Source organism: Oncorhynchus kisutch, linkage group LG12 (assembly GCF_002021735.2).
Source record: "Oncorhynchus kisutch isolate 150728-3 linkage group LG12, Okis_V2, whole genome shotgun sequence".
In the NCBI taxonomy this organism is placed as follows: Eukaryota; Metazoa; Chordata; class Actinopteri; order Salmoniformes; family Salmonidae; genus Oncorhynchus; species Oncorhynchus kisutch.
In genome coordinates this window covers 33,912,755-34,134,569 of record NC_034185.2, presented here as the reverse complement: position 1 = coordinate 34,134,569, position 221,815 = coordinate 33,912,755, and the positions used below count along the sequence as shown (strand labels likewise).

Genomic DNA, 221,815 nt, shown 5'->3' with positions numbered 1-221,815 from the left:
GCGTCGCTGCACAGGTATTTTCTGGTCTCTTCAGAGATGGTCAATCAGGTTCAAGTCCGAGCTCTGGTTGGGCCACTCAAAGACATTCAGAGACTCCTCGTTGTTCTGTTGAAAGGTGAATCTTCGCCCCAGTCTGAGGTCTTGAGAGCTCTGGAACAGGTTTTCATCAAGGATCTCTCTGTACTTTGTTCTGTTTATCTTTCCCTCAATCCTGACTAGTCTCCCAGTCCCTGCCGCTGAAAAACATCCCCATAGCATGATGCTGCCACCACCATTCTTTACCATAGGGATGGTAATTGGGGTTGCCTGGTTTTCTCCAGATGTGACGCTTGTCATTCAGGCCACAAAGTTCAATCTTGGTTTCGTCAGACCAAAGAATCTTGTTTCTCATGGTCTGAGAGTCCTTTAGGTGCAAACTCCAAGAGGGCTGTCCTGCTTTTTACTGAGAAATGGCTTCCGTCTGGCCAGTCTACTATAAAGGCCTGATTGTTGGAGTGCTGCAGAGATGGTTGTCCTTCTGGAAGGTTCTCCATCTCCACAGAGGAACTCTGGAGCTCTGTCAGACTGACCATCCGGTGCTTGGTCACCTCCCTGACCTGGGTCCTTCTCCCGATTGCTCAGTTTGGCCGAGCGGACAGCTCAAGGGAGAGTCTTGGTGGTCCCAAACTTCTTCCATTTAAGAATGATGGAGGCCAATGTGTTCTTGGGGACCTTCAATGTTGCAGACATTTATTGGTACCCTTCCCCAGATCTGTGCCCCGACACTATCCTGTCTCGGAGCTCTATGGACAATTCCTTCGACCTCATGGCTTGGTTTTTGCTCTGACATGCACTGTCAACTGTGGGACCTTATAGCCAGGTGTGCGCTTTTCCAATTCATGTTCAATCAATACAGTTTACCACAGGTGGACTCCAATCAAGTTGTAGAAACATTTCAAGGATGATCAAAGGAAACAGGATACACCTGAGCTCCATTTTGATTCTCATCGCAAAGGGTCTGACTACTTATGTAAATACGGTATTTCTATTAAATATTTCATAGAAATTTGTAAAAATGTCTAAAAACCTGTTTTAGAATAAGGCTGTAACGTGACAAAATGTGGAAAAAGTGAAGGGGTATGGATACATTCCGAATGCACTGTATATGGTTGTCTCTCCTAGCTACCTTAAGATGAATGTACCAACTGTAAGTTGCTCTGGATAAGAATGTGTTGTGCTCTTGAGTGAGGACCCAAAAGCGATTTAACAAAAACAGAGTCCTTTAATGTAAAAACACAGGGAAGACATAGATCCTCTTCAGATGTAGAAAATGGCAAAATAGACAACCCTCAGAGAGGGCGACAAATGAAACAGAAAGTCCTTCTGATATTTACTAAAGAGTCCCCTTCTTAGCAGCAGAGGAGAATAGCTGGGTTGCGGCGACAGACTGCTGGTCTCTCTGGGTAGGCGCGGGTCGTAGCGGACAGAGGTACCTGATCACACGTAGCATCAGAAGAACAGGCAGATTCCAACAGGATGGGACAAGGGTGAAGCAAACAAGACGATAGTTTGGTTCTGGCATGAGAAACTCAAACGAGAATCTGACAAGGAAAGAAGCAGGAACAGAGAGAGAAATAGAGACCTAATCAGAGGGAAAAAGGGAACAGGTGGGAAAAGGGTGAACGAGGTAGTTAGAGGAGATGAGGAACAGCTGGAGGAGGAGAGAAAGAGAAGGTAGCCTAATACGACCAGCAGAGGGAGACAGAGTGAAGAGAAAGAACAGGAACAAGACATAATATGACAAGACATGACAGAATGTCTGCTAAATGACAACAATTTTAATTTCAAGTGCTAATTGTCTTTATTCCACTACTGGAGAAGCATGACTCAAATCACCTACTCATATTTCAACTATCCAGCGTGACAAAATATAAATGTTATTTTATTCCTTGCCTTACCATTAAGTGAATTATTGCCAATACATATCAACAAAGGGGATTGCATTCAGTTTTGATATTTCATATTTACCAACTGAGAATTTATTTGTACAATTATATTGTTGGAGTAAAACAAGCTTATATCTTGGGTTGGACATTGCATCCTATTCCTGCTCTTTTAATCAATGAAACCAAAATATTAGAAGACCAATGAACTGACTAATCAACCAACTCTTGCAAAACAAGTTATAAATATGTGAAAAATCAACATATATCTTGGCCCATCTTAGAATGAAAAACAGTTTAAATTCAGTATGTATCTTCCACCTTGTCAAAATTGTGCATGGTATGTGCAATGAGTGTACAAAAAGTTGTGGACGCCTGCTCTTACCATGACAGACTGACCAGGTGAAAGCTAATTATCACTTATTGATATCACTTGTTAAATCCACCTCAATCCGTGTAGATGAAGGGGAGGAGACAGGTTAAAGAAGGATTTTTAAGCCTTGCGACAATTGTGACATGGATTGTGTATGTGTGCCATTCAGAGGGTGAATGCGCAAGACAAAATATTTAAGTACCTTTGAACTGGGTATGGTAGTAGGTGCCAGGCGCACCGGTTTGTGAACTCCAACGCTGCTGGGTTTTTCACAACCGTTTCTCATGTGTATCAAAAATAGTCCATCACCCAAAGGACATCCAGCCAACTTGACACAACTGTGGGAAGCATTGCAGTCAGCATGGGCTAGCAGCTATGAAACGCTTTCGACACCTTGTAGAGTCCATGCCCCGACAAAATGAGGCTGTTCTGAGCGTAAAAAAGGGTCTGCAACTCAATATTAGAAAGGTGTTCTTAATGCTTTGTCCACTCAGTGTAAGTTTATCACTTTTTAACCAATCCAGTACATTTTAGTTGAAAATGAAAAATGTCAAAGCATTTAACTTCTGAAAACTGAAACAAAAAAAATGTATCAAACAAAGACAAACATGTCAATCCCACTTTTCAAGCCTGCTGAAGGTGTCTGGTGACGGCATGGCAAACACCACCCCCGGCTCTACCAGGGGCATGCTCGAGATGGCCTCCCACAGCTCTGCGAATGTCATGTTCTGTGGCCTTGCCGTTCCATTTCTTGACTGCCCCTGCAACACAGAAAGAAACACATTTAGGTATATAATATACTCAAAGTAATGGATATGGCCTCGATTACACCCGGCACTTAAATGCGACTTCTGTCATCCGGTTCCTTCAAGCTGCATTAGATCTGAATGCACGAAAGTCACATTGTGCTTGCATTAGGTTCAGATCTGCCAGGATGGGCATTTGCTCGGAATCTGACAGTCTGGACACAATCAGAACACTGAATATGCATAAGCAATGTAAAGAGATGTTGGGGGAAATATAAATGTAACATGCAACAATTTCAAAGATTTTACTGAGTTACTGTTCATATAAGGAAATCAGTCAATTTGAATAAATACATTTGGCCCAAATCTATGGATTTCACATGACTTGTATTGTGTGTTTACTATGGATTAAATGATATATGACATGGTATTTTATCAAATCAATTCTCTGTAATTAACATTACCCAATTAAACGAATCATGTAAATGCAATTAACTAGGAAGTCGGGGGACCACGGAAGAATGTTTATAGAGCTTCCGAATAAACTCTTAAAGACCTGGTAATCTTTTATATCAATAGCAGTCAATTATTAATCGTCACCTTATTCAGTCTCATCTGAACGTCTTAACCAATCATTTTTTATCTTCACAGGATTGGGTCTCCATCGGACCTGATGAAGCTATGCTATATTAAATACAGAATCTTATGCAGTCTAAATAACCCCCCATTCGGAAAAGGAAAATGAAAAAAATATATTTACTCTGAGCTGCGCTTCAATAGATTGGTCGAAGATGGAAGGCTTGGTTGCACAGCAAAGATCTCCCTTGTCCTTTGAATAATATTTCTGGGCGGATGCGTTGTATTACCCTGTCGTTGTGTGGTGAAACGAATACGTTGTAGTACCCTGTTGTCGTGTGGTAGAATGGATACGTTGTTGTACCCTGTCATTCTGAAGAGGGTCCGTCCTTTCCTAGGCCACGCACATTTACAGCTGCTGCTGATGACTCGACGTCTAGGATGTATCACTTCTTTAGTGAATAAGAGTTCAAAGTTCATACCACGTTGCCATACTAAGCTCATGCTATATTCTGGCTTGTATAGTCAAAACTCATCCTTCCAGCAAGGCGATCATCACCTCCACGTTGAAATGAGCCCTTTAAAACATATGGACATCAGTCCTCACGTCATCGGAAACACAATGTTACGTTTGTTAGGTTGTAGTCGATCAACCATTAACAACCACAGCTCACGCTGGGGTTGGCTTAGTCTGCCCTGAATTGGTTCACGGGGGGCTCTTATAGAAATGTAGAAAAGGGGTTGGTTCCAACCAATGCCTATTCACGTGGGCGTGGCCACTGGGTGAGCATATTTTACATATGTAAACAGTTCTCTCATTCTTAAAACTAAAATTACATTTAATCTTTTCACAAATAGGTTAATATTTAAACATTTAAATTGCACAACAATTCCATGTGAATATGATAGAACTAGAATGTGTAGACTTTCCAAGACACAATTTATGTTGTCCTATCATCAGCAATAAAGTCTCAGACGACAACTGATCTGACATCATATTCTTAAGTACCAACGGATACTTTCAAATGGTTGGATTACCTAAATATTGTTCCGTTCACAACCTTTTGATGTTGCCATACTCTCTCTATGTTAACGTCTTGACACTACCCATCCCTTAAGCGATATAATTGTCATCAGCAGCCGCTGAATAGTGTTGGATCCTATGTTTTACATTATAGCCATTAGTATATATATGATTAAATATCATCTGATGTTGGTTGTGTGAGGTGTCTGCATTTGTGCACTGGAGCATCATTATGAGATTAAACAACTGCTTGCAACTTGTCTGTTTGTGTGTGACAAGAACTGAGTAACATGGTGTGACCTGGATGTTGCAAAACTGTAGATAACAGCCCAGCAGATGCTTTGTCCTTGTGTTTGTATGTAACAATATTGAGCACATGGTGTGACTTGCTGTATCTTACAAAGTTGTGATAGGGAGGGGTGGTCAACACGAGGTTTAACTGAGATGGAAAAATACTGAACAACACAATAGCAGGAACTGAGCAACTGTTTGTCAGTTCTCTGTTCTGCCCTGCGTGGTATTACAGTGAGCCCGTATATACGAAAGTTGCATTTGCCATTTATTACTTAGCTAATAAAAAATACATAGTATAAAATCGGTGACTCATTGTTATATTTATCCTGATACCAGATTTGAATTTACGCAACTCTAACATGATGACCACCGACGTGATCTGGTAGAAGGACGACGCTGGAAATTGTCCGGCCGATTGGCCAGTACTGTCGTTGGACGGTGTGTCTCACAAATCCTGACCGGTCAGCTAAAGAAGGTAAGCAGACACCCGTTGTGAAAAACTAAAGTTCTGCACATTGGAGTTATCCAAATTTAGTTTTGTGAGACACCTGTTTGATGTAAGTTACTAAATGTAAACTATTATGATGTGTGAGATTGGAAAATAGTTGACAAAGTAATATCTCCATTGGCAACTGCAATTTTATTATTGATCAACAATACTTAATGGTGCATTGTGTATGGGATGTACTAGTATGCCTGGCTGGTAGCTGGTAACAGAGAACACTTACTACATGTATGAATGGTGGGTAACGGGTGACCACCAAAGTGTGAATGGATAGTCTGGGACTACATGTATGAGTGGTGGGTAACAAGTGACCACCAAAGTGCGAATGGAAAGCCATATGATGCGAATGTGATGTACTAGGCAGGGTCAAGTGTGAATGACGGATAATTAAATTGATTACTCGGACTTGAGACTGATTTAGCCTTTGGGAAAGGGTCTCTCTAAGGTCCTAACAAAGCATAGGTGTGTGTGAAGTACATTGGGTAGTAAATCAAATCAAATCAAATCAAATTTATTTATATAGCCCTTCGTACATCAGCTGATATCTCAAAGTGCTGTACAGAAACCCAGCCTAAAACCCCAAACAGCAAGCAATGCAGGTGGAGAAGCACGGTGGCTAGGAAAAACTCCCTAGAAAGGCCAATACCTAGGAAGAAACCTAGAGAGGAACCAGGCTATGTGGGGTGGCCAGTCCTCTTCTGGCTGTGCCGGGTGGAGATTATAACAGAACATGGTCAAGATGTTCAATGTTCATAAATGACCAGCATGGTCGAATAATAATAAGGCAGAACAGTTGAAACTAGAGCAGCAGCACAGTCAGGTGGAAGTTGAAACTGGAGCAGCAGCATGGCCAGGTAGACTGGGGACAGCAAGGAGTCATCATGTCAGGTAGTCCTGGGGCATGGTCCTAGGGCTCAGGTCAGTTGAAACTGGAACAGCAGCATGGCCAGGTGGACTGGGGACAGCAAGGAGTCATCATGTCAGGTAGTCCTGGGGCATGGTCCTAGGGCTCAGGTCCTCTGAGAGAGAGAAAGAAAGAGAGAAGGAGAGAATTAGAGAACGCACACTTAGATTCACACAGGACACCGAATAGGACAGGAGAAGTACTCCAGATATAACAAACTGACCCCAGCCCCCCGACACATAAACTACTGCAGCATAAATACTGGAGGCTGAGACAGGAGGGGTCAGGAGACACTGTGGCCCCATCCGAGGACACCCCCGGACAGGGCCAAACAGGAAGGATATAACCCCACCCACTTTGCCAAAGCACAGCCCCCACACCACTAGTAAAGTCGGCGCACTGACTACCAAGTTTGAGTGAGGCATTAAGTTGTACTAGAAACGTGATCCGATTGACACGTTAGTCATATGGAGTGATTGCATTTTTTATTTTGTACATTTGCTATTGAAGTAAAGGTGATAATCCGGGGGACACTAGACTACTTAATACCTTAGGGGACCCACAGTGCATAATTGAGTTCTTACTTTAGACCTAATTGGGGGCCGAATTAGCCGTAGGGAAAGGGTACCACTTGGGTTTTAGTAAAGGCATAGGTTGTTGACAGTATTGTAGTGTACATAAAATGTCGTTGGAAATAGAAAAGGTGTTGAAAACGTTGAAGTCCACTCTAGAATTGAATGAAGGCAGAGAGGGTAAAGAGTGGAAGAGACGGGGTGAGAAGCTGTACAGAGAATGGACAGAAGGCGGGGCCACTGAAATTAAACAGGAGGTTAATGTATACTAACATTAGAATCTGTTTTCATTATGGGGAACAATGAAAGTCCTGCAGAGTGGATTGCAGGCTGAGTTTTTTATGTTAAAGGGACAGTGCACATTTATCACAGTTGTGTGTGTGTCTAATGGCTGGGTATTTAAGAAGTATTTTGGGGAGACAATTTGGAGAAACACAAATAAAACATGAAACATCGAGACAAATTATTTGCGTCATAATCATAATTTGCATCATTATCATAATTATTATGTTTTGTTTTTTTAATAAACGTTTGGGTTAAGGGGATTTCCATGTTCCCAGAGACAAGATATCTTAAAGGGGTACACTAATATATGGATTATTTAGGAGTTTTAATTAGACAAGGGAATAACGTATTGGGAATAGAGTCGTAATTAAAATGCTAAGTCAAAGACGAGACAGTTATTTAAATCAAAATGAATTCTAAAAAATAACGAAGAGACAATTACGATGTATGCCCATCAAAATGTTTTATGAGCTTTTCCCCTGATACGTAGACATCTGTAACAGGGGCAAGATTTTTTTCTTTTTTTTTCTTGAGGAACTAACAGATGTAAACGTGAGTCTCTGAGTAATTTTGCCATCTGAAGCATTATAGTAGTGAGTTTTCGTATAAGTTTGTTTTTGCTGATAAAAGTGGTTTGTTTATCTGTTTACTGGTTATGGTCAATTTTAGGGTTTGATTTAACTTAGTCAAACATTGTGTTCTGGCGTGTTTAAGTAGGATTCTTTATTCCGGGACGGATGGGAGTTATCTAAAATAAGTAAATTACAGGAGCCATGGGAGAATGCGAATGCATTTTTATTTAATATTACCGGGTATTAAATTACAGATTTCTTACACTGAGAAATGTACGACATTTGCGGCAGAGGGAAAAAGTAATACATTGGATAATAATGTTATCAGGTTTAATTGTATCTAAGGGTAGCATGTTCATTTAAGTAAACATATACGTACACGATGTTTAAAACTTATGATTAATGATTTGAGTCAAAGGGGAATTATCATTAGGTTTAGTTATAGTTCACTTATTGAGTTTCTGAATCGAAGTAGCATAGTGAATGCTAGTTAGGCGTGTTGTGTCTCACTTTTAGAAGCCTCCTGGGATTATAATCTTGGGGAGAGTGGGGGAGAGAGCGGCCATAAACGACCAAATTGAAAAAGGTCTGGAAGTCTTGCTTATCCATTAAGGTTTGCAAATATATACACATAAAACAATTGTTAGAACTATTTGTTTTAGTGCAAAGGTATTTTAAAGAGGCACGCTCACATATGGAACCTTATGAGTTTTTTATTTTATGAGTTTTAATTACACAAGTGATTTTTATTTTATTTTAAGGATAAAGGGTTCTTTAATATGTCTAATATGGTATGGAACACGAATGTAAGGGGATGGTGTAACCTTTGACCTGCTTTCATGACTCTCCCGGGTGGTCTGACCAGCCACAAGGGGGTGCCATTTGAATAATTAATTTGTGGTCATGGGTAATACTGTTTAAAAAATAAATAAAAAAACATTTGTAAGGTAAATTAATTATAGTGGAGTTTAATTAACCTATATAAGGACTTTAGAAAGTGCCACCATAGACATGTTAAAAAAAAAGAGCTACAGACAAAAAGGGGGAAAAGGCAGACAGAACAGCCCCCCCCCGCACTGCAGAGACCTTGAAGGTTGGAGAGCAGAGAGGAGAAGTTTTAGAAGGGCGCCAGGACGAGCAAAGATAACAGTTACTGAGTGGAGACAAAAGGGAGAATTGGATATGTGGAGAATGAAAGGGGCGCTCCTACATGATAATGTCAGAACAGAAGGATAATATACTAATCTTACCTAAGTCATTATTTAGAGTAGGTAAGGTTGTTACCTGGGCAGAGCCAGGTATCAAAAGGGGGATGGGTAAATTGTGGTCTAGGATAGGATGGGGCCTATTGGATAAGAAACTAAAGAGATAATCAGATAAAACATATGAGAAACTGTTTGTTAACCAAGCCTGTATGTCCAGGGGTGTTAAGGCATATGGGGGCAATTACAGTTGCATCACGGGTACAGGTAATGGCATTGATTATGGGAGATTGCCTGAAGCTGATTGCAGTAGTAACATAACCATTAATTCCACTTGGCCAGTTACAGGCCTAAACCGAACTAGTGGTCTGGCTGATGTGTGGTGGATCTGTGGACCCAAAAGAGTGCTGAGACCCATTCTTAGAGGATACTGGCAAGGTATGTGTGCTCTGACCAGTTTGATAATTCCACTGACCATTGTTGATGTTACTGCTGAGCAGCTGTTGGGTTCTGTATCCAGGGGACCTGAAAACATTCCATCCCATGGGAGACATAGACATAGTGCTCCATGGACAGAGGATGTAGTTGACATACACACTAACCTGTTGGGAGTGCCAATGGGGGTTCCTCATGAGTTTCAGGCCTTGGGTAGGAATGATGGACTCTGGCACTTACTACCTATTATGGGTCCTACCATAGTAGATGCTAGACAGGCTGCATGGATTAATTATATCTACTATAATCAACAGCGTTTTGTGAATTACTCCCGTGATGCACTCACTGGTCTATCTGAACAGCTTGAGGCCACATCTAGGGTTGCCAGACAGAATAGACTTGCTTTGGATATGCTTCTTGCCAGTCAGGGGGGCGTCTGCAAGATGTTCGGTGAACAATGTTGCACGTATATTCCTAATAACACCAGTCCAGATGGTAGTATATCTAAGGCCCTTAATGGGCTTGATGCACTATCTGCTGAGATGAGGACCATGGCGGGGGTGGAGGAGTCTGGACTGTTCTCTTGGTTGGGAGCCTGGTTTGGTAAGTACACTGGTATGGTGGTTACTGGATTTCTGACTCTAATTCTTGTATTTTTGTTATTGCTTATGTGTTGTGCTGCTTGCATCATACCGTGTTTTATAAAGTCTGTTACAGATGTGGTGAAGGCTTCAGGCATGATGATGCCTTTGCTTGATGCTCCAGTTGGAGATGCTGATACTGAAGCATGCTTTCAGGGGAGGATGAGACTGACTGAGGATAACCCATGGTATGCTGTGGGTGAGGTAGTAGAATACATTTTACACCACCACAGTTCCTTGTTATACATTTTTTATGATAGGTTTTCTTTCCAGTATGTTTGTTCTCCCTGTTGTGAAGGTTTCGAGTCTCTGGGTGGCATGGTGCCCACCTGGTGCAGGATAGGAGTAGCTGAGAGGACCAGATGGTTTATAATAATGCTTTGTTCTGCTTTACTCTGTTTTCCATGACCAAAGTTTTATCCTACATCTTACATGTCAATAAACAATAAAGTCTTATCCTGTTTATGTCAACCATAAGCATATATCACTTTATTTTTATTTTTTCTTGGTTGATTTTTATTTTCAGTTTTTCTGTAAAAATAAAAATAAAATAGTAAAAATAATAATAATAATGTTTTATTAATAAGAAACGTTTTGTTATTTTCATGAAATGCTATTAACACATTACTATGTTGGGACCGCTGAAATAAGGATAACGAGTGACACCCTGGCGGGTGTCAACAGGGGGATTGTTGGATCCTGTGTTTTACATTATAGCCATTAGTATATATATGATTAAATATCATCTGATGTTGATTGTGTGAGGTGTCTGCATTTGTGCACTGGAGCATCATTATGAGATTAAACAACTGCTTGCTACTTGCCTGTTTGTATGTGACAAGAACTGAGTAACATGGTGTGACCTGGATGTTGCAAAACTGTAGATAACAGCCCAGCAGATGCTTTGTCCTTGTGTTTGTATGTAACAATATTGAGCACATGGTGTGACTTGCTGTATCTTACAAAGTTGTGATAGGGAGGGGTGGTCATCACGAGGTTTAACTGAGATGGAAAAATACTGAACAACACAATAGCAGGAACTGAGCAACTGTTCTAACTAAATCAAATCAAATCAAATTTATTTATATAGCCCTTCGTACATCAGCTGATATCTCAAAGTGCTGTACAGAAACCCAGCCTAAAACCCCAAACAGCAAGCAATGCAGGTGTAGAAGCACGGTGGCTAGGAAAAACTCCCTAGAAAGGCCAAAACCTAGGAAGAAACCTAGAGAGGAACCAGGCTATGTGGGGTGGCCAGTCCTCTTCTGGCTGTGCCGGGTGGAGATTATAACAGAACATGGCCAAGATGTTCATATGTTCATAAATGACCAGCATGGTCGTATAATAATGATAAGGCAGAACAGTTGAAACTGGAGCAGCAGCACAGTCAGATGGACTGGGGACAGCAAGGAGTCATCATGTCAGGTAGTCCTGGGGCATGGTCCTAGGGCTCAGGTCCTCCGAGAGAGAGAAAAAAAAGAGAGAATTAGAGAGAGCATATGTGGGGTGGCCAGTCCTCTTCTGGCTGTGCCGGGTGGAGATTAAAACAGAACATGGCCAAGATGTTCAAATGTTCATAAATGATCAGCATGTTCGAATAATAAGAAGGCAGAACAGTTGAAACTGGAGCAGCAGCACGGCCAGGTGGACTGGGGACAGCAAGGAGTCATCATGTCAGGTAATCCTGGGGCATGGTCCTAGGGCTCAGGTCCTCCGAGAGAGAGAAGGAGAGAATTAGAGAACGCACACTTAGATTCACATAGGACACCGAATAGGACAGGAGAAGTACTCCAGATATAACAAACTGACCCTAGCCCCCCGACACATAAACTACTGCAGCATAAATACTGGAGGCTGAGACAGGAGGGGTCAGGAGACACTGTGGACCCATCCGAGGACACCCCCGGACAGGGCCAAACAGGAAGGATATAACCCCACCCACTTTGCCAAAGCACAGCCCCCACACCACTAGAGGGATATCTTCAACCACCAACTTACCATCCTGAGACAGGGCCGAGTATAGCCCACAAAGATCTCCGCCATGGCACAACCCAAGGGGGGGCGCCAACCCAGACAGGATGACCACATCAGTGAATCAACCCACTCAGGTGACGCACCCCTTCCGGGGACGGCATGAGAGGACCCCAGTAAGCCAGTGACTCAGTCCCTGTAATAGGGTTAGAGGCAGAGAATCCCAGTGGAAAGAGGGGAACTAGGCTGCGATACCAGAACAGTAAGGATCTATACATCGATGGAGGGAGAACTCCAAGAAGCGCCAAGAGGTGGGGACCCGCCTGAGCGCCTGCAATAGGCTGGGCAAGTTTAAACCACGCCCGGCCTCTACTGTGATAGGCCAACAGACGGGTTGGAACTATGTCTATCACAGTATAAAGAATACTGTTTTACATACGTCTTGTCAGTTCTCTGTTCTGCCCTGCGTGGTATTACAGTGAGCCCGTATATACGAAAGTTGCATTTGCCATTTATTACTTAGCTAATAAAAAATACAGAGTATAAAATCGGTGACTCATTGTTATATTTATCCTGATACCAGATTGGAATTTACGCAACTCTAACAATAGCATAGCGCCACAGACAAATAATATAACAAAAAAGATTCATATTCACGAAATCACAAGTGCAATATTGCAAAACACAGCTTAGCCTTTTGTTAATCCACCTGTCGTCTCAGAAAACATTAAGTGCACTTAGTATCAGGTAGCTTGGTCACGAAATCTAAAAAATCGAATTAATCGTTTACCTTTGATGATCTTCAGGTGTTTTCACTCATGAGACTCCCAGTTACACAACAAATGTTCCTTTTGTTTCATAAAGATGATTTTTATATCCAAAATACCTCCATTTGTTTGTCACGTTATGTTCAGAAATCCATAGGAAAGAGCGGTCACGACAGCGCAGACAAAAATTCCAAATAATATCCATAATGTCCACAGAAACATGTCAACGTTTTTTATAATCAATCCTCGGGTTGTTTTTAAAATATATATTCGATAATATATCAAACGGGAGTGTAGGTTTTTCAATAGGACAAGGAGAAACAATGGCTGCTTTACTCTGTTGCACAAAACTCACTCTGAGAACCCCCACCTATCCACTTACGCAATGTGATCTTTCTCGCTCATTTTTCAAAATAAAAGCCTGAAACTATGTCTAAAGACTGGTGATACCTTAGGGAAGCCATATAGAAAGGAATCTGGTTGATATCCCTTTAAATGGAGGATAGGCATGCATAGGATCAGAGAGGTTTCAAAATAAGAGGCACTTCCTGATTGGATTTTCCTCAGGTTTTTGCCTGCAATATCAGTTCTGTTACACTCACAGACAATATTTTGACAGTTTTGGAAACTTCAGAGTGTTTTCTATCCTAATATGACAATTATATGCATATTCTAGTTTCTGGGGCTGAGAAATAGGCAGTTTCAAATAGGTACGTTTTTTAGCCAAAAACGAAAATACCGCCCCCTGCACGCAAAAGGTTAACAAAGGGCTTTCCAAGAGTCCATTCTATAGAGTAGAGAGAGAAAAGGGGCAAAGGTATTTATGGGGGTCATAAACCTCACCAACAGGGAAACGTCATGACACTGGGAATACAGATGGTCACAGATACCAATAAAGTTGGTCACGGATACCTTTAAAAAAGATAGGGGCATGGATCAGAAAATCAGTCAGTATCTGGTGTGACCACCATTTGAAACATGTAGGTATTCCAAACTCGGTCTGGGAGAGGTTGAAAATGTCAGGGAAAACACTTGCCAGTTGGTCCACGCGTGCTTTGACTACACATCCTGGAATGTTGCTCACATTGGCTACGGAGAGCCTTATCACACAGTCGTCTGGAACAGCTGGTGCTCTCATGCATGCTTCAGTGTTGCTTGCCTCGAAGAGAGCACAAAAGGCATTTAGCTTGTTTGGTAGGTGAGGTTTCCCTTTGTAGTTCGTAGTAGTTTTCAAGCCCTGCCACATCCTACGAGCGTCAGAGCCGGTGTAGTAGGATTTGAATCTTAGTCTTGTATTGACGCTTTGCCTGTTTGATGGTTTGTCTGACGGCATAGCGTGATTTCTTATAAGCGTTCGGATTAGTGTCCCGCTCATTGAAAGTGGCAGCTCTTGCCTTTAGCTCGGTGCATATGTTACCTGTAATCCATGGCTTTTGGTTGGGATATGCACGTACGGTCACTGTAGGGATGACGTCGTCGATGCACTTATTGATGAAGCCGGTGACTGAGGTGGTATACTCCTCAATGCCATTGGATGAATCCTGAAACATATTCCAGTCTGTGCTAGCAAAACAGTCCTGTAGTGTAGCATTCATTTCATCTGACCACTTCTGTATTGAGCCAGTCACTGGTACTTCCTGCTTTCGTTTTTGCTTGTAAGCAGGAATCAAGAGGATAGAATTATGGTCAGATTTGCCCTATGGAGGTCGAGGGAGAGCTTTGTGCTCATCTCTGTGTGTGGTTGCACATGTGACATGCTGGTAGAAATGAGGTGAAATGGATTTAAGTTTGCCTGCATTAAAGTCCCCTGCCAATAGGAGCGTCGCTTCTGGATGAGCATTTCCTTGTTTACTTATGGCTTTATACAGCTCGTTGAGTGGGGTCTTAGTGCCAGCATCGGATTGTTGTGGTAAATAGATGTCTACGAATAATATAGATGAGAACTCTCTTGGTATGTAGTGTGGTCTACAACTTATCATGAGGTATGCTACCTCATGCAAGCAATACCTTGAGACTTCTTTAAGTTACCCAACCCCTCTTCCCAATCTGCTTATCAGTGGGCTAAACACCAGGCTTTTATCATTTGTAAGGAAGGAATAAGCCAGAAGAGAAGAAACAATGATGCGAGTTTCAATTTATTCATTTATCAAGTTTTCTTTTCTCTTGATAATGAGGAAAGCCATCACTGGAGAAGCATAATGGAATTGTTATTACCATTTGAAATATGTTTAAAAGTTCCGAGATCAAAATTCCTATTAAGGTATAAACATTAACAGGTTGTCAAGACACAGATTTTTGGCCCCAATGTTCACTTTGGAGTCCCACAGCTGTCCCAAAAGTACATCCAGTGGTGTCACGCCGTTGTGATTCTCTGCCAGTGACGAGGCTCCATTGCCCAATAACAGAATGAATGCTTCGGAGCGCAGGAGCTCACAGGCCAGATGTAGTGGGGTCTTACCATCCTTCATGTGAAAACATCCGCCTCGGTTCATATATGACTGCAGACTAGGTAGTCAATGTGCTTCTTGCAGTATGAGACCCAGTATGTCCCGTCTGTCATTCCTGACAGCCATCACTAAATCGTGGCCGATGATCGACAACAACAAAAGCGCTTCATCAGTGTAGTGACTGAGCAAGTATTGAGCGTAGGCTTGGTGGTCATGTACCATAATGTACAGCAATGCCTCTTGAGGGAGATTAGGATCTCATGCTCACATCCTCCTCCCAGTAAAGTCTCCATTGTCCACGTCCTGTGAAGAAATGGACTCAGAGCTCAAACGCCTTCTCTTATACACAGAAGTCAGATGGCTAGATCGCTTGCCAGAGTGTTTGAGTTAAGAGAGCCGCTGCAGAGATTTCTTTCAGAAAAAAAGTCACCACTGGCAGCACATTTCAATGACAAGGAATGGGTCACAAAACTCGCTTACCTTTGCGACATATTCAACCTGCTCAATGAACTCAATCTGTCACTTCAGGGGAGAATGACAGCTGTCTTTAAATTGGCAGATAAAGTGGCTGCATTCAAAGCCAAACTGGAACTGTGGGGACGGCGAGTGGACAGGGGCATATTTGACATGTTCCAAACATTAGCAGGGATTTTGGGAGATACCGGGCCGTCTTTCTCCAAGCTGGTGCACGATCACCTAGCTTCGCTGTCAACAGAGTTCGAACGTTACTTCCCAACCGCCAAAGACCCACGAAGTGCGAAGGAATGGATCCGCAACCCATTTGTGAATATCCCAGGTGAATCGTCCATGTCTGTGCAGGAAAAATATCAACTCCTTGATGTTGTAAATGACGGTGGCCTTAAAAGTATGTGTGAGATAACTTAATCTCTGCCGACCTGGATTAAAATCCAGGCTGAATATCTTGAGATAGCCACAAAAGCACTGAAAACATTGCTTCCATTGCCAACATCCTATCTCCCCCCCCCCCCCCCCCCAATTGTGCTCTGAATTCAATCGCTACAGTGTAGCTGCTGATGTAGTAGACCCATTTTTACACTGGAGGGAATCTCAAGACATTCTAGAGTGCCTTCCTGCAGAGTCACCTCCCTCCAAGCATTGCAGTGTAAACAGAATTGTCTCATTGAGCCAAATGCTCAACAGTAACACATTTAATAGCAGAGATATTTTCCTTGTATTCCTTCGGTTTTATTGAGATTTTACCAGAATATTTTTTAACAGCCTGTCAACAATTTTGAAATTGTAGCAGTTCCGTGAAGAAAAGGAATCTCAACTGTGTTTTTTTTTCTTGGCTGCTCAGAGGGAGCTATCATCTAGAGCAGGGGATCTTAAACTTTTCAGCCTGGGACCCAAATGACAAATTCTGTGTTTTCCTGGGCCCCAAGCGTAGGAAAATATGCAACCATATGTAAATATCAGTACATTTCATTAACCTTATGCCTTAAACAAATGCAATATAGACAAAAAAACTAAAAACAATTAAAATAAATATCTATTCATGTTTATTTTCCCCCGTTTAAAAACACTCTTACACATCTGTCTAGGTTGGAACTGTTGCTCTTAAAATACAATAAATCATTTTCGTTCCGAACTGGAATAAACTGATTGATCACATCACACAGATGAATAACAGAACACACACACAGGCTTTTTCGTAGTGCAACCCTAAGTAACAGTACAGATGAAAAATGATCAGGCCTACTGTACATCTTACTGTATAAATGATTGTTGAAAGAAAGTCTAGGTTGGAACTGCTGCTGTTGAATTACAATACATATTTTTTTTATTCGGAACTGGAATAAAATGATTGATCACATCACACAGATGTAGACCAGAACACACACACACACACACACACACACACACACACACACACACACACACACACACACACACACACACACACACACACACACACACACACACACACACACACACACACACACACACACACACACACACACACACACACACACACACACACACACACACACACACACACACAGTCCTAATGAGAGGTGTGTGGCTGGTTAAAGTTTTCACCAAGCATGTCTATTCTGGGCTCAGTTTCTGACAGTACAACACATAGGTCATACTGAGCATTGACACTGTTTCTGTACTTGTTTTGAAACTATGTCAGAGTTGAGAACCCTGACTCGCATAGGTATCTGGTGCCAAACTGGATCAGAACGTTTACTGCTTCCTCAGTCAGCCAGGAGACCACTTCCTGCTGTAGATGAGCAACCCAGAACTGTGTGAGTGTGTTTGCCTCAAAAAGCATCTTGCTTAAATGAGTTTATTCCAGTTCAGAATAAAAATGATTACTTGTATTTTAACAGCAACAGTTCCAACCTAGACTAGTTTTCAACAGTAATTTCTACAGTAAGGTGTACAGTAGGCCTGATCTTAAAAAAAAAAATCTTCATCTGTGCTGTTTCTAAGGGTTGCACTAAGCTAGGTAGTTTGCTTTGGTTAATGTTAGCTATTATCTGTGTATAAGGCCAAGGGATTGTTTGAAAGAGAAATTCACATCTACTACTATGAGAGTTAGTACGCCCTTATTTCTGCTCATCATCACCCGTTATAAAATGACAACAATGCCCTGCTAGCTGACTTACTTTTCCACTGTCGAAGCACTGTTTCCCGAAGCCCTGTTCTGAAAGAACTCCCTGGGTTTACCATCATCCTGTGGATGTTTGGCCAGGATGTGTCGTTTTATTAATTTGTTCATTTTGAAGGACTCATTACTAAGCACTTCCCCGCACAAAACACATTGTGGGCGTGTTTTTTCTCAAAGTTTGTCTGAAAGAGAAGAGAAACTCATCGCTGTATTTGCGTTTCATGACAACGGAGTTCAGACAGAACTTGTGGCTAGCATGAATCCATTTGATGACAGCAGTGAGTGATGGCGAGTTGAAATGACAAGTCAATGTGTGTCGATGAGTGATCTTCAAGAAAACTGCAGAAAAATATCCGGTAAATCGCGAAGCACACGGACATCTGCTGCTAAGCAGAGAGCGCACCGAACAGAGAGCGCAGTTGCACTTGGCCAAATCAATTCCAGTAATTCATGAAATAATTATCAAGTTACTCTGACAGGTCGCGACCCACGTTGATACCCATACTTTAGAAAAATAAAAAGCTAAGGTTATGCAAGCAAGCAGCAGGGAATTATCAATGTTTTCAGTCGCAATTGAGCTTTTACTAAATGTAATCCTTCCATGATACTGATAAAATGAAACGTGGTTTGTTCTAATGTAACTTCAAGATGCTAGCGTAAGAGCTATCTAACTATGGTACAGCAAATTGTCTGCATTCAGCTAACAGCTAGCACGTCGCGTTGTTATTGTGAGGACGCAGAAATTATTTTGATTAGTTGGTTAGCTAACGTTTCCTACATGTGTATTGTAGCTATATTATGCAATTAATGACACTGTATAATAAGGTTGCTGAACTTCTATATTCATATATTGATCATGAAGCATGTTGTTAGTTAGTGTATTGTGTGTATTGTCTGCTAATGTAATGTGTACGGACACGAAAATAAACCCAGTCTCATTATTCAGGAGTGTAGTATGTCTTACAAGTTGGTTGCATTGTTGAATAATTTGTAGCTATGCTTTAATGTGTATTACAAGTGGCTATTGTGATATAAACGTTAAATATGGCTTCGGAATAGAGGTTGACGCACTGGAGTGATGTGATGTGTCCCATCTTGTAATTTTTTTCCCAGCACTGTCTCGATCCCGCAACAGTTATATAAATAACCCGATACATTTCCTGTCCTGTTACGAAAGATCATTACCGTCCTGTGCTCATTTTAACACCCTGAAATCAGAAATAACTTATTCCGTTAGCTGCGCGTCTGTCTGCCCCACCTCCCTGCACTCTTCTGCGTGTGAGTTTCCATAGCAACAGATTTATTTTGGGCTGGGTGAGACGAGAGGAGAGCGAGAGAGAACTGTCAGCTGTTAGCTAGCTAATTTTCGTTGCCTGCTCATCTGATAAATGCCTATCATCATTTTTAAAATAGTGATTGAAGACTGATGAATGTGTGTTACGCAATTAGAAATTAGGGTTCTTCAAGGGTTCTTTGGTAAGTTTGATGGTTCTTTGTGGAACCATAATGACTCAAATAACTTGGGTAGCCTAGTGGTTAGAGTGTTGGACTAGTAACCGGAAGGTTGAAAGTTCAAATCCCCGAGCTGACAAGGTACATCTGTCGTTCTACCCCTGAACAGGCAGTTAACCCACTGTTCCTAGGCTGACTTTGTTCTTAACTGACTTGCCTAGTTAAATAAAGGTAAAATAAAATAAAAAGGGGCGGTGGCTCATTAGCATATGTTGGGGCGTGATGTACAAACACCTCTTTTTGTGCAACTATGAGTGACATTCCATTTGAGCTAATCTGTCGTGTTTCGCTCTTAGTTAAATATGAATATGGCCAGTTACAGTGTATTGTGGAAGACTCGCTTGTGTTATTTGAGAACAGTTGACTAAATTAGTGGTTCTCAATTCTCACCTCAGGGACCCCCTGCTATTCTAGAGCTAGTACACCTGATTCAATTTGACTATGAACACAAAAATAACACATATGTAATTTAAAAAATATAATATGGCTAACCAGAATAATAAATACCAGTTGGGTTGTTAAAAATTATACACTGCTCAAAAAAATAAAGGGAACACTTAAACAACACATTGTAACTCCAAGTCAATCACACTTCTGTGAAATCAAACTGTCCACTTAGGAAGCAACACTGATTGACAATAAATTTCACATGTTATTGTGCAAATGGAATAGACAACAGGTGGAAATTATAGGCAATTAGCAAGACACCCCCAATAAAGGAGTGGTTCTGCAGGTGGTGACCACAGACCACTTCTCAGTTCCTATGCTTCCTGGCTGATGTTTTGGTCACTTTTGTATGCTGGCGGTGCTTTCACTCTAGTGGTAGCATGAGACGGAGTCTACAACCCACACAAGTGGCTCAAGTAGTGCAGCTCATCCAGGATGGCACATCAATGCGAGCTGTGGCAAGAAGGTTTGCTGTGTCTGTCAGTGTAGTGTCCAGAGCATGGAGGCGCTACCAGGAGACAGGCCAGTACATCAGGAGACATGGAGGAGGCCGTAGGAGGGCAACAACCCAGCAGCAGGACCGCTACCTCTGCCTTTGTGCAAGGAGGAGCAGGAGGAGCACTGCCAGAGCCCTGCAAAATTACCTCCAGCAGGCCACAAATGTGCATGTGTCTGCTCAAACGGTCAGAAACAGACTCCATGAAGGTGGTATGAGGGCCCGACGTCCACAGGTGGGGGTTGTGCTTACAGCCCAACACCGTGCAGGACGCTTGGCATTTGCCAGAGAAAACCAAGATTGGCAAATTTGCCACTGGCGCCTGTGCTCTTCACAGATGAAAGCAGGTTCACACTGAGCACATGTGACAGACGTGACAGAGTCTGGAGACGCCGTGGAGAACGTTCTGCTGCCTGCAACATCCTCCAGCATGACCGGTTTGGCGGTGGGTCAGTCATGGTGTGGGGTGGCATTTCTTTGGGGGTCCGCACAGCCCTCCATGTGCTCGCCAGAGGTAGCCTGACTGCCATTAGGTACCGAGATGAGATCGTCAGACCCCTTGTGAGACCATATGCTGGTGCGGTTGGCCCTGGGTTCCTCCTAATGCAAGACAATGCTAGATCTCATGTGGCTGGAGTGTGTCAGTAGTTCCTGCAAGAGGAAGGCATTGATGCTATGGACTGGCCCGCCCGTTCCCCAGACCTGAATCCAATTGAGCACATCTGGGACATCATGTCTCGCTCCATCCACCAACGCTACGTTGCACCACAGACTGTCCAGGAGTTGGCGGATGCTTTAGTTCAGGTCTGGGAGGAGATCCCTCAGGAGACCATCCGTCACCTCATCAGGAGCATGCCCAGGCATTGTAGGGAGGTCATACAGGCACGTGGAGGCCACACACACTACTGAGCCTCATTTTGACTTGTTTTAAGGACATTACATCAAAGTTGGATCAGCCTGTAGTGTGGTTTTCCACTTTAATTTTGAGTGTGACTCCAAATCTAGACCTCCATGGGTTGATAAATTTGATTTCCATTGATCATTTTTGTGTGATTTTGTTGTCAGCACTTTCAACTATGTAAAGAAAAAAGTATTTAATACGAATATTTCATTCATTCAGATCTAGGATGTGTTATTTTAGTGTTCCCTTTATTTTTTGAGCAGTCTATACAATCTCTGCCTTGGTCATGTATACGGTTACCACAGTTTCCCTGTGGGTTTGAGCCTTTGGCTGCCATGGTGCGTCGATGAGGCGGCACGGGAATGCGCATTGTCAAGTCACAGCAGGTGCCCTGTTATTTTGGACTTGCTGTTCCTTGAATGAGTTCTGACTTTTCAGGCTCGCAAAGTAAGTATTGTTCTTGGAACTGTGGGGTCTATGGACTTTGGCAGCATTTTGTCCGGGTTACCACAGTTTGCCTGTTGGTTTGAGACTTGGGCTGCTATGACAGCGCTGGTGTACATAGTTTTTAGATTACTGCAGGTTCCCTGTGGGTTTGAGCCTCGGGCTGCCGTAGTTCATCGACTCTGGTTGATGCTATGCAGTGTGCATGTGCGCTTTACCAAGTCACTACATGTGTTCTGTGGTTTTGGACTTGCGGTTCCTTGTACGAGTTCTGCCATTTCAGACTTGGAAGGTAAGTATTGTTCTTGGAACCATGGGGTCTATGCACGTGGGCTGCAGTGGGGGTTTAGCTGAAGATCGGTACTGAATTGAGGAAATGGATGCAAGCCAAGAAATTATAGGCAGGAAGGATGTGGCTTCAGAGGGTGGACTCGGCATCCATTATCTCATTGTGCGTGAATAGGATTGGTCGTTGACTCCCATGCTAAGTTATACCTCATTCCCTCCTTCGGGGAACAGTATATAGCTCTTGTAATAGCCTTTTAGTAGGCTACTCAAAAGGCAGAGACCCTCAAATTCTGCTAATTATATCAAAAGGCCACATTGATAATTTACAAAGTCTTGAAATATCGAAAGGAGTACAAGGAAAAATGTTGACATAATAAATATGAATGTTAAAATATTAGTGGTGGGCCTCAATTGCCTATCGATAGTTTGATTGATATGATATCAATATCGTTTAACATCGATGTAAGCAAAGCATTGTGATACCGGTTTACCCTTCCTGTCACGCCCTGGTCTTAGTATTTTGTGTTTATATATTTATTTGGTCAGGCCAGGGTGTGACATGGGGTTATTTTGTGTTGTGTTGTGGTATTGGGGGTTTTAGTAGGTATTGGGATTGTGGCTGAGTAGGGGTGTCTAGCATAGTCTATGGCTGCCTGAGGTTCTCAATCAGAGTTAGGTGATTCTCGTTGTCTCTGATTGGGAACCATATTTAGGTAGCCTGGGTTTCACTGTGTGTTTGTGGGTGATTTGCTTCTGTCTCTGTGTTAGTTGTCACCAGACAGGCTGTATTAGGTTTTCACATTTCCGTTTGTTGTTTTTGTATGTTTCGTATTTATCATCATTAAAGATGTCTCGATTTAACCACGCTGCATTTTGGTCCGACTCTCCTTCGACGGAAGAGAGCCGTAACACTTCCTGTCACTATTATTGTAAAAAGACATTACTGGCTCTCAACTTCAGGACTTAATCTACAAAGCAAGCTAAACTCAGCAAAATAGAAATGTCCTCTCACTGTCAACTGCGTTTATTTTCGGCAAACTTAACATGTGTAAATATTTGTATGAACATAAGATTCAACAACTGAGACATAAGCTAAACAAGTTCCACAGACATGTGACTAACAGAAATGGAATAATGTGTCCCTGAACAAAGGGGGGGGGATCAATATCAAAACTAACAGTCAGTATTTTGTGTGGCCACCAGTTGCATTAAGTACTGCAGTGCATCTCCTCCTCATGGACTGCACCAGATATGTCAGTTCTTGCTGTGAGATGTTACCCCACTCTTCCAAGGCACCTGCAAGTTTCCGGACATTTCTGGGGGGAATGGCCCTCGCCCTCACCCTCCGATCCAACAGGTCCCAGACGTGCTCAATGGGATTGAGATCCGGGCTCTTCACTGGCCATGGCAGAACACTGACATTCCTGTCTTGCAGGAAATCACGCACAGAACAAGCAGTATGGCCGGTGGCATTATCATGCTGGAGGGTCATGTCAGGATGAGCCTGCAGGAAGGGTACCACATGAGGGAGGACGATGTCTTCCCTGTAACTCACAGCGTTGAGATTGCCTGCAATGACAACAAGCTCAGTCCGATGATGCTGTGACACACCGCCCCAGACCATGACGGACTCTCCACCTCCAAATAGATCCCGCTCCAGAGTACAGGCCTCGGTGTAACGCTCATTCCTTCGACGATAAACGCGAATCCGACCATCACCCCAGGTGAGACAAAACCGCGACTTGACAAAACTGGCACTTTTTGCCAGTCCTGTCTGGTCCAGCGACGGTGGCTTTGTGCCCATAGGCGACATTGTTGCTGGTGATGTCTGGTGAGGACCTGCCTTACAACAGACCTACAAGCCCTCAGTCCAGCCTGTCTCATCCTTTTGCGGACAGTCTGAGCACTGATGGATGGATTTTACGTTCCTGGTGTAACTCGGGCAGTTATTGTTGCAATCCTGTACCTGTCCCGCAGGTGTGATGTTCAGATGTACTGATCCTGTGCAGGTGTTGTTAGACGTGGTCTGCCACTGCAAGGACAATCAGCTGTCTGTCCTGTCTCCCTGTAGCACTGTCTTAGGCATCTCAAAGTATGGACATTGCAATTTATTGCCCTCTTTAGTGCCCTACGTTTTCATAACTGTGACCTTAATTGCCTACCGTATGTAAGCTGTTAGTGTCTTAACGACAGTTCCACAGGTGCATGTTCATTAATTGTTATGCTTGTTATGCTTCATTGAACAAGCATCGGAAACAATGTTTAAACCCTTTACAATGAAGATCTGTGAAGTTATTTGGATTTTTACGAATTATCTTTGAAAGACAGGGTCCTGAAAAAGTTCATATGCTCGCTGAGTTCATATGTGTCACTGGTCTAAGTATTTTGTGTTTTTCTTCATGTATTGGGTCAGGCCAGGGTGTGGCATGGAGTTTTTGTATTGTGGTGTGTTTTGTCTTGGGGTTTTGGTGTGTATGTATTTGGGATTGTAGCTAGTGGGGTTATCTAGCAAAGTCTATGGCTGTCTGGAGTGGTTCTCAATCAGAGGCAGGTGCTTATCGTTGTCTCTGATTGGGAACCATATTTAGGCAGCCATATTCTTTGAGTTTGTCGTGGGTGATTGTCCTTAGTGTCTTTGTTCCTGTCGCTGTGTTAGTTGACAAGTATAGGCTGTTTCGGTTTTCGTTACGTTTATTGTTTTGTAGTGTTTGTGTTATTTCGTGTTTACGTTTGTTTGATTAAAAATGGATCGCAATCTACACGCTGCGTTTTGGTCCGACTCTCCTTCACCACACCTAGAAAGCCGTTACAATATGCTTCTTTCTTGCATACAGTACCTCCTTTGGCAAAAGCAATACAACATGTAATTCAACATAAGACCACTGGATGATGTCCTTAGCAAAGCTATAATGACAGAATTAGCTGAATCAGTCAATATGTTTTGTAGGCTATATGGCTCTGAATAAAACCGGCATAATAACATGGTAATAGGTGGTGGGCACCAATATTGATAGTTCAATTTGATATCAATATGAGCAAGGCATGTCCTTCTTGTTGCCTCCCAGAACATTCACAGCTGTCCCAATCAGCAATCAGTTGTCTAGACTTTACGGACCTGTGGAAGTGAACATTCACACAGTTACAATGCTTGTTTTGAAATAAAACTGATATGTGTCAATGTTGTATCAAAGAATGTAACGGATATTGATATATAGATGAATTGTCAAGACAAAGCAAAAATACATATAAAATATAGCAAGAACATTTTCAGTGAGACCGGAAAGCATTCCCTAATGTTCTTCCCGTTGGGACACTATTAGTGAACTGACAGATGCAGAAATTGTTCACACTCCCCTCAGACAGTTCAAAAGGGAACAAAAAAGGCAATCCTAGTCATAACATCATAATTACAAGCAACAACATAACAAAACAAAAAGGAATTTATTGGAGTGGAGACATGAGAAGCTAGGTTGACCCCAACATATCCTTTCTGTATGTCAATATTGTTTACAGGGTCCTGTGCAGAAAAAACCCCACCTTAGTACTTGTTTATGGCTATAAGCTCACAACCCTAATCCAGACAAAATTACAAAAGCTCAAACCGAGAACATATGTTATTTGTTGAGTTCAATTGACCCAAAATATCAAGACAAGGTATATCACCAGTTGCCTTGACATGAGAAGAATTAGCCGTCAGTTATAGTTATGTTGCCATCTAGTGGGAGAGCAAATATGTGCCCTGTGGCATATTAAATAATTCCTGAACCAGCATCTCTTAAAGATTTGAGGCCACTGAGATAGCACAAAAATAGCACATGAATTCACTCCTTCACTGCATTGTTCTATGGTTTGAAATACAGTAGTATTCAACAGCTGTCTCCAGTCATCTGTTTGTGCTAGTCACTGGGATGAGTGACCTTTACCTACTCCTTTAACATTTGACACCGGACCCCCCTCCCCCTTGTGTCTTGGAGGTTCCCTCATCATATGGGAACACAGCTATTAGCCATCACTCACTCCACAAATATCTGGTGCAGAGAGAGGTGTTATGTTCTTCCCAGTGTTCTAGCTAGCTACTGTAGGTTGATGGTCATAAGAGGGACCAAACATTTTTCATCATATGCCCTGAACTGTCCCTGGCTTTTTATAAATGTGTTACATTTCTGATACATTCTTGATGCCCTATGCGAAGTGGGTAGGCTACAGCAGTCATGTACACAGAAGGCATATCCTGATTTTATCTAGTGGAACATAAACCTTATATGTCCTGTTTGTATGGACCTATTGAAAAGATATTCAACTTGGAGGGGGCAGTCCCGGTCAAGGTGCTTAATGTAGGTAAGTTCAATGAGCTAATATTAGCGTTAGGGTCACTTTCATCTTTCGTCCATAGACATCGGTCATTATCTTGACTTTTGGTTGTATTTGATCGGCCTCTTTACAACCACCTGTAAAGCTACCTTAGAACCACAGGGAGGCACTAGCGTGCTATGAATGTAGGTTGTTTTTTTTAACCCATTATGCCCAACACATTGGGGTCAATCTTTGCATAAATACACTTTAAAGCTAATTAATTTAAATGAAGCCACCTATCCACTTTTACCTCATCTGTATTCTCCTTGAGTTCACTTTAACTGAAGTTGCAAACGATACAAAATACAGACATAATCAAATATGGAAAACATATAGACTGTGTATTGTGCTCTCTAGAGTTATTTTAAAATAGATCAACCTTTCCATATGCTAAATAAGCCCATAATGGCTGAGTGGAAGGTTTCAGCCCATGGGTTCTATTGCCCCAGGCGCTCCCCATGGCTCCAGTCCCCATACGCTCCAGCTCAGAATTCATGTTCTAGTCATGGCAACATGGACCCTATCACTATCCAAGGCCATTCCCTAATAGCCTTGGAAGAACAGCCACACATGGACCCAGTAAATAATGCAAACCAGTCATGATGACCCTGATTCTGTGGTGCAGTAAGGACACACTTCTTGAAGGTTCCATGGAGAACAATCTCAAGCACTTCTTCAGTTTTTGAGGTAATGACCATGTACAATGCCTTCAGAAAGTGTTCATACTTATTATTACACATTTTGTTGTCTTACAGCCTGAATTAAAAATGTATATATTTTTGTTAACCATCTACACACAATACCCCATAATGGCAAAGTGAAAAAAGATTTTTAGAGTTTTTTGCACATTTATTGAAAATGAAATAAAGAAGTGTCTAAGTTACATAAGTATTCGCACCACTGAGTCAATACATATTATAATCACCTTTGCCAGTGATTACAGCTGTCTTTCTGGATAAGTCTCTTAGAGCTTTGCACACATGGATTGTACAATTTTTGCACATTATTCTTTCTAAAATTCTTCAAGCTCTGTCAAGTTGGTTGCTGATCATTGTTAGACAGCCATTTTCAAGTCTTGCAATATATTTTTAAGCCGATTTAAGTCAAAACTGTAACTAGGCCAAGAACATTCAATGTCGTCTTGATAAACAACTCCAGTGTATATTTAGCCTTGTGTTTTAGGTTATTGTCCTGCTGAAAGGTGAATTTGTCTCCCAGTGTCTGTTGGAAAGCAGACTGAACCAGGTTTTCCTCAAGGATTTTGCCTGTGTTTATCTCTATTCCATTTAATTTTATCATCTTCCTAGTCATGGCCGATGTCAAGCATACCCATAACCTGATGCAGCCACCACCATGCTTGAAAATATGAAGAGTGGTACTCAGTGATGTGTTGTTTTGGATTTGTCCCCAAATGTAGAAAAAGGCCAGACCTTCAGATTTAGTATTTCTCTATGCAGCTCTAGTTTGTCCCTTTAGTTAGAATGTCCGACAGCTCATCAATCAATCACCCCTAACATGCTATCCAATCAGAGACATTCTCTTTACCCTGTTGTTGTAAGTCCCGCATCCAGCCTGTGAGGAAGGGGGTAAAGTAAACGGTTTATTCTAAAGTTGTAATTGACTATGTATCATCATTGCTAGCAAATTAAGTTACGTTAGCTACTTAGCCAAGCTAACTATTTTCTATGCGTCATGCACACAGTGCATAGCAGTTATGTTTATGCTTGAAATATAAGATGTAGGTCCCTTTATTATCGTGGTCATAAGATGCAGAGTTTGTTTACATTGTACAGCCTGCTGGTAACTGCAGCAGCTCATTAAATATAGCAGGTTTAAGTTACGTTAGTGAGCGCTTTTGCTCTGTCCCACCAGTTTCATGGTCAGTACGCAGTTATTGCGCCTTCCTGGTGTCACGTGTCCTTTCGGACCACTTTATAGTTTAAGGTCTAGCGGTTTAGCGGTTTATGGTTAGCATACTAGGGCTGTATTGTGTAGCGTTGTATAGACTGCAGCTGTGTTCTGCGGCTGGTATTCATGTTCTCATATACTGCATAATCTTTTAGATGTAATGGGAGCCTATTACATACCACATATCATTTTAAGTCACCATTGTATTCACATCTGTGTCTTGTTTCATTAGGTTACGTTGCCCACCTAGTAAGCTCATCCGATTAAGCCTTTATACTGTATGCATCTTATAGTAATATACACACATTATTGTGTCCTATAATATGTTCCTTTTCTATTCCTTGTAGAACCACATCCTACAGTTGTTACGTAAAGAACCCTAAAGAGTACCAGTGTTTGGTTCATGGTGGTGAGGTGACAAGCCAATTAAGAGTGGCATCCATACTGCTCTAGCCAGGCAGCCTTGTAGTGATTCAATATCCAACCCAGCAACCTAGCTTAGCAATCAGAACACCAGTGTAACCCTGCCCTATTTTACAACAAACATAAAGCTTTCCATTCTGGACATAAAGTAATTTTCTTTTACACATTTTTTGCCGTTTTTCTTTAGTGCCTTATTGTAACGGGATTCTTCCGTCGAAGGAGAGGCGGACCAAAACGCAGCGTGGTAAGTGTCCATGGTTTTAATAGGGAAACTCAACATGAACACAACTACAAAACAAGAAACGTGAAAACCCGAAACAGTCCCGTGTGGCACAACCACCCACAAAACAGGCTACCTAAATATGGTTCCCAATCAGAGACCATGACTAACACCTGCCTCTGATTGAGAACCATATCAGGCCAAACATAGAAATAGACAAACTAGACACACAACATAGAATGCCCACCCAGCTCATGTCCTGACCAACACTAAAACAAGGAAAACACACAAGAACTATGGTCAGAACGTGACACCTATTGCTATTGCATGTTTTTGGAATATTTTTCACTTTTCACTCTGTCATTTAGGTTAGTATTGTGGAGTAACCACAATGTTGTTGATCCATCCTCAGTTTTCTCCTATCACAGCCATTATACTCTGTAACTGTTTTAAAGTCACCATTGGCCTCATGGTGAAATCCCTGAGTGGTTTCCTTCCTCTCCAGCAACTGAGTTAGGAAGGACGCTTGTATCTTTGTAGTGACTGGGTGTATTGATACACCATCCAATATGTAATTAATAACCACCATGCTCAAAGGGATATCCATTGTCTGCTTTTGTTTCTTCTTTTTTTATCCACCAATAGGTGGCCTTTGGGAGACATTGGTAAACCTCCCTGGTCTTTGTGGTTGAATCTGTGTTTGAAATTTACTGCTCAACTGAGGGACCTTACAGATAATTGTATGTGTGGTGTACAGAGATGAGGTAGTCATTAAAAAAATCACTATTTTTGCACACAGTGAGTCCATGCAACATACTATGTGAATTGTTAAGCAAATGTTTAGTCCAAACATATTTAGGCTGTCAGTGATTGGGTGCAGAGTGAAAGTGGAGTCAGACGCAGGACACAGGTATGGAGTAATCCAACTGAGTTTACTCAAAGAATAAAGCAAAATTCCAAAATGGAACATACAACAAAACTCTAACACGAACACAACCACTAACGACATAAACAATCACGGACAGAACAGAAATGTATGTCAGATGGTTAAATAGGGAATGTAATGAGGGAATGTAAAACAGGTGTGTATGTAATCAGACAAAACAAAACAAAACAGAAAAATTGATCGGTAGTGACTAGAAAGCCAGTGACGTCGACCGGCGAATACCAAGAAATTCAGATTTCAGAATTGCATTTTTATTACTTTATTTGTAAAAAAAATATATATATACAAATTAAATACATTATTCCATTTTTACATTATGGGGTATTGTGTGTAAGCCAGTGACACAAAATCTCAATTTAATAAATGTTATATTCAGGTATCACAACAAAACTTAGAAAAAGTCAAGGGGTGTGAATACTTTCTGAAGGCACCCATAGCGGTTGTTTTGGCGGTGTCAGAGGTGGAACTGTGCTAGAGCTGTCCACATGTGGCTCCTGGCATTAGGACATGCCTAATGCGGACAATGCCATTAGCTACACAGAGTCGCATTAAGAGAAATCCCATGCAGTATTGTTTAGAAGTTTGAACACTGGAATGTGAGAGATAGCCTAATCTACACCTCGATTAGGCTGACAGAAGCGTCATTATTTCTATATAGCCTACACGTTCTTATTCTGAACTTCTAACAGGAGTGGGACAGATGTGGCTTCATGACAATGATCAAGAGCAGCTGTTGACTGGTTTGAGAGATCCAATGCAGTTACACCTCCGACACCACCAAAACTTCAGCTATGCCGGTGTCCGCTATCACCGGTTAACACTTGATCTGATTGAATAGAGGCCTAAGTGTCAAACAGGAGCCATTGTATGTGTACTGACAGTACTGCACGCACCGTTACCTTGAAACACAACGTGACTGGCTTCTGTATCTGCAAAGGGTCCTCATTTCTATGCAAAGCCATTGTTTGATTCTTCCACTAATTGATGCTGTGTTGTCTCCTGCTGGTTGGGGAGGCTGCTGTGAGTTCGTGGTTTGTGGTGGAGCTGATGTGGCTGCTACTCGGGGGAAGATAGCTGAAGCCGAGGGCCACATATCCTATCGTCTGGATGGATGTGGCGTGAAGGATCTGAGTGGTGGGCAGCCTGCCAATCAAGCTGTGCGTCCTCCACATTGAGTCAGCACGATCTCTCCTCCCTCTTTCTCACCCGGCACAGAGCGTCTCACACCCTCTGAATATTCTTCCACACACACATTCCTCCACATATTTTTCACATACGCACAAATGAACGCTTGAATGCATGCACGTACACACTCACAATTGTTGCCACTCGTTGCCACTCACTATTGGAGAAAGGCTGGCCACTACACACAGTGTTGTGGTCAACAGGTAGGGATGATTCTGACTAGAGGAACCACACTGTGACCAACAGAAAGAGAAGAAAGAGTGGCATTTCTGGTCGAGTATCTCATGGGGAGTTGGATTGAATGCTGACTGTTGTTGTGTTGTGTGCCGGTGGTGCCACGCAGAGTGAGTGGACTTTGTAATGAAGAGATGCTGCGTTGTTTGATGTGCATTGTGCAAAAGCCCCGCTCTTTCTGCTTTGTGTTTGTCTTAAGGCTGGAATGTGGTGCAGGGCTGATAAAATGGGAGAATACAAATAAGTCTTCATACTGATGACCTTGGCAATGTGAAGATGCTGGAATACAGTTTCTATTTCTGTCAACATAATCCCTTGATAATGTCGGTCCATCTCTCTTGTTAAATCAGCTGATCATAAAGTACAGCGCACAGTAAGACTTTTTGGTTTACAGTTGGACAGATCTCTTATTTGCCCAACCTGGTTCTAGATTCATTTAGACTGGCGCTAGTCGACACCTGCATCGGGCTAGCCTCTGAGCCAGGGCATTATGGGTGGACCTTAGGGGCCCTTGCCGCCCTACCGTACCTACTTGCCCGTCCAATTAAAATATAGAAATAATTTATATGACCGTGAAGCGCGCCGACAGAAAGACACATCAAACTCAGTTAAAGTGTCTGAGCGAGCAAAACAGCGCCCCCTTTGTCTCAGTATGTGTAGACCATGTATCTGATGCTGTCTGGACAAAAATTGTATGACATGTCATACTATTTCTGGCCAGACAGTATCAGATACATGGGATACATATAGACGGGTGCTGTTTCGCTCCCTCGGATGCTTTCTCCAGTGATATTGTTTCAGCAGAGAAGAAGAGGCGAAGCGAGAGGGCTCGCTATCACCAAAATCTGTCCAGAATAAGCCCAATGCATTTCTATGTGAATGATTTGCAGACCTAATCTTGTCTCCTGCCTTACCGCCTTTGGGACAGACTCCCATTGTTAGGGCGGAGACATGAGCCTCTGCTCATTATATAAAGATCAGGCCGAGTGCCTGCAAGTTTTTTGCTCCACCCTTGATTGATTAATTAAGGTGACTAATTAGTAAGGAACTCTACTCACCTGGTTCTATAGGTCTTAATTGAAAGGAAAAACATAAAACCTGTGGACTCTAGGCACTCCGTGGAATGAGTTTGACACCCCTGCGCTAGTTGATGCAGTGGTGCAAGCGCTTCGGGTTGGACCCAACATGATGTTTATACAATGTTGCACTTCACTAGCAAAGGCTCAAGTCAAGACAGATAGAAAGGGAAGCAGACAGGTGGAATAGAGAGATTCATGTGATTGAAAGACACATAATTTTCATTCAGATATTTTCTACTGTTTTTATCTGTCGGCTTTAGGCCTATGTATTTTACTTAGTTAATGGAAGTTATACTGCTGCATGGGCCTATAGGTTATCTCTGAGTTCTATGCTCTCATTTATTTAGACACCATGGATCACAGTGTATTAATGTGTCCATATGGCAGAGGCTGGTGCTCTCGCCATAATTTGAATTTAATTTGAATTTTTAGATTTGTATCATTTTCCTCCAGATTTTGACAATTAACCACGACAATGATGTTGAGAAACAAAAATGCACATATAAATGATAAGCTTCCCCAAACTTGAAACTCACAAGTTGCTATGGTCTTTATTATTACACCCATAACAAAAATTGTGAACTCGCAAGCGTGTTCACACATAGGAGTTCCTGTGAGAAAACGTGCCCCCCTATGGAAATCAAAGGTCCATCCAACTGATTTGTTCTGACGCCAGCCTTGTTCTGAGGAATACAAAACATACTTTACGTATTTTACGTATACTGCATTGGTTGGGGAGAATTGGTGGGCATAATCCGTGAACATCTAGCAATCCAAAGGTTGCGTGTTCGAGTGGCGTTGGTGACAACTTTAGCATTTTAGCCAACTCTTCCCCTAACCTTTCTTATAAACTTAACTCAAACAACCTAACCTGCTACGTAAATTCACCTAACCTTTGTCGTTAGTTTCCCTAACCATCAATGTAAATTATCCCTGTAATTCTTCTTTGTTGTTACAGTGCAACAAGCAAACTGGTCTCAGGGAAAGACGTATAATACAATACGTCATCCAAGAAGGATGATCAATTAAGTAATCCAATTCATACACTATTTTAATACCAGGTAAGTTGACTGAGAACACATTCTCATTTACAGCAACAACCTGGGGAATAGTTACAGGGCAGATTAATAAACCAATTGGAAGTAGGGGATGAAGTCCAGATTGGGAATTTAGCTAAGACACTGGGGTTAACACCCCTACTCTTACAATAATTGCCATAGCATCTTTAATGACCATAGAGAGTGAGGACACCTTAACTTCCCATCCAAATGACAGCACCCTACACAGTGCAATGTCCCCAATCACTGCCCTGGAGCATTGGGATGTATTTTATAGGAAAGAGTGCCCCCTACTGGCCCTCCAACACCACTTCCTGCAGCATCTGGTCTCCCATCACAGGGACCAACCAGACACAACCCTGCTGAGCTTCACAGGCAAACCAGCAGTGGGATGCAGCATGGAACACTGCTGGCTGTTGTACAACTGGGTAAGAGGTACTGTATGATACTATACGTCCTATAATTCATATGCTATTGTACGACCGCTATTCCATTCGTAATATAACTTAACATAGCGTAATATATCATACCTTTGACATGTCACAGATTTACTTACATAATGATACAAATTGCACTGAGACCATGTTGCCAGCCCTGCATAGCGAGAAGGGTACAATTTCCGCAGGCAATTGAGGCCTTTCCTACATGTGGGCATTCTTGCATGTTATTGCTACATTTTTCAGCTAGAACTCCTAATCACAGGTGTGAGGCGGTGATACTCCAGTAAAGTAGGTGGTGGTAATGCACCATAACGTTGGGTGCCAACTGCCAATAAACCCCACAGAACAAGAACGGGGTGACAACACTGGTAGCTAGCTAGGACGACAATAAACAGTGTCCTTCGCCCCCGCCTGTCGAGCACAGTTTTCCCGCAGTTCTGTTAATGACGGCGAGGGCAGGTGTTAGCAAAGGACACTGGGTGCTAGCTAGCTAGTTAGCTTGCTAGTTAGGACTCTGGTACATAGCAGGCGGGATAGGTTGCTAGGTAGCCAACGATAGACAGATTGACAGTGTCCTTCACCCCCCACCTGTCGGGCACTGCTTTCCCGCAGTTCTGTTAACGATGGCAGGTGTTCGGCAGGTGGGAGCGAAGGGCACTGTGCGCTAGCTAGAAGGAGGCGGGGGTGACACCGGTAGCTAGCTAGGACACCGGTAGACAGTGTCCTTCGTCACCCCAAAAACTCTGATAATACTTCTATTTCCATTTTGACACACATTTTAGGGGACATTCTGAATATCAAAAGTGTCACACAAGCATGAAGATGGCGTGCTTAAGGGAGGCCTTCATGCACAAACTAATGGGATGCTCGAGGGGGAGGAATACCCACATGCAGGAATGACCCAAATTGCGGCCTGCAATCACACACTATTGTGCATAGCAGGTGTTTTGACAGTGTCGGAGGTGGAGCTACGTTAGAGCTGTCAAATCCACAAGAGGATCCTGGCGTTATACCTATTATGGACATTGCCATTGGCTGCATGGAGTCATGTTAGTATCATTCCCATGCAGCTTTGTTTACACTTTCAAACACTGGAATGTGTGATCTACACCTTCATAGAAATCCTCATTATTTGGTTTAATAATTTGAGTGTCATTTTTATTTCTATATTGCCTACACTTTGTTGTTCTAAACTTTTAACGCGTGTGGGGCCCATGTGGCTTCGTGATAATAATTTGAAAGCTCTAATGAAGTTACACCAAAGATACTTATAACTAACCCACGATAGTTCATCTGCATCGAGCTGCATGAGCTAACAAGATCCTATTGGCGTGTTTGAGCATGTACTTGCACTTCCGTTAAGGGAACGCGTACTCTGTGTAAGTGCAATAACTAATTTTGCCATATTTGGTAATGAGTTGAATTTCCATCCAGACGCTTTAAATTTTCACTCCCTGTGATCCATCTGGGTTCCCGTCATCCATCTGTGGTTACACGTCCAACACGACCAAAACACCAGCTATGCGGGTGTCGGCTATTGAGGGTTAATACTTCATCTGATTGAATCTAGGCCCTAGTCTAGGCACTTTATCTAAAATAGACAGTGCATTTCACATTGGATAGCTACACAGATTCAAAGATCAAGATTCCAAATAAAGCTTTGTTAATTAAAAATAAAATGCATACAGCATTGTATTGCCACTGTACCTCCCTGGTTAATTTTGGTGCCTACTGAATATGACCCAGTGTGCACTCTGCCTGTATTTAGAAGAAAGGGCTTCATATACCTCACTCCACCTTTAACACTTTAAGTCCATACCTGCCTCCAACTCTCTGCCGAAACAACCCAAGTGTGTTCTAACATTATAAAATGCATTTCATGGCTACAGATACGAGTGCCTCGAGCCTATAGTCATTTAGACAGGTTACCTCATACGGATCAGATTACGGTTTACCCCAGAACTACCAGAGGCTGACAAAATAATTGCAATGCCGAACAATTCAATACTTTTATATGGCAAATGTTGCACATTAGCATATCTTATAATAAAGGGTCTGACACAACAAAAATGTTTTAGAATATCTTTATTTATTTATTTTTTTCTCATTTTGTAGCAAAAAACAGTAGGTTTGACCAACGAAACATTGTCTACAATTCCAGGTGAGAAATGTACATGGTTACGCTGTAATGATACAGTGAAGCACCTCTGTATTTCTTTATGCTTACAAAGAAAAGAAAGACACTGGTATACATTATTGTTTTTCGCCATTGAACATTATTGTACAAAAAAAGCCAGTATACAGAGTCAATGTACAGAAGCAATGGAAGTCATTCAGACAACGTGAGAAAGGACAGATCGAGAGAGAGTGTATAAGGTCCTTTGTGGTCTTTATGAGTTAGTCCTCGATAAACATGCAAGTTGTACACGTTACAGAAAAGCCAACAACTTCACCATTGTTGAGAGCATAACCATTGTGGACTGTACGTTTATGGTACCTTACAATGGATTATATATATTTTTTTGTAAACTCAAGTTAAATCAGTTGCAGTTCATGTTCTTGAAGGGCTGTCTTGACACGATCACAAAGAGATGGAGGGTTTTGTAACACTGCGAGTTTATGCTACCAAACCAAAAATCCGGTTGGACAATTCCTAGACACAGATAGTTCAGTACGAATTCCCTGTACATTTCTCATGCCAATAACTGGTAAGGGTGGCAAGCTGTATGCTTACTCTCAAATGTCGATCATTTAAGGTGATGAGTTCCAGATAGAGAATAAAGGTCAGTGCATCAAAGTTCATAAACATGTACAAATGTTCCTTAGAATTGGAGAAGAATGCTTGTCTCTCAAACAATTGTGCATGTTGAGCTGCAGTTTTTCTGGGGGCTCAATCTTTCCTGCTGGAGAGTGTTAACGTGTGCTGGTTGTGAGCTCTATATTGGGTTAATTCACGATAACAGTTTCATTTTCACGTACGACCTTACCATTTTCACATTGTTAACTTTAAGAAAGATAAATTGTTTGCTTGCTTTATACATTAATCCAACTTGATAGGGTACCAGATATGGAGTTATTTAATGAACCCTCAAATATATACTCTGTATATAAAGTTAATATATTCACAGACATTGTTTTCATGAAATCTTTTTTATATATTTTTTTGTAAGGATTCATTACATCACTGATATATAAATACCATTCAGTCCAAATGGATTAAGAAACAAAATGGTTCTGTGGATATAAAAACAATGTGGCTGGATATACTTGTGTATTGTGGTTTCTCATAATGCAAATATTGAGGTCGGAGCCCCATCTTGTACAGAGGCGAAGAACAGTATTAGACAATGTGTATTTGATCGGCAAAATTAAATATATTAAAATTCATGACATATTTCAGATTAACTTGCAGCAGTAGTATAGTCCAGAGGCATGGCCCAACATCTCAGCAACAGTAACAAGAGTGGCTTTTATGGTATGCCATTTTACAAGTCAACAAATACAGTGATTTGTTTTACGTTCCTTGTGTCTGAGAAACTAAGGCCCTTGTTTTGAACAACAGGCCTGCTTCCAATTTCTGAGTTTCCATGTGACTCCATACCGCACACAGATTGCACAATCCACTAGGTTTCATTACATGACTTTCTTGTAGTTTGTGGTTGACCATTACTGTGCGTCCCCCCCCCCCCTCCCCATGTAGAGAACACACACATACAAACACAAAACATCCTCACTCCACCAATCAGCTCGGTCCACCGAGCGTCTTCACCCTATTTACCCATTTGGGGTTCGAGAGGTGTGGTTTGAGCTTTACTTATCTGTCACAACAATGGTGGATCCACAATAGATTAACATGAATTCATTCCATGTAAACAAGGAAGGAGGGAGGAAGCAGGGACTTCTCCACTCACCGGTGGGTCTATCAGAACTTAGGCGTATTGCCACCTTCCTGGGGCAGTGTTTAAGAAGATGTAAAGTGTGTCACCATCTCTCCTAGACAGTACTCTCCATGACCCACTCTTGGCTCTCGAAGGTCCCCTTGCTCCCTCCCATGTCACCCTCCTCGTCACACTGCAGCAGCATGCCGTTCACAGACAAGCTCCTCTTAGTCCAGATGCTGCTGATGCGCCGGGGGTAGCTGCACACTGGCGTTGTGGCCGTGGAGGCACTGGAGGCCATCGCTTTCTCTGTTTGTCGGTTTGTATCCATACAGTTCCCCATGTCAAACGACTGGCTTCTTTTTGGCTTGGAGTCCAGAGGCAGCATGAGCACCCGGCTGAGCCGTGAGTCCATTGTGTGGCCCAGCAGGGGCTCCCTGTCCGTGGGGGGCCTATCGCCGCCCGCCACTAGAGTGCTACTGCTGGAGGATGGCTCCCCCAGGTCTCCCCTACCCCTGGCCTGGCCCGCCCGGAGCTCTAGGGAGTTGAAGGCTCCCAGCAGGTGGTCCAGGTTGGCCCGGGGCTTGGAGGGGGCCGCCTGCCTCCACATGTTGGCCAGGGTGCTGTTGGGGCTGTGAGAGCCACCCCCAACCATCGAGCCACCCGACGAGGAAGAGGAGGAGGTGAGGCTGCTCTGGAGGGATCCGCATTTAAACTCCACTACCTCGTCTTGGATGGTTACTTTGGCCTTGGGTTTGGGCAAGGGCAGGGGCATGCCATTCTGTCCCAGCCGGCCCCCATTGGTCTGTGAGTGGGTGGCACTAACGCTGGTCAGCTTGCTGATCCCCCCCGTGCCACCCCCCTCATTGTCGGTGGCCTTGTAGCGCAGCATCAGGATAATGATGAAGACGAGTAGCGTCGCCACGATGATGCCACCCACCACCAGGATCATGGTGCCCCCTAGGAACTGGCTGTGGAGAGACTGGCACTGGGTGTAGTCATCGCGGGTGAAGAACTGGGCACAGCCCACCACGTTGGTGGCAGTCAGGGTGGTGGCGGTGTCGTCCCAGGCGGCCAAGACACACAGGTCGTACTTTGTCCCCGACACCAGGTTGGTCACCAGGAAGGCATTGCTGGAGGCCGGGATCATCCTATAGAAACACAGAGCAAGTGTTAAACACGCATGGTGAAAACCTAGTAGCTTTGGTACAATTGAATTGATTTGGAGGGATAACGCTATCAACATGCGTCTTTCTTCAACACCATACATGTAATATCTATGCAACGGAAAGAAAACTGTGTTTGATTGTTCTTTACGAGGTAATTTCCACTAAAAGGAAAAGAGGGCTTCCGTGTTCCTATGTTCATTCCCGAGGAGATGTCATTTGTGGTTTCTGTTCTCGTCTAACAGACAGCCAGTTGTAATTGGCTTTATCTCTTTAAGCAGTCTGTCCTGCTGCAGCAAACAGACGCTCCACCCCATATCTGAGCCACGGAGATGAGAGAGAAATAAATAACCAGAACACAGAGGAAGAGTGAAAGATAGTGAAAGAGAGAAGATTGAAAGCCTTGTGTAACAGCGAGAGCCTCAGATACCTATGTCGCTCAGGCAGCTGCAAGCACTTTCTTACATTCAGAAGATAGAGTCTCTGAGGCGAGAGACAGGTAGCCTTATACAACAGTAGTGGATGAGACCATCTCACCTGTCCAGAGGAGGGTCTTATACCCCTTAAGGACAGAACAGTCCCTCCAGGATTTAGAGATTTTTTCTTCTCGCAAATCAACAATTCCCCACATATTTGAGGACTTGCAAATTACCTCACTATTACCGCATAAAACAGCAAAATCATTACAATATTCCTTCATATAACTGTCCGATCCCCTCACTGCAAAAAGAGGGCTCCCCCACTCCCCCACAAATTTGACAAAATCATTGGAAATTGCCTAGCAAAATGTCAGAATTTTGGCACACAACTATCAATAAAAAGAAAGAAAGGAATCCTGGAGGAGCTGTCAGAAGTAACATGTCTGAGAACATAGTGAGTGATGTCCGGGGAACTGGCTCGGAGCTCGTAACATCCTGTCAATTCCTCGACAACATCAGTCATTCAGTCAAGGTAGCTGGCAACGAACGCCCATGCTGGACTAATCCTTTAGTTTAACAGTCTGAAATACATTATTTATAACAGAGCATTTACTAACAGTTTGCTCGTCATTTCTGAATCACTACTATCACAATTGTAAATATCAGTAAACTAGATTTTTACACATTTATTTCAAATGCTCAGTATGTTTCCTAAAATCCTTAAACATCCTGTGTTGTGTTCTTATTCTTTTACAGATTATATGTTTGTTCTAGGTCATTTTCAGCATCAGGTACCGCTGGAATGTCTACCACTGGTCACGCAAAACATTTGTAGAGTATTTATAAAGCATAAAAAGTGCAAAAATACTTTAATAATGATTTGAGAATGGTTTATTAATGTGGGAGTAATGATTAATACAGGTGAACGAACACATCATTTATAAAGGCATTATAAATGGTTTATTATGGACCATTAAAATAAAGTATTACCAGCGGGCCATGAACACCTATGTAATATGCTGGCCATGCAGGTCCATGTAATATGCTGGCCATGCAGGTCCATGTCATATGCTGGCCATGCAGGTCCATGTAATATGCTGGCCATGCAGGTCCATGTAATATGCTGGCCATGCAGGTCCATGTAATATGCTGGCCATGCAGGTCCATGTAATATGCTGGCCATGCAGGTCCATGTAATATGCTGGCCATGCAGGTCCATGTAATATGCTGGCCATGCAGGTCCATGTAATATGCTGGCCATGCAGGTCAATGTAATATGCTGGTCATGCAGGTCCATGTAATATGTTGGCCATGCAGGTCCATGTAATATGCTGGCTTTTCAGGTCCATGTAATATGCTGGCCATGCAGGTCCATGTAATATGCTGACTATGCAGGTCCATGTCATATGCTGGCCTTGCAGGGCTATTTAATATGTTGGCCATGCAGGTCCATGTAATATTCAGGTCCATGTAATATGCTGGCCATGCAGGTCAATGTAATATGCTGGCCATGAAGGTCCATGTAATATTCAGGTCCATGTAATATGCTGGCCATGCAGGTCCATGTAATATGCTGGCCATGAAGGTCCATGTAATATGCAGGTCCATGTAATATGCTGGCCATGAAGGTCCATGTAATATGCAGGTCCAGTTAATATGCTGGCCATGAAGGTCCATGTAATATGCAGGTCCATGTAATATGCTGGCCATGAAGGTCCATGTAATATTCAGGTCCATGTAATATGTTGGCCATGCAGGTCCATGTAATATGTTGGCCATGAAGGTCCATGTAATATGTTGGCCATGCAGGTACATGTAATATGCAGGTCCATGTAATATGCTGGCCATGCAGGTCCATGTAATATGCTGGCCATGAAGGTCCATGTAATATTCAGGTCCATGTAATATTCAGGTCCATGTAATATGCTGGCCATGCAGGTCCATGTAATATGCTGGCCATGAAGGTCCATGTAATATGCAGGTCCATGTAATATGCTGGCCATGCAGGTCCATGTAATATGCTGGCCATGCAGGTACATGTAATATGCAGGTTCATGTAATATGTTGGCCATGCAGGTACATGTAATATGCAGGTCCATGTAATATGTTGGCCATGCAGGTCCATGTAATATGCTGGCCATGAAGGTCCATGTAATATGCAGGTCCATGTAATATGCTGGCCATGCAGGTCCATGTAATATGCTGGCCATGCAGGTCCATGTAATATGCTGGCCATGCAGGTACATGTAATATGCAGGTTCATGTAATATGTTGGCCATGCAGGTACATGTAATATGCAGGTCCATGTAATATGCTGGCCATGAAGGTCCATGTAATATTCAGGTCCATGTAATATGCTGGCCATGCAGGTCCATGTAATATGCTGGCCATGAAGGTCCATGTAATATGCAGGTCCATGTAATATGCTGGCCATGAAGGTCCATGTAATATGCTGGCCATGAAGGTCCATGTAATATGTTGGCCATGAAGGTCCATGTAATATTCAGGTCCATGTAATATGCTGGCCATGCAGGTCCATGTAATATGCTGGCCATGAAGGTCCATGTAATATGCAGGTCCATGTAATATGCTGGCCATGCAGGTCCATGTAATATGCTGGCCATGCAGGTCCATGTAATATGTTGGCCATGCAGGTCCATGTAATATGCTGGCCATGAAGGTCCATGTAATCTGCAGGTCCACGTAATATGTTGGCCATGCAGGTCCATGTAATATGTTGGCCATGCAGGTACATGTAGTATGCAGGTTCATGTAATATGTTGGCCATGCAGGTCCATGTAATATGTTGGCCATGCAGGTCCATGTAATATGTTGGCCATGCAGGTACATGTAATATGCAGGTCCATGTAATATGTTGGCCATGCAGGTCCATGTAATATGCTGGCCATGAAGGTCCATGTAATATGCAGGTCCATGTAATATGTTGGCCATGCAGGTCCATGTAATATGTTGGCCATGCAGGTACATGTAGTATGCAGGTTCATGTAATATGTTGGCCATGCAGGTCCATGTAATATGTTGGCCATGCAGGTCCATGTAATATGTTGGCAATGCAGGTACATGTAATATGCAGGTCCATGTAATATGCTGGCCATGCAGGTCCATGTAATATGCTGGCCATGCAGGTCCATGTAATATGCTGGCCATGTAGGTCCATGTAATATGCTGGCCATGCAGGTCCATGTAATATGCTGGCCATGCAGGCAATGTAATATGCTGGCCATGCAGGTCCATGTAATATACTGGCCATGTAGGTCCATGTAATATGCTGGCCATGCAGGTCCATGTAATATGCAGGTCCATGTAATATGCCGACCATTCAGGTCCATGTAATATGCTGGCCATGCAGGTCCATGTAATATGCTGGCCATGTATGTCCATGTAATATGCTGGCCATGCAGGTCCTTGTAATATGTTGGCCATGAAGGTCCATGTAATATGCAGGTCCATGTCATATGCTGGCCATGCAGGGCTATGTAATATGTTGGCCATGCAGGTCCATGTAATATGCAGGTCCATGTAATATGCTGGCCATGCAGGTCAATGTAATATGCGGGCCATGCAGGTCCATGTAATATGTTGGCCATGCAGGTCCATGTAATATGCAGGTCCATGTAATATGCTGGCCATGCAGGTCAATGTAATATGCTGGCCATGCAGGTCCATGTAATATGTTGGCCATGCAGGTCCATGTAATATGCTGGTCATGAACACAAAGGGGGTGCACAAAGGGGGGAACACAAAGGGGGTGCACAAAGTATTGAAAACAGGGGTGCCAATCATTCTGGCACATTTTATTTTTATTTTTTAAATTACAAATAAAACATTTAAAATTATCTCTGAGAAATTGTATTAGTATAAAAGAATGTGATTTTTGGAGCATACAATATATGTATTTGTAATATTGATTTCAGCTGATTGTCCTTGCAGTGGCAGACCACGTCTAACAACACCTGCACAGGATCAGTACATCCGAACATCACACCTGCAGGACAGGTACAGGATTGCAACAACAACTGCTAGAGTTACACCAGGAATGCACAATTCCTCCATCAGTGCTCAGACTGTCCGCAATAGGCTGAGACAGGCTGGACTGAGGGCTTGTAGGCCTGTTGTAAGGCAGGTCCTCACCAGACATCACCTGCAACAACGTCGCCTATGGGCACAAACCCACCGTCGATGGACCTGACAGGACTGGCAAAAAGTGCTCTTCACTGACGAGTCGCAGTTTTGTCTCACCAGGGGTGATGGTCGGATTCACGTTTATCGTCGAAGAAATGAGTGTTACACCGAGGCCTGTACTCTGTAGCGGGATCGATTTGGAGGTGGAGGGTCCGTCATGGTCTGGGGCGGTGTGTCAGAGCATCATCCGACTGAGCTTGTTGTCTTTGCAGGCAATCTCAACGCTGTGCTTGACAGGGAAGACATCCTCCTCCCTCATGTGGTACCCTTCCTGCGGGCTCATCCTGACATGACCCTCCAGCCTGACAATGCCACCAGTCATACTGCTCATTCTGTGCGTGATTTCCTGGGTAAGGGCTAGGGCCATTCCCCCCATAAATGTCCGGGAACTTGCAGGTGCCTTGGTGGAAGAGTGGGGTAACATCTCACAGCAAGAACTGGCAAATCTGGTGCAGTCCATGAGGAGGAGATGCACTGCACTACTTAATGCAGCTGGTGGCCACACAATATACTGATTGTTACTTTTGATTTTGACCCCTCCTTTGTTCAGGGACACATTATTCCATTTATGTTAGTCACATGTCTGTGGAACTTGTTCAGTTTATGTCTCAGTTGTTGAATCTTGTGTTTTTACAAATATTTACACTTTAAGTTTGCTGAAAATTAAAGCAGTTGACAGTGAGAGGACATTTATTTTCTTTTGCTGAGTTTATATACAGTATTATACTGTATTCTTGTCAATGCCACTCGACATTGCTCGTCCTAATATTTACATATTTCTTAATTCCGTTATTTTACCTTGAGATTTGTGTGTATTTTTGTGAATTGTTAGATACTACAGCACTGTTGGAGCTAGGAAGACAAGCATTTTGCTAGACCCGCAATAACATTTGCTAAATATGTGTATGTGACCAATAAAAATGTATTTGATTTGTTTCACAGTAGGTTTGTTTAAGACTACCAAGAAACATTCTGCGCGACCCTGATTTATCCCACTGCAGTAAACCTCAGGAGGCTGAAGAAATTCATCCTGTCCCCCAGAGCCAAGGCATGTTCTCCCCACTTACATCACTTGGACGCGGGCAGTACAGGCAGGAGCAACATGGCAAAAACTAACACAGGCCAATAGCTTCTACCCCCCCCCCCACTCAACAGACATCTACCCTTCCCCACCCAAATAGACATTTATCATGATGAATAGCCCCGTTTTGCTGTGCGCTGCTCTCTCCTCTGTCCATGACTGATTGATTTTAAACATATTTGTTTATTCAGATGAATTGAAATACAGAACAAAGTGGAACTCAAGAAAAACATCTGCTGGTGCTTATCATGGGGAGATAAACAAAAAATGTGCGCTGCAAAAGCAGGGCACGAGGCCATAACATTAATCTCAGAAAGAGGGAGAGGGATAGTCCTGAAACATTGCTTCTGGGAAGGAAATGGAGAGGGGAGCCACAGTATTGTCAGTTATAGTTTCAACACACTTCCTCATTGGCAAGAAATAGACCCAGCGAAAACAAACAAACAAACAAATCATTATTTCAGGCTAAAGCATTTCTTTTTTGGCCATCTAATCTCATTCGTAGAAACTCACAATCGGGTTTAACGGTCATCTCGCGCCGAAATGCGCATGTGCAGGCCATCAAATCAAAAGCACTCCTTCGATATGAAGTTGTTTTTGACGAAAATGTAAACGTGACAGTTTGTCACCTTCAGGAGGTTGGAGTAATAACAAGTTCAACTACTTAACACCATGGCTCGAATCTAGGTTGTGCCTTTAGTTTTTAAAATCATTTTTTACTTCTCTCATTGACTTCCCAAACCCCGGCAGGGTCTGTTTGGTCAGGAAGCCTTGCGATGTTGCACCTCTGGGTTTAGAAACTCTGTGACTCATGTTTCAAAAGCATAGCTCATTCTTCTCATTGATTTCTTAAAGCGGCCTCTCTCTGGACAAATTCAGACAAGGTCATGCCAAATGGGTCTCTTGCTCCATTGATTTAGCCTAAACATCAAGGTGCTGGGAAATTTGATTATGCTTTTATAAGCAAAAATCCCTAATGGACTCTGCAGTCCCTGCTAGGGCATTTCTTGGGAGATGCTGCTGTACTGTATTTTACTGTAGCAGCAGTGGGGAGATTAAATGAGCCGTGACTCTCGCCAGTGTCTGTGTCCATACCCTTGAGTGTATATCTTGCAATAAAACTTCCCTCTATACTAACTATAATGGATGAATGCAAAAATAAAATAAAATAGGGTGATAGGTGAGGGGGATATCATTTTGTGTTGCTTTGGGGAGGTTTGTGTGGATTTTTATTGGGGATAGGGTAGGGTAGTGCGTTTTTTGCCTGGTTTGCATTCACAATTTCTATGTTTTCATGTATAATTTATTCTATCCTAGCCAACTTTGACCATCTGCTTGCATGCACCTCCCCTATCAGGGTTTGTTGGTACTTTCCACATCACCAGCCTGTGCCACAGTCTCCACATGGGTTGCCGCCGTCAGCTCAGGGCTCATATTCATCATACTGGCACAAGAATCGGGAGGTAGACAGCACATGGTGCTGAAATTATCCTAATTTGAGTAATTCATTTCAGCAGTCTTCATTTTAAATCAAATTAACTAACAACTAGAGGACTTTGTATAAAATGTAGGCCTACCTGTTTGAAATATTTTGTCCAATTCCTCTCATAGTGTCACCATTCATTAATTACACTACATGACCAAAAGTGGACACCTGCTCATTGAACATCTCATTACAAAATAATGGGCATTAAAATGGAGTTGGTCCCCCCTTTGGTGCTATAACAGCCTTCACTCTTCTGGGAAGGCTTTCCATTAGATGTTGGAACATTGCTGCGGGGACTTGCTTCCATTTAGCCACAATAGCATTAGTGAGGTTAGGCACTGATGTTGGGCGATTAGGCCTGGCTCACAACCGGTGTTCCAATTAATTCCAAAGGTGTTAGATTGGGTTGAGGTCAGGGCCCTGTGCAAAGTTGGAATCAGAGAATCGTCTAGTATGTTGTTGTATTCTGTAGCATTAAAACTTCCCTTCACTGGAACTAAGGGGCCTAGCCCGAACCATGAAAAACAGCCCCCAACCATTATTCCTCCTCCATCAAATTTTACAGTTCGCACAATGCATTGGGGCAGGTATCATCCGCCAAACCCAGATTCGTCCGGCAGACTGCCAGATGGTGAAGCGTGATTCATCACTCCAGAGAACGCGTTTCTACTGTTCCAGGGTCCAATGGCTGCAAGCTTTACACCACTCCAGCCCATGCTTGGCATTGCGCATGGTGATCTTAGTACTGTGTGTGGCTGCTCGTCCATGAAGCTCCCGACGAACAGTATCAAATCAAATCAAATCCAATTTTATTTGTCACATACACATGGTTAGCAGATGTTAATGCGAGTGTAGCGAAATGCTTCCAGAGGCAGTTTGGAACTCGGTAGTGAGTGTTGCAACCGAGGACAGTGTCACACTCTGACCTTAGAGAGCCTTTTATTCTCTAATTTGGTTAGGTTGGGGTGTGACTAGGGTGGGTACTCTAGTTTTTGTATTTCTACGTTGGCCTGGTATGGTTCCTAATCAGAGGCAGCTGTCTATCGTTGTATCTGATTGGGGATCATATTTAGGCAACCTTTTCCCACTGGGTTTTTGTGGGATCTTGTTTTTCTGTTGTTGCCTGTAAGCTCAACAGAACGTCATGTGTCGTTTATTCTTTATTGTTTTGTTGTTCGGTTCTCCTTAAAATAAAAAGATGTCGAACCAATTCCACACTGCGCTTTGGTCTGAGTATGATTACAACGACGATCGTGACAGACAGACGATTTTTACGCACTCTAGCAGGGCAGAAATTTGATGAACTGACTTGTTGGAAAAGTGGAATCCAATGGCAGTGCCACATTGAATGTCCCTGAGCTCCTCAGTATGGCCATTCAATTGCTAATGTTTGTCTATGGAGATTGCATGGCTGTGTGCTCTATTTTATACACCTGTCATCAACAGGTGTGGCTCAAATTGCTGAATCCACTCATTTGAAGGGGTTTCCACATACTTTTGTATATTTAGTGTACCTGTGTCCGTGAAGGGTTTGGTCTGTTAAAACCAGTGCTCAAATTGAGAGGGTAGGCCTATGTAAGGGTATGCCATAGCCTACTTTTTGAAAAAGACAACAGCAAAAAGCATATCCCTTTACAGCTTAAGAATTTGAATTCTGATTATATAAAGCTGTCTATAACAATGTTTTCCTCCGCAATGGTTTATGCTAGAAATTTGCTGAAAAATGCACAAGACAGACGTGACTCTGATGCATATGGGGATGTCTTTAGTTCGTGTCTATGAAATTCAGTTACGATGCTGAGCTACAAAGTTCTTTAGCCGAGTAATAATTTCTAGTTTTTTTTGGGCAAGTCATTGAATAGGCCTACAATTCTGACGCTATCAGTTGAGCTAGGCCTATTCACATTCTTTAAAAGAAAATATATTTAACAGGCAGCTCTGAGGGACGCACTTGTGACCTTCTCTTGTTGGGTTACGCCTAGGAAGAGTAGCCAGCAGTTAAGGATCATTTTTTTTTGCTTAAGTCCTCTGTCTAGGGTGGAAAGGTAACTTTTGAAATTAGCCTACAATGCTTACAATCAGTCATATGATGTCTCAGATTTAGTTGTTCTGTTACAAGTCAGGTAGGATCACCACTTTTTTAAGAATGTGAAATGTCAGAATAATAGTAGAGAGAATTATTATTATTATTATTATTATTTATTTATTTCACCACATTCCCAGTGGGTCAGAATTTCACATACACTCAATTAGTATTTGGTAGCATTGCCTTTAAATTGTTTAACTTGGGTCAAATGTTTTGGGTGGCCTTCCACAAGCTTCCCACAATAAGGTGGGTGAATTTTCCTCCTGACAGAGCTGGTATAACTGAGTCAGGTTTGTAGGCTCGCACACACTTTTTCAGTTCTGCCCACAAATGTTCTATAGGATTGAGGTCAGGGCTTTGTGATGGCACTTCAATACCTTGAATTTGTTGTCCTTAAGCCATTTTGCCACATCTTTGGAAGTTTGCTTTGGGTCATTGGCCATTTGCGAGCAAGCTCTAAGCTCTAACTGATGTCTTGACTTGTTGCTTCAATATATCCACATAATTTCCCTACCTCATGATGCCATCTATTTTCTGAAGTGCACCAGTCCCTTCTGCAGCAAAGCACCCCCACAACATGATTCTGCCACCCCCGTGCTTCACGGTTGGGATGGTGTTCTTCGGCTTGCAAGCCTCCCCCTTTTCCCCCCTTTTTCCTCCAAACATAACGATGGTCATTATTAAAGCCGTAGTCTGGCTTTTTTATGTTGATTTTGGAGTGGTGGTTTCTTCCTTGCTGAGCGGCCTTTCAGATTATGTCAATATAGGAATCGTTTTACTGTGGATATAGATACTTTTGTACCTGTTTCCTCCAGCATCTTCATAAGATCCTTTGCTGTTGTTCTGGGATGGATTTGCACTTTTCGCACCAAAGTACGTTCATCTCTAGGAGACAGAACGCATCTCCTTCCTGAGCGGTATGACAGCTGAATGGTCCCATGGTGTTTATACTTGCCTACTATTGTTTGTACAGATGAATGTGGTACCTTCAGGTGTTTGGAAATTGCTCCCAAGGATGAACCAGACTTGTGGAGGTCTACAATTTTTTTTCTGGGGTCTTGGGGGATTTCTTTTGATTTTCCCATGATGTCAAGCAAAGAGGCAGAGTTAAAAGGTAGGCCTTGAAATACATCCACAGCTACACCTCCAATTCACTCAAATTACTAGAATTGCATTAAATGCATTTATAAAACACATTTTTTTCGGGACCCGCACTATTATAAAGCATATTTTTTTTCACCACCTGATTGTAATAATGAGGTAGGCCTAATTTGATGGTAATCATTGTTTTGGGTTAATTCAATGAAGAGGGAGGGTGCTGCCATTTTTTTCAAGTACAAGGGGAGAGTCATGTGAAAATATTTTTTATGTTTCAGACCCTGGTCCCTTAGGCTATTCATATCTTACATTTTTTCACCCCTTCTTCGTGGTGTCCAATTGGTAGATCAGGTAGAGGCGAAGGTCGAGAGACATGTGTTCTCCGAAACATAACCCTGCCAAGCCACACTGCTTCTCGACACACTGCTCATTTAACCCAGAAGTCAGCCGCACCAATGTGTTGGAGGAAACACCATCCAACTGACGACCGAAGTCAGCTTGGAGTTGCCCGGCCCGCCACAAAGAGTTGCTAGAGCACGATGAGACAAGGACATCCCGGCCGGCCGAACCCTCCCCTAACCCAGACGACGCTGGGCCAATTGTGCGCCGTCTCGCCGGTCTCCTGGTCACGGCCGGCTGTGACACAGCCTGGGATCAAAGCTGAGTCTGTAGTGACGACTCAGCACTGCAATGCTGTGCCTTAGACCGCTGTGCCACTCGGGAAGCCCAGGCTATTCAAATGTAAGAGAATCGTGCTATGAGCCCATCAATACACTAAATGTTCACAAATGGAGTTCCTAAATCCAAAGTGAATTTGATTTATTTGAATTGTTTAACCTTTATTTAATTAGACAAGTCAATTAAGAACAAATTATTATTTACACTGACTGTCTACCAAGAGGGAAACGGCCTCCTGCAGCGGTGGGGAAAAATAAAATAAATAAATACATGTAGGATAAAACACACATCACGACCCCACTACACTACATAAAGAGAGACCTAAGGCAACAACACAACATGGCAGCAACACATGACAACACAGCATGGGAGCAACAGAACATGACAACAACACCGTAGCAACACAACATCGTAGCAACACAACATGGCAGCAGCACAACATGGCAGCAGCACAAACATGGTACAAACATTGTTAGGCACAGACAACAGCATGAAGGGCAAAAAGGTAGAGATAACAATACATCAGGTGAGCAGCCACAAGTGTCAGTAAGAGTGTCCACGATTGAGTCTTTGATTGAAGAGAAGGAGATAAATCTGGCCCGTTTTAGTGTTTTTTGCAGCTCGTTCCAGTCGCTAGCTGCAGCGAACTGAAAAGAGGGGCGATCCAGTGCTTTGGGAACCTTTAACAGAATGTGACTGGCAGAACGGATATTGTATGTGGAGGATGAAGGGTTGCAGTAGGTATCTCAAATAGGGGGAGTGAGGCCTAAGAGGGTTTTATAAATAAGCATCAACCAGTGGGTCTTGGGCCGAGTATACAAAGATGGCAAGTTTACAGAGGAGTATAAAGTACTTCTACATCTGCATTGCTTGCTGTTTGGGGTCTTAGGCTGGGTTTCTGTATAAGCACTTTGTGACATCAGCTGATGTAAAAAGGGCTTTCTAAATACATTTGATTTGATATAGAGTGCAGTGATATGTCCTATAAGGAGCATTGGTGCGAAATCTGGTAGCCGAATGATAAAGAACATTTAGTCGCTTGAGAGCATCCTTGCCTGCCAATCTATAAATTACGTCTCTGTAATCTAGCATCGATAGGATGGTCATCTGAATCAGGGTTAGTTTGGCAGCTGGGGTGAAAGAGGAGCGATTACGATAGAGGAAACCAAGCCTAGATTTAACCTTAGCCTGCAGTTGAGCCTTGTTTTGGAGCTGTTTAGAGCAAGGTTAAGGGGAGAGAAAAATTATTGGACTTTATGAAAGCTTTGTTATAGAGTGTTTAACACCAAATACTGTATCATCTGCATATAAATGGATGAGTAGAGCTTCTGACTGCCTGAGCAATGTTGTTGATGTAAATTGAGAAGAGCGTGGGGCCTAGGATCGAGCCTTGGGGTATTCCCTTGGTGACAGGCAGTGGCTGAGACAGCAGATGTTCTGACATTACACATTGCACTCTTTGAGAGAGGTAATTAGCAAACCAGGTCAAAGACCCCTCAGAGACAGCATTACTTCTTAAGACCCACAATAATGGAATGGTCTACTGTATCATAAGCTTTGGCCAAGTCAACAAAAATAGCAGCACAACATTGCTTAGATTCAAGGGCAGTGGTGACATCATTTAGGACCTTTAAGGTTGTAGGGACACATCCATAACCTGAGCAGAAACCAGATTGCATACCAGAGAAAATACTATAGACTATAGATCAAGAAAGACAGTCAGTTATTATTATTTACAAGATTTTCCAACACTTTTGATGAACATAGCAAGTTAGTAATTGACCTATAACAGTTAGGATCAGCTTTATCTCACCCTTTAAATAAAGGATGCACCGTGGCTGCCTTCCAAGCACTGGGAACCTACCCAGAGAGGTGAGAGAGGTTGAAAAGGTGAGAGAAGAAAGGATCTGAACCATCTAACCCAGATGTTGTTTTTTTGTGTTGTTTAAGGAGCTCGTTTAGCAACTTAGACTCAGTGACCACCTGCAGGGAGAAGCTGTGTAGCGGGGCAGGGGGAAAAGAGGGAGGAGCATCAAGGGCTAGTCACATTAGAAGGGCTGGGAGATGAGGAAGTGTTGGATGTGCAAGGAGGCATGGCTGAGTCAAATAGGACATTATTCTCCAGGTCTTTCACTGTTTTCCAGAACATCTTGGGGTTACACCCACAGAGAGAAAACTGCTCCTTAAAAGTAACTAACTTTGGCCTTCTGGATAACCTGAGTGCACTTATTTCTCATTTGCCTGGACGACAGCCAGTCAGCTTGAGTTTTTATGTGCTGAGCTTTTCTCCAAATGGTGTTCTTGAGGTGGGGTGACTCTGCCAGATCACAGTCGAACCAGTGGCTGAACCTGTTTTTAATTCTGTTTGGAATCATACCTTGTGGGAATGGTAATAATATGAGAGAGATTTAGGGTGTCTCATTGTTTTAAGACTTGGTCAGGTGGTTTAAGCATGTCCCAGTTTAGGTCACCTACTGAAGTAGGATAATTTGTGACTTAGTGTAAGGAGCCAGGAGGGAGCTTAAGGCAGGTAGGGTACGGTGCTGATGGTGGACAATAACACCCAGCAAAAGTCAACAACGTGCTATTTGAAAGCTTAATGCTTAATGCTTAAAACCAGCAAATCAAACCTCCTTTGGAAGATCTGCATTGTGTAACGATCGTCTGTGGTGGAAGAAGGTGAGGGCCAAAGCGCAGCGTGGTAAGTGTTCATGTTTTTTAATAAAGTAATGAACACTGAACAAAACAATAAACGTGAAGTAATCAAGCTGAAACAGTCCCGTGTGGCACCAACACTAACACGGAAAATAAACACCACAACTCAAAAGGGAAACCAGGCTACCTAAGTATGATTCTCAATCAGGGACAACGATTGACAGCTGCCTCTGATTGAGAACCATACCAGGCCGAACAATCCCAAATCAATAGAAAAAAGAACATAGACAACCCACCCAACTCACGCCCTGACCATACTAAAACAAAGACATAATAAAAGAACTAAGGTCAGAACATGACACTTTGCCAAAAAAGGTTATAACTAGAACGGTTTACATCAGTGTTGAGAACACTTTCTTAACCATGTCCCAGTAATGAACTACACATCTGGATTGGAGCTGTGAACCAACACTTTCAATTGATCAATTTTAGATAATAAGCTTCTAGTATTAACGTGCAGAAAACCCAGGCTTTTATGAGAGCAAAAATCAGTGAAGCCGAAATCATCAGAGCACACGTCAGAATTGGGGCTATCAACAGTAGACGGGCCAGGGTGTACATGCACATTTCCAGATATTATCTGCAGTAATACAATCATGGCACAGCAGAGGACGGGGAGAGCTGATTTTCTATGATATTTGAATGTGCATCAGATGGCAACAAGATCATAGTGTACAGCAATTTCATCAGGTAACATGAATACAAAGCCTGGCGAGAGGGGGTTTGAATGGAATGGGAGTCCAAGATACCATGCAACCGATAGAGAGTCACGAGTTGGGGAACAAACATTGCCTGTCCCACGGTCAGGTGAACAAGCAAGTTCACAAAGCATGCAGGGGTCATGGAGCAAATAGCACAAACCAGAAGAAAAAAGTAAAATGGTTTGGGGCTAGCCATTGTAACTGCAAAGAGTCTCTTGCCCCAACAAAAAAAACGTGAGAGAGTAGCTCTTTATGAGTTCAGTAGGTTATAAAAGTCTAATATAAAATAAATAAATAGTAGGCTTATGGTAGTTAAAGTGTTGCTGAGTAAAGCTCAAATAATAAGATTCACAAGTTAATTAGCCAACATAAAATTCAGATCAGTCAAAATTCTGTGGCGTGTGTGTATGTACGTATGTGCGTGTGGCTCGATGCGAGTGAGCGAAAGCTCGGGAGAGAGGGGGAGTGTGACTAGGGTACCTGTGCCAGACAGGGGGATACAGGCCAGGGCAGACGGGGCCCAGATCGCCGGGTGGGATCCAAGCAACAGTGCAGCAGGCAACGGGAGTAGGTGTCACACCCACTTGAGAGGAGACGTTCAACCTTACCAGACACGTGGTGGAGCAGATAAAAACGTCCAAAGGGAAAAGCTGAATGAAAAACGTTGGGCGCAGACAAAACCAAGACGCCGGTAAAAATGCTCAATTCCAAAGCCAGATCAAACAGAAATGAAAGTAAAGAACGAAAAAGTTAACGCTGTAATATCCCAGCAGCGTCCAGAGCCAGCAGTCATTCATTAGAAAGGTATTCATCATAACTTAAAAAGACGAATGTATCCATCTCTACCTCAGATTTCTGTCTGAAATGCACCATTAAAATGCAAATGCAGATCCCATCTCCCTCCCTTAAAAAAAATCATGATCTGCCTGAATATTTCATTACGTTATGACTAACACAGGAAGTCATCCGTTCACTTGTACCCAAATGGGACACATTTAAAAGACCACATTCTCAAGTATTAATGTCTTGGCCTAAGGATAGGTTCAAGTTCAACAAACAGAAATGTAAAATGGGTTCAGGGAAAGGCTCTAGATGGGCAAGAACCCCCTTTCTGTGTGTACTATGGGCTAATGCTTACACAACATACAGTAAAAAGAGTGGAGAAAATTATCTTGACATTACATGATGTTGAGTACTATATGGCATGAGGCACATTAACCGTTTCTCACAGAGAGTGCTATTCAAAGTAGCATGTTTCTTTGTGATGCGTGAGCAGTGGAGCGTGGATCCACACCACTCTCTTCAACTCCAGCTAATAGCCAATAATAGTGGCCCCAAGAGCTTGCTATCATTTCTGAAGCACATCTCCAAGCCGAGGAGAAGTACAGGCATTAAATCACATGGCATGCGACAATCCAACCATTATATGGGGGGGCCTCATTGCAATTCAACTGAAATATCACTGAATGTCCCCGTCTCACACATAACTTCCATTACTATGTCCATATACACTCTTAGAAAAAAGGGTTCCAAAAGGGTTCTTTGGCTGTCCTCATAGGATAACCCTTTTTGGTTACAGGGAGAACAATTTTTTGGTTCTTTGTAGAACGGTCTGTGGAAAAGGGTTCCCAAAAGGGTTCTATCTGGAACCAACAAGGTTCTTCAAAGGGTTCTCCTATGGAACCCTTTTAGGTTCTAGATAGCACCTTCCTTGGCTTCCATCTCTACCTCTAAAATCCTGATGGATAAACATAATGCCCTTAACATATTCATGATGATACATCCTCTGGGTAGACAGCATATTATTTCTATCTTTCCCTAAACCATATGGTAAATCAGTATACTGTTTGATTCTCTTCCAAGCCCTTTGTTAATTCTACATATTTTACCCTTGATGATTTAGGTTTGGCAGAGACACGAGAAAGCATGTCATATTTTGAGTGTCAGAGATTTGTGTTGAAGAGTAAGAAGGACTGTTTTTCTCACTTGCTGTTATCAAAATCAAATCAAAAATTATTGGTCAAATGCGCCGAATACAACAGCTGTAGACTTTACAGGGAAATGCTTACTTATGAGCCCATTCCAAAAAATGCAGAGTTAAAAAGTAGACCGTACCGAGTCAATGTGCCGGAGTATGAGGTAGTTGAGGTATTTGAAGTAATTCAGTATGTGCATGTGGGTAGGGATAAAAGTGACTAGGCAATATATAATAAACAGAGCAGCAGCAATGTACGCTGCCATTCAAAAGTTTGGGGTCACTTAGAAATGTCTTTGTTTTAAAAGAAAAGCAAATTTTTTGTCCATTAAAATAACATTAAATTGAACAGAAATACAGTGTAGACATTGTTAATGTTGTAAATGACTATTGTTGCTGGAAACAGCTGTGAGAAATTGCCAAGAAACGGAATATCTCGTACAACGCTGTGTACTACTCCCTTCACAGAACATTGCAAACGGGCTCTAATCAGGATAGAAAGAGGAGTGGGAGGCCCCGGTGCACAACTAAGCAAGAGGACAAGTACATTCGAGTGTCTAGTTTGAGAAACAGACACCTCACAAGTCCTCAACTGGCAGCTTCAGTAAATAGTACCCGCAAAACACCAGTCTCAACATCAACAGTGAAGAGGCGACTCCGGGATGAGGCCTTCTAGGCAGAGTTCCTCTGTCCAGTGACTGTGTTCTTTTGCCCATCTTAATCTTTTATTTTAATTGGCCAGTCTGAGATACCCCCTTTTTCTCCCCAATTTCATGGTATCCAATTGTTAGTAGTTACTGTCTTGTCTCATCGCTACAACTCCTGTACCGGCTCATGAGAGACGAAGGTCGAGAGCCATGCGTCCTCCGAAACACAATCCAACCAAGCCGCACTGCTTCTTAAGTAACACAGCGCGCATCCAACCCGGAAGCCAGCCACACCAATGTGTCGGAGGAAACACCGTACACCTAATGACCTGGTCAGCGTGCACTGCGCCCGGCACGCCACAGGAGTCGATAGTGCGCGATGAGACAAGGATATCCCTACCGGCCAAAGCCTCCCTAACCCGGACGACGCTAGGCCAATTGTGCGTCGCCCCATGGACCTCCCGGTTGTGTCCGGCTGTGACAGAGCCTGGGTTCGAACCCAGAGTCTCTGGTGGCACAGCTAACACTGCAATGCAGTGCCTTAGACCACTGTGCCACCCGGGAGGTGAGATATGGCTTTTTCTTTGCAACTCTTTCCAGCTACAATAGTCATTTACAACATTAACAATGTCTACACTGTATTTCTAATCGTTTTGATGTTATTTTAACGGATATTTTTTTTTGCTTTTCTTTAAAAAACAAGGACATTTCTAAGTGACCCCAAACCTTTGAACGATAGTGTATGTGAAGTGTGAAAATGTGTCTGTGTGTGTGTGTGTGTGTGTGTGGTGTCAATATGCAGCTGTGTGTGTTTTGTGTCTGTGAGTGTGTGTGTGTGTGTGTGTGTGTGTGTGTGTGTGTGTGTGTGTGTGTGTGTGTGTGTGTGTGTGTGTGTGTGTGTGTGTGTGTGTGTGTTGGAGTGTCAGTGTAGTATGTGTCAGTGTGTGTGGAGAGTTTGTGAGTGTGCATAGAGCCAGTGCAAAGGAGTATGTGCAAAACAATTAAGATAAAGATATCATTTGATTAAATGCTCAGCAGTCATATGGCTTGGGGGTAGAAACTGTTCAGGTGCTTTTGGTCCCAGACTTTGGTGCTCCGGTATCGCTTGCCGAGTGGTAGCAGAAAGAACAGTCTGAATTGGGTGGCTAGAGTCTTTGACAATTGTTAAGGTCATCATCTGAAACTACTTATATTAGAGGTCCTGGATGGCAGGGAGTTCGGCCCCATTGATGTACTGGGCCATATACATTACCCTTTGTAGCGCCTTGTAGTTGGATGCCGAGCAGTTGCCATGCCAAGTGGTGATGCAGCCAGTCAAAATGCTCTCAGTGGTGCAGCTGTAGAACTTTTTGAGGATCTGAGGGCCCACGCCAAATCAGTTCAGCCTCCTGGGGGGGGGGATGAGGCGTTGTCATGCCCTCTTCACAACTGTGCTGGTGTGTTTAGACCATGATAGGTCCTGAATGATGTGGACAGTAAGGAACTTGAAGCTATTGACCGGCCTCCACTACAGCCCTGTCGATGTCAATTGTGGCAATAAGCTCCTTTGTCTTGCCCTAGTCGAGGGAGAGGTTGTTGTCCTGGTACCACACTACTTTCTACTTTTACATTTTGGAACACAGCTTGTGTGTTTTGTAACGGACTTTTTGACGTGTAACTGTAAGTTATATTTAATGTTTTATTTTTATTAGATAATCTGATTTCAGGTCAGATTATCTTCTTGACACTGAAATATGATGTAATATTATTACTGTCTCATCATCATCGATGATCAGGCCTACCACCATTGTGTCGTTTGCAAACGTAATGATGCCGTTGGAGTCTTGCACGGCCACCCAGTCGTGGGTGAACATGGAGTATAGGAGGGGACTGAGCACACACCCCTGTGGGGCCCCCGTGTTGAGAGTCAGCGTGACAGATGTGTTGTTGCCTACCCTCACCACCTGGGAACAGCCAGTCAGGAAGTCCAGGATGCAGTTGCAGAGGGAGGTGTTTCTTAGCTAATTGATGCGCTTGAAGGGCACTATGGTGTTGAATGATGAGTTGTAGTCAATAAAAAGCATTCTCACATAGGTGTTACTTATGTCCAGGTGGGAAAGGGCAGTGCAATAGAGATTGCATCCCCTGGGAATCTGTTGGTGCGGTATGCAAATTTCAGTGGGTCCAGGGTTTCTGGGATGATTGTGTTGATGTGAGCCATGACCAGACTTTCAAAGCATTTCATGGCTACAGATGTGAGTGCTATGGGGCGCTAGTCCTTTAGACATGTTACCTTGGCTTTCTTAGGCACAGGGACTATTGTTGTTTGCTTGAAACATGTAGGTATTACAGACTGGGTCATAGAAAGGTTGAAAATGTCAGTGAAGACACATCCTGGTAATCCATCTGGCCCTGCGTCCTTGTGAATGTTAACCTGTTTAAAAGGTCTTACTCACATCGGCTATGTATCATACAGTCATCCGGAACAGCTGGTGCTCTCATGCATGGTTTAGTGTTGCTTGCCTCGAAGCGAGCATAGAAGGCATTTAGCTCGTCTTGTAGGCTCGCTGGACAACTCATGGCTGGGATTCACTTTGTAATCCGTGAGAGTTTGCAAGCCCTGCCACATCCGACAAGTGTCAGAGCCGGTGTAGTAGGATTCGATCTTAGTCCTGTATTGATTTGCCTGTTTGATGGTTCCTCGGAGGGCGTAGCGGGATATCTTATAAGCATCCGGATTATAGTATCCTGGTTCTTGAAAGCGGTAGCTCTAGTTTTTAGCTCACTGCAGATGTGGCCTGTAATCCATGGATTTCTTTTTTTTGGATATGTATGTATGGTCACTGTGGAGATAACGTTGTCGATGCACTTATTAATGAAGCTGGTGACTTATGTGGTAAACTCCTCAATGGTATCGGATAGCGTCCTGTAGCAATGCTTCATTGGACCACTTCCGTATTGAGTGTGTCACAGGTACTTCCTATTTCAGTTTTTGCTTGTAAGCAGGAATCAGGAATATAGAGTTATGGTCCCATTTGCTGAATGGAGGGTGGGGGAGAGCTTTCGATGCATCTCTGTGAGTGGAGTAAAGGTGATCTAGAGTTTTTGTCTGAGTTGCACAGGTGACATGCTGGTAGAAATGGGGTAAAACTGTCACACCCTGATTTGTTTCACCTGTCTTTGAGATAGTCTCCACCCCACTCCAGGTGTTGCCCATCTTCCCCATTATCCCCTGTATATTTATACCTGTGTTCTCTGTTTGTCTGTTGCCAGTTCGTCTTGTTTGTTCAAGTCAACCAGCGTTTTGTGTCTCAGCTCCTGCTTTCTCCAGTCTCTCTTTTTCTCGCCCTCCTGGTTTTGACCTTTGCCCGTCCTGACTCCGAGCCCGCCTGCCTGACCACTATGCCTGCCCCTGACCCTGACCCTGCCTGCCGACCTGTACCTTTGCCCCCCTCTGGATTACCGATCTCTGACTTACTCTGAGCCTGCCTGCCACCCGGTACCGTTGCCCCACTGGTTTACTGACTACTGCCTGCCTTGATCTGTCTATTTACTGCCCCTGTTGGAATATTAAACTATTGTTTATTCAACGTGGTCTGCATCTGGGTCTTACCTTCATACCTGATAAAAATGGATTTCAGATTTCTTGCATTAAAATCATCGGCCACTAGGAGCTCCGCCTCTGGATGAGCGTTTTCTTGTTTGCATATGCCCTTATAGAGTTGGTTGAGTGTGGTCTTAATGCCAGCATCAGTTTGTGAAAGATGAAAGCTTTCTTGGTAAACAGTATCGTCTACAGCTTATCATGACGTATAGTATCTCAGGCGAGCAGTACGTCGAGACTTCCTTAATATTAGAGATTGCGCACCAGCAGATTTTTCCAAAGAGACACACACACCACCCCCTGATCTTAGAGGACTCTGCCATTCTGTCCTGCCGATGCATAGAAAAGCCAGCTAGATGTATAGTATCCATGTCCTTATTCATCCAAGACTACGAGAAATATAGGATAATACATTTCTTAATGTCCGAACGGTGCTTGTCCAGTTTATTCTCCAGCGATTGCACATTTGCCAATAGAACAGAGAATGTAGATTCAAACTTTTAATTCTCCACCATATTCTCACCAGGGTGCCCGTGTGTCGGCCCCTATAGAGCCGTCTTCACGTCCTTCGAGTGTCAGGGATTAGGGCCTGGTCCAGGATAATCACTATGTCTTTCGCCTCCTACTCATTGAAGTAGAAGTCCTCGATTTAGTGATCGCTGTTCTGATGTCCAGAAGCATAGGAAATGATGGCGGAAACATTATGTAACAAAAAAGTTAAGATCAGTGCAAAATAAATACACAAAATAGCACAATTGGTCAGGAGCTCGGAAAACAGCTGCCATTCCCTCCTATTCTAAAAATGTTTGATGACACTGACTATAGGTTGCAAGATTTACACTATAATTTTAATCATCCCTGTTATAATGGCAATTTATAATCTACCGTCCAATTCCAGTGAAATAAGTAATGTTTTAAACTAAAACGCTATAATAACGAACTGTAGTGGCAATGACTGAAAAAACTGATGACAGAGAAATAAAATAAAATATATAACGAAAGGGGTACATCTCCTGAGGCTCCAGCTGAAATTATCTGACGTTCTCAAGGTTTTAACAGAGTAACTGATTTAAATGGCATTAAGTAATTGGATTTCCTTTCTGGCTGGTTTCACAGTCGTTTGGAGATGTGCTACTTTACAATGTATCAGCTTCCAGTAATACATTTTCAGCCTCATCAAATAGCTCTGGATTGACAGAATATCCACCCATTGATTTTAGGGATGGAATTCTCTTGCTTATGGCCTACTAAGCATAAGCGAGCCGAACGGCCATGCAGCGCTTAGCGAAAAAAGGCAGTGTAAAATTGGAGAGTGAGTTGTTTCGCTGTCGAACAATTCAACGGACAGACAAAAGCAATGGATGATGGATGGATGGATCACTTTGGATCGAGCTATATTAGCTCGATTATTATGGACAACTCGGTTTGAAAGGCTGAAAGTTCTGTACACGTGGCAGTGTTATTGATGCTGTGAATTTTGTCTAGTGTAAAAGGCATTGTTTACTGTACTCCATCTATCTTTGGTGAAAGGTGAGAGACAAATTCTCTTCAGGCAATCAACCTGGAGTGTTAAAACAACACTTGTATTGAGTGTCTCCTCCATACAATATATCACAACTTGTTATTTTGTTACTTCATAGATCAAAGCTATCGGTGTACCTTCTCATCTGAAAATGAATGAAACGTTTAAAAAAGTCTGCATTTGTTACCTGTAGATGAGGACTTCGTCGTCCGAACAGTTGTACTGGAGCTGAAACATTTTCACCTTGGGCGCTGCCTTGCTGACTGTCCACTTAACCAGAGCTGAAATGGCCGTCACCTCTGACACAGTGACCACTTTCTCAGGCGGGCTCTTAGGAACCCCCTTGCTGATCCTAGTGGTGCCTGTGATGTCTGAGAGGCGGGACTTGGGCTGCGAGGCTTGACTGGTGCCGTTGCTAAGGTGGGGCAGCTGGATGATTGACAGCTCCACAGAGGCGGTGGACTCTCCAGCCACGTTGGCAGCGATGCAGGTGAAGGTACCGTAGTCCTTGGAGGTGGTAATGAGGATTTCCAGGGTGCCGTTGCGGTAGACGGCAGTACGGGATGAGTTGCCAAGGAGACGGTCATCGGGGGCCATCCAGTGGATGGTAGGGGTGGGGTCTCCAACAGCCTCGCACCTCAGGCTGGCCGTCTGGCCCTCCAGCACCAGCATCCTGTGAGTGTGCTGAGTGATCAGTGGCGGCTCGCACACAAACTCCTCCTCCCTCACATACCAGAAGTAGCGCCCTTTCAGGCTGGGAGGGGAAGCGCAGGTCTCCAGGTCGTCGTCCCTCTCCAGCCGCCGCAGCCACAGCACCTCGCAGTTACAATGCAGGGGGTTTCCCCCGATGCTAAGGGACAGCTGAGGGGTGTAGGGCGTGGTCAACAGCACCAAATCCTGTGCCCTGGCGAAGATGGGGTCCGGGGGCAGCTTCTGCAGCCGGTTGGAGGTGAGATCCAGGCGAGCCAACCTTTCTAGATTAGTAAAGGTCCCCTCAGGGATAAAGTCAAGGAGGTTATGATCAAGACTCAACTGGTGGAGGGAGACCATCTGCTTGACTGAGTTCCAGGGCAGGCTCCTCAGGTTGTTGTAGGACAGATCCAGATCCTCCAGGGAGGGGGCCAGGTCTTCGAAGGTCCTGTCTGAGATGCGTCCCAGCTGGTTGTTGTTGAGGATGAGGTGCTGCAGGTTAACCAGGCCCCGGAGATCCTCTGGACCCAGCTCCATGAGGCGGTTGTTGTCCAGGTGTAAGGAACGCAGGGTCTCCAGGTCGCCGAAGGAGAAGGGCTGGATGTAGCTGATGGTGTTGCGGCTGAGCGTCAGGTCCACCAGGTCGGTCATGTTGGCAAAGTCCTGCTGAGTGATGCGGAGGATGTAGTTGCCACCCAGCCGGAGCTCCACAGTGCGCCGGTCGAGGTCCAACGGGACGAAGAGAAGGCCTTTGGAGGGGCACAGGGTCCCAAGGGACTCGGATAGGTTCTGGCAGACACAGTATTTAGGGCATGCATGGGCCATCATCACTGCGGTTCCCAGGACCAGCAGGCAACAGAGGATGTGGTCCATGGTAAAGTCACACAAAGGAACCTACACAGAGAGAGAGAGAGAGGAGAGAGAGAGAGAGAGAGAGAGAGAGAGAGAGAGAGAGAGAGAGAGAGAGAGAGAGAGAGAGAGAGAGAGAGAGAGAGAGAGAGAGAGAGAGAGAGAGAGAGAGAGAGAGAGAGAGAGAGAGAGAGAGAGATGATTCGTTATTTCATAGTGGGCACTTCTCATTTCACTATTGCTATGGCAGACAATCATGAGCTCATGCTGCTGTAAACTATCTATGCGGGTCTCTCCCTAGAGCAGTGGGGTTTTGGGGCCTGTTGTTGACAGCCTCCCTGGGTAATCTTGGTGTATTGATTGGACTGCATTTTGATCAAACTCAACAGCTGCCATCAAATCCACATGGATTATAACTAGATTTGATCTGTTGTTTATGGCCGGATAGGAATGTGTGTGGTTGGATGTGTGTGTGTGTGTGTATGTGGGGGGGGGGGGGGGGGGGGGGGGTCTTTACAATAAATCTGTGAATCCTAATTAATCATTTAAAAAGCAATATTAAGTCACTTATCTACTAACAACTAGTCAGTTGTTAGTAGTTAAGTCATACATAGAGGCAGATTTAACCAAGTGTTGCTCCAGTGAGACATCAAAACATTTATATTTACCATATTCTATTTGCATTTTTGTCAAAATTAAGTTATAACTTTGTTCTGTTCAATGTTCTCTACCTACACCATATGAAACAAGTATGTGGACACCCCTTTAAATGAGTGGATTCATCTATTTCAGCCACACCTGTTGCTGACAGGTGTATAAAACCAAGCACACAGCCTTCTCCATAGACACACATTGGCGGTAGAACAGCCTTACTGAAGAGCTCAGCAACTTTCAACGTTCCACTGTCATATGATGCCACCTTTCCAACAAGTCAGTTTGTCAAATTTCCTGCTAGAGCTGCCCCGTTTAACTGTAAATGCAGTTATTATGAAGTGTAAATGTTTAGGAGCAACAACGGCTCAGCCGCGAAGTGGTAGGCCACATAAGCTCACAGAATGAGACCGCCAGGTGCTGAGGTGTGTAGGGTGTAAAAATTGTCTGTCCTCAGTTGCAACACTCACTACCGAGTTCCAAAGTACCTCTGGAAGCAACGTCAGCACAATAACCACACACAAGACTAAGATCACGTCCGCCATTGGATTCTGGAGCAGTGGAAACAAGTTCTCTGGAGTGATGAATCACGCTTCACCATTTGGCAGTCTGACAGACAAACCTGGGTTTGGCGGATGCCCCAATGCATAGCACCAACTGTAAAGTATGGTGGAGGAGGAATAATGGTCTGGGGCTGTTTATCATGGTTCGGGCCCCTTCCAGTGAAGGGAAATTTTAACGTTACAGCACACAATGCCATTCTAGAGGATTCTGTGCTTCCAACTTTGTGGCAACAGTTTGTGGAAAGCCTTGTCCTTTTTCAGCATGACAATGCCCAAGTGCATAAAGCGAGGTCCATACAGAAATCGAGTTCGGTGTGGAAGAACATGACTGGCTTGCACAGAGCCCTTAGCTCAAGTCCATCGAACACCTTTGTGATAAATTGGATTGTCGACTGCGAGCCAGGCCTAATCACCCAACATCAGTGACAGACCTCACTAATGCTCTTGTGGCCGAACGGAAGAAAATCCCTGCAATGTTCCAACATCTAGTGGAAAGCCTTCCCAGAAGAGTGGAGGCTGTTTTAGCAGCAAAGGGGGGACCAACTCCATATTAATGCCCATGATTTTGGAATGAGATGTTCGATGAGCATTTGGTCATGTCAAATCAAATCGAATCAAATTTTATTTGTCACGCGCGCCGAATACAACAGGTGTAGAACTTACAGGCTCTAAACAATAGTGCAAAAAAGGTATTAGGTGAACAATAGGTAGGTAAAGAAATAAAACAACATTGAAAAGACAGTAGCGAGGCTATAAAAGTAGCGAGGCTACATACAGACACCGGTTAGTCAGGCAGATTTAGATAGTATGTACATGTAGATATGGTTAAAGTGACTATGCATATATGATGAACGGAGAGTAGCAGTCCCGTAAAAGAGGGGTTGGCGGGTGGGACACAATGCAGATAGCCCGGTTAGTCAATGTGCGGGAGCACTGGTTGGTCGGCCCAATTGAGGTAGTATGTACATGAATGTGTAGTTATAGTGGCTATGCATATATGATAAACAGAGAGTAGCAGCAACGTAAAAAGAGGGGTTTGGGAGGGTTGGGGGGGGGTGTATATCGTACTCTAAATACCCCAATTCTGGTTGTTAAGTTCAAAAGAATGCAATATAAAAATAGCTGACACCAGTCAAACCGATGAGGGTTCTGAAATGTAATGCCAATTATCTCAGAATCATCTTTTTGCAGATAGAACGTTATAGTCCCAAAGTCGCGATGTGTTATGTTGGTACAGTAAGTGTGGTAGCACACTACCATAATAGACGTCATTAATAACCTTTAGACGTACGAGTTACCATACCCAATCTCATGGATGACTAACTCTGGAAAATCAGCTGTAAATGTCTTAGCAACCCATACGGAACAATCTTCAGAGTTGATGGTGTCTTCTGAACAGTCCACAAGGTTAATTGAGGACCTCTTTGATTGACGTCATCATTTTTCGTGAGTGTGTTTGTAATTTTGTATATTTGTATTCTATTAGATTTAGTCAATTGTGTGCATGCAGGGCTCCCTTACGGAAGAGACCTTGGTCTCAATGGGACTGACTCCCTGTTGAAATACAGGTCAAATGCATCCTACCCAAAGAGGGAGCAGTGGCAGTTGGGACCAGGTAAGGAGCCGTCGGTATGCATAACAAGTCTGTGGTGTGCACAGGTAGAGGGAATTACCGAGCTAATCAGCTGAATGAGTGTGATCTCCCGACCCGCGGGGCTTTTGATTTGGTGTCTTTCGTTTGACATGCCCTTTTGGAGTTTCATTTTGGTATTATAATTTGTTTGTCACTGTCACGCTCGCTCAAACTCCCTGTCATGAATCGACCAAGGCGCAGCGTGCATGTAGTTCCACATCTTTTAATGAAAGTGAAACCGAAATAACCAAAAAACAAACAGGTAAACAGCAAAGACAGTGATGCAACCGAGGTGCACACAAACACACACGGAAAAATAATTACCCACAAAACACAGGTGGGAAAAGGCTACCTAAGTATGGTTCTCAATCAGAGACAACGATTGACAGCTGCCTCTGATTGGGAACCATACCAGGCCAAACACATAGAAATAGAAAACATAGAAAAAACACATATTATGCCCACCCCAACTCATGCCCTGACCAAACCAAAATAGAGACATAAAAAAGGAACTAAGGTCAGGACGTGACAGTACCCCCCCCCCCCCCCCCCCCCCCCAAAGGTGCAGACTCCGGCCGCAAAACCTGAACCTATAGGGGAGGGTCTGGATGGGCATTTCACCTCGGTGGCGGCTCTGGTGCGGGCGTAGACCCCACTCCACCTTAGTCTTGGCCCACTTAAGTGGCGCCTTTGGAGAGGCGACCCTCGCCGCCGACCTCGGACTGGGGTCCCTTGCAGTTGGCCCCCGAATAGACAGAAGACTCCGGCAGCGCCGGATTGAAGGGCGGCTCTGGCGGCGTCGGATTGAAGGGCGGCTCCGGCGGCGCCTGACTGATGGGCGGCTACGGCGGTTCCTGACTAACGGGTGACTCCGGCAGCTCCTGACTGACGGGCGGCTCCGGTGGCTCCTGACTGATGGCGGCTCCGGTGGCTTCTGACTGACGGGTGGCTCTGGCGGCTCCTGACTGACGGGCGGCTCTGGCGGCTCCTGACTGACGGGCGGCTCTGGCAGCTCCTGACTGACGGGCGGCTCTGGCAACTCCTGACTGACGGGAGAACCTGGAGGGAGGAGACGTAGAGATAGCCTGGTGCGTGGGGGAGGCACCGGATACACAGGGCCGTGGAGGCACACTGGCTGTCTCGACCGCATAGCTGCCCCCCCCCCCCCCCCCCCGTTCTGGTTGGAAGCCAGCTTCCACCCGGCAAATGCGGGATGCTGGCACCGAGCACACCGGCCTGTGAATACTCGGCCGAGACACTGTGCGCATCATCCACAGCACGGGGCCTGACCTGTTACCTGCTCGCCCCAGTAAGCACGGGGAGTGGGCTCAGGTCTCCAACCTGACTCCGCCACACTCCTCGTGTGCCTCCCCCAAAATGTTTGGGGGCTGCCTCTCGGGCTTCAGTGACCGGGTCTTGTCCTCTACCATTCTCTCCTCCCTGGTCCAACTCTTCCTCCAGGTTGGCGCACACTGCTTGGTCTTCTTGTGGTGGGTAATTCTGTCACGCTCGCTATCCTCAAACTCCCTGTCATGAATCGACCAAGGCGCAGCGTGCATGTAGTTCCACATCTTTTAATGAAAGTGAAACCGAAATAACCAAAAAACAAACAGGTAAACAGCAAAGACAGTGATGCAACCGAGGTGCACACAAACACACATGGAAAAATAATTACCCACAAAACACAGGTGGGAAAAGGCTACCTAAGTATGGTTCTCAATCAGAGATAACGATTGACAGCTGCCTCTGATTGGGAACCAAACCAGGCCAAACACATAGAAATAGAAAACATTGAAAAAACACATAGAATGCCCACCCCAACTCACACCCTGACCAAACCAAAATAGAGACCAAAATAAAAGGAACTAAGGTCAGGACGTGACAGTCACCAACTTAAACATCAACGACCCGCCTGTGCTACTTTCACGCTAATGCACACACTTAGTCAGGATACAGAACAATTGTGCAAGCTTAGGTTGTCTAAACAGTTCCGTAACACATGTACAATTTGTCTAAAACACACCGCATTTATGACAGAGCCATTAATCATGGAAAAGGTTGCCCTTTAATGGCTCCTGTCATTTATGGTCCTCTGAGGACACCGTAAGGTCCCTTTCGGGGAAGTCATGTGACACAGGTCAATTCCAATAATGGATAATTCACTCAAGTGGAGATAATTCTGTAAACATAATGTATTCTTTGTGATCAGGGAATTCAGGGTAATAACTCAAACCCAAAGCATTGGCGATGTCTATGACTTGCTTCATTAATCTTCCTCTTATTAATCTTGATAATGTCAGCTACACACACACATGCGGTCTACAAACATACACACACACACATGAGGCACGCAAGCGGGCACAAGCGCAAGTCCTCACACAAACACACATACACACAGACACACACACACACAAGGCTGCTGATGGGACGATGACTCATAATGATGGCTTGAATGGATTAAATGGGATGGTATCAAACACATGGAAACCACGTGTTGGATGTGTTTGATACCGTTCCATTTATTCTGTTCCAACCGTTACTATGAGCTCGTCCTCCCCAATTAAGGTGCCACCAGCTGCCTGTGACACACACATACACCTCTATGACCTCACTGTCTACTCATCCATCAACATCCACACCCTCTTTCATCACACCGTGATGGACGTAACCTGTTTATCTAACAACATACAAGCCTAGTCTCTCTCTGTCTCTTGCCCTCTCTCTCTCTCTCTCTCTCTCTCTCGCCCCTCTCTCTCTCTCTCTCGCCCTCTCGCGCCCTCTCGCCCTCTCTCACTCACATACAGGTAACTACCAAAATAAAGGAATAATAATAATTATTCCTTTATTACTAATGTGTTGAGACGCCAGAACAGATTCAATGAGCCTTGGCATATATAAGTGTTTGGAACTCTATTGGAGGGATACGACACCATGCTTCCACGAGAAATTACATAATTTGGTATTTTGTTGATGGTGGTGGAAAACGCACCGTAAGGCGTTGCTCCAGAAATCTCTCATAAGTGTTCAATTGGGTTAAGATCTGGTGACTGAGACGGCCATGGCATATGTTTTACATCGTTTTCATGCTCATCAAACCATTCAGTGACCACTCGTGCCCTATGGCTGGTGGCATTGTCATCCTAGAAGAGACCACTCCCATCAGAATAGCGTTGTTTCCCCATAGGTTGAAGGTGATCTCTCAGGATGACTGTGCGTTTATTGGTGTTCACCTTGCCCTCGAAAGGGTTTAGTGAACCTTAACCATGCACCCCTTTCAATATACTTTGTATCCCTCATTTACTCAAGTGTTTCATTTATTTTGGCAATTACCTGTATATTATATTGCAAGGATTTCCATATAAAGTAGCGTATGCTATAAAGCAGGACATTTTTTTGCATCAATTGATTTGAACCACATTTGTAATTATGTCGACTTGCGGCAGAATTCAAAGACCTTTGGTAACACAAAGCATCTCTGGGGCTTTTGATCTCCAGAAAATGGAGGTGGCTAATCATTGGCCCGGTGAATCGAGAAACGGCAAAGCTGTAAGGATGGATAAGAGAGCACGCTTCACTTTAAAGTGGAAATCAGCAGTTGAAACAATAACAAAGCCAATCCCCGCCCCTGTTTCAGTCAAAAGCTGAGGGATTGGTCTGGAGAAATGTAATCACTCTCAAATTCAAAGAGAGAGCTATGGACGCAAAGATTGACCGTCCATGATATCAAAATTATAGTTTGAACCATTTTTAAGACTATATAGTTTTTACTTACATTTACCTTGTTTACAAACATTGGAGTAAAATACATCTATATTTAGGTTCTGATTGAGTCAGACAGTTGAACATAATAAAGCATTTAGAATGGATTAGTAAAATGTTTATTCATATTGATCATTACGCCATTCATAGATGTTTAATATAGGTCCATATTAACCATTTACTAATATTTATTTAAGTATTTTTGTGTGGCCTCATCTAACGTGGGCTGTTTATACCTTATAAACAGGGGCGGCAGGTAGCATAATGGTTAGAGCGTTGGGCCAGTAACTGAAAGGTTGCTAGATCGAATCCCTGAGCTGACAAGGTAGAAATCTGTTGTTCTGCCCCTGAACAAGGCAGTTTGAATGTGAATGTGAGCTAATCATAAAACAGGGATATGTAGCCTAAACACAGCTGACTGGATAGGACAGATTTTCTCTAATGGATTTGTATTCCTTCATTACTACTGATATGTGATTGAGGCAGAAGGGGGGGAGGGGCTGAGAGTTTCCCTTTGCGAGGGTTGAAATTTCGCATCCCGGAACTCCCGATTTCTGACAAGGGCTTATAATTTGACCGGCAAAAAAATTATCACAGGTCTAGCTTCTAACATGCTCACCCACTGGCAGGTGCATCAGAACATTATCACAGAGGTTCAAATGTTTGCTTACAATATGGGCTAATCAGTTGCCTGAGGAAAAGGAGAGGAACACATGGCGCCTGGATAGAATGTTGGTCGCAATGTTGGTAGCACAGAGGCCACGACAACATGATGACTAATTTGTGATAATTCTGGTGTTATCCATTGTATAACAAATCAAATCAAACCCTTATTAGTCAAAGGATTTCAACTGTACTGTGAACTCTTCAAATCGAATGTTGGTTGTATCGAAGAAGCTCGCTCATTTCTTATCATTCTTGTATTATTCATTGTTATTGTCAAATCATAATTTACTCAGGGGAAAATAGATTGTCGGCGTTCAGATGTTCTTGACGGGGTGCTGACTGTTCAGGTCCTAGACGATAGCACAGCAAATATAGTCGAAGACCTCAAGGTACACTTCTCGGAAAATAAACCATGATTCATATTTCCATGGATATGATACTCCTACCGGTTTCTTGCATTGTTTTAGCAGGTATCGCTCTCATTAAGAGGCACGGCTGAAGGTGAGATGTTTCTGACCCAGATAATTATCAAGCCTCCGCATCACATTCAAGAGTGGGTACTTGCAGTTCTATAATTGGTATAGCAGGCAGGTACAACACATCTTCCCTTATATATATGATCATAACATAGCCTACAGGGAAGAACGTGTGGCTGAGATTTATATATTCACCCACACATTTACTTTGACAGTGCCTGCCTGTACATATGCTGTATGTTCGGATTATATACCATATGTTTTCTAGTGAGATTGAGATATTGGATTGTCTGTGCATGTTAATATTGTGTGCTGCATAGTTCTAGTCAGATGAAGATATCGGATTGGAAGAGTTCTGCCTGGCTGCATGTGACAATCCCATCTCTGTCACCTTGCAGACAGAGTGATCCAGTGTAAACGTCTCGATCTGGGTGTTGAGTCTTTGTCTGCAGAAGCTGGATCAGGACTGATACTTTATTTCATCTTCAAGACCGGGTGCCTATTAGCATCCTTCTGCTAGCGGTTTAGTGAACGGGCTCTAAGTAGCTTTCAGAACAGATATCTCCTCTCCCCTATCCCCTTCCTGAATGGAGGGCTGCATGAGTCTGCAAAGACATCTGTTCTGAGTGTGCACTTTAGAGAGGGAACTACCAAGTTGATGGAGACGGTTGTGTTTAGGGGAAATGTCAGTGATTTGCGCCGGGAAGGAGGGCCTGAAGGACTAAATGGCAGGGGTACATGGTAGGGTGGGAATTGCGGAGGGAGTGGAGAGCTGTGGTTCACTCGGCTTGTTAAATGGAGCATCCTGCTACAGACACACAGGAAGGCAGACAGATATAGCGAGACAGACAGACAGATGCCCGCACGCACGCACATACACACACACACACACACACAACATCACGCCCTGTAAGGCTCCGCTCTTGTGATGTGTCGCCTTTTTTCTGCTGCAGTGCCATTTTAATTCTTCCCGCATGGCTGCATGGTTTCTCGGGCAACACTGATCTCATTTATCAAAAGTGACAGCCTGGGCTAAAGATCAGCATATTCTAACTAAGAGAAAAGAAAACACTCTCTCTCCCTCACCTTTGCATAGCCCTGTCTCTTTCTCTCATTTTAATAAACCCAGAACTTTTTATTTGGTTTTGTGTTTTTTTTTTCAGACAGGGGGTTATAGGTACAAAAACAATCAAAGAAATGCACAACAAAGATAACCCCAAACCATTCCCCCTTCAGTCCCCATCCACCCACCCACATCCTCCCCACCTGTTTTTCGTAGCAGCGATGCCTGCCAGCTGCAATCTTCTCTGATTGATTGAGAGATTCGAGGGACTACCATCGTCAACTAACATACTGTAATAGATGCAAAGCATTACATTTTTAAATTACCCCAGAGCTTCTTCATTCACCAACCAGGTCTTCTGTCTTCCGCCGCCAAGTTTCCTATGACTTTGAGGAGCAAGCTCCCATTAAAAAGATGAAAAAGAATAATAGCTGTTGGTGACACAACGAGATGGATCCTCTATTGTCTGCTTAATTAACCTCATCAGCTAATTCTCCATCCACCTACTCAAAGGTTTCTTTGGTGTGACATGGCAAAGGATTCCTTCCTTCTAACGCAGCGGTGAGATTGCATTTCAGGGGAAATGATTTGCCCTTTTGGGAAGACATATGACGGGATTACTTTTACCTTCTCCACAATTAGGAATCGAAATGAAATATATAAACCATTGACAACTCAATTGTTCAGGCCATCATTTGGATCCTTCCTTGGTCACATAGAGAAAAGTCCCTGGCATGCCTGCAATGTGGTAATAGCCTTTATCTCCCGAGCACCATAGATCACATTGCCACAGATCAGCAGGCTTCACGACCAAATCTCTCAGGGGAGAATACTCAGGGCAATAACAGGCTGCAGGGAGAGAGAGAGGCCCTCTCAAATGCCAGCGCAGTCATGCAAGGGGCAATATACGTTAGAGTATATTGGCAGAGCAGTTAAATAGGCATGAAGACACACAGGTGCACTAGCATGCACAAACACGCACACACACAAACTATGAGTGCGCACACACAGACTACACATGCATGCAAACACACACACGCACACACCCATTTTGCACTGGGAACAAGACATACAGTGGGGAGAACAAGTATTTGATACACTGCCGATTTTGCAGGTTTTCCTACTTACAAAGCATGTAGAGGTCTGTCATTTTTATCATAGGTACACTTCAACTGTGAGAGACGGAATCTAAAACAAAAAAACTGAAAATCACATTGTATGATTTTTAAGTAATTCATTTGAATTTTATTGCATGACATAAGTATTTGATACATCAGAAAAGCAGAACTTAATATTTGGTACAGAAACCTTTGTTTGCAATTACATTATCATATATGTTTCCTGTAGTTCTTGACCAGGTTTGCACACACTGCAGCAGGGATTTTGGCCCACTCCTCCATACAGACCTTCTCCAGATCTTTCAGGTTTCGGGGCTGTCGCTGGGCAATACGGACTTTCAGCTCCCTCCAAAGATTTTCTATTGGGTTCAGGTCTGGAGACCGGCTACTTAAAAATCATACAATGTGATTTTCTGGAATTTTGTTTTAGATTCCGTCTCTCACAATTGAAGTCTACCTATGATAAAAACTTACAGACCTCTACATGCTTTGTAAGTAGGAAAACCTACAAAATCGGCAGTGTATCAAATACTTGTTCTCCCCACTGTAAATCAAGACGGACACATCTTCATTCCAATCTAGCCTCCCTATTGGGCCATAGTCACAGGTAATGGGATGAGACAGAGAGCTCTGTGTCTCAGGGAGCATCTGCCTAGGCTGACCCCCACACTGTACCTGCCAGTCCCCCTCCGCCCCCCTCAGCCCCCCCGGTCTCCCTGGCTGAGCGGTCAGCTGTAGTTGGCCCATCTGGCAGCTCAGATAGTCAGTAGACTTCCCCTGATGCTGCACCTGCTCTAATGAATGACTTAGAAAATTAGGAGCATTAAACACAGGCTAAGAAATGCTGTCCGACAAAAACAGGTTCTAAATCTCTCTGGGAGAGGCGTTTGTTGTGTTCCAAGTGGTAAGAGTGTGAGAAGAAGCTACCCGCCCGAGGCGATCAATATAAGCACGGCTGTTTGTAAAAAGAGATGCGAGAGATAGAGAGGGGGCAGCATGGGAAAGGGTGGGAGAGATATGAAGGGGAGAGAGAGAGGAGGGAGAGAGACAGAGTGAGATATCACTGATAACAGGGCAGTCTTATTCACCAACTAACAACTAACCAGGGCTATTCCTGCTGCTGTGGTGTCAATTCTACCTGTGAATGAGTGAGACAACACCCACGAACCCCAGCCCCTCATCCTCCTCTTCATCAACATCTCTGAATATAGCACTCCACAACATTGCAAATAGTCACCATCATTTAACACTGTAGTCAATGTTGTTTTGACGTAGCTCATTGTCCAATCCTCATCATATGACTCCTGCCCAGCACTTCCTATAACACTCTCTCTCTCTCTCTCTCTCTCTCTCTCTCTCTGTCTGTCTGTCTGTCTGTCTGTCTGTCTGTCTGTCTGTCTGTCTGTCTGTCTGTCTGTCTGTCTGTCTGTCTGTCTGTCTGTCTGTCTGTCTGTCTGTCTCTGTCTGTCTGTCTGTCTGTCTGTCTGTCTGTCTGTCTGTCTGTCTGTCTGTCTGTCTGTCTGTCTGTCTGTCTGTCTGTGTGTAAAAAACACTACATTCAGAAAAAACACACACAAAAAAACGACATGCCAAGTTTAGACCATACAGTATATTGTGTTACTCAACAGGTTATAGAAAAGAGCAGGTCTGAAGTCTTTGTTCAGAAACCAGTCCTACCCATCTACAGGTTATAGAAAAGGCGATTTTTAGTATGTTTTCATAATGAGAACGCCCCCAACTTCTATGTCAAAGATAGTAAAACAGTAATGTCCCCAAATATATTACAGTATACTACATTCCGCAAAAACACTAGAGTATTTTGTTACTACAGTATTTATACTATAGTCAACTGTAAATACTACAGTACACTACAGTGAATACTACAGTAGTGTCACTCTCCCTCTCTCTCTCCCTTTTTCTTTCTCTCTCGCTTTCTCTGCCTCTCTCTCTCTCCCTCTCTCTCCCACTCTCTCTCGTGCACTTTCTCTGCCTCTCTCGCTCTCTCTGCCTCGCTCTCTCTCCCACTCTCTCTGTCTCTGCCTCACTCTCTCTCGCGCTCTCTCCCACTCTTTCCCGCTCTCTCTCGCTCTGCTTGCTTTCTCTGCCTCTCTCGTTTTCTCTGCCTTTCTCTCTCCCGCTCTCTCTTTCTCTCTCTCCCCATTTTCTCTGTTTGAGTAGGACCAGGAGAGGCGACTGCTCTTATCAGTGTGTGTCAGACAGCATCCCACGTCCTCCTACAGTACACGAAGCCCGCAGGCTCACACACGCAGGAATCACATTTATGCCTAAAAAGAGTCAGTGAAGATCATAGACAAAGAGAAAGAGGACCAGAGGGAGACACAGACCCAGAGAGGCAGAGATGGACAGAGGAATGGAGAAAGGGATCGACAGAGATATTTCCTTCTCTTACATACTGCACATTTCAGAACATTACAGTATTTTGGGTGGTGGCAATGGTCATGGTGGTGGCGGTGGCAATGATGATGATTGCGGTCTTGCTACTGCTATGAAATAAGCTACATTACTTCTACTCCTACTGTTATGAATGTCAATGTAATGGTGCAACACTCTACTCAGCCCACAATATATCAAACTCGTAGAATATTTTGTAAAATAGTTTCAATCCCACTTCTGCTTTGGATTTTGTATTGCCAAAGCTGTTTAATAAAAGATTATACGATCATTAGTTCAGAGAGTATCAAATTCACTGGGCTTTTTAGTGAAGCACGATAAAAGGCAGATCTTATCCAGTGTGCCCTAGCCTTTAAACTAATCAAAAGGGGGGAAGCAACATTTATTTTAATCTTTTTAATAAGTGTTACATAACCTTTTTTCATGTAGATTAGAGATTGGGCTAAAAGCACAGAGAGATTTCACTACAGAGACACTGTTGTTATTATGTCGCATTATCTATTGACTTCTGTTGGCACAGCATGTCTCCCAAGGTCATCTAACCATCATAGTTTTGTAAATGGCTTTCAATGGAGTGGAAGTTAGTTGCCTTGAGAAGATCAATGGAGTTCTCTATTGGGATTCTTCTGGGGCTTTTGTGAACAACAAATTGAGCATGAGTGTTGTTGGCCCACTTTCTAATGTTTTTTCTCTGTTTGTTAAGCCATGTCTTTGTTGAGGTGCTTCACATAGGGCATTCAAGGGGACTTTGAATACTATACTGCGGATTGTTGCATGCGTACAGTCGAAAAAAGGGATTCATTATCGCATGAAATAATTATAGACAGAGCTCAGAGCAATCTCGAGGTAATGAGAGCAATTAAACGGGGATGAAATATTAATAGGGCAGGATATTACTTTCCTGTAAATTTCTAAGTCAATACAAGTGGCATAAAAAGTAAAGTCATGTTGCTTTTCGGGGGGCTCCGCATGGCTCTTTGGTAGCATCCTTCCTACTCAGGAAAAACAGGCTAAAGACGGAAACTAAAAGAAGCAGAAATCGTCTAGAGAAATGGCTTACAGTAAACAATCCCCATCCATAAACAGCCTTCATGTTTATGTGAGCCTCTCTTATCTCCTGTCATATAACTCATTGGAATAATGAAATGCAGTGGAGTCAGTGCCTGTGCAGTGGCTGCCCAGAGGGGGTTATAGCTAGCCTGCAAATAAGTCCCATCTGGCCAATAACTAAATGTCATTCCATTGTCTCTTTGAAACTTCCCAAACAATAATAACGTTGTGCGCTGAGTTTACCAAACATTAATATTGATTTGTCCCCCCACAACCCTTCTTTGACCTAAGAATTGCATCAATTCGTCGGGTCATGGACTCAACAAGGTGTCAGAACCATTCCACAGGGATGCTGGCCCTTGTTGACTCCAGTGCTTCCCACAGTTGTGTCGAGTTGGCTGGATGTCCTTTGGGTGGTGGACCATTCTTGATAAACACATGCAATTTTTCTCAAGGCTTAAAATCCCTCTTTTACCTGTCTCCTTTCCTTCTGACTGCAGTGGATTGAACATCATAGTTTTCACCTGGATTCACCTGGTCAGTCTATGTCAAGGAAAGGGTTTTTAATGTTTTCAGTGTATAGGGTCAAATCCAAGAATGCAATCCGGAGAGATCAAAAATGGAATATATACTGTCAAGAGTGTTGGATCAGATTAAATTACGACGGGGTTAGTTCCGGCCTTGCCGTCTTAATTGGAGCCACACGGCGCTGCTGTGAAAGAGACGAGAAGACAAATAAACAATAAGTCGCTCAAGAAATGATGACGGCGCATTTTAAATAGGGGTAATGGAAAGCTCAGGAAGATGCAATTATGTCGACTCAGTGGGAAGGAAGTGAAGTTATTATATCGCGGCAGATTTTCAATACAAACCTAACCCATCTGGGGTGGCAGGTAGCCTAGTGGTTAGAGTGTTGGGCCAGTAACCGAAAGGTTGCTGGATTGAATTCTTGAGCTGACAAGGTAAAAAATCTGTCATTCTGCCCCTGAACAAGACAGTTAACCCACTGTTCCCTGGTAGGCAGTCATTGTAAATAAGAATTTGTTCTTAACTGACTTGCCTAGTTAAATAAAGGTTTCATTTACTCAAGAGTCTCGGGACACTTGAGTAGCAGAGTAGCAGCAACAGTTATTCATACAGGCAGAGGACACCATTTCAAAGTGCCACACATATACAGTGCATCAGTACATTTCAGATATTTGAAAACATATATTGATAAAGTGATCTGAAAATGAAATTAATAAAAAATAAGTACACCAAAAATAAGAAGCCGCAAAAATGACCAAAATTACTATATATAAATGCTATATAAATTACTATTTGGACTACTATAACTGCAAATTATCAGCACTTTTACTGTCTCAATGTCCTCTCCTTGTTCGGGCGGAATTCGGCGGTCGACGTCACCGGCTTTCTGGCCATCGACGATCCACTTTTCATTTTCCATTTGTTTTGTCTTTGTTTTCTACATACCTGGTTTCTATTCCCCAATTACATGTTCATTATCCCCTCAGTTATTCCCTCATGTTCATTAAGTGGTGTGGGGGTGTGGTGTGGGGGCTGTGCTTTGGCAAAGTGGGTGGGGTTATATCCTTCCTGTTTGGCCCTGTCCGGGGGTGTCCTCGGATGGGGCCACAGTGTCTCCTGACCCCTCCTGTCTCAGCGTCCAGTATTTATGCTGCAGTAGTTTATGTGTCGGGGGGCTGGGGTCAGTTTGTTATATCTGGAGTACTTCTCCTGTCCTATTCGGTGTCCTGTGTGAATCTAAGTGTGTGTTCTCTAATTCTCTCCTTCTCTCTTTCTTTCTCTCTCTCGGAGGACCTGAGCCCTAGGACCATGCCCCAGGACTACCTGACATGATGACTCCTTGCTGTCCCCAGTCCACCTGGCCATGCTGCTGTTCCAGTTTCAACTGACCTGAGCCCTAGGACCATGCCCCAGGACTACCTGACATGATGACTCCTTGCTGTCCCCAGTCCACCTGGCCATGCTGCTGCTCCAGTTTCAACTTCCACCTGACTGTGCTGCTGCTCCAGTTTCAACTGTTCTGCCTTATTATTATTCGACCATGCTGGTCATTTATGAACATTTGAACATCTTGGCCATGTTCTGTTATAATCTCCACCCGGCACAGCCAGAAGTGGACTGGCCACCCCACATAGCCTGGTTCCTCTCTAGGTTTCTCCCTAGGTATTGGCCTTTCTAGGGAGTTTTTCCTAGCCACCGTGCTTCTACACCTGCATTGCTTGCTGTTTGAGGTTTTAGGCTGGGTTTCTGTACAGCACTTTGAGATATCAGCTGATGTACGAAGGGCTATATAAATACATTTGATTTGATTTGATTTGATTAACCCTCTGTTGGTGTGATTGTTGGTTTGTTATGTTCAGGTTGTATCTTTATGGCTGGCATTGTTTGCCGGGTTCGTTTTTATGCCCGTTATTTACGAGTTGACCGGTATTTTCACGCACCTTTAGTGTTTGTTTTATACTGGTGCAGTTCGTGGAATAAACTACCTTGCACACTCATCTCTGCTCTCCTGCGCTTGATTCCATTCACCAGTTACGCACAGCCTGACACTTAAGCTGCTATGTAAAAGTTTTAGGCTCAGGAAGGTCCCCAGGAACACATTGGCCTCCATCATTCTTAAATGGAAGAAGTTTGGAACCACCAAGACTCTTCCTAGAGCTGGCCACCCGGCCAAACTTAGCAATCGGGGAGAAGGGCCTTGGTCAGGGAGCTGGCCCAGTACATCACTGGGGCAAAGCTGCCTGCCATCCAGGACCTCTACACCAGACGGTGTCAGAGGAAGGCCTAAAAATTGTCAAAGACCCCAGCCACCCCAGTCATAGACTGTTCTCTCTACTACCGCATGGCAAGCGGTACTGGAGTGCCAAGTCTAGGACAAAAAGGCTTCTCAACAGTTTTTACCTCCAAACCATAAGACTCCTGAACAGGTAACCAAATGGTTACCCGGACTATTTGCATTGTGTGCCCCCCCCAACCCCTCTTTTTCGCTGCTGCTCTTCTCTGTTTATCATATATGCATAGTCACTTTAACTATACATTCATGTACATACTACCTAAATTGGCCCGACCAACTAGTGCTCCCGCACATTGGCTAACCGTGCTATCTGCATTGTGTCCCAACACCCGCCAACCCCTCTTTTTACGCTTCTGCTACTCTCTGTTCATCATATATGCATAGTCACTTTAACGATACCTACATACTACCTCAATAAGCCTGACAAACAGGTGTCCGTATACAGCCTTGCTACTCTTTTGTCAAATGTTTTTTTACTGTTGTTTTATTTCTTTACTTACCTACACACACACACACACACACACACACACACACACACACACATCTTTTTTTTCGCACCATTGGTAAGAGCCTGTAAATAAGCATTTCACTGTAAGGTCTACACCCGTTGTATTCGGCGCACGGGACAAATATACTTTGATTTGATCTCTGCAGCACTCTACCAATCAGGCCTTTATGGTAGAGTGGCCAGAAGGAAGCCGGTCCTCAGGAAAAAGGCACATGACTGTCACGTACACTCTAGGTCAAGGTCACCAGCCTGCTCATTATTACGCACAGCTGTCACCATTGTTACGCGCACCAACGCCTCATCAGACTCACCTGGACTTCATCACCTTCCTGATTACCTTCCCTATATCTGTCACTCCCTATGGTTCCTTCCCCAGGTGTTATTATACATTTTTCTGTTTCATGTCTGTACGCTGCTCGTGTTTCTTGTTTTGTCCAATTTCGTTCATTTATTAAATTTATTCACTCCCTGTACTTGCTTCCCGACTCCCAGCGTACACGTTACACATGACAGCCCGCTTGGAGTTTGCCAAAAGGCACCCAAAGACTCTCAGACCATGATGAACAAGATTCTCTGGTCTGATGAAACCAAGATGAAATTCTTTGGCCTGAATGCCTAAGCGTCACGTCTGGAGGACACCTGGCTCCACCCCTACGGTGAAGCATGGTGACGGCAGCATCATCTGGTGGAGATGTTTTTCCGAGGCAGGGACTGGGAGACTAGTCAGGATCGAGGCAAAGATGATCGGAAACAAAGTACAGAGAGATCAAGTAAAGGGATTTCCTAAGACACTGTGTGTACAGTACCAGTCAAAGGAATGGACACACCTACTCATTCTAGGGTTTTTCTTAATTGTTACTATTTTCTACATTGTAGATTAATAGTGAAGGCATCAAAACTATGGAATCATGTAGTATTTAAAAAAAAAACTGTAAACAAAGCAAAAGCATATTGACGGGTTGCGTCACTGCCTGGTACTGCAACTGTTCGGCCTCCGACTGCAAGCTAGTACAGTGTAGTGCGTACGCCCCAGTACATCACCGGGGCTAAGCTTTGTGCCATCCAGGACCTCTATACAAGGCCACCCTAGTCATAGACTGTTCTCTCTGCTCCCGCACGGCAAGCGGTACCGGCGTGCCAAGTCTAGGTCCAAGACGCTTCTAAACAGCGTCTACCCCCAAGCCTTAAGACTCCCAAACAGCTAATCAATTGGCTCCCCAGACTATTTGCATTGCCCCCCCCCCCCGCCTCTTCTACGCTTCTGCTACTGCTATCTATGTATAGTCACTATAAAAACCCGACCTACATGTACATGTTACCTCAATTACCTTGACACCGGTGCCCCCGCACATTGACTCTGTACCGGTACCCCTTGTATATAGCCACGCTATTGTTATTTACTGTTGCTCTTTAATTACTTGTTATTCTTATCTCTTTTTTGTTGTTGGTATTTTCTTAACTGCATTGTTGGTTAAGGGCTTGTGAGTAAGCATTTCACTGTTTTCAGCACTTGACAAATACAAATTTGACTTGAAAATATATTTTGATTCTTCAAAGTAGCCACCCTTTGCCTTATTGACAGCTTTACACACTTGGTATTCTCACAGTCAGTTTCATGAGGTTGTCACCTGGAACACATTTCAATTAACAGGTGTCCCTTGTTAAAAGTTTATTTGTGTAATTTCTTTCCTTCTTAATGCGTTTTAGCCAATCAGTTGTGTTGTGACCAGGTAGGGGTAGTATACAGAAGTTACCCCTATTTGGTAAAAGACCAAGCTCAAATAAGCAAAGAGAAATGACAGTCCATCATTACATTAAGACATGAAGGTCAGTCAATGCGAAAAATGTTAAGAACTTTGAACGTTTCTTCAAGTACAGTTGCAAAAACCATCAAGCGCTATGATGAAACTGGTTCTCATAAAGACCACCACAGGAAAGGAAGACCCAGAGTTACCTCTGCTGCAGAGGATAAGTTCATTAGAGTTAACTGCACCTCAGAAATTGCAGCCCAAATAAATCCTTCAGAGTTCAAGTAACAGACACATCTCAACATCAACTGTTCAGAGGAGACTGCGTGAATCAGGCCTTCATGACTAATTGCTGCAAATAAACCACTACTGAAGGACACCAATAAGAAGAAGTGACTTGCTTGGGTTAAGAAACACGAGAAATGGACATTAGACCAGTGGAAATCCTTTGGTCTGATGAGTCCAAATGAGAGATTTTTGGTTCCAACCACCGTGTCTTTGTGAGACGCAAAGTTGGTGAAGGGATGATCTCAGCATGTGTGGTTCCCACCGTGAAACATGGAGGAGGAGGTGTGATGGTGTGGGGGTGCTTTTCTGGTGACACTGTTAGTGATTTATTTAGAATTTAAGGCACACTTAAGCAGCATGACTACCACAGCATTCTGCAGTGATACGTCATCTCATCTGGTTTGCACTTAGTGGGACTATAATTTTTTTAATCAACAGGACAATGACCCAAAAACACAACTCCAGGCTGTGTAAAGGCTATTTGACCAAGAAGGAGAGTGATGGAGTGCTGCATCAAGTGACCTGGCCTCTACAATCACCCGACATCAACCAGATTGAGATGGTTGGGGATAAATTGGACTGCAGAGTGAAGGAAAAACAGCCAACAAGTGCTACACATGTGGGAACTCTTTCAAGACTGTTGGAAAAGCATTCCTCATGAAGCTGGTTGAGAGAATGCCAAGAGTGTGCAACGCTGTCATCAAGGTAAAGGGTGGATACTTTGAAGAATCTCAAATATAACATTATTTTGATTTGTTTGACACTTTTTTGTGTTATTTCATAGTTTTGATGTCTTCACTATTATTCTACAATGTAGAAAATAGTCAAAATAAAGAAATACCCTTGAATGAGTAGGTGTGTTGAAATATTTTAGTTTGGTACTGTATATATAATATTTTTGTTTTTTGTTTTTGTCTTGTATTGATTGTATGTGGGTGTTTTAACGTGCAGGGTATTACATTCCTCGTTTTGTTTATAGTGTGCAAGGTGAATTCAGCAGGGGAGAATTGTTTCCACTTGCCGCTGCAGAAATGTGTATTTTATGCTTATGTATTCTAATTGGTTGGTTGAAGTCAGGTGTCAATACGATGTCGTGTCATTGCCTACACTTGCAGATCGCGAACGTAAATACTTTGCAGTCTGATATTGACATGCAAACGGTAGGTCACGTTCTGAAATTATGTATTCTATTTTCATATTTGAAATGAGTACTAGTTCCCTATGTACATGTCCTGATGTGTATACACATGTGTACGATACCCGTAAGACATTGGGGGCATCCTGGGATGTGCTTTTGATTGCTATTGCTGTAAGAGTTAGCCAGCATGTTCTAATTGTAATGGGCACGTTGCACCCTGCTAAGTCACAGTTGTTTCCATGCTAACAGACGAATCACAAATCTACCGCCATCAACATACTGTTGTCCTGCACGTCTAATATGCTTTCTTGTGTCTATCGTCAGAATAAACACCAATCAACTGGGCTTGCTGGCCGGACATCTGGGCTTGCTGGCCGGACGATCTATAGAGATCAATCTTTTTGTATTTGCTGGACCACTGCTACATTATCAGCCTGGTCACATAGACTAGACGTAACATATTGAATGTAAATCCTGTACACTAAAATGAGTATGATACATTACATGACAAAGTATGTTGACACCTGCTCGTCAAACATCTAATTCCAAAATCATGGGCATTAATGTGGAGTTGGTCGCCCCTTTGCTGCTAAAACTTCCTCCACTCTTCTTGGAAGTCTCTCCACTAGATGTTGGAACATTGCTGCTTGGACTAGCTTCCACTCAGCCACAAGGGCATTAGAGAGGTCGGTCACTGATGTTGGGCGATTAGGCCTGGCTCGCAGTCAGTGTTCCGATTCATCCCAAAGGTGTTCGATGGCGTTGAGGACAGGGCTCTATGCCGGCCAGTCAAGTTCTTCCACACCGATCCAACAAACCATTTCTGTATGGACCTCATTTTGTGCACGGGTCATTGTCATGCTGAAACAGGAAAGGGCCTTCCTCAAATTGTTGCCACAAAGTTGGAAGCATAGAATCATCTAGAATGTCATTGTATGCTGTAGCGTTAGATTTCCCTTCACTGGAACTAAGAAACCTGAACCATGAAAATAGCCTATTCCTCCTCCACCGCACTTTACAGTTGGCACTATGTATTGGGGCAGGTAGCGTTCTCCTGGCATCTGCCAAACCAAGATTTGACAGATGGTGATCACTCCCAAGAACACGTTTCCACTGCACCAGAATCCAATGGCAGCGAGCTTTACATCACTCCAGCCAACGCTTGGCATTGCGCATGGTGATCTTAGGCTTGTGTGTGTGCATTCGAGTTCTGTGAGCTTGCCGTTGTTGTTCCTAGATGTTTACACTTCACAATAACAGCACTTACAGTTGACCGGGGCAGGGCAGACATTTGATGAACTGACTTGTTGGAAAGGTGGCATCCTATTACAGTGTCACATTGAAAGTCACCAAGCTCTTCAGTAAGGCCATTCTACTGCCAATGTGTGTCTATGGAGAATGCATGGCTGTGTGCTCAATTTTATACACCTGTCAGCAACGGGTGTGGCTGAAATAGCCAAATCTATTAATTTGAAAGGGTGTCTGCACACTTTTGTATGTATAGTGTATATTACATTGGTATGGTTACATAAGACAGATGGTTACAAAAAAATTAAAGGAGGGGGGTTGGTTGGTTGGGCTGGATGTGTAGGTGTATAATGTGAAGATCTAGCAATGCAAAGGTTGTGTGAACGAATCTCATTATTCAAACTTATGCATTTTAGCTACTAAGCAACTTTTCAACTACTTTTTAGCTACTTTGCAACTACTTAGCATGCTAGCTAACCCTTCCCCTAACCCTAACCATTTTAGCTAACCCTTCCCCTAACCCTAACTCCAATCTTAACCCTAACCCTCACCCCAGCCTAGCTAATGTTAGCCAGATAGCTACCTAGCTAATGTTAGCCACAACATACTTTGACTAATTCGTAACATATTATACATTTGAGCAAATTTGTAGCATATTGGACATTTATCAAATTCGTAACATATCATACGAATTGTGATTAATTACATACAGTATCATACGAAATGGATGATTGAGATACACAATTAATACATACCGTACGAAATGTAACATATCATACTAAATGGAGTGTCTCGGATTTATGTACAGGTTGGTCTTAGTCACTCTCAGTCCACTCTGCACACACACACACGCACACACCCACCCACGCCCCCCCCCCACACACAAAGGCCTCCTGCACATTGCCTGTGCTCAGGGTGGACACACTCACACACAACTTCAATGCATTATCAATGCATCTTGTATTAGAAAAGAAGTTCAGAAGAAGAAATAGGCCTACTGAAAAACCTATTAGGGATAGGCGTCCCGTTAACGGGACAGTTGTAATCAATGCAGAGCCTTATGTCAACATAGCAGATTTTAGAGAAACAACAAATGTCGGTTCATATAAGTGTCTTATATCGGCTGAAAGCTTAAATTCTTGTTAATACTGTCCAATTTACAGTAGCTATTACTGCGAAGAAATACCATGCTATTGTTTGAGGAGAGCTCCCAACAACAAAACACTTTCACCGCAATAGGTTTGATAAATTCACCTCTGAAGGTGAAATGTGTACTTACATTCTGAAATCGTGCTCTGATTTATCATCCAAAGGGTCCCAGAGATAACATGACATGTTGTTTTGTTAGATAAAATTCTTTTTCATATCCTAAAAAGGTCCATATAGCATGCACAATCGATTTTGTATTTCCAGTCGTTCAATTTGCAAAGAAAGGAATTTGTTCAAATCTAACCCTAAATGTTGTTTCAACCAGTAAATTCATGTTTGTATATATTCCTCAGAGATCCTAGAATGTAACCAGACTTCACTATTTCATTAGATGTGTCGTATATCCTATAGGACACCAAATTTGGTCAGAGAGCGACGCTTTCATGGCACGCTGATGACGCTGCCGGACTTCATTTGATCGACTCTATCTTTATCAAATAAGCACCAATCGGGATCAAACAAAGCTAGCTAGAATGCCAATGAGCTAGGCTTTATGGGAGTATCCGGAAACCCTGTCATGGTCGCAAAATGTAGGCGCTAACCTTTTGCGAGAGCATGCCTTTTCCTTTTGGATGAAAAGTATAAGAATATGCAGAGTTATGAAGTTATGGAAACTGGTTGTTTTGCAAATGCTGAACTTATAATATGGCTACTAATACTGGAAAAGCTAAATCAAAGTCTAAGTATACAGATTTGATGATATTCTTGCAGAAAAAATGTAATATGAATGCAAATGGCTCCTTCACAATCTGCCCAAATGTACCTGGTAAATACACACTAAATGTCATGTTGCTAGCTTCAAGTTATCCATCTGAAACTGTGCACATACACTGCTGCCATCTTGTGAACACCATCGGAATTACAACCAGTGATGGCTGGAAGTGGGACCTTTCTGTTGCATTTCAAAGAGGGTGGTAGAAAAAAAAACTTTCTTCGTATTCTCTTCTACCAGATCTATTGTGTTATATTCTCCTACACTCAATTCACATTTCCACAAACTTTAAAGTGTTTCCTTTCAAATGGTACCAAGAATATGCATATCCTGAGCTACAGGCAGTTAGATTTGGCTATGTCATTTAGGCAAAACTTTTAAAAAAAAGGGGGCTATTCCCAACAGTTTTTAAACTGCGTAGTTTGACTGTGTGTGTACCTACATGTATTTGTGTGTCTATGCACACGTGTTTTTGTTTTTCTGTGTACATCAAATCAAATTGTATTTGTGTGGCGTGGACTAACAGTGAAATGCTTACTTAAGTGCCGTTCCTAACAATGCAGAGATAAAATAAACAATAACACAAGGAATAAATACACAATGACTAATGGTAACTTGGCTATATACATGGGATACCAGTCGATGTGTAGGGGTACGATGTATTTGGGGTAGATGCTGTATACACTGTAACTATGGATAAAGTGACAGATCGTAAACTGTAGCAGCGGGAGGTGCAGTGATGGGACTCTAACTACCAATTGGATACCATGAAATTGACGATGTTACCTACGCCTCCAGGAAGAGGAACCAAAGAAAGTAAATATCAAAGCCCCCTCTCCTACCCAATACTTAATTTAGCACCACCTGGTGCGCTAACCAAAATACAGGGGTGGTCCGCCCAGGTCTTACCTAGTGTGCATAGACAGTAAATACTACGGGTTATGTATGCCCGCAGGCCTCTTGCCTAAGCATTCCTTAGGCGCCTTCCCCTTCCCCCCTGGAAACAGAACACAAAGTAAACAATTTCAATAAAAACACTGCCTCCTGGGGACATATACCTTAAAAGCAGAGGCTACAAAGTACCTAGCAAAAACCAACACAGGACATACAAGAAGCTCTCTGAGCCACAACCAATACAGGATATAAAAATAAGCTTTCTAAGAAACAACCAACACCGGCTATCACCATCAGCAACAATCACAGAACATAACCATCAGCTCTATCTGAGAAACAACCAACACAGAATATCACCCTCAGCAACAATCCCAGAACATAACATAACCATCAGCTCTATCTGCGAAACAACCAACACAGGATATCACCCTCAGCTCTCTTCTGAGCAACAGAACACTGGCTTATATAGCTGGAGAAGCAGTCTGTCATGGGATACAGCCGTATCCTGACGAGGGGGCGTGGTCAGCTCTCCAATTAGCAATGGGGCCGACCAATCAGCTGCTTGGGGGAATTTAAGGACGCCATCCTGAAACACACACATACATACAAAACCACAACACAGAAACTGGGGAACGTAACAGAGGAGAAAAAAAAGATTGTGCAAAAAGGGTCAATGCAGATAGTCCAGATAGCTACTTACTAACTATTTAGCAGTCTTATGGCTTGGGGGAGAAGCTACTAAGACTTGGCGTGCGGTAGCAGAGAGAACATGCATGTGTGTGCGCCTGTGGACATGTAGCCTAGTGGTTAAGAGCATTGGGCCAGTAGCCAATGGGAGGCTGGTTTGAATCCCCTAGCCAAATCGGTGAAAAATCTGTCAATGTACCCTTGAGGAAGGCACTTAACTATAATCGCTCTGGATTAGCAAATGCTAAATGACCCCAAAATGTTTTTTTTTAATGTAGTGTGTGCCCACACTAAACAGAAAGCGGGTGGGTCTGTTTTTTGTTCCATTTGAATGCTTTCTCCACCACAGCTAGTGTTGATTCCCTTGCTCTCCCACACGTATTCCTCCGCCGGTTGGACACAAAGTCCCACTGCTGGCATTAAGATGGAAGGAAGGATTACAGAGGAGCTCTGCCTTCCCATACAGGACCGAGCGCTACACTCTCCACAACAGCACAACTCTCCAGAACATTGCAGCAAAAACCTACGCACTGGCTGTCGGCATCAAATAACTAATCCTTTTGGATGAACACCAGACATCTCACAGAGGCTCGCAGAGGAACAAACTGGGAAAAAATGGGTCCCTTTAAGACGGAAAAATACACAGTGTATTTTAGAATAAAAGTTTTCCTCCACTGTTGGGGAGAGCGAGACGGTTGTTAATATTGCTGATTATATTGGGTTACATTGGCATCCATATTTTCTCGACAGTTTGGGGGATTCCCCCAAGGATACCCGGCGATGACATATTTCCTTTGAACAGCAATGATAAGGCTGATTAAATTTATTCTGAATAATGTAGAATATCTTTGCGATCTGAATTTAAAAATGAAATATGTTATCAGACGTAGTCAGTGGTGAACACATGTTTGACCAATACAAGCGCATATGTGCGCTTGCATGCACAAACATGCACACATATGCACGCATTGTGTCTCAGTGTGTGTCAGCGTGTGTACGACACTGAGCTGGATGCACCCTCCCTTTCATTCTGTGAAAGTGCGTGTAAAGCCAGAGATGACAGCCAACAGTGTCCATATGGTAGTTCTAAGGAGCCATGACTGCTGCTATTTCTTTGCCAAAGAAATTCTCTCTCTTTCTCTCTCTGCATGCTGGGAGTGTTTGGTGCATGCTGGGAATTGTATGAGCGAGTGTTTACTGGACTTAGATTGCCTGTGTTTTCTTTCTTGTCTCCCTTTCTTGGTGGTTTTCCTTTTTCTATGCATGATTAAGGTTATTGTTTATTTAATTTATTTGTTGTGGTAGAATTAAGTATATTGTTTTTCTTGTCTGAATTGCCCTGGCTTTGGCAGGGATGACGACCCACATGGGGATGCCGTCCCTGTCACTTCGGCACGGCTTTAGGTGTATTACTGAAGCTGCTGTCGCTGTGGAGGAGTTTCTGGTCGCCGTAGGAGAGAAGGTAGGCTATGAAAATGTCTCTTATGCATCGTGGATGAATAAAGAGGTGATGGTTTTTCTTAAAGAAGAGCACCTTGTTGATCGGATGGTTGAGCATGGCGTACTTCTTAAAGAAGAGCACCTTGTTGATCGGATGGTTGAGCATGGCGTACTTCTTAAAGAAGAGCACCTTGTTGATTGGATGGTTGAGCATGGTGTACTTCTTAAAGAAGAGCACCTTGTTGATCGGATGGTTGAGCATGGTGTACTTCTTAAAGAAGAACACCTTGTTGATCGGATGGTTGAGCATGGCGCACTTCTTAAAGAAGAGCACATTGTTGATTGGATGGTTGAGCATGGTGTACTTCTTAAAGAAGAGCACCTTGTTGATCGGATGGTTGAGCATGGTGTACTTCTTAAAGAAGAGCACCTTGTTGATCGGATGGTTGAGCATGGCGCACTTCTTAAAAGGTATGTTTATTCAAGTTACGCCACTTTTTTCTCCGTCAACAAGGACAATGATTTAGAAGGTACTGCCATGTATTCCCAATGAGCTATTGGAGCGCGAGTTATTGCAGATTTGGAAGTTTGTAAGTTCAATTAAGATTGTCCCATTGGGTTGCAAACACCCGGCTTTGAAGCAGGTTATGTCGTTTTGATGACAGACGTTCATGTTTTTGGACTCACCGGAGCAGACTATGCTGTTATAGTTTAAAGTCAAGTATGACAACAGACTATATATGGCTTATGCTAGTACGGGAAGTCAATGGTGTTTTGAGTGTGGGGATGTTGGCCACAAGCAACATGCTTGACCGAAACGGGAGAAGTTGGAGGGAGGGGTGCAGGTGGTCCTCGTAACGCCTGGGCCCACTGATGTAGGGAGAGGTGGGCCGACAGTGGTAGACCAGCCACAAGCACCTGTTTCTGAGGAACAAGTTGTCCGTATGGAGTTGCAGCTTGTACCAGAGGGCAACATAGCGTGTGATGTGCAGCATAAAAATATTGTTGTAGGAGGTAAGAACGGATCTGGGGAGACATTTCCTCAGACTGGTGAGGGGGTTCATGTGGAGCTTGTCTCCCAGCTAGTAGAGGAGATGCCTGGTACGATGGGGTGCAAGTGGGAAGTGTTGAGAGGGATGTGGCTGAGGGGAGTCAGGGGTCTGTGGCCTCAGTTGAGGAAAATCAGGAGAAGGATATGGATATCTCTTTTGATATGATAGCAGCTGGCGATGACTCAATTTAGAATCTAGAGGAGGTAAATGGGTTCTTTGATCAGACTTTTGGGAAATCTGTGAAATTGGCAGATTTTTGGGATGTTGATAAATTTGTGAGGTCAGCTGTGGTGTTACAGAAGACGGTGGGGTTGGACCAGTTGAGTGTGAAGAAGCGTTTTCGCTTGAGGGAATGTGCTACTGCTGTCACGGCAGCCAAAGGTAGTGGGAAACGTGGTAAGGTTAAAAAGAAAATTAAAACAATTATGATGATCATCCCTCATAGGGTGTTTTATTTTCTTTGTCTGGTTTCTTTGTCTGGTTTCTTTGTCTGGTTTCTTTGTCTGGTTTCTCTTTTCTATATGGAGGTACTGAGGGTAGCTTCTCTCAATCTTAAAGGGACAGGAATAAAAAGGCTTGGGTATTAGAAGTAATAAAACAGAAAAGGCTTAATGTCGTTTTTCTACAGGAGACACAAAGTGATGAGGTTGACTGGGGTATGTGGTGGGAGGGGCAGCATATATTCAGTCATGGTGCTAATTTCAATGCTGGGGTGGCAATTTTGTTTTCCTCAGTCTTAGTGGTGACTGTGGTATCTACAACAGAGATTGTCAAGGGTCAGGATGTTATGTTTTTTGTGTTAGTTTATGCTCCTAATGAGGGTACAGAGCATATTGCTGTATTTGCTAAAATAAAGACAACCTTAAGACAGTGTGACCAAGAGGGGTGTGTGGTTTTAAGGGGGACTGGAACTTTACAGTGGATTTTACTGTTGACCGCACTGGTGAAGAACGAAAGACAAATTCAGGTATGTTTATCCTCATCACAGTTCACTTTCTTAGCAGCCACATACAAACAGCATGATCACTTTTCTCGTTGTATAATTCCTTCTTGCATCTACATGCTCTCCTCCTCTCACATTTTCCCTTCGCTTGTGGACTTCATTGCACAACATAACCACTGTCTGTGACCAAAACTTACATCGTCACCATATTAGCTAACGTCATAGTTAACGTAGCTACTAGAACTAACGAGTTAGTAAACTCACTACAATCATGCAGCACAGTTTACAGAAGGCAGATTAGTTTTTACACCGGTGGGCCCCAGTGGCAATACATTCATAAAACCTAAAGCTTGCCTTGACTTGGAAGAGTTCCAGTGTTGGATAGCCATAGCCAGCTAGCTAACATAGCATCCCTCTCTCTTAACTAGGCAAGTCAGTTAAGAACACATTCTTATTTTCAACGACGGCCTAGGAATGGTGGGTTAACTGCCTTGTTCAGGGGCAGAATGACAGATTTTACCTTGTCAGCTCAGGGATTCAATCTTGCAACCTTATGGTTAACTAGTCCAACGCTCTAACCACCACCACATCACGAGGAGCCCGCCTGTTAAGCGAATGCAGTAAGAAACCAAGGTAAGTTGCTAGCTAGCATTAAACTTAATCAATCATAATCACTAGTTATAACTACACATGGTTGATGATATTACTTGTTATTACTTATCTAGCGTGTCCTGCGTTGCATATAATCGATACAGTGCGCATTCGCGAAAAAGGACTGTCGTTGCTCCAACGTGTACCTAACCATAAACACCAATGCCTTTCCTAAAAACAATACACAGAAGTATATCTTTTTAAACCTGCATATTTAGCTAAAAGAAATCCAGGTTAGCAGGCAATATTAACCAAGTGAAATTGTGTCACTTCTCTTGCGTTCATTGCACGCAGAGTCAGGGTATATGCAACAGTTTGGGCCGCCTGGCTCATTGCGAATGGATTTTTCCAGAATTGTACGTAATTATGACATAACATTGACTGTTGTGCAATGTAACATGAATATTTACACTGATGGATGCCCCCCGTTAGATAAAATACGTATTTCACTGAAAGAATAAACATCTTGTTTTCGAGGTGATAGTTTCCGGATTAGACCATATTAATGACCTAAGGCTCGCATTTCTGTGTGTTATTATGTTATAATTAAGTCTATGATTTGATAGAGCAGTCTGACTGTGCGATGGTAGGCACCAGCAGACTCGTAAGCATTCATTGAAACAGCACTTGTGTGTTTTGCTAGCAGCTCTGCTGTTTATGACTTTAAGCCTATCAACTCCTGAGATTAGGCTGGTGTAACGATGTGATGTGAAATGGCTAGCTAGTTTGCGGGGTGCGCGCTAATAGCGTTTCAAACGTCACTCACTCTGAGACTTGGAGTAGTTGTTCCCCTTGCTCTGTATGGGTAACACTGCTTCGAGGGTGGCTGTTGTCATTTTGTTCCTGGTTCGAGTCCAGGTAGGAGCGAGGAGAGGTACGGAAGCTGTACTGTTAACACTACTAAAGTGCCTATAAGAACATCCAATAGTGAAAGGTATATGAAATACAAATGGAATAGAGAGAAATAGTCCTATAATTCCTATAATAACTACAACCTAACTTAAACGTTAGCTTTCTTACATGGCACATATTGCACTTTTACTTTCTTCTCCAACACTTTGTTTTGCATTATTTAAACCAAATTGAACATGTTTCATTATTTATTTGAGGGTAAATTAATTTAAGTTAAAATAAGTGTTCAATAAGTGTTCATTCAGTATTGTTGTAATTGTCATTATTTCAAATACATTTTAAAAATCGTCTGATTAATCGGTATCGGCTTTTTTGGGTCCTCCAATAATCGGTATCGGTATCGGTGTTGAAAAATCATAATCGGTCGACCTCTGAGGGAGTGAAATTATCCAGCTCAATTATGTAATAAATAATTCAATCCAAAATTACAACCAATTGATTACAGCATTACCCCAAAAATGGAGAAGGCAAGTGGCAGCAGGAGGAGGTAGGGCATTGGTCTGTCTGCCCAATTTAAAGGATCAAAACAAAAATAGCATAAATAGGAAAGTATTCCAGTTGAATTTGAGGATGTTGACATCTGTGTCATACAGATTGCAAAAAGCTGGGAAGAGACTTTTGATGTACCCCATGGCACAGTTGATATAGACGACGCAAGATTCAAGACTTTGTTTATTTTCAACAAATATTATTGTACAGAATTCTTGCCACCAACAAAATGTTGAATATTTGGGGCATACAATGATCGCAGCTCTCCAGATTTTGTTGTGAGGATACAGAATCAATAGACCATTTGTTCTAGTATTGCCCGTCCACCAATGCGCCAACAACCAACAAAATGAACAAAAGAGAAAAACAACAATGAAAAAACTAAAGACATCAAGGAACAAAAATCAAAACAGCAAGGCTAACTCTATGCGTTGGAGTGCATGTGTGGCACTATTTACATGTGTGTATGTGTGTGTCCGTGTGTGTGCACGTGAGCCTTTAAATGCGATTGTGTGTGTGTATGCATGTGTACGCGCGTACAAGCAGCCTCCAGCAAAAAGGTATTGGATGTAACAGTGGTCCCCTCAGTGTCATTCAAACATACTTTTAAAAAATGTATTTTTACTTAATTCTTTACTTTTACCTGTCATTCTATCCCTCGCCCAGCAACATCACTCCCGCTTGTCTCCAGTTCCACATTTCAACCCTCAATTTCCCTCAGTCCACCCCACTTATCTCTGCTGGCCACCCTCTTCAGATTTCTACCAGCCATATATCTTTCAACTATGCTGTGTATGTTTAACATACAATGTAAATCTGTCTAATCTAATAGAATCCACAGATTGCGAGTTGAAGATACTTTTACTACGAGTATTAGTAATTGACTGACCAGGTCTCTCCAGATCTCCCCAACAATGCTATTTCTAAGGTCAATTTTAGATGCATGTTATGTTTTTCATCCATTCCTTTAACCTCAGACCAGAAACAAGCTACTGGGACAGTGGCAAGGCATTTTTTCCCTAAATATATACTTTAATGTTCACTAGTTGGACACGCTAATGCAGCCGGGTACTAAACTGTAAACCAATCACAACTTTTGTACCAGCCATGGTACTATCTCTACTGATCACGTTTCCAATCACATTATCTAGACAGCTGGTGACATGTCAAGAGAGATCTCCATCTGACAAATTGTTATCAGGTAAGTTAAAGTTATTTCTAATCAAACTATTTAGTTATAGAAACATGACACCATCAATGCAAGCTTTAAAATGACTCCCAATTTAGAACACAGCAACCTTAGAAATGTAAGTAGTGTAACGCTCGTCGTCGGTGGAAGGAAGAGTGGACCAAAAGCGCAGCGTGTTAAAGTGTTAATGATATTTATTTACAAGAAACACTCAAACAAAAATTACAAATCCAAAAACGAAGGCGAACAGTTCCGTCAGGCACAGACACTAATCAGAAAATAACACCCCACAAAACCCAAACGGAAAATCACAACTTATATATGATCCCCAATCAGAGACAACGATAGACAGCTGCCTCTGATTGGGAACCAAACTCGGCAAACCAACAAAGAAAAAGAAAACATAGATTTTTCCCACCCGAGTCGCACCCTGACCTAACCAAACATAGAGAATAAATAAGGATCTCAGATCAAGATCAAGTAGATCTGGAGCAGATAGCTTTATCACTAGCTGCATGTCATTCCGGGAGAAGGAGTTGTTTATTCCAAGTAATAATTGAAGTCAACAAACACACTGTGGTCAAATCTATTATGCAAGGCTTTAGCTAAGTCATTATTGTTTAGGAGCTATTACTTGAATTGCATGACTAATATAAAGTTAAATATTCTAACCCTCTACTTTTCTTTCCCTGAAAGTGGATTTTCAGTCTAAAGGCAAATAGCCCAAAATCCTACAATCTGTGCACGTAAATAGATTTGATGTACATTATATGATGTTTTAGGGCATTCACTTTTACCCTCTGAAAAATCTTTTGAAGCAATCATTAACAGTTTTATTTTAAAGGGACGGGGGGGATGTTTTATTGGAATGAATTGCGGATCTCTTTAACAGGAGAGGATTTTCTGCAGGAGAGGATTTGATGTACTTTACTTTCTCAGTCACTGCCCTTCTCTCCGGCTTCACAAAGAGTTTCCACTGAAGCAGAGTGCATCAATATTAGAAATGCCCGTGAAATTCTACGGATTCCTCCATGCACTGTATATCATTTCATGGATATAGGGGGATTCTGACATCCTTCATCTCCTCTTTCCACCCTGCCCGACTCAGAATAAGAGGACATATCACCTTTCACTGGCGACAAGACAGGTGTAATAAAACAAGACTGAAACATGTATCCTCCCCTGCAGCATGGTCCACTACATTGTTTTTACCCCATCGTTGGTTGATGGATTTGGTCTGTATGAAAAACACAGGACACGGCTAGGCATAGTTGGCATTAGGCTATGGCAGATATTTAAAAAAAATGGCTGCCACTGAGAATACCCCCATTAACGGCCCCTCTGTTACCTCTCATTATCAAAAGTAACAGTATCCCCACATCTAGAGGTCGAATCTTATCATCCTCTCCATCTAGAAGGAAGCATTACTGAGCAACATAAAGCAGGGCTACCTGTGGTGACTGGGTCATAGAGGTGGAGGATGTGCCTCCTTCTCACACCATGGATCTAGGCAACTCCAGCTGTGTTCACAACAGAAGCCAGGAAACAGCCCATTTCAAAAACAGACAAAAACTATTGCTGTCAAAAAGATATAGAAAAATAGTATTTTTTACTCAAGCAATAAGACTTTTCCTTTACTTTTATAAAGTAACAACAATTGGACAACTTTGATTCAGCAGCACCAGATTTTACTTTAAAGTTTAATGAAATTAGGGTTTGAGATTGAGATTCCTCCCGCTGTTTTCAATTTACTTGAAGAGATAAAAATGCATAAGAAAAACATTTATTCATGTTTTTCTGTGGAAATGAAACAAATCGTTCTGGCAAGGCATGTGCAGTAGGGAGGGACACAAAACTTTTGAAGACCTCTGGCTTTGTAGTTGGCTAGCAAGGCAAGAGACATTTTTAAATCTTAAACATATTTCCCTAGGTGGTGGGCCATACATAGCAAGCTATCTGCTTTAGTTTTCTAGATGATCAATCTCTGTCTAAGGAGGACCTGTTTTTTACATATTCTGTATATTTATTTATTCTGAACACATTTCCATTTGTTGGCAATGTAAATTCTTGCAATTCTTTTCAAAATACATACTATAATGTTCACTATCTAGACAGGCACATGCAGCCGAGTACTAAACTGTAAACCAATCCCAACTTGTGTACCAGCCATTGTTTATTTGCCTTGTTGTAACTTATTTTTTTACTTGTTTTGTACATAATCTCTTATGACCAAAAAATGACTTCTGGACATCAGAACAGCGATTACCCACCACGAACTGGAAGAAGCTTTTTCCTTTAATGACTCCGACAAGTCCGACTTGAAGGATGTACTATTTTCCTGGGAACAGGCCCAAATCCCTGTCATTTGCGTGAAGAGAAGACGGAAAAAAGGGGGGCGGAGGTCGGGCTGCCTTCTGAGAATTCGTAGGCGAGCAAGTAAAACCCCACTGCTATCCGTTCTATTGGCAAACATGCAATCATTGGAAAATAAAATCGAAGACCAACGAGCAAGATTAAACTACCAACGGGACACTAAAAACTGTAATATCTTATGTTTCACTGAGTCGTGGCTGAACGATGACATGAACATCATACAGCTGCAGAGTTTGACACTGTATAGGCAGGATAGAACAGCAGCCTCTGGTAAGACAAGGGCAGTCTATGTATATTTGTAAACAACAGCTGGTGCATGATATCTAAGGAAGTCTCAAGGTTTTGCTCACCTAAGGTAGAGTAAACTCTAGACCACACTATCTACCTAGAGGGTTTTCATGTATTTTTCGTAGCTGTCCACATACCACCACAGACTGATGCTGCCACTAAGACTGCACTCAATGAGCCATAAGCAAACACTCATCCAGAGGCGGCGCTCCTAGTGGGAATTTAATGCAGGGAAACTTAATTTCGTTCTACCAAATTTCCACTACCATGTTAAATGTGCATCCAGGTGGAAAAAAACTCTAGACAACATTTACTCCACACACAGAGACATGTACAAAGCTCTCCCTCGCCCTCCATTTGGCAAATCTTAAAATTTTTCTATCCTCCCGATTCCTGCTTACAAGCAAATATTAAAGCAGGAAGCACCAGGGACTTGGTCTGTAAAAAAGTGGTCAGATGAAGCAGATGCTAAGCTACAGGACTGATTCGCTAGCACAGTCTGGAATAAGTTCCGGGATTCTTCCGGTGGCATTGAGGAGTACACAACATCAGTCACTGGCTTCATCAATAAGTGCATCGATGACATTGTCCTCACAGTGACTGTATGTACATACCCCAACCAGAAGCCATGGATTACAGGCAACATCCGCACTGAGCTAAAGGGTAGAGCTGCCACTTTCAAGGAGTGGGACTCTAACCTGGAAGCTTATAAGAAATCTCGCTATGCCCTCAGACGAACCACCAAACAGGCAAAACGTCAATACAGGACTAAGATCGAATCATACGACACCGGCTCCGACGCTCGTCGGATGTGGCAGGTCTTGCAAACTATTACAGACTACAAAGGACAGCACAGCCGAGAGCTGCCCAGTGACACGAGCCTACCAGACAAGCTAAATTACTTATATGCTTGCTTCGAGGCAAATAACACTGAAACATGCATGAAAGCATCAGCTATTCCGGAAGACTGTGTGATCACGCTCTCCACAGCCGATGTGAGTTAGACCTTTAAACAGGTCGACATTCACAAGGACAAAGGGCAAGACAGATTACCAGGACGTGTACTGCGAGCATGCGCTGACCAATTGGCAAGTGTCTTCACTGACAATTTCAACCTCTCCCTGTCTGAGTCTGTAATACCAACATGTTTCAAGCAGACCACCATAGTCCTTGTGCCCAAGAACACCAAGCTTACCTGCCTAAATGACTCCCGCCCATTAGCACTCACGTTTATAGCCATTAAGTGCTTTGAAATGCTGGTCATGGCTCACACCAACTGCCCTAATAGATCCTAATAGATCCACAGATGATGCAATCTCTATTGCACTCCACACTGCCCTTTCCCACCTGGACTAAAGGAATGTGAGAGTGCTATTCATTGACTACAGCTCAGTGTTCAACACCATAGTGCCATCAAAGGTCATCACTAAGCTAAGAACCCTGGGACAAAACACCTCCCTCTGCAACTGGATCCTGGACTTCCTGATGGGCCGTCCCCAGGTGGTAAGGGTAGGTAACAATACATCTGCCACGCTGATCCTCAACACTGGGGGCCCATCAGGGGTACGTGCTCAGTCCTCTCATGTACTCCCTGTTCACTCATGCATGGCCAGGCACGACCCCAACACCATCATTAAGTTTGCCGATGATCACCGACAACCAAGAGACAGCCTGCAGGGAAAAGGTCAGAGACCTGGCCGTGTGGTGCCAAGATAGAAACCTCTCCCTCAAAGCGATCAAGACAAAGGAGATGATTGTGGACTACAGGAAAAGGAGGACTGAGCACGCCACCATTCTAATCAACAGGACTGTAGTTGAGCAGGTTGAGAGCTTCAAGTTTGTTGGTGTCCACATCGCAAACGAACTAACGTGGTCCAAGCACACCAAGACAGTCGTGAAGAGGGCACGACAAAATCTATTCCCCCTAGGGAGACAGAAAATATTTGGCATGGGTCCTCAGATCCTCAAAAGGTTAATCAAGAGCATCCTGACTGGCTGCATCACTGCCTGGTATGGCAACTGCTCGGCCTCCGACTGCAAAGCACTACAGAAGGTAGTGTGTATGGCCCAATACATCACTGCCCCCCCCCCCCTTTTCACGCTGATGCTATTCTCTGTTATTATCTATGTATAGTCACTTTAATAACTCTACATAGAGTTATTAAAGTGACTATACATAGATAATAACAGAGAATAGGGCCGAGGGGCCCACATTGATTTTGTTAGTCAGTCTCACTCAGATATTATATTCAAAACTGCAAACATTTCTCTCCACCCAATAGCAACATTTGTGGAATTGCTTGAAATGAGTTATAAAATAGCAACATTTTCTATACACCGCATGGCAAAATGTTTAGAATTGCACAGAAAATAAATGAAAGATCTTCTCTTTCAAGAGGGGGGGGTCACTAAAATGTTTTGCTCGCAGTGTGTGTGTGTGTGTGTGTGGGGGGGGGGGGGGGGGGGGTATAGATGTGGGTATGCAGGCCTGCGAGCAACTTCAGCCCCCCATTATGACTTCTGTCTTTTTTGTGGGCCCCACCCCCATCAAAGTTGCCCATTCCTGGCATAGATGGTGAGGCTCTCATTTATGGACTGCAACATTGTAAGATTGTGCCCTCCTAGACACTTGTTATACATTGATTGACAAGTTAAACTATATTTAGATACTTCAAACACTGCCTGAGACACCACACTTGCTATTTGTCTCTGTGAAACACTGTTTGTGACGGTGTTCTTTGTCCGATATGTATATGCATGAAATGTACATTATGGAAAACATGTCTCACACTCAGTCACAGTCAGTAGAATAATGAATGGATTGGCAAGATTTTGGGACCGTCAACTTTTAAAAGGTTAGTAGGAAAGTTAATATACTAAATATACTCACATTCACTGAACATTTAGTATTTGAAACTCAGACATTAATTTTAATTAACTGCTGTTTCTATAATCCTGCAGGCTCTTTATCATTCTCCATAACTTATATTCAAATGCATCCAACATTATGCAGGCCCACCATGGTATTGGGCAGCTACTATTTGAGACCTCATCTGGTTTAGAAATCAAACTCTGGTTATCTTACTGCAGAGCACATTGTACAACAGTTTTTAGAGACTATTGTATTACAAGGTATGCTATAAGTGCAAGCTATGCCACATGTATTGGCTAATATGCATATATAGCTGTTTTTTAAATTTATTCTAACATACAGTATCAGTCAAAAGTTTGGACACACCTACTCATTCAAGGGCTTTTCTTAATTTAGACTATTTTCTACATTGTAGAATAATAGTGAAGGCATCAAAACTATGAAATAACACATATGAAATCATGTAGTCGCCAAAGAAAAGTGTTAAACAAATCATATTTGTATAATTATATTTGAGATTCTTCAAAGTAGGCATCCTTTGCCATGATGACAGCTTGGACACTCTTGGCATTCTCTCAACCGGCTTCATGACGTAGTCACCTGGAATGCATATCAATTAACAGGTGTGCCTTGTTAAAATTGTATTGGTGTTGTGACAAGGTAGGGCTGGTATACAGAAGATAGCCCTATTTGGTAAAAGACCAAGTCCATATTATGGAAATAACAGCTGAAATAAGCAAAGAGAAACTACAGTCCATCATTACTTTAAGACATACAGTTCAGTCAATACGGAACATTTCAAGACATTGCAGTCGCTAAAACCATCAAGCGCTATGATGACACCGTCTCTCCTGAGGACCACCACAGGAAAGGAAGACCCAGAGTTACCTCTGCTGCAGAGGATAAGTTAATTAGAGTTAACTGCACCTCAGAAATTGCAGCCCAAATAAATGCTTTACAGAGTACAATAACAGACACATCTCAACATCAACTGTTCAGAGGAGACTTTGTGAATCAGGCCTTCATGGTAGAATTACTACAAAGAAACCTCTACTAAATAATAAGAAGAGACTTGCTTGGACCAAGAAACACGAGCAATGGACATTAGACTGGTGGAAATCTGTCCTTTGGTCTAATTAGTCCAAATTTGAGAACTTTGGTACCAACCGCCGTGGCTTTGTCAGACGCAGTGTAGGTAAACAAATGATCTCCACATGCGTGGTTTCCACCGTGAAGCATGGAGGAGGAGGTCTGATAGTGTGGGGGTGCTTTGCTGGTGACACTGCCTGTGATTTATTTAGAATTCAAGGCACACTTAACCAGCATGGGTACCACAACATTCTGCAGCGTTACGCCATCCCATCGGGTTTGCACTTAGTGGGACTATAATTTGTTTTTCAACATGACAATGACCCAAAATAAACCTCCAGGTTGTGTAAGGGCTATTTGACGAAGATAGGAGTGTGATGGAGTGCTGCATCAAATGACCTGGCCTCCACAATCACCGACCTCAATCTAATTGAGATGGTTTGGGATTCCTCCACAGATTGAAGGAAAAGCAACCAACAAGTGCTCAGCATATGTGGGAACTCCTTCAAGACTGTTGGAAAAGTGTTCCTTATGAAGTTGGTTGAGAGAATGCCAAGAGTGTGCAAAGCTGTTATCAAGGCAAAGGTTGGTGCTTTGAAGAATCTCAGATATCAAATATGTGTTGTTTAACACTTTTTTGGTTACTACATGATTCCATATGTGTTTTTCTTAGTTGTGATGTTTATCTACAATGTAGATAAATAGTCAAAATAAAGAAAAGCCCTTGAATGAGTAGGTGTGTCCAAACTTATGACTGGTACTGTACATGACCAACACACACCTTTCTATCAACATGCTTTTATTTGGGTTTCAATGCAAAGTATATGATTGAATGTCTATTTAAGCATGCAGCTAGTTACTTGAAATGAGACATATAATCATGCCAAAACGTGATTAAAAAATGTAGTTCACTGACAAATTGACATTTACAGTAGCTGGCTAGGATAGTCAAACTGTGCCATTGGCTAGCTTTCAATAAATTGGCTAAATGGTCAATAGAGTTACTTCTTCATAAGATCAAGACAATTCGTATTGCATGCTGGGAATTTCAAATGCACTCAAAAAATCTAATCTTATTTCTAGACATGTCTGTTCCTCGTCATCAGACAGCAGCTCACAAGAGGCTGTGATTACATCATAGATAGAAGCAGGCCTTTGGCTGAAATATACTTTGTATGAGAAAAAGTGCAAGAATTTAATTATCCCCTCTCGACAGGGATTGATTGACTTCACATTTTTTGGAGGCTGCTGGAGGGCCCTGGCTGCATTCTGGAGCTTCTCTTCCACTCTTAAGGTCACCCAGGTGTTGGTCTGAGAGAAATCATAAACCTGCATGCTTCTACGTGCCCTATGCTGCTCAACAATCACCATGCCAGCACTCAAAACCATCATCAGTCCAGCCTCATACCACTTTGTTCCACCTAAACCCTTCATTTCCCAAGACTTTCTCCATCAAAAACAAAGGCCTTTAAAGGATTTATCAACCTTTGTTTTTCCTCTAGAGAACTTTGTTTTTGTACCAGTAAGGTTAAGGCTCTTAGGTATTGGGTCTGCTGTAGGTGTGTGAGATGAGTGGATTCCCAAACACCTGTGCTGTGTTCTGTGCTACTTACCTGTATTGTGTTGTGTCACTGCCATAGGTTCACTCACGGGGCATCGCCCGTCAATCACAGCCTGCACGTCTCTTCCCACCACACCAGAGGGAATGGCCAACCTGGAGAGCACACACACACCAACACACACAATCTGCTCAGTTTACACATGGAAACATGCTTCGATCAGCTCAAACACAGATCATGTGTAAATAGCTAGAGGAATTTTGAAAATCCAATGGATGTGGAATTCCTGTACAAGTAGTGGTCAAATTAGCCCCTTCCAATAATACAAGAGCTATTCATTGAGCATCAATGCAATAGACAGCCTCAACTGAAGTCCTTATGATGTAATGCTTTGTGTTTGAATTTGATGAATTTGATAAAGATTTTCAGAGCAGCATTTCTAAAAATAACTCTGATTCCTCTTATAACCCAGTGGAATCTGAATCTGAATATGACCGTCAAATGCCCTGCAAAGGGGATTTTGTTTCTAGACGTATCCATAGAACAGCCTACGAGATGCAGGGGAGGGGATCCCAGTATCTGGGCGGATTTCTGAGAGCTTTGCGACAACGCTTTAACACACCGTAAGAATGGTTCCTCAGGCAGACCCCAGCCTGTCAGTGTCTGCAAATCCTGTCTGATAAATAAAAAATGAAAGAAAAAAAAACAATGAGGTGCACTCACTCACAGTGTGGGAGCTCAAACTGAATATAGATGAAATGCACATCCATACCAATGTAGTCTGCTCCTGCACCTGCAGCTGGAGCCTGAGTCTCTAATCAAGATAGGTGGCAAAGGGTGGCATGTTACCAAGTCTGCCATCTAAATAGTGCCCAAGTGGGACATAACAAAGATGACTCATGCACACTGAGTATGATGATGCTAGGAAATAGTTGTCTTACTGAATACAGTGCAGAGGGACAAAACAGTAGAATCAAAGAGCTACCTAAACTGTGCCATAACACAAGTAATTGCGTTCCACTAGTTTGAACAGACAGAATACACAGACACCTCCCAGACAGACAGCTGAATGGGTTTGCTTGACAGAAACATGGATAAATAGTGTGAAGCCCATTGTAGCAGTGTAGACCTCTCAACTACATTGAAGATAATTCAATCTGACAGAGAATAATTGTGATAAGAAAGTGTTTAAAAACCTACTTCATATAATTACAACCTAGCGCACCTGCCAAACTCATTAGCTCTGTGATATTAGGGTGAAGGATTGAGCCGCATTTATGTAAATTGAGAGCTTGATGAAGTTATAATAAATTGGATAGCACTGGATTATGAGGCTTTATGGGGTAGAGGCATTACATGTTCTTTAATTGTGTGGCTTCCTATTCTTGCAAAAATGTTCAGTTCAAAAGACACATGAGTCATAAACATGTTAACTGCATAGGGAGATATGTGCAAGACCGATTGCTTCTGCTTTTTTTGCAAGACTTCAGGGAATAAATGTTTGCTTTCTAACATAAATAGAGCCTTCAAATCAATTTCAGGCCTAACCTATTTTCATAATGATCTATCTCTATTCATCTAGCACTTGGATGTGCCATACACTGCAACAAAGAGCCGAAGGTATAAGAGGATTTCGATTCATTCACCCCTTAAAACCCTTGACTGCTCAAACTCATCAACACACACTCATCTATCAGTATTTGAATTCCATCTGTAGAAATATGCAGAACATTCTTTGAACACAGTTAGTTTTCGACTAACGACACAAGCTAATGGTCGCTTTTTTCTTTAGCCTATATTGAAAGGAGGATTCTGCTTTCCCATTAAGTGGCTAATGTTCCATAAGGTTGACAGATCATCACATTTGCACAGCTATTTTTGCTTCTGCGATGGGCCATCGTGCAAGATAAACAAAGTGCAAAGCAGAATCTTACACACAGGAAGAGAACTTGATCTCACAGCCTCTTAGCAGCCACATCTGCTTAAGGGACAGATCAAAATTTACTGGGGAAGAAGGGTGGTCCAAAATAAGGGAGGGTTGTCAAACTTTTTTTTTTTTTGCTTCGGGAGGGTAATGTGGTTTTTGGGGCGGCACAGGGGAGGGTAGTGCGTTTTTTCCCCTGCTTTATATTTGCTCTGCTTCTATTTTCACTATAAACTATGGCTTGACTTACTTTTGACATTACCCTACAAAAACATAGAAATGTTTGGTATGGTGTGGCTATTATTAAGCTTTAGTTACTGCAGGCCTACGATACAAAGGCAGTGGGCCAAGGCGCTCCAACTGACTCCGACTGTTCAACTTGAGGTGAGGAAGAATGTTTCAGGCCTACCAGAGTTACTCCAATAATCTAACAATATAATGCTTATCTTTATACAAAACATTTGAATTAAAAATCTCTGACAGCTGAAATGTAATGTGGACAATTATTGTTTTAAGAAAGTACCCCCCCCCCCTAAAAAAAGGCTATACCTAGCTAGAGATACCCTAAAGACTCTGGCAAGTGCGCAAGTCCAGTGTTACTTTGATTATGCCGGCACATCATGGTTCACCAGCAGCCCCAAACATCTAAATAATAAGCTACCAGCCAAACAAGCTTCTAAGAATTGTACTAAAACTCCCCCTCATATTCATCTGGAGGTTTTGTGCAATCCTGGTCACTATAAAAAATATTTGTGTATGTATTGTTTTTAATTAACGGACAAATAAAATCTATCAATCAATCAATCTAAGCTGTGAAGCGGCCAATTGATAAATGGAAAGAGACATCTATTACAAAACACTAAAAAGTTTAATAACATTTGGATATTGTCAAGCCAAGCCTTCGATACTGGGTAAGCCTACAAGGTAGGGACAGATGTATTTTCTGTTTGTCAAGACTGACAAAGTCAATTTATTGTAGTGTTGAAAACACAAATCATGATATTGAAGTACTCGAAGTCGGTATGCTTTGTTTATTGGTTGCGTGGTGCATTGGTTCAGAAACATTGGCACAGAAATTCGTTGCATATATTTTATATAATTATAAATATGGCATCAAAATGTTGAAAATCTGATTTTCCCCTAGCTAAACATTGTCTGCAGCTGGCTCTGATTGTATTGTAATGAAACAGGCAGGGAGAGTGAGCTAGTCTGTGGTGGTCGGCGAACCCACAACCTTCTGGCCTGTAACCTTGTGTGGCATCGACTGTGCCAGAAAAGCATGCTGAAGTGGCAAAGTCGATATCCACATTTATAAACAGAGGGTAGTTACATGTATTGTTATTTGTGGTCGTAGACATTAGTTTGAGTTAATTTATTTTAAAGTACAAGGGGAGGGTAATGTGAAAATATTTGTAACGTTGGGGAGGGGAGCACATTTTTTTTAATGACACGTACATTTGGATCTGTCCCTAATCTCTCATGGCCAGACTGCGTGAATCGAGCATCTGACCAAATTACACCAGATTTGAGTTCTGTGAAATGAACATCTGCTAGGTATTTCTCACCTCATCCAGAGCCAAATCCTTTGACTTTCAAATGATGAGATCTGAATGACTTCTACCTATTCCATAGAGAGAGATGGAGATAAATGGAGAGAACTCTGCTCCAAACACAGGGCCGGTAATTAGTCAGCTGGCGAAAGAGAAATGGCTGCCAAGTGAGTCAGACTATCTTGGCCGTACTGTATCTCATTCTTAAAAATCACCAGAAGCTTTGCTTCAGAATGCTTTGCTACAACATGGATTGATTTAGAGAGATCATTGCTAATAATAATAGTAATATCTACAGGGAACACTTTGGTATGGTGAAATATGCTATCTAATGACCAGCCTTTAAATACGCTGATCAGGAGTGTGTGGGTTTCACAAGCTATCACCAGTTCCCTTAATCAATGACTACTGTTTATTAACCTAATGAGCATAGTTAGAATAACAAATGTTGTATTCGGGAAATATTGGACCTCTGTTTACGAGGTGGCAAGCTGTTTTTGATGTGGCTTGAATGTTTTTTTATTTTTTATTTATTTTTTCATTTCACCTTTATTTAACCAGGTAGGCTAGTTGAGAACACCTTTATTTAACCAGGTAGGCTAGTTGAGAACACCTTTATTTAACCAGGTAGGCTAGTTGAGAACACCTTTATTTAACCAGGTAGGCTAGTTGAGAACAAGTTCTCATTTGCAACTGCGACCTGGCCAAGATAAAGCATAGCAGTGTGAGCATACAACAAAGAGCTACACATGGAGTAAACAATTAACAAGTCAATAACACAGTAGAAAACAAAGGGGGGGTCTATATACAATGTGTGCAAAAGGCATGAGGAGGTAGGCAAATAATTACAATTTTGCAGATTAACACTGGAGTGATAAATGATCAGATGGTCATGTACAGGTAGAGATATTGGTGTGCAGAAGAGCAGAAAAGTAAATAAATAAAAACAGTATGGGGATGAGGTAGGTGAAAAGGGTGGGCTATTTACTAATAGACTATGTACAGCTGCAGCGATCGGTTAGCTGCTCAGATAGCTGATGTTTGAAGTTGGTGAGGGAGATAAAAGTCTCCAACTTCAGCGATTTTTGCAATTCGTTCCAGTCACAGGCAGCAGAGTACTGGAACGAAAGGCGGCCAAATGAGGTGTTGGCTTTAGGGATGATCAGTGAGATACACCTGCTGGAGCGCGTGCTACGGATGGGTGTTGCCATCGTGACCAGTGAGCTGAGATAAGGCGGAGCTTTACCTAGCATGGACTTGTAGATGACCTGGAGCCAGTGGGTCTGCCGACGAATATGTAGCGAGGGCCAGCCGACTAGAGCATACAAGTCGCAGTGGTGGGTGGTATAAGGTGCTTTAGTGACAAAACGGATGGCACTGTGATAGACTGCATCCAGTTTGCTGAGTAGAGTGTTGGAAGCCATTTTGTAGATGACATCGCCGAAGTCGAGGATCGGTAGGATAGTCAGTTTTACTAGGGTAAGCTTGGCGGCGTGAGTGAAGGAGGCTTTGTTGCGGAATAGAAAGCCGACTCTTGATTTGATTTTCGATTGGAGATGTTTGATATGAGTCTGGAAGGAGAGTTTGCAGTCTAGCCAGACACCTAGGTACTTATAGACGTCCACATATTCTAGGTCAGAACCATCCAGGGTGGTGATGCTAGTCGGGCATGCAGGTGCAGGCAGCGACCGGTTGAAAAGCATGCATTTGGTTTTACTAGCGTTTAAGAGCAGTTGGAGGCCACGGAAGGAGTGTTGTATGGCATTGAAGCTTGTTTGGAGGTTAGATAGCACAGTGTCCAAAGACGGGCCGAAAGTATATAGAATGGTGTCGTCTGCGTAGAGGTGGATCAGGGAATCGCCCGCAGCAAGAGCAACATCATTGATATACACAGAGAAAAGAGTCGGCCCGAGAATTGAACCCTGTGGCACCCCCATAGAGACTGCCAGAGGACCGGACAGCATGCCCTCAGATTTGACACACTGAACTCTGTCTGCAAAGTAATTGGTGAACCAGGCAAGGCAGTCATCCGAAAAACCGAGGCTACTGAGTCTGCCGATAAGAATATGGTGATTGACAGAGTCGAAAGCCTTGGCAAGGTCGATGAAGACGGCTGCACAGTACTGTCTTTTATCGATGGCGGTTATGATATCGTTTAGTACCTTGAGTGTGGCTGAGGTGCACCCATGACCGGCTCGGAAACCAGATTGCACAGCGGAGAAGGTACGGTGGGATTCGAGATGGTCAGTGACCTGTTTGTTGACTTGGCTTTCGAAGACCTTAGATAGGCAGGGCAGGATGGATATAGGTCTGTAACAGTTTGGGTCCAGGGTGTCTCCCCCTTTGAAGAGGGGGATGACTGCGGCAGCTTTCCAATCCTTGGGGATCTCAGACGAGATGAAAGAGAGGTTGAACAGGCTGGTAATAGGGGTTGCGACAATGGTGGCAGATAGTTTCAGAAATAGAGGGTCCAGATTGTCAAGCCCAGCTGATTTGTACGGGTCCAGGTTTTGCAGCTCTTTCAGAACATCTGCTATCTGGATTTGGGTAAAGGAGAACCTGGAGAGGCTTGGGTTAGGAGCAGCGGGGGGGGGCGGAGCTGTTGGCCGAGGTTGAAGTAGCCAGGCGGAAGGCATGGCCAGCCGTTGAGAAATGCTTATTGAAGTTTTCGATAATCATGGATTTATCAGTGGTGACCGTGTTACCTAGCCTCAGTGCAGTGGGCAGCTGGGAGGAGGTGCTCTTGTTCTCCATGGACTTCACAGTGTCCCAGAACTTTTTGGAGTTGGAGCTACAGGATGCAAACTTCTGCCTGAAGAAGCTGGCCTTAGCTTTCCTGACTGACTGCGTGTATTGGTTCCGGACTTCCCTGAACAGTTGCATATCACGGGGACTATTCGATGCTATTGCAGTCCGCCACAGGATGTTTTTGTGCTGGTCGAGGGCAGTCAGGTCTGGGGTGAACCAAGGGCTGTATCTGTTCTTAGTTCTGCATTTTTTGAACGGAGCATGCTTATCTAAAATGGTGAGGAAGTTACTTTTAAAGAATGACCAGGCATCCTCAACTGACGGGATGAGGTCAATGTCCTTCCAGGATACCCGGGCCAGGTCGATTAGAAAGGCCTGCTCACAGAAGTGTTTTAGGGAGCGTTTGACAGTGATGAGGGGTGGTCGTTTGACTGCGGCTCCGTAGCGGATACAGGCAATGAGGCAGTGATCGCTGAGATCCTGGTTGAAGACAGCGGAGGTGTATTTGGAGGGCCAGTTGGTCAGGATGACGTCTATGAGGGTGCCCTTGTTTACAGAGTTAGGGTTGTACCTGGTGGGTTCCTTGATGATTTGTGTGAGATTGAGGGCATCTAGCTTAGATTGTAGGACTGGCGGGGTGTTAAGCATATCCCAGTTTAGGTCACCCAACAGAACAAACTCTGAAGCTAGATGGGGGGCGATCAATTCACAAATGGTGTCCAGGGCACAGCTGGGAGCTGAGGGGGGTCGGTAGCAGGCGGCAACCGTGAGAGACTTATTTCTGGAGAGAGTAATTTTCAAAATTAGTAGTTCGAACTGTTTGGGTATGGACCTGGAAAGTATGACATTACTTTGCAGGCTATCTCTGCAGTAAACTGCAACTCCTCCCCCTTTGGCAGTTCTATCTTGACGGAAGATGTTATAGTTGGGTATGGAGATCTCTGAATTTTTGGTGGCCTTCCTGAGCCAGGATTCAGACACAGCAAGGACATCAGGGTTAGCAGAGTGTGCTAAAGCAGTGAGTAAGACAAACTTAGGGAGGAGGCTTCTGATGTTGACATGCATGAAACCAAGGCTTTTTCGATCACAGAAGTCAACAAATGAGGGTGCCTGGGGACATGCAGGGCCTGGGTTTACCTCCACATCACCCGCGGAACAGAGAAGGAGTAGTATGAGGGTGCGGCTAAAGGCTATCAAAACTGGTCGCCTAGAGCGTTGGGGACAGAGAATAAGAGGAGCAGGTTTCTGGGCATGGTAGAATATATTCAGGGCATAATGCGCAGACAGGGGTATGGTGGGGTGCGGGTACAGCGGAGGTAAGCCCAGGCACTGGGTGATGATGAGAGAGGTTGTATCTCTGGACATGCTGGTAGTAATGGGTGAGGTCACCGCATGTGTGGGAGGTGGGACAAAGGAGTTATCAGGGGTATGAAGAGTGGAACTAGGGGCTCCATTGTGAACTAAAACAATGATAACTAACCTGAACAACAGTATACAAGGCATATTGACATTTGAGAGAGACATACAGCGAGGCATACAGTAATCACAGGTGTTGAATTGGGAAAGCTAGCTAAAACAGTAGGTGAGACAACAGCTAATCAGCTAGCACAACAACAGCAGGTAAAATGGCGTAGACTAGGCAACGGGGCCAACAGATAAAACAAACAAGCAGAATGGGCAGGGAAGCTGGACTGGCGAGTGTTATCCAGGTTAAAAAAAACTAACAATGACTAAATAGCTTGTAGCTAGTTAGCTGGTTAGCTTCTGGAGGTTCTTGAGTGTGTTCTAAAAATAAAAATAAATAATAGCGATTCCGTATCACATTGGGTGAGGCAGGTTTCCGGAAGGTATAAACAAATTAAAAGTCAAAAGAGATAGAAAGTAAATATGGGTCCGGTGAGCGTTTGGGACGCGGCGATTCAGGCGGTTAGCAGGCCTGTGCTAACAAGCTAACAGTTTGTAGGCCCGGGCTAGACAAGGTAGCAGTTAGCGGACCGGAGCTGGACAAGCTAGCAGTTAGCAGGCCGAATTAGCAAGCAGGGAGATAGTGAGGGCTAGAGAGTTAGCCTTTGGGGGACGTCGCGATGGGGTGAGTCTGTTTATTCCTCTTCATGCGGTGACATCGATAGACCGGTCGTGGGCCCGGGTATTGTAGCTCAGGAGTATGCTACGGTGGTAGCGCAGGCCGGGCTAGCTTCAAGCTAAGTGGGTGGAAACGCTAGCCAGGGGTAATCATCCGGGTTTAGCTAGATAGTTAGCTGTGAAGATCCAGCTGAAAAATCCAGCTGAAAAATGTTCCGGTTGCGGTGGGAATCCGGGGATGAAAAATAAATAGGTCCGTTATGCTCTGGTTAGAGTCGCGTTGTTCGAACTGGCGAGAGCTTTCCGAACTACAGGTTAGCTGATGACCGGTTAGCTGAAGACCGCTAGCATAGCTGGTGGTTAGCTGGCTAGCTTCAGTTGAGGGGTTCCGAAGTAAATATAAATACTTTAGGAAAAATAGCTACATTGGGTGAGGCGGGTAGCAGGAGAGTATTTGGAAGCTTAGGTTTAGCAAAATGTTTTTAAAGGGATAGCTATGTAAAAAACGAAAAATATGTAAAAAAATGAAAAATAAACTAAATATACAGGGACACGACACGACAGGACGACTTACTGCTACGCCATCTTGGAACCATGTATGGTTGTTCTAGTTCCCCAAAGAGCCAGCGTAGAAATGAACACTCTCCAGATCATAAATTCAACATTAGTAATTTATTCCCTGGCCTCCATCAGAACACTAATGAGGAAAACAAGGCATATTCAGAATTTTATACAGCAGGGGTATTTAACTCTTACCCTACGACAGGAATCATCAACTAGATTCAACCCCGGGCCAATTTTTTCTGGAGCGGATGGTCGTGGGGCCAGAACACAAATTCATTCTGACTATCTACTCCGATTTCAGGGAACTTTCGTCTGAGTGTGCCAGAACGCAGAATAACTGATGAATTTACGAATGTGCAACACTCGTTGAATATGACTGGTGTCAGTAAACGTCTGCAAAGAAAATTATTTCAATTGTTGCCAGCAGCACAGTTACAGTCACCAACACTCTGGATAACATGACAAGAGCCAAATAAAGGCGAGTAAAATGGTTAAAGTGAGGTGTTCTCTCTTTTGTGTCTGGAAGTAGCGCGCAAGCTAGCCAACTTTACCCAGTTAGCTTGGGTGCTTGACTGCCATTGTGAGGTCAGAACGCTTGGATCAACTCTACTCCTTGGCCCGAGCGTCCAGTGTGCACTCTGAACGCTCCAAGTGTGAAATGTTCCGAATTTACAAACGGACAATCTGACAAAGCTCTGAATTTACTAACGCCCAGAGCAAACTCTGGCACTCCAGAGTGAATTTATGAACTCACACATAATTACAAATCATTTGTAGACAAAAAATGGACTGCAAATTCCGGTAATTCCGTAGGTGGATCTTTTATTCCAATGACAGCGGAAAAACGGACATGCAAAACACAAGGGCACATGAAACAACCTGTCCAAATAAACAGGACTAAAACTGTCCGGAAAAATAGAGATCACACTAATCAACCAACACCAATAAACAGAGAACAAGCCGCACAATACCCAGCGGGCCTAGTGCCCTTAAATAGCCTACAAACAAAACTAAACTCAAAACAGGTGTAACCAATTAGACCCAACTAACAGAAACAAAAGGAAAGGGAATCGATGGCAGCTAGTAGGCCTGCGACGACGGCCGGCCGAGCGCCGCCCGAACAGGAAGAGGCACCATCTTCGGCGGGATTCGTGACACACAGATATAGTTTTTGACTGAAACACAATCATTTCAAACCTTGCTTACATTTGTATATGATCATGTCTCTCTATTATGAGTGAAAATAATTGGGAAAAGATTTCCAAAATGAAAATCAATTGGAGCTGATTTCCTGGTGTTTTGAAAGTCTTTTATGTCCAACAATGAACATACCATTTCTTTTTACATGGGGGCCAAAGTAAACCCTGCGCAGGATGCCATTTGGAGAACACTGCCCTTTGAGGTCTGGAGCCTGCTGGTTTTCTGTTCTATCAGACAATTAATTTGCAACCACCTGATGTTTCAGGTCGAAATCAGTCCCTGATTAGAGGAGAACAATGAAAAAACGCAGTGGAACTGGCTGTGAGCCCCAGATTTGAGATTGAGTGACATACAGTGTCCTTAAAGTTACAGCTAGCATGACAAAGAGGTTTATCAATATTTTTGAAGTATTTGGTTTTAAGTATACTTAAGTATCAAAAGTCAAAGTAATTGCTAAAATATAAAATGATATATAATAGTAAAATATAGAAGTAAAAGTAGAAATCATTTCAAATTCCGTATTTGAAGCAAACCTGACAGCACCATTTTCTTGTTTTTAATTTATTTACAGATAGCCAGGGGCACAGTCAGACATCATAATTTACAAATGAATCATGTGTTTAGTGAGTCCGCCAGATCAGAGGCTCTAGGGATAACCAGGGATGTTCTCTTGATAAGTTTGTGAATTACACCATTTTCCTGTCCAGCATTCAAAATGTAGCGAGTACTTTTGGATGTCAAAATGTATGGAGTAAAAGTAGATCATTTTCTTTAGGAATGTAATGAAATAAAAGTAAAAGTTGTCAAAATATAAATAGTCAGTGAAGTACAGATAAACCCAAAAGAACGACTTAAGTAGTACTTTCAAGTATTTTTTCTTAAGTACTTTACACAACTGCTCCAGAGCCAGTATTTCCTAGATACAAATAGGTTTGAAATGTTCATCCCCCACATTTCACAGAGGAGAAGAAATTCTAGTGCTGACATTTTGTGGACAGTTTTACACCATCCTAAGACTCCTAAGACCACATTCTACTCCTTCACATGTAGACCTTCAGAGGCCCAACACTGAAAAATGAATCTTAAATAAAAGGTAATCAATGGTGATTTTCCCCACCGCCAACCGGATTAAACATAACTTCCTGGAAAGCCATCTCCACGCGCTAAACAGCACTAAGAGGCTGAATTTAAAAGGCGATTCCTCTTGGCGGACACACAGAGGTGTGGATTCTGCCTCCTCTCATCGGATGCTATTTATATCTGCTGTATGTGATCGTTCACCCAGTGGCCACAATCAGACCGCATGAGGAGGTGTGAGCTATTCTAAAGGGATAGAGGATTGTATAGAGGCGTGTGTGTGTGTGTGTGTGTGTGTGTGTGTGTGTGTGTGTGTGTGTGTGTGTGTGTGTGTGTGTGTGTTCATGTGTGTGTGTGTCCCAGTGAGAGATGGATATAGGATGTAAGACTCACAGCGACCAGGCTATGGATAATCAGGTGGAAGATTCTCCTTGGGTCAGGCTTCCATAATTTTCACCTCAGCAAAAGCCTTATTCCTGAGCTCATTCTGACCATCATAAGACCGTCCTGTAGGAAAGAGAGAGAAGGTAAACACAGTTTAAACATCAAATCCACCTCAGAACTTCATGAAATCAAAATCATCCCTCGATTACAAAAGTAAGGTTCTGTGAGTTGCTTCCTCAGTGAGAGGATCTCAGCGTTGACTGTTTTGCCCTAGAGCAAGCCTCCGGGTGTCAGTCTGCTAGATGTGTACACAGTGAGCTACAACAAGAAGGTGAGCTAGACTGACGAGACGATAACTGACAAATTCATGATCCTCATCCATATAGTATTACTATGTATCTGACTTTGGGACGAGCTAGTTCCTTTGCTCAAGGTCACAACACTCTACCGCCTCTCCTGTCCCTTATAGATGGGTTTCTCTCATGAGCGCTGTGACTGGCGCACATCTTACACCAGAAGCTATCAGCAAGCTTTGGTGTTAGCACGAGGCAGCGTCATCCGTCAGAGGGTCAGACAGGCCATGATTCACCACACAGCAGTGACAACAACAACAACAACAATGGTAAACTAAACCTATCACTCACTCTTTAGTACTCTTTAGGTCCACAAACCACTTAACATTAATATACTGCCTACTGTACTGCTTGCTGTACTGCCTACTGCAATGATAGCATCCGCTAGATATCGATGGGCTTGTGGATTACACAACTGTTTTGGATGGTGAACTTGTCTACTGGGCCTAAAAGGATATCATGATGCATGATGGTTCCAATATGTCCATTCTTATATCCAATTACATAATCATACATTCTGGGAAGCTCATGTCCCCATAATACACTTTGACATCAGCCATGTACTGTATAGGGCTGTGGCGGTCATGAAATGTTGTCAGCCGGTTATTGTCATGCTGCCGGCCTTATGGTAATTTACCATTAATTAACATAAACAGGTTTAGCATCACCAGGCCTCCATGCATACAAGCCGCTGATGCGCGCCTTTGAAATAAATAAATAAATCAGTCAATTTCATTTACACCATCACAATAAATCTACTATTTATTTCCGTAAGATCTAAAGAAACATTACGATATGAAGAGAATGTATTTCAGAAGAACAGAATATGAGTTGGTCTACTGTATGTTATCTGGCTATGCTCCATGCCATAGGCTGTAGGTTCATTCATTTAGCTGACAACATATGCTTATAAGTCCGTAACATTATTTTATATTATATGATTTTATAGTAAGAAGGATACAACTGAACTTAGCTGAATAAAATCGAAATTATATTTTCCTCATTACAGTGCGAGTGTGCATATGAAGTGGCTATGTTGAACATAAGAGTGATCGTTTGAAACATGCTCGATTTAGAGTAATTGGCAACTTTAGCTGTGAATGATACAAACCTTAGAAATCAAAACATATATGAGCTGCATGACACGTCGACAGGCTGTGGATGATTTGAGAAAGTAGCTAAAAAAGCTTGCTCTCTGTGTCTTGCCTCAGGCTGCACAGCTGTTCTTTCATCAAGTGATCCTCTTGTCTTTACTAACATGTCAAATGAGTTTAGATTTAGATTTAGAACAACAAAAAATACTTGTCAACTGTATTCACTCTATCAGCCTAGCGAATGGAGGCTGTGCGCTTTCGCACTGGTCTATTTTGTAGGTTAGGGCTACTTCAGTTTTATAAAGGATCATCAGTGGTGTAAAGTACGTAAGTAAAAATACTTTAAAGTACTACTTAAGTAGTGTTTGGGATATCTGTGTTTTACTTGACTATTTATATTTTTGACAACTTTTACTTTTTATTCACTACATTTCTTAAGAAAATGATGATACACATTTTCGGACACCTAAAAGTACTTCTAACATTTTGAATGCTAAGCAGGACAGAAATGGTCCATTTCACGCTCTTATCAAGAGAACCTCCCTGGTCAACACTACTGCCTCTGATCTGGTGGATTTACTAAACACAATGCTTTGTTTCTGAGCGATATCTGAGTGTTGGAGTGTGCCCCTGGCTATCCGTAAATTTTTTAAAACACGACAATTGTGGCATCTGGTTTGTTTAATATAAGGAATTTGAAATTATTTATACTTTTACTTTGACTTTTGATACTTAAGTAAGTTTTTGCAATTACATTTACTTTTCATACTTAATATTTAACCAAATATTTTTAGACTTTCACTTTTACTTGAGTCATTTCCTATTAAGGTATCTTTACTTTTACTCAAGTATAATAATTGTGTACAATTTTCCACCACTGTGGATCATGTGCTAAGTATGCAACTGAGAAATAAATATAAAAACACTTATTTCACTCCACACATCAAACACTGTTTAAGGAGGATGCTCTCGCTGCCCGACAGGTGATATTCCGCCCAAACTCTGTATGCCATGGGCTCTCCAACCTTGCTCTTGCAGCTTCCCAGTGCTTAAGTTGGGAGATCTCTTTGGGAACATCAATAGTAGTATGTTTTAGCAATGAAAATATATTTAACTAAACTGTTGACAGCTTGTCTTCGCGCTCAAGAATGAAACAAAGGAGATAGAGGAGGAGAAGGAAACACATGGCGGTGAGATATTCTGTCTAGCTGAAGGTAATGTGTCACTAAATTCATTATTAAAATAAAATAAAATGTTCTTTGTCACATACACATGGTTAGCAGATGTTAATGCGAGTGCAGCGAAATGCTTGTGCTTCTAGTTCCGACAATGCAGTAACAACCAACGAGTAATCTAACCTAACAATTCCACAACTACTATCTTATACACACAAGTGTAAAGGGATAAAGAATATGTACATAAAGATATATGAATGAGTGATGGTACAGAACGGCATATTTTATTTACCTTTATTTAACCAGGCAAGTCAGTTAAGAACAAATTCTTATTTTCAATGACGGCCTAGGAACAGTGGGTTAACTGCTGTTTAAAGTGGCTAGTGATACATGTATTACATAAAGATGGCAAGATGCAGTAGATGATATAGAGTACAGTATATGCATATACATATGAGATGAGTAATGTAGGGTATGGTGTGGGGGCTGTGCTTTGGCAAAGTGGGTGGGGTTATATCCTTCCTGTTTGGCCCTGTCCGGGGGTGTCCTCGGATGGGGCCACAGTGTCTCCTGACCCCTCCTGTCTCAGCCTCCAGTATTTATGCTGCAGTAGTTTATGTGTCAGGGGGCTAGGGTCCGTTTGTTATATCTGGAGTACTTCTCCTGTCCTATTCGGTGTCCTATGTGAATCTAAGTGTGCGTTCTCTAATTCTCTCCTTCTCTCTCTCGGAGGACCTGAGCCCTAGGACCATGCCCCAGGATTACCTGACATGATGACTCCTTGCTGTCCCCAGTCCACCTGGCCATGCTGCTGCTCCAGTTTCAACTGTTCTGCCTTCTTATTATTCGAACATGCTGATCATTTATGAACATTTGAACATCTTGGCCATGTTCTGTTTTAATCTCCACCCGGCACAGCCAGAAGAGGACTGGCCACCCCACATATGCTCTCTCTAATTCTCTCTTTTTTTCTCTCTCTCTCGGGGGACGTGAGCCCTAGGACCATGCCCCAGGACTACCTGACATGATGACTCCTTGCTGTCCCCAGTCCACCTGGCTGTGCTGCTGCTCCAGTTTCAACTGTTCTGCCTTATTATTATATGACCATGCTGGTCATTTATGAACATTTGAACATCTTGGCCATGTTCTGTTATAATCTCCACCCGGCACAGCCAGAAGAGGACTGGCCACCCCACATAGCCTGGTTCCTCTCTAGGTTTCTTCCTAGGTTTTGGCCTTTCTAGGGAGTTTTTCCTAGCCACCGTGCTTCTACACCTGCATTGCTTGCTGTTTGGGGTTTTAGGCTGGGTTTCTGTACAGCACTTTGAGATATCAGCTGATGTACGAAGGGCTATATAAATAAATGTGATTTTGATTTGATTTGATATGTAAACATTATATTAAGTGGCATTGTTTAAAGTGGCTAGTGATACATTTTCTACATACATTTCCATTATTAAAGTGGCTGGAGTTGAGTCAGTATGTTGGCACCAGCCACTCAATGTTAGTGGTGGCTGTTTAACAGTCAGATGGCCTTGAGATAGAAGCTGTTTTTCAGCCTCTCGGTCCCTGCTTTGATGCACCTGTACTGACCTCGCCTTCTGGATGATAGCAGGGTGAACAGGCAGTGGCTCGGGTGACTGTTGTCCTTGATGATCTTTATGGCCTATATAAAGATCATATAAAACATTCCCTATTACTAGGCTATTCAAAATCAAATACAAATTCACTTATTGCAGGCTAACTGTAAGCAGCCATGCACAATCAATGAACCAACTGTCACACCCTCATCTGTTTCAACCGGCTTTATGATTGTCTACACCCCCCTCCAGATGTCGCCCATCTTCCCCATTATCCCCTGTGTATTTATCCCCTGTGTATTTATACCTGTGTTCTCTGTTTGTCTGTTGCCAATTCGTTTTGTTTCGTCAGGCCTACCAGCTTTTTTCCCTTATGCTCCTGTCTCTCGATTGTTCCGGTCTGGATTATTGACCTTTGCCTGCCCTGACCCTGAGCCTACCTACCGTCCTGTACCTTTGCCCCACCTATCTGGATTACTGACCTCTGCCTGCCCTTGACCTGCCTTTTGCCTGCCCCTGTTCGATTAATAAACTGTTGTTACTTCGACATTGTCTGCATCTGGGTCTTACCTGAAACATGATACCAACAGCATCGCCTAGGGCTATACGTTCTCTCCCAGACTAATGGATAGACATTTTCAAGCGTAGCGTAAGGTAACCAGTCCATCCAGAATGTATAATAATACAGTTCACAGTTTAGACATGATGGTAGGAACACTCATATCCTCAACACCGGGGCCCCACAAAGGTGTGTGCTCAGCCCCCTCCTGTACTTCCTCTTCACCCATGACTGCATGGCTACGTTTGCTGATGACTCAAAAGTGGGAGGCCTGGTTACCAACAACGACTAGAGAGCTGACAAGGAAGTTAAAGCCCTTGTGGAGTAGTGTCTGGAAAATAACCTCCCCCTCAACGTAAAAAAAACTAAGGAGCTGATCATGGACTACAGGAGACAGAAGAGGCAACAAGACATCACATTCACATCGATGGGGTCGCAGTGGAGAGGTTCAAAAGCTTTAAGTTTGTCAGGTGGCTGAAGAAATTCACCATTGAGAGCATTCTGTCGGGCTGCATCACTGCCTGGTACGGCAACTGCACTGACCTCAACCGAATGGCTCTCCAGAGGGTAGTGCAGTCAGCCCAACGCATCACAGGGTGCATGCCCTCCAGGACATTTATAGCACTTGTGTCAAAGGAAGGCTAAGGACGTCAGTCACCTGAGCCACGTTCTGTTCACTCTGTTACCATCTAGCAGAAAGACACTTCGTTCCTATTTATAGCCTAGTGGTCCATTGAGACACAACAATGTAAAGAAATTACAATGATAATATGTTTAAAGGTAAATGGCAATTATAGCACAAATAATAAGATAAATAGTGTGTCTCATTAATCAATAGGCCATGTGTCACGAGTCTGACCGAGGGTGGCTTCCCTTCCCGGTCGGTTGGCGCTCGGCGGTCGTCCTCACCGGCCTATTAGCTGCCACTGATTGTCTTTCCTCCCCCTCCTTGTATGTTTATTGGTAGCACCTGTTTGTGTTGATTAGTTGGTCTTCTTTAGACAGCCGGCCCGCCTGTTTGTTGTGCGGGATTATTCATTGTAACCTTCGGCTCTGTAGTAGAGGAATGTGTTAGTTCCTGGTCGTGCATTTTTCAGTAGTCATTTTTCATTCCCTGTGTTTTGGGGGCGTTATTATTGTGAGCACCCTGTGGTGCGGTGGTGCAATTAAAGAGCACAGCATTGCACTCTCTGTCTCCTGCGTTTGACTCCACACCCACGACACCCGGAGCATTACAGAATCCTGCACCTAAAGATTGAATGGAGTCAGCAGGAGCAGCAGCCAACCCTCTCCCATCGATGGAGGAACGGGTTCTCCACCACACCACCGTCCTCCATCGGATCGGATCCACGATGGATTAAGTAATGGAGAGAATGGACCGATGGGAGAGGAGTGGTCTCCTCTCTCCGCCTTCGGCACCCCCGGCTCCGGACTCCCCATCTCCCGACTCCAGCACCCTCCGTCTGACGCTACCAAGGGCTTATGATGGAGCGGCGGCGGGTTGCCAGGTGTTTTTGCTTCAGCTGGAGCTATACCTGGCCACCGTCAGACCCACTCCCTCGGGAGCGGAGAGGGTGAGTGTCCTCATCTCCTGCCTCACGGGTCGTGCTCTGGAGTGGGCGAATGCAGTCTGGAATGGCCCAGACTCAGCGCGGGAGCACTACCCAGAGTTTTCCCGCTGCTTCCGTGCCGTGTTTGATCACCCTCCAGATGGCCGAGCGGTGGGAGAACAACTATTTCATCTCAGGCAGGAGAGGAGGCGGGCCCAGGATTACGCGCTGTAGTTCCGGACCTTGGCAGCAGGATCTGGGTGGAACGACAGGGCCCTTATTGACCACTACAGGTGTAGTCTCCGGGAGGACGTCCGCAGGGAGTTAGCGTGTCGGGACACCGCTCTGTCACTGGATGAGCTGATTGACATGTCTATTCGACTGGACAATCTGCTGGCTGCCCGCAGGCGTTCGGAGAGGGTCCTGTGCGTTCCACCACCCAGCCCCTCCGCTCCCATTCCGATGGAGTTGGGAGGGGCTGTGCCGAGGGGTACCGGAGGAGCAGGCCTTCCCTGCACCAACTGTGGTCGGAGAGGACACACGTCTGATCGGTGCTGGGGGGGGTCCGTCTGGGAGTAGAGATGGCAGGCGGAACGCTTCTCGATCACCCCAGGTGAGTCGGCATCAAACTCACCCAGAACCCCTTGTTGGCCACATGTTTGTCTTAACTTTTTTCCTTCACTTTTTTCCCTCTTCCCAGCATAGGGCGCTAGTCGATTCAGGCGCAGCTGGGAACTTTATGGATCGCGGACTCGCCCTTAAGTTAGGGGTTCCGCTTGTGCCGATAGATTCTCCCTTTCCCGTGCACTCCCTAGATAGCCGGCCATTAGGGTCAGGGAGACCACGGTCCCACTGGACATGGTGACGCAGGGGAATCATAGGGAGCGTATCAGTCTTTTTATTATTGATTCACCTGTGTTTCCAGTGGTGCTGGGGATTCCCTGGCTGGCCCGGCACAATCCAAAAATTTCGTGGAGACAGGGGGTTCTCCAGGGGTGGTCAGAGGAGTGTTCTGGAAGGTGTTTGGGAGTTTCCATCGGTGCCACGTCGGTGGAGAGTCCAGACCAGGGTTCCACCGTGTGCATTCCCCCCGAGTATCCCGATTTGGCAATCGCTTTCAGTAAAGTGAAAGCGACTAAATTACCACCTTATCGACCGGGAAGGGATTGTACGATAGATCTCCAGGTAAACGCAGCGCTTCCCAAGAGTCACGTGTACCCGTTGTCCCAGGAGGAGACGTTGGCGATGGAGACATATGTCACGGAGTCGCTGGGACAGGGGTACATTCGGCCCTCCATCTCACCCGTCTCCTCGAGTTTCTTTTTTGTGAGGAAAAAGGAGGGAGGTTTGCGTCCGTGTATTGATTATAGAGGTCTAAACGCCATCACAGTGGGGTATAGTTACCCTCTACCTCTCATCGCTACAGCGGTGGAATCATTTCACGGAGCGCAGTTCTTCACGAAACTGGATCTCAGGAGCGCGTATAGTCTGGTGCGTATTCGGAAGGGAGACGAGTAGAAAACCGCATTTAGTACCACATCAGGCCACTATGAGTACCTCGTCATACTGTATGGGTTAAAGAATGCTCCAGCCATCTTCCAATCCTTCGTAGACGAGATTCTCAGGGACCTGTGCAGACAGGGAGTGGTGGTTTATATCGATGACATTCTGATCTACTCTGCCACTCACACCGCGCATGTGTCTCTGGTACGTAAGGTGCTTGGTAGACTGCTGGAGCATGACCTATACGTAAAGGCTGAGAAATGCGTGTTCTCTAAACGAGCCGTCTCCTTTCTGGGTTATCGCATTTCCACCTCGGGGGTGGTGATGGAGGGCAACCACATTAGGGCCGTGCGTAATTGGCCGACTCCGACCACGTTAAAAGAGGTGCAGCGGTTTTTGGGTTTTGCCAACTACTACCGGAGGTTTATCCAGGGTTTTGGCCAGATAGCGGCTCCCATTACCTCACTGCTGAAGGGGGGCCCAGTGCGGTTGCAGTGGTCAGCAGAGGCGGACGGAACTTTCAACAAGTTGAAGGCGCTGTTCACCGATGCGCCCGTTTCGGCGCATCCGGACCCCTCTCTAGCATTCATAGTGGAGGTGGACGCGTCCGAGGCTGGGGTGGGTGCCGTGCTATCACAGCGCTCGGATACGCCACCAAAACTCCGCCCCTGCACTTTTTTCTCAAGGAAGCTCAGCCCAGCGGAGCGTAACTATGATGTGGGGGACCGGGAGTTGCTAGCGGTGGTTAGAACTCTGAAGGTGTGGAGACACTGGCTTGAGGGGGCTAAGCACCCCTTTCTCATCTGGACCGACCACCAGAATCTGGAGTATATTCGGGCAGCTAGGAGACTTAACCCACGTCAGGCAAGGTGGGCCATATTCTTCACCCGGTTCCGGTTTACATTGTCGTATAGACCGGGCTCCCAGAACGTAAAGGCTGACGCACTGTCCCGTCTTTACGACACGGAGGATGGGTCCACCGAACCTACTCCCATCCTTTCCACCTCTAAACTGGTAGCACCAGTGGTATGGGAGGTGGACTCGGACATCGAGCGGGTGTTACGGGCGGAACCCGTGCCTCCTCAGTGTCCAGGGGGGCGTAAGTACGTGCCGTTTGGTGTTCGGGACAAACTGATTCGGTGGGCTCACGTCCTACCCTCCTCGGGTCACCCTGGGGTGACGAGGACAGTGGGGAGCCTTCGGAGGAGGTATTGGTGGCCTATTTTGGCAAAGGACGTTAAGGGTTATGTTTCCTCCTGTTCGGTGTGCGCCCAGAGTAAGGCTCCTAGTCACCTTCCTAGAGGGAAGTTACAACCCCTCCCCGTTCCACAACGGCCATGGTCACATCTATCCGTAGATTTCCTGACCGATCTTCCGCCGTCTCAGGGGAACACCACGGTTCTAGTGATTGTGGATCGGTTCTCTAAGTCCTGCCGTCTCCTCCCGTTGCCCGGTATCCCTACAGCCCTACAGACTGCGGAGGCATTATTCACCCATGTCTTTCGGCACTATGGTGTGCCGGAGGAAATCGTTTCTGATCGGGCCCCCAATTCAGGTCCCGGGTCTGGCACGTTTGGGGGTCTCTGTCAGCCTGACCTCCAGTTATCACCCCGAGAGTAATGGGCAGGTGGTGAGAGTGAACCAGGAGGTGGGTAGGTTTCTGCGGTCGTATTGCCAGGATCGGCCAGGGGAGTGGGCAGGATACATTCCCAGGGCAGAAATGGCCCAGAACTCACTACGCCACTCCTCTACTAACATGTCCCCTTTTCAGTGTGTGTTGGGGTACCAGCCGGTCCTGGCACCATGGCATCCGAGCCAGACCGAGGCTCCTGCGGTGGAGGAATGGGTACAGCGCTCCAAGGAGACCTGGAGGGCCATCCAGGAATCTCTACAACAAGCGAGTGGACGGCAGAAGAGGAGTGCTGACCGCCACCGCAGTGAGGCCCCTGTGTTTGTACCGGGGGACAGGGTCCTTCGGCTCTGTAGTAGAGGAACGTTCCTGGTCGTGCATTTTTCAGTAGTCATTTTTCATTCCCTGTGTTTTGGGGCCGTTATTATTGTGAGCACCCTGTGGTGCGTTGGTGCAATTAAAGAGCACAGCATTGCACTCTCTGTCTCCTGCGTTTGACTCCACACCCATGACACCCAGAGCATTACACAATGTCAAAATATACATAGGTGATATATGCGATCCAGTGAATCCAGAGACACAGAGACCTAAATAATCAAGGTAACAACATTATAGAAACGAGGACAGTGACAAATCATCACTTAGACCCTTAGGATCCACAGAGTGTCAGGAGTACAGCCGGAATGCCAATTTTTGTTTTAGTTTACTTATGATGTCACCTCCTCTCGGTGAAATTTGTGATCTATGGCTTCAAAGCACAGGGAGGAAGGTGAGCCATTGTTGGCTTCAATGCAGTGGATCGCAATAACATAGTCCGTGTTTTCATTTTGAATAGCAGCCTTATGTTCTGCAATGCGAAGTTTAAATGCTCATTTAGTTTGACCAATATATGCAGCCCCGCAGATGCATTTCAGCATGTATATGACATTTGTGGTGGTACAATTAATGAGGCTTTAGATTTTGCCTTCTTTACCTGTTCTTGGGTGGTAAAAACTTTAGAATTGGTCGTATTGTCACAACGTACACAGTGGCCGCATTTGTAATTGCCATTGGCTGGGTCTGGGATTAAATTGTCATGCTACTTGGGTAGCTGTGTGCTGTGTGTAACGGAATCGGCTAGATTGCGTGCATGGCCAAAAACAAATATGATGGGGCAATTTTGTGAATTTTTGAAGATGTTCCAGTGTTTCCAAACAATGGATTTGATGAGACTGGCACATGGGTTATACTCTATGGAAAAACACAAACGTGGGGGCGTTTTGTCCTGGTTTCTGTTTCTGACGTTCAGAAAAGGCCTGTTCAATGACACTCTTATAAAACCGGCATTGCAGGAACGTAGTGTGCATATCATTAGCTTCACAGAGTATAACCCTTGTGCCGGTCGTGTCAAATCCATTGTATTCAAACACTGGAACATCCTCAAAAGTGACCCAAATCTACGTGAGTTCACAACATTTCCCCCTCGCATTTGTTTTTGCCATACGGCCAATCTAGCGGATTCTGTTATACACAGCGTGCAGCTACCCAAGAAGCTGACACTTGGCTCCCAGGCCCGCCCAAGGGCAATTACAAATGTACATTGTAACAATATGACCAATACTAAAGTTTTTTACCCGAGAACAGGAAAAGAATACAAAATACGAAGCTTTATTAATTCTAGCACCACAAATGCCATGATACTTGCTCAAATGCATCTGCAAGGCTGCGCATATTGGTGTATTAGTATTGTATTTGTGAGACAATATACAGCACTATTGGAGTTGGCAAACAAGCATTTCACTGCACCTGCAATAACACCAGAAAATCTGTGTATGAGACCTAATAAACTTGATTTGATTCTGAAAGTTCTAAAGGAACCTTTACTGAGCTGTCTGTTCTGTCCTGTCTGTCTGTCTGTCTGTCTGTCTGTCTGTCTGTCGTCTGTCTGTCTGTTCTGTCTGTCTGTCTGTCTGTCTGTCTGTCTGTCTGTCTGTCTGTCTGTCTGTCTGTCTGTCTGTCTGTCTGTCTGTCTGTCTGCTGTCTGTCTGTCTGTCTGTCTGTCTGTCGTCTGTCTGTCTGTCTGTCTGTCTGTCTGTCTGTCTGTCTGTCTGTCTGTCTGTCTGTCTGTCTGTCTGTCTGTCTGTCTGTCTGTCTGTCTGTCTGTCTGTCTGTCTGTCTGTCTGTCTGTCTGTCTGTCTGTCTGTCTGTCTGTCTGTCTGTCTGTCTGTCTGTCTGTCTGTCTGTCTGTCTGTCTGTCTGTCTGTCTGTCTGTCTGTCTGTCTGTCTGTCTGTCTGTCTGTCTGTCTGTCTGTCTGTCTGTCTGTCTGTCTGTCTGTCTGTCTGTCTGTCTGTCTGTCTGTCTGTCTGTCTGTCTGTCTGTCTGTCTGTCTGTCTGTCTGTTCTGTCTGTCTGTCTGTCTGTCTGTCTGTCTGTCTGTCTGTCTGTCTGTCTGTCTGTCTGTCTGTCTGTCTGTCTGTCTGTCTGTCTGTCTGTCTGTCTGTCTGTCTGTCTGTCTGTCTGTCTGTCTGTCTGTCTGTCTGTCTGTCTGTCTGTCTGTCTGTCTGTCTGTCTGTCTGTCTGTCTGTCTGTCTGTCTGTCTGTCTGTCTGTCTGTCTGTCTGTCTGTCTGTCTGTCTGTCTGTCTGTCTGTCTGTCTGTCTGTCTGTCTGTCTGTCTGTCTGTCTGTCTGTCTGTCTGTCTGTCTGTCTGTCTGTCTGTCTGTCGTCTGTCTGTCTGTCTGTCTGTCTGTCTGTCTGTCTGTCTGTCTGTCTGTCTGTCTGTCTGTCTGTCTGTCTGTCTGTCTGTCTGTCTGTCTGTCTGTCTGTCTGTCTGTCTGTCTGTCTGTCTGTCTGTCTGTCTGTCTGTCTGTCTGTCTGTCTGTCTGTCTGTCTGTCTGTCTGTCGTCTGTCTGTCTGTCTGTCTGTCTGTCTGTCTGTCTGTCTGTCTGTCTGTCTGTCTGTCTGTCTGTCTGTCTGTCTGTCTGTCTGTCTGTCGTCTGTCTGTCTGTCTGTCTGTCTGTCTGTCTGTCTGTCTGTCTGTCTGTCTGTCTGTCTGTCTGTCTGTCTGTCTGTCTGTCTGTCTGTCTGTCTGTCTGTCTGTCTGTCTGTCTGTCTGTCTGTCTGTCTGTCTGTCTGTCTGTCTGTCTGTCTGTCTGTCTGTCTGTCTGTCTGTCTGTCTGTCTGTCTGTCTGTCTGTCTGTCTGTCTGTCTGTCTGTCTGTCTGTCTGTCTGTCTGTCTGTCTGTCTGTCTGTCTGTCTGTCTGTCTGTGTCTGACTCATTTCAAGGTCTCCCAGCTCATTAAGTCGCTTTCTTTTTCCTTCCACCTGTATTGCCGCGGGGCTATGCTCAGTGCTCAGCCCCAGGTCATTACAACACATCAATCGCCTTCATGTCACTCCACAAATGGACACGATTACTGTGACTGAGGAGCCCAGGTTATATGTGAATGGTGTGCGACTGTGCTCCTAATCAAAGTGACATGGCAATACTGTGAGGCAACACCCACGGACCGGCTGCACCAGCCAGTCAGCCGCCACAACCAGGAGCAGATTCATCACCCGCCAACTACCGCCTAGTTGACTGAGTCACCGCCGCTCAACTAGTGTTTTACACGTAATAGCTTAGCTGTCAATCCCACAGAGAAACTGTAATGCACTGTACTGTGTGTGACCAGCAACATGGTGCAGTGAGTACTGTTGTGACACCTGTTGATAAAGGTTATATGGTGTGTAATGGTGTCATATATAACAGTGTCAGACTATTGACTGTGGATTCTCTATTGATTTAGCTTTTTTTTTATCCAGGACTAGCCTTAATCTGTGTCTGAGAAACCACCCAAAGTGTTTAGCTTCACTGTACTAGTATAAGAAAACAAACAGCACAATATTATCTCAGTGGACCGTTTATTAGGTACATCTAGTACCGTGATGGATCCCCTTTGCCTCCAGAACATCCTGAATTATTTGGGGCAAGGAAACGTTTCTCAGTTGGTATCAAGGGACCTAACGTGTGCCAAGTAAACCCTAGACACTGTCGTGCGTGAAAGCCCAGGAGGCTGGCTGTTTTTGAGATACTGGAACCGGCGCACCTGGCACTGACGATTATACCACGCTCAAAGTCTTTTTCACCCATTCTAATGTTCAATCGAACAGTAACTGAATGCCTCGATGCAGGTCTGCCTGCTTTATATAGAAAGCCGCGACCACGTGACTCACTATCTGTAGGGGGGAAACCATTTCCGTGAGCGGGGTGGTGTAAACAGTCACTCCTATGTAAAACTACGTAAACAGTATGTGCACATTGTTTCTTGATAGCACACGACTGCCTCATCATGTATAACAAACTTGTTGTCCTGTCTTATTTCTTAATTTAACAAATATAATTTAGCCCCCAGCTTGGTTTTATCATTTTGCAAAGAGAGAGAGAGAGAGAGACTCCCAGCTGGGTGCTTTGAGCTGACTGTGCAGTTCGTCTGTGATAACTATATATTCCTAACAAGACCACTTTTAATAGGGAAGGAACCCAACGGAGCATTTTAATATACTCTGTAATTACATACTGACTATGACTACCTTTTAAGCAGAATGATAAGACTGGAGCCACCAGCCATGTCTGCATACAGGCATATAAAACCCTATTAGAATACAGTGCAGAGCCAGCAAAAACACCTTCAACTAATGAGTGTGAACATAACACTCAGAACCAAAACAAACATTGATACTTTTCATTACTACATGCAAATAATATTGCCACTGAATATCTTATGGAATTTGAAAAAAAGCATTCCAAATACATGTTTTTGATGTGATTTCTCGGAATGTAATCTCTGATCTCTCTCTCTCATCTTCTGGACCTAAATCTCTCATCACCAATTGGAGGGTCATCAACAAATAAAAACATGGCACGTAAATAAAATTGATTCTGGGAGCATAGGCTTGGTTGCATAAAGCGCTATGGCTCAGTCCTTCAATAGTCAAACATTTGAAATTAATATTTAATTTAATATACAAACCAAATTCGCCACTCTCCCTGCATTGATTCTTACTCCACAGCATTTCCATTTAGTTTACAATGGAAAATTTCATGATAAGAAAAACGGAGAGTCGCGCTCTTAAGTGAATTACAGAATGTTGAAATTAAAATATATCACATAGACTGTGTTTTCTACTTTAGAGAGGCGCTGCTGTGTAATAATAACACTGGGTCTCCTAAACTGACCCTTTGAAGAGGTACTGCAACTACTGTATCAATGTGAATCAGATGCATTTGAATATTACAGTGTTAGGCTACATGAGGTAAATGGGTTAACACTGCAGACTGCAGCTCTGATAAAGGAGACGGATCTCTGCAAGCCCGTTCATTGTGAATGTTCATTCCCAAAGGATAACGGAACAAAGGAAAGCTATTTCTGTCTGTCCATTACAGACATATCAAATCCTCTCCAAAAATATGCCATCCCAAAGGGCTGGTCAGTAACACTCGTATCCATTCAAAAAAAAAAGGATGCAAGAGAAAGTAGAACTTCCATTGAAATCCAATTTATCCATTTTATGATACTTGGCATTCTTACTTGTAACTGATTTCTGTTTGCCTTGTGTTGAACTCCATCCCTCTCACTCTACCAATTAGGTAACAGTGCCTAGGCCTGTTCTAAATATAGCACTGCATCGCTGATGAAACCCAACATCTGTATCTAGAGCAGGGATGGGCAACTTTGATGGGGTGGGGGCCACAGAAAATCTGAACTCATCATGAAGGGCCCAGTGGCTCGCGGGTCTGCGTACCCACATCTATACCCACACATGCAGTCAGAGCCGGCCCCTAGTGTTTTGGGGGCCCTAAGCAAAATGCTGTTGCAGTTTACAAGCAAGTTTGCTACAATTGTACAGGTTTGACTTTTGGGTGGAGAGAAGAATTTGCAGTTATGCAGCTAATTTCCAGCAAGTCTACATATTTTGCCATAGGGTGGAGACAAATGTTTGCTGTTTTAAATATGATATCTACTGATCAATGGGGCCACTCCTGGTCTGTAATTCGACCACTTGACTAACTTACCAATATAAAAATGTTCGCTGACATGCGCTAATTTTGTCAAAAGACAAACTGCTGATGCACAACCACATTTTGGAAAATATTTTTTTTTTTCTCAACAGTAAGTTTGGTATTGTTATTTTATTAGCTGTTGCAAATGCAGAAGCTACTCTTCCTGGGGTCCACACAAAACATGAAACATGAGATAATACAGAATACTAACAGACAAGAACAGCTCAAGGACAGAACTACATCAATTAATTTAAAAAAGGCACACAGAGCCTACATATCATTACCAATACATACACACAAACTATCTAGGTTACATAGGGGAGAGGCATTGTGCCGTGAGGTGTTGCTTCATCTGTTTTTTTAAAACCAGGTCTGCTGTTCATTTGAGCAATATGAGATAGAATGAGTTCCTTGCAATAATGGCCCTATATAATACTGTACACTTTCTTGAATTTGTTCTGGATTTGGGGACTGTGAAGAGACCCCTGGCGGCATGTCTGGTGGGGTAAGTGTGTGTGTCAGAGCTGCGTGTAAGTTGACTATGCAAACTATTTAACACATTGTTTCTTACAAAAAGAAGAAGTGATGCAGTAAGTCCCTTCTCAACTGTCACGCTCTGACCATCGTGTCGTGTCTTTGGCATCATTAAACTGAAGATGAATCTTTATCAAATAACTCTCTGTAATTATTATCACACGATTAAACTGATTAGTCATGTAACTGTAATTAACTAGGAAGTTGGGGCACCAAGGAAAATATTCAGATTACAAAGTTATAATTTATCTAATATAACTTTCAGATATTTAACATCTGATCAATTAGTCTTCGAATTAATGAATTATTATTTTCCTCACGTCAGTCTCATTCCAAACGTCGTAAATTGTTGGTTATCTGCACGAACCCAGTCTTCACTATGAGTCATCCATACATCAATTGTCTTAAAATATTTGTTTACTAACTAAGTACTCACAGAAATGCATAACAAACAGTAGATATGGTTACAAAGAAATTATAGCGGATGTGCCCTAGTGGACTAAACCGGCATCGTGGCTTGGTGCACAAAAGGAAAGTGGGGTCGACTGAGATAAGACAACACACAGTTGATAATTATAACAATTGAAATGCTAATCCTTTGCACATGAATGCTCACTCATTCGGGAACAATTGCAATCAATATATATATTTACGCTCAGTGTGTCGTCGGGATCTCTGTTGAAAAGTTTGTTTCTGTTGGAGAGTTTGTCCGCTCACTCTCTCTCTCTCTGTCTGTCGTGGTTAGAATGGATAGCTCAGAGTGACATTCATTCATGTCGTTATAGATTAGATGTTCCGGCGGTTGTCAGTCTTCGCGTTCAATGATCCCAAATTCCTAGCTGCAGAATAGTAATTAATATCAAAGACTTGTTCTTATTCTGTCGCTATTGATAGTCTAAGAGTTTAACCACGTGGTATGGTTAAAAGATTCAGCCATCTACTCAAACCTTAGCTTATACTCAGGTTTATGGTCTCCTCTCAAACCTTGGCCCTCTCGTTATCGAGGTAAGCTGGTCTCAACCTTAGTCCTCTTGTAATTGAGAGAAACATGGTCTGTTGAGAAATTCTCAAGGTGGGGGTTTTATTCGGAAGAGCAGAAAGGGGCCTGTCCCAGGACGCCAGACCAGAACTGTGCTCATGGGCGGTCCTCTGATTTAGTTAAACTCCAAAGGGAATTGCAGTTTCCTTCATTAACTTCTAGTGTAGGGGGTAGTATTTTCGTTTTTGGCTAAAAAAACAGACCCATTTGAAACTACCTATTACTCAGGCCCAGAAACTAGAATATGCATATAATAGAAAACACTTTAACGTTTCCAAAACTGTCAAAATATTGTCTGTGAGTATAAAAGAACTGATATTGCAGGCGAAAACCTGAGGAAAATCCAACAAAGAAGTGCTGTTTTTCCTGAAAGCTCTCTGTTCCATTGGATGCCTTGCCTCCATTTAAAGGGATATCAACCAGATTCCTTTTCCCATGGCTTCCGCAAGCTGTGAACAGTCTTTAGACATAGTTTCAGGCTTTTATTTTGAAAAATGAGCGAGAAACAACCCATCCCGTCAGTGGATGGCTGGGTGCCAGCAGAGTTTTTCATGCGCAACAGCCATTTTCTCTCTCTCTCCTATGGAAGAAGCTACATTCCGGTTGACATATTATTGATTATATATTGTAAAAACAACCTGAGGATTGACTATAAAAAACATTTGACATCTTTCTACTCACTTTAAGGACACTATTTGGAATTTTCGTCTGCGATGTCGTGACCGCTCGAGCCTGTGGATTTCTGAACATAACGCACCAAACAAATGGAGGTATTTTGGATATAAAAATTATCTTCATGGAACAATAGGAACATTTGTTGTGTAACTGGGAGTCTCGTGAGTGCAAACAAGGTAAGCGATTTAATTTATTGCTTTTCTGACTTTCGTGACCAATCTACTTGGCTGCTAGCTGTTTGTAATAATTTGTCTACTGAGAGAGATGTGCTTGCATAAACGCTTGAATAGCTTTCGCCAAAAAGATTTATTGAAATCTGACACGCCAGGTGGATTATCAACAAGCTAAGCTGTGTTTCACTATATTGCACTTGTGATTTCATGAAAATGAAATATTTTTAGTAATTTAATTTAAATTTGGTGCTCTGCAATTCAGCGGATGTTGATGAAAATGATCCCGCTAACGGGGTGGGTGCGTCAAGAAGTTAAACAGTCCAAAATCACATTACACAATTTCACAATCAGGATCATCCTCACTCATTAATCTTATACAATACTTAGATGTAAGCCTCATATCTGAGGCTATTGTATAAACAGCGTTATGGTAATGTTGCCGTATTGCCTCCCATGAGTTTCACAAAATTGTACCAAACGGACCAGTTCGTAGCTTGATTCTTCACCGATCTTTTATACCTTCTCCAGAACATAAATGTTGTTCGGACCTCAAGTTCTGTGAGGTGGAAGAAATTCATTTGTTCTCTCTATGAAAACTCACTCTCTCTTTCTACTGTGGCCACGAGGAGATAATCTCCTCCAGGATTTACGCACTGAGGTCACAGCAGCCTGAGTGTAGGAGACAGAGAGAGGGGGATGGTGCTCGCTGTACCCAAAGAGGGCAACGTCATGACAATAGAGAGCTGTTTATTCTCTATGTTGGTTGGGTCGGGTTGTGATTTAGGGTGGGTTATCTAGGGGAATTGTATTTCTATGGTGGCCTGATATGATTCCCAATCAGTGGCAGCTGTTTATTGTTGTCTCTGATTGGGGATCATATTTAGGTAGCCATTTCCCCCATTGTGATTTGTGGGATCTTGACTATGTTTGTGTGTAGTTGTGTTCTGCACTGCATATAGCTTCACATTTAGTTTATTCGCTGCATTTTGGTCTACTCTTTATGACAAACGTGACATCAACTGTTAGCCAAGAGAGACTGGCATGCAAAGTATTTATATCAGCCCTCTGATTACAATGAAGAGCAAGACGTGCCGCTCTGTTCTGGGCCAACTGCAGCTTAACTAGCTCTTTCCTTGCAGCACTCGGCCACACAACTGGACAATAATCAAGATAAGACAAAACTAGACCTTGTAGGAATTGCTTGTAGGAATTGCTCAAAAAAGCAGAGCATCTATTTATTGCAGACAGACCTCTCCCCATCTTTACAACCATTGAATTGATATGTTTGACAGTTTACAATCTAAGATAATGCCAAATAATTTAGTCTCAACTTTTTCAACAGCCACACAATTCATTACCAGATTCAGCTGAGGTCTAGAACTTGTACCAAATACAATGCTCTCAGTTTTAGAGATGTTTGTTACTGGACACCCATTCCAAAACTGACCGCAACTTTTTGTTAAGGGTTTCAGTGACTTCATTAGCTGTGGTTGCTGATGCATATATGGTTGAATCATCAGCATACATGGACACACGTGCTTTGTTTAATGCCAGTGGCAGGTCATTTGTAAAAATAGAAAAGACTAGAGGGCTGTCCTGATGTACACCACACTTTACATGTTTGACATTGGAGAAGCTTTTCCAATAATGAAAACCTTTTGAGTTCTATTAACAATGCACAGATATGAAACAGAAACAATCTCGCCGGGGGAAGGAACCAAAGGGAGTGACATATATAGGGCAGGTAATCAAGGAATTGATGGAGTTCAGGTGAGTCTGACGATGCGCAGGTGTGGGTAACGATGCTGACAGGTGTGCACCATAACGGCAGCCTGGTGACCTAGATGGCCGAGAGGGAGCACACGTGACGCAGAGGATGAAAAGTCATAACACAAATGTTTTTTCAACAACAGGTTATGGTCAATAATATCAAAACGCAGCACTGAAATCTAACAATACAGCTCCCACAATCTTATTATTATACATTTCTTTCAACCAATCATCAGTCTCTTGTGTCTGTGCAGTACTCCACATGTTGAGTGCCCTTCTCTATAAGCATGCTGAAGGTCTGTTGTTAATTTGTTACAGAGAAATAGCATTGTTGAGTTCCGCGGGCCTACAATGAATGACACACGAGAGGGAGAATGAGGAAAAGAAGAACAAATGAAGTAAAAAAAAGGATTGTTGACAAAAAAAATAGGCTGAGCCCAAGTGTTTTACATGGACAGGGCTGACTGCGACGTAGCTTCATAGGTCCTACATACCCCGGACTGTCTCTGACACCCAAATCAGTTGCAGTACCATGGGCCCCCATCACATTTACTATTGATTAATATCAGTCATGGTGGTGGCCAAAGGGTTGGTGGAGAGAGGGTTAGAGAGAGGCGAAAAGGCAGCAAATGTCCTTTGTAGCTCAGTTGGTAGAGCATAGTGCTTGTAATGCAATGGTAGTGGGTTTGATTCCCGGGACCACCCATACATAAAATGTATCCATGCATGATTGTCGCTTTGAAACACTTTTATCCAAAGCGACAATCATGCATGGATACATTTTATGTATGGGTGGTCCCGGGAATCAAACCCACTAAGTGGCATAAACTGTATAATTATATTAGCCAGTAATAAGGTTGTCAGAGTCTTGACTAATTGGGGGGAAAACACAGAACCAAAGAAGCTTAGACCTCATTGTGTCTTTGATCCATAAAACATGAGTTCCATCCCCTTCTCTCCTTTCATTACCTTAATAAACATCCCAGAATAAATGAATAAAACATCCATCGAGGAAAACACAAAGTAAAAAGAAACAAGAACAACCAAAACACAAAATGATTTTGTGTATAAATGATTTGGAGAGATGATAAGCTTTTGATGAGGGATAAAATTGAGACTCAACAACAACCACATAACATATATCAAGGCCAGTGTAGCCTTGTGTAACAAGATCCGACCCAGTCATATTCACAGGGATGTAATCTACTGTATGCGATGCTATGTCCCTGAATGGTGAGCCAATGGCAAATGTGCACAAAGATGAAGGAATTCAGGTATTACATCAACGATGCGCAACATGGTTCAATGTGCCTCCATCTTGTAGCTACAATTGGGATCATGTATACTGTGCTAATACCAATACAAAAAAAAGAGTAACAGAGAGCTGTCACGGATTCCCCCGGTACTGCTGCTCATTCTGTGCACCAGCTCTGGAGGTCTACTTCACCGGCCTCTAGGCACCACCGAACTGTATCATTACGCACACCTGGTTCCCATTTCCCCTGATTAGTAATTGTATATATGTGCCCTCTATTCACTGGTCTCCAAGGTGGCATAGCAGTTCAGACGTCTTTTGTCCTCGTCTTGTCGTGTCCTGTATATATATATATTTACAACTTTTTCACATACATTTTATTTTTATTTTCCATCAACTCATCTTCAAAACACTCTCCTGCAACCCGCCTCACCAATGTATATTTATAAAAAAGTATTATTTACCTCAGATCTGTAATCCTCCAAGAAGCTAGCCAGAAACTCCAGGAGGCTGGCCTGAAACTAGCCAGTAGCTAATCCAGAAGCTAGTTCAGAAGCTAGTTGGCTCCTTTACTGGCAAGTCGTTGGTGTTCAGCTAACCACGGTTTGTGGTCATCGGCTATCCTTTGGCTCGAAAGTCTATCGCCAGTTCTGTACGGCGCAGCGCGGCTCGGAGCGGAGCATACCGGACCAATTTTTCTCTCCATGTCCCTGGATTTCGACTGCTCTCTGGACATTCATGCCCGGATCTCACAGCTAGCTAGCTGCTATCCGTGTGACTATCGGCCTTCGTCGATTCCAGAGCAAACATCAATTGTTCCGGAGCTAGCAAGCTCCGTCAATCACTCCTGAGTTCCATCAATCGCACCTGGGCTGCAGTCGCCTATCCGGACCCGTTTTGCTGCCTTCGCGGAGCCCCACCGGGCCTTCACAACTGGACTGCCGACGTTATCTACCCGAAGGAGTTATTCGGCTGGCTCCTCCGTCGCGACGTTACCTGAACGCCCATCTGCGGCCTGCTAACCGTTAGCTGTCTTACCGGCTGCTATCTGAATAGACAATCGGACAATTTTTTATATTTTTTTATTATTATTATTATGTTTTCTTCTTGGGCCTCTATAACTATATCTATTGTTTTTATTTTTGTTGTTGTTGTGTGATTTGGATTGATCCCCTCTACCACACGGAACCCCACTAATCTACTGACGGAGCGCAGGAGGTGGCTAACAACAGACCTCCATCCTATGCTAGCTTGCTACCGATGCCCTGGCTAGCTGTCTAAATCACCAACCAACCTCTCCACTCACCGGACCCTTTTGATCACTCGACTAAGCATGCCTCTCCTTAATGTCAATATGTCTTGTCCATTTCTGTTCTGGTTAGTGTTTATTGGCTTATTTCACTGTAGAGCCTCTAGTCCTGCTCACTATACCTTATCCAACCTATTAGTTCCACCACCCACACATGCAATGACATCTCCTGGTTTCAACGATGTTTCTAGAGACAATATCTCTCTCTTCATCACTCAATACCTAGGTTTACCTCCACTGTATTCACATCCTACCATACATTTGTCTGTACATTATACCTTGATGCTATTTTATCGCCCCCAGAAACCTCCTTTTACTCTATGTTCCAGACGTTCTAGACGACCAATTCTCATAGCTTTTAGCCGTACCCTTATTCTACTCCTCCTATGTTCCTCTGGTGATGTAGAGGTGAATCCAGGCCCTGCAGTGCCTAGCTCCACTCCTATTCCCCAGGCGCTCTCTTTTGACGACTTCTGTAACCGTAATAGCCTTGGTTTCATGCATGTTAACATTAGAAGCCTCCTCCCTAAGTTTGTTCTATTCACTGCTTTAGCACACTCTGCCAACCCGGATGTTCTAGCTGTGTCTGAATCCTGGCTTAGGAAGACCACCAAAAACTCAGACATTTTAATTCCAAACTACAACATTTTCAGACAAGATAGAACTGCCAAAGGGGGCGGTGTTGCAATCTACTGCAAAGATAGCCTGCAGAGTTCTGTCCTACTATCCAGGTCTGTACCCAAACAATTTGAACTTCTACATTTAAAAATCCACCTCTCTAAAAACAAGTCTCTCACCGTTGCCGCCTGCTATAGACCACCCTCTGCCCCCAGCTGTGCTCTGGACACCATATGTGAACTGATTGCCCCCCATCTATCTTCAGAGTTCGTGCTGCTAGGCGACCTAAACTGGAACATGCTTAACACCCCAGCCATCCTACAATCTAAACTTGATGCCCTCAATCTCACACAAATAATCAATGAACCTACCAGGTACCTCCCCAAAACCTTAAACACGGGCACCCTCATAGATATCATCCTAACCAACTTCCCCTCTAAATACACCTCTGCTGTCTTCAACCAAGATCTCAGCGATCACTGCCTCATTGCCTGCATCCGTAATGGGTCAGCGGTCAAACGACCTCCACTCATCACTGTAAAACGCTCCCTGAAACACTTCTGCGAGCAGGCCTTTCTAATCGACCTGGCCGGGGTATCCTGGAAGGATATTGATCTCATCCCGTCAGTAGAGGATGCCTGGATATTTAAAAAAAATGCCTTCCTAACCATCTTAAATAAACATGCCCCATTTAAGAAATTTAGAACCAGGAACAGATATAGCCCTTGGTTCTCCCCAGACCTGACTGCCCTTAACCAACACAAAAACATCCTATGGCGTTCTGCATTAGCATCGAACAGCCCCCGTGATATGCAGCTGTTCAGGGAAGCTAGAAATCATTATACACAGGCAGTTAGAAAAGCCAAGGCTAGCTTTTTCAAGCAGAAATTTGCTTCCTGCAACACTAACTCAAAAAAGTTCTGGGACACTGTAAAGTCCATGGAGAATAAGAACACCTCCTCCCAGCTGCCCACTGCACTGAAGATAGGAAACACTGTCACCACTGATAAATCCACCATAATTGAGAATTTCAATAAGCATTTTTCTACGGCTGGCCATGCTTTCCACCTGGCTACTCCTACCCCGGACAACAGCACTGCACCCCCAACAGCAACTCGCCCAAGCCTTCCCCATTTCTCCTTCTCCCAAATCCATTCAGTTGATGTTCTGAAAGAGCTGCAAAATCTGGACCCCTACAAATCAGCCGGGCTAGACAATCTGGACCCGTTCTTTCTAAAATTATCTGCCGAAATTGTTGCCACCCCTATCACTAGCCTGTTCAACCTCTCTTTCGTGTCGTCTGAGATTCCCAAAGATTGGAAAGCAGCTGCGGTCATCCCCCTCTTCAAAGGGGGGGACACTCTTGACCCAAACTGCTACAGACCTATATCTATCCTACCGTGCCTTTCTAAGGTCTTCGAAAGCCAAGTCAACCAACAGATTACCGACCATTTCGAATCTCACCATACCTTCTCTGCTATGCAATCCGGTTTCAGAGCTGGTCATGGGTGCACCTCAGCCACGCTCAAGGTCCTAAACGATATCTTAACCGCCATCGATAAGAAACATTACTGTGCAGCCGTATTCATTGATCTGGCCAAGGCTTTCGACTCTGTCAATCACCATATCCTCATCGGCAGACTCGACAGCCTTGGTTTCTCAAATGATTGCCTCGCCTGGTTCACCAACTACTTCTCTGATAGAGTTCAGTGTGTCAAATCGGAGGGTCTGCTGTCCGGACCTCTGGCAGTCTCTATGGGGGTGCCACAGGGTTCAATTCTTGGACCGACTCTCTTCTCTGTATACATCAATGAGGTCGCTCTTGCTGCTGGTGAGTCCCTGATCCACCTCTACGCAGACGACACCATTCTGTATACTTCCGGCCCTTCTTTGGACACTGTGTTAACAACCCTCCAGGCAAGCTTCAATGCCATACAACTCTCCTTCCGTGGCCTCCAATTGCTCTTAAATACAAGTAAAACTAAATGCATGCTCTTCAACCGATCGCTACCTGCACCTACCCGCCTGTCCAACATCACTACTCTGGACGGCTCTGACTTAGAATACGTGGACAACTACAAATACTTAGGTGTCTGGTTAGACTGTAAACTCTCCTTCCAGACCCATATCAAACATCTCCAATCCAAAGTTAAATCTAGAATTGGCTTCCTATTTCGCAACAAAGCATCCTTCACTCATGCTGCCAAACATACCCTTGTAAAACTGACCATCCTACCAATCCTCGACTTTGGCGATGTCATTTACAAAATAGCCTCCAATACCCTACTCAACAAATTGGATGCAGTCTATCACAGTGCAATCCGTTTTATCACCAAAGCCCCATATACTACCCACCATTGCGACCTGTACGCTCTCGTTGGCTGGCCCTCGCTTCATACTCGTCGCCAAACCCACTGGCTCCATGTCATCTACAAGACCCTGCTAGGTAAAGTCCCCCCTTATCTCAGCTCGCTGGTCACCATAGCATCTCCCACCTGTAGCACACGCTCCAGCAGGTATATCTCTCTAGTCACCCCCAAAACCAATTCTTTCTTTGGCCGCCTCTCCTTCCAGTTCTCTGCTGCCAATGACTGGAACGAACTACAAAAATCTCTGAAACTGGAAACACTTATCTCCCTCACTAGCTTTAAGCACCAACTGTCAGAGCAGCTCACAGATTACTGCACCTGTACATAGCCCACCTATAATTTAGCCCAAACAACTACCTCTTTCCCAACTGTATTTAATTTTTATTTATTTATTTATTTTGCTCCTTTGCACCCCATTATTTTTTTATTTCTACTTTGCACATTCTTCCATTGCAAAACTACCATTCCAGTATTTTACTTGCTATATTGTATTTACTTTGCCATCATGGCCTTTTTTGCTTTTACCTCCCTTCTCACCTCATTTGCTCACATTGTATATAGACTTGTTTATACTGCATTATTGACTGTATGTTTGTTTTTACTCCATGTGTAACTCTGTGTCGTTGTATCTGTCGAACTGCTTTGCTTTATCTTGGCCAGGTCGCAATTGTAAATGAGAACTTGTTCTCAACTTGCCTACCTGGTTAAATAAAGGTAAATAAATAAATAAATAAATAAATATTGCCTTGTCGGTTATTGTTCCCATTTCCGTTGGTCTTGTGCGCACCTGTGCTTTGTTGTTTCGGCTTCCGTGCTGCGTGTATTGTGTACTCGTTATTACGGGTCTCGTCCCGTGTATTGTTGTGCACTTGTTATTACAGGTCACGTCCCGTGTATTGTTATTACGGGTCTCGTCCCGTGTATTTATGAGAGGTTTAACCTTGCTCTTTTATTTGGGTTTACATCCCTGTGTTTTGGTATACATGTTTGTTTTGGGCTTCGTCCCCGTGCCTTTTCATGGCATGTTGTATTTTTGGGTGGAGTATTAAAACCCCCTGTTACGTAGTCCTGCGCCTGTCTCCAATCATTTATACAATGTGACAAGAGCACTGTCCAATCTGGCAAACTTCGCAAATAAGGCGTTTGTGGTAAGTACATGGGGGCCGCCATCTTTCCCTACAGTTACCTTTTGAAGATGAAATATTTTCTCAAATCTACTGCACTTTAATGCTAGGAGTTTCTACACAGTCCCAGCTCATACGGCCACTGCACATCCAAAAGTGCCCAAACGTCCAATATACAGCCTGCTGTACTTCTCTACATAACTCCTGTTCTCAAATAGGGATGTTGATAACTAATTAGGGGGCAATGGAGTCAATTTTTACGAAGACTGCCTTATAGTGAGGTGAGTAAGAAAAAGCAGAGGAGACAAGGTTATTATAGTGTGTTTTAAACACGTTCATACTGCAGCTACAAAAATTGAGCAACAAAACTCATTTGTTCCAATGAGTCTAATTTTCCCTGATGCAATGTGGAGCACCATCCATTGTAGTGTGCTCCAGTTTCAAGTGGAGTGGGAGGTGCTGCACAAATGTTTGCACATGTGCTTGACCGCTTCACCAATCTACTGACAACTGCTCTTCAACGATGTTATGAGGACCACTCAACATTTGTTACATCCTGCATGCAGCTAAGCATGCGACAGTAAGACAAGTTACGACGTAGGTACGACCCAAAAATATATAATTGATTGTTGGCAAGTGGAGGTAAGCATGATCGGCTTTATGCAAAGCAGCTTATAGGATATAGTGGCGATTGAGCATGTTTCATAGATAAATGAATTAACAAAATACAATGAGGATGTTCTGCTTTTGGAAATCATCAAGGTAATCCTCCCCATGGGAATATGGGTGAGTGTCACAGGCATCATTTCTCATAGGAGGCACAAGGGCACGTGCCCCCTCAGATTTAAATTAATTACTCAACTTCATTCTTAAGCCCACATTTTATCATAACTATTTATAAAAAGATCTGTCTGTCGGCTGTATTTTGCAGATGGGGCACACTGACTAGACTGTGCAAAGATTACCCCTCCCCCTATTCTCCCTAGTAAGTGGTTCCTTCCAAGGTGCACCACAGAGCAGAGATATGCTAGGCAGGACGCTAGATACTCTAATGCATGCAGACAGTATCGTCAGTGGAGGAGGAGAGAGAGTATAGTGACACACACAGTTTTTGATTTGATTTTAGCTGCCGGTGATGGGCAGGACTCACAGGATGTTTGCTAATTAATTTGATCAAGCTATATAGCCTATTGATTCCATCTTGATGAAAGAATAAAACACAAATGTATTGTTGTTCTCTGTATTACTAGCCACCATGCAATTTTATGAAGTTGGCTTTAGTGAGCCAGCTAAATACTGTAGGTTCTCAATCTGTAACACCCTGATCTGTTTCACCTGTCTGTGTGATTGTCTCCACCCCCCTCCAGGTGTTGCCCATCTTCCCCATTATCCCCTGTGTATTTATACCTGTGTCCTCTGTTTGTCTGTTTCCAGTTCATTTTGTTTCGTCAAGCCTACCAGCGGTTTTCCCTCTGCTCCAGTTTCTCGATTGTTCCTGTTTCTTATTTTTCCCGGTGATGACTGTTCTGCCTGCCCTGAGCCTGCCTGCCGTCCCACCTTTCTGGATTACTGACCTCTGCCTGCCCTTGACCTGTCTTTTGCCTCTCCCTGACCTGTCTTTTGCCTCTCCCTGTTCAATTAATACACTGTTGTTATTTTGATGATGTCTGCATCTGGGTCTTACCTGAAACGTGATACAATTTCCCAACCTCATAACTAGCTACCAAGGCATTTCAGGCTGTCACTCAAGTTGTCTCACTTTCTTAGCTGACTTCAGGAAAGACTAAAAGTGCTTCCATTCTTGGGTTATGATACCTTATACCTGTGTGGCAGTTGTATTAAACTCCTAAGGCATAAAAGTGAATTAATTAAAATGACCATTGACCATAACCAACAGGTTAAGATGTATTCTTAGATAACCTATGCAGATTATTATTATAATATTTTTTTTTACATAGAATTAGGCATAATGATTATGGTTTTAGATTGCAGGAAAAAATCTGTCTCAGGTATTTGGAAAATTCTAAGATCACCCCTGCTTCCATCCTCACACACTTTGTGGTCCCTCTAAAATAATTGGTGCATGATGCCCATGGCGAATGTAACGGAAGAGAAGCGAGGTCACTGCTTGGACGATTGTGTGCGTCACAGCTACTGTACAATACTACAGTCGAAATACTATGAAAATCATGTGGCACCATCTGGAGCCGGAAGCCTCTCCCACACTGTATGAACACATCACTAGGTTCTGAGTAATGCAAACATCAGCATATGCATTTGGCCTTTATGTCATCCCTTACATAAATATCTCTTATGGCCCTCTATTACACAGTCACAACCATATAGATAGATACAGCATAGAGATATATACAGTATTTACTGTAACAACTATGATAACAACTATGATACATTTCTGACCTAGTGCTATGAGAACATGACTGGATTTATGAAATGAATGTGCCATTATCCACCAAAACCACACAACTAGGTTTGCTATAAAGCTGAGGGATGGTGTTGGATAAATGTACAGCATGTATGTACATGAACATTGAACAGCAGTTAATATTGCAGATTGTGCCGTTGTTCACCGATGTATATTTTACATTTCACATTCACATGTCACCTTCATGCCACCGTGCCAATCAAATGGAATTCTCTTTATCCCTCACCCACCTATCACAGGTGGAGCCAAAGCTTAGCACACATTAAAGCATGCATCTTAAGCTGTAGAGGGCCACGAACACTAGCTAAAATCCTCCCCTTGCTGTACACTGCTACATATTGTTATCTGCTTTGTACACAGTGTATATGATTCCCTTTAGTCTGAGAACAGAGCACGTCTGTGGATAGCCTTGGCGAGCAATTAGTATGTTTCTGTTCATGGCACCACAACACATTGTGCCAAAGAAAAGGTTGGAACTTTTAGTAAGTTCTCTCTCTTTAATGGCAGTGCAGCCACCCAGAAAAGAGTTTAATCTCTCTCATGCAACACACATTTTAACAACAATTTGAGTCACACATACCGTACCAGTCAAAAGCTTGGACACACATACTCAAAGGTTTTTCTTCATTTTTACTATTATTCTACATAGTAGAAGACATCATCAACACAATAAAATAAAACATATGGAATCCTGTAGTAAATAAAAAAGTATTTAAAAAATTGAAATATATTTGCCTTGATGACAGCTTTGCACACTCTTGGCATTCTCTCGAACTGCTTCACCTTAAATTGTTTTTCAAAAGTCTTGAAGGAGTTCCCACATATGCTGAGCTGCATATGCTGGCTGCTTTTCCTTCTCTCTGCGTTCCAACTCATCCCAAACCAAACCATCAATTAGGTTGAGGTTGGGTGATTGTGGAGTCCAGGTCATCTGATGCAGCACTCCATCACTCTCCTTCTTGGTCAAATAACCCTTACACAACCTGAAGGTTGTCCTGTTGAAAAACAAATGATAGTCCCACTAAATGCAAACCAGATGGGATGGCGTTTCGCTGCAGAATGCTGTGGTAGCCGTGCTGGTGAAGTGTGCCTTGAATTCTAAATAAATCACAGACAGTGTCCCCAGCAAAGCACCCCCACACCATCACACCTCCTCCTCCATGCTTCAAGGTGGGAACCACACATGCGGAGATCATCCGTTCACCTACTCTGCGTCACACAAAGACACGGCGGTAGGAACCAAAAATCTCTCATCAGACCAAGGACATATTTCCACCGGTCTAATATCCATTGCCTGTGAAACATCTGGAATGTGTAGGTGTGTCCAAACTATTGACCGGTACTGTATCTGCTATGCTAAATGAGACGTTAAAATTATCCTGGCAACCTAAACAAACCACAACAAGACTAGAATGTGTAAATCACAGTCACTCAAATTTGCATGTGTTATATTGCCTGACACCAGCACCACAGAGACCAATGTACTGTACAGCATCATCAGTGAAAACTATGCCTCAGTGAAAACGCTCTAATTCCTGAGCTCAGAGGGTATCTATCCAAGCTTCAGAGCTATTTCCATATGCACTGGCAGATGGCTGGACACTTTCAGCAGCCCAGCGATATTCACACCTAGGCTCACACACAGCACATACTTGGCTAGCTTGCCATTGTCATGTTGTCCGTGGGCGAGTGACTGTAGGCCAGTGGCGGGTGACCAGCCAGGGTGAATCAGTGGGGTCGTGAGTGACACATACCAATGAAAGGCTCTGTAAAGCAGCCTGGGGGTGGAGGATGTTGGCAATATTCTGCAGAGCAGAGTAGAGAGGCCATGCCATGCTTTAGTGTTTCTGGCTCTGAGCTGAGCCTGTATAATAGAGACGGGTGGGCATGGGGGACTTGCTCTGACTACACATAGATCACATACTGTACACAGTGCACCAAACTGCCATGAATTATGAACAAATCCATTTGGAAAGAAGAGAAAGAAAGATCAATCTGTGTGAAAAGGAGAGCACATTGAAGGGGAATGGAAACACTTGGCTTTAGAACACCAGCTAACTGTATAACTGTAAATTGCCATATTGGCATTGTTGCGTCACTGGCAGGAGAGTTTGGGAATTTCTGAATTTACTGACACCATGACCTCTGCATGCATTAGTGAGCATACTTTGTTGGTCTCAAACCATATATGAAAACATGATACATATTTTGAAAGCTGAAAAACAGCCCTTTCAAATGATACGACAAACAATAGCACCACATCAATCAAATGGTAATCAGTCAAGCAAAAACACCAGTGAAAATGTGTATCTTATACAAAAATCAACACTTTTTTCCCCCAAAAAGCTGCCATTTATACAAATTCCTAATAAAGATAGAGAAAAAACAGTGTCACGCTCTGACCTTAGAGAGCTGTTATGTTTCTCTATTTGGTTAGGTCAGGGTGTGATTTGGGTGGGAATTCTATGTTTTCTATTTCTTTATTTTTGGCCAAGTGTGGTTCCCAATCAGAGGCAGCTGTCTATCGTTGTCTCTGATTGGCAATCATACTTGGGCAGCCTTTTTCCCACCTAATGTTGTGGGTAATTATTTATTTTCTGTGTGTGTTTGTGTGCGCCACGGTTGTGTCACATTCGGTTTCTGTTTACCTGTTTTTTTGTGAAGGTTTCACTTTATTTAAAAAAAATGTGGAATTACATGCACGCTGCGCCTTGGCTCATCTATGACAGGGAGTTTGACAGAATTACCCACCACAAAAAGACCAAGCAGCGTGCGCCAACTTGGAGGACGAGCTGGACCGGGGAGGAGATTATGGCAGGGGACAAGACCTGGTCACAGAAGCCCGAGAGGCAACTCCCCAAATTGTTTTGGGGGAGGCACACGGGGAGATTGGCGGAGTCAGGGTTTAGACCTGAGCCAACTCCCCGTGCTTACCGTAGGGAGCATGTGACCGGTCAGACACCGTGTTATGCGGTGATGCACACTGTGTCTCCAGTGAGCATTCACAGTCCGGTGCGCTCTGTGCCTGCGCCCCGCATTTGCCGGGCGGAAGTGGGCATCCAGCCAGGATGGGTTGTGCCAGCTCTACGCTCGAGACCTCCAGTGCGCCTCCACGCACCAGGCTTCCAGTGCATCTCCCCTATCCGGTGAGAACTGTTCTGGTTCCACGTACCAGGCCTCCAGTCTCCCCAGCCTGATAAGCCCTGTGGCAGCTCCATGCACCAGGCTTCCAGTATGTCTCCTCAGTCCAGTGAGACCTGTTCCAGCTCCACGTACGAAGCCTCTAGTGATGATCCATGGCACGAAGCCTCCAGTGATGATCCATGGCCAGGAGCCTGCAGTGAAAATCCAGGGCACGGAGCCTCCAGCGACGGTCCCCAGTCCGGAGCCTCCAGCGACGGTCCCTAGTCCGGAGCCTCCAGCGCAGAGCCTCCAGCGACGGTCCCCAGTCCGGAGCCTCCAGTGACAGTCTCCAGTCCGGAGCCTCCAACGACGGTCCCCTGATTGTCTGAGATAGTGGGTGAGCTGGACATCCAGAGAGTTTAGATTGGTCTGCCATGAAGCACATCTATTTGAGCTGGTCAGTATGTGTAGAAGGTAATCCTTTCTAACGAGGCTTTTTTTTAAACGATATCATGTAGTAAAACGGCATAAGTGTTGCTCTCCACTTTCTGGACTGAGTTTTGAAATCAGTGGAATTAGAGTATGATAGCTAATGAGATGGAGAAAACACCTCCGGATTACATCTTCAAACTAAGGCCAACCATGGCATCTGTGACATAGGGAGAAGCGTCCATTCATGTATACGGGTAAGATAGTCTAGCTAACTACATTTTCAGACATTACAATTTTTTTTTTTACAGAAAGTTATTTTCACTTTAAGTTAAAGTGTACTGTTAGCTAGCTAGCGAACGTTAGCTGGCTTCCTCACTAGCTAACGTAACATGTATGATCTGTGTAGTAATATTTTTTGTATTTCAGAGCCATTTGCTTTGCTAGTTATAGCCTGATGTTAGCTATCTAACATTGAACCTGGTAAATTAGCTACCTGCAGATTCATGCATGGTAGTAACGTCATTAGTTGGGGTTATGGTTCATTGTTTAGCTAGCTAGCTACACGTCTTAACAAAATACTTCACTATGCAAGTAACCATTTCAATAGAACGTTAATGATGTCACTGTGACAACTGTTGATAGACATAGCCAGAGCGAATTTACCAGCTATCTACTCTGGCTATTTCAGAAGACTCTTGTCTGAGTGTGCCAGAGCACAGAATAACTGATACATTTACGAATGCTTATCACCTGTTGAATATGGCCGTTGTCAGTAAACGTTGGCAAAATGTTTTAATTAAATTGTTGCCAGCAGCACATTTGCAGTCACCAACGCTCTGGAGAACACAAAACCAGCCTAACCAGCTCTGCTAGGGTAAGTAAAATAGTCCGAGTTTTTTTATTTATTTTACCTTTATTTTACTAGGCAAGTCAGTTAAGAACAAATTCTTATTTTCAATGACGGCCTAGGAACATTGGGTTAACTGCCTGTTCAAGGGCAGAACGACAGATTTTGTACCTTGTCAGCTCGGGGATTTGAACTTGCAACCTTTCGGTTACTAGTCAAATGCTCTAACCACTAGGCTACACTGCCGCCCCAAGAGTGAGCTGTTCTCTCATTTCAAATCAAATCAAATCAAATTTTATTTGTCACATACACATGGTTAGCAGATGTTAATGCGAGGGTAGCGAAATGCTTGTGCTTCTAGTTCCGACAATGCAGTATTAACCAACAAGTAATCTAACTAACAATTCCAAAACTACTGTCTTATACACACAAGTGTAGGGGGATAAAGAATATGTACATAAAGATATATGAATGAGTGATGGTACAGAGCGGCATAGGCAAGATACAGTAGATGGTATCGAGTACAGTATATACATATGAGATGAGTATGTAAACAAAGTGGCATAGTTAAAGTGGCTATTGATACATGTATTACATAAAGATGCAGTAGATTATATAGAGTACAGTATATACGTATACATATGAGATGAATAATGTAGGGTATGTAAACATTATATTAGGTAGCATTGTTTAAAGTGGCTAGTGATATATTTTACATAATTTCCCATCAATTCCCATTATTAAAGTGGCTGGAGTTGAGTCAGTGTGTTGGCAGCAGCCACTCAATGTTAGTGGTGGCTGTTTAACAGTTTGTTGGCCTTGAGATAGAAGCTGTTTTTCAGTCTCTCGGTCCCTGCTTTGATACACCTGTACTGACCTCGCCTTCTGGATGATAGCGGGGTGAACAGGCAGTGGCTCGGGTGGTTGTTGTCCTTGATGATCTTTATGGCCTTCCTGTAACATCGGGTGGTGTAGGTGTCCTGGAGGTGAGGTAGTTTGCCCCCGGTGATGCGTTGTGCAGACCTCACTACCCTCTGGAGAGCCTTATGGTTGTGGGCGGAGCAGTTGCCGTACCAGGCGGTGATACAGCCCGCCAGGATGCTCTCGATTGTGCATCTGTAGAAGTTTGTGAGTGCTTTTGGTGACAAGCCGAATTTCTTCAGCCTCCTGAGGTTGAAGAGGCGATGCTGCGCCATCTTCACGATGCTGTCTGTGTGGGTGGACCAATTCAGTTTGTCTGTGATGTGTATGCCGAGGAACTTAAAACTTGCTACCCTCTCCACTACTGTTCCATCGATGTGGATAGGGGGGTGTTCCCTCTGCGGTTTCCTGAAGTCCACAATCATCTCCTTAGTTTTGTTGACGTTGAGTGTGAGGTTATTTTCCTGACACCACACTCTGAGGGCCCTCACCTCCTCCCTGTAGGCCGTCTCGTCGTTGTTGGTAATCAAGCCTACCACTGTTGTGTCGTCCGCAAACTTGATGATTGAGTTGGAGGCGTGCGTGGCCACGCAGTCATGGGTGAACAGGGAGTACAGGATAGGGCTCAGAACGCATCCTTGTGGGGCCCCAGTGTTGAGGATCAGCGGGGTGGAGATGTTGTTGCCTACCCTCACCACCTGGGGGCGGCCCGTCAGGAAGTCCAGTACCCAGTTGCACAGGGCGGGGTCGAGACCCAGGGTCTCGAGCTTGATGACGAGCTTGGAGGGTACTATGGTGTTAAATGCCGAGCTGTAGTCGATGAACAGCATTCTCACATAGGTATTCCTCTTGTCCATATGGGTTAGGGCAGTGTGCAGTGTTGTTGAGATTGCATCGTCTGTGGACCTATTTGGGCGGTAAGCAAATTCGAGTGGGTCTAGGGTGTCAGGTAGGGTGGAGGTGATATGGTCCTTGACTAATCTCTCAAAGCACTTCATGATGACGGAAGTGAGTGCTAAGGGGCGGTAGTCGTTTAGCTCAGTTACCTTAGCTTTCTTGGGAACAGGAACAATGGTGGCCCTCTTGAAGCATGTGGGAACAGCAGACTGGGATAGGGATTGATTGAATATGTCCGTAAACACACCAGCCAGCTGGTCTGCGCATGCTCTGAGGGCGCGGCTGGGGATGCCGTCTGGGCCTGCAGCCTTGCGAGGGTTAACACGTTTAAATGTTTTACTCACCTCGGCTGCAGTGAAGGAGAGGCCAGATGTTTGGGTTGCAGGCCGTGTCAGTGGCACTGTATTGTCCTCAAAGCGGGCAAAAAAGTGATTTAGTCTGCCTGGGAGCAAGACATCCTGGTCCGTGACGGGGCTGGTTTTCTTTTTGTAATCCGTGATTGACTGTAGACCCTGCCACATACCTCTTTTGTCTGAGCTGTTGAATTGAGATTCTACTTTGTCTCTATACTGACGCTTAGCTTGTTTGATTGCCTTGCGGAGGGAATAGCTACACTGTTTGTATTCGGTCATGTTTCCGGTCACCTTGCCCTGATTAAAAGCAGTGGTTCGCGCTTTCAGTTTCACGCGAATGCTGCCATCAATCCACGGTTTCTGGTTTGGGAATGTTTTAATCGTTGCTATGGGAACGACATCTTCAACGCACGTTCTAATGAACTCGCACACCGAATTAGCGTATTCGTCAATGTTTTTGTCTGACGCAATACGAAACATATCCCAGTCCACGTGATGGAAGCAGTCCTGGAGTGTGGAATCAGATTGGTCGGACCAGCATTGGACAGACCTCAGCGTGGGAGCTTCTTGTTTTAGTTTCTGTCTGTAGGCAGGGATCAACAAAATGGAGTCCAGATTTGTTGTCTGGAAGTAGTAAGCAAGCTAGCCAATGTTAGCCAGTCTTGGGTGATTGACTGCTGTTGTTAGGTCAGCTAGCTAACATTATGTGTATGATCTGTATAGTAATATTATTCGTATCTCAGAGCCATTTGATTTGATAGTTATATATAACACAAAAACCAGCCTAACCAGCTCTGCTAGGATGAGTAAAATGGTCAGAGTGAGCTGTTCTCTCATTTTTGTCTGGAAGTAGCTAGCAAGATAGCCAACATTAGCCAGTTAGCTTGGGTGCTTGACTGCTGTTGTTAGGACAAAACGCTCAGAGCAACCCGACTCCTCGGCCTGATTACCTAGTGTGCGCTCTGAACACTCCAGAAAGAGATGGGCGGGGCTACAGCTTAAGAGGCCGTGAAAGATTCTGCATGGTGTAGACAAAGAAGTCCAGTACTGTATGTGTACCAAAACATTCAAAGGCCATTTTCTCAAAATTTTCTCAAATTTAGCTAAATATGACTGAATCGAGCCGGTCGGCCACATATTGAGTCTTCCTTATTTAGTAAGGGTTTAAAATTTGAAATCAGAATAGTAATAATTTTTTTTACTGTGAATGAGTTAAAGCACTTTTAGCGAGAACAGTGGAATTGTTCTATAATTATATGGATGTTCCGTGATCAGACACTTTCTTATTTTGATAGTATATTAAACACATACTGTATATAGCTGTCCGATGACACATTCTGATGGAATGTTAATTTCTAAACATAGCAATGTGAATGCAAAGAGGACTCAGACCACAAAATAGATTAAGTGAACTTGCAAAGAGTTTGTGTCCTCATTCAAAGGCAGGGGCCGTGTGAATACATTGTTTTTGCTTTGTTTGTTTTTTTTTACCCAAAAGTTTGCTTTAAAGAGGACTGAGATCGGTTAAAAGAGGACTATATGTGAAAACACCCTTAGTCTTAAATATGACAAGGAAAGACATACACAAGTAATATATTATGAATAAAACCAAAACTTTATCGAAACAACAAGGCTAGGGGAAGATGTTGTCTCATTCAAACCTGAAAACAATTTGGCTCACTGTGCACATCGCTGTCATGACCAAAAGATTATATCCAAAATTAATCTCAGGGATATTGTTACCAAAATGGTTATGTAACTACAAAATATGATAAGAATAAGGCATATTATGACATAATATTACAACTTCATTTTCTTTTGTACTACATTCCACTAGGCCGATATCCTAATACACAAAGTGTCAGAATGGAAAAAAATGAAAAGCATGTAACAGAGGCGAAATTACCAGTGACAGTCTGAGATACTTGGTGAAGACTTGGAGTCTCTTTACTCGTGCCTATGTGCGCAATGAGTCACACTCACTGGAGTGCCACTACCTAAAACAATTTTGGTCCCCTACAATTTATTTTTTTATTTACCTTTATTTAACTAAGCAAGTCAGTTAAGAATATATTCTTATTTACAATGATGGCCTAGGAACAGTGGGTTAACTGCCTGTTCAGGGGCAGAATGACAGATTTGTACCAGGTAAGCTCGGGGGTTTGAACTTTCAACCTTTTGGATACGAAGTCCAACACTCTAACCACTAGGCTACCCTGCCGCCACAGCATAACTGCTCTCCCATTCAGGTGCTACACAAACAAACCACATCATATTCTCCTTTCTAACTTTCCTGTAACAAAGTCAACAATTTCTACGGAAGTACATTGAAGTTCATCTAGGCTCAGCTAGGCTGTGAGGGTGTGTCCTGTGAGGGTGTAATTGTCCCTCAGCCCTTTTGAAACTTCAGCAGCATCTTGTCCACTCTCTCCAGCCCCTGCATGCCCTCACAAAGGTCTGAGAGCTGACAGTCCACCACAGTGTCAGAGAGAGAGAGAGATAGAGAGATAAAAAAAACACCCACTAAAATACAGTGCCTTTGGAAAGTATTCAGGCCTATTGACTTTTTCCTCATTTTGTTACGTTACAGCCTTATTCTACAATAGATTCAAGTATTTTTTCCCCTCATCAATCTACACACAATACCCAATAATAACAAAGCGGAAACAGGTTTTTAGAAATGTTTGCAAATGTATAAATAATAAATACCTTATTTTCATAAGCATTCAGACCCATTGCTATGAAACTTGAAATTGAGCTCAGGTGCATTCTGTTTCCATTGATCATCCTTGAGATGTTTCTACAACTTGTTTGGAGTCCACCTATGGTAAATACAATTGATTGGACATGATTTGGAAAGGCACAAACCTGTCAATATAAAGTCCTAAAGTTGACAGTGCATGCCAGAGCAAAAGCCAAGCCATGAGGTTGAAGAAATTATTCGTAGAGCTCTGAGACAGGATTGTGCCGATGCACAGATCTGAGGAAGGGTTCCAAAAATGTCTGCAGCATGAAAGGTCCCCAAGAACACAGTGGCCTCCATCATTCTTAATTTAAGAAGTTTGGAACCATCAAGACTCTTCCTAGAGCTGGCTGCCCAGCTAAACTGAGAAATCGGGGTACAAGAGCCCTGGTCTGGGAGGTGACCAAGAACTCGATGGTCACTCTGACAAAGCTCTAGAGTTACTCTGTGGTGATGGGATAACCTTCCAGAAGGACACCCATTCATGAAGCACTCCACCTATCAGCCCTTTATGGTAGAGTGGCCAGATGGAAGCCACTCCTCAGTAAAAGGCACATGACAGCCCAGTTGAAGTTTGCCAAAAGGCATCTAAATGACTCTCAGACCAAGAGAAACAAGATTCTGTGGTCTGGTGAAACCAAAATTGAACTCTTTGGACTGAATGCCAAGTGTAACTTCTAGAGGAAACCTGGCACCATCCATATTGTGAAGCATGGATGGTGGCAGCATCATGCTGTGGGGATGTTTTTCAGCGGCAGGGTCTGGGAGATTAGTCAGGGATGAGGGAAAGATGAATGGAGAAAAATACAGAGAGATCCTTGATGAAAACCTGTGCCAGAGCGCTCAGGACCTGGGGACTGGGGAGAAGGATCACCTTCCAACAGGACAACGACCCTAAGCACACAGCCAAGACAATGCAGGAGTGGCTTTCGGACACGTCTCTGAATATCCTTGAGTAGCCCAGCCAGAGCCTAGACTTGAACCTGATCTAATATCTCTGGAGAGACCTGAAAATAGCTGTGCAGTGAGTCTCCCAATCCAACCTGACAGAGCTTGAGAGTATTTGCAGAGAATAATGGGAGAAACTCCCCCAATGCAGGTGTGCCAAGCTTGTAACATCATACCCAAGAAGACTCAAGGCTGTAATCTCTGCCAAAGTTGCTTCAATAAATTACTGATAAAGTGTCTGAATACTTATGTAAATGTGATATTTCCATTTCCATTTTTATTTTATTTTATACATTTGCAAACATTTCTAAAAACCTGTTTTTGCTTTGTCATTGTGGGGTATTTTGTGTAGATTGATGAACCCAAAAAATATATTTAATTAATTTTAGAATAAGGCTGTAACGTAACAACATTTTTAAAAAGTCTGAATACTTTCCGAATGCCTAATAGTACATAATAGTCTGAATACTGAATACTGAATACTTTCCGAATGCCTAATAGTACATAATAGTACTAAGTTTTCCAGTCAAAAAACTTGGCTTAGCTACTATTTTATGTCACAGATAACAAACACCTAAAGAGATATCTAGCTATGTAGTTATCTAGCTAGCTAGCTAATAATTATAAGTACGGGGATCATACATTTTACTGGTAAAATAGCAATCCTGCATTAGCCCTCTCTGGCTGGTTAGCTACATATCACATCACTAGCAAATTTGTTTGAGGTCTGAATAATTCCTAAAGACAAACACTCTTCAACTTGTCAATAAGATAATTTTATGTTGTACAGATATCAAATAAAATATTAGCATAGACAAGATGAGCTAAATCAAGTACCGTTATGCTAGCCATCTACCTTCCTTGCTGATTGTCTACTCGGCTGACTGTCTACTCGGTTGACTGTCTACTCGGCTTGTTATCAAAAGTTAATCTTATTAATCAGAAAAAATACTCTAAAATGTCAATATTATAATTACCAACATAAAAGTGATTGTATCAGTTACTTGCACATGTTTAGTATTAGTGAATTGAAGACATCTCTTTACTTTCTGACGTGTTTCTAGTCGCCTTTAATGATCCAAAAGATCATTGTATATCGTGGTGCTTCTTTCTTCATCCTCAATCCTCCTTTAATCTACCCCAAGTTGGACAGAACCGAGGAGCCGGGATATTGAGATTGCTAAAACATTGAGCCGGGCAAATCAATCTCAAATCTAGTGATTTTCTTAATGGTGAAGAAGTGTGAAATGCTTTGAGACCAGTAACAACAGCCACAACAACAGGACAGCCACAAATGGAGTCCTAATGAATATAAAGACTGATAACCACTGTTTGATAAAGCACAGTACAGACTATCAGTGGAGCTTAATTTCCCCAGGCTCCAGTGGCCTGTCTAGTGAGAGTGGTCAAATGTGTGTAATTTACCTCTGTGTGTTCCTTCCTTCCTCCTTTATTTTGCCAAATGGCTTGGGAATGGGGAGTGAGTCAAGGTTAAAAGCATATACCTCCAGGGAGATCCAGCCAGCCACAGACAGGATACAGTTTAGGGGGGTATCTAGTGTAGCTCCAGCAGCACTCAAGGCCCTGGGCTCTGCGCTTTAAGGCAGGATATCTTTGGCTTTGTAAACATCCCCATCTCTGTCTCAGTGAATTCACAGCCATAAAACAGCTGTGGCCGGTATGGGAGAAACCTGACAAACACATTATCCGAGTGCTACCGCGTACGTGCAGCCGTGGTAGCATCTGCAATCAACAATTTGTTATTCAATGCAGATGGCAATTACACCGTTTTAGCGCCGTTACCCAAATAAATCTGTATGTCCTGGGAGACGACAGATGAAACCAGAGGGAATCGTCAGCCTTGGGAGAAAAAGAAACCTAAGCAGCCGAATCTATGGTAGTGGTACATACAATTAATGCCATGGACTGGGCCATGATTGCGTATGGGGGACACATCTCACTGTGAGTGAAGAGCAATCAAACTCACACAGATTCTCAGTCGAATGAATAAAATAAAGATGAGGCTGTGTCTTTGTCTGACCCTTTCCCACTCCTAGCCTGGGCTAATGGGATTGTGTTAGCCATAGGACAGGTGTCTTGTCTAGTCTCTAATGAGTGACACAGCACAAAAGGGAAACTTTTCACCAACATTGCTCTGCTCATCTGCTGCCATTCTTAGTGCCTTGCGGCTTTGAAAGGTGGATCAGTGTCCGTTTGAAATGGAATCTCTGCTAGGAGGTAGCATTGGCAGGTAGCAACATCACATTGGGATATTTACTATATTTCTACATACATCTAGGGTAGTTAGTTACAGTATAGTTAAATTACTTACTTGGCGTCACTGTCTGCTGCTAGAAGGTAGCATTGACTGTCGGCAACATCTCACTGGGAGGTTAAGTGTGTTTCTACGTAAATCCAGGGTAGTTAGTCACAGTTCTGTTTAATTAGTTAAAGAAATTAGCCTGATTCCCCACTGCACTGCTGTTCACCTCTGAAGCCAACATAGGCAGGCTACACTGTTATAAAGTGTTCATCTTGACAAATCCAGGAGAGAACATGTTATTTAAAAAAAAAATATTGTTCAAACATGAGTGAGGTAGAGTAATTTATGGTATAACAAAGAGCACTGACCTCTCTGCCTCCTGGACGGCAGTAAACAAGGTATGTCTCGTTTTCCTCTTCCAGAAAATTCTTGGCAATTGCTCTCCCTTGCATGTGATATACATGTATCATACTTCATCGGGTTACGCTCTCACCTAAAAGAAAAACACAAACAAACACCAGCGTGAAATATTCATAAACTTCAGAAACGGGACCAAAAAGAGGAACCATACACAGAGGATGCCTCTGCTGGCTGTTCACTTAGGGAAGGGAACTCTGTATTCTAGGTGGTTTTTGGATAAAGATCTCAGGTTGGTCTGTCAATCTGGCAATTAACCAGTGCAAGGAGCCTAAAGGAAATCCAATATATTTCCATTATGGTGTTTACATGGAGCAGCAAAGCCCAGGGACTCCCTCCCCTGCAATTCATTACGCCGATACGCAATCCTTCCCTTGGGGCCGAGCCAATACTATTACACTGCACCCGCCATTTCTAATTTCATCTGCTGATATCACAATCTGTGAAACTCAAGGAGAGCTAGTGGTCTTTCACAGTCACTCTCCTCCCTAACAGGTAAGTTTCCATTACAACAACTATATGCGTTCACAATTTATACCCCCACATTGTATAGGATATCGTTCCCTCAATCCACATTTAGTCACACTCCATGTAATGACACCAACAGTCATTTTCATTAAGATGGCTTGTTTTAAGATGATTTACAGCTACATTGTCACTTGACCACTTCTATCGATCTCAGCGTAATTTACAGTGCAGCATGTTTTTCACAGGAATATGAAGATAATAGAAAAGGTATCTATAGAATTTTTTTTTTTAGGAGTGTAGATTGATCCAGACTTGCATTATTGGCAGGGATATAAATTAAAATGTTTCATTGGTAGCACTTTAAAAAGTTAGGAGCATCACATTCAATTTTGGAGCACCAGAAAATATGATTTCTTAAATTGATTGAGATTCAGCCTATATTGGGCCTATATGAATTCTAGCTACTTTAGAAGCCCTATAAACGAATATGTAACAGTATAAATACATTAATTTATTATAAAAGCTAAAATGTTGATACAAATACCTGTCACTGAAATTACAACGTAATTTGTGGAATAATAGGTTTCTACATTGTGTAAAATCACTATTTTCCTATCTTTAAAAACATCAGGTTTGTGATTACAACATGCAAGAGTTCTCATTCATGCATTGCAAGAGTTCTGTAATTTATTCATTCACCACCTTTTATTGCACAAAAATGTTTGGATATAATAGTAAAGTTACCAGATTTTTAGCTCTAGCCAAAAAGGTAACTTGATTGAGCAAAGTGTGAACAAATCGTTGAAAGGATAAGTCGATATTTTGTCATGAAAAGGGTATCCACAAGTTCATCTGACTCTGAGCAAGTAGAAAAGGGCCTCATTGCCAAAATCCCGAAGTATCCCTTTAACGACGTAGACAGAAGCTCAAGTCGTTTTAGAATAGCACAAAGTGGTGTAAAGTACTTAAGTAAAAATAATTTAAAGTACTATTTAAGTCATTGTTTTAGATATCTGTACTTTTACTCCGCTACTGTACATTCCTAAAGAAAATAATGTACTTTTTACTCCATACATTTTCCCTGACACCCAAAAGTACTGGTTACATTTTGAATGCTTAGCAGGACAGGGAAATGGTCAGATTCACGCACTTATAAAGAAAACATTCCCTACTGCCTTTGATCTGGCAGACTTACAAAACACAAATGCTTTGTTTTTAAATGGTTGTCTAAGTGTTGGAGTGTGCTGCTGGCTATTTGTAAATTAAAAAACAAGAAAAATTGTCCCGTCTGGTTTGCTTAATATAAGGAATTTGAAATGATTCATCTTTTATTTTGATCCTTAAGTATATTGTAAACCAAATACTTTTAAACTTTTACTCAAGTACTGTTGTATTTTACTTTTCAACATATCTTTACTTTTATTCAATTATGACTGTTGGGTACTTTTTCCACCACTTCTTCCACCACAGCCCACGACATTGTTTATGGTCCTGGCGATACGCTAGGAAGATAAAAATGGCGCTCTGGTAATATGGGTCAGATCTTTTGATCTGGTTGAGCTAGAAGCAAGCCATTTTCACTAAAGTAACGGTACAACCATGACTCAAACTAATCTGCACTCTATTGTTTCTCAAGGGCACTCCGAAACAACGGTACAACGAAGCCTTATCATGGCGCCAGAGAGGATGGCTGACGTTTTATGGGCTCCTAACCAACTGTGCAATTTTGTTTGTTTTTTCACATTGTTTGTTACGTCATTTTGTACATAATGTCGCTGCTACCATCTCTTATGACCGAGAAGAGTTTCTGGACATCAGAACAGCGATTACTCACCTCGAACTAGACAAATGTTTTTTTCTGTCTAGTTCGTTGAGTCCAACGTGAAGGATATACTGCTTCCAGGAGACCAGGCCCAAATCCCGTCATTTGAGTTAAGGAAAGACGGAAATACAGGGTGCGGCGGTCTGGGTGCCTTTTGAAAAACACTAATCCGGGCGCTTAAGAAATACAACTATACCCTCAGATGAACCGTCAAACATGCAAAGCATCAATACAGGACTAAGATTGAATCCTACTACACCGGCTCTGACGTTGGATGTGGCAGGGCTTGAAAAATATTACGGACTACAAAGGGAAACCCATCCTCGAGCTGGCCAGTGATGCAAGCCTACCAGACGAGCTAAATGCCTTTTATGCTCATTTTGAGGCAAGGAACACTGAAGAGCATCAACTGTTCTGGACGACTTTGTGATCACGCTCTCTGTAGCCGAAGTGAGCTAGACTTTAAACAGGTCAGCATTCACAAAGCCACAGGGCCAGACGGTTTACCAGGGCGTGTATTCAAATCATCTGCGGACCAACTGGCAAGTGTCTTCACTGACATTTTCAACCTCTCCCTGACCGAGTCTGCAAAACCTAAATGTTTTAAACAGACCACCATAATAGTCCTTGCGCCCAAGAAAGTGAAGCTAAGCTGCCTAAATGATTACCGCACCTTAGCACTCACGTCGGTAGCCATGAAGTGCTTTGAAAGGCTGGTCATGGTTCACATCAACACCATCATGCCAGAAAACCCAGACCTACTTCAATTTGCATACCGCTCCAACAGATCCACAGATGACACAATCTCAATCACACTCCACACTGCCCTTTCCCACCTGGACAAAAGGAACACCAATGTGAGAATGCTGTTCACTGACTACAGCTCAGCGTTCAACACCATAGTGACCACAAAGTTCATCACTAAGCAAAAAACACAGACAAAACACCTCCCTCTGCAACTGGATCCTTGACTTCCTTACGGGCCGCCCCCAGGTGGTAAGGGAAGGCAAAAACACATCTGCCACGCTGATCCTCGACACTGGGGCCCCTCAGGGGTGCATGCTTAGTCCCCTCCTGTACTCCCACAACTGCGTGGCTAAGCATGACTCCAACACCATCATTAAGTTTGCTGACAACACAACAGTGGTAGGCCTGATCACCAACAATGATGAGACAGCCTATAGAGAGGAGGTCAGAGACCTGGTAGTGTGGTGCCAGGACAACAACCTCTATCTCAATGTGAGCAATACAAAGGAGCTGATCGTGGATTATTGGAAAAGGAGGGCCGAACAGGCCCAGATTAACATTGACGGGACTGAAGTGGAGTGGGTCGAGAGTTTCAAGTTCCTTGGTGTCCACATTACCAAGAAACTATCATGATCCAAACACACCAAGACAGTTGTGAAGAGGGCACGACAACACCTTTCCCCCTCAGGAGACTGAAAAGATTTGGCATGGGTCCCCAGTTCCTCAAAAAGTTCTACAGCTGCACCATCTAGAGCATCCTGACCTATTGCAATACTGGCTTGTATGGCAACTGCTCGGCATCTGACCGTAAGGCACTACAGAGTGTAATGCGTATGGCCCAGTACATCACTGGGGCCAAGCTTCCTAACATCCAGGATCTATATAAAAAAATTGTCAAAGACTTAAGTCACCAGAATCAAAGACTGTTCTCTCTGCTACCGCACTGCAAACGGTACCGGAGCACCAAGTCTAGGACCAAAAGGCTCTTTAACAGCTTCTACCCCCAAGCCATAAGACCGCTGAACTAAACTATTTACATTGATCCCCCCCCCCCTTTTTGTTTTTACACTGCTGCTATTTGCTATTTATTATCTACTCAATTTAAAAATTACCTCGACTGACCTGTACCACCGCACATTGACTCGGTACTGGTACCTCATGTATATAGCCTTGTTACTGTTATGTTGGGTTTTATTGAGTTAATTTAGTAAATATTTTATTAACTCTATTTCTTGACCTGCAATGTTTGTCAAATTCTTGGTGACAGGGGGCAGTATTTTCACGTCCGGATGGAATGCATGCCCAAATTCAACTGCCTGCTACTCATCGCCAGAAGATGTGCATATTATTGGTAGATTTTGATAGAAAACACTCTCTGAAGTTTCTAAAACTGTTTGAATCATGTCTGTGAGTATAACAGAACTTATTTAGCAGGCGAAACCCAGAGGACAAACCATTCCGAAAAATGTTTGAGGTCACTCACTTTTCAATTTTTTCATTGGGAATCCAGATTTCTAAGGGACCTTCTTGCAGTTCCTATCGCTTACACTGGATGTCAACAGTCTTTAGAAATTGGTTGAGGTTATTCCTTTGTGTAATGAAGAAGTACGGTCATCTTGAACGAAGGTCACTTGAAGTGTACTGTTAGATAGAGGCACGTGACCAGAAAGCTTGCTACAGTTTGTTTTCCTCCTGTATTGAACACAGATCATCCCGTCTTCAATTGTATCGATTATCTACGTAAAAAAATACCTAAAGTTGTATTACAAAAGTAGTTTGAAATGTTTTGGCAAAGTTTATAGGTAACTTTTGAGATATTTTGTAGTCAAGTTGGAAACAGTGTTTTTCTGAATCAAACACCCCAAATAAATGGACATTTTGGCTATATATTGACGGAGGTAATCGAACAAAAGGACAATTTTTTATGTTTATGGGACATATTGGAGTGCCAACAAAAGAAGCTCGTCAAAGGTAAGGCATGAATTATATTTTTAATTCTGCGTTTTGTGTTGCGCCTGCAGGGTTGAAATATGCTTTTCTATCTTGGTTTACGGAGGTGCTATCCTCAGATAATAGCATCGTTTGTTTTTGCCGAAAAGCCTTTTTGAAATCTGACATGTTGGCTGGATTCACAACAAGTGTAAGTTTAATTTGCTGTCTTGCATGTGTGATTGAATGAAAGTTAGATTTTTAAAGTAATTTATTTTTATTTGGCGCTCTGAATTTTCCCTGGCTTTTGGCCAGGTGGGACGTCCCACATATCCCAGAGCGGTTAAGGGCTTGTAAGTGACCATTTCATGGTAAGTTCTACAGTCGTGGCCAAAGGTTTTGAGAATGACACAAATATTAATTTTCACAAAGTTTGCTGCCTCAGTTTGTATGATGGCAATTTGCAAATACTCCAGAATGTTATGAAGAGTGATCAGATTAATTGCAATTAATTGCAAAGTCCCTCTTTGCCATGCAAATGAACTGAATCCCCCCAAAATATTTCCACTGTATTCCAGCCCTGCCACAAAAGGACCAGCTGACATCATGTCAGTGATTCTCACAGGTGTGAGTGTTGATGAGGACAAAGCTGGAGATCACTCTGTCATGCTGATTGAATTTGAATACCAGACTGGAAGCTTCCAAATGAAGGTGGTGCTTGGAATCATTGTTCTTCCTCTGTCAACTATGGTTACCTGCAAGGAAACACGTGCCGTCACCATTGCTTTGCAGAAAAAGGGCTTCACAGGCAAGGATATTGCTGCCAGTAAGATTGCACCTAAATCTACCATTTATTGGATTATCAAGAACTTCAAGGAGAGTGGTTAAATTGTTGTGAAGAAGGCTTCAGGGCGCCCAAGAAAGTCCAGCATGCGCCAGGACCGTCTCCTAAAGTTGATTCAGGGGCATACTGGGGCACCACCAGTACAGAGCTTTCTCAGGAATGGCAGCAGGCAGGTGTGAGTGCATCTGCACGCACAGTGAGGCAAAGACCTTTGGAGGATGGCCTGGTGTCAAGAAGGGCAGCAAAGAAGCCACTTCTCTCCACATCAGGGGACAGACTGATTTTCTGCAAAAGGTACAGGGATTGGACTGCTGAGGACTGGGGTAAAGTCGTTTTCTCTGATGAATCCCCTTTCCGATTGTTTGGGGCATTGCCTTTTAACAAGGTGTTCCATCATGCTGGGAAAGGCATTGTTCGTCACCAAACTGTTCCTGGATGGTTGTGAGAAGTTGCTCTCGGAGGACGTGTTGGTACCATTCTTTATTCATGGCTGTGTTCTCAGGCAAAATTATCTAAAGACACTGAAGCAGCAAACTTTATGGAAATTAATATTTGTGTAATTCTCAAAACTTTTGGCCACGACTGTACACCTGTGGTATTCAGTGCATGTAACAAATAAAATGTGATTTGATTTTAATTTGATTTTTACAATTCTTTGTCAGCAAAATACTTTGTTGCATATGTGACCTAATTTGTTTCTCTATAGTGGAGGACGGGACATGTTCCCATTTTGGTAGATGATATGTATACCTAACCCCTGGGACACCTGCACCAGTCCACAGGACGACAGGAACACAATCTTCTCCAAGAAATTACTTGGCTTTTTGGCATCTGCTGTTGAATCGTATTCACACCCCCTGGAATATAAGCCATAGTGCAACAAATATTCTGATGGCCTTGCAGGAAAAATATGTGCACTGCATACATTTAGCATAATTCTGCACAACATGACTTAAATATTCACAGAGGCAAAGGGAAGCACTGCCGGGATAAAGTCTAACGTCTTTGTACAAAACTGATGAACAATTTTTTTATGGCCCATTGAGACTTAAGATATGGAACACACTCATTTTCACACCTTTGGAGCACCGATGCAGATGTATTATGACAATGGAGTTTTTTTTCATAGGCTTGCAATGCCATGGTGAGGGAGAGGGGCAAAAGATACAAAAAGAGACAAAATGAGACAAACACAAGCTTTGTACAGCCGTGACCTTCATATGAAATTACAAATGAAACATTAAAACATACATTCATAAATCTACCTAAGAATGAATGCAGCCAGCTGTTATTAACAATGATGGGAAATAATTGCAGCTTGTAGTTTGTCTGCTAATTACAGTGGTTTAAAGCAACATTTGCTGAAAGGTACTCAGTGCTTAACCATTCAGCACAATCTTAACCCCTACCAGCCAAGTTGAATCATACTATGCGAATAGCTTTTTAATTATTAATGAATGTTGGTAAGGAAAAAAATCCTTCAGTAATTATAAATCTAATAGACATCAGGGGGTACCAGAGAGTTTTTCAGGTTCGCCATATTGCTTTGATCACCTCAGTAAGAAGATGCTGACCTACTATGTTTCTTTCTTGTGTTAGTTTCCCTTTATAACAGAGCTGTGACTTGAGGCCATGGCAGATATGCAGCACAGGCACATTCGGTCACGCACCAGTGGACCAAAGCAGTATGTGAAGGTTCTTCTTCCATAGCTTACCCCTTACAAAAAAAAACATGTATAAAAAAATCACGTGATTTTCGGACACGTGTGAACAAACCCCGTACTTTTCAGACACTTGGACTTCAAACATTACTTTTAGACATTTTCACCACTTCCAGCTACATGAGTACTCTGTCAGGGAAAAATGACATACTTACCTGATTTGTTTGATATTAATAGTAAACAGTTATATATTTAACTAAGAGTAAGACTGGCCTGCTAATGTTGAGTTTTTATGGTGTCCATTCTAGCTTCCTGCAGTTAGTCTGGGCATCTGGTTAAGGAAATGGGTTTTGCTAGGGATAGCTTGAGCTGACAATGACTTGGTGATTAACATCTAAAAGCTGGCATTCTAGAGACAATATGTTTGTGTGTGACCTGAGATAGAGATGGCCTAGAAGAGTTTAGAATAATGTCTCATTGTCTCGTCTTCCTGGCAACTGGGAAACTAAGCCGGTTTGGAAGTAAAACAACATCTCGTACAGATAACCAGGAGATGGATCAAGGTGGCTTATGGGAACGGTAGATATGACTGACTGAGCATTAGGGCCTATGTAAGATCGCTGTTATTTCATTCATCAGTTAAGCTATCGGCAACACAACCTAGAGTGTGCGGTCGACGGTTTCATTATTGCAATAATTAATCGATGTTGAATAAAGATGATTGTTTGAGTAATTGTCCAAGTCTCTCTCAGAACTGAAATGTCCACTACAACTTCCATCCAGGGAATGAATGGTCTAAAATGTGCAACTTGCAAAAAAGGCAGCAAAAGCAAAGGCCAAAGAAACATAACCAAAGATAGGGGAAATGACATCATGACATCAAAATGTAATAATTTTTTTTAAATCACTGAAAACTATTGCATCCATTTACAATTAATTTGTTCTCACATTTCAAAATGATTTCCTATCAATATTTTGTTTTGCTACCAATACTTTTGGGTTTATGTTTTGCTTGGAACAAGCTGGGACAGCTTTATGCATGCCCTAAAAGTTTGTGGGCACTGTTAGTTATCGTTAGTGCAATTCATGTATTGTTCAGTGTTGTGTTGTGTAGTGGCTTTGCTGGCATACATTTTTTGTTTTGTTGAATTTGCCCCGCCAAGGTTTACATGCTAAAATCCCCACTGCTATGGATGCAAGTACTGACCATCCATAATATTAAAATGATAGTTTTAACCATGTTTTTAGGCTATACAGTGGTTGATTACGTTTATTTTGTTTACAAACATTGGAGTAAAACAAGCTTATAGAGCATTTGGGGTTCGGATGGGGTATGACGTTATATTCTCAAAGAATCAATGGGTATACAGTGGGGCAAAAAAGTATTTAGTCAGCCACCAATTGTGCAAGTTCTCCCACTTAAAAAGATGAGAGAGGCCTGTAATTTTTATCATAGGTACACTTCAACTATGACAGACAAAATGAGAAGAAAAAAATCCAGAAAATCACATTGTAGCATTTTTTATGAATTTTTTTGCAAATTATGGTGGAAAATAAGTATTTGGTCACCTACAAACAAGCCAGATTTCTGTCTCTCAAAGACCTGTAACTTCATCTTTAAGAGGCTCCTCTGTCCTCCACTCATTACCTGTATTAATGGCACCTGTTTGAACTTGTTATCAGTATAAAAGACACCTGTCCACAACCTCAAACAGTCACACTCCAAACTCCACTATGGCCAAGACCAAAGAGCTGTCAAAGGACACCAGAAACAAAATTGTAGACCTGCACCAGGCTGGGAAGACTGAATCTGCAATAGGTAAGCAGCTTGGTTTGAAGAAATCAACTGTGGGAGCAATTATTAGGAAATGGAAGACATACAAGACCACTGATAATCTCCCTCGATCTGAGGCTCCACGCAAGATCTCACCCCGTGGGATCAAAATGATCACAAGGACGGTGAGCAAAAATCCCAGAACCACACGGGGGGACCTAGTGAATAACCTGCAGAGAGCTGGGACCAAAGTAACAAAGCCTACCATCAGCAAGGGCATTGAAGATGAAACGTTGGGTCTTTCAGCATGACAATGATCCCAAACACACCACCCGAGCAACGAAGGAGTGGCTTCGTAAGAAGCATTTCAAGGTCCTGGAGTGGCCTAGCCAGTCTCCAGATCTCAACCCCATAGAAATATCTTTGGAGGGAGTTAAAAGTCAGTGTTACCCAGCAACAGCCCCAAAACATCACTGCTCTAGAGGAGATCTGCATGGAGGAATGGGCCAAAATACCAGCAATATTGTGTGAAAACCTTGTGAAGACTTACAGAATGCATTTGACCTCTGTCATTGCCAACAAAGGGTATATAACAAAGTATTGAGATAAACTTTTGTTATTAACCAAATACTTATTTTTCTATCATTTTGTCTGTCATAGTTGAAGTGTACCTATGATGAAAATTACAGACCTCTCTCATCTTTTTAAGTGGGAGAACTTGCACAATTGGTGGCTGACTAAATACTTTTTTGCCCCACTGTATATCCTTATATATATGTATATCATATTTCCACATGTGAGGAGAATAACATTATTTCAACCCCACATGAATCTGGATTTCCACACGTGAAAGTGAGATTTTAACAGTTGGGAGTTTTCTTGCATGTGAACTCTTAAATTAATGTGAAGATATAATTGTACTATAATTAATTACTTAAGCTCAACATGTGAAAACAGCTATTTCACATGTGGAACTGCAGCAAAATTGACATCTTTTTTTGATGTTGTAAGGGATCAGCCTGTTGATGGTGCACACACCACATTCTACGCACATACACCCAGTGCTTTCTATGTCTTACTCTCACTCTCACATGTAACACCTCTTCTTGTTCTTATGCTAAAATCACGTCTTCATGCACACTGTGGCATATATGCATGGCAAACAAATGATCCACCCTCCATTGTGTGCACACGCGTGTTTTAAAATTCACTGTCTGCAAACCCAGGGAACTAAAAGCACTGCCAATCTAAAGCAGCCCTGAAGTAGAAGTGCGACTGTTTAATCTGCATCAGTACAGAGCAGGAGCTGGGGCAGTCTCTCACGCTGTGAGATGCAGTGAGGTATTCCTCCTCACTCTCTACACCCCACCCTGGTGTGCTGCTCTACATGTCAAAGTGTTGGGACTGTTCTACATGTCAAAGTGTTGGGACTGTTCTACATGTCAAAGTGTTGGGACTGTTCTACATGTCAAAGTGTTGGGACTGTTCTACATGTCAAAGTGTTGGGACTCTTCTACATGCCAAAGTGTTGGGACTCTTCTACATGTCAAAGTATTGGGACTCTTATACATGTCGAAGTGTTGGGACTCTTCTACATGCCAAAGTATTGGGACTCTTCTACATGCCAAAGTATTGGGACTCCTCTACATGTCAAAGTATTGGGACTGTTCTACATGTCATAGTGTTGGGACTGTTCTACATGCCAAAGTATTGGGACTGTTCTACATGCCAAAGTATTGGGACTGTTCTACATGCCAAAGTATTGGGACTGTTCTACATGCCAAAGTATTGGGACTCCTCTACATGTCATAGTGTTGGTACTGTTCTACATGTCATAGTGTTGGGACTCCTCTACATGTCAAAGTATTGGGACTGTTCTACATGTCATAGTGTTGGGACTGTTCTACATGCCAAAGTATTGGGACTGTTCTACATGCCAAAGTATTGGGACTGTTCTACATGCCAAAGTATTGGGACTGTTCTACATGCCAAAGTATTGGGACTGTTCTACATGTCAAAGTGTTGGGACTGTTCTACATGTCATAGTGTTGGGACTGTTCTACATGTCATAGTGTTGGGACTGTTCTACATGCCAAAGTGTTGGGACTGTTCTACATGCCAAAGTGTTGGGACTGTTCTACATGTCAAAGTGTTGGGACTGTTCTACATGTCAAAGTGTTGGGACTCTTCTACATGTCAAAGTGTTGGCACTCTTCTACATGTCAAAGTATTGGGACTCTTATACATGTCGAAGTGTTGGGACTCTTCTACATGCCAAAGTATTGGGACTCTTCTACATGCCAAAGTATTGGGACTCCTCTACATGTCAAAGTATTGGGACTGTTCTACATGTCATAGTGTTGGGACTGTTCTACATGCCAAAGTATTGGGACTGTTCTACATGCCAAAGTGTTGGGACTGTTCTACATGCCAAAGTGTTGGGACTGTTCTACATGTCATAGTATTGGGACTGTTCTACATGTCATAGTGTTGGGACTGTTCTACATGCCAAAGTATTGGGACTGTTCTACATGTCAAAGTGTTGGGACTGTTCTACATGTCATAGTGTTGGGACTGTTCTACATGTCAAAGTGTTGGGACTGTTCTACATGTCAAAGTGTTGGGACTGTTCTACATGTCATAGTGTTGGGACTGTTCTACATGCCAAAGTGTTGGGACTGTTCTACATGTCAAAGTGTTGGGACTGTTCTACATGTCAAAGTGTTGGGACTGTTCTACATGCCAAAGTGTTGGGACTGTTCTACATGTCAATGTTTTGGGACTGTTCTACATGTCAAAGTTTGGGGATTCTTCTACTTGGCAGTGCTGGGACTGTTCTACAGGGCAAAGTGTTGGGACTGTGTTAAATGGCAGTGTTGGGACTGTTCTACCATGTCAAAGTTTTGGGACTGTTGAACACTGCACATTTTGGGGACTGTTTTACACTGCAAAATGTTGGGACTGTTCTACTCTGCAAGTTATTGGGACTGTTCTACATTGCAAGGTATTGGGACGGTTCTAACCACTAAAGTTTTGGGACTGTAGGACACAGCACAGTTTTGTGACTGATCATACATAGTATGGTGTTCTGCACACCATGATAGCAGAAGCCAGGCACACTCTCTAAGACAAAGTGTGTGTTCACTCACTGCACCTCCCTCCCTCTTCAATGATTCATCTGGACTGAGAGAGAGACAGCTCACCGAGCAGGTGGTGTCACACCTCTCAGCATGCACAGCGGTATTGTATGATGCCCCCAGTCAATGCAGTGAAGGCTTTCCTGCCCCAGAGGCAAGATGTGTCTGTCATAATGGCGTTGGTTGGTCGGCAGCTTGTTCACACTCAGGGCCGAGATGTACTGGAGGTAACACACCAAAGTGGGCAGAGAGTTAGAGACATCAGTGCCCAAAAGATAAGGAACTAAAAAGGTTGATGTGCAAGCACACTTAAGAGGAGACACTAAATAGTTGCCCAGATAGCTCAGTTGGTAGGAGCATGCATAGTGCTGTCAATTTCAGCAACAGCACATATTTGAGATATCTTGTTAATCAGTACAGTATGTTGCTTTGGATAAAAGCATCTGCCAAATCACCATGTTATTGTTATTATTATTATTATTATTGCCATTACACTTACACCAATAATGAATTGGCTAGGCTCTGATTGAAACCCCCTGTGTTGGAAGGGTCAGAGGTGGCCAGGAGTCTTCAGAGATTGCGTGCTCGGCTGATTAGCACGCATCCCATCTCATCGTTCTCACGAATGCCAAGGAAACCTTTTTGATGTTTCTGGAGAGCATAAATAATGGATTTACGACTTCTGATGTGTTGCCGGGTGAGTTCTCCCAGGCACAGCAGCACACGAGTAGCAGCAGCCCTCTGGCTGGAGTTGCTTCCTCTTGTCACTGAAACCTATCAGGTGCTACTGAGGCAAAGCTACAGTGTGTCTTTGGCAAGGGGAAATAAAATAAAATCAAGCAACGATTATAAGGGATCTGGCACTTGATTGGTTGTTCGTTAGTTTTGTTGGCACATAAAGATTACCATCATCAAAAATATAGTTAACTGTTAGCTATAGTTAGGTTTCGACTGAGAAAATAAAGTGTTTCATTTGAATTGCCTCAGCCAAACGTAACAAAAAAAACTGTACACCCAAACTCAAAAGTTGAGCCAAGCTGCCGTGTTATGAAGTTGGACAGTTCTGGTTTGGGTGTAATGTGACCTCAATCCCTGGCCTCCCTGCCTACTTAGATCATCAGTGTCTACAACGGTAAGAGCTGCATCTTCGTCAGGTCTGGCTAAAGAGCTCAAACGCGCACAGACACACACCACCCATCCCTGGCAGAGATTAAAAAGGGGCTATCGCCAACACATGGGTCTGCTTCGCTGTCTCTTCTTATGGACTTATTCTAGAGTTTGTCATTACAGTTAGCTGCTGCAGCTCTGCCCCTCCCGAAATCATCACCCTAAACCCTTAGATGCCATGACTCCCGGATATTTCGCTTGAAAGCATCATCTTCGCAAAGTATAAGCTCCCAAACCCAAATCCAACACAGTCGTGTTGCAGTGAGCCATGGTGCGTTGTATTTCATTCCTAGGTGAGACAAACTTCCTAAATAGGAATCTTGCTGTGTCATGCAAATCGAGCCCCACTGTCAGCTTTAGAATGATTTATGTTCAAATTGCACTACTAATCTCATGAAAAAAAACATTGGTTTGGGGCTGTGGAAAGAAAGAGTGAGAGAGAGAGAGGTAGAGAGAGAGATTGAGAGAAAGAGAGAAAGAGAGAGAGAGAAGACTTTCCAGGTAATGAATTAATACTATTAGGTAAGAAGAACACAGTAAAACACATGGGACTGACAGAATGCGCATGGACATGCTAATAGCGGAAGAGTTTCAGACATCTTTGTCTTAAATGGACCATCCTCTGTGTGCTCCACATTTAATCGTCTGTGAATGCACTTCTCTACAAGATGCAGGAGAAAGTGTACACAGTGAAAGGAGGATAATTTGCATACCCTTCCACTTTGGTGGCAAAAGGTCTTGGAGAAAAGACAGTTAAGTCCAGAGAAAAACAACTAAATCTTAATGGAACAAAACTATTACCGTCCATGTCTACACACAACAATAAGACATAGAAACAGCCTGCACAGGCCTCACTTACAAAACAATGTCTCGAGAAGCCAGCCAATAAATAAAAATGTGTGTACAGCTGACAGCCTATCCGGAAGGTGTTTTTTATTTTTGCCTTGAAATGCAATTGTATCACTCTCCGCTAGCTTCTCTGCTCCGCTATATATAGGTCTGTTCTGGGTACATGAATAAACATCAGTGTGACTTGGTGTTGACTGGGCCATCCTCAGTCAGTCAGGTAGGGTGACACAATTGACAAAGGTGCCCCTCAGAAAAGACGCCTCAATTCCGCCTGTCACCCTCTGAATCCGCCTCAAATCCGCCTCGCCAAGGCATGTTTTTATGCTAAATCAAAGTAAACATGTTTTTAAAATGTCCATCACATCTAAGGGAGTAGGTGCGCTAGGCTTGGGGAGAAAGTGTTTTTGCATGTCTGCTCTCAAACGTGGTTTGCAAAGAGTCAACACTGTTTACCATGTGCTTTTTATCCATTTGTTAAATTGTTTGGAAGAAAGACTAAAACAGAATAAAAACATTACCAGAGACCTAAATCACTTTGACAACAACGATAATGCTCCTGAGTACTAATTGCAACAAAGAAGAAAAATGCACAACCCAGAAAAGAGAAAAGACCTACAAGAGGTGACTCATACAAGAACCAGGTATCTAGCTAGTCCACACAAGTATGAATGACTGCAACTTAAACATCTTGCCAGGGGTTGATGTAGACTTGCTCCACCCTGTGCTATTCCTGTGCACAAGGCTTCACACAGAAGCACTGCATGAAATCTATTCTGCTTTCCACTGCATTACCTCCTCCATCTATCTCTTATTCAAATGACACGGCATCGAGAAGACATTACATTTTAATCAGAGCATGATGACGCATGCTTATCAATCTTGACAGGCCCAAATGAACTCTCAGAGGCCGGAGAATGGAATGAAACAAAGCAAGAAACTAAATGAGCAACGGTGTGTTTTTCTGTCCACGCTGTGTGCAGTCTGCTCTGCTCTCTTAACAGGTTCCTGATCATTGACACACTCAGATCGGAGACCGCTAAAGGGATGTTGTGACTATTGTTGTCCTGTTTGATTGGACATGCACACTTAGGGGGAAATCAGCGTGTGTGCCCTCACTGAATGTCAAGTTGTGTTTGGGTTGAGATAGAGTCATACTGTATGTATATGATATGGTTCTGGGTTGAGATGGATCATCTTTATGATGTCTTTCAGGGGTAGATTACATTACTACTGTATGGGCTTGGCATCAGGCATAGGCCTATAATCAGAACTGAATAATCATGCACGGTGAAGAAATATGAGTAGATATCCTCTTAACTAAAACAGCCATTTTGGACTCACATGCTGAATACTTAAATAAAAAAGCTCTCTCCTGGAAGATTAACCCAGTGCAATCATACGTCTCAATTCCAGCTAATATAATATTAGTGTCCATTAGTGTCCATAGTAATTGTAAATCTCCTTCCCTCCATTTAGGATAATATGTTAACGTTTCCTACGGTATGTATTCATTTGTGGATGTCCATCATCCATTTCATATGATCTGTGATGAATTGCAATTTGTACAATAACTTAGGGGTTAAGGTTAAGGATAGGGTTAGGAGTTAGGGTTAGGGGTTAAGATTGGTGTTAGGGTTAGGGTTAGCTAACAGGCTAAGTAGTTACAAGGAAGCAAAAATGTAGTATACAGTTGCAAAGTTGCTAATTAGCTAGAATTCTAAGGTTGTCTGTGACGTGATTCCGACACTCAACCTTTGGCTTGCTAGATGTTCACGTTATACACCCACCCACCTGCCCAACCTCCCTCCCTCCTTTCATTTTTGGCTTAAGTAATCTTCTGTCTTATGTAACCGTACCAAATGTAACATTTCATACTAATTTCAGTGTCACAGATTTAGGTTTAATATAGTACATATAGTCTTTGAGGCCTGGCTGGTACAGTTTACTGCTCTCAATCTAAAAATTTATATAAAACCCATATAGGCTCCTTAACCACATATAACTTAATTACATTATTTACTATAAAATTCCAAAAGGTAGGACCCTAATAATTGTATTGAAACACAATATCCAGCCCACCAGTAGCTGAAATTCAAATTCAATGTGCTAAGGGCTAAATGACATGCCTATAACTAATTACAAAGTAATGCTTCCTAATAGTCTCCTAATGTGAATGTCCCCTTCCACTAAACTGTTACCTGTTACAGTGAGAATGCTACAATTAAGTAGGTTAAGCACAGGAATGCCCGAAGGCAATTTGTCTTTCATTCCAAGTTTATCTGATTATCTGGGCTAAATCCTCGTCTTCCACACATGCCCACTGTATCGTATCCTCACATGAACACTGCATGGGAGATGGGAGCCTTATCCTGAACTATGGGGATTGAGCCGGTTCTTAACAGGCACAAGCAGGACTATACTCAAACACAGCAGTAGATACTGTAGAGTACAGAAGTGCATTTTTAAACAACTGATCAATAGTTGTTTGTGTGAGTCATCACAGAGCAGTCCCAGTCTCGGTGGAACCTGGCAAAGGAAAGATGGAGTGATGGAGTCATTTTGAAAGGAGGAATAGGCTGAAGGTGCAAAAATACAGTGGGTGCAAATCAGAGCCTTTGAATACACGCTGACACATGCAGCACCAAAACAAATGCACACACAGGCACAGGCACGAGCACACACACGCAGTTACACCCCCCACATACACAGACACTGCAGTTCCCACGCACAACGACAACCTCCCTTTCACACACACAGCCACCAGTCAACAGAGGCAGAATGGCTCAAGATGTATGTTTTAGTAACGTGCGAAAGTAGAGCTGCACGGCCTCTTCCTCTCACCATCTATCTTGTTGACTCTGTTTACTGTGGACACTGTTGATAGCACAATTCAACTGCCGAAGGAGGCTAAAGACAGCCTAGTAGGAGTCCAACATAACATTATCTAGTATTACTCCTTTATCAGCGTTAAGCACCTTTAAATACACCTTTATAGGCAGCCCAACCACAGTGGCGATAGATTATGAAGAAATGCTCAGGCCATAAATGACTCTCCTCTGTGTCGCCCAAATTAGGCTACTTATCTCAAGAGTGAGTTGCCGGTTTAATACCTACAGTATACATTTACTTAAAACATTCAGTTATTCCATCAAGCGGACTCCTGGACACACACACACACACTCTGCCTATTCCAATACATGTTAACTGTGCAATAATAAGCATGTAAAATTCCTGTCTGACCTGCATCCTAATGGTGAAAGTCAGTGTCTGACCCTGAAAGACTGTCTTAAGACTGTATGTCACTGATGAGGGTCTCATCTTAAGGTTCTAAACAGACATTTCAAGGGGCTTTAATGAGATGGTCAGAACAGGGATTAAATCACTTCTCAGAATCTGGAGTAATCAAACCTTTGGGCCACTCTATTTACCTTGATTAAGAAGAGGATTCGGAAACACTGCTGAGGGGTTTAACTGACTGTATGCATGTTGGTGTGTGTGTGTGTGTGTGTGTGTGTTGGGCTTTCTAGTATGCCTGGTTGTCACGTGTGCTCCCTCTCCGGGCCTCTAGGTCACCAGGCTGCTCGCTTATGGCGCACACCTGTCACCAGCGTTACGAGCATTTGCGCATGACACTCACCTGGACTCCATCACCTCCTTGATTACCTGCCCTTTATATGTCCCTCCCTTTGGTTTCTTCCCCTGTAGTCATTGTTTCTGTTTCTGTGTCATGTCGGTGCGCTGTTTGTGGTTCTTGTTTTGTTTATTTATTAATTAACTGTATTAAATATATTCACACTGTATTCACTTCACTTCCCGACCCTCAGCGTACATCGTTACACTGGTGCCCTTCTGAAGTCTGAATGGGGCTTTTAACCGGTTTGTGAGAACACATTGGAAATCAATGGAAAGCCCTGCCAAGGTATTGTATGTTCACAAAGGTTATTCTAGTTAACTAAACAGGTTGTGCAATTACTACTATACAGTACATCCCAGTAGTAGACACATAGAGAGCATCGCGAGAAAGCTTTCTAGTTGGAGAAAGTGCACCAACAACATGCTTCTAATGTCACTTTTATTTATTTAACTAGGATAGGGTTAGGGTCAGACACCATTGCATCATTGCACAACATTATACGCATGATAGAACAGCAGAATATGTATTATGATTCATTTTTAAAAGTAAAAAAAAAAGCTATATTACATGTGTCGGGGGGGGGGGGGGGGCAGTGCCACTGTTTCTCTCATGAAGATGTCAGCTTTAACAAAATCACAGAAGACAATTTTTTTTAAATTGGCCTGGTTTGGCGAGGTAGCCAATTGAGGGCCTGGGTTAATAAATTGTTTAAGTTGATCTAATTATAACCTATTTACTCTATTTGAATTGCTAGAGGGGTTCCCAAACCTAACGTGATGCCCGTCTCAATGTGTAGCCACTGAGCTTGTATAGTAGGGTGTCTGACAAAGGGCAAAGCTGATCAAGAGGTAGGGGGCCTAGTGTGCTTAGACTCAGGGTGAGTAAGACAACCAACACGTATACAAACAACAGGGATTTGGTGAGGGTTGAGAAAGAACAGCGACACTTAATCTCATCCAAATATTGCAGCTGAACATGCAGTGTGTACCTTCTTGTCAAAGTCTATTTTAGCTACTCCAGCATGCACCACATTTATTTAACAGGCAAACATGGCCACAGTAAGCAGCTATTTAAGATTCTATTGGAACCACAACAACTACTCCCCAACACATTTTGTGATAGAGAATTGCAGCAATAGTACATCGCTTATCATACAACACAGTGACCTCGCAGGTTTTCAGTCAAGCACTTTGTCATCTTTATTTTTTCAAATGACCCTTTTTGCATGTCCAATAACCTTCAATAACCTATATGATACATCGTATGATATACAAGGAGTGTACAAAACATTAAGAACACCTGCTCTTTCCATTACACAGACTGACCAGGTGAATCCGGGTGAAAGCTTAGGATCCCTTATTGATGTCACTTGTTAAATCCACTTCAATCAGTGTAGACGAAGGGAAGGAGACAGGTTAAAGAATGAGTTTTTAAGGCTTGAGACAATTGAGACTGTACTGTGTGTGTGCCATTGAGGGTGAATGGGCAAGACAAAATACCTAATGTGTCTTTGAACGGGTGTGGTAGTAGGTGCACTGGTCTGTGTCAAGAACTGCAACGCTGCTGGGCTTTTCATGCTCAACAGTTTCCTGTGTGTATATCAGGAATGGTCCACCACCACACAATGGGCATCCAGCCAACTTGACACAACTGTGGGAAGCATTGGAGTCAACATGGGCCAGCATCCCCGTGGAACACTTCCGTCTCCTTGTAGGTGTCCGTGCCCCGACAAATTGGGGGGCTGCGCAACTCAAAATTAGGAAGGTGTTCCTACTTTTTTTGTACACTCAGTGTATCATGACAGTTTTGATATTGCGGTATTGACCCACATACGTTGGTATTAAAATTAAGTGAGACATAAATAGCTGTATGGTGGGCTGCAGGACATTTTTCACTGGGAAGCAGAGAGGTGATTTGTATTCTCCTTGCCATCCCCCGTAGCCTTGGTCTTTTTGTGAACTGGAGATTAAATTCAGGAAAGCTGGACTTTATTTTGTAGCCAATAAATGTTATAAATATTACATTGGCTGTGCTTACTAACAGGCCTGAAACTGCAAGGCTGCTCTTTTTATTGCTGGAGCAAGGGCCGTTGAGGAGAACGACTTCCCCACTCCTCCTTAGCGATTGATTTTCATTTATCTTAATTCATTAAATTCATACTGCATATCCATGTAGATGATTTGTGGTCAATGCATCAAAGAGCATATTGAACAATCCAGCAGTTTTGCAATTTAATTTTCAGACAGTGAAACTGTTTGGATTTGGCCACCGTATCGAAGAGGTCTGAGTGTCGCCATACATCCATACAGCCATGATCGTAAGTGGGAAATAGGAGCAGGCTATTTGCTTGTTTAGTCACTCAACTCATTTCTAATCCCAGTGGTATAAGGCAGCTGATATCCTTGAAGGAGTTCAGATATACTATTGAGGCAATCTCCATTTTAAAGAAGTCATTCTTAGTATTCTGCTATGAGTTGGCAAACAAACTGAAAGGGTGCATACCACCTCTCAATGTTTGTTCACAAGAATAATTCATTAGCTGGTCCCCCCTGATTACCCAGATGGAATCATGTGATCCTTCCTTAACCCATAAAATGCCCCGCCCAATTGACTACTTCAAAATGGTGGAAGCCCTCAATGGTAATATCCATGCCAAAATGGGTTTATCCATCTAGAGACCTTTAACTAACTATATGGCCATGGCACAACAGCATAATAGTAGGATACATTTTGGGGTTGGCTGAGTTCAATCTCAATCCCCAATGTCCCCTTTATGAGTTTGCATCCACCAAATCATGCTGTAATAATCCAAGGGATCATGGGAGTACTTAACTCCCATAAGATTGAATAGATGTACTCTCGTAGGCAGCGGCAACACCAATGACACCTCTGTATTATAACCCTGAGCTAAGAGCCTCCATTTTGACAGTTACGACTGTTTGTACATCAGATCAGTGCCATTCAAAAGTCAATGCCACAATTCAAAGTTTCAATACTAACAAGAATACAGGATGTTGCTTTGACACATTTGTAAGAAATTTTTTAACAACCTGTCACTGAAGTACACAAGAAGGTGCCAAATGTCAACATGCATTTAAAAAAAAAAGAAATCCTGTTCCGCTTCAAAGTGCTGTGTGTTTCTCTTCCTTCCTCTCGCTCCCCCTCACCTCTGTTTGATGTCACGTCGGTCTGGGTGTGTTCAGAAGAGCCCACCCTGTCTTACATCTGTTTTCACCAGCTGCATGGAGACGGCTAGAGACAACTACAGACGAAGAAGAGTGCGGGAGGGGTAGGCAAAGAAACTGTGAGTACTGTACGGTATAGCTGTGCCTGCTCTGCTTCCCCATGCAGTAGTAAAGAGTGGGGGATAGGCCTCTCTAATGGAGGGCCGCTGGGCCATGTATAATACATTGGGCTGCATTAGTGCTCAGGGTTCTGTTATCACGTTAGCCCCTTTGTTATTGCCGCAACCTTCAGCTACAGAGTACAGACTATGAATCCATTTTTGATAAGAAAACAATAACCCTCCAAACACAATACACACTGACACGTCCTAAGGATGCGATGCAAACGGGTCGAGGTGATCTGTTCTGCACTGCCTTGCTATTAACTGGTCTCAAAGCTAGCCCGGTTCCCGATCTGTCTGTACTGTTTCCAAACTCGAAAGACAGCACAAACAGATCTGGGACCAAATTAAAGTAGGATGGTTTAAAATACCATTATCTATGTTATCTATGTAAGGATGCATATAGAAATACTGACTTTGCATTAGGCAGAACCCAGCACTTGTCAGTTGGTAAAAACATGATACAGACGTAATCCCTATCGTAGTCTACAAAAAATAAAACATTACCCGATACCTCCAAAAACACAAGCCAACGTAATATTTCCTATCAGCTATGAAATACATCATGTCAAATCTGTCACCGATGAAAATACGATCAAATAAAGTGCTTTTCAGAAAACAAGCTCTTTGACATTATTTACTGACAACTACAGCCCAGATATTAGGGATATAAAATGTGCTAATATTTGAGTATCAAAAGTCTGATCTGTCATTTGTCCTGACATGGGCATTCTGACCTAGGTCAATCCTAAGGAGGCCAGTTGCCAACGCTGGGCCAAAATTGCACCGGATGGCGGACTGGCGGACTGGCAGACTAACTGATTGCCTGAGGGGGAAATGGGGCTAATCCGTGGGTGAGACCTTAGCTGGCTTACTTCAAAGGAAAAATTTAACATTTTATGTGTCTAATAGCTGGACTAGTAATGTGGTTCCACAGTACAAGCACAGCCAGAGGCAAGGCCCGAGTAGGGAACAAAACTGTGGTCTCCGCTTCACTAAACAACTGATATTTAGAGCAACCAAAAGGTCAGATCCTGCCATCATGCCATGCCAATCAAGAGGCCTTGCCTAAATTACTGCAGTGAGGCAGTTAGGACTCAGTTATTAAGTAGGCTGTACTGTATCATGCAAATATTAATTATATGATTTTCCAAACTGTGTCGATAACACAAAAAGGGGTGGTACCAGGCAAAAAAAACGGTGTACCTTGAAGATAAACAAACACTGTGTCACGCCCTGACCATAGAGAGCCCTTGTTTCTCTATGGTGTAGTAGGTCAGGGCGTGACTAGGGGGTGTTCTAGTTTATAATTTCTATGTTGTGTTCTAGTTTATATTTTCTATGTTGGTGTTTTGTATGATTCCCAATTAGAGGCAGCTGGTAATCGTTGTCTCTATTTGGGGATCATATTTAAGTAGCTATTTTTCCCACCTGGGATATTGTTTTGTTTGTGCATGTGCACCACGTTTAGTTGTTCGTTTATTGTTAAATTTTGTTTTGTTTAAGTTTCTCTTTGAATTAAATTTATGGAACTCAACATCCGCTGCGCCTTGGTCCCGTTCTTACGACAGCCGTGACACTCTGAGTGTACACATATATGCACACACACACACGCACACACGCACGCACGCACGCACACACACACACATACACACACACACACACACATACACACACACACACACACACACACACACACACACACACACACACACACACACACACACACATACACACACACACACACACACACACACACACACACACACACACACGTTTGTTTTACTATCCTTGTGGGGACCAAACAATTGATTCCCATTTAAAATCCTATTTTCCCTAACCCTTAACCCTAAACCTTAATCCTAACCTTATCCCCAAACTCCTAACATTAACTCCTAAACCTAATTCTAACCCGAACCCCTAAGTGTAAAATTGTTTTTTTCCTTGTGGGGACCAGTGAAATCACTTGTCCCAATTTTCCTTGTTTTACTATCTTTCTGGGGACTTCTGGTTCCCAAAAGGATAGTATAACCTAAAACACACAAACAGAGACACAAAACACAAAATGACACAAAATGTGGGCCATGAAAAGCAACCATGTGTTTCTTCTTCACAGCCATATGTAGGTTGAATTCTCCACTATTAGCTTCACTTCAAAGCTCTTTTTTTGTGTGCTGCGCTGGTCCTCTGGGCTCTTCCGTCCTCTTTTCAGGCTCGCCTGGCATGAACGGCTATGCAGTGAACGGGATATCAATTACACAATGAAGCTGTGTGAGAAAATTGCCATAAAAACGTAATGCCCTGCATAGAGTTGTCCTCGACAAAAGCCTGCTAATTAAGGATGTTAAGTATTGAACATTTCAATGATATTAGCGCTGAATTGTTGATATAGTAAACAATTGTATCCATTGGGGAGATTAAGAGAAAACATTATCATGACCTATTTATTTTATACAATCATGCTTCTTCATGAGCCAAATTCAGTAACAAGGTTGAATGAGATGATCCTTGATGTCTTTGAGAGAGGAAATAGTGCCATTCATTGCCTGAATAATTTAATGAAGTTAACACAACATGCTAGCACTTGAGCAGGGGGAACCAAAAGTTTTGAAGCCACTCATCCCTTATACAATGGCTGAGGACAACGTGCAAAGAACAAAGTCATGCGGGGGCCACATGGAGAGAGAACAGGGTGAATTATATACATGTGGAGAGGAGACAGAACTCTCTAAAGGCAGCTAAGCATTCCTGACAGGTGAACAATGTCAGGAGAAAACAATGGGAGGTTCGCCAACATGGTGACAACAATAATCCTGAGCGTTTATCTCTGCCAAGGCCTGCCTGATACTACCCTAAGGGGAGGGGAGGACATATTTCAGCTACTCCCTAAGGAGATAACCACTTTACAAACCGCTCGAGTTACCAGGCAGCTAGGATAAATAAGGGCCAATGTAGTTGCCAAGAAGCCAGAGTTGCATTGCTGTTTGAGGGCGTTATCTTTACACAGCTCTAATAGAACTAATTCATACATCACAACGGTTATGTTTGAGTGTGCTTGTGTATTTGTGTGTGTGCGTGCGTGTGTGTGTGTGTTTTTAGAGTGTATCCGCGACCTTTAGAAATCCAATAATTGCCAAACAACATTTCTTGCCACATGGCTCCCCGATATAAAAGCTTTATGTAAGAAGAGAGTGCTATCGAAGAAGGGGAGTCATTTCAAAACAAACCCAATCTTGACCTTTCGGGCAGTCATTTTCTGCTATAATATAGGGTGTTATATAGAGAGTTATCAAAGACAAGACGGAAGTTATATTCTGCAGGAGACCCATGCTGAGTTCCAGTGGTTTTAGCATCAGCAGCAGAACCATGCTAATCCTGCTGTTCTCCCTCCCACTACACACTCCCAAAGCTGTTATACTTGATCCTCTGGGACACAGCTGTGTGTGTGTGTGTGTGTGTGTGTGTGTGTGTGTGTGTGTGTGTGTGTGTGTGTGTGTGTGTGTGTGTGTGTGTGTGTGTGTGTGAGTGTAATTTACAGTACTTTGACTTTTTGTTCAACTGTATACAGTATTAGTAATAAGACCAATACTGAGCTCCCTGTCCTTGTCTACAAGTTTATCCACGTTCTCCAACCATCAAATTTCAAAGTGTATTTGTTGCTCCTGCTGCTCTGCATCATTCCATTTCTCTACATTTTGAAGTTAAGGGTTAAGTTTAGGCACTCATTCCAAATGGTTATGGTTAGGATTAAGTTTGGGATAGGGTTAAAAACCACCCCAAAGAAAGCCAATGCCACTACAGGGATCGAACACGTAACCTTATGATCCAGAGTCATGGGATTCCCCATCCAACCTTATCAACAAAGTCCTAGCAGAACCCAAGTCTACTTTATCGTAATAGAGCTTACTGTTGCCCCTAGTGGCCGGTTTTGAAGGCATTTCCCAAAATCCACAGGATTTCGACGTCAATCTTGAACAACCTGGCTGGTACTATTAGGAAATCACTGTCTAAGATATGGGCATTATTGTGAAAATAACAAACTTTCCCTTTTCCCCTGCAGTAGGCTACTGTAGTAGCCAACATGTTCTATCATCTCTATGAGAGGGAGGGAGAGAGAGAGAGCGATGAAGAGAAAGAGAGGAAGAAAGAGGTGAGTGTTCACGTCAAGAGAGAAAGATAAAGAGAGAGTGTTCAGAGAGCGTTCATGTGGAGGCGTTGTCCCCTTAAGCGTCTCCTTTCACATTCAGATCACACTCACTCAGCATGCAGTGAGCATGCCGAGGTGTTGCAGTGAGCAAGGAAATGAGCAGGGCCGATGTGAGCCTCTAATTGGCTCAAGGGCCATGGCGCAGCGTGTGGCAGAAAGCGGGTCAGCTGTGGCACACTGACATGGACACAGTACCCCCCTCAGATAGGGCCCTGTGTTAATGAAAGCCTCTTGCGCAATGCCGGGTAACACTCCTCTCTTTCTTCCCCCATTTCATGGTTCTTGCTCATTCCCCAGCTCTCACTCGCTGCAGCCTACATTCTTTCTCTCGTCTATCATTTTTCTTTCTCTCCTCTGTCACTGTTTTTTCATCATCTCACTCTCTCCTTGTTTCTTTCTCATCATACGTTGCTCAATGATTCATGAGTAAGGCCCTCTCTCATTCTGTATCACTTTGTCGCCCTCAGTACCTCCTCTTTATCTCACTCTGCACCTCCCTTTCTCAATCTTTCTGATCCTTTTTGTTTGCTCTCTTTGCAGTGTCTCTTTCTCCTCTCTTCTCTCTTCTCTTGCTCTTTCTGTGTGTTTGGCTGTCCCTCTGTCTATTCCATGTCTTCGGCTCTTTAAGCCTTTGGTTCCTTCTCTCTGTCTATTTTTGCAATGGCGTCTAAAAATGAGTAGGGCCATTGAGTGGCTAAGGTCTGGCCCTCATTGCAAAATGAATCTTTAGAAAATTACACAAAGGCCAACTGGAGCTCGCCGTAAATCTGTGGCTTAGAGTGTTTCATTTCAGGGCCACAGTGGGGAAGAGCTGACACAGGGCTTCTTCTCTGGTGGCTGAGAGAGACACACAGCTCAATTTATCTATTTTTATGTCTTTACCCCCGTTAGCCATCTTAGTATCCCACAGGAGCTAACAAGTGAGACAAATGCCTCAGGTTACACTTCTGATAGGCAAAACATTAAAGATGGAATACTTAAAGATGGAATCCAATGCCAGTGAAACTGCCAAGTCCGTTTGTGATATTCCAACAGCAAAGACGCTACTTCAAATAATGAACACTGTTTAATTATCATTGCCCATCATTGCATGCGCCGTAGAACAGCAGAGTATGTACTATGTTTCTTTTTTTTACCTTGATGCTCAAGTTCCACTCCACCGTTGAATAAACAAAACAAAAACAAAAACAACAACAAATGCGACTAAGGCGGCCAGTGGCTCCGTTTCTCCTAATGCGGATCTCAACTTTAATGGTGAAACTGCAACATCCATTTACGATATTACAACAATAAAGAAGATACTGGAAACAACGCACACTGTTTTGTCTGTGGGACATCATTTCATGTGCGATAGAACAGCAGCATCTGAAGAGTTTATTTCCAAAATGCTGTATCCACCAATTTTTTACATTTGTGTTTTTTTCATCAGAGATTACTGGTTATGTCTGTTAGTTGGCATTTCTTCTTAGCCAAGATAATCCATCCACCTGACAGGTGTGGCATAGTAAGAAGCAGATAAAACATGATGATGTTTACACAAGTGCACCTTGTGCTGGATACAGTAAAGGGCCACTCTATAATGTGCTGTTTAGTCACACAACACAATGCCACAGCCGTCTCAAGTTTGAGGGAGCGTGCAATTGGCATGCTGACTGCAGGAATTTCCACCATCATGTCTCTACCATAAGCTGCCTCCAACGTTGTTTTAAAGAATTTGGCAGTATGTCCAACTGGGAATCACAACCGTAGACCATTTGTGAGGAAAACGGGGCCTGTCTCTCCAGTGGGTGGGCCAGTGGGTGGGCCTTGCTCCCAAGTGAGTGGGCCTATGTCCTTCCAGGCACACCCATGGCTGCGTCCCTGTCCAGTCATGTGAAATCCATATATTAGGGCCTAATGAATTTATTTCAATTGACTGATTGTCGTATATGAACTGTAACTCAGTAAAATCGTTTAAATTGTTGCATGTTGCATTTTTATTCTTGTTCAAGATATATACAGTGCCCTCCATATTATTGGAACTATACTCTAAAAGTTTAGATTTGAAACCAAACAATGGCAATACGTTTACAGTGCTTTAATTTGAGGGTATTTTCATCCATATTGGGTAAACCATTTAGAAATTAGAACACTTTTCGCACATAGTCCCCCCATTTTAGGGGAGCATAAGTATTGGCACATGTGTATTAAAGTAGTAAAAAGATTGCTAACCTCACACCTTACATAAGTATTCAGACTTCTTGCACGTTAATTTGTTGAAGCATTTTACAGCCTTACAGCAGGGATTACAGCCTGGAGTCTTCTTGGGTATGACGCTACAAGCTTGGCACATCTATATTTGGGGAGTTTCTCCCATTCTTCTCTGCAGATCCTCTCAAGCTCTGTAAGATTGGATGGGGAGAGTCGCTGCACAGCAATTTTCAGGTCTCTCCAGAGATGATGAGATGGGTTCAAGTACGGTCTCTGGCTGGGCCATACAAGGACATTCAGAGACTTGTCCGAAAGCCACTCCTGCGTTGTCTTGGCTGTGTGCTTAGGGTCATTGTCCTGTTGGAAGGTGAACCTTCGACCCAAATCTGAGGTCCTGAGCGTTTTGGAGCAGGTTTTAATCAAGGATATTTCTGTACTTTTCTCCAATCATCTTTCCCTCAATCCTGACTAGTCTCCCAGTTCCTGTCTCTGAAAAAAATCATGCCACTGAAAAACATCCCCACAACATGATGCTGCCACCACCAAGCTTCACCGTAGGAATAGAGCAGCGTTTCCTCCAGGCGTGGCGCTTGGCATTCAGGCCAAAGATTTCAATCTTAGACCAGAGAATCTTGTTTTGCATGGTCTGAGAGTCCTTTAGGTGACTTTTGGCAAACTCCAAGTAGGCTGTCATGTGCCTTTTTAGTGAGGAGTGGCTTCATCTGGCCACTCTACTGTAAAGGCCTGATTGGTGGAGTGCTGCCGAGATGGTTGTCCCCTCTGGAAGGTTCTCCTATCTCCACAGAGGAACTCTGTCTGAGTGACCATTGGGTTCATGGTCACCTCCCTGACCAAGGCCCTTCTCCCCCGATTGCTCAGTTTGGCCAAACTTCTTCCATTTAAGAATGATGGAGGCCACTGTGTTCTTGGAGACCGTCAATGTCAAATCAATTAAATATACCACAGGTGTACTCCAATCAAGTTGTAGAAACATGTCAAGGATGATCAATGGAAACAGGATGCACCTGAGCTCAATTTCGAGTCTCATAGCAAACTGTATGAATACTTATGGAAAAAAGGTATTTCTGTTTTTTATTTTTATTACCTTTGCAAATATGTAAAAAAACAAAACAATGTTTTTGCTTTTTCATTATTGGGTATTGTGTGTAGATTGATGGGAAATTTTAAATTTAATCAATTTTAGAATAAGGTTGTAAAATCACAAAATGTGGAAAAAGTCAAGGGGTCTGACTACTTTCCGAATGCACTGTAATTGACAGAGTGAAACGAAGGAAGCCTGTACAGAATACACATTTTCCAAAACATGCATCTTGTTTTTAACTGGGCACTAAAGTAATACTGCAAAACATTTGGCAAAGAAATGTACTTTTTGTCCTTCATACAAAGTGTTATGTTTGGGGCAAATCCAATACAACACATTACTCAGTACTACTCTCCATATTTTCAAGCATAGTGGTGGTTGCGTCATGTTATGGGTATGGCTTGTAATTGTTAAGGTCTGGAGAGTTTTTTGGGATAAGAAATAAAACGAAATGGAGCTAAGCAGAGGCAAAATCCTAGACGAAACTTGGTTCAGTCTGCTTTCCACCAGACAGCGGGAGATTTTTTTTTTTTTATTCTCCAAAAATCTTTATTTGCTTTATGGGGTAATGGGGTAATGGGGTAATTTCTATTGTGGACAAAATAATCTGAAACACAACCGAACAAAGCAAAGCAAATGCGTCCAACAAGTGTGTAGGCAAACACTTGGTGTAATCATTGTATGCTAGGAATATGGGACCAAATAGTACATTTTTGACTACTTGAATACTTGTGAAGACTTACTCATTCATTGTAGAATAATAGTGAAGATATAAAAACTATGAAAGAACACATCTAGAATCATGTACAACCCAAAAAAAGTGTTAAACAAACCAAAATATATTTTAGATTCCAACCAAAGTAGCCAACCTTTGCCTTGATGACAGCTTTGCACACTGTTGGCATTCTCTCAATCAGCTTCATTAGGAATGCAATAACAACAGTCTTGAAGGAGTTCCCACATACAGGTATGCTGAGCAATCGTTGGCTGCTTTTCCTTCACTCTGCGTTCCAACTCATCTTAAACCACCTCAATTGGGTTGAGGTCATGTGATTGTAGAGGCCAGGTCATCTGATGCAGCACTCCATCACTCTCGGTCTTGGTCAAATAGCCTTTACATAGCCTGCAGGTGTGTTTTGGGACATTGTCCTGCTGATTATAGTCGCACTAAGCGAAATCCAGATGGGCTGGCATATTGCTGCAGAATTCTGTGTTAGCCATGCTGGTTAAGTGTGCCTAGAAATCTAAATTAAACACTGACAATGTCACCAGCAAAGCACCCCCACACAATCACACCTCCTCCTCCATGCTTCACGGTGGGAACCACAGATGTGGAAATCATCTGTTCACCTACTCTGCGTCTCACAAAGAAGCAGAATCCTTCTTGGCCCAAGCAAGTCTCTTCTTCTTGTTGGTGTCTTTAGTAGTGGTTTCTTTGCAGCAATTCGGCCATGAAGGCCTGATTCACGCAGTCTCCTCTGAACAGTTGATGTTGAGATGTGTCTGTTACTTCAACACTGTGAAGAATTTATTTGGGCTGAAATTTCTGAGGCTGGTGATGAACTTATTCTCTGCAGCAGAGGTAGCTCTGGGTCTTCCTTTCCTGTGGTGGTCCTCATGAGAGCTAGTTTCATCACAGCACTTGATGGTTTTAGCGACTGCACTTGAAGAAACTTTCAAAGTTCTTGATATGTTCCTCAATGACTGACCTTCATGTCTTAAAGTAATGATGGTCTGTAATTTCTCTTTGCTTATTTAAGATGTTCCTGCCATAATATGGAGTTGGTCTTTTACCAAATAGGGCTATCTTCTGTATACCATCCCTACCTTGTCACAACACAACTGATTGGCTCAAATGAATTTAGAAGGAATGAAACTCCACAAATGAACTTTTAACAAGACCCACCTGTTAATTGAAATGCATTCCAGGTGACTAACTCATGAAGCTGGTTGAGAGAATGCCAAGAGTGTGCAAAGATGTCATCATGGCAAAGGGTGGCTACTAGGAAGAATATCAAATATATCTTGATTTGTTGAACACTGGTTACTACATGATTCCATGTGTGTTATTTCATAGTTTTGATGTCTTCACTATTATTCTACAATGTAGAACATAATAAAAAATAAAGAAAAACCCCTGAATGAATGGATGTGTCCAAACATTTGACTGGTACTCTATGTAACGTAGTTATTTCAATATTTCATTCTTAAATACATTTGCAACATTTTCTACACACATGTTTTCACTTTGTCATTATGAGGTATTGTGTGTAGATGACTGAGTGAAGACAATCTATACAGGCTGTTACACAACAAAATTGTGGAATAAGTGAAGTGGTACAGTATGAATACTTTCTGAAGAAACTGTATATGAAAATACATGTCCTTGATGTTTACTGATCATGACAAGCATGCAGTTACTTGCTGAATAACTCTGATGATAGAGGTAAATGTGGAATAATCAGAAATGTGTAGTTCTGAATATGTTCTTCAAAAGGTGATGATATTAAAGCCGAATAGTTATAATATTTATTTACCATTCCCTTGCCAACGACACATAGTTGTCAATGGTCTTAGCGGAGCTGGGGGACCCCCCCCAACCCCCCCCCCCCCCAGCAGCCAAATCGAACGCTCTGCACCATAATTTGACGTTTTAATGATAATGATAACTGATATCATAAATGTATTATTTGTACATTTCTTTATAACAAATTTCATCTTTTGTTACATTGGAGTGTGTAAAACCCAGCAGTACAACTAATTTCTCTAATTTCTTTAATCATCAATAAGAGAACATGTAGGCAGCAGTTTACTCAACATTAACTTCTAGTAAGTATGCACCGTGTGCCTAAATCTCTCAAATGTTCCAAGCTATTGCAGACATGGTCAGACATAATTCAATTGAACAGATAACAATTGAAAAACACCAACAATACGTTAGCCTCTAAATCATTTCTGGCATTGTTTGACCTCAGTTTTCCGGAGACACCCAGTGCCTTCGATGCAGCAAAGTTATTGATATAGCTAGGTGTGTAAACGATGTGATGGAATGGGGGGGGGTGATATCTTAATCAATTACCAACACAGGAAATGCATGCAGCAAGGACTGAATCATACAGCCGCACATTTCCACTTGACAAAACAACTAAATACTGTTCAGTATACAATTCTGCTGGGGCAGGTTTCTAACTCTCTAAGTGCTGACCTGTCAGTTGCGGGATTGGGTTGTCCATAGAAGAGAGGGATCAGGGAATCATGAATAAATATATAAATAAGGAGTGGATTTGGCTTTGGCCACAGTTTGGCTATGCACAGACAGGTTTGAGACAAAGGAATTATGACATTTTGTCCCACGATTGAGCTTTGATTGGCTGTAGACATAACCCACTGGGCACACCACGTCATTTAACTGTGGAACTTTGGGTAATATTTGGTTGAGACATTGATCAATAAGATTTCAACCTTTATTCACCCACCCCAAAAAATACAGCCAGAATTTTGTTGAATTCCCAATGTGTTATCGCTATGCTTTCAACCGTCTAAAGCACAACCAAATTCCAATGGAAAAACATTGTCGGATTTTTGGTTTAGTTGTCATCTAAATGTGTCATCACTTCGCTTACAAACCATTTAAAGCACAAACATGTTCAAACGGGAACGCAATGTCAGATATTTTTGTATTTACACAACAACTTAATGTTTTATAACTGTGCTTCATCTAATAGCCCCACCAAATGACCTCAATTGAAGTTGATATTCCATTAAAAGTACATAGTGCAAGTGATCAATGTTGTTTAAGATTCTGCACAGGTTAGTAGAAGAATTGTGAAGATCTCCACATGCCTGTGACCTTTGCATGCTGTCTTGAACATGCATGCTTTCTATGATTACATAAGAAGACATTTAGTAAAAGTAATCTCAAAATGTGGCTATGGATGTGTGTTATTCATTTTAAGGCTGAATAAATACTGTTACATAAGTTTGTAAGATCGCCTTAACTTTAAGGCTATTAACTATATTTCGAAAGTAATATTGAATTGTTTTTGGTTGACAACGCAACCAAATATCAACATTTAAAAGAGATGTAATCTAATACTTGGATAGTTTCATCAGAGCCTCCGGCTTAATCTTATTATTTAACTTAGATGTTTGGTTGAGATGGAAACATGAATCCAACATAAATTATACATTTTTAGACAAACCGACATTAAAGCCAAACTAAGTCAGTGGGGCACAGATAGAACTATTAAAACATAAGTCACATCTCCTTCAAATGTTGATATGTGGTTGCATTGACAACTAAACATAATTCAATATCTAATTTGTCTACAAATTCATATTGGATATATTGGATTCATGTTTCCTTCTCAACCAAAAAGTTAAATTAAAGAATAGGACTAAATCAAATCAAACTTCAAGTAAATGTTTAGTGTTTAGTGTTATTCTTTAAATTGAATTTTTGATTGAAATGGAGATGAGAAACTTGAAGATTACATTTTAAATCAACCAAAGCTTGACACTCTAGGCCTATATATACTGCCTATTTTTAGCTTACTGATGAGCTTTGAGGGCCCTATGATGTTGAACGCTGAGCTGTAGTGAATGAATAACATTCTCACATAGGTGTTCCTTTTGTCCAGGTGGGAACGGGCAGTGTGTCGTGCAATAGAGATTGAATCATCTGTGAAGCTGATGATTCAAATTGGAGTGGTATGCAAATTGGAGTGGGTTTCTGTGATAATGGTGTTTATGTGAGCCATCCCCAGCTTTTCAAAGCACTTCATGGCTACAGACGGTAGGCATTTAGTCATTTAGGCAGGTTACCTTAGTGTTCTTGGGCACAGGCAATATGATGGTCTGCTTAAAACATGTTGGTATTACAGACTTGGACAGGGAGAGGTTGAACATGTCAGTGAAGACACTTGCCAGTTAGTCAGTGAATGCTCGCAGTACACATCCTGGTAATCTGTCTGGCCCTGCGGCCTTGTGAATATTAACCTGTTTAAAGGTCTTACTCACATCTGCTGTGGAGAGTGTGATCACACAGTCTTCCAGAACAGCTGGTGCTCTCATGCATTTTTCAGTGTTACTTGCATCGAAGCGAGCATAGAAGTAGTTTAGCTCCTCTGGTAGGCTCGTGTCACTGAGCAGTTCTCGGCTGTGCTTCCCTTTGTAGTCTATATTGGTTTGCCAGCCCTGCCACATCCGACAAGCGTCAGAGCCGGTGTAGTACGATTTCAATCTTAGTCCTGTAATGATGCTTTGCCTGTTTGATGGTTCGTCGGAGGGCATAGCTGTATTTCTTCCAGGTTAGAGTCCCGCTCCTTGAAAGGGGCAGCTCTAGCCTTTAGCTCGGTACAGATGTTGCCTGTAATCCATGGCTCCTGGTTGGGGTATGTACGTACGGTCACTGTGAGGATGACGTCATCGATGCACTTATTGATGAAGCCAATGACTGATGTTGTGTACTCCTCAATGCCATCGGAGTAATCCCGGAACTTATTCCAGTCTTGTAGCAAAACAATCCTGTAGTTTAGCATCTGCTTTATCTGACCACTTTTTTATTGATCTAGTCACTGGTGCTCCCTGCTTTAATTTTTGCTTGTAAGCAGGAATCAGGAGGATATTACTATGGTCTGATTTTCCAAATGGAGGGCGAGGATGACGTTTGTATGAGGTAGTCATTCAAAAATCATTTTAAACTATTTTATTGTAGAGACTCAGAGCTACAAAATGGTATATCATTCACTGCATTTGAGTAAAACTGGGAAAGTAATTCTGCTTTTAAAGTTGATCAACTTGTAAACTCACTTTTGAGAAAATGGCCTTTGAATGTTTTGGTATCTAGTGAGGAGATCTTCTTTGTCTACACCCATTCAGCATCGTTCACACCCTCTTAAGCTTTAGCCCCACCAATCTCGTTTAACTCTCGGAGCGTACAGTTGACGCTCTGGCCGATGATTGAATAACATGAAAACAGCCTAACCAGCTCGGCTGGCAACAATTTCATTACGCTTTTTTTGCAGACGTTTACTTACTAACGTGCTCAAATAGACAGAAGCCTTCTATATGGCAGACCAATCCGAACTCATCTCTCGACTGCCACCTGAACCCTCGCCAGAAGGCTCATTACTTCCACCACTGGATGACTCAGAGGTCACATGACCTCCTGCTCGACACTGAGGAACAAACCAAACATGCCTGGTCCCAAATCGGTTTCTGTTGCCGAATCGTGATGATAACCATAGGATTTGGCAAGACCTGGAGCCAGGTTAAACCAAACACATCGTCCTGTGTATAATTCACCTCCATGCCTTTGTTTGAATACCCCTCTACACGCATAGATGTTTCTGTACACTGGGTGATGGAGTGGGCTGGCAGGCATGACCTTCTAATCCCAGTTTTAGGGATGCTACTGGTCCAAGGACAGAATAAATGGCTGATGAGGAGACATTGTAGTGGCTGTAATGACAAATTAGACTTGCTGCTGTCTTGTCCAACATGACGAATAAGGCAGTTAGGAAGACCAGGCTAGGCCTATATAGTTGAGTGCAGTGCCTGTCTGTGCTGTGCAGGGGATACTTCATCTCTTGAGCCTTTTAGTCTAATGCCTTTTCTGCTCTGACTGACATTCAGGCTAGCAGCCTCCACTGGCAAGCACAACAGTAAGGACACTCTGACCATTCATGACACAGCACCAAACAACACTCAACCCAGAGATGAGAGTGAACACATCCTAGCAACAGCATACAGTGCCTTCAGAGAGAATTTAGACAGATTTACTTTTTCCAAATTTTGTTACGTTACAGCCGTATTCTAAAACGTATTAAATAGTTTTTCCCCTCATCAATCGACACACAATAATGACGAAGCAAAATGGGTTTTAGAACTTGTTGCTAAAAAATAAAGATAAATAAAAACTAAAATATCACATTTACATACTGTAAGTATTCAAACCCTTTACTCAGTACTTTGTTGAAGCACCTTTGGCAGCGATTACAGCATCAAGTCTTCTTGGGTATGACACTACAAGCTTGGCACACCTGTATTTGTAGAATTTCTCCCATTCTTCTCTGCAGATCCTCTCAAGCTCTGCCAGGTTGGATGTGGATCGTTGCTGAACAGCTATTTTCAGGTCTCTCCAGAGATGTTCGATCGGGTTCAAGTCCGGGCTCTGGCTGGGCCACTCAAGGACATTCAGAGACTTGCCCTGAAGCCAATTCTACATTGTCTTGGCTGTCTGCTTAGGGTCGTTGTACTGTTGGATGGGAAACCTTTGCCTCAGTCTGAGGTCCTGAGAGCTCTGGAGCAGGTTTTCATCAAGGATCTCTCTGCACTTTGCTCCGTTCATCTTGTCCTCGATCCTGACTAGTCTCCCAGTCCCTGCTGCTGAAAATCATCCCCACAGCATGATGCTGCTACCACCATGCTTGACCATAGGGATGGTGCCAGGTTTCATCCAGAGATAATATTGTTTCTCATGGTCTGAGAGTCTTTAGGTGCCTTTTGGAAAACTCAAAGCAGGCTGTCATGTGCCTTTTACTGAGAAGTAGCTTCCGTCTGGCCACTCTACCATCTATGCCGAGTGCGGCATAGATGGTTGTCCTTCTGGAAGGTTCTCCCATCTCCACAGAGGATCTCCAGAGCATTGTCAGAGTGGCCATCGGGTTCTTGGTCACCTCCCTGACTAAGGCCCTTCTCCCCCAATCGCTCAGTTTGGCTGGGTGGCCAGCTCCAAGTAGAGTCTTGGTGGTTCCAAACGTGGTTCCAAACGTCTTCAATTTATGATGGAGGCAACTGTGTTCTTGGGCTCTTCAATGCTGCAGAAATGGTTTGATACACTTCGCCAGATCTGTGCCTTGACACAATCCTGTCTCTGAGCTCTACGGACAATTCCTTTAGCCTCAGAGCTTGGATTTTGCTCTGACATGCACATGTGCCTTTCCAAATCATGTCCAATCAATTGAATTGTAGAAACATTTCGAGGATGATCAATGGAGACAGGATGCACCTGAGCTCAATTTCAAGTCTCATATCAAACGGTCTGAATACTTATGTAAATAAGGTATTTCAGTTTTTTATTTTTATGACATTTTCCCAAAAGTTTTAAAACCTGTTTTCACTTCGTTACTGTGGGGTATTGTATGTAGATACCTGAGGATTTGTATTTATTTAATCTATTTTAAAATAAGGCTGTAATGTAACAAAATGTGGAAAAAGTAATGGCGTCTGAATACTTCCCGAAGGCATTGTATATCTTCACAGCACATAACACTTTAGAGAGTTAAAATGAAGGGAGGATGTCATCTCTGCACTATCACTAATATACACCATGATAAATAATTTGTGCCAATGCACAAGAGCTCAGCTTTGACAAACTGCTTATCAATATGGAACACGAAAGGCAGTGTATAGATATAAAAAGGCTCCTTTAAGGTGGCTACATTTGTTTTACAATTTTAATGGGGTAGATCAGCTTTAATTTTGCAGAAAGATTGTAGCTTCCATCAATGTGACTGTCTGCATCATTTCCAATCCCCCATGTAATGTTTTGTAAATATATACATATATAGATGAGATTACATTTGAAATTAACTGAAAGTGAGAGGTTGTAATCTGAATGAAGGGAAAAAGGCCATTCTTGAACATTCGGTGAGACATTCTTACTAATTTGCTAGAGTACCAGTTCGGATTTAATAAGTAGAACTTTTGTATGACTGAAGCCTTTAGTGAGAGGTCTAATGCTTTAATATTTAATCTGCCCATATTAATTATACAAACAGGCCCGTTTAATTTTGTCTGGTTTGCCGTTCCAAATGAAGGGAAAGATTTTTTGCTCATATAATTTAAAACCCGTCACTAGGTGTAGGTAAGGCCATAAGCAAATAGGTACAGTTGAAGTTTACATACACTTAGGTTGGAGTCATTAAAATTCGTTTTCAAACCACTCCACAAATTTCTTGTTAACAAACTATAGTTTTGGCAAGTTGGTTAGGACATTCCAACAATTGTTTACCGACAGATTATACCTCTTATAATTCACTGATAAATTCACCACATAAATAATTGCCAAAATAAATCATTCTCTCTAATATTTTTCAGACATTTCACATTCTTAAAATAAAGTGGTGTTCCTAACTGACCTAAGACAGGGAATTTTTACTAGAATTAAATGTCAGGAATTGTGAAACTGAGGTGTATGTAAACTTCCGACTTCAACTGTAAATTACGATATGACTAAAGAGTTAATCAGGGTGATTTTTCCACAAATAGACAGGTATTTTTCTTTCCATAGTAGCAAGATCGGATCTATTGTTGCTAACTTTCTATAAAAATGTATTGCAGCGAGATCATTTCTTTGAATACCAAGTATGTCCACATCACCGTCAGACCGTTTAATTGGTAAACTACACAAGTTGTATTTCTTTGTGATCCAATAAGTAATATAGTATACTTTTTTTATATCATAATTTGGTTGTAATCCAGAGTGGTTAGAAAAAGCATCTAAGATCCTTGGAGGAATCTAAATTGGCGATAGTGGACAACCTTGTTTTACTCCTCTTGACAGTTTAATACTTTCTGAGAAGTAGCCATTATTTACTATTTTACACCTGTGGTTACTATACATAACTTTAACCCATTGTATAAAAGAATATCCAAAATGGAATATTCCAGGCATTTATGTATAAATTTCAATTGTACTTTACCAAAATACTTTTCAAAGTCAGCAGGCCTGGTTTCCCAGATTTTTCATAGTGTTATATTTGTGTTATATATTATAGTTTCCAGTACTTGTCTTATATTATCTTCAACCCATCATCCATGTAAAAAACTGATTAGGATGAATAATATCCAACAATACCTTTTAAATTACAGTATATGCGCTATGCATTTTGCTAAATGGCCTAGAATTATTTTCCTCCTGTTTCAGTAATAATTAAATCAGACTTTCTTGTTGAGTATCTGATCATCAAAAAATGGTCATAGGAGTGGTTAAAACATACTAATATTGGTCCTCTGGGTACATCAAAAAGTTTTGGTATACCTCAACTGGTATGCCATCCAGCCCTGGAGTTTTCCCGGACTTAAAGGCTTGAATTACATCAAGAAGTTCCGCCTCTGTAATTTGGCTTCACATGAGTCTTTCTGTACAGATGTTTGTTTTACATTATTAATATAAACAAATCCATACAATGAATTTGGTTAGTGGATATGAAGGAGACTGAAACGAAAGCATATGCTTAAAGTACTTTGTGTCCTCTTTCAAAATATTGAATGGTGAATCATGGGTGACTATAGAATTTGTAAGAAGTTTCTGTAAATTATTTTTGGTAGCATTTCTAAGTTGAAAATCTTAAAGGAATTTGGTGCATTTTTCCCCAATATTCCATCAGTTCACTTAATTTTTATAGTACATTGCACTATATCTTTCTTGAATTAAGTTCCTCAATTTCTTTTTGTTTTTCCTCTAACATATTCTGTGCCTCTATAGTACAGTTTGTATTGCTATATATCTGTACTGTTAGTCCTTTTATTTGCTTTGTTAATATGGACTCTTTTGACCTAAATTGCTTTAGTTTTAGAGATGAGTATTGAATTGTATGGCCACTAAAGTCACATTTAAAAGTGTCCTTATACAATAAGGGGATCTGCTCTACCTACTATTTTATGTTGGAAAAAGTCAGTTATAAATTCTTCTGTCGTAGATAAACGTTATCCTCCAATAGGCTTTCATTGTCCAATATCCTCGCCCAAGTGAAAATTCTGTAAGAGTAATGTATATGACAATTATTTGATGGACCAGCAATGTTGTCACTCTTTTGAAATGCATGCTGCGTTTTAGAGCAGGACCGATATCAATTCATATTTAGCCATATTTTTGCTATCAGATGACGCTACTCTTTGTTATTTGTTCCAACCATGCTATAACAAAAATACATTACTTCAAGGGGTTATACATAAGGCCTTTAATAATACCCTTTATGAAACCAGTCATCACAACTTCATGGGTGTTGCATTATCAAAAGTGTTATAAATGCCTTATTTACAGGAGGAATTTACACCATCAATGAAAGTGTTAACTCACTCTAACTTGATATATGGACATTGTGGGAATGCCTGTAGCTGAAAAGCTTGTGAATTCATTTTTTTTGTCCCATCTTACACCTGATATCAGGCCTGTTGGCCAGCATTTTTGTAGTAATTGTGTGTGTGTCCCTGTGGTTGGTGTTGTGGTTTAAAACTGTAATGCTATTTTCATGATATCAGTGCTTAGCACACCAAGCAGTCTTTACATGTCCCATGGTGATGCTATTGTTTCCTTCTGCTGATGGGCCTATAAAATTCTCTGAAATATATTTGGCAAAACAAAGTGGCAGTAACCTCTTTCTCTGACAGGTTAAGAGTCTGCCAGTCAGGAGTGCAAGCTGGGTGGGAGGAAAAGGAAGGGGTGGGTGTAGAGAGGCAGAGGGTAAGAGAGAAAGGAGATGAAGAAAACAACAGTGATAGGATGAGGTTATAGTGATAAAACAAGAATGACAAATATGACGAGAAAGATGAAGAGATAGAGGGAGGCACGTCTGAGGCCTATGTCACCCCCCAATACCCTACAGACACACACACACACACACACACACACACACACACACACACACACACACACACACACACACACACACACACACACACACACACACACACACACACACACACACACACACACACACACACACACACACACACACACACACACACACACACACACACACACACACGTAGTCCTATCACTCAGCTCCTCAGTCATACCACACAGCAGTGCATGCATTGAGCTCTCTGTACTGTGTGTCCCAGTGTACTGTGCAGGCAGCTAAGGATGGGGCTTAGCGTGCGTCAGCCAGAAGCATGGCAACATATGTGCCATTATTTATAGCCAGCAGATCCTCTGAGAGGCCCAGCCCAGGGGCTGCTTAGAGAGGTGTTATTTGAGAGCACAAAGACCTGTCTGCGTCGGTGCCATCCAACCCAACCCGCAGGACATTTCACAATGAATACTGAAGTTCTTCTTGAAAAATTAAGTAATTCAATTCGATTCAATTGACCAAAAATGACAACTGCATCAGGAATCAAGTATACTTATTAGAGTGGTTGTAATGTAGTCATTTGAAGACAATTATAAGAATACGTGACTGTTTACAGAACTGCTGCATTTACAGTATATACACATAGGCACCCACGATACAGATGGGGAGGAGGGGATGGATTCATATGAATGCATGAGTTAGCAATACAGATGTCTTATAAAGAAAATCGGTTCCCTGATGGTTGCAAGTATATTGAATGTTTTGCAGTAAAGATGCAAGGCACATATTCAATGTTGCCTACCTTAAATGTAAACAAATCTCACGTGGGGTACCTAATATGTGATTACCAAGAGATTAGCAGTTTGATTGAGCTACGCCCAGCATTTGTTTCACACACAAGGCAGCATACATTTTAAAATGACGGAATCTAGCTCTGGTCTTATTGGCTGTCACTTAACCTCTCCACCACATCATGGTGATTTGAGCTAGGATCTCCATGCATGTGTCACCATGGGTTTGGAGTGTGCTCGTGAGTTGTATGGTGTAAAATGGTTCATGCTAAGTCAATTAGAGGCACGCCTCTAATCCCTGTAAGGCAAACGCCATCTCTTAAAACAGCAGACAGTGGGTTCGCAGTAAGCACTATAGCGAGGTTCCCTTTCCCTCTGTATGGCCTGGCGTGATGTTGTAGTGAGCTCTGGCCATGAACAGCTAGCACCGCCAGAGAAGGAGTTAGTGTTCCTGCATGCACAGTACACGTATTAGAGCTATTGTTGGCCCTGTATTCGCAGGGCTTTCTTCCCTCTGTAATACACTTCACACATACTGTACTGACCAACCCATCTGTGGACTGACACACACAGCTCTGGCAGGACTGAGAATCTAGGAGCAGTGCCACAACTATCTTAGAAGCAGAACTGGAGGTTTGGAGAACATGTTGTGGAAGGTGCTCATTATTTTTCTTCACACATTCTTGAACTTGCGGCTGCATGGCGTTTGACAGGAGAGTGCAGGTCATCAACTAGATACTGGACACAGAAGCATGCCAATAGTGCCCAAGAGTTCATCTGACTCTGGGGAAGTAGATAAAGGGACTCATTGCCAGAATCTGAAAGTATCCCTTTGATTCTTAAGAGTCTAAGCCGTTAGAGGGGAGGGTCACAAAAGTTTGAAGCCCAAACGGTTCGTACGCTACAAACAGAAGTTGGAACTTTGACGGTACCGAATTCAGACGAGTCCCGTGGGACTTGCAGTTTCTAGGCCAAACCGTTCAGAAGCTACAGAGGTGTCCGCGAGAAGAACCCTTTTCGGGATGTCCCATGTTGTTACAAACATCGAGGTGGCTCGGCCACCTTCCACCGCAGATTATCCCTTGGCAGGGGATAAAAACTGACAGTGAAGTGATCCAATGTGTAGAACTTCTCATTTATTTAAAATTTGTTCTAAATAGATTTATAGTTGGTATTGTAAAAATCCATACCGTTTTATGGATCCATACCTTAAAATACCTTAAAATACAATATATCGGCCAGCCCTAAAAAACACATTAGAATGATACAAATTGGACAAATGACTTGTGGCAAATGCAGGCATGGGTATGTACAAATTGGACAAATGACTTTAATTGCATAAGCGCTTCAAATGGAGAGTAAAAAGAATGAGCTACATCAATACCCAACACATTTTTTGGTGTTTCTTTTCAATGGTGCTCTTTCCATCCACACCACTAAATGGAACCCATCCTATTCAGGATGACTCCACATTTTGAATCAGATTACTTTCCCAGAAGTACTTCAATGTGTGAAATTGGGAGGCCTTTTCAAGAACTAGTGAATACTAGGGCTACTCTGCAAGTACCATAAACACAGTATCCAGTAGTGTTGCTTTCCCAAGTTGACTAATCTTAATAGATTGATGAAAGGTCACCAGAAATTCCAGACATGCAAGCAGTTCACTCTTTAGTCTGGGTCACATGTGTATTATGCATTCATGCACAGGAGAGTGCAAAATTGGTTCATATGTTAAGGTCAAAGATGGCTCCAAATTGTTAACATGCCCAGATAGTCAGTAACATGCATTTAGAAATCTTCGTTAGTCATACAATAACTGCCGTTCATCTGCACTGGGGTCTTACTAAGATAACTGGGGTCTTACTAAGATAATAATCATGTCCAATTCCAGTCCCCTAAAAACGTATACTTGTATCTTTGCCTTACTATTAAATAATCGAAAAACTGAATTAATATGGGTATTGTTATCTTACATTCGGGTTTGATCATGGGTGTTGAATATTAGTTAATGTTTCAGGCTACAATAGCCTATCAATGGGGCATGGATGCGACTAGGGTAGGGGCGCGGGTGAAAAATGATATAATGCAGAAATATATCCTAAACAACAACAAGAGTAATTCCATCTAACATCAAAATATTTAGCAAATAATGGCACAATGATTTACCACAAATTATTAGAACATGTTGATAATAATTTACTATGCATAAGGGCATGAGAAAGTATGTTTAGACAAATTAATGGACTTTTCAATGTGCCATTCTAACGACTTGATAATGATTAAACCTCACCCAAAACGGACAGGTGCTTTTCTTACCATTCATGGCAGGCGTTTGTCCATCGTGTATTCTACCAAGGAGATGTTGCATGTCTTCGGCGTTTTTATTTTCACTTCACCATTATTCCAAAATCGTTTTTAATTTCCAATATAGGCTAGCCTACTGATCGCAATCCCGACCTTTTTCACCACCGGCTCGCTCTGTGGATAGCGCGCGTTCGAAAGCGACTCATTCAGTGCGAGACAACCTCTCCAGTCTCTCAGCAGTTTGAAAGACGGGCACTATATTGGTGCAGCGAAACTGGTCAAATGTAGGCTATGTTGAGTTATTTCAATCAAACTCGAACGCTCACTCAATTTGACTGTAATCTATAGTTCTGATCTATCGTAATTCGTCCTTACTTGAATCGATTTCCATTCGTCCTTAAAATACTTGAAAAATAGCACAGGATTAAAAGCATACCAGGACAAATTAATTAAAAAGCAATATCCTATTGTTCAATTCAGAATTAGTTGATTTTTGGCAAAACACCTATACCAGATAATTTTGCGCTCCGAGCGAAACCTTGTAGAAACGAGTAGCCCAATCCTCTGCAACAATCACACAAGCTGTACACCGCGGCACAAAGGGGATAACGCAGAGCAGCAGATAGCTGGTTGAGGTATTTAGGTGGCACGACCAGCCTGCGTCTCGGTAACCGCAGGAGAGACAGGCAGTGAGAGACTTGAGAGGAAGCGCTCATTCGCCCCCAACAACACTATTATAGTCAGGGTTCCATCTAAACTTTGACCAACATTGACCGCATATTGCGCATTATCGTCCTCTTTGTCGCACATTCAATCTTTTTACAGCCTAATGAAACGATAAGTGGGTCTATAAGCGTGCATTCAGAAGATGATGCCAAATGCATTGGTTGAAATGTCACATTTGGAGTCATAGTTAAAACATTAGGCCTAGATATTTTAATATAAATAGATTTAAGTGATTCAAGATTGAACATGCTTGCATTTAACAGCATTTAACAAAGTGATTTTCGGTCCTCCGTAAAATTGCGAGGGCGACACACAGGCCACTTGCAATAGTCTGAGTCAGAGTTTTGCAATATCATTTCACATGTCACTTGCTTTATTTGTGTTAATTTTATGTTTTCAAATGGCGCAAATACCCCCAATCATAATGTTATTCTTTCATAAATACACACAGAAAAAAAACCGTCATATATAGTGCCAAATGAGGGTTGTAGGCTAACCATAGCAGATTGTGGTGCTATATAGAACCCTTTTTGTAAGGTTCTATAAAGAACCATGTTCATAAGGTTCTACATGGAATGTTTATGGTGCTATAAAGAACAGTTCCATAAAGTTCTATAAAGAACCATAAGAAGGCCCCTTTATTTGTTCTTTATTGTACATTCATGGAGAATGGTTCTATATTTTTAGTTATTTAACTAGGCAAGTCAGTTAAAAGAACAAATTCTTATTTTTAATGATGGCCTACCCTGGCCAAACCCAGACAACGCTGGGCCAATTGTTCCCCGCCCAATGGGACACCCTATGAGATGTGATGCAGCCTGGATTTGAACCAAGTACTGTCGTGACACCTCATGCACTGAGATGCAGTGCCTTAGAATGCTGCCCCACTCAGGAGCCCAATTTTAAAGGCTCTACAAATAACCTTTTCAAGAACAATACAGCGTTTTTTATTCTGGTTTAACATGCTATTTGTTAAAATTCCATAGGTGTTAATATTGTATTAATTGACAAGTTGAATAAGGTTTGGTAGCTCTGGGACAGCTGATTTGGTCAACATTTCTCAATTGAAGCAATTGAAGACTTGAGTCTTTCACAAGACAGCAGAACTGGCCATGGTCATATTCAGTGCTGTGAAAAAATATTTGCCCCCTTTCTGATTTTCTCAATTTTTGTATTTTTCTGTCACTGAATGTTATCAGATCTTCAACAAAACCTAATATTAGATAAAGGGAACCAGAGGGAACAAATAACACAGCAATTACATACTTGACATACTTGATTTCATAAACAAAGTTATGCAACATCCAAAGCCCCTGTGTAAAAAAGGTATTCGCCCTCTTCAAATCAAATCAAAATCAAATATATTTGTATAGCCCTTCTTACACCAGCTGATATCTCAAAGTGCTGTACAGTAACCCAGCCTAAAACCCCAAACAGCAAGCAATGCAGGTGTAGAAGCACAGTGGCTAGGAAAAACTCCATTGAAAGGCCAAAATCTAGGAAGAAACCTAGAGAGGGACCAGGCTATGAGGGGTGGCCAGTCCTCTTCTGGCTGTGCCGGGTGGAGATTATAACAGAACATGGCCAAGATGTTCAAATGTTCATAAATGACCAGCATGGTCAAATAGTAATAATCACAGTAGTTGTCGAGGGTGCAACAGGTCAGCACCTCAGGAGTAAATGTCAGTTGGCTTTTCATAGCTGATCATTGAGACTATCTCTACCGCTCCTGCTGTCTCTAGAGAGTTGAAAACAGCAGGTCTGGGACAGGTAGCACGTCCGGTGAACAGGTCAGGGTTCCATAGCCGCAGGCAGAACAGTTGAAACTGGAGCAGCAGCACGGCCAGGTGGACTGGGGACAGCAAGGTGTCATCATGCAAGGTAGTCCTGAGGCATGGTCCTAGGGCTCAGGTCCTCCGAGAGAAAGAAAGAAAGCAAGAAAGCAAGAAAGAAAGAAAGAAAGAAAGAAAGAAAGAAAGAAAGAAAGAAAGAAAGAAAGAAAGAAAGAAAGAAAGAAAGAAAGAAAGAAAGAAAGAAAGAAAGAAAGAAAGAAAGAAAGAAAGAAAGAAAGAAAGAAAAAGAGAGAGAATTAGAGAGAGCATACTTAAATTCACACAGGACACCGGATAAGATAGGAGAAATACTCCAGATATAGCAGACTAACCCTAGCCCCCAGACACATAAACTACTGCAGTATAAATACTGGAGGCTGAGACAGGAGGGGTCAATAACTGCTTGTGACACCATTAGCTGCAATGACTACAACCTAAAGCTTCCTGTAGTTGTTGATCAATCTCTCACATTGCTGTGGAGGAATTTTGGCCCACTCTTCAATGCAGAACTGCTTTAACCTCAGCAACATTTGTGGATTTTCAAGCATGAACTGCTCTTTCCAAGTCCTGCCACAACATCTGAATTGGGATTAGGTCTGGATTTTGACTAAAGGCCATTACAAAACTTAAAATGTGTTGCTTTTTAGCCATTTTCAGACTTGATTGTGTAGACCTGATTGTGTGTTTTGGATCTTTGTCTTGCTGCATGACTCTGCAGCGCTTCAGATTCAGCTCCCAGACAGATGGCCTTACATTATCGAATTCTCTGATATAAAGCAGAATTCATGGTTCCTTCTAATGAAACCAGACTCAGTAAGCGCTAAATTAAATAATGCACTTTCTATTTTGGTTTACATCTCCCAAATAAGAGATATTACGGCTTAACTATACCTATTCAATGCTTTGACGCCACAGCACTGGAAATACCCAAGCTTTTAAAAAATATTCACCCTTTCAGGTTTGTTTATATTTTTCAGTTGATTTCTCAGCCAGGCGAGGTGATGACATAGGGCTCGAGTGTAGGCAATATGTAATCTCGCTCACGTGCTGAGTGATGTTTATAACGCAACTCTCACTCTGCCATATTGCAGTTTAGCCTTGCAGCCAATCCAGTCGGACTATAATCCTGGTAAGTACTTTTGGAATAAAACATTTAATTATTTTATGTGATGAGCCATTATGCATTATATTGTACACTTTGTTCTGTTCTGGAAAATATGTAGTTTCTGATAACCTGTTCCGCATGTTTTGTAGTGTTTAGCTGTGTTCCGCCTGTTGGCTAGACTAGTGGGCTAGCTAGCTGGCTAAATTAGTTAGGGAGCTAGTTAGGGAGCAGAGTAACAGTTAGCTAAAGTTAGGTTCATTGTAATATAAAATGCTTGTTTTCATTTCATGTATTAGAAAACATTGAGTGTATTTTTGTTAGTTAATGAGTCACGTTTGTCTTTCTTCCACAACATAAAAATCCAAAGAACTAACATTATCAGAGATGACAGGTCATGTCGAGGTAATATAGCTAATATTTAATGACCATATAAATTTATCAATAGTTGTAGCTAAGTTAGCTAGCTACCTATCAGTCAAGGCTTGGTTAACAAAATATTTACAGTAAATACTATTACCATCTACTAATTGTTATTCATACAAAGAGTATATTTTCTGTCAATTGTTGGCAGCACCATTTCACCAGGTCAAATTTTTGGTACATGTAAATGCACTTGGCGGATCCTGATTCTTGAATTATTCCCTTTCGGACAATCTGTTGCCTGAACATGGCACAGAGAAGCTTACACAGAGAGAGAAAGCCAGGGGCAGATGTCGATGTCAAATGGTCCGTGGAGGACTGCTGAGGGCCAGTGTAGAGACAGGGGCCCATGTAATGAGTAGGGCAAGAGGATCAACCAGTTCCAGGGGAGGGAACAGGGGAAGAGGTAGAAGGGGCAGATTCAGAATCTGGGAAATATCCCTGGCTGACAGGGAGAGAGTTGATCATCATAGTCAAGATAGAAGTGCACTGTTGGAGGTTTGTAAGCCACATTACACCATGTCTGATTAGTCTAAACCAAATTTAGACCAGATTGTCAACTCCGGTACTCATGTCAACCAGGAAATATAGCTCTTATTTTTACTCATTAACTTTAGTTGTATCATAAACAGCTGTCGTAGAGAGAGAGAGGCATGATGTCTTGATGCTGATGCTGGAGAGGACATCCAGGCTAACCAGGGAGGTGGTGGAGATGTGGGGGGAGGCCCTTTTTACACTATTGGTTAGAGCCTGTAAATAAGCATTTCACTGTTGTGTTCGACGCACGTGACAAATCAACTTTGATTTGATTTTTGGTGGACCTGTGGCAGGTGTGGTGAAAATGCCAACTGACTTCGAGAAGAAGGGCTGCGGTGGGGGGCCAAATACCTGTATCAGTACAATGCCACACACATACACATACTGCCTGGAGCCTGGAAACCTAAGGAACATCAGGGTTATAGGAATGATCTGTTATCCCTGGTTGAAAGCGAGGAACAGGGAGAAGACCATGCAGAGTACAGGCATGCTGCCTACCGGCAGTTCATCTGTTGGCAGCGTGGCACGCTTTGGCAGGGCCACAGGATAGTTATTCCAAGCTGCTGCGTGTGGGACATCAGAGACGCTTTCCCTGACCCTAATGGCCACTATAAAGCATTCACTCCTGGCAGACTGACCTAGAGAATTCTGTCCATGGATTATGAACTGTTTATGTGTTCGCTAACTCTAACCCACTGTTTAATAAAAACAACTCATGTTACAAACAAAGGTTGAATATAGTGGAAGTGCCAAAGTATTTATTTGTTCCACAAATGGTAAAGTCTTTTAAAATGAAACAGAATCATAGAACAAATCATTTGACTCTGTGTAACGACATTTATTTAGACGTAAGACAACATTCATGAGTGACAAAGTATTCATAAGGTATATTTACAGGTGGATTGAGTCGAGGGGACCTTTATAATACATGATCAATAACATGAGGTTTTTTACAATTGCTATTTATAAGCAATGAGGTCTATTTAATTGAGTAGAAGGGACTGTACAATAACAAAATGTACAATAACAATGGTGGTTATTTGTAATAGCTTTTTAAAAGAAACTATAGGAACTAATTGTTAGCTATTGGTATTCAGTGTGTGTGTGATTATGCATGCATGTATGTGTGCATGTGGACATGGGGTTTCCAGTCAGTGCAGCTGTTCAGATCCTAGGGAGAGGGAGGAAAAGATGCATCTAGAAACACTCTGTTTGACCCTCCTTTGTAAAAACACTGTTTTAAATCTTATCACTCATACCTGGCCCCCGGCTGACGTGTGCCTGACCCAGTTCCTGAATGGGTGGTGTTGCAATGTCAGGGAGAAGGCCAAGATTTCTTGGGTCGCTGGCTACACAAGGGATGATCCCTGGCATTCCTAAATTGGATGCCAACCTCTGTCTGACCACACCTGCTTGCTGCTCAGAGATGTAGCTAGGGGTTTTGGGGTTCTTCTTCGCAAGCACTGCCCATCTTTTGGACTTGTTTTGAAAGTGTCTGTCCTGTGAGTAGCTCAGGGTATAGAACACTGAACAGCGAGGAACGAGTAATTATCATTACAACATCAAGATATAACCAATAGGCAGCTAAATGTGCTGCTGCATTGAATACGTTTGGGCAGGTTCTGGTTCTTACCGGAGATGTACATAACAGATGAGTGCCCAAAACGGGTACGGAAACAGGAATCACTCAAATCTTGTTACCAGCTTTGTTCCTCGAGAGCAGGCCTCTCTCGATGTTGATTGTCGTCCAATGCTGCCAGGAGAGTCCTGTCCTCATATATGTGCGGTGTGAAGGCAAACCTGTTGCTGGCATACATCAGAATGTGATACTGGAATGCCTCCAGCTCTGCAGTTGACCTCAGAAAAGCATCACAATTAGCCTTATGTCTCATCAAACATAGAAAAATATATGACACATATATGATTTACAAGACCAAAAAGCCAGGTATTTGGGGATAACTTTAAGCCACCTCTTGTTGAGCACAATTTCACTCAGTCTTGTGGGCTGCTGAACCTCTCTCCATCCAGGACTTTGGGCCTTTCTCAGGAAAACTGTCATGCTGAAAGCTGCCGAAGGCCCATTCGTGTTCTACAACATGGTGCAGGATGCCTCTCATGTTCTACAGCAGTGAAAACCATTTATCAGTAACCATTTATTTACTACACAATAGCCTGATATATCATTAATCACTGTAATGGCAGTGCTGAAATTACAGTCAAGTACGATACCAGCCATTACAAATATAAATTCCAAATATAAAATCATCCAATAGTAAGCTGTTCTTAGTGCCACAGTATTTCACTTCAAATGAACTCTTCATATGTCCCAGCCTCCTTACAGCTCCACCAGAAGTGGTTGACAACAGGAGCTTGGTGGCACCTTAATTGGGGAGTACGGGCCGGTGGTAATGACTGGAGCGGAATGGTATCAAATATATGGTTACCAGGTGATTGATGCCATTCCATTGGCTCCATTCTGGCCATTTATTATGAGCCATTCTCCCTCAGCAGCATCCACTGTGTTTGACAATATCCGTACTCCACTGGAGAAGGATGGAGTACGCTGCCTGCTGCCCAGCATTTCTTGAGAGAATGTTTGAAAAGTGGTGGAAGAGAATTCTCTCAATTAGGCATTTCAGTTGAAACATAAAGTACAATATAATAAGCAGTGGAGATTGCATGACTTCCTCAATATAAATACTTTACAGCATCAATGTTTTTGCCCGTGTCCTTTGCCCCATGCCACATATGAAGCGAGTGCTTCACTTCTTTGTATCGGCTTGTCTGGTTTTGAGGACAAAACATTGCACATCACTGTGTGTGATGTTTGAGAATTCAAGTCTGTGCAATTACACAATTTGAATTCCACTGAGAGATGAAATTACTATTGTTGAATTACTTTGAGTTGATACTATTGGAGCCATGTGTTGTCTAGTTGTGTTTGTCTATTGTTGGTATTCAAATTGAAAGCAAACTCATTCATTAGGGCAGAGATTTGGGTGTGGGCATCATTACAGACTTACAGACAGGCAGATAAGCTGGTGACCCAAGTCAGTGGGACTTGGGTCACCAGGTTCGTCCTTATGAAGCCCTCTTTCTCCATTCTGCAATAGCTCTGCTAGGTTTCGCTTTTGTCGATGGTCATGATGGAGAAGATTTCCTTGGTCTCATTCTCCATTGCTGTATGAGAACAGTACTGGGCACAATGTCCAGAACCGTCCATATGACCATCAGCTGCAATCCCAAATAATATTGTAAAATGTCTATTGTATGTAATAAGGGTTATTTCACACCAGGAAGGTCCAAAAAAGGTTTTGGTATCACAGATTGTTCTGGCGAATATCACGTATCTTCATTGGGAGGAAGGATGTCTAATTTGCTTTTGTATCACAAACAATTTGAGAAATTTGGAAGATATTTCCCATTTTATTCATACATTTAAAAACATCCTTCCTCTTAATAAAAGGTGCTATGTTTCTAATTTCCCAACCTTACAAAAATGATACGTATTTTATTTACTAAGTATGACAACTGCATCTTTTGTTTTCAGTCAGTCAATGGTTTCATTATGTTTGTGCTGCCAGAACGCCTTGATGGCCCCAACAGCTGCTGTACCTTGAAGAAGGAGTCTGGAAACAACCCCCATGTGAACGAAAGGGAGATCTTTCTGTAGTTGTGTAGAGCAGGATGTTGAAAGCCAGCATGAAATCCCCAGCCTGCATCCCCAACATCATTGTTGGTTAGGAGTTCCACTTCCATACTGTGTGACCATTGAAACATTTCTAAAACAGAAAAAAAGTCAAATAAAATAAATACATTTGAGGCATTGTTTTGTATTTATTTTGTATATATATTTTTTATAGATGTCGATAGATTGTAGCTTCCATCAACGTAATTGGTTTCCCAATATATTTTTCCACTGGTCTAATGTCAAGTAATTGTGTTTCTTGGCCCAAGCTAGTCTCGTCTTCTTATTGGTGTCCTTTAGCAGTGTTTTTTGTTGTTGCAGCAATTCAACCATGAAGGCCTGATTCATGCAGTCTCATTTGAACAGTTGAAAGCTGTCAAGGCAAAGGGTGGCTACTTTGAAGAATCTCAAATATAAAATATGTTTTGATTTGTTTAACACTTCTTTGGTTACTACATGATTCCATATATGTAATTTCATCATTTTGATGTCTTCACTATTATTCTACAATTTAGAAATAGTACAAATAAAGAAAATCCCTGGAATGAGTAGGTGTGTCCAATCTTTAAAATATATTTTATATTTTCCCCTAACCCTACCACCCCTCCCATAATTGGAGTAAACTAATTGTCAACAACACTTATGCTTCTACTTCCAGCTTAAACATACTATGTTTAAGGGCACAATCTATTTTACAATAGTTATCTTTTCTTTGTTTTTACTCCTGTCCTTCCACTGCCCTCAACCCTTCCCATGTATTTCTGAAGACCATCCAGTTTGATTTCTATTTGCCATATATTTGTAACTGTCATTCCTGAACCTGCGTCCAAAAACAAGCTACATATGGACAGTACCAAAGCAAGTGATCTAACGATTCTGTCTCTTTGCAACAAAATCTGCAGAGCATCCGCCGGCGGGCAGAGAGGGGGGTGAGCGCCTATTCCAACTTCGGCAGGATGACCAGACTGATGCCGAGTACGTGCTTACCTGGTGAATAGCAGCATCCAGCAGATGGAATGAGCCGGTACTCCGTATGCTATTCTGAAGAGGACTGTGCAAGGAGGTCCAGACGGAACTGGCATGTTCGAGACGGCAACCTCTCATTGGACGCACTCATCGCAATGGCCATACGTCTGGATAAACTACTTTGGGAACGTCGGTACCCTCATTGCTTCTCTCCCTCCTTCAGTGACCAATCAGAATCAGAACCCATGGAGGTAGGGGTCACACGCCTCCCCGCAGCTCAGCGACACAGATGGAAACAGCTGGGGCTCTGTCCCTATTGTGGTCAAGGGGGCACCAGCTTCAGCAGTGTCCGGTACGTCCCAACTTGGGATCCACGAGAGCAGAGGAACGGTCACATGCTCTTCCACCTCCTGGGGCAGGTGTGAGTATCTCATCGTCATAAGCTCACAAGATCATCCTCGGCATCCAATGGCTCCAACGACATAACCCCACCATCTCATGGTCAAGGATGATAATCACAGACTGGGTACCCGAAAGCCGGAGGACCTGCCCCTCTCGAGTTGTAGCCTCTGTGGTCTGTGACGTAGATGTGGACATTCGCCAGGCTCTGGAGAGGGAACCTGCACCCACTACCTGTCCACCTGAACGCATATATGTTCCCACAGGGAGAAGGGATCGGCTGCTGACCTGGGCATAAACAGCTGTCATCGCTGGAAAGGGATCCAGGGATCACCCGTACCATTCAATCTCACTCCAAAAAATATTGGTGGCCCACCTTGGCGCAGGACGTTATTCGCTACGTCAACTCCTGTTCTGAGTGTGTCCAAACTAAATCCCCCCCGGCACACTCCAGCAGGGAAACTCCTTCCCCTTCCCGTGCCTCAGCGTCTCTGGTCTCATCTATCCATTGGTTTTGTCACTGATCTCCCCTCTGACGGTTTCACCACCATTTTGATGTTGTGGATAGATTTTCCAAATCCTGTCATTTTATCCCTCTCTCTGGTCTCTCTACTGCTCTCCAGGTCACTGAGTTACTATTCCAGCAGGTCTTCTGGCATTATGTCCTTCCAGATACATAAACCATGTGCCATGGAATCAGTACATCTTAAATCTCTTTCCAACTATTTTGCAATCTACATGGCACAGCTGTCAATTTTTGGTCCTGAATTTAAACTGGTATACTTTTTTATTTATCACAATTTTCTTTAATGCAAGGCTGACAGACAAATATTTGAGGCATTGTTTGTCACCGACATCGTCGTGGAAATGACCGGACCAAGGTGCAGCGTGGTGAGCGTACATTTTCCTTCATTTATATAAATGTCGGCAACAAAACAAGAAACAAAGCAACGACCGTGAAGCTTACTAGGGCTATAGTGCCACTAACAAAGTCAACTACCCACAAAATACAAAGGAAAAAAGGCTGCCTAAGTATGATTCCCAATCAGAGACAACGATAGACAGCTGTCTCTGATTGAGAACCATACCAGGCCAAAACATAGAAACAGAAAACATAGAAATAAAGAAACTAGAATACCCACCCCAGTCACACCCTGTCCTACCCAAAATAGAGAATAAAAGTCTCTCTATGGCCAAGGCGTGACAGTATCCCCCCCCAAAGGTGCGGACTACGGCCCCAAAACCTGACTTTAAAGGGGAGGGTCCGGGTGGGCATTCCCTTACACGTAGACCCCCCTCCGCCTCTGGCTCCCCCCACACCCTCGTCGTGGGCTCCGGACGACCATGATGAGACTTTACTGTCAGCTTCGCAGTGGCCACAAGTTGTCTGCCACATTTCCTTGTCTACCAACAGTTCCTCTTTTCCTATGCACATACATTCAAGAATTCTAGTCTTATGATTCAAACACATTTCACTCCATTATACTGTGACAGGGTGGAATACTTGTTAGTTACTGCCTTAACATTACTTTAAACATATCAGTCATTTAGTCATTGTCTTATCATTACCTTAGACATATAAATCATATGGATTTCTATAACACACATATGATTAGTACATAATAAATTAATTGACAATAAGATAATAATTTTGATCTGATTATTCTCATAAAATCACTAAGATTTATCAAGAAGTATCAAGAAGAAAGGTGGATAATGAAATTGGAATTTTCAGAGAAGAATGTACAGAGATATGCATTCATCTCTCCATAGTGATATTTTCATTTCAAATAAGAGGCTTGAAAATAATTCAATCTCAGATGTAATTATGAATCTCAGCTTAAAACCTTCAGTGGCTTTCCCACCCCAATAAGAGGACTGACTCAGAAACATTGAATCGTTAACTGCAAACTGCACACACACATTTTTTTGTGGACAGTGGTTAAAGGCACTGTACTGCAGCGCCAGCTGTGCCACCAGAGACTCTGGGTTCGCGCCCAGGCTCTGTCGTAACCGGCCACGACCGGGAGGTCCGTGGGGCGATGCAAAATTGGCCTAGCGTCGTCCGGGTTAGGGAGGGTTTGCCAGGTAGGGATATCCTTGTCTCATCGCGCACCAGCGACTCCTGTGGCGGGCTAACCAAGGTTGCCAGGTGTGTGCTAACCAAGGTTGCCAGGTGCACAGTGTTTCCTACGACACATTGGTGCGGCTGGCTTCCGGGTTGGATGTGCGCTGTGTTAAGAAGCAGTGCGGCTTGGTTGGGTTGTGTATCGGAGGACGCATGACTTTCAACCTACGTCTCTCCCAAGCCCGTACGGGAGTTGTAGCGATGAGACTAGATAGTAGCCACTAAACAATTGGATACCACGAAATTGGGGAGAAAAAGGGGTAAAATTTTAAAAATAATATATATATATATTTATCTGCAGTTACAAGGAAGAGGAAACAGTCGTGGACATGGTGGAGAAATTTGAGGCCTTTACTAGGAAGCTTGAGTTGTTCGATTTGGACTTGTCATCTGGAAGGCTACTGCACTTAAGCACACTGAAGAAATGACAGGCAGAGGGAACAGGCCGCAGCATTGTCACAGAGGTGATGGAAGATTTCATCAAGCAGCTGAGGGACAACTTATCCACCAGATTTGAAGATGACAGCATGCCCAAGGATATCATTGCGTTTGTGCATGATCCTCTCACTGTCCGCCCAGGTGGAAAATTCTCCTCCCTTGCTAAGAAAACGATACCCTCGCTGGATGAGGTCGCAATTCAAACTGAGCTGATTGAATTCCAGACATCGAGCCAAATCAGGGATGCGCTCAGGAGTGCCGAGTCCCTGTGTGCATTGTGGGTGGCATGCTCAGAGGCATATAAAATAAAATGTTTTCCTCTATGAACACAATATAGACTAACGACAGGAATCGGCTATCACATAAGTCAATCGAGGACTGCCTGCACATCAAAATCACATTCCATTGGTGTTAAACACTTGCATAACAAGTTAGCTATATTTTGTATTTAGGTACAGTGACTTCTTTTTTGGGATATTGCATTTGGGAGTATTTTTTTCATAGTTATTTTTTTATGAAAACAATTTTCACAATTAATATGGGCAGCCAAATAATATTGCCGCCAGTTGTTTTTTAAAATAAGTAAATCAGTTAAGAACCAATTCTTAACTACAATGACTGCCTTCCCCGGCCAAACCCGGTTGACGCTGGGCCAATTGTGCCTCGCCTGTTTAATAGCCCATCCTAGAAACGCTGTTTGCAGAATTCACAGCCTGCGACGCAGGTGAAAAACAAAATGCCTCCAGCTGTCCATCACTACTGTAAATAAAAAAAATAAAAAAAGATTTGATATCATTATAATGCAGAGTTAATAATAATACTTTTCTCCCCTTCCACTTGTTAACGGTTCTAATTGAAAACCTTTTTTTTCATCAATTAGTTTATTTGAGTTTAACGACAATATTTCTTGCACTATTTGTTCTGTTTTTTTCTGGTGCGCTAAACTGAAATTGCAACCAACTTTCTACGGCTTGTTTAAAAAATAACGATATTTTGGAGATTATTTCCTTTTCAAATAACCAAAAGTGAGCAATTGAAATCTGACGAAAGGGTAAAAGGCCATTCTTGAACATGGGGTGAGACATTCTTACTAATTTGTAAATAAAGACAGTTTGTTATTTAGAATGATTTCTTTCTGTTTTTAGAGGGAGAGAAACCAAAAGCATCTATTTTCTGGACAAGGACAACCCGGCCGGCCAAACCCTCCCCTAACGACGCTGGGCCAATTGTGCGTTGACCCATGGGTCTCCCGGTCGCGGCCGGCACGGGTATCGAACCAGCATCTGTAGCAACTCAGTTTGAACTGCGATGCAATGTCTTAGACTGCTGAACCACTCAGGAGGACCCATCCACACATTTTTTAATGCTGATCTATTGCTTTGCACAAAGTATCAAAATCCTAAAATACTACTTAAACAGAGCCATTCAGTGACATCAGCAAGAGTTGTGCTGGACCCTATGTCAGAGAGGTGTTTTTGGGACCACATAGTGCCTATTGTCCTGCTAATAGCCCTTGTGAAAAACAAGTGTTCGAAAACATTAATGATATTTTGGAGATTATTTTGTTCTCAAATAACCGAAAGTTATTGGCTGTACTAGAGAATTTAAAACCTTTTTTTGTAAGCACAAGTGATTTTAAGAAATGTAGTAAATTAATGTGATTAATTGTATGCTGGTTCTATTACAAGAAAAAGGAAAAAACTAACCCCTCAACGTTTCCATTAGGAAAATATGGCGTTGTACAAGGTGACCTTTATTTAACTAGGCAAGTCAGTTAAGAACAAATTATTATTTACAATGACGGCCTACACCGGTCAGACCTGGACGACGCTGGGCAAATTGTGCACCGCCCTATGGGACTCCCAATCACGGACGGTTGTGATACAGCCAACCTAACTAAGAAATACATTTGACAATACAATTCTCCCCCTACCCTCATTCTTGGCAAGAGTCTATTGTCCTGCTAGTAACCCATAATGCCGCTGTACAACGTGACCTGTTGGGAGTAGGCTACAGTACTACAGTAAATAATCCTTACATTTCCACACCCTAATTGTAGTCTAACCAATACCCAAAACGGAGATTCAGTGAAAATAAAAATCTCATTGATATATCAAGACCAGTCCCCATGCTTGTCTCAGAGCAGCGCTGTCTTGACCTCTGAATGTTGTCTTTTCCCCCTTTCACTTGCCTCTTCAGTTAATTTTGAAAGAGTATTCTCCAGTAAGCAATCATTTGTTTACCTTCAATAGCCTATTTTGTTCCAATATTTCTGTCATTCAGCGATATTTATTCCCCTAGTAATTCGTTATGGAACCATATGGAAAATGACATGCGCAAGAGACGGTGGTAATATTTTTCCTTTAGAAACTATAATACATGTTGTCCAGGTCAGGATAACCAAAACATGTCTTTATTAACGGCTACCAGAAAGAATGTTGGTACTTATTTATTTTGATCCAAAGCCATGAATGAGTGAGTCACTCAGCTTTATGTAGGTGCCGAGGTCTATACCACTGTGCCATCAACTTGATTATTTAGCAGACATCACTTGCTTATATTCAGCGGAAGCGACTGGCCAGCTCATGGTCCTCCGGACCGTCCCTCTGGGGGCCATCATCTGTCGGCTGGAGCCGCGGGTCAGGGAGGGGGTACTGTCACGTTTACTACCCGCATCCCCTCTCAGGGGCTCGACGTCACCAGTTGTCTTATTATTGCGCACACCTGCAACCATCATTACAATCACCTGCGCCTCATGACACTCACCTGGACTCCATCACCTTCCTGATTACCTCCACATATATTTGGGTTTCCGAGTGGCACTGCATTTCAATGTAAGCGGTGTTACTACAGTCCCTGGTTTGAATCCAGGCTGTGTCACGTCCGGCTGTTATTGGGAGTCCCATAGGGCGGCGCACAATTGGCCACATGTTGTCCCGGTTTGGCTGGGGTAGGCCGTCATTGTAAATAAGAATTCGTTTTTAACTGACTTGCCTAGTTAAATAAAGGTTACATTTAAAATATATATATACAGTGGGGCAAAAAAAGCATTTAGTCAGCCACCAATTGTGCAAGTTCTCCCACTTAAAAAGATGAGAGAGGCCTGTAATTTTCATTATAGGTATACTTCAACTATGACAGACAAAATGAGAACAAAAAATACTTATTTTCCACCATAATTTGCAAATAAATTCATAAAAAAATCCTACAATGTGATTTTCTGGATTTTTTTCTTCTCATTTTGTCTGTCATAGTTGAAGTGTACCTATGATGAAAATTACAGGCCCCTCTCATCTTTTTAAGTGGGAGAACTTGCACAATTGGTGGCTGACTAAATACTTTTTTGCCCCACTGTACATATACACATAATACTATGCTTGGTTCTTTCCTCAGGCGTTATTGACTCTGTTCTTGTCTGGACGCTTTTAGTGTTTCTTGTTTTTTTCCATTTCATTTATTTATTCAATTTGCACTCCCTGTACTTGCTTCCCGACTCCCAGCTTACACGTTACAGTTGAACAACCAGTTATTGAGTGTAAGGGGCCAATTCCTTTTTCACAAAGGGGAATTGGGTGTTGCAAAACTTTGTTAATTAAATAGGTATGAATTTTCTTTGTTATTCGTAAACTCATATTGCTTTTATATAATATTAGTTGAAGATTGGAAAACATTAAGTATCAAAAATGTGCCTAAATAGAGAAAATCAGAATGGAAGCAAACACCTTTTCATGACACTGTATAACACAAAACATTAGATAAACTGGAATGACACTCACTCACGGTTGCACAAAAAGATCTGTGCTCAAACCATGGCCCAAAATATTCAAATGAGCCTTCATTTTTATTATCAGTATAAGAAGAAAGAACCCTTTTCTGAACTGCAAAGAACCATTGAAGGGCTCAAAGTGTTTATTTGAGTCATTATGGTTCCTCAAAGAACCATCACCCTTCCAAAGAACCTTTGAGGAACCCTCTTTTTGTAGAGTCTATGCTGTGCATCTCACTTCAGAATCAGTGGACATCTTGTTTTCATTAATACTTGTTTTCTTCCTGTCTGTGACCCAAGCATGGTGAATAGTTAGAACAACAGAGACAAGGACAATTGTACATTCCTGTTCCATATCAGTATATCAAAAAAAGCTCCCCAAATCCCTTTTCATTTTACAATAATCACAGGGGGAAATTGTCTTTAGAGTGAGACATAGAGGTAAAGTAAATGGTTCATAGAACGAGAGCAATTTGATGCTGGGTTTCAAGATTCCACTCCTCTCATTCTAGGTTTTTAATTAGGCTTTTCAGCACTGGCCTACAGCAAATTGGCCTGAGAGAAAATAAAACACTAATTTTAGGGTACGATTGCTATGCAAATTGAAATAGAAATCAGCTTGAAATTGTTTACTTATCATAGAGAAATAAAATCAACTATGTAAGCTGTGTAGAAAGCAGTCAACACTATCTATTTGTCTGGTGAATTCATACCTTGAACCAAGAGCAAAGTGTTACGGCATCTCAGTTTCATGCTCTTACAGATAATTGAAAGAAAACACAATGATTGCACACAAAGTCTACACTACACTAAATGGTGTGTTAGACATCTGTATTAGTATCTGTATTAGTGTGTGTGTGCATGCTTGCGTGGGGTCATGTGTGTGCAATTACTCTCCATGTGCACATGTCTTTACATGGTTTTTGTAAATGCACAGCAGAGAGTCTGCGAAAAGGAAAAAGGAAACTAAGCTTTAGGTTGATACCCATCCAGGACTATTTTAGGGATTACAGTCATGGAAATTATATACTTCCATGTTCCATGTTGAGGCCATCCTTAGAAAGGCCCTAACATGCCTGATAGGAACCGTCAATTTTCTCAGTTAGCTTGTATACATAATATGCCCCTTCTCTCAATTGACTTTGCTGATAGAATATGGCCTGTGGCATGCGCATTTTGTCATAATAATGCCTTCTGGGCAGATATGAAATGACTGTGGTAGTTGGCTATTTTGGTCATGCATAGAAAAAGAGGAAACTTTAACCGAGCAAAAATGTGTTCTGTTCTTCTCAATGCTTCTTCCTTCCTTGCAATGGGATGCAAAACCTCTTGATGAATGCAAGATGTTTCCTGCTTTGTACTGAGATCTAAGTTGCACAGGCCTTTTAAAACCTCTCTGGGATATGTGGGACGCTAGCGTCCCAGAGCGCCAAATTCAAATAAATTACTATAAAAATCAAACGTTCATTGACTTCTTGGTGACATGGGGCAGTATTTTCACGTCCGGAGGAAATGCAAATTCAAATCCCAAATTCAACTGTCTGCTGCTCATCCCCAGAAGATAAGATATGCATATTATTAATAGATTTGGATAGAAACCACTCTGAAGTTTCAAACTGTTTGAATCATGTCTGTGAGTATAACAGAACTTATTTAGCAGGCGAAACCCCGAGGACAAACCATATAGATTTTTTTTTGAGGTCACTCTCTTTTCAATGGGTCTTCATTGGGAATCCAGATTTCTCATGGACCTTCTTGGAGTTCCTATCGATTCCACTGGATGTCAACAGTCTTTAGAAATTGGTTGAGGTTCTTCCTTTGTGTAATGAAGATGTACGGCAATCTTGAACGAGGGTCACTTGAAGTGTACTCTTAGATAGAGGCGCGTGACCAGAAAGCATGCTTCAGTTTGTTTTTTTCCTGTATTGAACACAGATCATCCCGTCTTCAATTTTATCGATTATTTACGTTTAAAAATACCTAAAGTTGTATATACAAAGTTTGAAATGTTTTGGCAAAGTTTACAGGTAACATTTGAGATACTTTGTAGTCACGTTGCTCAAGTTGGAACCGGTGTTTTTCTGGATCAAACGAGCCAAATAAATGGACATTTTGGATATATATCGACGGAATTAATCAAACAAAAGGACCATTTGTGATGTTTATGGGACATATTGGAGTGCCAACAAAAGAGTTAAGGCATGAATTATATTTTTATTTCTGCGTTTAGTGTCGCGCCTGCAGGGTTGAAATATGCTTTCTCTCTTTTGTTTACGGAGGTGCTATCCTCAGATAATAGCATCGTTTGCTTCGCCGAAAAGCGTTTTTGAAATCTGACATGTTGTTTGGATTCACAACACGTGTAGCTTTAATTTGGTATCTTACATGTGTGATTTAATTCAAGTTTGATTTCTATAGTAATTTATTTGAATTACTATAAAACACTCTGCATTTTCCCTGGCTTTTGGACAGGTGGGACGCTAGCCCAGGGAGGTTAAATCACACATGCAAGATAGCAAATTAAGGCTACACTTGTTGTGAATCCAGCCAACATGTCAGATTTCAAAAAGGCTTTTCGGTGAAAGCAAACGATGCTATTGAGCATTTCATCCAGACAAAAACTCGAAAAGTTCCATTACAGTCCTTTAAAAACATGAAAAACTATGTATGGAATCAATTGTTAGGATGTTTTTAACATAAAACATCAATAATGTTCCAACCGGAAAATTCCTTTGTCTTCAGAAAAAGCACAGGAACGCGAGATAACTGTCGGGAGCGCACATCATGAGACCGAGGCACTATGCCAGACCACTGACTCAAACAGGTCTCATGAGCCCCTCCTTTATAGGAGAATCCTCATTCAAGTTTCAAAAGATGGTTGACATCTAGTGGAAGCCCTAGGAAGTGCAACCTCATTCATATCTCAATGTGTACTCGGTAGGCCAAGCTTTGAAAAATGACAAACGTCAGATGTCCCACTTCCAGGTTGGATTTTTCTCAGGTTTTCGCCTGCCATACGAGTTCTGTTATACTCACAGACATCATTCAAACAGTTTTAGAAACATCAAAGTATTTGCTATCCAATAATATGCATATATTAGCATCTGGGACAGAGTAGGAGGCAGATCACTATGGGCACGCTATTCATCCAAAAGTGAAAATGCTGCCCCGTATCCCAAAAGAGAGTATTTTGAAAACATTTTTTGAGGTTTCATTGCATGGAAAAGACAGGCTCAAATCACACAATTGTTATTTTTTTGCAGACAGTCTCTCATACAATTAAATGGTTAAGAAATGCAAATTATTTTATAGCCTTAAAATTGTTGAGTAGGGGCCAGGGAGATTTTTTGGTGGAATTCCAAAATAGTTTTTAAAAAAATATATTATTTCGACATATTAGAAACAGGAGGAGACAGGGAAGGAGTGAAAGTGGGACAGGCGGAAGCCGGCATTGAACCCCTGATTTCTGGGTCAGCAAGATGTTATATTTCATTGGAATTTTACAAACTCACATCACAGCTACACTGTAAAAAAACAAACAATCAAAAAAGATTGGTTCAAACACTTGATTAAGTGGTGATACAACACATCATGTAATGTTTCAATACTCCACCAAAGTTAAGGTTTCTTCTCCTTGGTGCTGGTGGCAGCTCAGTTGCCACTAGTTTTGGTGGTACAAATAACTAACATTGTAGAGACAGCTGGGAAATGCAACCATTATGTCCATTAACACACTTGATACTCATACTCTATCATACTCGAAGTCAGTGGAAACATCAGGCTACCTCAGGATAAGACAACAGCATGTTTTGTCTCCTGAAGAGAAGATAAGCAATCAAGAAAAATGTTTCCTTTCACATAATGTATCCTGCATCGCAATCCCTGTTCTATGGATTAATATTGTTCAATGCATTTGTTTTCAATAACATGGATTACAATATTTATTCAACCGGATGTTCACTTTTACATGTCATTCATTTATTTCCTGGTAATAATAATGCAAATGTATGTTCCCTGAGATTATAATGTTGATAAGCATTTAGAACAGGCAGCTAAAGAGAATCAGTCAGCGGACAGGGATGATGTCACGCCTAGTGATTACAGGCATCTGTCATCTGTCAAGATCTAAAAGGGGATAGGTACATTTACATAAGGGACACAAAGGACATATATGATATTACATGCATGCCTAGACATTTGTGTGTATGCATTATGTATGTATCTGCATATGTGTGTTGTTGACTGACATTAACAAATGCAAAAACTGGAAAACAATAAGTGTTGTTTTCCAATGTTTGCATTTTTTTGCAGACATCTACCAATTAGAAGATAGCTATTGTACTTCTTAGAGATTTACAGCATTGCAATTATTGGTTCTTAATGTCTACAATGTTGCATAACCACATGCTTTGTCATTACATGTACTGTATCTCTACTGTTGGAGGGGAATAGCACCTTTCTCAGATGAAACCACAATTGTTTGTTCTGCATGGGGTGATTGCCTCCTGCCGCGTGTCCTAGCAACTGTTAACAAACACTTGCCTTCCACTCAAATTGCTATTACGCACACCTGCTGCCATCGTTACGATCACCTGGACTCCATCACCTTCCTGATTACCTCTCCTATATTTGGGATTCCGAGTGGTGCAGTGGTCTAAGGCACTGCATCTCATCCCAAGAGGTGTCAGTACAGTCCCTGGTTTGAATACAGGCAATTGGCTCAGTGCAATTGGCTCAGCGTTGTCCAGGTTTGGCCGGGGTAGGTCATCAATGTAAACCCGAATTTGTTCTTAACTGACTTGCCTAGTTAAAAAAAGGTTACATCTAAAGAAATATTTATGTATACAGTGGCTTGCGAAAGTATTCACCCCCCTAGTCCTTTTTCCTATTTTGTTGCCGTACAACCTAGAATTAATATTGATTTTTTGGGGTGTTAGTATTAATTGATTTACACAACATGCCTACCACTTTGAAGATGCAAAATAGGTTTTTAATGTGAATCAAACAAGAAATGAGACAAAAAACAAAACTTGAGCGTGCATAACTATTCACCCCCCCAAAAGTCAATACTTGTCACGCTCGCTATCCTCAAACTCCCTGTCATGAATCGACCAAGGCGCAGCGTGCATGTAGTTCCACATCTTTTAATGAAAGTGAAACCGAAACAACCAAAAAACAAACAGGTAAACAGCAAAGACCGTGATGCAACCGAGGTGCACACAAACACACATGGAAAAATAATTACCCACAAAACACAGGTGGGAAAAGGCTACCTAAGTATGGTTCTCAATCACAGACAATGACAGATAGCTGTCCCTGATTGAGAACCATACCCGGCCAAAAACACAGAAATACAAAAACATAGAAAAAACAACATAGAATGCCCACCCTAGTCACACCCTGGCCTAACCAAATAGAGAATAAAACGCCTCTCTATGGCCAGGGCGTGACAATACTTTGTAGAGACACCTTTTGCAGCAATTACAGCTCCAAGTCTCTTGGGGTATGTCTCTATAAGCTTGGCACATCTATCCACTGGGATTTTTGCCCATTCTTCAAGGCAAAACTGCTCCAGCTCCTTCAAGTTGAATGGGTTCCACTGATGTACAACAATCTTTAAGTCACACCACAGATTCTCAATTGGATTGATGTCTGGGCTTTGACATTCCAAGACATAAATGTTTCCCCTTAAACCACTCAAGTGTTGCTTTAGCAGTATGCTTAGTGTCATTGTCCTGCTGGAAGGTGAACCTTTGTCCCAGTCTCAAATCTCTGGAAGACTGAAACAGGTTTCCTCAAAAATGTCTCTGTATTTTGAGCCATCCTTCATTCCTTCAATTCTGACCAGTTTCCCAGTCCCTGCCGATAAAAAACATGCCCACAGCATGAGGCTGCCACCACCATGCTTCACTGTGGGGATGGTGTTCTCGAAGTGATGAGAGGTTTTGGGTTTGCCCCAGACATTGCGTTTTCCTTGATGGCCAAAAAGCTTCAGTTTAGACTTTAATATTAGGGTACAATTGCTATGCCAATTGAAATGGAAATCAGCTTGAAAATCCTTACTTATCATAGAGAAATTAAATCAACTACTTAAGCTGTTTAGAAAACAGTCAAAACGATCTATTTGTCTGGTTAATTTATACCTTGAACCTAGAGCAAAGTGTTACGGGATCTCAGTTTCATGCTCTTACCTATAATTGAAAGACAACACAATGATTGCACACAAAGTCTACATTACACTAAATTGTGTGTCCGTTGCCCATATCTGAGGTCCTGAGCGCTTTGGAGCAGGATTTCATCAAGGATCTCTCTGTTCTTTGTATTAGTGTCTGTATTAGTGTGCGTGCTTGCGTGGGGGCATGTGTGTGCAAATGCTGTAAATGCACGGCAGAGAGCCTGCGAAAAGGAAAATGGAAATGATCTCTAGAAGCTTTAGGTTAATACCCATCTATTCCTATCTTAGGGATTACAGTCATGATAATTCTATACTTCCATGTTCCATGTTGAGACCGTCCTTAGAATGGCCCTAACATGCTTAGCCTTCGGAATAAAATCCCAACGCCAACGGAATTGACCAGGGTGTGAGGAATCCGAGGGAAGCCCAATCAGGATAACATGAACTTTGAGACCCATGTGTGGTTGCTGCTCCTTGTCCGAGTGAGGGGTTGATTGGGTATTACCTGTCATGGTCCTTCAGCATCACATCTAACAATCCCTCTGGCTATGGCACAGTCCATTTTCTCAGATAGCTCTTATACATGCAAGCATCTGCTATGAAAGCAAATGATTTGTTTTATCTGTCTCTGGTTGATGCAGGGTGTGTTTGGGAGCAAGGTTTAATAACACCATTTTTTGATACATATCTCAAAGTTGTGGATGTGATAAAATATAAGAAAATGCATCTTTAATTTTCATGATTTCATACTT

At 42.7% G+C, this 221,815-nt stretch overlaps 1 protein-coding gene and 1 pseudogene across 1 annotated transcript; both read right to left on the bottom strand.

The window, feature by feature from the left end:
• Positions 1-15,044: 15,044 nt before the first annotated feature.
• On the bottom strand, positions 15,045-21,600 carry LOC109901402 (ankyrin repeat domain-containing protein 9-like; annotated as a pseudogene).
• A 14,278-nt stretch (positions 21,601-35,878) lies between these two features.
• Positions 35,879-199,500, bottom strand: LOC109900298 (leucine-rich repeat and fibronectin type-III domain-containing protein 2). Its single transcript, XM_020495991.2, has 6 exons — positions 198,896-199,500; positions 155,284-155,408; positions 113,625-113,738; positions 102,141-102,241; positions 61,234-62,630; positions 35,879-38,837 (listed from the first exon to the last, which is right to left on the bottom strand). Exons 5-6 carry the CDS (start codon positions 62,607-62,609, stop codon positions 37,802-37,804), a joined length of 2,412 nt encoding a protein of 803 aa, XP_020351580.1. The 5' UTR covers positions 62,610-62,630; positions 102,141-102,241; positions 113,625-113,738; positions 155,284-155,408; positions 198,896-199,500; the 3' UTR covers positions 35,879-37,801.
• Between the last annotated feature and the right edge of the window lie 22,315 nt (positions 199,501-221,815).

Coding starts and splice junctions, on each gene's coding strand:
- LOC109900298 (XM_020495991.2), bottom strand. CDS start 62,609: ATGGACCACATCCTCTGTTGCCTGCTGGTCCTGGGAACCGCAGTGATG. Junction 38,838..61,233: donor GACGAAGTCCTCATCTACAG/GTAACAAATGCA, acceptor GTGTTTCTATAG/GATGATCCCGGCCTCCAGCA.